Source organism: Choloepus didactylus, chromosome 9 (assembly GCF_015220235.1).
Source record: "Choloepus didactylus isolate mChoDid1 chromosome 9, mChoDid1.pri, whole genome shotgun sequence".
NCBI lineage: Eukaryota > Metazoa > Chordata > Mammalia > Pilosa > Megalonychidae > Choloepus > Choloepus didactylus.
The window spans coordinates 109,868,289-110,156,646 of record NC_051315.1 but is presented as its reverse complement, the minus strand read 5'-3'; the positions used below and the strand labels follow the sequence as shown (position 1 = coordinate 110,156,646).

The 288,358-nt window shown below is 41.1% G+C and overlaps 1 pseudogene; it reads right to left on the bottom strand.

Moving 5' to 3' along the window:
• Nucleotides 1-130,774: 130,774 nt before the first annotated feature.
• Nucleotides 130,775-264,688, bottom strand: LOC119543827 (annotated as a pseudogene).
• Between the last annotated feature and the right edge of the window lie 23,670 nt (nt 264,689-288,358).

Sequence of the window (288,358 nt, the reverse complement as noted above, 5' to 3'; positions counted from 1 at the left end):
AGTTGCACCTCCTCTTTGCATAAATAAAGTATAAGAACCTGGCAGGCCGAGCAACCCAGCACCTTTTGAAGTGGCCACCTCGGTCTAGAGCTCCCTTTGGCCTTGTGTTCTTCCATTTAGAGAAGGACCATAGCAGCAAATCCTGCTGCCAGAATATTGTTTCCTCCACTTCAGGATTAACCTTTCAGGCAAGGTACTTGTTGGGGCACCCTAAAGGAAAGAGCAGTTTGTAAGACTGTCTTTCTGCATGCTCATTAATAAATGTTCGGGCATCTGGCAGATTAGGTCTGCAGCCTCCTTCTATTGCAATATGCCACCTGACGTGGTTGTGGAAGAAGAACCTTATGACTACCTCTTACTCTGATTGTCTAAAGCATGGACCACTTGTGAAGGGTCAGATTGTTTTAAGATGAGACCCTGATACCCTCAAAGATACAGGGCTCTTTTATACTTCAGGAACTTCTCAGGTGCAATTTTCTCTTCCCGGAATGCTCTTCTCCTATCTTCTTGACAGCCATCTTCTAATCTAGTTTCTCAGAGTGCCCTTTCTTGACCACTCTTTCTAAGTAGGTTTCTCTGTGCATCAGTCACTCACGTGTTTGCTCTCCAATCCATATTCCTCTCTTGTGCTTCTCTGAATCACAGGGAAGTGGCCCTGGCCAGGTTTGGCCAATGGGAGGCACTGGTAGAGTACTGGAGGAGGGGAATGGGAAAAGCCAGGGTATTTTTCTCTCTTGTACTACCTCAAGTGGTATCTCCAGTAGACAGCCCGTTACTTGTAGCCCTGACTCCCACTGAGCAGCACCCTCTCTATAATTCTAACTCCCAGAGAGTCCCAGCTATGGGATCTGGTAGCACCACCTCTTCCTTTTGTCCCTCCAATTGGACAGTGGTGGAGGTGGGTGAGTGGGAAGGTGAAAGGGGAGTGGCAGCAGGCTTCCTATGTTGCTATTCTCTGGTCTCACTCCCTCTATTCTTTCCATCATGTGTACAACCAACAACTTTTATTAAATCCCTTCTATTTATGAGACCTGGTGTGGCTTCTGTTTCCTGTATAGGACTTGGAATGACAATTATAGTTGATTAGATCATCCTGCTTTGTTTTCCATCATAGCCCCTTACACAAGTTATAATTATTTATTTGTTTGTTTACCAGCGTTTTTTCTATTTCCCACATCAGACTGTGATCTTTGTGAGAAGAGATTCTGGCTATTTTTGGTTACCACTGTATCCTCAATGTCTTCAGAGTCCTAGGGGCTCAACAATAATTTACAAAAAAGAATAAATAAATCTAATGTTTGAGTTTTTTTAACCTTGCATCCATAAATCACTCAGGGGCCCATAGATGACCTTTAGGAGAGAAATAAACCTTTTGAAATTGAATGCAAATGTTTGTATGAGTGTGTATGTGTTTATTTCCCCTCATTGGCAAGAGTTCATAACTTTCATTAGAGTCTCAGCATGTTAGGACCTAAAAGTTAAGAGACAAAATGCATCTAGTGGGAGAGATGGACACACACACATTGGTCATCAGAGTTTTATTATGTTTGTATTAACAAAAGTATGTGGGAGTACAGAGGAGAGAATGAGTCTCTCTTTCCAGTTGTTCAAGCCAAAATCCTACAAGTCATCCTTTGTCATCTCATGTTTTCTCATTCTTCACATCCAATCCATCAGCAATTATATCAGTTGGCTCCACCTTCAAAACACATCCAGAATTCGACCTCCACCATCACTGCCCTGGTCTAAGCTGCCATTATCTCTTTTCTGGATGGCTGAACAAGACTTTTATGTTGCTGCTTCAGCTCCTTCCCTTCAATTGTCTATTCTCAACACAGCAACTCAAAGTCTGATCATGTTGTTCATCAGCTTAATACTCTCCAGTGGCTCCCATTTCACCCAGAGTTAAAGCCAACGGGCTCACAAAGCCCTGTGTGATCCAGCTTCCTGAGATCTCCTTTGCCTTGTTTCCTACCATTCTCCCCATGGTCCAACCAACCTGCCTAGTTGTTGTTCCCTGGCCGAGCCAAGTACTCTTCTACCCCAGGGCCTTTGCTCTGGCTGGTTCCCCTGCTGGATGCTCTTCCCAAGCATCTTTTCTTTGTTTCCTCATCTCTTGCAGGTCTCTGCTCATATACAAGGAATACCCCTGCTCCTGCTACTCTCTAGTTCCCTCATCCTGCTTTATTTTGATCTACAGCATGGATCCCTATTGGGCATGATATATGTTATTTATTGAATATCTCTCCCACTAGAATGTGACACCCCTGAGGGCAGGGACTTTGTTTAGTTCAGGCCTGGAACAGTGCCTGCCATGTGGTAGGTCCTTCGATACATATTTGTTAAATGAGTGATGGTAGTGACATTTAATGGACTTTGAAAGATGAGTAGGATTTGGAAGGGCAAAGAAAATGGGTGGTGGTGATGGAGAGCGGGGAATGATAAGCACCTTTCATCCTTTAAGGCTGGGTTCCGATAGAGGCTTTTCCTCCTGGGCATGTTTTAGCTTCAGAATTTTTTATTCAACCACCTCCCTCTTCCCACCTCCCTGGATAAGTCTGTAGCTAGATAGAGATTCTGCCTCACATAGAGAATGGGCTCCACCATTATTTCTTTTTGCTTGGTCCAGGGGTGTAATCAGCAGAGTTCAACTTCTTAGTTAAAGGAATGTAGCCTAGGGAGTTTAGTTAACTCTTACTGTTCCAGGATGCGTTCTTGGCACACCTGCAACAGGTGATTGAGTTGGGAGGCAGGAATTGATGGTGGGGGCAGGGGGAGGTAAAGCAAGGTTAAAAAGGGAGATAGAAAGAGATGAGAGAGATTGAGAGGAGAGAGAGAGAGACAGAGAGAAAGAGGGAGAGAGAGAGAATGAAAAATAACAAAACTTTACTGAGGAGGTACAGGTCATTCAATAATCTTTTTTAGTCTTTCCCATCTGTCATCCTGAAATGCTGGTGAGATTGTCCTTAAAGAACACAGTCAACTTCTGTTTTTGGTGACAGTGGGGTAAATACTACAGATCTGGAACTGTTGGCTCAAAACTTCAAAGCCTTGCGTAAAGCTGCTGGATGTTTTGGAAGCCACCTGGCAGGAAACTTAACTTTTGAAGTTTTGGATATTTTTTTTCCTTCCCATTCCTTAATCCGCCCCCCTCCCCTCATCCTTCCCAACACCAAATTAGCTATTTGGATGCCATGGATGCAGTTTCGGCATGGTTACCGCCAAGGCCATGAGACTCAGTGTATAAGAAGTGAATGCCAGTTGTATTTTGGATGGAAGTTCCAAGGCCAGAGAGACAGAGGGAGGGGGATCTGGATTTTCTGATTCTGGATTTTTTCTCTGTTCTACACACACACACACACACATACACACACACATTTTGTACTATAAATTTTCTGCTTCTAGAAAGAATGATGTGATAGCTTTCTGTCCCTCTCTTAGTTGGATTCAGGCATCCTCTCTTGGCCCTTTCCCCAGGTATGTACAAATTCTATAAACATGACAGTGACAGTAGAGAACAGTCATTAAGGAATCAAATCAATAAAAATAATACATAGACCAGAGGGGTCTTCAAAAGTTAACAAACAAAAACTTATGAAACCCAAATCCCCACTCTGGAGAGGGAGTAGTAAGTTTGATAAACTGTGAGAGCTCAATTCAAACAAATATGTGATTATACTTATCAGGAATTCATAAACATGGCTCTGATTCATGAGTTTGCTAATTATTGACCCTGTTTTCAATGTTAAAACTATATTCAAGACCTTTCTCTGGATTTGTATATATGACAGTAGAAAACATATAGCTTGTCTATTTCTTTATTGGCTCTGTGTTTGCATAGTAATTGCATAATCTACATGCACATACCTTGATGCAATCCAGTCAGTCTCAATTTCTGCCTTTTAAACACTTAAATAAGTTCTGTTCTTTATGGTGCTAACCATTGTACCATGGAACATCACACCAGAAAAAATCTTTCTGATCTGAAAAAACTAAAGTCAGAGCAAACAATAGGCTTAATATGTACATCCTAATTATTTTAATATGGGCTCACCTTGCATATCATTGTGAACATCATATTTGATCTAGGGTGCCTCACAAACAGTGGTCCATATATCTTGGTCCCTTTAAAACCCTAAAGCAGTCTATATTTAAATGGTGGATTTATAAACATGAATCATTCACTCATCAAGCATTTCTTGAGCATCTACTATGTGCCAGGAATGGCTGAGACTCTGAGGATACAGAGCAAAAAAGAACATGGTCTTTCCCTCAAGGAAGTCGCAGCACAATGAATATTACGACAAAAATAACTCAAAGTGATGAGCCCCGTGATAGAGGTAGCAGGTACAGGATATGGTGGGACTGGCAGGTTGTTAAAACCCTTGGCAAGAGAATGTTAAGAGATGACAGTCTTCAGAGACTCTCAGACAAGGAAGCACACTTGGCCTCCGAGACACTCTCAGGAAGGTAACTTGGAGGAGGTGATGGGAATTTAGATTACTAGGAGTTAGCCAGGTAGAGCAGATGGGATGGAAGGTGAGAGAGGGGCAGCAAGTGCAAAGGTGCAGTTGCCCAAGGAGGCCTTGTTCCTCCGAGGCTCTATGCCTGAGGTCTCCAGGTTGAGGACATGGGGAGTAATAAGCCTGGAGAGACAGTGGGGGAGGAACAAGATCTTGAAGGCTAAAGAGGAGATACCCGTCTTTTCATCCTGAAGCCCAAACATATTGCAAGCCAGAGGTTACCATTATCAGATTTACATTTCATAAAGATCTCTTTTTCTTTAACTTTGGGTCATCATCATCTCCTTGAGAATGAGATCCACATTTTGCCAGTTGACAGTCACAGCTCTGAAGAAACCACTTATTAAATTAGATTCTGTAGAAGATTAAGCACCCATTAAAAGCAGAACCAAAATCAAATAAAGTGTTTAATACAATGCATCTTAATTTCGAAGCATACAACCAGTATTGCCACCACCAGATGCCTGCTGGTTTATTAGAGTTGGTGAACTTTTAGGGACTGGCAGGTTGTTAAAACCCTTGGCAAGAGATGACAGTCTTCAAAGACTCTCAGACAAGCCCTGGAATGGAAGGCCACTTTTGATTCTGCCCCTTGGAGGGAATGTTCGCTGGAAGCAGAAGAGGAGGAGGAGGAGACCTGTTGCAGCCTGACCTCAATGAGACACCATGTGTTCTGTCTGGGGGTGGAGATCCAGACCTGAAGCTTGGCTTATTGCTAAGAAGAGGGCTTTGAAGTCAAACTGCCTGGGTGAAATCCCAGCTCTTCTACTTACCGGACAAGTGTCCTTCTCAGTGCCTCTGTCTCCTCACCTGTAAAAGGAGGATATTTTCTGCAACCCTATGACTCGGGATTGCTGTGACAATTCAGTATAAGTTAATGCATGTCCAACACTTAGACTCATGTTGTACCTAGTAAGTTTTCCATAAATACTAGCTATCATCATACTGTGTTGTTCCCATCATAAATTAAATGACGTGCCTGATACATAATTAAGACTCATTCAGTATTTGAAGAAAGTAGATACAAAGTGAGAGGGATGATGGAGAGAATGTGGTCCAGGAGGCAGGGGAATGGCCCAGATGACCTATGGATGACCCGCTCACCTCTGAATTGGTGGCTGTCTAGGCAGAGCCGGGGTCTTGTGCATATTTGAGTCTCTGGGTGTTACTCTGCTGAGCTCCCTGCCCTGCCCATGGGAGCCTCATAAAATGAGACTGCCTCCTGGAAAATTGCATCCTTGCTGCTGCTGGAAAACTGCTCTGTGCCACCTTGTTTTCTGTTGGCCCCAGAATTTCTTCTTCAGTCCAAATGCATTTGCATTGTCCTCCAAGTTTGACTGAGGGTTAGAGGGGATTTCGTGTAATCCCTGGGCTGGTTTCTCTGATTTGAAATACACGTGCACACACACACACACACACACACGCACACACACACTTCACTCTCACCAGGTTCCTAGGAGGTAAAAAGTCCAAGTTAGCATGTGCCAGGTTCAGGAATTCTCACCACCATCTTGGGCTGGTAGGAGCCCTGAGTTTTCTCAGCCAGCACAATGCCCCGATTGTGCCCTCTTCTCTCGGTCCACTGACAGGTCGACAGGCCAGCTGAAAGCTCATCTTGAACCGCCGCCACAAACCTAAAACGCAAACACCATGGCTGCACTCCTGGAACCAGGACTGTTTTCCTAGAATATCTGGTTACAGCATTTTTAAAATGAGCAAACTCATTATCAGTAGTGTTTCTGAGAATCAAGCATTCTTTTGGAAAATGCCAGCTCTCTAGGGCTGGCAAGAGCTGCAAAGCAGACACGTTCTCCCGCCTGCCACCCCCTCCCTCAGGCAGCACCTAGCCAAACCCAATAACCTGGCTCAGAAAAATGAATACCAAGACTCAGTTTCTAATAAAGGGCTGGGTCCTAGAGGATCTCCTTCCCCAGAGGTCTTAATGTTTAGGAGAGACTTTTCTTACTTGTGCTGGGTCAGCCTTAAATTACCGGAAAGGACATGGGAGTCGAACCTGGATTTTATTTATCTGCTTTGGCATTGATTCATTGTCTAACCTTCAACGAGGTATTGAAATTTTCCAAACCTCAGTTTCTTTATCTGTGAAAGAGTGATAATAATTATTGTGAGGATCAGATGAAATAGCTTATGCGAAAATGCCTTGAAAATTTAAAAGCCCTGGACAATTAAAAGGAATTATTTTATTCCTCTTAATATGATCTTTCTTTGTTTGATGTATATATACATGTGTGTGTGTGTATGAAGACATGGCTTTCTCCTCCTTCTTCAAATAGATTGTAAACTCCTAAGGTTTTAGAGGACAAAAATTAATTTGAAATAAGTTTAAAACACTTTCCTTCATAAAATGCTGGGTACACATAAAATAAATGTCTGAAGGAAAGGTTAAATTATGCTCGTCATCTCCTGTTTAAGAAGGCAGGGGACTATGTAATAAGTTTTTAACTCCATCTATTTAATCATGTAATATATAATGATACGTGTGTGTGTGTTTCTTTATCTCCAAAGTACCTCCCTCTTTCCAGAAGATTCAGCTCTCAAGGAATTTTCATAGTTGAGGCAGCTCAGTGCTTGCATAGATGTGGGATCTACATTCAGAGGTACCTGGGTTTGAAAGTCCTGCTCCTTGCTAGCTGTGAACTTACCTAAATCTCTCTGAGTTTCAGCTATGACATCCGTAGACTGGGTCAATGCCTACATCAAAGGGTTGTGGTATGGATGAAATGATATAATATATGCAAAGAATATAGCCTTGTGCCTGACCCTTATTATCCACCCAGTACAAGTTCCCCATTCTACTGACATGATAAATGGGGAGGAGAAGAGAAGTTGAATGGCACACATGTGATAGGGTCGGCACACACAGCAGGTGTCCTGGGGGAGAGGAAATGCCCCTTGAATGCCTTCCTAAATAGATGATTTAATCTTTCCTTCAGACATTTATTTTATCTGTACCTAGCTTTGTATCAAGGAGAGTGTTTTAAACTTATTTCATATTAATTTTTGTCCTCTAAAACCTCAGGAGTTTACAATCTAGTTGAAGAGGGAGAAGGAAGAGCCACGTATTCATATAAATATGACAACCCTAGGTAGGGATCAGTGCAAGGATACAAAGAGGTTCAAATCTGAGTTTTTGAAACTGAGTATATACTCTCATTCCAAGAGCATATCAATGGTCACTCAAGATTGACCTCTCAGGAGGCCCATTCAAGAGATATCAGCAGGCCTGTCCAAGGGAACATTGAGGTTCTGACATAGCATCTCCAGACAAGTTAGGACCTGAGATAAGAATGAGCTTTAACCACTATCCACATGCTGATGACTGCCAAATTTATAAATTCACCCTAGACACCTCACAATCTTATATATTCAGCTGCTTACTCCAAAATTTTCCTTGTATGTCTAGTATACGTATTTCAACTTAAAAAGTACAAAACTGAGTTTCTGTTCTCCCTCTTTCTCTCCACCCCACAATATAACTTTTTCCTAATATCCTTTGCTGTCAAGATTGGTTCTGTGCATTACTCAATTATAAAAAGTAAGAATTAATTGAGCAATACACTAGGTGCCCAGTATTGTGGTAAGCACTGGAAAAATAATAGAAGAAGGCATAGCCCCTGCCATCAAATGCCTCACTAACTAGTAGGCTAGACAGTACATCATCCTGATAGTATTTAATCACTGTTTTAATATATGCTGTAGAGCAGAAAGGGGAGACCCATGTCTCCGCAGAATACTATGGAGATGGCATTTTGAGTTGCTTCTTGAAGAATGAGGAAGACCTTGCTATTTGAGAGGTATTTGTGGTATAATTCTTCCTGATTAGTTTTTCTCCATTTATTTGAAATGATTATACTTCTGCACCCAATAGGTCAGCTTTGGCTATGTGACCTGTGTTTGCCAATGGAATGTGAGCAGAAATGATGGAGGCCATATCTGAGCAAAAGCCTGAAAAGGCATCACCAGGTTCTGTTGCTCTTTTCCTTCTTTCTCAAGAATGGCAGGACCCAGAGAGGCGCTTCTCCTTCAACTTGGATCTCAGAATGAAAAAGACCCCTGGAAAAAAGCTGTAGCCAGTATGAAAGTCAGTGGGAAATAGCCCTTTGTTGTTGCAAGCAGCTGAGATTTGGGGTTAGTTTATGGCTGAAGCATAAGTGAACCAAGCTAAGTAATACAAATATTAGTACCGGAAGTGGCATGTAACAGAAAATCTACAATGTGTGACACTGGCTTTCAGGTTAAGTGTTAGGCAACAAGGAAACTGTTATTAGTGACTCATGTTATTTGGTGGAGAAATATTTAGTAAAACCGTTGCCTATGTGACTTGGAAGACAGTAATGAACCTGTATTAGACAGCTATATACACAAAAATACTGCATGATAAACTACCCCAAAACTTAGGGGTATGCAAAACCTAGCATTTATTTTTCATTCATGTGTCTGCCAGTTGGCAGGGTTTCAGCTGAGCTAATTTGGCTTTGGCTGGGCTTTGTGCTAGGCTGTATGTTGAGTTTCAGTCTACTCCATATGTTTCTCAAACTCTTTGGACCAATGGCTAATTGAGGCATTTTATTTTGGGAATGAAAGGCAGGATCAGAAAATGTCCTCTTACCTGGAGCTGGGGGGAGAGGCAGTGAATATCTGCTGAAACCATAATAGAGTCTACCATGCTTCCTAATAAACTTTTGGCATTGGGAGATTAAGTGGGAAAGAGCATTGAAATTGTGGCCCCAATTTCTCTACATCTCACTTTCCCAATTGAAACATAGTGAAAAAATAACTTCAGTGTTTTGGCAAGGAATGGAAATTCTAGTTATTTCAAATAAAGGTAATGATTGGGGTTATGGTACAAATACTTTTCAGGAAACAGACCCTGAGGAAACTCAATAGCCAGGCTTTAGGACAGAGGAAATAGGCAGCCCAGGGGACTTTCTCTGCCCTGTGGATCTTCATTCTATTGTTCAGCCATTAATACTTGAGCTGAACTCTGTGTCTGTTTCTATTCAATAACTTCATAACTTTAGTTATGTATGTGTTTGTGTGTAGACACACAAACATGCATTACAATCTTTCTATAAAACATATGAATGAGGAGAACATTTTGCCAGAATCTTTCTTCCATGAATACCCAAGAAAATAACAGCTATCATGCATGGCACTTTGGATTTAGGGAGTTTGAGTCAATTTACCTAAATCTAATCAGCACTGCCCCAGATCCAAGCAACCAGGCCCCCTTCCCTGGGCCCTATACTTTTGGGGCCCCTTTCTGGTTCTTGTGGCCATTCCCGTGCGGTAAGAAGTTTATGGAGTCATGGGATGTGCAATCATGGAGCCATGCCCTCCTGGGTTCCTGGGACCCTGGAATCCCTTGTCCAAATGGTCCCAAGCTGGGAATCCTGGGCCCACAAAGTCCTCTTGCCTACAGCCCTCCTCTGGAGGGTGGGCCACTCTGTCCATGTGTACACTTCAGGACCTAAGGAGAAGCCAAGGAGAATTGTTTGCAGGGATAAGGATGGATGCAAGTTGGGTATCCTGGCCCTATGATGCCCTCATTCATGCATGTGGTGCTGGATGGAGCCTGGGGTGGGAAAAGAAAGGGGTTGTGTCAGAAGCTTCCATTGATTCTCTTAAAGTCCTGTAATTTTAGAGAAAGACTTGTCTCTGAAGAGCAAGGAGTCCCCAGCTGACATCCCCTGAGGTATAATTTGAGGGGTATTGCAAAGTCCTGCCTACAACACAGGGTTTGTTTGGGGTATGTTTGCCCTGGGAGTCAGTCACAGAGCCTCCTTACTAGCTGGTACAATAATGAGGCAGCAAGGAAAATCCAGCTACAATTTCTGCTTTCAAAAGCCCATCCATCTGCATTATGATTCTGTAAAAAAAATATGCCATGCCGCGGCCCCCTGTAAAGTGAAATAGCAAAACTTGGTTCTCACACAAGGCAATAATTTCTCCATTTGGAATGCCAGCAATGTTCTCTCCTTGGAAAGTTTATAGTGCTTATATCCTGCCTGTTCAACTTTAATAAAGCAATGTTAAATATTTTAAAATAAACTTTCTTTAATGGGCCAGGAATATATATCCGCTAGGTCTTTTGCTTCTTTAAACATCCTAAGAGCTATAAAATCCTCTGGGTTGGAATGTGTGCCATGTCAGGGGTGTGCCTGACTCACTTGACTTTTGGGGTTCTGTCTGATTTGGGGGGCTTCAGCTGGGACAGGGAGAAGACTCCAGGCATGGCTACTCAATTGTGTTGGGAGTCTATCTACATTCTTCCTACTGTTTGACTGAGTAAACTCAATGCTTTCTAGCTTTTTTCTTTGCCCAAAGAGACTTAAAACTCCCCACAGTGTTATCCACCATTCACAGAGGAATCTGGAAGTACAAAGCAGTGTTCTCCCTCACATCCCCACTATCCCTTGTTCCTTTCCTCCAGGAGTCTTCTCATTGACTAGCGGAGAGGAAAGGGCATTGAACTTGGAATCAGAAGGCTGGGTTGAAAATCCAGAGCCCATCCTTTACTAACTTGGTAATGATGGACAAGTCAATTAAAAAGTCCTTTTAGAAAGAGGTCAGGCATAAATTAATACATGTATTCATTTGTTTGTTCCTTCAAAAAATATCCAGGCCTACCATGGGTCAGATAGCAGCAGACAAACAGATGAAAAACCCAGGTAAATAGGGTAGGCAATTCTTCACACTAAGCAAAGACATTCCTAACACCTGCCTTGTCTCCCTGCCAAGCAATTGTGAGGTCCGATGTGCGCATGCGCTAGGTGTGCTCCACAGACATAAGCAATCAATTGTCGGGAAACAGGAGCGTGCTGTAAAAAAGACCGTCTTTCAACCTCATCTTGGGGTTTTACGCCTGTAACTGGTGTGTACTGAGTGTCTGAACTGAAGGTATCTTAACTTTTCAATATTTGTAACTGTCATTTATGTTTTGTGATCTTACCCACAACTTCCTTTAAAATATAGGGAGTACGCGCACGTTGAAGTGATTTTTAATAGAGTTTGTGCTGACGATTTGAAAATGGGATCCCCCTGGGGGATTGCAAAACCGGGTTTGGGGCTTTGGTCTTTGAATAAATGTAGGGACTTTCATGTTCAGAGAAGAGGAAACTGACAGGAGATCTCCAGGCTAACAGTGGAGATCATTGTATGCTATAGTGGGACAATAAGGTCAAGAGTTAAAATCAGAATAATCTGAATACAAATAATAACACAGAGGAAGGAAATTTTCCATCCTTACAAACTCCTTGGGCCATTGATCGGAGTTACAGATACTGTTGTTCTCTCAGTAGAAATGTATTAAGACCATATGTAAAGATAAATATTATGGTATGAGCAAGATATCAAAACAAAAAGCAAAGAAAAAGCCAGTGGGGTACTGCATGGACTGCTGTGTTTCCACCCACACTAAAGAATACTCAGAACTCTAGGAGTTTTAGATCCTGTTCACCCTTTCATTTGTTCATTTATTCAACAAATATTTATTGAGTGCCTGCTGTGGGCTGGGGATTCAGAAGGAAGCAAACCGGGCTTAGTCCCTGCTTCCATGTGTGTTAGTGAAGGACACAGACAGTCGAATGATAGCACATCATCATCTACCATTGTGATAGTGGTGATTGCTATGAAGGAGAGGTATATGGTACAAAGAGGTAAAATGGAGCCAGTGACCTCACAAGAAAGGCAAAGGAGGTTTCCCTGACAAAGAGATGCTTGACGTAAGAAGTAAGGTCGAGTCAGAGTTCACTCTCTCTGGAAAGGTCTTTGCTCTCCTCTTAACCTGGTTAGCATGTCTAAATGCCCTGTGATAGGAAGGAGAATGGAAAGCTCCAGGGATCAAAAGAAGTTCAGTGTGCTTGACGTGGAGGGAACAAGGTGGGGTGTGGTGCAAAGGAGACCAGAGAGCTTTGTCTCCTTAATAAAACAAGTGAAATATGACCTACAAGTGACTTAATGTGACTGGCAAATGCAGGGCATTTTAAGTCATATTGAGGAGAAATGGGTAGTCATTGAAAGGATGAGGGTGGCAAGGAATATTGTTAGACTTTAGGATTTGTGTTTTACAACAATAGATGATGCTGGGGATGGATGCAAGAATGGATGCAGCTAGAGTAGCTGGAAGACTATTGCAATTGTCCAGGAAATAGGGACTGGTAGCTTGGCCTGGATAGTCCTGATAAGGATGCAGAGAGGTGAACAGATTCAGAGATACTGGGCACCATCAGGGAAGATTTGGTGAGGGACTGGATATGAAGGATTAGGAATAGGGAATCATATGGATGGCTTCCGTGGGCCTAGCTTGCATGGCCACTGCAGGACGGTATTGTTTCCAGAGAACAGTTGGAGAAGTTTGCGAAGGAAGATCGTGAGTTCAGTTTTGTCATGTTGAATTTAACCTGCACTGGTAGGGAGTTGTATATATAGATCTAGAGCTCAGTCTGGTGGAGAAATATTTTTGAGTCAGGTGCATGGGATAATGTCCTGGGTAGGGTGGGCCTGCCTGGGGAGGGAGTCTGAGGTACAAGGAGCGAACAGACATCTATTATAAGGTGAATAAGACATGATTCTGGCCTTCTAAACTTAGAATTTAATAGGGTAAATTTATTAAATATTTCTGAAATACTTGAGTGTTTCCTATGTGTTAGGTGCTTTGCTAGTCATCAGAATGCTAAGATGAACCCAGGCCCTGTCCTCGAAGAAATTATAGTTGAATGAGGTAGAAAGTTGAAATGGAAAGTTAGGAGCTTGATAAAACAGGACAGAACACGTGAAATTATTGGGAGTGTTAGGGATTGAATCCTGTCCCATGCAAAGACACATTCCAAGTCCTAACTCCCAGTCCTGTAGATGTGAACCCATTTGTAAATGGGATGTTTGAAGATCTTATTAGTTAAGAAGAGGCCAAACTGAATCAGGCTGGGTTTTAATCCAATATGACTGGAGCCTTTATAAGCAGTGAAAATTTGGACACAGGGAGGAGCAGACAGGAGACAGATGTCCAGGTGACAGAGTTGGAGATTGAGTTATGGATTGCCAGCAAGCTACCACCAGAATGCTACAGACTTCAGAGAAAGCATAATCCTGCTGACACCTTGATTTTGGGCTTCTAGCCTCCTGTTTTAGTTTCCCGGCTGCTAAAACAAATACCACAAAATGAATTGCCTTAAACAATAGGAATTTATTGGTTCATGGTTTCAGAACCTAGAAGGCTTGCTTCCTCCCAAGGCTGGTGTCTTCTGGCTGTCTGGCAATTTTGGGAGTGCCTTGACTTTTCTATCACATGGCAACAGCTGTGTCTTCTCCTTTCTCTTCTGGGTTCCCTTGATTTCCATCTTCTTGCTTCTCCCATGGCTTCTCTTCCTGTGTTCAATTTCCTTTGCTCATAAGGACTTCAGCAACATTAGATTAAGGCCCACTTTCATTCAGTTTGCACACATGTTAATTAATAACATCTACAGAGGTCCTATTTGCAACTGGATGCACACCCAAAGGACCAGAAGTTGGGACTTGAATTTGCCTATTGTGGGGGACACGATTCCAATCCCCCAAACCTCCAAAACTGTGAGATAATAAATTCCTGTTGCTATAATCAACCAGTCTGTGGTGTCTGTAATAGCAGCCCTGGCAAACTAAGACAGAACAAAGAGGACATGAGGTTCAAAGTTTTAGTAACCTTCATACATTCATGTAACAAGTAGTTGTGATGAGAACACACTAGATTCAACTAGCATCTGCATTTCTATGATTTATTTAAGACAAATCCATATGAGCAGCAAAAAGGAAATTGATATCCCCTCATACTTTTGTGTGGTGATCTCTACAAAATTCTATTTTTTTCTGATTTACATCTATTTTATTGACAAAATTAGCAAGGTTGCAGGAAACTCTCAATTGGCTTGTAAAACCTTAATTTATTGGTTTAAAAGAAATGTACTGGCCAGTCACTGTCTTCAAGGCACATGATGGACACAGAGTCACCCTATCAGAGGGCATTTATGAGCACAATCTCTGTTCTAGGCTCTGTGCTGGGAACCAGAGAAGAGGATGAAGGACACAAAGACAAAGTCTAGCTGCAAAGAATGCACATAGAAGTAGGATGTGATTGCCTTCTCTTCTAGGAAAAACAGGTGGCCTGGAGGAAGAACCTCTATTATTCGATCTTCTCCTCTTTTGCCTGGTATGCAAAAGGTTCTTAGAGAACTTTCTCTAAGAGAGGACCCCGAGGCTAATTATGCCCATGACCAACCCTAGACAAAGGAAGAAAATAGTGTACTAGTCCTGGTCCTTTTAGTCCTTCTTCTCTTTTGTGGTATTTCATCCAAACTTGCTCTCAAGACTGTTTAATTTTCACTAAAGTGTCAATGCCCAATTAAACAAAGTGTTACTCTTCGCAGGTATATTAGTTTCCTATTGCTGCTGTAACAAATTACCAAATTTATCTAGTTCTGGAAGTTGGAAATCCGAAATGAGCCTTACTGGGCTAAAATTAAGGTGTTAACAGGTCTGTCTTCCTTCTGGAAATTCTAGGAGAGAATCCATTTCTTTGACTTTTCCAGCTTCTAGAGACTACCTTCACATCTAGAGACTACCTTCACATCTCTTAAGGATCTTTGTGATTACATTGAGTACTCCCAGGTGATACAGGATAATTTCCCCATTTCAATGGCCTTAACTTAATCACACCTGCAAAATCCCTTTTGCCATTTAAGTACTATATTCACTACTCCCAAGGAATAGTAATGTGGACATCTTTGAGAGTTGTGGGTGGGAAGTTGTTTTTCCTCACACTAGGATATCTGCATTTCAACCTGTGAGTAATTGAAGAGTAAGGGACATATAGAAGAAATGTTCTGATTTAAGCAACTGGATATAATATCTTAACTACGCTAAGACTCAGGCAAAGAAAATAGATAGAAGGAGTAGAAGTAGAGCTAAGTAAAACAGTTGCAGAGCCCAGAACTTAATGCTTGATGGAATGTTCATGGTGTATAAGACTTGTCCACTCTAAAAGCAAATAAAATTCTTGATGCTCTAAGGCATTTGCAAATTGATTTGAAAGTACACGGGTTCTGGCTGTATGCCTTGCTGCGTGTATTGCGGGGTTGCCTGTGACAATCTGGGATGTTATTTCTCCAAAATGCATCACTTCTGCCCTTGAAAGGAGCCTGGTTTCCTGCTCTTTGAGAGATTCCAAGTATGCACTGTTTATTAGCATCACCATCCATCCACCCCCTCACACACACCTCTTTCCAGAAGGATCTAAATTGGTTAAACCATATTTTTATGTTTCATTAGCAGAATTTTTTCCAGTTAAGTTTTTCCAGTTTGCTTTTATGGTAATATTTTTTTTTCATTCCCCCTCACCTCCTTCCTCAGGCATAAAACATAATGACTATCCCTCTGGTATAGGGTACTTACTTGGAAAACTCAAGGAGCCTTTAGTAACACAATTCAAAGCAGTATAAAGAGAAGAGATTCTACACACCTCTTATGCACCATCATGCTAAGTGGACAGTTGCTATCGTCAGTGCTTTGCAGATGTCGACCCAGCTGTCTCTGGTGAGGACACGTTCACTCCCATTCTACCACCCACAGAGACCTCAGGTTCTCTCCATTCACTGCAGGAGAATTCTCTTCTTTCTAAGGGTTCAGGCCTATGTGAAGGTGAGGTAGCAGTAGAGGGTTCCAAAATAGGCTGAACTCCCCCAGAAGTCTTTCTGAACCAAGGAAACTGGAATAAAGGTAGCACAGTGAGGGGTTCAGAGCTTTAGGGTTAGGATCTTCCCAAGTTCCCTGTGGAACCAGAAGTCTATTTTTTTTTCCCAAAAAAAGTCACTTTCCTCTTCTCTTTCCTTCCCTTTGGAGCTACCATATATTAGCATAAGTGGATTTATTCTTTTGGAGGAAGGAAAACTGGGAAGTCTGAATAGGAGCTGAAATCCTCTGAGACTCTGCTTTTTAACCTATGGAAACTAAGGTTAGACCTTGGAAGAAGTTGAGATTTCTTTCTTTTTTTTTTTTGCCACTCTTTTGCAAGTGATGGGAAAGGGACCCTTCCCAGGCTGTTGACCTGTAAGAGGCAGATAATAGCCCTATCTGTTGAAACTAATGAGAGATTATGTGAAGACTGAGCTAATGGATTCAAAAGTTGCCTGGCATCCAATAAGTTTTTAATAAATGCTCACCAAGAGGCAGGATGATGATGATGATGACGACAACGATGACTCCTCAATTTTTCTAAACTTTCCTTCTGGTTGGATTCTCAAGCTTTAAAAGGTAAGGACACAGAAAAAGCCCTAGGCCTGTTTTTTTTTTTTTTTTTTCCCTTCAATTTTACTATAGTAATACATAAAATTCTAGCAACTTACCCTGCCTTTAACTAGCCTCAAAAAAAATTTTTTTTTTCCTAGCTTAGCTTCTATTCTTTGTCACTCCTATCTTGGTTTGGTCTTTGTTAGTAATTATCTCTAAGTGATAGACTGCAATAGGGATGTTACTTTTATGATACTCTAGGGGAGTTTCAAAGAGTTAGCGAATTCTATAGCTTCTAGTTCTTTAGATTCTACCACATTCCCCCAAAATCACTTCATTCAAAACAGGAACTTCTAAAAAAGAAGTTGAACAGTTCTGTCCTAAATTATCAGGTCACACATCCCCCATCTCTTCACAGGCTAGATGGTTCAGAGTGGGTTGTGAGGATGTTCTCTTGACCCCAAATAACCAAGTTGATTAGAGACAGACAGGCACCTCACATTTTCCTGAAAGCCTCTTCACAGCCCTTCTGCTCTTTCATGTGTTGCTCCCAAAGAGCCCTTTCCCATCTACCTCACAGGGTCTAAAGGCTCATTTACAAGATCACAGAGGGAAAGAAGAAAAAGGACATCAAGAAGATGTTTCATTGCTCAAGGCAGCCCCTGACAACAGAGCCCCCAACTTACCCTCTTCGCAGCCCATAAACTGCTCTGTAAAAATTAAAAAGCGTGAATTTGAAGGACTGAAGAAGAGCCAGGAGGTGCAGGCCCATCTCAAACCAATCAGGGATATGTGGTCTTGCCAATTTCTAGCCAATAAAATATTTTCCCTGCCTTCTCAGATCCTTGACTCTCTCTTTCCCACACAAAGCTAAGTAGGGACACAAATGAAGGGAAAAGGTCAACAAAAAAAAAAGTAAAAATCAAAACAAAACACCCAGCATGCTCGGGGCTGTTAAAGAAACAGTTGGGTCACTGTGATCTCCTCCTGGGACTTTTATTTCTCTGGGATCCCTTGGCCATCCTGCCTGTCTCAGTACTCCCTGATTTGCCATTTTAGGGAAGCTTGGATTGATCACTAGCAAAGATTGTTGCTATAGTAGGTCCAGCTGCAGATAGACGTTTAATGGTCCTGTGGAAACTGAGGCAACTGAGTGAATCCTGTAGGGTAGGGGGATGTGACATGGGAGGGGGTTTGGGAGACATGGCTGAGCTATACTGGCTTTGCAACTTTGACACTTTAATCTCTCTGAGCCTCAGATTCTTCCTCCTTGAAATGAAGAGGGTGGAGATGGAATGGGTATTGGGATTTCTTTTTCTGATATTCTCTAATTCTTAAGCAGGTCTATCCTGGAGAAGAAGAGGCAGGAGGGATTGGCAGGGCAAACATCATGGGTCAATAAGGGACTGAAACTACTTCGGCTCTTAGCCTTTGGCTCAGACTTCTGAGTGGCAAGTGTTACTTGCGCATTGTCCATTTATCTAACCCTGGCCAAGATTACATTGTCTTATCTGTACATGGTAGCTGGAAATTCTGATTCTCGAGAGGTGAGTGGGGAGAAAGAGAGAGAAGGAGAAAGAGGGAGGGAGGGGTTGAGAAGGAACAAACCTAGGAAGAGGAATAATATTGTGAAGATATCAAATGCTAATTTAGACAGAATTATGATAACATTCTTTTGTTTCTTATGTGAGGATAAAAAGTTTCTTTGTAATTTAAGGATGCAGCCAGATATTGCATTTTTACAAACTGCCTAAGGAGGCAATGCTTTTGAATTACAATCGATCATTTTGCAACATGTAAGTATGGAGCTGGCGGTGGAGGGAGTTCACATGAGTTACTATTTGGGTAATGAGTTGCTGCAGACCTTCCTACCAACAACCTTGATTTGGCCAAAGCAGATAAGGCATCCACTAGGTTAGAACCACAGTGGATCCCAGAGAATGCTTCCGGTAATCCATCAGGTGGGCTAAAGCTGGAAGTGAGAACTGAGTGTTCAGGGTTCATCCAGCCCAAGACTAAATGTAGAATAGGGATGGGTCCAAATGGGCCTTCCATAGGAAGGGAAAGGCAAGACAGCCGTCCAGGGATTTGGGCATACGTACTCCAGGCTGCTGGGACAATGGGAGGGATACCTGAACTAGAAGATGGGCTAGTTTTCTCTATTGGACTAGATAATCTCTGAGGTCCAGAAAATAAAAGAAGTTGATCTGTGTTCACACATTGGGTTAGTTGTTGAGTTGGGCTTCCTACCCAAGTTCATTTACCCATTTGGCAATGGATATTGCATGTACCATAGTCTGTCAGTTGTGTGCTTCAGTGTGCTGACATCCTGCCCAGTTCTTTTCCCATTGGATCATGACAACCTGATTCTATTGAAAACACAAAATTGGCAAAACTATACGTTTCTTTTCTTGCCAAACCTTTCCTCCTTTTTTTAAGGTAATGGAATAGGGGTGGGTGGGAGCATAGATAGATATTTACAGTTTGGAAAGACAGTAGTCATCATGGGTTCTGGATGTAGTTTCTGTAACTATTCTATAATATTCCTAAAGCAGCCTGAGCTGCTTCACTCAGGCACCTTTGCCAGCAAAGGATCTGAGGGGCTTGGCAGGGAGTGGGGATATCTCAGAGACAGGAAAATACACTCAGAGGGAATGTACAAGTCTGACCTTTGGAGAAGTGTCTTAGAGTAAACCTTTGCACTGATGTCTTATAAGTCAAAAGTATTCTATAATAATGTTTATTTCCTCCTTGGTGCAATCTTGAGTTTAGTAGTTTTATATTTTCATTTTTGTACTCACCCTCTTCATTGTATATGACTACTACACCCAAAAATGGACTTTTGAGGCTCCAGTATATACATCTGGAGGGTGTATATATGTTTGGGTGGCCCTGTTGAGGGGAGGGGATCCTAGCTTTGCTATTTAGGGTAGATGGGGCTGGATGAGGTCAGCTGGGTTTTTGAGAGTTCAGGTCAAGTCCCTCCAACTGGCAGGGAGCAGTCACATCCTGCAGGCTTCCCAGCCAAGCACATGCTCTTCTGAAAGTCACTGAGCTGAAGATAAACATGGAGCCCGTAATAGCTTTTTCACTTGATCTCCTTTATTACATGTTCCACACTTTAAATTCCTTTGCTCCACTCCTGTATTCTTCTGGGCCTTTCAGAACAAACATTGAAGTAGGAAAAAAAAAAAGCAAACTGCCCTTTTCCCTCCACCCATCCCATCCTTTTTGAGTGACTCATTTCAATGGGGATAATTAATCTTAATCAGGATGGTATGACAGCAGAAAGAAGACATCCACAGTGAAACACTTTCTTGCCAAAGACTAGTGTGGCCACTGGCTCCTTCTTCTGGGCTGCACTGGGGGCAATGTAGAACTATTTGGTTGTTTTAAAAATAGCGTTTTGCACAATTAGAGCTGCCAGTATCTGCAGGATGGGCAGCAGGTCAGGGGTTGTGTAACGCCTGTGCTAACCACTGAGTATGAGACTGCACTTTTTATAGTGTTGGCTGCAAGGTGATACAGGCCATCAGGCCCAAAAGATCAACTCCACCTTCTCCGGGGGAGATTGAAAACAAATAATTCTCATGTTTGCATTGATGTTTTTCCTCACACAATTCAGAGCTTCCGTGTGTGTACCCTTAAGCCATTATCCTTATTTTCTGACAGGTGCAATTACTCATCTTCTCTCCTCTGCCCATCTCCTGTTTTGTTTTTCTCAGCGTGGGTCACAGTTTCCAATAAGCCACAGCTACACCTGGTAAACTGGAAAGGCCTTGGTCAACAGGGTGTACTTCTTGCAGACAGGCTTGGCACATCCTGGAAGGACCAGGAGGAGCCACTTCATCACCTTGCGGCAAGAATATTGTCACACATTTTAATTTGCGGTTACCTGATTGAGACATCATTAGCAGGAGGACTAGAATTACTCGCTTGAGGCCCAAGAACTCCAGGGACTTGGTCCAGTGTACACAGTTCAGCTCCCAAATACAGGGCCAAGAGAAAACTGGAGCATCTGATCTGTCCAACTATGCAGGAGTATCAGTTCTGTTCCTTTCACAGGTGCCATTGTTAAACACTGTGCTAATGCTAGGTGATGAGGGCCTTTCCACTGCTGGGATCATGCCCTTTGGCCTGGAGATGAGCAAGGCCCACACGTGGACACCAAGGTTCCAGCCACAATGAACCACAAGGCGAGAAAGGCTGGATTGGAGGTTGAAGGTGGGAGTGGGGTGGAGTGAGGTACGAAGGACTTCCTGGCCATTCAGGATGAATTCTGCCCTTAGGAGCCAGAGCCTCCCACCCTCCCAGCAGACCTCACTTGGGACCAACCCAGTCCTCCTGATGTCCTAATAAGGTCTCTATCCCAGGGGTTGCTTCAGAATTTCATAAATTTACTTTTTTTCTCTGCATATGTTGTGAAAGTTGTGAGGCCATCAGAGTGTCTTTACCTCCTTCCCCCAAAGCAAGGGTAAGCAAGGTCTGTCCTTCCAGTTATTCTCCCTACAGTCTACTCCCCAGGGCCTTGCTGCCTTCTCTTCCAGACAGAGTCTGATCTGATTATTTCCTATATCCTTCCTCATTGTGCAAACTCGTTTACTGGGATAAAAAAGAAAATATCCCTTGGTCGAATCACGCTTGTTGTGCATCCAACAGCCCTCGGTTGTATTGGCAAGTCGTTCGATTGAGAACAGAAGTCATAATATGAGAACAAACTCTCCCACCCATCCTTCCATATTGTGTCATCATTTCAAGTCTTATGGTCCCTATTAAAACAATGTTTTCCATGGCCTGTTTTCATTCCTTCAACCCACAAACATTTATTGAACACCAGCACTATTCTGGGACACTGTAGTACAGTGATGAAAAATGTAGAATCCAACCTCAATCATTGTAGTCTATTAAGGGGGAGCAAAATAAGTATAAAAGTGATAGGTAACTGTCTTTGCTTGGATTCCCTAGAAAATAGAGCCTAAAACCAAAGCTATTGTGTGCCTTCCTTACTGGGGAGTGCAGACCCAGGAAAAAAGGAATGAGAAGAAAAGGATATGAGGGAGGAATGGAGAAATAACAATTACAAGGGGTGTTTACCCAGCTGGGCACGACTAGGTAATAAGCATAACTAACTTCTCAGTCTCATGGGATTGTCTTTTTGAAGGACTTGTGTCCATGGTGAGTGGGTTCAGGAGAAAGGAGACTATTTAGTTGCTGGTCCTGCCTCTTTCTGTTGTGTATTGTTAAATCTCCTCCACCCCCTTCCATCCCCCAAGGCATTAACTCCTCTGCAATTAGAGCTGTATGTTATGTGTGTGTGTGTGCACACTTGCATGAGCCCCATGTGTATCCCACTGGGTCTAATGCCACTGTAGCAACAGATTTGCCAAGATGGGAGGCAAGAGGTTCAGAACATGGGTATGTGGGAAGGGACCACCTGGTGGTGCTAACAGCCAGAACCCATACAGGGCTGCTTGCCTCAGCAGCTGGTGGGGCGGACAAGGGGCCAAGGGAGACTTGGGGGGATCTGAGCTGATGCATAAGGGGAATTTGATCCAGTAACATAAGTAAGGTCTAGATGCTTTGGGGATTCAGAGAATGGAGGTCTTTCTTAGAATTGAAGTTGGTTACAGGGAGTTCAGGAAGGGTTACTACAAAAAGTAGACCTTGAGTGGGACTTTGCAGATGGATGAGCTTGGGAGGTATAGCAACGTGAATAGGGCTAGGTGAAGAGAGCATCCCAAGAAGAAGAGGCACTGTGATTTCAGGGGCCTAGAAAGATAGTACTGGTGATGAGTGGAGAATAGTGTGTGGCTCAGATTGACCAGAGAATTGGAAGTGGGAAGGGATGTTGAGGGATGACGCTGAAAATGTAGACAGGCTCAGTTGGCAGAGTATCTTGAATGCCAGGGAGAGGAGTTTTTATTGGAATCTTCAGACAGTGGCGGAAAGAGAGAACACTGATTCTTGTCTTAGTTTGCCAGGACTGCTATAACAAAATACTGCAGACTACTTGGCTTAAACAATAGGAATTTATTGTTTTGGATGCTGGAAGTCCAAACTCAGGGGTATCAGCAGGCTGTGCATTTTTTTGAAATTTGTAGCATTCTGGTGGTGGTTTGCCAGCAGTCAGTCTTTGCCTCCATCACGTGTCTCCTCCTCAGGCTTCTACTTCCGGCCAAATTTCCTTTGCTTATAGGACTCCAGTCATAGTGGATTAAGACCCATCCTAATTCAGTTTGGCCTCATCTTAATAAGATCTTCAAAGATCCTATTTACAAATGAGTTCACACCCTCAGGACTAGGGATTAGGACTTGAACATGTCTTTGTGGAGGATATGACTCAATCCACCACAGTGCGGAGTGATAAAAGATTTAATACAGGTATTCTAACCCCTCTTTGTCAAGGTTTCTGTTCTATATTGTCAGCCACTTGTGTACATAGTGGCATTGTGAACAAGAATATGATAGACAAGGCTTTTGGAATGCGTTTAAAAACCGTATATTGTCCTCCATGCTTTTTAGATGAATAAATTGGGATTTGAAAAGCATAGATGTGAAGATTCTTTCTTTTACTACATAATGTATTTACAGTGCCCTGTAATAATGTAATGTAGCTCTGGCTCAGGCATGAGTTGGGTTAGGTGCTCAGATGATGTGCTCAGGGCTCTGCACATTCCACTCTTCAGCCTCTATCCTCTGTTCTGGCTTCATTCTCAGACAGGAGTCATCAGTAGCTCCAGGCTCACCTCCTTCCAGCCCAGCAAGTTCCAAAGTGGACAGAGAGCAGGGAATAGAATGTTCCAACAACAACAAAAATGAGGGGTTCTGACTAACAGATGTGGAAATGAATGCTGGGCAGAAAAAAAAAATGACAGTTGTCCACCCCCAGGATCAGAAATGTATTGGCTGTATTGGAACTAGAGCATGGTTCTAAACTAAGCCAACTAAGCTGTCTCTTGCTCAGGCCTGAATTTAAGGCTTGAGGGGAGAGGGCAGTACATGAAGTTGGTGATGGAGCATACATGGGCTGGAAAGGAGTTTTGTTACCTTTCTATTTATTTAAAGGCCCCTGGACTAAGCTGAAATTGAGGCCTGAGCTCACTGAAGGAAGGTTTGCTTGATCTTTTTCAAAAAAGAGATGGTATCCCCACCCTCCAGGCAGCCCTGTACCTCCAACCTGGATCAGCCTTTTGTCTCCTAGAGAATTGGAGTGGGAAGTTTCCCATAAAGGGCACCCAGCACTTGAACATGGCCTTCACTGCCCAGGGTTCTGAAAGGGAGAACAGGCCCTTGAATCAAAGAAGTAGACTTAACAAAAAATATCCTTGAGAATAAATGATGGTGTCTCAGCATTTTGAGTGTTCCTTTCTTTCTCTCCCCTACTTGAATTAACATGAAGTCAAAACCAGATCTTAGAGCTGAATTGGCTGCCACGTAATTTAGACATGTTTGCCTAACATTCCAAAAATAATTCAACAAGAATGGGTTTTTCTTGGAATTTATCACTGCCTGGCAAATTAGAGCCCAAACACAACAATTCTGTGCTAAAAAGGCATGAGATCCAGCAAATGGAAATGACAGTGGCAGAGAGAAAGGAAACTGGGCAGCCAGTCGACTTTCATTATACACGATGGCATGAAGCAGAAATGGAAAACATGAAGCAGGAGCAGGCATCCCCAGAGCCTGTGCTTCACCTCCCCATGTTCTCCAGGACACAGCCATGGCTGTCAGGCCGAGGTGAAGAGAGAAGGGCATCTTAGGTCTCTCAGAAATGGTTTTAAGAAATTCTCTCATACTGTATTTTTCCTCATCTTTGGCTAATGCATTTTTTCCTTTTTGGTTTTCAGAAAAAATAATAAACTAACATAAACACATAACAGCAATAAATATTAACTTAAGACAGAGCAGTGAATCTGAATCAGAAGACCTAGAATGATTTCAGTCTCTGTCATTATTGCTGAATTACTTGGACAAGGCAAATAACCCCTCCGAATTTAAATTCTTTCACCTTTAAAATTGAGAGAATAATATTTGCTAGAATCACAGTGAGCATTGTTATTAGTATAGTACCTCCTGGTTACAGAGAATGTTCAAATCCACTCAACGTATACAGGAGACATCAGAGCTAACTCAGGCCCTTTCATAAGTGTTGGCTTCTGCAGGTACGTGATTGACATTAGGCTAGAAGCTAAAGTTATTGTCAGGGCAGAATTATGTATTTGTGTCACCTGCTCCTGACTCTTCCCCTCTCTGGACCTTGGTGACTGTGGACATTGTGGGCAAAACTAAGTCTCTACACATTTAAATTTTGGTGCCCCTAAGCCTCCCCTTCCACTGTTCCCCATCTTCCTGGTTGTGCTGGTTTGAATGTATTATGTCCCCCAGAAAAAGCCATATTCTTTGATGCAATCTTGTGGGGCAGACATATTAGTGGGGATTAAGTTGGAACATTTGGATTAGGTTGTTTGCATGGAAATGTGCCCCACCCAACTGTAGATGATAACTCTGATGAGATAATTTCCATGGAGGAGTGGCCCCACCCATTCAGGGTGAGCCTTGATCAGTGGAGCCATATAAATTAGCTGACAAACAGAAGGAACGCAGTGCAGCTGGGAGTGACATTTGGAAGAGGAGCTACAGCACAGGAGCTGCAGATGAGAGACAGTTTGAAGATGGCTGTTGGAAGCAGAGTCTTGATCTGGAGGAGCTAAGAGAGGACAAATACCCCAAGTGCAACTAAGAGTGACATTTTTGAGGAACTGCAGCCTAGAGAGGAACATCCTGAGAGAAAGCCATTTTGAAACCAGAACTTTGGAGCAGACGCCAGCCACGTTCCTTCCCAGCTAACAAAGCTTTTCTGGACATCCTTGGCCATCCTCCAGTGAAGGTACCTGATTGCTGTGTTACCTTGGGCACTTTATGGCCTTAAGACTGTAACTGTGTAACCAAATAAACCCCCTTTTATAAAAGCCAATCCATCTCTGGTGTTTTGCATTCTGTCAGCATTAGCAAACTAGAACACTGGTCATGTCATGCATGCTTAGGAACCTAGGAGAATGGCTCCGGTTGTGGGTTGAATTGTGTCCCTCCAAAAGATACGTTGAAGTCCTAAGCTTTAGTATTTCAGAACGTGATCTTATTTGAAATATGGTTGTTGCAGATACAATTCATTAAGGCAAGGTCATACTAGAGTTTGGTTGGCCCTTAATCCCATCTGTCTGGTGTCCTTGTAAGAGGAGAAGACACAGAGACAGAGACACTCAGGGCAGAAGGCCATGCAAAGACCGAGGCAGAGCCTGGAGTGACACAGCTACCAGCCAGGCAAAACAGCAAAGCCCCGTTTTGGCCGTGACCACCAGAAGCTAGATAGAGGCAACAATGGATTCCTCCTCTAGAGGCTTTGGAGGGAGCATGGCCCTGCTGTCACCTGATTTCAGACTTCTAACCCCAGAACTGTGAGATAATTCATTCTTATTGTTTTAAGCAACCAAGTTTGTGGTCCTTTTTTATGGCAGCCTGAGGAAGCACACACAGCTCCTAACTCTGTATCTTCAGCCTAGACTTCTCTTCTGGCCTCTACTGCCTAATCATGACTTGGACATCTGGCAGCGACCCACCCGCACACACTCCTATCTGAATTCTACCTCCTCTTCCCTGCCAGAGAGAATGATTCCAACATCACTCTGGGTTCTCAATTCAGCAACCCAGGAGTCACGCTTTAATGACTTCTCTCTCTCCCTCCTCGACATCAAATCAATCATGTTCATTCTGGCTCCTAAAATCTCCATCAGGTGGCTGCATTCAGGCTGCTGTTCTCTGCTTCCTGGGCTATGGACCAGCTGTCAAATTGGTCTCCCTATCTCCAGTTTTGTGCCTAATTCCTTCTCCATGCTGTAACCAGAATGATATTCCTAAAAACAAATCCAGTCGTGTCTCTCTTCTATTTCACACCCTTCACCAGATTCCCCTTGACCCTTCAATTCTTTAACATTACTTACAAACCTTACCTCTCAGCCCATTCCACTTCTGCCTTCTTCATTCTAAGACTGTCCTTCAGGACTTTAAATGCTCTGTGGTCTCTGTGCCTCAGAGGTTTGAGTCTTCATGCAAGCTGTTCCTTCTTAGAACAATCCCTTCCCTACCTTCACCAGGCTGCCTGTCCTTTGCATCTCAGTTATGTCTTACTTTCTATAGGAAGCCTGTTGGAATTTCCACTCTAACTCCAGATGAAGAGTGATTTCCTAGTTCCAAAAGTAGGACTAGTAGCAGGTTCTTTTCCAATATCAGAGTGTCTTTTATACAGAGGAGATAGACTCACCAGTTCTGAACAAAATAGAAACAAGCTTTAACGTCATTTCTCACCTTTGTTGGATCCAGTGAGGGGAAATGGGAAGTCCCTAGTCCGTGGGAAAATGAGTTACGGCTCCAGACAGAATGCAGCTCACCCACAGGGAACAGCGTAGGGCACCTCAGCCACTGTAGGTCCCCAGAGGGTCCTGGACCCCCTTGCCTTGTTGGGGAAAAGTTCAGCAGTTTTGTTAGCAGGTTCCATCAGTTATAAGAGCAGTTGCATGGACATGAGTGCATGTTCTCCTCAGAAACATCAGCGGCCCCTCTCAGATGCTGACCTCTGCCAGAGTGGCCAGGATCTCTTGAGCTCAGTCACTGTTTGTGAATAACTGCAGACATTCTCAAATATTGTATTACAGAAGGCCAGTCACACTCTAAGAAATTCAGTTAGTATTTTGTCCTAAGTTCAAACCACTTGCTTTTCAGCAGAGATATATCATCTTGCTTCTAATTGAAGACTACAAGTTTCACCTGATTTAGATAATGGTCTGGTGATCAGAAAGATGACATTTGCCTGGGACAAAATTTCTAAGAAAGGAAGATTTTTTTTTTTTTTACAGGGACTTCTATGAAAGTGGCATCTCCCTATTCTGGGGTACCATTATTCTCCATACGTCATCTATCGTAGTATACTCATAGTATCGTATTTTCCATGTTTCTATATCGTGATGGCCTGTTAATATCTCCTACTCTCATCAGGCTCTAAACTCTATGAGGATAGAGGCCCCATGTGACTTTTTCAATGTCTAGCTCCTGAGGCAAAATACGTGCTCAATAAATGCTGGTTGGAGAAATAGATGCTATTTTGCTACTACTCAGGAAATGGGTGTGAATGAGGAATAAGGCCTCTGTAAGCATACTGGCTTCTTTCTTAATTTAATTTATCTAACACCTTTATTTTGAAACTAAGTACTCAGGGCAGACATCATCTCCTTGGGTTAAGAGTATCAAATAGAAAGAAGCTTTTCATTTTCTTGACAGCAAAAAAGAGGAGGGGGAAACAGAAAGAGGTGAGGTTAGAAGTCCACAAAGCACTAAGAGAGTTTTGTGAGCTAGAAGCAAGTCAGCAGCCACTCGATCACTTTCTCCCCTATAACTTCGAGTTTTACCAGCAATCAGGGTGATGGAATATGTTCCAAATCTAAACACTTTGTGTCCCTGAGGCCCCTGGTGGTCTTGATGAATAACTTACATTATGGGGTGTCCTCAAAGTACTCCCCTGTTTGAATACAAATCTGCTTTCTCTCTCCGCACCCCTTCCACCCATCTCACCCCCAATCCCAAACCTTTCACCCACTTTGCTCCACAGAGCATTAGGAAGACATTAAATAGATCAGCCCAGCAGGAGTAGAACTGCAGGAGAGACACCCCATCCGTAACAACCTGACCACTCCCTTTGCCAAAAGCAGGGTGAGATGAAGACTTGAGGATCCTCTGGAAGAATTTAGCATCTGGGCAGCATGTGTTAGGAAAGACTATGTTCTTCCATTTGCCAGCCTGAGGCAAGACAGATGACTGCACCGTGAATGAGCAGGACACGGGGTCAGAGAAGCCCATGGGACCCCTGAATACCCCTAAGATGGACCATGGCATTTCGGGGGGCAGGGTAGAAAAAGGAGCTACAAGTGACCTTTGGCACATCTTGAAATCCTAGATGTGCATCAGGAGCCAGACCGCCAAATTTTGAATGCCAGTTGCAGCAGAGCCTAGCTACATGACCCTGGGCAGGTTTCCCAACCCTTGGAAGCCTCATTTTCCTCATCTGTAAAATGTAGGCAATAATTACACCTAAGTCAAGGGTAACTGTAAACATTAGATAAGGTGATGTAAGAAAAAGACTTAGCACAAGGCCCAACAACTACGAAGTCCTCAATAAAAATAGAAATTATTATTATTATTATTATTAATTGGGTAAATCATTCCAAGTAGTGTGGCTAAATGAAAATAGATAGGAAGACAGAAATATTAAAAGAAAATATAAACTAAAATAAATTTCCTGATTGTTCTGATTATAGCAGGATACCTGAGGTTATACCCAGGGTATACAATTCAATTATCTATGCTAATAAGGGGCTTTCTTGAATCCCCCTACCCCCTTTCTCTCTCTCTCTCTCTTTTTCTCTCCCCCCTCCCTCTCTCCTCCTCTCTCTCCCTCTCCCCCTTCCCCTTTCTCCTTTCCTCTCTCCCTCCTCCTATCATCATCTGTCATCTATCACCTATCTATATTTATCTATCATCAATATATTTATTAATAAGCTAAGGTCTAAGAGTTGCAAAGCCAGAATCAAAATTTAGAACCCAGAATTCCTGGGCTCTTATTCATTGCTATTCATGCTGATAGTCCCAGCTCCCAATGAACCTTTGAGGCATTGGTGGGGATTGAATCATGCCCCTCACAAAAGGCATGTTCAGGTCACAACCCCTAGTCCTATGGGTGTGAACCCATGTATAATTAGGACCTTTGAAGATGTTATTAATTAGGCTGTGCCCAAACTGAATAAGTGTGGGCCTTAATCCAAAATAGCTAAAATCCTTATGAGCAAAGGAAATTGGGTATAGAAGAGAAGCCATAGGGAACAGGCAGAATCTGGAAGTCAAGGCGACCTGAAAAAGAAAGGAGCAGATGCCACCATGTATGTTGCTTTGTGATAGAAAAGCCAAACACCAAGGCTAGCCGGCCAGCCAGAAGACACCCACCCTGGGAGGAAGCAAGCCTTCTAGCCTCTGAAACCATGAGCCAATAAATTCCCGTGTTAGGCCAACCCATTATATGGTATGTGTTATAGCAACTGGGAAATTAAACCAGGCACACAGTGTGGGCTTTCTACATGTTATTTCTGCTTTCATCCTGAAATGTGGGTATGATTATTTCCATTCTGCACATGAGGAACCACAATAGGTGAACTGAATTGACTTGAAAATCATGGTGGTGTGTGTCTTCAGAGAGTTGAGGAGGTTGGGTATACAGGACCCTTAAAAACATCCATGTAATCTTGCATGCAATGTAAGGAAGGGAGGTTGGATGCTCCACAAGGGCAGGGAAATTTGAAGGTTGGGCCAATAATATATGCCAAACATCTGGAACAGTGGCTGGCACATAACGGCTTGTTTATAAACACAGCAGGAGTTACTTCTACCCTCTGAACCCATTGAACTCCCTATTTCTCGTGCCCATTAAAACATCCAAAGATGTATCATCATTACAGATGAAAATACCATTTCCAGCCCACTATCTGTGAGCCCCTTAAAGCTGCCCCTGGTGAATGTTGCAGAAGAACCAAAGCCAAGGTACAATAACTTACACTTGTGGGAGGATATTAGAATTTACCCTGTCTTCTCTCTTTTTGTTCTCCACTTTTCTCCTTCCTAAGGATGGTGTTTGGCAAGACTTTGTAGACAAGAAGAAGTGTTATTAGCATAATAATGCATCAAAATTATGCAATGAGAGGCAGGATTGATCAATTTAAGAAATAGTTTGACTAGATTGGCACTGTGGCGATTGGGGGCACTAGAAACATGGAGCTTGAGGGGAAGTGGAAATCAAGAGGAGCTAAGTAAGTGAGCTGGGAAATAAGGACACTTCAAGTGAGATCTGGTGACTGATGTCATTGATATAATTTCTAACTTTTGTTTTAAATGCCTCTCTCTTGCAGAGGGGACAGTATGCACTGATGCATTTTTTTCCCAAGGATGGAGGAAAATCACCTACTGATGAGATATTTCTTCTGTTACAGGCTTTGGATTTTGGACAACCATCACAGACTGACTAGCATGCTGGTAAGGCTGCAACTGGAATTTTTCCTTTTTTCTGAGTCATTTATAAGTGTTTTCACCTACAAATCACAGGAATCCTGTGTAGCTTAAACACATAAAGATTTGTTTTTCTCACATAGCAATAAATCCAGAAGCAGGCACACCAGGGTCAGTGCAATAACACTAAGATGGCATCAGGAACCCTGGCTCTTTCTTATGGTGACACCATTCTTAGCATGTAGCTTTTGTCTTCTAGTTGCAGGGTGGCTGCTGTACCTCCAGGTTCCATATCTGTGTTCCCAGTTTGAAGAAGGCCAAAGGCCAAAAGCATTTCCTTGAGGCTTTAGCTTTCTAGCCTCTTCTACAGAAGGCGGCAAGTGAAAAGTTGGTTGGAAATGACTTTTTAAGTGAGTCAAGCTGTTCTGGCTACTATGGTTTCTAAACCTTCTATACCAATATTACAGCCTTTGGAAACCATAACATGCATCTAGATTGTAGGAAATACTGGGTTCTAGGAAATGCATATATTTATGTCTGTATATGAGTATTTTTATATTTGCTCTGGTACTAGGAGTTTTGCTTGTGGGTTCATTGGAATGTGCTGCGATAATTCCATTTTTAGTAATTCCTTTTACACTTTAAAAAACAGGATGCATAAGAACTTGGCTTTAATTAATCCAACTCCATAGATACTAAAGGAACCAGTGAGAGGCGCTATGGTTGCTGGAGGAATACTCTGTTAAGGAAACTGAAACCCTTCCGTGTGAGACTGAGCAATATTTTTAAAAAATGGAGAAGATATTATTTAGACTTTAATTTTTATGGTCTTTAAGAATCTTGGCCTTTAATTTTTCTGGATTATAATAAAAGGGGGATTTGAATTTTGGAATTTAATTGCTCCCTGGGAATTTAATCCCAGGTGGCAGTATGAATTCAAGTTTGAGTCATTTTTATTATGCTGGCATTGTATTTTGGATTGAATTGTTGTTGTTTGGACTTGCTGTATCACTTCTGATAAGTTGTATTGCACAACATGGCTAGTGATAATTTGAGATGGAATATAGATAGGAAATAGATTTCAAGACTAGGATATTGAATTAATGTTCCATTCTTACCTATTTTAGAGCATTCCAGGGTAAAGATTATACAGCCCATCATGATCCAGGGGGAACATTTAATAGGTGAGTGGTTATATTTGAAGAGATACCTCACAAAGGTAGGAGCAGGAATGCCCAGAAAGAACCCAATGGCCCAGTCTAACTCTTGGTAGATCACAAGTTTAATTAAAACCTAGTATTTAAGAGAACAAACTCTTAAGAGTGTTAAAGGTGCTGTAAGTGTCACTTATTCTCTGTTCTTTGTGTTTTCAAAATGGAGAGAACATTTCTACTCCACCATCCAGAAAGGAAAATAGGGAGAAGCATCGCCTCCCCCCTGCCTTTCTCCACCTCTATCTGATACAATTGTGAGATTGGGTTTTAGGAGTTAGAAGCATGTGGCTCAATTGCTTCTGGGTTTTGAGAGTATCTGGATATGAGAGAGAATATCTGGATAAGGGGCTCTTCTCTGCAGACCTTCACTTTCCCCAAGGAAGAGCTTCTAAGGTCGAGATCTGAAAATTGAGAAGTACTAAGACGCTCAGTTGTGGCCCTGGATCCAAGCTACAGTTTCCAAAGCAGCTTTATCAGCCAGACATTGGAGTTCCCCAGTGTCTGACTCCCTTACCGAGGTTCCCAGTTTTTTCCAGAGTTGAAGTAGTGGTGGTGCTGGGAGAGAGGACTTTAATTATCCCCTCTAAATTCCCAACAAACATTAGCAAGAGAAGTGTTTGCTGATTCAGCAGACAATTCCCCTTGAAGGTTCTGACAAGCCATCCTTCCAGGGTGAAGCCAGGACTATGAGAGAAGGAGCCATGAGAAAGACTGAGGGGATCCTCAGAGGAAGGAAGAAGGAGGGAGGCCCAGGAAAGAAGGAATTTCAGGATGTTCATGCATGGGGACTGACAGGGAACTCAATGAGAAGAGCAGAGAAATGTTTTGTACCACAGTCTAGAGTCAGCTGTTATCTGTGGATGTCTAATAATAGCATTTGCTTTCTGGTAATATACTAGACCTTCACTGCTTCCCAAATGTCCTGGGAATTACTAAGGAGATGAATATATATTAGACATTTAAGAAACATCTATTGAATACATTAGATGGAGGTGATCATTTCTATTTCGTAGAGTTAATTAAAAATGCAGCACACTAAGAGGCATCTTAAAGAGAAAAGAAAGCAAAATTCAAAATCCTATCCCTCAACTCTAAAGATTATAGGTGAGACTCACCATACATACCTACAGGAATTGGCCAGGGCAGAAGGAGATGTTACGAATAGGTGATGATTGGAAAGTAAGCCAAAGAAAGGGAAAATGTATATCAAGAACATATTTTATTATATATTTATATTTATGTTTATAGGCAGTACATTATGCTATTAGGAAGACCCAGAATGACACTGTCATATTAATGTCTTTATCCCACATTGTTTCATCATCATTTTAAACTAAACCTGGGGACAGTACCCCAGAATGACCTTAGATGAGACTGCAAATAAAGGAAAATTCAAAGTATTTTCTTTGTGTTAAATGGAAAATTGTTAGGGTCACAGATGCCAGGTTGAAAGACAAAAAGAGAAAAAATCTAATCAGGAAATGTGAAAGTTAAGATTTTGGCAAATTAACTCACCCTGATGACTCATCCCAGATGTATTAAATTTTCACTTTTAACAGCCTCTTCATTGAAAATACTAAATACCATCTGTTGCCACAGATGAGTTAATGTTAGTCTTAAAGACTTAAAGTTCACATTTCCTAATTCTTTTGTTTGGAAATAAATAACCTTTATGTTGCAGTGGCATGGTCTTGGGAATGTAATTTCTTTGCCCAAATGGGAGGGATAAATTAAAAAAAAAAAAACAACAACAAAACCTTTCCAAAACCGAACTCTCAGGTTGTGAAATGTTTTCAGTCAAAGAAAGTTGGTTCTGTACACAAGCTCCCTCCACTGGATCTGTCCCTGGGATTCTTTTTAGGATTATGTTACTTGCCTTTTAGCCAGATCTCAATTCTTCATTAAAGTTCAGCCCACATGCAGGGCTGCAAATGGGAAATACCTGTCCAGCCCAGTCATGATCCTCAAAAAGTGGCTCCAAAGGGCCAAACAATAGCCTTTCCATTTATTCATACCACTCTTTCCAAAAAAAAAAAAAAAAAGACTTTTTAAAGTAGAAAAATGCTCTCTGGTTTGTGCAGGAATATTTGGGCTTCTACATTTTCAGTGCTTCAAGTAGGAATGGTGAAAATAATACTGACCAACAATCTTCTTTATGCAAATTTAAGATGGATATAAAGGAGAGAAAATGCTATCTATGCTTTTGGGATCCCAGGGACCACAGAATGTACACAAAGTTAGACCATGAATTTAGTGGGGAGAGATGGGACTGCGTGTCTAAGATTAGGTGCTAGCTCCAGTCTATTCACTAACCAGCCAGTGACCATGGACAAATGACTTCACCCTCAGGCCTCCAGATTCTGCTTCTTCAAGTGATGGAGTAGGACTAAGATGGTCTAAGGCAATATTTAGGTAGCGTTGATGCAGAATGCTTGAATGAAAAGGGAATTTATGTACAGACACCTCCTGTCTCTTGGTGAGCTGTGCTGGCAGTCCCAAGACCAATTACTCTGTGATCCTTTAACGTTTTGTTTTGTCTTATGCTCCTTCCACTCAAAATCTTAGCATTTTAGCCCTCCTAAAATTGGGTCCCTGGCTTACCAGTTTCTACTGCCACTTCTCCCTCGTGCGTGGGCTTTCATTTTTCTGCAAATACCTGCTATATTCCTTCTCCTCCTTTATTCATGCTGTTCTCTCTGTTTTCTGCCTTCTACCTCTGCCTCCCAAAATCCTACTTCATCCCCTAACCACAAATGTATTTTTCAGTATGTCCTTTCTGACATCCCCCTGATTATCCCTGGCTAACAATTTACTATGACTTCTTTTTTTAAATGCATTTTTATTGTGGACTTTAACATATATACATAACAGTGATAACTTTCAAAGTATGATTTAACAAGTAGTTGGAGAACAAATTTCAAAAAATATCATGGGTCACAGTTCCACAACTTCAGCTATTTCCATTATTGTAAAATGTAACATATGTACAGAAAGGTGTTAACTTTTGATGTACAGCTCAACAAGAAGTCATACAGATAATTTAAAAAATTGTTATGAGTTACAGTTCCACAGTTTCAGTTCTTTCCTAGTTATGCAATATAGGGTATATACAGAAAGGTGAAGACTTTCAAAACACAATTCAATGAGTAGCTATAGAGCAAATTTCAAAGGATGTTATAGGTTACAGTTCCACCATGTCATTTACCTCCTTCCAGCTATTCCAACACCCCAACTTCTAAATATATATATATATTTGTATAAAGTTTCAGTGTTCATAGACCTTTGTTAAATTTTACCTTGTTACTACCTAACTTAATCTTCCTCTCAATCTCTTTCTCTTCCTTCAGGGGTATCTAGGCAGTGAGCACCCTAACTTGCTCATAATATGACTTTTCATCCTCTAACCCAGGATATCTTTTTTTTTTTTTTTTGAATTCAGTTTTATTGAAATACATTCACACACCATACAATCATCCATGATATACAATCCACTGTCCACAGTATGATAACATAGTTATGCGTTCATCACCACAATCTATCTCTGAACATTTTCCTTACATCAGAAAGAACCAGAACAAGAATAAAAAATAAAAGTGAAAAAAGAACACCCAAATCATCCCCCCATCCCACCCCATTTGTCCTTTAGTTTTTATCCCCATTCCTTCACTCATCCATACACTAGATAAAGGGGGTGTGATCCACAAGGCCTTCACAATCACACTGTCACCCCTTGTAATCTACATTATTATATAACTGTCTTCAGGAGTCCAGACTGCTGGGTTGGAGTTTGGTAGTTTCAGGTATTTACTTCTAGCTATTCCAATACATTAAAGCCTAAGAGGTGTTATCTATATAGTGCATAAGAATGTCCACCAGAGTGACCTCTCGACTCCATTTGGAATCTCTCAGCCACTGAAACCATTTCGTCTCATTTTGCATCCCCCTTTTGGTCAAGAAGATACTCTCAGTCCCACGATGCCGGGTCCACATTCATCCCCGGGAGTCATACTCTGCGTTGCCAGGGAGATTTACACCCCTAACCCAGGATATCTTAACCTCAGCACTGTTAACATTTGTACCAGCTACTTCTCTGTTGTGGCCTCTACCCACTAGATGCTAGTAGCGCTCCCTCATCCAATTAAAAATGCCTCCAATCATTGTCAAATGTCCCCAGGGTGGGAGAGAGGACAGAAATCACCCCTGGTTGAGAACCACTGCTCTAGCCCTCCATTCCAGTCATGGTATTAATGGGTTTGAAAACTAGCAGACCTGTGTTTGAAACCTGGCTCCATTGTTCCTTATTCTGTGACCTTGAAAGAGTTACCTAACCTCTCTGAGCCACAGTTTCCTTATGAACAACATGAGGATAATCATTTATGGCTGGCAGGATTGTTATGAGGATTATATGAGTTTTAGGGGAGATTCAGACAAGTTTGAGATCGTCTGGCTTCCAGAAGTTGGTTTGCAGTGGGCCTATGGATCCTTTTGAGAGAGAGTTGCTTCTTAAGGAAGGACTTGGACACTTAACAACAGCAGTAACAAATAGAAAATATTTACTGGTGACCAGTATTATCCATCAATGTCCTGAGCACATTATATATATTAACTATCCCTGTAGACGAACCCATAAAAAAAGCTTAGTGGCATGAGAGTGAGGAGTGGTGATTAATCTTTTATTAATATCTGGCACAGCCCCAGTCACCCACCGTGGCCCCTGACTTGTCAGGAGGGAGAGGACTGTTACTAAATGCTAATAGAGCAGTTCCACCAGATGTTGTGTTGCTTTGTCACATAAGCATCAGTGCTGTGCGACCCCTTTCCAATCCCCACATAGAGGGGAGGAAGTTATTCTCCTATACCTCACTGAATTCTTCAGTATTTTTTTGGCAGAAGAGGGCTCAAGGTGGAACAGGAATAGAGGAGGAGATGCACCCGGGAATGGCTCTGCCAGCGATTGAGACCCCTGGCAACCTCTTGTGCTCCATGGAGCAGCAGGACTCACAGATGTGTGCAGATGGAGAACAGTGGTGGCAGAGGAATGGTGATGTCCAGCACTTCAGGAGTAGCACTGCCTTTGAACAGTGATAAAGTCTCCAGGAACCCTGGACTGAACACTATTCAGCAGCAGTTCCTGCATCAGCTGAAGATTTGAGTTACTGCAATGATTAAACCCACTGACATGCATATATCTAGAGCCCACTTGTTGGGCTCTAGAAAGTTCACAAAATCCTAAACATTGCTAGTTTTCTTCTCTTTGCCCTTGAAACAAGTGGAGCTGTTTTGGGGCAATTCAAATCCTCCACCATCTTCACTTGTCCATAGGATCAGTTCTGCTTGGGAGAATTTTGTTCATCCCCTCCACTAGACTGATGTCATGCTTGCAATCAGTTTGCCCACCATCCACATGGCAAAAACTGCAATTATAAACGTTTTTATTGTTTTTCACCCTAAGCAGGGAAGCACGTGATCTATCCTAGGGGCCATGTCACCCTGAGTTTCTAATGTTCAAATGCAAAGCTGACATCAGTGATGACACTGTAACCCATATGTGATGGTTGATTTCCTCTTTCAATTTGGCTGGGTTATGATGTCCAGCTGTTTGGTCAAGCAAGCACTGGTCTGATTGTTACTGTGAGGGTATTTCGTAGGTAGATTTAAATCATCATTTTAGTTGATTGCATTTACAGCTGACTATATCTACAATCAAGGAGATTGCCTTTAGCAAGGAGAGGAGTCTCTCCATCCAATCAATTAGAGGCCTTAAAGGGAGAACTGAGAATTTCAACAGTCAGAAAGAAGAATTTCTATATCTACTTCAGCCGACCTGCTTCTCGGGAATTCAACATCAGCTCCATCAGAGTTTCCAACTTTTAGTTTCTCCTAGGGAATTCAACTCCTAGGGAATTGAACTCTTCATTGAGTTTCCAGATTGCAGCCTGCCCTATGGGATTTGGACTTGCCAATCCCCACTGTCACCTGAGCCAATTCCTATGATAAATGTCTTCATATTCTAGATCTCTAATATACACACCTACATCTCCTGTCAGTCCTGTTTCTCTGGAGAACCTTGTCTAATCCACCATTGCATACCCCTGTGCTTGAGCAGTCCCATGACCTCTGGTTTTTGCGATATTGATAATTGGCCTTGGAAAAAGTTAATGCAGACGCAGCCATAGTCTTCTGGGCATTGACATACCTTTTACGCAGGTAGACTGGCTCGATTTTACACAAATACAGTGGTGTTCTGTATAGTTGTGATTAGCACCATTCACAGGATATTTCAGGCTCTCTGCCCTCAGGGTGCATGGAGGGTGCATTGGCCATTGACTTGTGTCAGTCAGTCACAAGTGTCACTTCCATACTAAAGCATTTAATTGCTGATGTGAAGTCATTCAGAACTCTCTCTTTCCCTCTGCTATAGTGACTAGGGAGGCTCCAGAGAGTGGCTGCTTCATTGGCCCAAATCCTGTAGTGAGAATGATATAGGACAGAACCAACAGCCAAACCATTAGGGATATGCAGAGTGCACAAGAAAGAAATTTTTGTTGCCTTAACCCATTGATATTTGAGGGGAGGAGGCAGCTGGTGCTGCAGCACAGCCTCACTCACCCTGACTGCCATGCAGCTGTAGGTCTCATATTGCCTGAGCACCTTCTCTGAGCTATGTTCTATGCTAAACTTTATATAGAGAGGCAGAAAGACCGGAAATTTTCTACCACAGAGCTTACAACCTAGCTACCTCTCTTATTCCAGTGGAAGCCCCAGAACAGTTTGAAATGCTGTAAGGCATAATCCCAAATCTTTTATTTTTACCCTCCCATCTACTTCTCATTTCCACTGATCACACTGTAGTTGCCTAGATATTAGAGGGCCTGGAAGATCTGCTATTCTCAGCATACATCTCCCCTAATGTATCTAAATGCACGAGGGTGTGTTTAAAGATGAGAGAGACCCTGCAGTATGTCCAGACCACTTGATCGTAAACCTCGCATTATTCCTTGATTTGCATAATGATACCTTACTAGAGCACAATGATTTTTATTTATTTCAAGGCACTGTCACATAAATTGTCTCATTCAATGGGTTAGTAGTTTTAACCTGACTGGTTTGGCTTTCATTATGAAGGGAAAGTTCACACAGCCAGTTGGTGGTGAAGATGTAGGATCCTTCCAGATCTTTTTACACTTGATGTGGTTCCAAGCCCATCATATAATGCAGGGTGTTGGGCAAAGATACCAGGACATAACAGCCCAGGGCCCTAGTGAGAACCAGTAGGTCTTAGTGTTTGGAGGTCATTGGTGATGCACATTCATTCTAAAACTGCCCTTACATCTTTCTCACAACCAGATTGGTAGTCCAATCTGATCTAATATAAAATTCATGTCTAAATGACAATATCCCTGCTTTTGTCACTAAAGAGCTCCCTTAAGATAGTCATAATACTGGAGTTTTCAGTTTACCCTGGTTCGGTATTTTCCAAATTCTGGCCTAATGCTGCAGAGTCATCTCTTCTTCCTGCTTGCATTCTTCCTTGCTTCTTCATTCTGTTTCCCAGTGACTATTCACCTCTTTTTATTCCTACCCCTCTCCTCCTCTTTAATCCTGTTATCCATATTATAGAATATAAATAGCTTTCTGAGCCACAGCATGATTTGTGTTTGAAAACGTGAGTTGATTCAGTATCCCGCCTAATACAGGGTCTCTTTCACAGACTTTATGACAAAAAATTATTTGGTCTTTGATTCAAATGTCTAGCACTCCCTGATTTAAAAAAAAAAGCCCATTCTGGTGGTTGATAGCTTTAGTAATTATATAATTTTCCATTTTTTAATATTTAGCAAGATAGAAAAAAATAAACTGCTCTGTGTGACCCTCATCTACTCAGTAATTCTGGTTTATTTCCAGGGGCTGATGGGCAGAGCAAAAAACTCATATGTCTCCCCTTCCCAAGTAATGATTCTCTGATATTTTTAGTAACCACAGAGCTCTGTGTCTGAGATGCCTTCTTTTTTTTTTTTTTTCAAAGAGGCTGTTGCCTCTGGGTTTTAGGACCTGTCTGGTATAGGAATACTCTGGTGGATTTAAGTTTCTGAGAGGGAAAACGTAGTGAGTGAATCTTTTATGGAATCTCAGGTAGGGACCTTGGTATTTGGGGACTACTTTTGGTAAGGGCATGGCATACTGTGGCCATTTGGGATATCAGCTGGAGCTTGTGTAAGAGAAACCTCCAAGATGGCTTCTTGACTCTAATTGGGATCTCTCAGCCACTGTAACCTCAGCTTGTTACCTTTCTTTTTTTTTTTCTCTTTTTGGTCAAGTAGGCATTTTCAATCCCTTGCTGCCAGGGCCCAGCTCATTCCCGGGCTTCATGTCCTACATCGCTAGGGAGATTCATTCCCCTGAGAGTCATAGCCCTCCTGGGGGAGAGATTAATGAATTTATTCACCGAGTTGGGCTTAGAGAGAGAAAGGCCACATCTGAGCAACCAGAGAGGTTCCCTTGAGGTGCCTCTTAGGCATAATAATAGGAGGGCTCAGCCTCCCATTTACAACCCTAAGTTTCACAAGAGCAAGCCTCTAGTCAAGGGCTTGATTTATTAAGTAGTGGGTTCCTAATTTCACTTAATATATATTCTATCCCAAGCTAAACGGTCAATTTCATACATTATCTTCACTTTGTTGTCCAATCCTAAGCACTCTCAACTTTAAACAATTATCATAACATAATGCATCCCGAGCTCTTATCAGCTGCTAATTATTCATCCCTAGTATTAGTGTAGTGTTGGTAAGGTATTTCTATTAAAAGTAGTCTTTAATATGTAATGGGTAGTTTTTCCATATACCACTGTGTTGTTAACCCTGTGCACCAGTGTCATACCTTACAAGTATATCATGCTAACACTCAGGTTTGTGGCGCTACTCTGTGGGTTACATGCCTTTAAACAACCATTTACAAACGTATTTGCCTTCAAATGAGTCACTGATACTTATAATCCCCTTAACAAACCATAGTTACACCTGACCATTCCCATACCATTAAGTTTACCCTCATTATCAAATCTGTACATATTACATTATCATTCCCCCTTCACTAGCTTCTATCTCTAGATCCCTTGTATTCTACATTATAAGACACTTATTTTACATTTTTCGTGGCATTCACATTAGTGGTTACATACAATATCTCTTCTTTTGTGTTTGGCTTATTTCACTCAGCATTGTGTCTTCAAGGTTTATCTGTGTTGCCATATGTTTCATGACCTCATTCCTTCTTACTGCTGCATGGTATTCCATGGTATGTATATACCACATTTTGTTTATCCACTCATCTGTTGAAGGACATTTGGATTGTTTCCATCTCTTGGCAATTGTGAACAATGCCGCTATGAACATTGGTGTGCAAATATCTGTTCATGTCACTGCTTTCAGATCTTCTGGATATATACTGAGAAGATGAGATGCCTCTTAAGGGCTTTAGTGTGCATTTGAGTTTCATTAAACTCAAAGTAGGCCCCCAGTTGAGGGTGGTTTGCAAGAGAGGGCAGGTTTCGAAGGCCTAAGAGAGGGACAGTTGGCAGCTTTCCTCTGAAGTCCTGTGCTTCACTTAGAGTGTGTTTTTGGATGGCCTACATCTTCCATACCCTTCTGCTCAATTGAACAGTTCACTGGCCTGCAAGTACCCCTAGCATCTCTTACCTCACTTCTTTGCTTGTGTTTTTCCCTTTGCCTATAACTCTGAAACCTTCTCCTGCACTGTCTGTCTGAGCTTCTGCCTTATTTTACAATAATTTACGTTCTTGCCTCCTCTTCCCACCCAACCCCATCATCATACTCGACTCTTAAAACATGAAGGCAAGAACTATAAGAACTACATATGACTTAGTTTTGTAAATCCTCATCCAGCATTTAGTGCAGAGCCTTGGGCTCAAAATGGGTTTGTGGTTCCAGAAAAAAGAAGATTAAGTTTTTTATGACCTAATTCATTCAAAGGTGAGGTCACTCAAAGTAAGAATTTCACACAAAAGAAGTAAGTCTAGCCTGTTACTCCTTGTAACTGAAAACCATGTCTCAAGAATCAGTGTGGGTAGGTGGCCCTTCCAAAACAGATAGTTTTAGGCAAAGAGGAGAAGGTGTTTGACCCAGAAGAGAAGAGGGCACTGCTGAGGGGTAGCAGTGGAAGGGAGCTACTGCATGAACTTCCCTGAATCTCTTATTTCACTGACTTGCCAATAAATTGGTTTAAAATGAAAAAACAAAAACAAAAACAAAAACCAAAAACATGCCAGGCCTAAATCCGATCCTTCTCCGAGACAGATAGGCTCACCAGGCTGCAAGCCAGAAGGCCCATAAAGTGCCTTGTGGTATGGCCCCAGAGGGTAGGGCCAGGAACAAAACCCTGGTTAGAGAAACAAAAGACCTGTGTGTAAACAGTTAACCTCCCCTCCTGGGTTGACAATGCTTGACATAGTTTAAGGGTGACGTTTACCTTCTCTCACTGGCTCTGGAGACAGCAAGAAAGCAAAGCAGCACGCAAAGGACAGGGCTGAGAAGAAGCGTGTTACTGGGCCACATGATGTTCTCAGGGTGGGTTTGGGGTCGGGGGAACTGCAAGGACAATGGGGGCAGCTCCCAGCCCTGCTGTGCCCTGGAAGCACCCCTGCCAATCACCAAGAAAACTCCCCTGAGTCACATGCAAAGGTGAGGTGGGGAAGCACCTATCGACATCCCTGTGTGATGTAATTCTGTCATTGGAGGAGTTTTCTTTACACAACTGTCCAGTTAAATATGTCCTTTGTAAAGAAGGAAGTACAGAGATACAGGATCTGGAAATTTTCACCTGATGGTGGGAGGATAGGGTGATATGTGTGTGTCCATCCACCACCTCCAACACATGGCTTCCTGGTCCAACTTCATCACCTCTTATTTTCCTTTGCAGAAAGTTCTAAACCCAAAATAGCACATTAGGATATGTTGCCTCATTGTATAAGTGTCTGTAATTATGTAATGCACGTAATAGCTTAATCTTTTAGTATTCTAGGATAAGCCTTTTTCTACCTAAATAGTTGCCAATGTCTAGAAGGCTTCGCCACGTTTCTGTTTTTTTTTGTGCCCTATCATGGTCAGAAAAGTTTTGGGTACATGGGCACAACCCAGTGAATATTTGTGAATAGGTTTATCAAACAACATTATTACTGCACATCTATAGCTTTTAATGCTACACTATGTCATGAAAATGTCTTTCTAAGGGCTTATAGCCAAATTGGGAGAAAAACAGGTACTAGTCCACTATTCATGTAATTTTCTGTATGCATAAATGGACATGCAAGGTTCTGCCATTACACAGAGGTCCACACATGGCTCAGTGGACTGTTTGATCTTTCTCTTAAGCACTCAAACCATTTATGTTACCCCTAAGTGGGTGTTATATGATTAATGTAAGCATAATATTAATAAGAACTAACATTTATTGAGCACTTACTATATGTCTGTAACCCCTTACATATTTTAGCCCATTTAATCCTCACAACAACCTTATCACTACCCTGTGTTAGAGATAAGAATGGCTGAGGGAAATTAAAGGGCTGCCTTTTTATATGCGATGGGCCTGTCTTGGAACCCAGAAGACCTGGCTGCTTCATCACTGAGCTGTATGAGAAAAATACATTTGCCCCCGGTTATACTATATCTTCTAATCTGTTTAAAAACAGACAGGAAAATTTGTTTTTATTTCATTGCAATGTGGGAGGTTTTCTTATATATTTTTTCAAAACTATAGTGTTAGCCAAACTGCTAGGCCCACATGGGGCATTTAGTGGTTAATGCTGGCCATTAGCCTGGCACATACAGCTATTGACCAACAGTTTAAATCTATGTGGGTGGCATATGTTTAAAGTAAGCATAATATTAATAAAAACTAACCTTTACTGAGCATTTACTACGTTTGTAATCCCTTACATATTTTAGCTCATTTAGTCCTCACAGCAACCCTATCATTACCCTGTGTTAGAGATAAGAATGGCTGAGGGAACCCATAGAAAGAAATCTGTGACAAATCTAACTAAGCTGAATAAGGCAATAGAAAAAAAAATGTCTTTCACCAAAGTTCACCCTGACGGTGAGCATCCTTAGAAATAGACACACTGATTAAACACGAAATGAGGCTAATGTACTGCTCTTGGGAAAAGATTACATGGGTTCACAATGAAAGAGTAGATCAACCATAATTAATGAAGTAATAATCACTTTTGGCTTATATAAGACCTTGTTCTTTGATTACACATGTTAGCATTTGAAGATAGTTGGCAGGACCCCACAGCCTGTGGTAAATATCATTAAAACCATTTCTTAGGGTTGCAGTTATACATGATCAATTTATCTGTTATCTTCAAAGAATTTCTGAGGTTTTCTTCTTCCTGTCTTTGTGTTTTCAATTGGTTTTAATCAGAGGCGAGATGCTGATTCAGCTTCTAGTCTGCTGAATTTATTCAGCTGGTGCAAAGATTCAGTGACAGGCTTGCATTTACATTTTTATCACTGTCTCTTAAACCTGAATAATTTATCATGTTCTTTCCAGGCCCCCTGCCATTTTACAGAACCACAGTGAAATTCTTGCTTTTATAATCAAACTTATTTTGTATGTATCTGCCATTTCTCATGGACTTCTGGCACCTTCTCTTTTCTGTCAGGGTGAACTTTGGAGAAAGACATTTTTTTTTCTATTGGCTTATTCAGCTTAGTTAAATTTGTCACAGATTTCTTTCTATGGGTTCCCTTTTAAAGTGTGTAGATTGCAAAAAGTTAACTGGTTACCAAATTAAAGATTTCTGGTTAGGAACCAGACGTATTCCTTCTAAATGCATTTCTACTAAATGTGGAGATGAAAAATGACAGTAGATCTCTATATGTGGGCTGCCTTCCTGGACGATGTCACTGTTCAAAGGTCCTGATATAATAAATTATGTTAAAGGAAAGAAATATTCCCTATGATGCCAATAACTGAGATGTTATTGCTTATATATGCACATACATCCTCATTGTACTGGTGTATTGAACTTAAATGAAGTTGTTTTATCCCTTCATCAGTGAGCAGCTAAGAAAAACAGGAATGAACAAACACACGTCCATGCCCCCATAGCTCAAGTCAAGACATTGTAGAGTATGCAAATAGAAACACATGAGTGTTTCCTCAAACTGAAAAAATTGCTCAATTTATCATTTTGTGAAATGATTCACCTTAGGGTTCATTAAAAAGCAAGCTCCTTTGTATATTTTAAATGGGTGTTGAACAAGAAAAGAATATATTTAGGAAAAAGATGGGTATTGAATTACCAAAATCTAAAGAATTACTCATTGCCTTTTTAGGGATCTGCTTTTGGGCTAGGACTCATCAGAATTTACGTCTCCAGGTGTGGTATTAAAATATTCAACTAAATATTACTGGTGTGTATCCTTCCCTATCCCAAGGCCACACCTTCCCCAGAGAATCCCAGAGAATCTGAAGCCTGCAGCACATTGGGCTGCAGAGATTCTAACTACCCACCTCCATTGTATTTCCAGATGGGAAATTATAGTCCTTTCTGGGAGAGATGAATAAATGAGCAGCAATGGCAATCTGTCACACTTCCCCTGGGAGAGATCACTTCTGGGCCAGCAGAGTGTGGTGGTCTCTCCTAGCCCAACACACGGTATCACTCCTTTTAACAAAAAATTCTAATGCACATTTCTGCTGGCAGATCCAAACTGCCTTTAGTAGCTGTTGATTTTTAGTGGTGAATTGAGAGACCTCTGTCACTTCCTAGGACAAATCTCATCTCCTGACATCTTTGGACTCTGCTCAGTTACCACCTCTTCCATGAAGCCTTCCCTGAGAATGTTCCCCATAGCCTTTCCAAGACTGGGTTAGATTCCCTTCTTCTATGTTCCCGTAGCCCCCCTCTGCATACTATCTCATTATCACCCTACTTAGCAAATTGCATTATAAATATTTTTTAATGTATATTTTTCTCTCACTAATCTGAGCCCTTTATGGCTGGGTTGAGCTTTTGCCTATGTTTGTAATTCTTGGCGGGTAGCATAGTATCTACACAGAGAAGATGTGTTTGCATATATGTTGCTGAATGGATGAATGGATGAAAGGACAGTTTCATATTAAGGTTTCATTACCATCTCTAGAAGATACTCCTTAAGCCCCTAGACTGGATTGGAAGGAATGTGAACATTTAAATCAGACAGATCTGCTCTCTGTTCTGGTTCCTTTCCCTTCTAACTATGACACCTTGGGCAAGTCTTCCAACCTCTTTGGCATTCCTTTCCTAATTTATAAAATAGAAATGATGAAGTTTACCTACTTTATGGGATTATCATGAGATTAAATGATAGGTGTCTGGCATTCCAGTAAATGATATTGCTAAGCATTATTCCAACACGTTTATTCTAAGTTCTCTGAAACTGAATCTTTAGAACCAACCAATGGTCTGTTGACTCTTTCCTCTTCAGTTCATGCATCTTCGTTTTCTTGCTAAGAGAAGGGTGTGGTTATTACATTGACTTTGACTCAGTTCTGGTTCAGGATAATTTCTACCCAACTAAAGGAGCTTCCCAGGGGTCTCTCACTCTGCTAACCACCTCATTGCTGGCATTGCCTAATTTTAGAGGCATAGGGATTATTTTTTGTTTGCTCTAATGGATCCCCTGGATTAGTGGTCCTCAAATTGGTGGTAGTGGTGGTGATTTTGCCCTCCAGGGGACATTTGGCGATGTCTAGAAACATTTTTGATTATTATAAGTGGGGTGGAGGGAATGCTACTGGCATCCCATCTAGCTATGGGATGCTGTGCTACATCCCATAATGCACAGGACAAGTCCCCACAACAAGTAATTATCTGATTTACAATGCCAGTAGTGCTGAGGTTGAAACCCTGCCCTAGATAAAGGAGTACGGATCTTCTATCTTCAACAGATAAAGGAGACAAAAAATCACAACTATCCCTCAAAAGGTTCTTCTGTGTTTCAGTGCTAATAAATTTCTCCACCCACCTTTCCAGACTAGACCACTATGTATGTATTCTTACTCTATACTAACATTATCATCCTAAAAGAAATATTAACATAATATAGTACAAGTTTCAGGTTGGGGGCTGGGAAGAGGTAGAAATTTATTACCATTGGATGGTCATATTGGATTAAAAAAAGCAAGTGAAATGCATCAACACACTCATCACACCTGCCAGTTTTATTTCTACATGGAAACATCCAGCAGCACAGAACGTGGATAAAAGCGCCATCTCTCAACTCATACTGCTTCACTGTCATTCTCCGTTCTGCCCCATGCAAGCTGTGTGATGTTGCAGAAGTCACCTAACCTTTCTGTGTTTTGGTTTCTGCACTGTAAAATGGGAATAATAACACCACCTGCCTCACACAGTAGTTGTAAAGATAAATAATCAAGGAAGCAGCTATTTTAAACAAGCTCTGGCTCTGCAACTTGGTAGTTATGTGACCCTGGGCAAGGCATTTAACCCTTTTAAACCTCAAATGCTTTACCTAGAATATGGAAAAATAGAACTTATTTCATAGGGTTAGTGTAAGTGTTAAATGAGGTAACATACAGAAAGTGCTTTTGCACCTAGTAAGCCCCCAATAAATTGGAATAGTTTTTATTTCTTGAAAAGCTGATCTGGGGTCAGAAAGAAGGATAAATCATGGTGATTGCCTACTGGCGACAGGTATGGGTTGATCAAGGGAGACTCACTGATTGTCTGTGGATGCCATTGTCTGGACACGCTGTCATTTCTGGGTCCAACACAGTGAGGAAGTGCAGGCTGTAAAAACAGGGATGTAGTCAGGTGAGAGTAATAACCTCAGCACAGTACTTTCTTAAAAAGCTGAAGAAAAAATGTAGGTTGTTATTATGGCTTGAATTGTGTCTCCCCCAACCTCCCAAAGGTATGTGGAAGTCCTAATCCCAGGACCTCAGAATACTACTTTGTGCTGGTTTGGATGTATTGTGTCCCCCGAAACACCATTATCTTTGATGCAGTCTTGTGTGGGCAGGAAACGTATTGGTGTTGACTGGGTTGGAGACTTTTGATTGGATGTTTCCGTGGAGATGTGATCACTCAACTGTGGGCGAGATCTTTCATTGGATAATTTCCATGGAGGTGTGGCCCTGCCCATTCATCATGGCCTTGATTAGTTTGCTGGAGCACTATATAAGCTCAGACAGAAGGAAGGAATTTGCTACATCCAAGAGGGACACTTTGAAGAAAGCACAGGAGCTGCAGATGAGAGACGTTTTGAAGACGGTAGTTGAAAGCAGACTCTTGCTCCAGAGAAGCTAAGAGAGGATAGATACCCCAAAAGCAACTAAGAGTGACATTTTTGAGGAACTGCAGCCTAGAGAGGAACGTCCTGGGAGAAAGCCATTTTGAAACCAGAACTTTGGAGCAGACGCCAGCCATGTGCCTTCCCAGTTAACAGAGGTTTTCCAGACACCATTGGCCATCCTCCAGTGAAGGTACCCGATTGCTGAGGTGTTACCTTGGATGCTTTGTGGCCTTAAGACTGTAACTGTGTAACCAAATAAACCCCCTTTTATAAAAGCCAGTCCATCTTTGGTGTTTTGCATTCGAGCAGCATTAGCAAACTAGAACATACCTTATTTGGAAACAGGGTTGTTACAGATGGAACTAGGCAAGTTAAAAGGAGATCATACTGGATTAAGCCCAGTATGACTTGTGTCCTTATAAGAAGGAGAGAAGACATGGGGGAGAGTGCCATGTGGTGACTGGGGCAGAGGTTGATGCCCAAGGATTGTCAGCAAACCACCGGAAGCTACAAAGAGGCAAGGGAGGCCTCTTTGTACAAAGCACCAAAGAGGCAAGGCAATCTCCCCTTCAGATTCTGGACTTCTGGCCTTTAAAACTGTGAGATAATAAATTTCTGTTGTTTTAAGCCATCTGGGTTGTGGCACTGTGTTATGACAGCCCGAGCAAACTAAGGCAGTCATAAAGAAGAGAGAAGAGAATTCCTTCGCTCATCCCTATCACCAGCAACACACTCGTATTCCTTTGTTCCAATAATATTCCGCCAGTCCAGGGTGTGAGATCTGCTTAGTAACAGAGTCAACATGGTGGTGTTTTGGTGAGAAAAATGACCTTATTCAATCAGCAGCGATCACCTGTAAGTAAAACTTCTGGAGTGGAGCAAAGTGATATGTCCCTTAGACTCCTGGACGCTATCTGAGCTGTAGTGTAGTGCAGTAATGTGAACTGTGCCTGGTTGGTTGGGGTAAAGAACAGCGGCATGCAATCAATCTGTCCTTGGGTTTAGGCTTGCCCAAGGGCAATTAGAGGCAAATTAAAAAATAATTCTGTAGATAAACAATATCAGGTGTACAGCCCACTTGCCTGATAACTGTTGACTAATAAGATCTTCTCTGTATCAAGGCAGAAGAATGGATAGGATTAGCTCTGGAATTTAATTTTTATTAAGAGATCATTATTAGTGCTAATAATAATTCATAGTGAGACATGGCTGACTTTATGTTTGGGAGATGTGATAACTGTGGGGTGGGAAAAATTCTTCAGAAAGCCTCTAAAGTACTTGTAGGGCCTTATACTAAGAAGGAGATGCTATAAATAGGTCCCAAGTCAGAGCCAGATTCCACCCTCCATACTTCACGTAAAAATCTAGTTGGCTTCATAGGATATTGCATAAACACTAGTGAGGGCAAGATTTTGGCATTTGGAACCCCTAGGTTCCATTTCTCTGTTGGCTTCTAACTGTTTCATTGTCTTCTCCATCTCCACTTCTTTTCCAAACCACTTAACTTGGATTCCAGGAGAAAGAGGCAAGCAATTTGCAGATGAGACCTAGGAGGCTTGATTCCTCAAAAGTGCAAATGAGAAAATACAAAGATTTTTGCTACCAGGAATGTGGTAGACCAGATATTCAGAAGGTTCCATCTATTAAAATTGTATTTTGTATAAATTATACTTTTAAGGCATTGCTAGGTTTACAAAGGAATAAGAAATATCTCAAAAGACCTCTCAAACAAAACAAAAAATTAGACTATAAAAATGGCTAAGTAGATTTGTAAAGTATCAAATAGAACTTTAAAACTGAAAAATAAAATTGTTAAAATTAAATGCTTAATGTATGGGAAAGCAGCATATTAGATGCAAATTAAGATATCATTATTGAACTGGAAGACATATATCAGTAAATTACCCAGAATGCTGTGAAGAGCGACGGAAAGTAGAAAAGTGTGTTAAGAGATATGAAGATAAAATGAGAATGTCTAGTGTACACCCACTAGAATTCAGAGAAGGAGGAGAGAATGAAAAAGAGGCAATATTTGAAGAGAGAATGACTAAGAATTTTCCAGGATGGTTGAATGAATGACACTGATACGCAAAGGAAACAAAATGTATACCAAGAACGGTAAAATTTTAAAAATACAAATTGAGATACATTGTTGTGAAAATCCAGAACTCCAAAGATAAAAAGGAGCCAAAGAGAAGACATATCAACTATGTTCTGACAGATATCTCAGCAACAATGGAAATCAATACTCAGTATAATAATATCTCCAAAAAAATAAGAGGAAAGAAATTATCAACTTAAATAGTCCCCACAACAACTGTATCTCTCAAGGGCCAATACAGACATTTTTATGCAAACAGAAACAGAGCTTGCTACAGCCGACATATACTAAAGAAACTTATAAAGGTTATACTTCAGGAAGCAGGAAAATATTTTTCAGAAGGAGTATCTCACACAAGAAGGACTAGTGAACAAAGAAATTGGCAAACACGTGGAGGCTGCTCATGATAATTAACTAGGTGAGATTCAGATTTAAATGGCCTTGGATGGATTCCAAATATCAATATTTTTGATAGCTCCCCAGATAGGTCTAATATGAATTTGGGATGAAAAACATTGATATAAATAAACATTGCCTGAAAATATATATATATATATATATAGTGGTGACAATTACTAATGTGTAAGGTTTTAAAAAGGCATATCTAGGAAAATAGACATCAAATGTATATGTCAAGAGGGGGATGTTGGAGTTGAAAAATGTTTAAAGACCCTTGCTTTTTCAGAAAGAGACTTAAAATATTAACACTAAGCACTATTAACCTAAGTAGGCATGGTAAAATGTTAAAGGTATCTACTTAAAAAGAAAATATTTATTTCCAAATATAAAGGAGAAATGGAATAACAAGAAAACAACGTCAATAAGATCCACATTCAATCTAAAACATGGGTGGTGGAGAAAACAAAAAATGAACAAATGTCAAGTGAAAAGAAAGATAGGTAGATACAAATCCAAATGTATCAATCCTCTCAATAAATGTGATTAGACTACGCTAATCATTTAAAAGATAAAGACTGTCATTGTTGAAGTTAAAAAATATCCAACAATATTCTTTACAAGGGACACAAGGACATGGAATGTCTGAAGATGAAAGAATGGAAAAAGACAGTAGAAAATTTGCTAACCGAAAGAAAACTGTGGTAGTCATTTAAAGAAAAAGGCATTATTTGTAATAGAGTTCATATGTAATAAAGAAAGGTTAATTCCATAAAAAGATTTAACAATTCCAAATTAGTAAATACCTAATCAACTATGCTTAAAATAAATAAAAATTGATATATTTCCAAGGGAGAAAAGTACAACTCTACTGTCATCATGAGAGATTTGAACATACAAACTTGATTTAACAGACATCTAGAAGCCTTTATCCAAAAAATAATAATATACTTTCATCTCAAACACATGAGGAACATTTATAAAACCTGACCGTACTCTGGACCATATAGAAAGTCTCAAGAAACATCTAACACATAGATATCTACAGAGCATGTTCTCTGATCAGAGGAAATTGATATGAATCATTAACAAAATGATAAATCATCCTCATATTTGTTAATTTTTAAAAAATTCTAAATGTATGGCTCAAAAAGAAGTAATGACAACATTTTGAAGTCCTTACATATAACTGGGAATTAAAAAGCTACATATAAAACTTTTAGAATCCAGTGAAAATAGTACTTAGAGGGAAAGTTATATCCTTATATGATTATGTTAGAAAAGAAGATAGACTGAAAAGTAATGAGCTAAGAATCCAAGTTAAGACATTATAAAAAAGAAAAGCAGAATGAATTTCAGGAAGTAGAAGAAAGAAAATAATAAAGATAAGAGTAGAAATTAATGAAATAGAAAATAAATTAAATAAAAAACGAAGTTGACAAAGTAAAACTTTTTTTAATCTTTTCAGAAAGCTAACTTCCTGCCAAGCTTGATCAAGAAAGGAAGAGATGGCATAAATAAAAAAACAAAGAAATGAGAAACAGAACATAACTATAGACATAGCAGAGTTATAAAAAGATAAGTGAATGCCAGAAAAAGTTTGTCAATAAATTCAGAAACTGAGATGAAATGACCAAATTCCTAAAAAATTGTGCCTTTTCAAAATTGATTCAAGAAGAAATAGAAAGCCTTAAAAGTTCTATAAAAATTAATTACAATTCAAACTGTAGTGAATAATAATCCTGTGAAGGAAACTGCAAGCCAAGATTATTTTACCGGCAAGTTTCGGGAGTCATAATTTAAAATAATTATCAACCAATATAGTGTGGGCCCTAAACAATCAGAGCAGATTCCAATCAAAAACAATGGTGCAGGCATGCTGGTGTGTGCCTGCTGAGTATCAGTCCTAGTTTACATAACTTTCAAGCAAATTGTTGTTCCAATGATATTAAAATTCTTTTAGAGACTAGAAAAAAAAGAAAAATTCTCCCCATTTCTTTCTGTGAGGTCAATAAAATCTTGATACCAAATCCAGATGAGGACTGTTTGGAAAAGGAAAATAACAGACCAATCTCATTCACAGACATAGACATAAAGTTGATATAAACAAACTATTAACAAAATAAATGTGATAATTTATAAAACTATGAGACATCATAATAAAATTGTTTCTTCCAGAAGATAATAATGATTTCACACTAGAAATATATAAATGTAATTTACCACATGATTATATAACCATCTCATTAGATGCAAGAAAAGCATTTGATGAAATTCAACACTTAGTTCATAGATTTAAATATATCTCTACATGTCCATCTCTCATATATACTTATGTGTACATGTGTATATATAATTATTTATATAAACATAATTTTATGTGTATTTTGTGTATAATTATATATAATTTATATATATACTTATACATAATTGCATGAAGTTAGCTATAAATAGTGTATGCATACATATAAGTACACAATATACAAATTATATACATATCTGTATGTCGGTATAGATATATAATCAATATAGGGCAAGTTCAGTTACTGTGCTTCTATTGCTTCTATTTTGGAAGTGTATTGGCTATTCATAGCCCTTGTTCTTCCATTTAAATTTAGAATAAACTTGTCAGATTTCTAAAAAATTCCTTGGGAGTGTTTCTTTTAAATGAGAATTATGCTGGAAGTATAAATCACTTTGGAAAAATATTACATTTTTATGATATTTAGGCTCTTCATACACTTAGATCCTCTTTTTTCAGTTAAAAAGCTTAAAAATAAAGAAAATATATTTATTTTCCCTGTCCTTGAGATAGGGAAAGATTTCTTAAATTAGAAACAGAAAGGCTGACCACAAAAGAAAGGATTGATGTTTGACATATTAAAAATAAAAGTTCTCTTTATCAAAAGATACTATAAAGAAAGTGAAAAAAATCCACCTATCATGCAAAGATATTTTATTATAACTCAAAGAATTAACAAAGGTTTAGATGGAATAGATGAAGAAGTTGTGCAGATTAGCAACAAATCAGCAGGAAAAAAATAAACAGTAGAAAAAAGGGCAAATGATTTGAAGAGACATTTCACAGATGAGAAAATACACATGGCAAAAAGATGCTTTGCTTCATTACTGTTCAGGAAAATACAAATTCAGATCAAAATGAAATACCCTTTTATAGCCTTTAAACTGGAAATTTTAAGAAGTCTGGCAACACTGTCAATGAGGAAGTAGGTTAAAGGGAACTCATAAGTTGCTGATAGGACTCTACATTAGTATGACTACTTTGGAAAACAGTTTGTCATTCTTTGTAGAGTTAAATATTTACATGCCCTAAGACCCAGTGATTTTACTTTTACTTTTAGGTGTGTATTCTGGATGTGTTCTAGGAGGCATGTAGGAATGTTTACAGCAGCATTATTCAAAATGGGAAAAGATGGAAAGAACTTAAATGCACATTGATAAAAAGATGCATGTTTATTTGTGCCATCTTTGCACACAGGAACTGATTCAGTGGAAGTGATTGATCTACAGCTACAGGCAGCAGCAAAGTTCAATCTCAAAAACATAATGTTGTGTGGAAAAAGCCAATTACAAAAAACTTTGTGGTATGTGATGCCGTTTTTATAAAGCTCAGCAGTTAGCAAATGTATAAAATCTTTTTTTGTTGTTATATCTGGGTGATAAAACTATCAAAAGAGCAAGGAAGTTATAACCACTGAATTGAAGGTGGCAATGAAATGGGATAGGCAAAGAACACAGGTAGAATAGAATTGGCAATGTCTGGTTCTTAAACTGGAATGTGGGTACATAAATTAATTTTGTGTGCATAGTTCAATACTTAAAATATTCTTTTGAATATATCAGACATACATAGATGCTATGTATGTGAACAAAGAGTATAAACTATGTTCCTGACAGCTGAAATTGCAAGGGTCCTATGTCTAACTCTTCTTTGATTAAAATAGATAGATTAGATTTTAAAATAAAGTATCCACTCAGAGTACTTTTCCAAATATTTACAGTGAGAGTGGGCTCCTGTAATCTGAAACAAATTATTGAACTGAGACTGCCTTCAAATTTCAAAGTGGATAGTGGGGCCACACCTTAAGGTGACCTCCATACCTTTGTATAATCTCCTTGATAATGGCAGGGCCTGTATACAGCAAAAGGGATGGGATGCCACTCCCTTGATTAGGTTATGGAATGTGGTATAGGTGCTGGGATGTGACTCCTATGATTATGTTTCATTGTATAAGACTCTGTCTTAGCAAATTTTCTTGCTGGTCTTGAAGAAACGAACAGTCATATGAACTGCCTATGGGGAAGTCCACGTGGCAGGGAATTTGGGGCAGCTTCTAGACAGGAGGGCTAAAAGCCAGAGAGAAGCAGGGGCCAGTGAGAAGCTGGGACCTCACTCATCTATAGACACAAGGAAATGAATTCTGCCAACAACTTGAATGAGCTGGGAAGCAGATGTTTCCCTAGTCTGTTCTCCAGATTGGAAAGCATCCCTGCAAATACCTGGCTTGTGGCCTGGCGAAAACCTGAGTGGAGGACCCAGCTTAGCTGTGCCCAAACTCCTAACCCATAGAAACTGTGAGGTAATAGATGTGTGCTGTTTTAAGCTGTTAGATTTGTGCTAATTTGTAATGCAGCAATAGAAAACTAACACAAGGATGCATTCATTTATCTTTGTATTCCTACAACACGACACAGCACTTAACTCATAGGGAGTGCAGTGTAAATGCTTGTTATGAGTGGATGGACGATTGGAAGAAGGAAAACAAACTGTCATCTCTCCAAATCCATCCCACCTGGATTCTGACTGAGTGCTCCTGGCAACAGAGAAGGAGGGTCTGGGGGGTGGGGGTGGGGGAGGTTAAGGCTCTAAGAGAGAACCACGTAATGCAGAGAGTTGGGGAGGGTTGGGGAGGGCTGGGACCTGGGCTGTGTTCTCAGGCCCCCAGTACCAGGAGAAACATGTTTTAAACATCAGGAATGGATTTACCATGAAGCTAATGAAGTTAAACTTCAGAGCCCCTTATGCCAGCTTCTTGCCAGGTCCTGGGAGAGGTCCTAGCAGTTCTATATCTGTAATTTTGTATTCATTTTATTTAATGGGGCCCCATTAAACTCCAGACTCTTGAGGCACCACAAAATCTGGATCCATTGCTGATGAACTATAGGGAGCAGGAACCCTCAGGGCTCACCTTTGTACCTGCACGGTATCTAGTACGGTGTTTGCAAATCCAAGTGTTAAGTAAGTACTTAAATTGTATTTCTGATGTATCTCAGGTCTAAAGGCATCATTCAGTCATTCATTCATTCATGCTTAAAACTAGAGTTATTGGTGGTGGACAATTGTTTATGTATTGTTACAATATATGTGTTTTACTGTTTGACCTGTATACTGTTGTCTGTATGGTTAAGCCCTCTGTACCAAATGAGTCACGTGAAATACTCAGGGCTTCCTGTTTCACTCTTGGTTATTTTGAGCATGACAATTTGGTAGGAGGCAGGGACCTAGAACTTTCATCTACTCAGGTATTTTCCAGGTTCAGTATCTTATTGTGCTCACTCTAGCCAATATTTCTCCATGAACATTGCTTGGTGGAGGGTCAATATCTTTTTTAAGGCTCATTTGCTTTACTGGATGGCCTGGAATATGTACAAGTAAATGCCACAGCAGAAACCTAAGTCATGAAAACTAGGAGAGGTATTAGTAATATTGTCTCCAATCTGTCTTATCAGTGGTGGGTTTCCTCCCCTCCTTTCTTTGCTTTACTATTTATTGAGCAGACCCTGTGGTCCTGTTGTCTGGAGATTCAGATAAAGCAACAACTCTTTGGCAATAATTTAATGAGAGCATTTGAATAATGTGGATTCCAAAAATCCATCCAGCTGTCATTCCCTCTACCTTCTTCAATCTTTAAGGAATGGGAAAAAGACAGCCCTTTGTGGGATCTCTATGTTCTAACTCCTTTGCTCACTGCGTCCTTCCTTCTTTTTTATGTCTAGACATGTCATTAAACTTAATGTCTGGGAAGTGAATCCATGTAAATGTCTCCTTTTCCTCAGTTTCTCTTACCATCTCCCCTCACCTCCCTTTGAGCTTCCTGATTGCTGCACAGGCCATGTAAGGCTTTGCAGGCTTAACTTTTACCTGACAAACTCATGGTCAAATCTGAGTTCCATCTTTGTTGAGACCACTCAGGACCTCAGCCCTTGCCCACCCCAGACTTAACATAAACCCTGTAGGTACCTACACATTAGTTCCCCATGCCTTAGAGCCTACACTTATCTCATATGGACTCTTCTGCTATTACACACACCTCTGTAAGCAAATTAACTAATGCTATTGACATATGGGAGAATGCTCTCAGTATAACATGGAATTGTGGGAGAAAAGAAAAGCCTGCTGCACAGGCATGAGGAACTTTGCAGTCGTTTTAAGAAAGTTTAAAATGCTTCATTGCACCAAGGGCTTCCTCCATAGGAGGCTCACCCCAGAGGCATGTAGCAAGTTGCAGTTGCTGTTTGGTGCACCCTAAAAGCAGCTCCAATGGCTCAGAGCTCCCTTGCCATCAACATTGCCTGACCACCCTGCAGTTCTGCTGGAAATACAGGACTCCCCAAACGGCCACTCAATTGTCATTGTGCATTCTTAATACCCAGCCCCACTGAGGTTCCAATTATTCATTTTGTTCATATTCTGGTCACTAGGTAGGTTATGGGTGGGGTGTTCCTATCCTCATCCTATTTTTCCATAAGCCCTGCTATTTGTAGTGCACAAGGGTTTCAAACGCCTATAGCACCCCATAGCAGAAATGGACTCGTTTGGCCTAGATCTGACCCTCTAGCAGTGTGGGTTCATGCTCATAGGACCTGGGAGGTTTCACTTTGATGTCCCATCAGCCTTTCATTTGTATCAGGAATCATGGCAGAGGTTCACATTCCACGTCCACAGCATCACACAGGTCAGGCTGTTCCCATCCTCTGAGCTCAACAAGTGGAGAACTTCATTCTCCCAGTTCCAGCAGCTGCTCACCTGCTGCAGGCTTTCTCTCAGCCTCCTGGCCAACGGGTTCACTGGGGTCTCTGGGATTCCCACTGTGCCTGAGCATCTGGGGATTACTGCTGCCTTTGCTGTGCAGGAGGAGGCTGAAAAGAAAGCCCAGTGCAGCTACGTAGCTTGACACTGCCAGTGTCCCCCCAAATCTGTTAATGCACCCTGGTGGTAAAATTCAGGCCACAACCACTCCACTCTGAGTAGATAAACAAACCATAAATAACTCCATGGGCACGTCGTAAACATGGGGCCAACCTGTCTCTTCCAGACCATCTGTTTCTAAAAGCTAAAGAAATGATAGGAGCTGGGGGCCTCCTTCCCGGGAGCTTTAGATAACATGAAGGAATCACAAGTTTCTCCATGGCTAGAGCGGAGCAGCTGGTCTTCATCCTTGCTAAAAGCAGGACAAGAGGAAGGGAACTAGTGTAATTGAAGAAGAGAGAAGTGAAATAACCTAGACGGGATTCTAAGAGGGATGAAGAATCTTCCTTTCTGAAAACACATTAAAAATAAATATTCTTGCCAATGCATGTATATGAGCACAAGTGTTTGTACATGTGCAAACATGCACAAACTCACACACTCATATACCCCACTGAATGACTAGAAGAGGCTTTTATCCTTATATATAAAAAGGAAATTGTAAGTAATAAGGGTTACAGTTAGTAGCAGGCTAAAATTGGCCTGCAGATAGGTTACATCTGGTCCACATAGGTGTGTGTGTATAAAGAATAAGATGCCTTCAGAAAGTATATGTACTCTACAGTTTGCTACAGTCCCCACCACTCCCTAATGTCACACCTGACAGTCTTCACAGGGTCTTTTACCTCTCTGGCCTTGAAAGCAGGTTTCTCAATGTCAGTACTAATTCTTTGTTGTGAGGCCTGCCCTGTGCATTGTAGGATGTCTAACAGCATCCCTAGACTTTACCTACTCACTACCAGTAGCACTTCCCCCATCCCCAGTTGTCACAACTGAAAATGTCTCCAGATATTGGAAAATGAGGGACAGAATTCCCCTGGTTGAGAACCACTGCTTTAGAGGTATATGAATTTATCACTCACAGGCTAGAGGTTTTCCAAAGATAACAGAGATATTCTGACTTACTCAAGCCTCGTAACTAGTTACTGCCAGTTTTGCAGTTCTATGATTTTGTACCCCTAGCATAGTGCCCTTCTCCTACTGAGTGGATAGTAAATCCCAAATTACCTATTTTCACATTTTATAAAGAATTCCTTGAGTCTTATAAGCTGCATTTATCAGAGATAGGTTACTTTGCCACTTTCAATATGTATTTTCTGATAAAATGACCAACTGGATAATTCAGGGGCAATTGACAAATCTCTGGGCACAGTTTCCTCACCTATTAAATCAGAGAAGAGTAGTACCCAATATATAAACCAGTCTGTACTAGTAAGGTCAGAGTGGGGGTGGAGGTTGACAGATTGGTTGATGCCTATGACATACATATTAAATATTTTTAACATCACCCAACCTACCTCATTGGGTTGTTCTGAGGATTAAAGAAGATGGGCCAAACAGTGATTGACACATTGTAAACTCTCAATAAATGTTAGCTATTGTTTTTATTGCCCGAAACCACAATCAGGTGAAAGAAAGGAGCCTCCACCTACCACACTGACTTGTGTAACTCAGGTTCCAGGCTCCCCTGCCTTGCCTGCTTAGGCACAGTGGAGCATTCTTGTTATTTCTCTGTTATGGCAATTTGGGCTCATTCTTGCCTCAGGGCCTTTGAGCTTTCTGCACCTTCCACCTAGAGTCCTCTTACACTGTCCTTTTTATCTTCCTCATTATGCAGAGTTCTGCTTAAATGTCACATCTCCAGAGAGGCCATTCCTGACCTTTATAAGAAAGTCCCTGTCCAATTCCACAAGCCTTTGTGCCATATGGACTTTACTTTTTTGATTTATTTGATTTTGAAGTTTATTAGCTGTCTTCCCTCCTCTCCACAAAGAAAGAACTTTGCGTGGTTTGCACTGTATCCCCAGCATTCAACCATGTCATGGTAGAAGCAGAGAGCTCGGCATGTTGTGTAGACGCACAATAAATACTTGGGGGAGGAATAAATGAAGCAGAAGCCCTGGCTCTGACTCCAAGTTCAGTGCACCTTCCACCTAAATAAGTACCATCTTAGACCGTCTAAGAGAAGACAAACATGATTCATTCATTTATCAAGTGATTCCTTCCTCCCTCCCTCCCTTCCTTCCTTCCTTCCTTCCCCCTCCTGCCCTCCTTCCTGCTTCCCTTTTTTCCTTCAGCAAACATGAACTGGGTGCCTTAGCAGGAATTTAGCTAATTTAGGCTAAAGGCTCATTGAATGAATTTCAGTTTCTAATGTTGTTCTTCATTGTTAGGTGCAAGTAAGTAGGAAAAATAGAGACCCCCAGCTACAGAGGATGCAAATGTGGTTTTTAGCATTAGTATTGCTCCAAAGTCTCTTGAGCCCACTGGTGTTGAAAAGCTTACACTGAGCCTCTGTGCTAAGTGCCATCCTAGGCTCCAGAGATTCCAAGATGGGTAAGGTCTGGTCCCTAGAACAAGGAGGTTTCGCATCTTTTCTGTTCTGTTCCTACTGCCTTAGTCCATCTCTCATTGCCTCTGGCCTGGACCTTTGCAGAGCTTTCTGTTGGGAAGCGCTCAGACTGGCCTGTTGGTCAGGACGTTTCCATTGCTGGTTGTCCTCAGGGATACAGCCTGCATGTTCTTTTCTATTTAGCTAGAAATTCTAATTTCTTAGAATTACCCACTTTCTCTAAACCGTCTGTAAACTGGCACACAGTCTGCTCAACTCTCCTCTGTTTTTGTTTTTCCTGTAAATAAATAAATAAATACACACACACACACACACACACACACACACACACACACACTCTTCATTGTAAAGATTTTAAATCTAAATATTAAATGGAAATAGGAGATAATGCAAGTAATGAACATAGGTAATTTTAAGGATGTCTGCAGCTCCTGACTCACTTTCTTGGGTGGTGCATTTAAGGTCCTTTGTCTTTGACATCAAGCTGGTGGTTCTCTCTACTGGGTTCTAAACAGGAGTTTTAATTTTAGGCAGGTGGTTGTTTTTATAGGATTCTCAGCCCCTCTCAAACTTGCCTCCTGATCAGCTCACCAAGTATGTGCTTCTGGAGTTGTGTTTCTGACTTTGCTTAAAGAGGGAGGGGCACATAATACCACTGAATTATATATCTGAATGTGGTTAAAAGGATAAATTTTAGGTGGTATATGTGTTACTAGAATAAAAATTTAAAAACAACAACCATAAGACTGGACAACACAAACAGTGAACCCTAATGTAAACTATGGACTATAGTTAATAGTACGATTATAATATTCACCTATCAGTTTTAACAAAGGTACCACACTAATGAAGAATGTTAATAATGGGGGTGGGCTTATAGGAATTCTATTTCTGCACGATTTTTCTGTAAACCTACAGCTTCTCTAAAAAAAAATGAGGAAGGGACCACCCTTCTTTCATCTGCAGAAATTCTTCTCCTAAAGTTTGGGCCACTGTTCAATGACTTTTACAGATATTTCCATCACCTAACAGTTCTAACCCCTGAAAGTTTTGCTTTCCCCTCTTAGACTACTCAAATTATTCAAAACATCTGTATTTGCTCTTGAAGGTTGACTCTACCTAAGGCCATCTTTACCTGACATTTACTCTTGGATCTAGTCGCAATAAAGTGTTCAGTGAAGACTGTTGAGATGACTTAAGAAATTTAAAGTTGTGACCTATGCTGTCCCCCACCCCCGTGAGTGGGAAATGGTAAAGAAAACATGAGAAGTGGAGGTACAGGTGAAATTGCAAGAGTGATGCAATAGCGATGTTGCAGGGATGTTGTGGGGATGCTGTGGGTTTGCTGTAGGGACCTGTGGGGATGCCATGAGGTTGCTGTGGGGTTGCTGTGGGGTTGCTGTAGGGATGCTGTGGGGACGCCCTGTTCAGCCTCCCAGGCATTGATCACAGCTGAATGCATTAACATCTTTTGTCTTTGAGATAAGTCTGGTTGGCTCACTTGCCTAAGGTCACTGGCCCTCTTTGGGAGCAGCCTGTATCCCATGACTGACCAATGTAGGTAGACAAGGCCTGGACCTCTTTCCTCAATCAGGACACCCTAGAAGGGCCATGCCAACTCCAGAGCTCCCAGTGGGATTGGCTGAGGCCTCTTTTACAACTGCATCATAGATCAAGCTCTCCTTCCACCCATTCTAACTTCCCTCATTCTCTTATAAATATTATTTCTAAGAGCACCCCTGAATAAACATCCTCTAATCCCACTAACTATAGACTATGAAGCCAGGTAGGGTACTAGATCCTGTTCCTCTCCATCAGCGTCCAATGCTTGAATATACTTCCCTCTTCTCCTTTCAACTGAAAGCATGCACATCAACCCCAGCCACACCCACACGAGCCTGGATTCTATGCACAGCCAGGACAAGCTGGACTATGCCAGGAGAAAACACAAGTACTTTCCTTTATAGGATGGGACAGTACAGAACTGACAAATTAAGAGTCATCACTATCTGCCCGGGTGGGATTTGCTATCTAGAACTCAGGTCCTCACCTAGCTATGCTCTTTTATTTTATTTTTTTTAGCTCTGCTCTGAAATCCCAGTTTCCTAGCTCATGTCAATTTACAGTCCAAGCCCATGAAGAATTTGGCATAGGTCTTGTGTGACTTGGACCTTACAATAGCGACTGGGCGGGAGGGTGTCTATGTAACCCTGTCTCCTTGGGGTCCACTATGTCGTCAGTCTACCCCTCAGCACTGAGGCAAATGGATGAGGCCAAACTTACTCGCTGCCTAATAAGGCGTGGTCAGAGAAGAGGGTGTTGTACAGGGCTCTCAGAAGCCTCCTCCCCAGGAGAAAGTGCATCGTAATCCTTTATGTGCATAATGCTCTCTAGTTAAATTATACCCACCCTTTTGGAACCCAGTTAGATGTCATATTTTTATTTTGCCTCTTTTCCTTCTCACACTTCTTTCTTCACAGTGCTCTCATATGCTTTATCTAATTAAAGCCAAGTACAAAGCACCTTGTTACTGTAATGTTGCTATGATAAGTTGCACATTTCTTGAGATTCAGCACACTGTCCCTTAACTACTGTCGTTGACTTCATGCCTAATTCTGTGCTTTTTACTGGTGGATGTCCCATAATGCTACTGTTCAGTTCGATTTCACAATTTTGTTAGAAAAGGCAATTCTTTGAACTGAGTGTGATAAATTAGCTTTGTAAGTGTCTTTTACATCATTTTTATTAAAGTTTACTGCACCCAAATTTATAAATAAGAAAGCAAACATCCATAATTTTTCAAACAAAATGCAATTCTTTTCATTAAAATTCTGAATAATTTACCAACTTTTTCCCCTTTATCACAAGAATCTATTTTGAAGGAAAGATCCTCATTCATTTCCATAAAATCAGGATATTAATTATAGTCTAGAGTCTGAAATGATTCTGATTTGCACTTTTCCTAGGTGGTGAGATGATTTTCAAAAATCTGAAGGCTTCAGTGTTCTTAGTGATGAAGAAACTGTCAGTGACCCCATGGGGGCTTGTGACATCATAATGGTCACAATTTGATCATAGAAAGTGCCCTGTGTGAAGCATGGGGCATGGGCTATATCTGGTTCAAACCAAGAAAGAAAACATTGAGTAGATCAAAAATGTTTTTTATTCATTTGTATATATGTTTACTTATTGCTCATTTCATTCCAAAAATGATTTATGGCAAGAGATCTAATTAGGACTCAGTTCATGAAATAAAGACCTGTGAAATTATTTAACTCACAAATTCAATGTGATGCAAAAGTAATAACTCCATGGTGGCTGCTCTGGGCAGACCATGTCTGGAGGGAAGGGTTCATCTCTGAGCATAGTACCTTAGGAGGCCAGTGGAAGGCAGAAGAGGATGGGTGGGACAGGGTGGTGCTTAGATCCTGTCTTGTATGAGGAATGCTTGATGTATCTTGAGAAGTGAAGAATGGGGTTGTATCTGAAAATTGCCTTCAGCTATCGGAAGAGCTTTGACATGGAGCAGACTGCACTGCTTTCTAAGGCTAAACCAGGATTAGTGCAAAAATCCAATAGCAAGACAGATTCTGATGCAACAAAGGAACAGTTTCTAAACGAAGATTTCTAACAGGGCACACTGTTATCTTGAGAGGCAGCCTGCTCCCCTTCACTAGCACTGCTCAAACAGAAGCTCAGCTGCCCCCTCCAAGGATGTTGATACAGAGACTTTCTCCTCTCTGGTCCTCTCTGGCCAGAGAGGAGTGAGGCTTGAGAGCTGAGCTAGCCCAAGTGGCACCTGCTACTGGGAAAGCAGCCCCAGGAAGTCCTGTGCCAAGGAAAGGGAAGCAGGCTATAAACCGACGAGTGACACAGAAGGACCTGGAGCCAGGTGTGTCATGAGTGGGTCACCTAACGGAAGAGGCTGAATGGGCAGGAAACAGGATGAACACAGGAGTGGTAGGTGTAGATAAGTGGGATCTGGTTTCATGAATTCAAGTCCATCTCCATTGGCATTCTACTGGCGGATAATGTGACTTGTTTCACCGAATCAGGTGTGTATTTTTAAAATTGGAGATTCACACCTGTCAGATTCCTGCTTTAGTAGGAAGTTAGGTTTCTAGCTCTAATATTTGATAAACCGATGAGTCCATATACTCTTTAGCTTGACTGTATTATTCATAACAACCTCATTGTCATTAACAGAGATACTATGAATAAACCTATGGCTTTATCCATACCCTTCAGCTTCTTGCATCTTCTCAAAAAAAATGAGGGAATCAGGATACCTGAGTCCTTCACTTATTTGCAACTCTCAACAAGGGCAAATTGGCCAACTGGTCTTCAGGTATCTTATCTGCAAAAGGAGAGTCTTGGAAGAGAGAAGCTCTTAACGCCAACTCTAAAGTACCAGGGAGGGACTGTAATTTGTTAATACTCCTTTATCAGTTGTATATATTTTTCCTTACCCTGGAATCATATTCCATGACCTTTGTTAGCTAATATTTTTTTTTTCTTGGCCTCCAAGTGCTTTGCCATAGATTCCAATTGCTGTTACAAATTGGTGAACCATTTAAAACTCAACTGAACCACTTCTGTGGCCGTGCTGGCTCTCCATGTCTTGGGACTCTGGAAGATGGAGGTCAAAGCACAAAGGAGATGGTAGGAAAAGGGGGAGAACTTCAAACATGTCTGCATATGTAAATACGTCTTCAAGACCCATTTTCTCTGTAGACTGAGAACAATGCCTAACTCAAAAATAACAGATTGTTTTATACTGAGTTCTTCCAAGAGCAGAATCTGAGGCAAGGCAGTTGTGAATGGTTTATTCAGAAATATGATCCTAGGGGGCAAGAGTGAGGGACAGGAAAAGTGAACTGGGAAAGAGGGAGAGTCTGTGTCAAAATACCAAGACACATTATTGAATTAGTCACTGTTAGGTTTTTCGATCAGGAAGAGAAGAGATGAAAACTCAGTCAAAAGGAGCTTTATTGTCCGGCCACGTGCAGACGGGCTGAAGCCTAAGATGGTGACAGCCCTGAGCCAGGGGAACAGTAGGGCTTAGAAAGGATGGTTGGCGGTAAGTTCTTTTTCAGGGATGGGGAGGCTGGCAGGTCTAGGTTGGGCCATTTCTCAGTGGCTACTTTGGGGAGGGGGGTTAGCTGTCAAGTTTCCATTGGCCTGTTTGAGAGCAGAGACTTGGGAGCAGGGAAAGTTTAAAATTTTAAATGTTATTGCAAATTTGCTGAATTTCTGGGGTGGGGGTGTTGGCTTATCATGGAGGCGCAGAATTTCTAAGGGCAGGGAGTATGGTGAGGGTCCCAGAGCCTAAACCTAACAGTCACCACTGTGGGCAACTTGTTGCTTCACCATTGGGACTTTCTGAGCAACCTTTATGAAATATACCTATTAGGGGTTGAATTGTGTCCCTGAAAACAACATATTCAAGTCCTAAACCCTAGTCCTGTGAGTATGACTTTATATGGCAATAGGGTCTTTGAAGATGTCTGATTAAGACGAAGCCTTACTGGGTTAAGGTATGCCCTAATCCAATAAGACTGGTGTCCACACAAGGAGAGAATTGTACACAGACAGACAGACAGAGAGGAGAACACCACGTGGCTCCTGAGGCAGACATTGGAGCCCAAGGATTACCAGCAAACCAATAGAAGCTAGAACAGGTAAGGAAGGATTTTCCCCCACAAGTTTCAGGTGGAGCATGGACCTGCTGACACATTGGTTTCAGATTTCTGGCCCCCAGAACTGTGAGACAATAAATTTCTGTTGTTTTAAGTCATGCTATATCCATAGCATTTTGTTACTGCATCCCTAGGACACTAAGGCACCATCTTAGAACTGTTCACCTCGGGGGACAAAGGGCATTTATCTATTAACTCCCATTTCCCACTGGCAACGGTTACACTACAGTGTTATGTCTCCAGCTCTCAGGGCTTGTGTGTGAGAAGTGCTGTGGGCTTGCCAGAGGCGTTCCACATTGTGATGCAGAGAAGCTTCAGGGCTCAGCAGTGCTGTCTGAGGTGGGGTCTGATGCTGTCAGATGATTCCTGCCTGAGGCTTGTGGACATCTTCATGGAATTGGTCACCACAGCCATGGTGAATAAGAGGTGAAACAAATAGGCTTTGTAATAATGCACAATTATTGTCAAATATATATGTGTAGCAATGCTTTTCTAGATTTCATCCTTCAGGGCATGCAAATGTGGTGACCCCAAATTCACTGCCTCCTGCTGCCTGCTGCCCCCCAACTGTAGCTCCTAGCTGATCATTTCACATGAACTCTTGAACAAGTCAGATCAGCTCCCACAGAGGATCCACTGTGACCTCCAACTGTTTCTCCTGGGGATTGCTGATCCCTGTGGGTTCTGACGCCTCTGCTGGGCATCACCTCTGAGTTGCTAAGAATTGCCAGCTCTGCTCCTAGACACCAAGCTGCATTTAAAATCCTTCCTCCCCTGAAACTTCAGGGCTTGATTATCTGGCCAGACTTCTGATTCTCAACTCATCCATTTCGATGAGTTCTTTCTCAGGAGATTTTTCAGTTCCTTACGGCAGTAGACTCTTGTGCTCTTGATGGGTGTGTGGGTGTGGGTGTGTGTGTTGGGGGTGGGGGGAGGTATCTCTAGGCATGGCCAGGCATTTTCAGAACCTGTTGGTGAGCACAGCTTCATTTAATGTTGGGACTAAACCCATGTAAATATTAATTTGAATACCTACTGTAAACACTTATGAGATCCATTTGGGAGGAGGGGTTTAAAATATCTAGAACTAGGGGTGGAGATAGAGATGATAGAGATAGAGGGAGAGGGAGAGGGACAGGGAGAGAGAGAGATAGAGATAAAGGGAAAGGAAGAGAGAGAAGGAGAGGGAGAGGAGACTTAGCTACAAGGTAAAAGGAGTAAACATTCTAACTCCAATACCTCTTCCCTGTACTGATAACTATGGCTACTTCGTGTCCCTGGATGCATGAAAAGTGATGAATTATCCTGGAAAAAAAATGGTATCCTTGTTCTGGACTAAATCATGAAAGATATCTTCTCCATGCCTCTAACTCTAAGCCTCAGGACATGAGTCTCTAACATTTTCCAGAGAGGGTATTTAAGTGACTTTCATTATTTATCTAATGCTATTAACCATGCTCACTATCTACAAGTCCTTGCAAAGGTTGAGTTATTAAAACCCAATGGAGATAGAGAACAGCTGCTATATGGCTATGCACTCTGATGACTTTAAAATATACTTTGAATGATTAACTAGCTGGTTACTATTCCTTGTGTCTTGATTTCTCATATTTTTGAGAGCCCGAGATCAGTTGCTATGAAGTCATTCTTTCCCAGGTGTGCCTCATCCCAGTTCTAGTAGAACATAAGAAGAAAAGCTATCTACCAGTCTTTTAATCATGCTAATGCTTCTCTTCTGAGGCCCCTCCAGTCCCTCATTCAGGCTGGCCCGAGGTAAGTGGGGTCTAAATAGGATCTCTTTTCAAAGAAATCCACACCGTTTGGAGGTTGAAGAAGATCATCTTCTCATACTCCTTGTTGTGGATTTAAGTTAGATAGAGGCAAAGCAGAGGCGGAGACCTCTGAAGAGTTATCTTTGGGCTCAGGAGAAAACTGTAATGAAAAGAGCAATGGGGTGCAGAGCATTGGGCGGTGGGATAAGTTTCCTAAGAAACTCTATCCCTGTTTCTTTATAAAAGCAATGACTCCAGTTCAGCCATTTTGTCTATCAATCGTGGTTGCCGAGCTTTAGGCACTAACAAAGAGAAAGGAACATTCTGAGGTCATTTTATATGGTTTGATGTCTCCTGACAGAACTTTCTTAATATACTCTACATAAATTATGTAAGAGAGGAGGCTGAAATGGGATGACTAGCAATGGAGAGCTCTGTAATATTCATCATCATGATAATGGCTAACATTTATTGAGCACTTACTATATGACAGGTTCTGTGCTTATTTAATCACCATTAACCCTACTGTTGTAGCCTGGATGCTTTTCTATGCAAGTGATAAAGCCTTAATCAAACTAGTTTAAACATAAACTCAGTTTATTGGCTCTGAATCCAGCTATGCCTTGACTTTGAGATACGTGTGCTCGATATGATGTCAGTGCACTTGGTCTCACTCTCTTCGCCCCTAGGCTGGCTTTCCCTGCCTTGGCTCTGTTTTCTGACAGGCCCTTTCCAGCTGGCCTGTTGGCCACCAGGAGCTCCAGGCTTATGTCCTATCCCTAGTGGAAAAGAGGGATTATTTCTTCCTGTGGTTCTGACAGATTTCCAGAATGGAATCTCATTAGCTATGATTGGGTCATAAATCCATCCCTTGGTCAATCACTGTAGCCATAGGCATGTGACATTCATTTGACCAGGCCTAAGTCCCATGTCAATCCCTGTGGCTGGGGGTGGAGAGGGAGTGAGGGAAGGGAGGAAGGAGGCAGGGGGTAAAGTGAGCCCTATTCAAACCATATGGACCCTGAGTAGGAGGGCTGGTTCCCAAAGCAAATTTGAAATACAGCTACAGAAGAAGGGTGAAAGGAAATGTTAGGCAATTTATCCGAGGCTGACAACCAAGTTTCCAAGAATCCCTTTCCTATTTAGTACCAGGTTAGAATTAGCCAAAAGAGGAGCCTGTGGGAGATTTGAAAGACGAGAGTTAAACAGAAGCCACTCCTTTCAAAAGGTTGTCAATACCAGATATAATGGATGGACACAGAGGGGTCCAGCTCTATTTGTTCAGCTTGACTTCTCCACTTTTGGTCCTGCTGATCACCAACACCAGCCCAGGCCCACCACCAGGCACTTAGTCTGTGGACCCACAAATGCAGCATTTCCACAGTTGCCCCCACAAGCTTCCTCCCAGCAGGCTCACTTTTTCAGCTCTATGTGCTTCTCAGATTCATCTGCAAGCCCCGGCTTGTCCTCCCACACCAATGATTCATGCAGACAGCTTAGTGACCAATTCCCTAATCCTCCAACACCCCTTTCACGCCTGAGCTCATTCATTTCTGCAAAGTTTAATTCCTAGTAAAACCCCTTATTCCCATAACGCTTTTAGTGGCTCTGATTTCCTGATTGAACCCTGACTGATACACTGGACAAGTACAAATGACATGTCCAGAACAGCCATTATCCTCAATTTATATATGAGGAAAAAAACAAAAACCAGGAAAACAAAATAACAAAGATTAAGTATCAAGGTGGTTAACATTTTACCCCCAGAATCACAGAGCTATTAAGTGGGAGAGCCAGGCCTGACTGACCCCCAAAGCCCGAGTTCTTAGATACCAACTAAAGTGACCAGACATATATTTTTTCTTGTTTTCTTTAGAATTTTGCAGAACCCACTGTGGCCTCTTAAGGGATATAGGCAAGTAGTAAGGCCGATTCCTTTTCTGAAAAGAAAAAAAAAAAGAATTAATTTTAAAATGAAGGCAAGAGAATATAAATTCAGATAATAAGCTACTATTGAAATTGAACAAATGAAGACTCTTTTACCGCTGATTGTGATTTATGAAAAGAAAGCAAGACATCGCATTAGTTCTCATCTACCAGCATGAGCCCTGTCTTCTGTCCCTAGAGGTTGTGAATCCTTCCCTGGTTGTTCTTTCCATCCTTTGGCCTACAGCCTGATATTTGCATATTTAGATGTTAGTGGGATTGTCACTAGTGACCTCAAACCACCTAGGAGTCCATTGCACCTCTTACAAGTTCCATTCATATTTGCTTCTCATACAACCCCAAATCAGTACTGATTCATTCAACATGCACCCCCTGCTGATTTGGGCCTAAAAAATGGGAAAACCCAGTGACCTCTTTGCCTTAGAAATGCAAAGGTGGCCAGGTATCATTTCAGGAATTTTACCAAAGCACTCAAAGTCCTTAGGAGAATGAATAGAATTGTTATTACAATTAATATTGAAACTACTTAGTATTGGGAGATTTGAATGGGAGGGGAGGGAAGTAAAGTGTGCATAGTACTAGTCACACAGACGGTTTCCAGGAAATATTCATAAAGTGAATAAATGAATGAAGGAACAAATGAATGAATTAGTGGAGTTAGGAGATGCTGAAAAACCCTCTAAGGATGTTGATGACTGATACTCTAAGTTCCACTACTAGGAGGTGAGCTGTATGTGGGCAGGGACTCTGTCCACTGCTGTGCCAAGCATGGAGCCCCTGGTCCATAGAGGTGGTCAGTAATTTTACTGAATGGAATAGACTGATCGAGGCCTGACTCTTATGAACTAAGCAAAATTAAGAGTAAGTAGAAAGTGGAAGTGACAGTGGATTTGGTAGGAGTCAGAGTAATCTTGGAACAGTAGTTCAGCCTCATCAGAATTATGTAGCAAAAATATTGCCATATTGGTGGAGTAGACCCTCACATCCCGATTCCCAGGCCTTGGCCAACTCAGTGTGACCACAGGGAATTCACTTCTCCTTCTCCTCTCTGGGTTCCAGTTTCCCTCATCAATAAAATGAGGTTGAACTAGGTGGTATCTGAGAACCCTTTTAGTTGGGTGATTAGAAAGACCGGGGAAAACACAGAACAGGTCAGTATCTGTGTGGATGGCGGTGGTGGTTCTGGGAAGTGAGAAGGAGGGGGGTGGCACCTTTGTAGGGCTCCCATCTGTTGACTCCATCCTGCCCCCTCTCCCCCTGCTCCCTGTCCTTAAGGGCATGGGTGTCCCTTCCCAGTCTCTTTGAACCGACTTTGCCAGGCGCCTGTGTTTCCTGGCAGCACAGCTGGCCCGGCGCCCTTCAGAGCAGCTCAGACGGGGTACCTCTGAGCAGAGCAGATGAGGACACAGGGGCATGGGCTTCAGCATGGTGCAGTGCTGCACCCAGCCAGAGTCAGAGGGCAATTCGTGTCCGAGCCAGAGCAAAGAGATGGCAGAGGCAAATCAGCTGGACACCCTGGGTCCCACTGGACTCCAACCAGCACTGGAAATTTTCACAAATGCTTAATTCGCTTGCCATGATATAGGAAAAGCTGAGCCTTGAGCCATCTTTCCTTCAGCAGTTCCAGTTTGTTTTTCCAGTTGCCTCCTGTCTTAACCATCATTACAATCTGCCCCTGGCATATGGCCTAAATTGATGGCCTTGTTAAATATCCAGAGACTCACACTCACACACATACACATACAAAAAACACATTTGGGTGCTTCCCAGCCTTGCCCCCCCCCCCCAGTTAAATTTCTGGCCATTAAAATTTAAAGGGAACCAAGAAAACTCCAAATCAAAGTTCCTTGCTTAAATCCTCATTCTATTTCTTCATCATTGTTATTTTGTATAGTTAAATCATTACAGTGATGATAAACTCATTTTGAAATTTCCTTTTTCAAGAATTTCCAAGGAATTCATTCATGGAATAAAATCCTCTGGCAGAGATTGGAAAGATGTGTAGAGCTGTCACTTTCTGCATTATTGTTGCTGTTATTTATATTTATCAATTAATGACAAACATAAGGATTGTGAACAAACAAGAGGAGTGGTAGGAAGAATGCCAGCCCTTGATTCAGAAGACCTGGTTCAAATTCTTCCTCGCAGTGGCCTTATTGGTGTAACTGGAATAACAAATCTACCCAAAAGGCTATACGATATAGAAGGCAGCTGGTGCACACAGCCATTCCATAACATTTGAATAACTATGATTAACCCACACACATCCAGAATTAATTAATCAAATGTTGTGGAAACATAAGTAACCACATTTTCCTCCTTGGTCTCTTGATAAACTATTGTTCAGGATGATGTCTGTCTGTGAGGCATTGCAAGATCATGGGGTGTTCCTTGAATGACCAAATAAAGATGAAACCGTATGGTTTCTATGTTATAGGGATTACTGATTTTCAATAAATGAGTACACAATAAAATAATTTAAGAGTCAGGCAATGCTCAGATTTCAGATAACAAGTGCAGCCAATTAGCCAGAATAATCCAGTCTTACTGACGCAATCATTTCCACGTAAGGAGCCACACCTGCCAAACTCTGAAAAACAGATCCTTTGTGATTTTTCCTGGAGTTCTACCATTGAGGAGCTGCCAGGGAAAAGGAAATGCCCTTTTTGGTGCTTTCTTTAAATTCCTTAGACCCATATTCATCAAGGTACTGAACATTTTCAGAAGGGGCAGGCTTTCTCCTCTCACTTCCAGCTCTAGTTATTTTGCTACCCTAAAGGCTATTTAATCAGACATAGCAAAGTTCAGTTTTCTCTGAGAGACCAAATGGGATTTTCTTTGGGTTTAATGCCCTATAATGTTTATAGTCTTAGTTTCCCAGTCTCCTGTTTAAAATCATAATTAAAAGGATGTCTTAAGAGAATTTTGTCCTGGCAGAGATCTCCGACTAGACAGCCAGAAAAGCACTTAGTGGTGGCTGCTTCACTCTCTCGTCCGCATAGCTCCCCTGTGGGGCTAGGCCCTCGCCTTGACGGAGATCAGGTTAGCTGGAAGAATATGTGCGTGTCCTTTGCATTGTTGGAGGGGAAGCTTATACCTGGAAAATGGGAGGTTGGCATAGCCTTCTGTATCAGGAAGAAGTGGTAAGCCCTTCTCTCAACTTTCCCTCCGCCTCTTCCCCATGGCCCCATTGGAAGATATCTGATTCTCACCCCTTGGCAGAGATGTGTCTGATCAGGAAGTGATAGAAAAAGTGACAGATAAAGTGCTGGGAGACATAGAGACGTCTTCCTTAAGGAAATCTCAAGTCAGGAAATGCTTTTCTCACTGCAGTTCTTCCTTCCTGTTTCAGTTTGGCAGGGACATAGCTTCTTTTAACGAACATATACTTAGTCCAAGTTACCAGAAAATAGCATAGTTTATCAAAAAGTTTTGAATTCTTGGTTGATTCCTCTGTTTATAAAACATCATAATACATTTGACTAAGTTTTAAAGAAATGCAAACAATTAGGTACAGTTAGACATCTCAGGGTTTTTGAACATTTGCTAAACCTGGTTCAGATGAACATAGTTTTGCTAGGTTTGTGTAGATATGTATCACCTCCCAACTTTTTAATCTAGATCAACTACCTCAAATATAATAGGGCCTAGAGCCTCTAAGGTTGGGAACCAATTAAACCTATTCTTGTAGTTCATTATGTAAGAACTTTCAAATTAAATAAAAAATAAATATCTTGAGAATCCATATTGTTATCTGACAATCTTAGCCCTCTACCTGGAGAATACAGTCTATATTTAATGTAATAAATATATTTATTTATAATATCCAACTTTCTATTATTTGTTTTCTTTTTGGCTCATCTGTTTTATGTTACTTTTTAAAATTCTGTCTTGCCTTCTATCAGATCAGTAAGATATTTTTATTCCAATTTTTTTCTTCCGTGAACATGTTCTTTTACTATTTTTTGATGATTTTCCTAGCAATTATAACATCTAGTCTTAATTGATTACAGGCAAAACAGACTATTACTTTTATCACTGGCTTGATACTGTTAGCACTTTTTAACTGTATATGCTTCCCTCTCGTAAAGAATTATTTTTCTCATTCATGTTAATACATATATTGTAAACTCCAGAAAATATTACAATCATTGTTTTGAAGACTCAACATTTATTTATATTTGCTCACTTATTTATCTTTTCCAGTATTCTTTATTTTTCCTTGTATTTCCATGTTTTCAACTGGATGCTGTTTCTTTTGCCTGAAGAACTCTTTTTGGTGTTCCTGTAGTACACACCTAGTAATGGCAAATTCAAATGCCTACTCTTTGTGTTTCTGAAAAATATTTTTTCTTCAGTCTAAAGTATATTTTCACTGGTTATAGAATTCTTTTTGTTATTTACATTCCTGTTATTCCATTGCCTCCTGGCTTTCATCATTTCTATTGAGAAATCAATTATAACTCTTAGTGTTGCTCCTTTGTGGGTACATGTCTTTTTTCTTTGGATTCTGTAAAGATTTTCTCTCTGCCTCTGGTTTTCAGCAGTTTGGCCATCATGTGCCATCATGTGTCTCATTTGGGTTTCTCTGAGCTTTTAAAATCCCAGGGTCCTTCATTGGTTTTAGAAAATTGTGAGCCATATTTCTTCCAAATATTGCTTCTGGGCAATTTTTCCTTTTTTTTCCTTCTGGGACCCTGATTATACATATGTTATATTTTGACATGTTCCATGTGCCTGTTTCAGTTTCTCCATTCTTCTCTTTCATTTCTCCCTGTGCTTCTGTTTGGACACAAAACATACTCGGATCAAAAACTTCCTGTCTGTTGTTAGGCCCACTTATTGAGCTCTTAATTTCTGACATTGTAGTTTGCATTTCTACAATGTCCATTTGATTTTTTTTTTAATACATTCAAATTCTCTATTGAATTTACCCATACTTTCATTTCTTCTGTCAATCTTCTGTCAATCTTGTCCTCTTTTTTCCTTGAAAATATTAATCATACTTATTTTAAAGTTCGTAACTACTAACTCCAATATCTGAATTATCTGTGGTTCTGCTTCTATGGTAGATTGGACATTGTATATTAAAAAATCACAGAGGCTCCAGCTAAAATTTACTTCTACCCAAGAGTTTTCCCCTTTTCCTCTGTCAGGTAGAAAGGGTAAGTCACTGATCATGCCAATACAATCAGGAACTGAGTTTGTTATAGAGTGGGATGCAGTTGGAAAACTCATTTCACCTCTGATTCTCCCCCTCTTTGTCAGGTATGGCTCTCAGGATTTTGATTGAAACCTTGGTGGGTATAAATTTCCTTAGTCTTGAAAAACTGTGGGCATTTAGTTCTGACCTTAACAGGTTTCAGCATAGCTCTTTAGCCTCCCTCCCCAGCACATCTGCAAAATTTGGCAAATGCCTTGAGGCAGCCTTCCTCTCACTGATGGATCTTTGTTTCCTAAGCATGCTGCCTTTCCAAAGCTTTCTGTGTAGCTGTCAAGGTTTTCCTGTAAACCCAGACTCAGCAAATGTCCCAAGGGGCCATGCCTTTGAGACCTTCTAAGTTTCCTAACAGGTCACTTCAGGCCCATGTGACTGCCAAAAGATTTGTTTCCTTTCCCATTTGTAGATAGCCTCTGTTTTCAGTAGGTCAATAGTCATCACACATTTAGATTTGGCAAGTGCCCCCAGTGGACAAAATGTGACTAATATTCATCAAATCACCTTGAAATGGTTTCCTTGCTCTGTAATTTTAAATAATACTGTCCTCATTGCTTGTTCAGATTTCTGATCCTTTAAAACCAAGACTTTTTAGTAATTTAAGTTACTTTTTCTGGTTGTTGCAGTGGGTATATTGACTTACTGAGATCTGTAGCCTACGGAGAAGGGGAAACCATAATTTTCTGAACCATGTTCTGACTGGTTGACTCTAGTCTTTTAGCTTTTAAATTTGTAGTTAAACATTAATATAAGTATGTGTGAATAAACTACAAACTGAATCTGCTTATTGTTTTTAATTTCCACCCACTCTCTCAAGATTTTAGACCCATTATTTTGGTAGACAGTCTATCAGTGTTTAATGCAGCTTTCTTTCTAACAAACTAAACATCAACTCAGGAGCTAACATGAATTTTGAGATAAATTTGGGTTTTTAATACTTCACAATTGATGGTTTCACTTCTAACAAAAGATCTTTTCTAGAATAATACAAATATTTACAACTTCTTTGGATTTTTTTATACTTGACCTATAACAGATATTTATGGTGGAATCATCATAATATAGACCCTTTATAGTACTTTTTATATTGAACCTGCATTATAACATTACTGTAAAAATAAGTCTCGAGTATAGTAGCTGAGAGATGATAGAATACCTTTGAGGGTTACAAGTCAGATTTTGTTCTGTTCTTACTATTTTTAAGTTACAATTTTATTAAATTAAATCACGTATATATGAACAAGATATATATGTGCTGATGCAATAAAGAATAGAAGGTAAATTATGCATCTGTACTCTGACAATATGATTTCATTGCCACAAATAAGAGATGGTATCAACAGACAGATCTAATCTTCAATTAATACAGAAAGAAAAGTTCAAAATTAACATAATTGGTCAAGATTTTTCAAAATTCAATTGGTTTTGGAATGTGGGAAAATGGCAGAATGAAAAGGATATCAGGAAAACAGTGAATGAGCAATTTGAGAATCTTAATAAAGAGACAGAAATTTTAAAAAGGAACCAAACAGAACTACTGGAGTTGAAGACCGTAATAACTGAAATGAAAAATTCCCTGAAGGGTTTCAAGAGCAAATAGGAGTTTGCATAAGAAAGAATCTGTGAACTTGAAGACAAGACAATTGAAATGAGTCAGGCTGAGCAGCAGAAAGAAAAAAGAATTGTAAAAAGCAAAAATAGCCTAAGACACTTCTGGGACACTATCAAGTATACCAATATCTGCATTATGGGAGTCCAAGAAGGAGAAGAAAGAGAGAAAGGGACAGAAGGACTATTCAAAGAAATAATAACAGGGAATTTCCTAAACTTAGCACAGGATGTGAATATGCACATCCAAGAAGCCCAGAGAATACCCAACAGGAAAAAACATGAAAAATAAAACATACCGTCATATATTGATCATTGTATAACAATCAAATATGATTGTTATATATTTAGGTTGTTAAATTTTAACCCCATGGTAACCACAAGGAAAACAGATGAAAAATATATTGAGATAGAAAAGAGAAGGCCCTCAGTATGGAACAACATACAAAAAAATCAAATAAATTTAGAGTAGGCATTAACAGAAGAATTGAGGGACAAAAAAGATACAAGACATACAAAGGCTAAATCACAAGATTGCAAAAGATAGTCCTGCATTATCAGATATTGAACCAAAAAATTATATTCCATAATACTTCTTGCTCTTAAATCATTTGCTATTATTGTGTAGTTGTTAAAATTAAGAGAATAATTGTCAGTTAATTGCTGTTTTGCCTACCTGCAACCCCAAAGATATATCTGGCTAATGTTGCATCAAAATAAGGCTGGGTTTTTTTTTTGTCATCTTCATCAGTTTGTTGTTTTCTATACATATTTGTTTTTGCTTGGTTTGGTTTCATTTGGTTTGTTGCTGGTGTTCAGGTTTCCAAACTCTTCCTCTGCCAGATCTCAGCCAAGCCCATTCCACTGCCTTACACTCTCAGCGTGGAATCCATCTTCAGGGGCCTGTCAGGGCTGCCAGTGCAGGCCCAATTCCTGTCTTCTGTACCTCGCAGGATCTGTCTTTTCTCCAGGAAAGTTAAGTGTTAACATTGTCCTGAACGCATTTGCCTTTCAGGAAGACTAATGGAGTTCAGTGTACAGCAGATAAGCTCATCTGGGAGGTACAGGCACCAGCTAAGCTGTGTCAGTATGGCCTAAGGGCAGGGGAGAACCAAATTGATCACTCAGATAATCTCAACCCTCTCTCTCCTTCCCCCATCCATTTTCCATTCTAATATAATCTGATGTCTGTATAAATGAGCAGATACATGAAGAAGCAAGCTTATGAAGCTGCTGCTGGAAGTGCCAGCCCATACATGCTAAAATTTACGTAGAAATGAAGCAAAATGGATAAAATTGGATTATGAGGACAAAGCCACATTGGGGGAGGGGTACAGATGCAAGCAGACAATGTGAGACCCCCAAGGGTTCTGCTTAAGTACTGATGATTGCTAAATTCTTTTCCAAAGAGATGACTCTGCTTGATGATATAATTCGTTTTCCTAACAGAGGTTTATACAAGGAGAGATGGAGAGGCAGAGAGCATCCACCCAGGGCCACCCTCCATCTGTCCCCATGCATCAGTGAATGTCACCTTTAAATTAGAAAATAAATATTTAAAGGAGGGATCCAAAGTATTAAGGCTGCCAGGAGCAGTTGTATAGAATCATGTCTCCAGTTGTCTTTTCTGCCTGGAGGCCTTCTTTTGTCTTCTGGAGTGGATGGGAGCAGCTCTCTAACAGATCCCTGTGCTTGGATTTTGTTTACTTTCCACATGACAATGGCCTCTGCAAAATTATCCTGGGTGTGAATCCCCCCTTCCCTGGAATGCCTCCAGTGCTAAGGGTTGGAGTTTCTTCTCAAAATTTCCCCTGGGGTTTTCCCCTTTTTCTCAAGAGACTCTCTGTTTAAAGGACCCAGAGAGAGCAGACTTCAAGGAGGCCTGCCCCTCCCTGATTTGGTAATGATGAGTACAGCCATGTGCTATCTGTGTGATTTCAAATAAGTCAACTGAACCTCTTGAGACACCATTTTTTCTTTTGCAAATGCATTACTATCTCAGGTTATCAAATTTTATCCTGTTCTTATAGGATTGCCATGTAACAGAGAAAATCTCAAGATATTAAGTGGATGTTAGCTATTGTTACTACTGCAGCCACTATTATACTGATGATGGAGGAAGAGTGATCATTTGCCAGTATTACAGAATTACCAAAAAGACATAGGACAATGACTTTGTAGCCCAGGGTGTATATTTTTTCATCATAAAATGGTTTAAATCATTGTGATGTTGGGAAATGAATAAAAAAACAGATGAGATAACTTTATAATATTATAGAAGAGAAACTTCATACAAGATGAACTTACAGCTAAAAAAAAAGGGAGGGGGCTATCTGTCATGTATCCTTGCTTGTCTTCTTTAGAACTCCTTTAAATACTTTATAAAATGTCATGCAGCAAGATATTTGGCTGGTCTCGGGGCATACAGCACAGATGCCACGGGCAGATAGAGTTAAAGGAGGTCACTCTTCCCAACTTCTCCTTCTCCACCTCCTGCAATAGGCGAAATTTTCTTCTAGGGTTCAGGCACAGCTGGTAGATGGATATTCATGATCTGCCTTCCTCTTGTATTCATATTTGTGCATATTTGAAGGGATGGTGAGTATGTTTATTGTCATACAGACTAGAGTGTCCCCAGCTGATCACAAATCACATCACAAGGCAGGAGAATGAGACCCCAGAGAAGAACTCACTCTAATAGAAGGGGCAGTCTGGACTTTCAAGCTGTACTCTACACCAAGGTCTAAATTATTAGAAGGAAGTAGTGAAACAGGTCCAGTGTTCCTTCTGAATTGTAAGTTGCCCAGACCCAAATGGGTATGTGTGTCCTGGGAACACACAGGCCAGTTGCACTAAACGATGAAATTATTTCAGTAAATGCTGCCATACTTTGTACCTCAGATAATGGAATGAAACACAGAGGGACATTGTCCTTCTCACTGCACAAGGGCTATGAGAAGGATCTCTGTCTTTGCCATCAGAGGTTCACCATCATTTGGCACAGCAGAACTGTTGAAAAGCCTTGCAGTTCTCCTGATTAACTGTCACTGGGCCACTAGTTTTAGAGACTTGTCTTGAAAGGAGCACTGGACTCTGTCCTTGCTGTGCCAGTTTGGATGTATTATGTCCCCCAAAATGCCATGTTCTTTAATGCAATCTTGTGGGAGCAGATGTGTTAGTGTTGATTGGGTTGGAACCTGTTGATTGAGTGTTTCCATGGAGATGTGACCCAATCAGCTGTGGGTGAGAACTTTGATTGGGTTATTTTCATGGAGGTGTTGCCCCTCCCATTCAGGGTGTGTCTTAATTAAATCACTGGGATCCTATAAAAGAGTTCAAAGACAGAAGGAGCTCAGAGCAGCTGAGAGTGACATTTTGGAGAGCAGCTGAGAGAGGCATTTTGGAGACAGCCATTGAGAGCAGACTTTTGCTGACGCTTTGGAGATACTAGCCCAGAGTTTGCTCCAGAGAAGCTAAAAGAGGACAAATACCCCAAAAGCAACATTTTGAAGAATGCACGGGAGCTGAGAGAAGAGCTGGAACACACCCGGGATCAGCAGACACCAGCCACATGCCTTCCCAGCTAACAGAGGTTTTCCGGACGCCATTGGCCTTCCTTTGGTAAAGGTATACTCCTGCTGATGCCTTAATTTGGACATTTTCATGGCATTCAGACTGTAACTTTGTAGCCAAATAAACCCCCTGTTCTGGTTTGCTAATGCGACCTTATGCAAAATACCAGAAATGGATTGGTTTTTATAAAGTGGGTTTATTTGGTTAGAAAGTTACAGTCTTAAGGCCATAAAATGTCGAAAGTAAGGCATCAACAAAAGGTTCCTTCATTGGAGAAAGGCCATTGGCATCCGGAAAACCTCTGTTGGCTGGGAAGGCATGTGGCTGGTGTCTGCTTGCTCCCAGGTTGTGTTTCAAAATGGCATTCTCCAAAATGTCAGTGTCATCTTCCAATGGCTGTCTTCAAAATGTGTCTCTCAGCTGCAGCTAGCTCACTCCTTCTGTCTGAGCTTATATAGTTCTCTAGTAAACTAATCAAGGCCCAAGCTGAATGGGCAGGGCCATACCTCCATGGAAATTATCTAATCAGAGTTATCACCTACAGTTGGGTGGGTCGCATCTCCATGGAAACACTCAATCAAATAATTACAATCTAATCAACACTAACACGTCTGCCTATACAGGATTGCATCAAAGAATATGGCTTTTTCTGGGGGGCATAATATATTCAAATTGGCATACCCCCTTTATAAAAGCCAGTCAATTTCTGGTATTTTGCATAATGGCAGCATTAGCAAACTGGAACACTTGCTTTTTGGAGATTGGGCAGTATTGACTCATAGTCATAGGATATTCTCTGGAATAATAGGTTAAAGGAACACTGTAAAGAGCCTAGAAGCCCAATTAGTAAAGAAAATAGGTTTCAGAGCATTTTAACATAGGCATATATAGATCTGTTATTTAATTAGTACTTTCCATTTGATGAAGTTTATAACAAAGAGTGACCAACTGTGCCAGCTTGCTCAAGATCAAGGGTTTCCTAGAATGTGAGACTTTCAGTTTTAAAACTAGGAATGTAACAACTACAGCCTTGCCTTTATACACACACAGACACACACACACATATCTACTCACATATTGTAGAGACAACAATAAAAATTACCAAACTACATATGAAACGATGCAATATTGATGTTAGTCTGGGAAGGTTCATCCTACTCTATCATATCTTGGACCTTATATGTGTTGAGAAAGTACCCACCCATATTTTCAGGTAGGTTACCGCAGAGAGCTAACCTGCACAAAAATGTGACTTTTTGTGAGCCAACTATTTGAGAAAGATGTATTCCAAACAGCATAGAATAGGACCCATTGTGCAAAGTCTCCAGCACCTGGACTCAGCCTCCCTGCCTCTAGCCCACACCTTTTCTTCCTCTAGCCAGGATATGGAAGAATGGATTCTGTCCAAAAAAAAGGGAAAACAGAGACCCCAAGAGAAACAGGTTTCCATTCTGGGAAATGAGTGCTTTGTAAAAAACTTTTCTACATTTCCCCATTCAGAGGCTCTCCAGGAGGGGAGCTGATTCTCACCCATGTGGAAACCATCACTCTGAAGGTTTAAAGCAGGACCCCAAAAACACTCCCATTTCCAAATTGTACAGTTTGTCTTGTAGGAGGGATTTTGTTTTCTTTTCACGCTGGACCTAAATTTGGCATCCTATGGACGTTTTATTACATAGCATTACCTCAGAGCTCAGCCAAATCTTCCAATTCAGGAGTGGAAGCTGGGAGAAGTTGAATGAATGGGTTATTTTTTTTTCCTCTCTTTCCTTCCCTTAACTCCATATGTTTCTCAATTTCTGCCTTGTAAATTTAATTAAATATTTTTTAAAGATAGAAGATGGAAAACCTGAGAACTTGATAAATATGAAACAGGCTTCTTGGATATGGCGATTGTGGGCCCATGTTGTGTATTTAGGAAGAAAGATAAATTGCAAAGCCTTCATAGGTAAAATGAACTAGGACTTCTCTGAAAGAAGAAAGATTTTGGTACCTAAATTTGGGGATAGAGAAGCCATAGAAATGTGAGTAGACGTGGGAGATAACACTCCTCTTATAAACTCACAAGTGTGTGTGGGGGGAAATGGTGATATTTCTATAACCTATATGTTGGATAATTTCAGGGGAAATGGGAGTAAGTAAACATGCATTGAATATTGACTTGTTATTTCACAGACATATGTGTTGGGTCCACAGGCAGTCCCAGAGAACCAGGAAGAAGACATGAGACCTTTTTTGAAGTCAGCATCTCGAAGTGTTAGCCAAGAAAAGAAGTGTGGTGTTCTAACCTGATGCTAAAAAAATGAACTAACCAAAGTATTCCTTCAACATAGTTTTAGTGGGTTAAATTGTGTCCTCAAAAATATTTCCAACTCCTAACCATTGGTACCTGTGAGTGCAACCTTATTTGGAAACAGAGTCCAAATATAATTAACAGAGTCCAGATATAATTAAATTAAAGACCTGGAGATGAGCTCATCATGGATTTAGGGTAGGCCTTATATGAGAAAGGAGAGGGAGATTTGTGACACAGGAGAGAAGATGACAGAGCGAAGACAAAGGCAGAGATTGGAGTAATGCTTCCAGAAGCCAGGGAAAACTGATTCCATGGCTGGGAGAGAGAAAGTAAAAGGTAATCCTGGAACATCTTTTTGTTGCAGTAAGAAGGTGCCTGAAGAATGATGGGGACATATCAAAAGGACACAGGAGCCAGCTTGAGGTAGTTTCCACTGCCAATTCTAGGACATTTTGGTCATAAAAGTAAATAATTATAGTAGAAGACTACAATCTATTAAATCAATCAAGAGTCCAGGTGTCCACAGTGATTTAAATCAGTGGGCAGAAGGGAAAGTTCTTCCTTACAGTAGAAAGTCCATGAATATAAGTAGAAGGGATGGTGAAATTAGAAAATCAGTGTTTATCAACTGTGGTACTGTGCTGGTTTGGAACTGTTATGTACCCCAGAGAATGTCATGTTCTCTTAATCCATTCTTGTGGGGGCAGACCTGTTGTTGGGTGGGACCTTTTGAATAGGTTGTTTCTGTGGAGATGTGACCCAGCCCATTCAGGGCTTAAACTTTTACTGAAGTCCTTTAAGAGAGCACAGAAAAACATTTTGGAGAGACATTTTGGAGACAGCCATTGAAACCAGAACCAGAAGAGAAGTTAAGAAATGAAATCCAGAGTTTGCCCAGGAGAAGCTAAGAGAGGAAAAGTCACCAGGGAATTGAGAGAGAAAGCCATTTGTCCGGCGCTGCCCCGCTCGGTCCCCGGTTCCCGGCCGGCGAGGGGAAACAGGGAAGGAGAGAGAGAGATGCAGACTGCGCGAACTAACCTGGTCATGAATCACGACTCGAACCACACGGCAGTTGTGAAAGCAAGCCCTTTACTACAGCTAGATGAACATTCTGTGTTACTGGTTCCCACACGGGGCACGGCGCCTCGTGGGAGAGCAGCCTCGATGTGGCCGTCAGGCACGGCTCCTTGTGGGCTGTCTCACCCTACCCCGTCCGGGTAAGACCTTTTATACACAATTAACAACCAATAAGCTTCTAGGCTAGTATCGCGTATACAGGATTTCGATTGGTAGGAGCGGGTGGCGGATACATGCGTCACTATGCGGAAACAGGATGCAGGCGCCATCTTGGCTCACTCGATGGGCGGGGGTAACTCTAGAGCAGGCTGCAGCGCATACGCTAGGCCCGATTCGGGAGGCGGCTTTCCACAGCCATTGAAACCAGAGCCCAGGAAAGAAGGACCAGCAGATGTCCCCATGTACCTTCCCATGTGACAGAGGAACCCCAGATGCCATCAGCCTTTCTTCAGAGAAGGTATCATACTATTGATGCCTTAATTTGGACATTTTCATGGCCTTAGAACTGTAACTTTGTAACCTAATAAACCCCTATTATAAAAGCCAACCCATTTCTAGTATATCGCATTCTGGCAGCTTTAGCAAACCAGAACAGGTGGGCATAATGTCTCCCCAAGGATTCCCACTCCCTAATCTCCAGAACCTGTGAATATGTTCCCTTACATGGCAAAAGGACTTTGCACATGTGATTAAGGTTATGAACTTTAAAATAGGGAGATTATCCAGACCAGATAAATCTAGACATTTGCTCCCTTAAAAGCAGAAGAGTTTATTGGAAAGATGTGGCAGAAGAGTCATCAGGAAAGATGTGGCAGCATGACAAGTATACGATGCTCCTGATTCTGAGAGGTAGGGCGCCATATTCAAGAACCAGAGAGAGGCCTCGAGGAGCTAAGGGCAGGCCCCAGTGGACAGCCAGCAAGGGAACGGGGACCTCAACTAATAGCCACATGCAACTGAATTCTGCCAACAACCTGAATGAGCCTGGAAGTGGATTCTGCCCTAGAAGCTCCAGGATGGAACTCAGGCCTGCTGACACCTCGATTTTGACCTTGTGAGACTCGAAGTAGGAAAACCAGTCAAGCCTATTAAACTTCTGACCCACAGGACTGTGAGAGAATAAATTTGTGTTAAGCCACTAAGTTTGTGGTAATTTGTTACAGCAGTAATAGAAAACGAATGCAGTAACCATGACAATAATAATTGATTCAGGCAATAATCATCACTGCATGGTAATCCTAGTGGAGGAAAGTTGGAGGAATAACAGGATATTTACATAATCTCAAAGCACTCAGTAATGGAACAAATTGACATCAAATGCCTCCTTATGTGATGCACCGAGAACACATTATCACTTCTGTGGCATTCCTGTCAAATGGGCAAAACCTGAATCTAGTCAAAGGGAAACATTAGACAAACCCAAATTGCAGGACATTGTGCAAAATAACTGGCTTATGCTTTTCAAAAATGTCAAGGTCTCGAAATATATGAAGGACTGAGGAGTTGTTCCAGGTGAAAGTAGACTAAAGAGACTTGATAAGTAAAATGCAACATATGATCCAGGATTTTATAAAGTAATTATTGAGACAATTGGCAGGTAAGGTCTGCAGATTAGATAGCAGTATTGTATGTAATTTCCTAATTTTATCATGGTATTGTTGCCATGAAAGGGAATGTCCCTTGTGAAGGAAATACACCCTGATGTATTTAGGGGTAAAATGACAACATGTCTTCAAGTTACTCTACATGGTTCAGAAAAGAAAAAATATATATTTGTGTGTGTGTGTACATGTATGTACATAGCCATATACCCATATTCATATATATATCTATAGTATATATACATACATACATAGAGGGGGAAAGAAAGAGAGAAAGATAAAGTAAATGTGGTAAAATGTTAATATTTATGGAATCTGAGTAAAGTGTTAACGGATATTTTTGTACCATTCATTGCAACTTTTCTTAAATCTGAAATTGTCAAAATAAAAGAAAAAAATAGAATTAAAAAGAGATAGCACCAGGCTCATATACAAGGTAGTCTGCAAAAACCCCCTTCCCATCATAAAGGTCAAGGGGTGGGATTGCTAACCCTTTTTCCACATTTCCAATAAATACTAGTTGATTGCTAGAATGGCTGCTTGGCCACTGGGTCCCAGACAACATGAGTGTTCACTTTAATCCCTTCAGAGGTGGTTGGGATATTTAGTTTAGCAGGTTTCACTAGCAGAAAAAGGTTGGAGGTGAGGAGACTGGGCAGTGCAAGGCTCTGGAGAGGGCAACAGTGATGCAGCTGGGATTGGTTGGCACTCTGCTCTTTCGCTATGGGTAAAGCAGAGTGGAGTGGGGAGCATGTCTCAAGACTGTGAGCCCTTTTAGACTGGTTTGAAGGCCTCACTGTGTTTGGTGATTGACCTTTGAGAAAGCCAGGTGTCTGAATTTTGCAGCACTGCTTATATAAACCTAGACAGAGACACGTCTCCCTGTCTAATAGGGCTCTGTTAAAAGCCTACCATATAAGGTGATGTATTGGGTGTGGAGGAGGCTCCCTCCCCTGCCAGGGACACTGGTGATTTCACCCCATGTCCAGGCTCATCTCTGAAGTTGTGGACAAGTTGAAAAGGCCCTCTATAACCTATCGGCCAAGCCTATTGGTTTGGAAGGACACTGCTCCACTCAGAGCGAGCAAAACACATCTATCTCCTGCAGGCCTTTGAACAGTACAGTGCACATGGAAAGATCTACATGTTTCTTGTATGGATAAATGAACAAATGAATGGGTGGATAAGTAAAGTCAGGGATACTTTTTAAGAACTCTGTACTCAGTGAGTCTTAAATTGTTCATCAATGGAACTTAAAAAGGAAGAAGGACCTGTTTCAAAATGATTACAGTGATTCAAAATGCTTTTCTGTTTGGGGTGATAAAAAAGTTTTGGTAATGGATGGTGGTGAGGGTAGCACAGCATTGGGAACATAATTAACAGACTGCATTACATATTTGAAAGTGGTTAAAAGGGGAAATTGTAGGTTGTATATATGTTCATAGAATAAATTAAAAAACAAAACAAAACATAGGACTGTACAACAAACTAGTGAATCCTAATGTGAAATATGTACTATAGTTAATAGTACAATTATAATAATATTCTTTCACCAATTGTTACAAAGGTACTACACTAATGCAATGTGTTAATAATAGGGAGCAGGGTACATGAGAATTCTATTTTCTGCATGATTTTTCTGTACACTGACAACTTCTCTTATAAAAAAATTATATATTAAAAAAAGATTGCAATCTAAATTTACTTCAGTAGGGTCTTTTGGAGTCTGAAGACATTCATTTATGTCTTTGTATGCCTGTTCTTCAATTCTAACTTCTGCATTTATGAATGACAGAGAACATGCTCGACAAAATACAACCTTGGTAAATACTTCCTGAATTTGAACATTATGTTGCTTTGTGATTGCCTCCACTTGGGGTTCCAAATGACCCCAAGTGGATTTGCTGGGGGGTCCTGGAGTAGCTGGAGTACCCAGGAGACAAAGCACACACATACCATATACTAGAACACATACTCCAACAACATAAACAGACACCTAACTGGAAACAGCTGTGCAAGCTATTTAGTAAAAAGTTGAGTAGTTGGAATCATCAGGATTGGGTGGGAATGAGTTCAAACCCCCACCCCACCCCACCCCCATGGGGCCTTCCTAAAGCTGTTGCAGGAGGGCAAGGACTAGGTCTGGGAAGTGGGGAAATGGAACGGGTCATCTTGCCCTCAGCATCTTGGTCCCTGCTGACTCCCCATTTCTGCCCTCCCTTGCAAAAATTACATGCTTTTATTTACGTAACATTCAGGCAGAAAGCAGCCTGGAGCACTCTAGGGGTATTAACCAAGAATAAATACAAATCAGATTTGACTAAAGGAAAAAGAAGCCTCAGACATCTGCATGGGAATAAGAGGGATATTATATGCTACTTTACCTGGTCTATTTCCTGCTTAGAAAAATCAATGGGTAAATGATAAAAATTTATAGTACATGGAGAGCAGAGTCAAGACATACAGCATTCAAAGAATTCCTGGCTGGAGATGGTATTTATGCTCCCCCCAAATCCCTATCTTCCCAAGGCATCTGGTCACTGCTAAATAGCATTTCCTCAGTCTCTTCCATGTACTGAAGTGTGTGTATGTAGGGAGTGGGGGTGGGGGTAGCGGCAAAGAGGTGTCTTTATCTTGAAGGTGAGAAATTTCATACTGTTTTTAAAATAGCCGCTTCTGAGGAACAATATATGGCAGAATCATAGAATTTTAGAACTGGAAAGATCTCACAGACCATATACTATAAATACTTCATTATTCAAAGGAAAAATCTGAAGCATGAGAGAAGATTTACCCAGTGTCTCAGAGAAACTAAGCAGAATTAGCACTTCGAATAAGAGCTAAAAATCCCAATTCTGACCCTAAAAAAGATTAGATGGGACACATCATCTTACTGTCTATAGAACTTGATCTCTGTTTTATTTTCTATCACACTTTGGTTGTCATCCAAGAATATCCAGCTTGATCATCCACCTTAGTCATGTGACGCATCCAAGCCAACCCCATTCCCAGCTTAGGAGCCACAGAAAACAATGCCCATTCTGTCCAACAACCCAGTGTTGTTAAGACGTTTAGGATTTGACAGGAGGGATTCCAGATAAGTTTTGAAAAATGTGGCATTGTTGGAATAGGCATGTAATTCCCAAAATGTGTGAGTTGTGATTGTGTATTATGGTGGAGTTTGAATATTGGCTCTGCCACTTTATAGCAGTGTGAACTTGGACAAGACACTGCCTACCTCTTAGGATTAAATGTGGTAAAGTATGTAAAGCACTAGTAAGTTTCTAATGCATTAAAATAACCACCGTGCATTTAAAGTGTATTAATGCTATCTTATTACTTCTTTTCCTATAATAAATCTAAGCCAATATTTTGGTAGTTCTTAAAAGCCAGTATGCATGGGGGCATATTAAATATAATTGATGGGAGATTAGAGGTCTTCACAAGTTACTTGAGAGATCCCTAAATGTAATGATCGCTGTAAGATTCAGGCTATGTGGTTGTTAGGGAAGAAAATGTGGAGAATTTGATCGTCTCAGTAACTAGTCACTCAGATATTCCAACATGTACTATTTTCATGATTTTAAGTGGTTAGCGATGAACATGCAAAGGTCCCAGCCTGACAGCAAATCAAGGGGGTCCTGGCAGCTAAAGCCAATGCAAGAGGTTTTGTGAAAATACACTGGCAGTCCGAAGACATTGTGTGGTAACTGGCAAAAATGGTCACAGTCCACCCCCTCTCTATGAATCATGGCCATGTTAGTTTGAGTGCCCTCCCACTCTGACTCTGGATTCAGACTTATACTTGGTTTTGGCCAATAGGGTGATAGCAAATGTGACACAAGTAGATGCTTGCACAGTGGGGCTTGCCCTCTCTTGCTGCCCTTGGGCCCTCTACCATCAACACCATGTGAAGAAGCCTGGGCTAGCCTCCTGGAGGGAGCTCAACAACTAGAAGATAGTGTGAGGTCACTCTAGGTCATCCAACCCACAGCTGACCCTTCAGCAGGTTGCAGACGCATGAACAAGCCCTGGAGAGATCAGCTGAGTTGGCTAAGACCAGAACAGCTCAGCTGACCCAAAGGATTATGAGCTAAACAAACGGTCATTGTTTTAAGCTATACATTTTTAGGTGGTTTGTTACACGGCAAAAACTAACTGATACAGTGCCCAGTATGTGATCATGCCCCAAATGAATGAGAGATGATATACATTAAAGTAGATGCTTTAACCCTCCATCAGCAGAATCCATTTTCAGCAGAGAGGATGGTTTTGCATGGAGTATCCCCACCCTCTCCCTCAGCTCCCCCCTTTTCAGGAGAGGAGTGTTGTCTGTGGCCCCAGAATGGAGAAGAATGCTGGTTGTGTGTGGTGGAGGACCAGTGCCTGACCTGGCCTCATTAACACCATGCTCTCACCAGCTGAGCCAACCATCTCTGTCCTCCTGGAAACTTTTACCACCCACTGTCTCCCAGACCAGAGCACTCTACCCATCAGCCTTCCCTTTGAAACAAAGATGCATGGGAACATGTAGTGGAAATGCTAAGCAAGGGTCCTCAGCAGACACTAGCTCCTCAGCGCTCTGTGTTGGGGTTCCAAGCAGATATGTTATGCTCAAGTCACAGAGCCTAGGATGGCCTTGCTTCTGCCACAACAATCTCCTGCGTGGTGATTCTGGGAAAAGAAATCCTACTTACTCCTTCAGAAACTCATGCTCACCTCTCCAGTCCTCTCTGGGAAGAGGGTTTTCACTGAGGCTATTGTTTTAACCTATTTTCTTCATCTCAATCCAAGGCCTTATTAGGTACCAATTTCACTAGCATTTAATATTTCAAGGAAAAAAACCTGTTAATTTGAACACATCAGTCAAGCCCTCTGAGCCCCTTCTTTTTACAGGCATATAAGGGCAAGAGGAAAACTAATTGTGTTTTCATTAAGTCCACTTTATATGGTTTCAATTCATTTCTGTGCATTCCGTTTTTCTCCCTTGTTTCTCGTAAGATGAGAACTTTTAAAAGAAATTGCTACACATCAGAGAAGTGAATTTGGAAACTGCTCCAGATCCACACGCTCTGGCTTGACATACTTATGCCTCATTACAATTGTTCCCAAGTCTTTGACCCTGAACACCCTGGCTTCATTTGATGGCCCAGCAAACTACCCTTTCAGCATTACTGGCCTCAGCTTTTTCACCTGGTTTTGAGTTCTCTTCCTCCCTCTGATTTTAGCAGCCCCCTCCCCTCACTGATTCAGGTGAGAACCTTCTGCTCTTACCATTGACCTCACCCCAGCTCTGCTGGCCCCCACCCACCATCCCCCAATTAGTGACAATTTGGGATAACCCCTCCTGTCTAGTCTTCAAATTAGTCTATCTTCTCTTTCCCCAAAAGCGATGTCCCCAAACTAAAATTTCCCCAAAATTATTTATTATTGCTTGAATTTCCATTATTAGAGGATCTTTTGTTTAATTCAGGGGCCCGCAAGCTTTTTCTATAAAGAATCAAGTAGTAAATATTTTAGTCTTTGCAGCCTACAAAGGGTCTCTGTTGCATATTCTTCTTTGTCATCTTTTTTTCCCCAAGCACTTAAAAACCTAAGGACCATTCTTAGCTCCAGGGCTGTACATAAACAGGTGGTGGACTGGGCTTGGCTGGTAGACCATAGTTTGCCAACTTTCCTTTAAATTAAAGAAGAGACTATTCTTAAAACACAAATACCCTGGAAATGGTAAGCAAGTAACTAGCAACTCAGTGTGAATTAATTCATTCCCCTCCTTTCTAGTTCCAACTCAATGGAACCTAGAGTCAAAACCCATGAGCCAATTAATCCCCTTTATTAAAGCCAACCCGTTGCATGGTATTTGTTTTAGCAGCCAGGAAACTTAAAACTGTTGGAGAGCTTGAACTGACCCCAGTGCTTCAGAGGTGACCTGGCCAGTGTAGACTAGGGAGGCTACAACGTTTCATCCAAAAGTGTACTTTTCTAGACGTCTCTGCAAGGAAGAAACTATGTCCCCACTGTGACCACACTTCTTGTATTATTGGGAATGAGGAATCTAAGGACCAGAAAGGAACTCAGAAGTCACCCAGAGAAGTCCTTTCATTAGACAAATAAGGACTCAGAGGCCCAGGGAGGGGAAGGGATTTATACAAGGTCACACTGGGGAAAGATATTAGAGAGAAAACTGCCAAGGCAAAAACAGGAAGGGAGCGGGCAGGTGTGAAAAGCAAGATGGGAAATTGTTGTATGTGGTTGTGGTTGTCCAAAAATGGGGAAGTGAAATTAGAGCCCCTTAAAGAGCAAACTTGCTCAGGGCTGGGCTTGTAGAACCACCCAGAAACAATTATTCCAGTAAAAACAAATGGAAATTACAAATGAAAGACACTGATATCATGCTAATTATTGGTAGACTTTTCGGATTTACTTATACTAACTTTCTGGAACCTGTTGCCTACTCTAAAGTAAAAACTCACTGGTTTTTATTATCACTCCATGGACTTTCTCAAGTCACCCAGCAGAGACGTTCTGACTTCAGGTTCATTAACAATAATGTATAGATATTGGTTCATTAATGGTGACTAATGTACAATTTAAGATGTTAATAATAGAGGAAACTGTGGGGCTTGTGAGAACTCTCCTTTGCACCTTTTCTGTAAATCTAAAATTATTTTAAAATTAAAAGTTTATTTTTAAAAAAAGCAAAGTGCAGAACAATGTGTTTTGCATGTTCCCTCTGGTATTATTTTAAAAAGGGAAACTGGAAGGTAGAAGGTTAGAAAGAAGAAAAAAAGACAATAGCAATAACCTCTGGAAGAATGTACACAGAAGTTGAAAGGAACTAAGTGGACAAGGATTAGGGGAGACTTTTTAGTTTACACTGTTTTGTACACCTTGAATATTTTGTACATTTTGAATATGTTCCATGGGAATATATTATCTATTTAAAAAAATAAATTAAAAATTAAAACAATAGAGACCCTGTAAGACCCATCCTCCCTGGTGGCACACAAAGGGGGCATGACCTTGGACGCATCCTACAAACTCAGGGTTTTGAACCTAACTCTGTGATACCCCAGTCCATGCTGATGCTCGGAGAGGAGAAGAGCAACAAGGCGGATGTATCCATATGGCGGGTGCTTCATGCAAAAGATAATAAACCTATGGAGTAAGTTACCCCAATAGGTGATAGAGCTGCAGAGGCTTAATGAGATCAAGGGATATAGGCCTCAGCATCTGGAGAAGAGAGTTGAGAGACCCAGGGGGAGGGAGCAAGGAGAGATTTAAAACAACCAGCAGAAGGTCAGTGCAGCTGGGCCACACTGTCCTTGCCTGTTTCCAAGCTTTCTCATGTCCCCAGGATTTGATGTTTTAAAAGTGTTAATTGGAAATAAAGACTTGGATGAAGAAAAAAAAAATGCCTCAAACCTTTAACTAGCCCTTAATCCAGGGTTCTGGGAGGCATTAAGAAATTTCCATGCATTTCTTTTGTTTATTGCTTTAGAGATACATAAATATTTTCATTCTTTTTGCATTATAAGTACTTTGGTTGAACTAGTTTTTTTAGACAGTTTCTAAACCCCATCCTGGAAGCCTTATTTGGAGACCTCTGTGGATAAGGTCATATTTCTTTCACCATGCACAGCATATATCTAGGCTCTGTTTAATTATGTACTCAACTAATCTATTCACTTTCTGTATAGTTCTCTAGAGAAAGTGAAGTATAAGTCCTGAGCCCTAGACAGAATCAGTAAACTCCTTCGGAGGAACATGTCTTTTACATCTGAAGCCCTGAAGCCAACCCAGTGTTGGACCAACAATTCTTTTACAGTTCTAGAGCAACCCTTTACTGGTCTATCCCCCAACTGCTCCTGTGTTAGTGTTGTCTGTCTTAGCTAAGGGGACCGTATCATTCACTGTCTCAAACCATACACTTTTGAGAGCGCAAGGGGTAGGGACTGACGCTGCAGGGTATCAGGCACAAATTGGGAATGTGCAGGGGCAAACCAGGCTGTGAGGTCAGGCCCACCCACAACATTTGTGATGCCCAGGGAAGAGTACGAATGGAGTCCCGTATATCAATTCCCGATATTTTCAAGCAATACAGGACGCTAACAATGTTTAAATAAATATATTCTGTCCTCCTGCCTCAGAAAGCATGCCTTCATAATGACAATACCCATGCACTTTCCCTCAGCCTCCTTTTCCAAATACTTGAGAAATCCGCAGGATAAATACCCATATTCTCTTCTACGTATATGGGGAGCAAGGGATTCTTTGCTGGTTGCTGTTCTGTTGACCCTCTCCCATTCCCACCATCCATATGCCTCCAGAAGAACCCAAGGGCAGTGGCCTCAGGCTTTCTACTTACCCAGCTCATTCCAAGAGGGGCTGTCTGTCCATGAGCTGGCCTAACCACCCAGCCCCACCGGCGTAGGCCGTTTTCGATTTCTCTAAAGAAATCCGAGGCTGGAAGGACGGGTTTGGATTTAGAACTTTCAAACCCCCTCTGAGTCCTTTGCCACAATATGCTGACTTGGGGAGGTCTAGGCCCCAGCCCCAGCCCCTGTTTCCTCTCTCTTTCCTCCCCAGGCTCCTTCCCACACCCTAGGGGGCCTTGCAGTGTGGAAACACACACCATGTTCCTGCCCTGTTCCTGCTGCCCTGGGTGGGAGGCATGGTCCTCCCTTGGGAAGGGAATTCTGGGGCCCCTTGGACCTGGAACATTGTCTAGAAAATGGGGCACATGCTCTGGATGGGCAGGATCTCATGATGGGGAGGCACACGGTCAGAGGGGGTACCCCAGGCAGCCTGGGACTGTCCTGTGCACACCCTAAACTCAGCCATGCTTTCTGCCTTCCAGGAGTTATGAATCAGAGGGAAAAGGACCTCAAAAAGGGGGCTTCTATTAAGAAAAGGGGGCAAGGCAGGAGAAAAAAGAAAGCAGGGTAGATCCAGAGCATACAGCATCATCAAGTAGATGGGGCCCCATGGAGTGTCATTCATCCATTCATTCATTCACTTAAGTGTGTGCTGAAAACCCGCTTAGTACCCAGCACTGTGCTGGGCAGTGGAAATGCAGTTTGAACAAGATACAAAAAGTCCTTATTTTCAGTGGATCTACTTTCTAGTGGGAACACTGGGTGGTGGTGTCAGGATGTCCCCATAAATAAGAGATAAATGAGCAGCACCTTTTGGGAAAGTTTACTGGCCCAGGGATTCCTCAGCCTCACTCTCCTTGTGCTCCTCACCTCAGAGCCTGACCCACGAGGAGGGGGCCCCCTGTTGCCTTGGTGATCACCTCTCCCCTGACACCTCTGGCAATTGGGGAAGGGTGGGTGCCACAAACCCTTCCAGCATCTGTGCTCAGCTGGGCCCCAGATGTGGCCTGGTTGGATCAGTGAGGTCACAGCGAGGTGAACTCAAACAGGCACTTTAATTCCTGGCTCTTTTTGTGTGAAAAGGTCAGGTCAATGCAGCAATGTGAGAGTCGGAGGTGTCAGGTTCCTGAAGGTGCTCTGGATGAGGGCCTCCAAACCTGGGCTGCTCGCAGCAGCCTCCCAATCCCCTCCCTCTCAGAAAGTCACTGGACTAGAAATTTCCTGGACTCTCTGGCTACGTTATCCACCTGGGATTAGCCTAGAATTTCACCTGCCCAAGAAGGGTGTCTCAGCACCTTCTTGCTTTTTTTTTTTCAGAAGGAAACAGAGGAAGAACTGGGCTTTCCTCCCTCTTCTCTCCCTTATACCCCTTCTTACCTCCTCCCCAAACACAGCATGGTTCTAACTTCTCAGACTCAGCTCACTGTTCAGCAAATGGCATCATCGGCTGAGTCAGGATTTCAGATAGTATGTAATTCTCAGGGCCATCAAAGAAAGTCAGTCTGATTAGCATCAATCATCAAAAAATAAAAAGAAAAAAAGAAAGAAAAAGTACTTTTTTTTTTCTCTTCTCAAGGAGGAATTTCTTTATTACCCCCATCCTACTTCTTTTTATTGTCTGTTTTTTCAAGTTATAAAAGCACCAGTTTGCTCCATACCAGAACATGCCTCTGGGTTTTTAGGGTATGGAAATTAAGGTGAAGATAACCTAAAAATCCTCAACTGCTGCTTCCAAATGAGGAAGTGAAAGAATAAAATGTTCTACTTACATCTCAACCATGAGACTAGGTTATAAAAGGTTCTGGATAGCGCTTCTAACTTCCTCTCCAGTTATCTCTTTGGAAATTTTAAATGAACAAATCCCCAAATTAAAATGATTTGAAAAAAAAAAAACTCCAAAATATTAAGGAAGAGGCAAATCTCATATTTTTACAACCAACTTTAACTGGAGGGTTGAGGAATAACCTGTGATTCTGAATGGTGTGGCTGGTTACTTATGTTCATTTTTATTCGCTGTGTGTCTGTCTTCCTCAGTTCTTCGGGTCTATCAGGTTGCAGCCACCTTTAGGTACTAATGAGATCAGAGTAAAAGGGCAAACAGAACAAATTTGGCTACTGAAATGGGGGGTGAGATTGGAGGGAGTTATATCAATTTATTAGGCTGAAAAGACCTTTCCTCTTTTTCCAAGGAAACACACACCCACCTGTTCCCATCCCTGCTTCCCCTGTTTCTGCTTGCTTCATGACACCCATAAAGCCTTCTTCCCATATGTCCTTGCAGAGTCTTGGGCCCTAGCATTTTGTCTTAAATCTTTAGTGGCCCCCGTCCGAGATTCCTACTCTCAAATCTCATCCCCACCCAATCCCTGGATCTAACGTTAGCCTATTTCCCAATGTGCATCCAGCCTGTTATCCCTGACTTTTCACTCACTCATTGGGGTTGGTTCCTGCAGGAAGCCTGCAGAGCAGAAGTGGATGATCACCCCAAACAGGCTTTCATGCTTCTCCAGATCTCCAAGGAGGCTGTGGCATGACACAAGTGTCCAGTGACTGGGCCACTGTCACCAAGATGTGGCCAAATCCTGACTTCACTGGGGGATCCTGGCCCGTTCCTCTTTCTAAGCCTTAAACAATTTCTGAAATTTCTTCTCAAGAAGAGCTCACCCAGAAGAATCAAAGGGAAAAGGAGAGTGAGACTCTCATTATTTAAATGTGCTAAACCTCAAAATACATGGTATCTACCCAACAGACGAGACTTAAGTGTGTGCTACAGGCACCAGCTAATTAGAGAATAAAAAGAAATCAGATCCCACCAGTGATGGAGAAAACTGACTTGTCAGTGACTGGTGGTGTACTCTTACAACTCCCAGGGTTGAAAGACATGTTTAGAATCAGATTCTTCTCAAGCTGGATGAGCTCTCCAGAATCACACAATGTTAGAGCTTGAAAGGATCTTAAAGATTTTCATCTGAATTTATTTGATAGAACAGGAAACTGAGAGCCAGAGATGTTAAGTGACTTCTCTAAAATCACTCAGCAAATTGGTAGCAGAGTCGACTCTAGAACCCAGATCTCTTCACTCCCTCCTGACCGCTCTTTCCACTACTCCAACTTTCTTTGAGTTCATCCTCCCCTGACTTTTAGGTAGAATTGCTCTTAAGTTCTCTCTCCTTTTCCTAATAATCTAAGAGAAGGCCTTAAAATGCCTGGTACGTAGAAGGCATGCCACCCTACAATCAGGAAAGTCTTCTTGCTGCCACCTTTCCTAAAATTTCTCAGTTAAAAGAGAAGAAAGTGGTTTCCATTCTTATGTTAAAATTTTTTTTAAAAATTGGAAAAGTTCTTCTCTAATGAACTTTGTAGATTTTTGCTTTCAAAGCATCTAGAAAAAATCTATTTTAACTTTAATAAAACTAGTAAACTTTGTCTTTTTAAATTTGGCATTGTGTTCATTTTGAATGTCACATCGATTTTTCCATGCTTAGGATCTCTTAGTGTATTATTCCCACCCCACACACCATGAAAACAGCTCAGGGTTAGGGGTCATTGCAGAGGAGAAATGAGCACATATGTGTCCTAACTGCTTGGAAGACCTCGGTCAAATCAGTTAACTTCTCTGGGCAAGTGAAACAAACAACAATTGACCTTGATGTCTAAATTCCATTTCAGCTGTAAAAGTCTATGATGCTACAATTTTATAGCAATACATATTCCTATACATGAACCACCTAAGATTTAAAAGTTGCAGACAATTGATATTGCCATCATGGCTGGAAGCCTGGGAAATCACCGTCATCTGTAGGGCAGGGATGAAGTTTTGACATATGCCTTTGAATAGCTGCTCTTGGGGACATGGTACATGACCTCCTGCTTTGAAGTGGGGCACAGAGTACACTCGCCATGAGACAAAGGACTCCCTATGACCTGAATACTTAATGCCAACTGTAAATCCATAAGAAACTACCATGTTCCAGTGAAAGAGGTTGATGGAAAACAGTTGCTGAACTCACAGTTGCACAGTTCCTGGGGATGTCCGGCTCCTGCTCAGCTCACTGCCCTGTGAGTAATTGAGAAATTGAAAGGGTCCTCCCTGGCCTTCTTTCTGGACTCAGTCTATCCACCACCACCACCACCACTACCCCCTTGAGAATCCTGATCAGAGCTTGCCTGGCTAATTACCTCTTCAAGAATGTGGCAATTCTCGCCCAACTGGTAACCTTTAAGAACCTTCAGGCTTTAGTGCCTTGTGACTCAAAACCTTGCGGTCTTAGGGTTAGGAGGTTGATCTCCAGGGAATTAGCCAGAGTCCTATATGCATCCCCCATATCCCTCAGCCTTCAGCTCTGCCTGGGGTGGGGACGAGGCAGTCCACGATAGATGCAAGCAACGGGGAAAGGACCAGCACCTAGTGCTAACATTTTGTATGCAGTTGGGGAAGAGGAATGTGCAGTTTCTGCAGAGATGATCCAAGAAGACTTCTTAGAGGAGTGGGATCCTGGGAGTGTTTTAAAAGAGGGGGGATGAAGGCAGCTTGGCAGACTTGAGATTAAAAAGGAGGCTCTCCGAAGGCAAAACCAAGTGGAGTTGCTGTACAAACGCTAGAGGCCTTGTACTCTGTGCTTGCACTCAGTGGGTGATCCTATTGCTGTGGAAATTGCCCATTGCCCCCCAGAGGAAGTTGTGGGTTGTGCTGTCCATGATTTAGGCTGCTGTGACTGCTGCCTTTATGGGGCAGGAGCCAGCCAAAGGCCTCAGCCTGGCAAGGAATCAGTGCAGAGGTGAAGAGGAAAAGTGGAGATGGGCTCGGAGGACGGTGGCAGGTAAGGCCGGCCAGTAAGGCAGGCAGGTTGCCCGGAAGCCTCCATGGTCCTGTGCGCCCTTCCTCATCCTGCCCTACTCTCACAAGGCCCTCTGGAACTTTCCCGCCAGATGTTTTGAATCTCCTTTCCCTCCCTAATCGAAGACAGCTTTTCTTTCTGCTTGAAAGGGGATGGGAGGAACATGCCTCGCAGCCCTTTCCCTCCTCTCCTGCCCTCCCCTTCCTCTAGGGTGGAAGAGCTCTCATTTCCAAGCAAACCTGGAGTTAGATGGCTCGCCCAGCTCCTTCCCAGCAGAAAGCAGTTCTCAGAAGGAAACCAACCCCTCTTTCCTGGTAGGAGGACGGAGGTCTTTACCGCATCTCCCCCCACCCCTCTTCCCTACGGGTACTCACCTCAATGAAACAGCTGCAGACCTCCTTCCCACAGAGAAGCGTGCTTTCCCGCAGTCAGTGCTGGAACACGGCCTCTTTGCCCCAGGTCAGACTGTCTTTCCCTGGAGAGAACTGTGGTCAGCTAGAGAAAATGTTCACTTTTCTCTCCAAGTTGCATAGGGACCACTGAATTAGGGATAACCGTAGTGGGAGCTAGTTATTCCCAAGAGCAACAAATTAGCATCAGAAATCCTCTCAAGATTAACAAGGAATCTCCACTGTCATTTGCCAGCCCTTTTGTAAATCAAGTTGGATATTCTGTGATTCTGGGGGACCGTGAGGCAAAGTGAAGGGACCTACCCAGAGCACCATCTACTAGCCCCTTTTCATTTCATCAGTAATCTGCATTTTTCGGACCACCCAAGCCTGAAGGATAAAAATAGGATCTCCAGAGCAAGCACAAAACTTCTCCAGGAAACTACACTTCTGCTCTGTGGGAATTGAAGTTTTCTCTCTCGATTTTCTTCTAATGAGTACTAGGTTTCTGCCTTCTTTGGTGTCTCCTCAGTAGCCTCAGAGGGTGCAAACCCAGTCCTCTGGACTATCATGGGACCTTGGTGCTTTTATCCGTTCCTGTCCTGGCTCGTTGGTGGTAATGACTCTGGTCGCTGCTGAAACTGTCAGCATTGTCTGTCGCAGGCATTCTGCTCCTGCCCGACTGAGGTTGAGGTTGTTGAGCTCTGTGGTGGGGCACCCTCACCAGTTACTGCTGAAGATGCTGGCACCCATTCTGCAGATGCCCTGCATCTTAGTATCCCAGCCCTTTTGCTTTCACTTTGGTTTTTGCTGGCTCTGTAAAATCGCAGAGACTGGCATAAAGGTAGATAGAATTTTCCCTTTCCTCTAGAACTACTGGTCCCACATCCTAGAATGAAACATGTGTGCCCTGACACTCACTTCACTAAGGAGACGCTCTTTCAGGAGTAACTCCTTGCTTCTTTGGATAAATAAATAAATATCTGGCAGGCTCACCCCATCAGTACTCCATATATGCCCTGTCTTTTATTTATTTCTAGGACCATTTAGTTCTGATTCAAACTGAGACAGACTATAGAATTACCTTGACTGTAATGGTTAAGAGCTTGGGACTGAATGCTGACTCCCCCACTGTGGTGGTTTGAAGTTGCATGTACCCCAGAAAAGATCATGTTCTTTTAACCCATTCTTGTGGGTGTAGACCTATTATAGGTGGGACCTTTTGATTAGGTTATTTCACTTGAGATGTGACTCACCTCATTCAAAGTGGGTCTTAATCCTCTTAGTGGAGTCCTTTATAAGAGGATAAAACACATAGAGATTAAGAGAAGCTCACAGAAAAAAAGCCCCGGAGAAGCTAAGAGAGGACCCACAGAAAACAGAGAGGAAGTCACTGTAGCCAGCAGTTGAAAGCAATGAAACCTGGGAGAGAAGGACCAGCAGACACCACCGCGTGCCTCCCCATGTGACAGAGGAGACTGAGCTCACCAGGAGCCAATCTTCAGAGTCCAGGAATCGTCATCCTGTTGATGCCTTGATTTGGACATTTTTCACGGCCTCAGAACTCTAAACTTGTAGGCTAATAAATCCCCATTGTAAAAGCCAACCCAGTTTTGATATATTGCATTCCAGCACCTTTAGCAAACCAAAACAACCACTTACTAGCTCTGAGCCTTAGTTTCCTCATCTATGAAATATGAATAATATTAATTCCTAAGTCCCAGGGTTGGTTGAAGGCTAACTAAGGCAATGCATATAAATTACTTAGCCTAGTGCTTCAAATGTGGTCAATAAATGCTGACTATTATAATAATTACTTTTTTCTTAAAGAAGACAGAGCTGAGGTGAAGAGGGGTGAAGTGACTTGCCCAAGATTACACAGCCAATGGATGGCAAAGCCAGGACAGCATATCTCCAGGCACCTGACTCAGTATTAATTTCTTTTGAGTAACTTCACCTTTCCAGAACTCAAAAAGTGAGCTTCTATTGATCTGTATTTGCCCGGTAGTTTCTTATCTATTTAATGCCACTGACAAGTCCCCATCTGAGGGGCCTCAGTGGACAAAGAGAGCCAAGGAAAGGCAAGGAAGAGGGACCAGACTGCAAATTCCAGTGAAGCAGAGGAAATTATGCATCAGTCATTTTATCTTGGCCATCATCTTTAGCTCCTTGTTTTATGGAGGGTGTTAGAAGACAAAGCACCCCCAGAGGAAGAGCATGAGGTTTGGAGACTGGTCAAGCTATGTTCAAATCCCGGTACATTGGCCAGCTGTTAGTTGGGGTCTCTTGGTAATACATGACTAGCATATGGGAGAGAGCAGGAAGGGGTCTTTGTGATGGTCCCCTTATTTAAAGAGGCCAAACATGAGACTATAAAGGGAAAGGCAACATTCAGATCTGTGCAGAGCTGGAAGTAGAACCCAGGTCTCCTGCCTAATTTAATGTGGTCCTCATTGAGAATGTTTCCCCCAAGTTTCCAGAGTCAGGCCTTGGGAAGGGACATGCATCTCCATGTGTCAGTCTCATGCAAGGCGGTCTGGTGGAGCACCGCATGCTTATCAGGGCTGCAGACCAGACACAGGCCCCCAGAGAGCAACCCAGAAGCCCTCACTCTGCCATTCTTCTTGCTGTTAAACCTCCACTGCTAAGGCCTTGGCAGACAGGATGCTGTCCACGGGGCAGTTTAAAGGAGACGAGCTAGTGCTTTATGTTAGCTTTCTGTTGTTGCATAACAAATTACCCCAACGTTTAGTGGCTGAAAACAATAAGCTTTTGTTATCTTAGTTTCTTTGGGTCCAGAATTTGAGAGTGGCTTAGCGGGTGGTTCTGCTTGGAATCCTCCATGAGGGTGCAGGCAAGATGTCAGCTGGGTATGCAGTCATCTGAAGGTTTCCCTGGAGCTGAGGAATCTGCTTCCAAGATGGCTCCCTCACATGACTGCTGGCAGGAGGCTTCAGGTCCTCACTTCACAGAGGTGAAAGGTTAGACATGGCAGCTGGCTTCCCCGAAAAGAGAGAGAGACCAAGGAGGACGTTGTGATGCCTTTTATGACCTAGTCTAGAAGACCCACCGTCATTTCTGGCATATTCTAAACTTTGGGAGCAAGCTGCTGTGTCCATTCCTACTTAAAGAGAAGGGAATTAAGCTCCACCTCTTGAAGGGAGAAATATCAAAGAATTTGTAGACAAATTTCAAAATCATCACATTCCATCAGCCTGAACTATTATCCAGTAGTGAACCCAAGAGAGACAACAAAAGAACTCATTTCCATTTTCCAAATAATTTGAATTAATAAGCATTTATATCAGCTGTGAGCCTATATGACAGCACCGGCCACAAGTCAGAGGCCCAGGTTCTATCTCTTGCCCTGCCTCTGATGTGCTAGGGGCCTCGAGCCTGTCATGGCCTCTTTCTGGGCCTCGCTTTCCTCCTTTGTAAAATGATGTGCCTGGACTGGAAGGTTTTTAATGTCTCTTCTGACCCTGATAGTGTCTCTTCCAACATTATCGATTAGACTTCAGAGTTCATGCATGACAGTCTCTCTTATGTGTGCTCTCTTTCTGTATATGAGCGTGTGTGTATGTGTATGCGTGCCTGTGTGTTTGACATGTCTTTGTATGTGTCTATATATATTTCAAAAGTCTATTTAAATAAATCTTTAATGGCCCTTTAGTCTTTAGAGAGAAGGTGAGGCTGTTTATGTTATGAGAACATATTTTACTTGCCCACAGCAGCCAAAGCACAGCATGCTATTTCTATAAATGGGGCATGATGGTGTTTTGTTATGAAACGCCTTTTGATGTAGGACAGCCACAGTCCAATGATTTCCAAATATATTTCAGCCTGCTGTAAAGAATACAATGACAGATCTTCTCATGGCCACAGGGTCTCTGCACATACTTCCAGGAACTTGAGGCCATTTACTAAACACAAACAGAGAAACATTGATTTAATGATTATAGATGTGTCCACTCAGCTCATGTCTGAAGACCAGCATGAATCAGTGAGCCTGGGTAGAAAAAAAAATGTGGCATAGCTGAGCATCTTTTCAAGACAAGACGTCTACCCTCCAAGTTCCGTGGACCAGCCCTGACTATCCTTTTATCCACCATCCCACGCCTAAATGTGACACCCTTTAATCAGAGGGTTCCTTTATTTCCCCTCAAAGATTATCCACCTTTAGGACAAAATACTTGGGGAAAAAAATCTTCTTTTAATTTAAAAGTAGGAAGAATAATTTAAGGATTGAAGAAACTGAGTGTATTGTTCCAAATTCTTCCCCAGTGTCTGGTTCTCAGCAGTCCCATTTTGCATATAATTCCTAGAGAACATTTCACCCAGGTCTGGAAAGGGGTCTTGCCCCAGGTATCCATGGCAGTGGTGTCTGTAGTAATGGGAGTTAGATTCAGCCCAGGGCCTATCTGCAAGGAAAGGATAAGGAAATGTGAAGGAGGCATGCTATGGATACTGTACAATAATTAGAAGCATATTAGTTATCTATTGCTGCATAACAAATTAGCCCAAACTTAATGACTTTGAACAAAAAACATTCATTATCTAACAGTTTCTGCAATTCAGAACCCAGTGTGGCTTGCTGGGTTCTAGGTTCTTTCACTCAGGGTCTCTCACAAACCTGCGATCAGGGGTTGGCCAGCACTGCAGTCATCTCAAGTCTTGACTAATGTTTTGGTTTGCTAAAGCTGCCAGAATGTAATATATCAGACATGGGTTGAATTTTAACAATGGGGATTTATTAAGTTACAATTTATAATTCTAAGGCCATGAAAATGTCCAAATTAAGGCATCAACAAGAGGATATCTTCTCTGAAGAAAGGCTGCTGGCATCCTGGATTCCTCTGTCAGATAGCAAAGCACATGGCCAGAATCCGCTGGTCCTTCACACCTGGGTTTTGTTGCTTTCAGCTTCTGATTCCAGTGGCTTTTCCTCTGAGCATCTGTGGGTTCTCTCTTAGCATCTCCAGGGCATTTTTGTCTCTCAGCTCTCTCCAAATGTCTCTGCCTTTTATCCTCTCATAAAGGACTCCATTAAAGGATTAAGGCCCACCTTGAATGGGCTGGGTCACTTCTCAGTTGAAACGACCTAATCAAAACATCCCACCCACAATAGGCCTGCCCCCACAGGGATGGATTAAAAGACCATGGCCTTTTCTGGGGTACATAACAGCTCCAAAGCAGCACAACTTATGAGGCTATTGGCAGGATTCTTGCTGTAATAGACTGAGGGCCTCAGTTCCTTGCTGATTACTGGCTGGAGGCCTCTCTCAAGTTGTTGCCATGTGGGGTCTATAGAAGGCATCTCACAGCATGTCAACTGGCTGCCCTCATAGTGAGCAAGTGAGAGAGCGGGACAGGAAGCCAGAGGTTTTGTAACCTAATCTTGGATGTGACATCCATCCCTTATGCCACTGTATTCATTAGGAGCAGGTCACTAGGTTTAGTCCACCCTCAAGGCTAGGTGAATGCACAGGTGCATGAACACCAAGAGGCTGTGCTCATTGGGAGCCATCTTAGAAGCTGCTTACCTCACGAAGCAACAAACTAAAGGCCCACCCAGCATCAAATACAGTGCTGAAGAGAAAAAAGGTAAGAGATGGAATAAAATCTCTAGCTGCGTAGAATTCATGTAAATTAAAATATGTAGGAAACAATGCTATCTGTTTTACAAGGGCACATGTAAATTCAAGGCTACGTAACAATCACATTGTAATGTTTGCCTGTTGGGCATGGGGGCTGGGAATAAATGAGAATAAATAATTACTTAAATTCAGAGTAGGGCCTTGCAGACACAGAGAAAATGGTGGGCTCTGAATTCAGGACTAACAACCCTCTGCGCCTGAGATTGAAGAAAAGGAAAAGTAAAATAACAAAACAAATACTCCGGGTCTCCCCACAGAAAGTTCTCATCAAGATCCATGTCTGGGAGCTCCTCTACCTCCACATCTGACTGGATGAAAGTCACCTCAAGGGCTCTATGGCTTCTACCAAGGAGAAATGGGATCTGTGTTAGTGTGGCATACCTTGGAGTCTGAAAGACAGTTTTAAAAATTCATTGTGCATAATATGCTCCAGAGGGTGACCAACCATGGTGGCTTATCTGAGTGTGGGGCTTTCAGTGCAAACTGGAATGAGGTGATCACCCTATCACCCTAATCTAAGATGGACTGGTTAAAAATGCAGATTGCAGCACCTTCATAGGAGATTCTGAGTCCATGGGCCTGAGAGAGAACAGAATCTGCATTTTAAGCAGCTCCAGAAGCCTTTCTAACCTTGATAGTTCATGGAAAGCCATGTGAGAAACACGACCATGGAAAAACAGTTTTGAAAGGTACTGCCAGAAGCTCCAAAGGTAGCACCATTCTCCAGTTTGTAATCATAAACCGCATGCAGCTACCTGGGGGTAATGCACTATTACCTATGGATAATCCTGGGTCTCTATTTCACAGTTCACTGATTCCAGAACTTGTTTTTCCAAGGAAAGCAGAACACAAGATCCAGGAGCCAAAGGTTGGTAAGGGGTCAGGACAGGAGTTTGGGGAGGAAGATTATCCTGACTGGCTATTACAAGAACCCACACCCCTTGGCTGGATTACACCTACAGAAAAGTCTCACGGAAGTCACCCACCCCACAGTGGCACCTGAAGAATGTGCTAATAAGGTTAAAATGAGAACCTCTAGGTCTTCAGGAAGCAGCCTACCTAAAAATATAATCCCTATAAAATATTTTCCAAATTTGGAAAATATAAAGGGTCACACATGTATATTGACCAAAAAAAAAAATGATGCTGAAGTAAAGGTGAATGCCTCACGGGATCTGACTAAAGGATTGGGTGGGTAGTGCTCAAGTAGTGGGGAGGGGACCTCACCTGGCTGTGGGGGTACTTAGGCAGATCCATCCCTACGATGTGGAAGGGTGTGTAGGACCACAAAACTTTGCCAGATAGTCCTAGTGACCAATCAATAACCTTGCTCTATTTTTATATCTACTGAGTAACCTTTTGATCTCTCTCTATTCTTTCTTCTCCAACTACAGACTAACTTCCAAGTGAGAGACAACGAGCTAGGCATTGCATAGTTATTTGTGTTCTACTCTTAATTTTTCTGTTCGATTTTTTAAAATTCAGTTTTATTGAGATATATTCACATTTCATACAATCATCTGTGGTATAGAATCCACTATTCTTTCTGTTGGATTTTAAGTTTTATGACTTAACTACCAGAAAACAATTGCAAACAAAGTATTTTGGGAAGGCATCTCTAATGATAAGGCCTGCCATTGGCTTAGACTGTCCTCGAAGAGGGCCCTGAGAAAGGAATTCAAATACAAGTAGTTCATTTGGGAGGTGATCCCAGGACATCCATGTAGGAGAGTGGAAAGTAAGTCAGGGAAGGGAAGGAAGCTAATAAAAGGCACATATTGAGCCAGTTACCATTGAAGGCAATTGGAGCTGGAGGCTGCTGGGGAACTCTGGGATATGGTATAGATTCTATACTGTCTGTACTATAGAGATAACTTCAGAGTTCTATGAACTCCCACACTGTCACTGGCTGAGGTCTACTTCTTGTAGAATTAGATCTCAGATACTTCTAGTCTGCCCTATTTGAGGGCTGAGCGCACACTCGGGATAAGGCAGAGAGTCATAAAGAGGCTTCAGAGTACAGAGAGGAGTGACTGAGGGCATATGGGTGGGCACTAACAGCATCTGTTACAATATAAATTCTGCCAGGGACTAGATTAAATGTTTATCATCTCATCTAATATCTGATTAGCATTCCCCATTTTTCAGGTGAGGAATCAGATGTAGAAGGAGTAGTGACTCACTCCTGGCCACACCATCAGCTAATGGTGTAGCTGGGATTTGAACCTAGATAGTTAGTCTTTAGAATCCAAGCTTTTGGCCACTGGACTGTCTGGACTTCCAGAAGAGTTTCTGTCTAGTGGGGGAATAGAAATAGATTTTAATATTTGGATATAAAAACCAGCTGCTTCATGAAGTGCGGACAGGGTTTCAGTTCAGGCTTCAGTACTGGTATGGAAGTGTGGACGTGTGGGTAGAGTTCAAGAATCATCAAGGGTCCTGTTTGGCTGGAATATAAGTCACAGGTAATTGGGGTTAAGCAATATTGGGGAGGATTTTGAATGTCAAGTTAAGAAGTTTACACACACACTGGAGTAGGCACTGAGGATGTATTGAGGCTTTTTGAGCAAGGGAAGTGCCATGGTGGGAGATGGGCTTCAATAACATTGAACAAACATCAGTGAGCTGGCTGGACACACAAAAGGAGAGGAAGAGATGGAAAACCAGGTAAGAGCTATGGCAATAATTCAGGAGTTTCTTTCAGAGACCTAGAGTCAGTGAGGGTGAGCATGGTAGAACAGATGGGAAGAGCTGCTCTGGCTAAGGACTTTCAGACCAGGTCATGGACATTGCGTGTTCAAGAACTCTAACCCCAGCTATCAGGATCATTAGTGGAGCATGATGGACAGAGTGACCAGCCTGGCTAACACGGACTTGGGCATGGCTGGGCTTCCAACTCTACTTTATCATCCAGTCATAAACTTTGCTACTCTAGGGACAGTTTAATCCTTTCATCCAGGGTTGAGCAGATTCCAAGTGAATTGGTGCAGTCAAACTCACAACGGAGTAAAACGTCAGCCTACTGGTTTGATGCTTCAATTCACAATGACATTCATAATTGCTGACTAGTCTGAAACACTTAATGTTGATTGATTAGTTGGTGTATTGTGCTTCTAGAAAGGGATCCTTTCCCCTCCTTTCGCTAGCCATTCTTTCTTCCTGTACCCGAAATACATTCTATGTTCACCTTCTTTCTGGTCATCTAATACACACCTTTAACTATGCCTCTTTGCTGATGACTTTCATAACTACCCGTTAGACATCACCAGCAAGATATTTCACTAGCATCTCAAACCCAGCATGACCAAAACCAAGCCTGTCACATTCCTCCACAGACAAGTATTTTTTTTTTAATTATCCCATCCTTTCTCAACCTGCCAAAACTCAACAGCTAGAATTGTCTTTGACTCCTCTTTGCCAGCTGTCCACTGCATCCTACGTATGCCAAAATTTTGTTGATTCAGTGTCCTTTAAAAATGGTGGGTTCCTCTTTCTTCACACCAGTAAAGTATAGTTGAGGTTTTTGTTGCCTGTTGCTTAGCCTCCTGCCTGGAATACATCTCCACTCCTGATACTGTCCTTCTCTAAATAACTAGAGCCTCATCCTCTTCTGCAACTCCTAGCACTTTGCTGCACTACATATTGTATCTATTTGTAGCTCTGTAGCTTATAATTATAGCTAAAAGCAGTTGATGTGTGCTGGGCATTTTCCTAAGAACTTTCCATATATTACCTACTTTAATCTTCACAAAAACTCTTTGAGATATGTAGAATTATTAGCCACATTTTACAGATGAGGAAACCGAGGCACAGAGAGGTTACGTGACTTCCCAAGATAACCAACTTAGTGACAAGGCCTGAATTTGAATCTTCCTTTGAATGAAATGCCAAATTCTTGGCTTATTTTCTAGATTGTAAACTCTTTGAGGTGGGATTGTTCTGTGTAACCATGTGATTCTTGAACAGTTACTTATTAATAGTAACTAATGCTTGTTATTTATTTAGAATGAATGAAAATTCTGCTTGATGGCAGAATTCAGGGGAACATGAATTTGGAAGCCATCTGGTCCTGCCCATTCCAATAAAAGGGAGACTGCACCTAATCCAGTCTTGATAACAAACCTTAATCAGACTAGATCATTTAAATAATCCCTGGCCAAGGTAGAAATGACCCAAATGAAATCAGGCTACAGCCTACATAAAATCAGACAGAGAGCTCAGAAGCATGTACTTACTACTGCCTCTCCTTTTAGTCCTGTTTTTGGTGGATTTTCTTTGTTGTGTACCTGGAAACCCAGACTCGTCTTAATCTAACAAAAGGAGAGTCAGAATTGGAGAGTTTTTAAAACACAAGGTGCACAGTAAGAGAGTGTTTGCAAATGTAGGTGGGGCAGAGGCTGCTTGGGAGGCCCAGTAAAATGACTTTTGGACAGAACGAGCTCACAAAGCCCTTCACCAGGCTGAGCAGTGCTATTTCATCCTTCCACTGCAGGCATTTTCTCTCTGAAAAATCAATGACCCAAGAAAGCAGTTGGGGGTGGGGCAGGTGGGTAGAGGCCCTGAGCTAATCCTTCACATTGCGACAGAAACAGAGCAGCTTTGGCTTCAGCCTGGGGAGATCAAGGGAAGCATGCCTGCTCTGTTTGGAGAGGCCCACACCTTTCTGAGCACTCAAGTTTTCTGTCAATAAGCACATTATAGTGGGAGATAAAAGGATTTGGAGTTAAGGATGGGAGGAGTGTATCTGGGAAAGAATAAACACATTAGCTGGGCCCTGCCACCAAGCCCCTTCACTGAAGTCCTCAGGGTCTCAGATTTTAGCAAAAGCTGGGTGGGAGGGTGGAAGACCCTCTCTACCCTTATGGGTAAAGCAAGCTGCAGAGGACTAGTCTAATAATAATGGACAACATTTGAAGACTGACACCATTATTATTATTATTATTATTTTTTTTTTTTTTTTGAGCAACGGAAAAATTTATCCAAAATCCAACTAAAACCACGCTGAAGTAGTTGTTTCGAGACAGTATTCTTAGTTTGGTGGACTGACCACTCTCATCAGAATCACCATAGGCACCTGTAAAATATGCAGATTCCCAGGCACTGCCTCATACTTTTTGAATCAAAATTTTTTATAATGGGTTCTTAATATTACATGGTTTACAAGCTGAACTTTGAAACTACAACCTTTTCTCTGGCTTAAAAAAAAAATACAGTTCTAATTAAAGGTTACGTGACACCATTATTTTTATGTGTCAGGTACTGTGCTAAGGGATTATCAAATGAGAGTTTGTCTACCATTTTGACAGCAAGATGAGAAAAAATTAACCTTTTATAAAAAGAGAATATGAACATTCATTCTGTAGGGGTGAGTGGCAATATTCTGCAAACATGGGAGGTGTTGTGGGTCAAATGGTGTCTCTCCAAAATATACAGCCACCTAGAACCTCAGATTGTGGCCTTATTTGGAACAAGGACCTTTGCAAATGTAATTAAGGTAAGGATCTTGAAAATCCTGAATTAGGGTAGGCCCTAAATCTAATGATGGATATCCTTAGGAGACAAAAAAAAAAAAAAAAAAAGGCACAGAGAGAGACTCTGGGAAGAAAGCTAGATGAAGCTAGAGGCAGATTTTGTAGCAACATGCCTACAAGCCAAGGCATGCCAAATATTGCCAGCAGCCTTCAGAAGCTGGAAGAGGTCAGGGAGAAAATTCTCCCATAGAGACTTTGAGGGAACACAACCCTGCTGACACCTTGATTTCAGACTTTTGGCCTCTGGAACCGTGACAGAATGAATTTCTGTCTTTTAAGGCAGCAAATCTGTGGTAATTTCTTATGGCAGCCCTGGAAAACTAATACAGTACAGAAGGTGAAAGCAAATTCCTTGGCAAACCCATGTGTTTTCTATAATGACATGTCTTCTCTACACATTTGTAAACCCAAGGAGAGTACGTCGCAAGACAGTATAGCCTTGAGGAAGGCCACATCAGTCACACTCTGGTGTATTTATTAATGGCTTTATGTTATGAAACATGGCCTCCTCATAGAGAGCAAGCCAAGAACTTGGACATCATTCATGCTCAGTTTTGAAGAAAATGGTTCTAAAATTGGGATATTTTGTTAAATTCCCCTTCAGTGCAACCTAGCCATTCTGAAATGTCCTAGGATATGTTTTTAGCAATGCCACTGTTTGGTCGATTATAGACACATAAAATAGATTTATGTACAGCTTCTAGTTATGTTAGCAGGTAGAGGAAGCTTCCTATTTCTCAGACATTCCCTAATCCAACACGTTCGTTGGTGCTTGCATGTACGCTCCATTTTTTTGTCCTCTATCCAGTCTACTCTTCTTCCACATACTTTATGATCTGGCAGCTATCTATATCTCTAGCTTTAATATTTCTTGCCCTCTCTGCCATATAACCCTCCTTTAGCGCCCCAGGGTCAGAGTTTTTCCCTTCTCATGAGTTCTGTGTTTTCATTGAAGATGAAACACATCTTCCTCACAACCGACTACTTTCTGTTCCCAGAAAACCTCCTGTCTTCTCATACGTCTATATTTTTGACCATGCAACTCTTTCTACCTGGACTTTATCTCACCTTGGCTAATACCTACTTTTACTTCAAGTTTTTCCTTAGCGTCAACTTGTCCAAGATGCCTTCCTCGCTCCCACCATTCAACTTGGCAGCACTGCCTTTCCAAAGTTACCACAGAACACCATTAACAACTCTTTACCCTAAACAATGATGATTGGATTGTATGTCAGTCTCTCCCACTAAAGTGTGACCTTCCTCAGGGCCATGGTCTCAGACTGAAAGTGGCTTTGGTGGTTTCTCCCCTCTCCTTTGGACTGTCCTCTGTGTCTCAGTACCGGCTTTCTGGCTCAAGCCATCAGTTTTTTTCAAACTCTTCTTGTCTTTCTGAGGGACTGATAGTGACTTTTTAATATCCTTGAGCTCTTCCCAAAGAGACTGCCCTCTCTTCTCTGGATTGTCTACTTGTTTTGCAGGCCACAGTTATAATGACTCCTTTTGACATCATCAGAGCAACTGTGGTGGTTGTAGGCTCTGGGATGGATTCCTGCTGAGCTCAACCTCATTTTCATACAATAAGCCCTAAATCCATGAACAAATTCCTTTACCTTTTCATGCTTCTCCCTAACCTTGAACTCTTGGATTTCTCTGTTTCCTTCCCTTCTTTTAAGTTCTGTGAGGTATACTAGTGATGTTTTACTGTATCACCTTGGGAAACTTTGTCCCAACAAGAGCAAGCTGTTGCCACGTTGTTGCCGAAAACAATGAGGACAGGATTAGAATTCACAGCCTAAGAGATATCCAGATGTATGCTTAGCCAGTGGACAGTCCTCAGATCCTACTGAAATTTTGTGTCCCCAAGTTCATGTGAGGGCAGGTCAAGTACGAAAGAGATGTGGCTGTGCAAAATAATGTATACATGACCCTGCCGTGCTTATACAAGTATTTCTACAGTAGTCAAATGCCACACTCCGACCTTCAGAAAAATCTGAAGAGGTTAAACATCTGCCAGCAGGTGAGCAGAGTCCTTGCAGCATCTGCAGCAATTCCTAATCCTGATGTTCCAACAAAACCACTGGGCAGATGATCACTAGACTTTGGGGATTAAACAATAAACATGACGCTAATGCCTTCAGCATTTACAGAATTACTTTTGTCCTGGATTCTCATCCAAGTTCTTCCTTTGATCCCTGAACCCCGGCTCTCTGCAGAGAATCTTGAAAGGTCGCCTACATTCCTTGTGAGAATTCAGGCAGACTGAGAAGTTAGAGGTCACAGTGCCCCACACTTCTCTCACTTCTTTCACCGACCACAAGTTTTAGGGGGTTCCCCAAACCACCCTCATGTTTGAAAATTCTCTAGAAGGACTCACAGAACTCACTGGAAGTGATTATATGCACGGTTAGGGGTTATTACAGGGAAATGATATAGATGAAAATCAGCCAAAGGAAGAAGCCTATAGGGCAGACTCCAGGGAAGCCCCAGAAGTGGCGCTTGCATTTTCCTCTGTCCATGGAATCAGGACGCATTACTTTCCTGGAAGGAATGTGTGACAATATGCACGGAGTGCTGTCAACCAGGGAAGTTCACCCAAGCCTTTGGTGTTCAGAGTTATTGGGGCTCAATCGCATGCTCCCTGTGTGGCTGACCTTTAGTCTTTAGCACTTTCTGGAGGTTGAGATGATACCTTCAGTCTCCAGAGGCAAAGCTGATCCCACATGGCCCAAAGCCCCATCATGAATTACATTGTTAGACTTTCCAGTAGCCAGAGCGTCCAGGCAAACAGACACTGTTATCAGGAACGACATTTCAAAGGCCTAGAGATCACCTCCCAGGAACCATGGGCAAAGACCAGTTCTCTATTTGGGCAAGATTATTTCTTTACTATACATCCCCTATTGCCAGGAAAGGCTCAATGATATGGATATCTCATTCTGGGTGTTGGGGAGATTCAAGGAGTTTGTCAGTAGGAGAGCTACTCCAGGGTTTGGACCTTCTCATCAGGACACGGCTTCTATCTCTGAGTTAAATCTGTCTCAGCCTGTCTCCTAAGGATGTAACTGCACTACATTTTGCAATCATTGGTGATACAGGACAAGTCTTTTCTGCCCTCATTTCAGGACATAGGCCTTTTTCTTCAGGTCCCTATTTTCCAGTCTCCCCTCCCTCTTTTTTCTTCTTTCTCTATCCTCTTTCCCTCTTCTATATTTCTGTTCTCTTTACTTTATACCTTCTTGTCTCCATCCTCTCTCTTCTCTCTGGAGTGCTTCAAGTTCCCTAAAAGTCATAAGGGTCATGATTTTCATCATCGGGAAATTTCCCAATTGAGTATTCATCTGTTGTAATGAGAATTTATGGTGCAGGAGATTCTGAATCACATTTGTAAAAACAAAATGGAAATCACATTTCTATAAATGTTGCTGCACTGGAAATCAAGGACATTAGTTCAGATAAAGGTGGGAAGACTGTTAACTATGCTAGGTGTATTGTGGATTTCATGTTCTCAAAGAGAACTCCGTGAACCTGAGGGTTGTCTCACAAGCCCTCCATGAGGAATGTATGGATGAGATCTCATCTATAGCCATGGCTTTGAACAAGACTTCTTGCTGAAATTTCTCAAATACATCTCCAGTTCACACAGTGGCTTACTGGATGACATCCCTTGGGCAGTCCACATGTAGCTCCAGTATAACATGCCCCAAACTGAGCTAACTTCTCTTTCTTCCCTCAACTCTCCCTCTACTTCCCTCCTATCATTCTCAGCCTTAGGTTTCTCAGCTCAGCGAATAAGACTATCATGAACTCCATTGCTGAAGTAAGTCTGAAAACCTTTGATGCACCCCCTTTCCTCACCTTCCTATATTCCTTAATCACTAAAATCACTCTCAAATCTTCTTCCTAACTTTCTCTTGAGATAATCCTCTGTTCTCCATCCTAGTTCTTGTTCTCTTAACTGGACTATGGCTATAGCCTCATAACACACTTCCATCCACTACTTCCAAATTCCTGTGGTCTCACAACTAGCCCTCTCACCACCATGCCTGAACCCAAGTCTACATAAGCAAAAGACAGGAGAAGTAGAGAAGAATTACCAGATTGATGACTTGTAGGCCAAATGGAGAATGCAATGGATTCCTCTCCCCCAAGTCAAGTGAGGGGAGCCATCAAGAGAATCATTCTTAGAGACTGTTTCCTCCAGGAAATGAAGACCACAAACCCTGTCCCTTATTAGAGGTTTGCTTGATGAATTTCCCTGCATGTATTTCCCTGAGGAGGGAAAGAGGAAACTGGATAGAAAAAAGGAGTGTCTGCACTCCCTCCTTTTATCTTGGCATGGAGACATGCGATTTCTTTGGGTTAAATGGATTCCACAGAAAGGAGCTGGGTTGATACTGTTTGGCTGTCTCTCCATTCCCTACTCAAAAGGAGTAGCCAATGCACTCCAGCATCTAGGAATAATGGGCTGAGACACCATGGGGCTGAGAACAAAGTGCTTATGGAAAGAAATAAGGTGGAACCTGATCTTTCCATATCTGGCAACTGATATGAACCCCCTTCCCCAAAGGAGTCAAGAGATAGCATTGTATGCTTGCCAAGAGAAGGCATCAAAGATCAACTGCACTAGCCAGGAAGGCAGAAACAGCTATGAGAGGATTACAAGAGAGGCTACTTACCCCTTCTGTCTTCCCTCTCCAGCACCTTGGAGGGGCCAGAATCTTGAAGAGGGAGGGAAAGGGTTTGGTCTGGGGCAGACCATGTAACCCGCCCCCACTCCAAAGTTGAAGGTGAGAAAAAAAGTGAAAGACTCCTCCCTTCTGTTCTCTATAACCACAAATAGGGAAGAGGAAAACCTTGAAAGGGATATGAGATTATGGCTTTAAATCGAATGACATCTAATAACTGAAAACGGCCAAAAACTGATCACCAGGAAATTGTATCTAAGATGTTATTTCAGGCCAGAAAGGAAGCTTTGAACAGCATGTTTTAAGGTAGTGACTGGGGGAAGAAACAAAAACCAAACCAAACCAAAAATGACTTCCTGTCTGTAGCCACTGTGTAGACAGTGTTCAATATACTAGTTGTCATAGTGGCATGCAAGTCCCATCATGTCACCCTCCTAATGAAGAGTTCCCAATGGATCCTTAAAAATGTACACTCTTTGCATGATTCACGAGGTCATTTGTGATTAAGCACCTTTACCTTGTAATTTCAGCTTTGACAATTGCAATTATCCTGATGCATCAGGCCATCCCACCCCTTCTGTCTTTTGCAAATACTGTTTCCTCTCCGAGGAGAGCCCCCTCCCACCCCATCTATGAGCAAACTCCATCACGTCTTGTTGTAAGCACTATCTTTCCAGTAAAGCCTTTCCTGATGCTTTCAGCCAGAATTACTTATTTCTTCTACTATATAGTCTCCTTGTCCATTTAACCCAATAAGATATCAGTTCTCATAGCCGTAATCATGTGTCTGTCTTCTCACTAGACTTTAAGTTCCTTGAAAGCACCAACTGCACTCTCCCTTACACGCCATGCCTGGGGGGTGGAGGAGGGGCAGTGAGGGACAAATCCAGAGACTTGGCCCAGAACAGAACCAGACACACCGTGCAACTTTGCTTCAAAGGGACTGCCTTAAGTCTCTGTTTTGTTATGGTCTTTGCACTGAAGAGACAATATCTGATTTTATCTACCAGGGTTCTTTCTATTTCATACATCTTCCTCTCAAAGTCCAGCGGATCCTAACCCCCCAACTTCAGCTCATTCTAAAAGAGCTGCATCCACCCTAATGCAGGGTTTGCCCTCCCAGTCCCACCGCAGGGCACTGACTGTGCACCTCGTTGCTTCATCAAAGCAAGTCTCAGTCACCTGTAGGAAGCCACTTTCTCCAGAGCTTTGACCAGGACCAGTATTTGTTATTGTTAGGATAAAGTATGTAAAACTCATTTGTTATACGGTATCTTCAGCTGCCTCTGCCTACGAATGAATCCAATTTTTTTAAATTACAGACTTCTAGAGGTAGGCCATATCCTCCTCTGCATTTCAAATAGCAGAGGCATGTTTAATTCTTGTACATGGTTTTTTGAAGTTTTACTAGTGCCAGGGTGACAGACGTCAAGAGGAAGCAGTCATGGCCTCTGCTCTTAAGGACTTCACAGAGTCTGGTCCTTCTCTGGCTTGGAAGGTTGTTCTCTCTGACCTTTAGGGAAGCTCCAGAGAGGGCTTGTGGAGCAGCGAGGACAGAAAAGCAGCTCACCAGGCAGGCAGGGGCATCCACCTTGCCGTCGCAGAGAGGCGAAAGTTCCGTCCAAATTATCCTCACAACGTTTTTAGGTTCTATCCCTGGAGATCCTTTTTATCTGTCGTACTTGGTTTTCACTGCATGGTAACTACCACAAGAATGGCAATGGTAGAAAGAAATGGTCTTGAAATCAGAAACTATTGGATTAAAATTCAGTTTAACCCAAACTGAGCTGTTTAGATTTAGTCACTTATTTTGTTTTGATTAAATTGACCAGCCATCTAGCAGGTTTGAGGCTTTCTGCAGTCCTGATCTAAATATACAGAGTGATTGGGATCAAGACAGAATGTTTGGAATCATTTGCTTGGCTTTTCCCATTCCCCAATCAGCTGCTGCCTCACCACAGATTTACCCAACACACACACATGCACACACACAACACACTCTTGCACACATGCACGTGCACACACGTACTCATGCACATGCTTGCACACGCACGCATACACAGGCACACACACGTACACGTGCATACAGACGACACATGCACATTCCTGATGAGCTTTCTCTCACTTCTCTTTGACTAAACCCTCTTACTTTCCTTGAAATCATTCCTCCACCACTTCCATCCTTCAAAAATCTTGCTAAGTTGCAGCAATAATTTTTGTTTCATTCCATAAATAAGGCATTTCAAGTCTCCAAGTCTTTCATCTCAAAATTAATATAAGTTTCTGGAACTTTAAATAAAACAATTCTCTTGTCTTCACATTTCTTTAGTCTTGGAAATAGGCAGTGATATATCTAGTCTCTATAAATAGAGATTATATTTATTAAATATAAAGGAGAAATATATTTTCTACTCTTTTAGTCCTTCAGTCCCTCCAGTCTTGTTGCTGGCACAAAAGCTTTACTGTCCTCCCCTCTTGCTAACTTCTACCTCCCTAACCTCCCCCCTTCTTTTGCTCTGGCTTCTGACCCCTTCTATCCCCCCCGTCATTCCCCCACCCCCTCATTCATTCCTTAAACCCAGTTTTATCTTGATCCTCTTAAGGAATTGCACTGAGATACTCAGTGCAGAGACCCAGCCTCCAGGCTAAACTCTGGTGTGTCTTTTAGATACTAAGGACATAAATCTTCTCTTTAGTTCTCTCCCAGGGATTATTTAAATTGGTCAGATCGAGAATCCATCTATTTCTTTAAAGCCCAGCCCTTGCATAGTTGTTAACACAATGCAAGATTTTAAGGCATTAAGCATGTACCTGCAAGTACTTTGCAGTTCTTCATTTCCTTCCCTCTGGGAGTGCTTTCCAGTAGAGAGAGAGAGGAGAGAACAGAGTCTAAATACGCTGATTTATCTGGAAAAACACTCCTTTCCATCTTTGCCATTCTAATAAAGCTGAGCTTGGGGAGGGCTTTGGAGCCCTTCATGAGCAGGCCCACTAAAACAATCAGGGAGTGTGTAAAATGCAGCTCAGGCCCGGCAGTCCGGACTTCAAACTGACGTCACCTCATAAATCCACAGTCTGTTCCCTGCTCCAATCTGAGAGGAACAATCGGGAGGTGCTTTTCCTGGTGATTGATTATTTGCTCAGACAGAGGTCAGGTGGAGGGTCTTTAAAAGAGTCCTTCAGTGTTTTGCCCCACCCCCTCTCATTTGGGTAAAACCGTGGAACTCCCAGTGCTGCCAAGCTGTGGAAAGGAGCACAGTGCACTCAGATGCAAATCCTCAAGTCAGAGCAGGGTGGGGGGCGGGACCGGCATCGCGGGACCCACCCGGCCCATTTAACTGAGGGCCAGGGAAGGGGAGACACTGTCCCCTTTGGTTCTTCTTGCTTTTCTGTCCTAAGGTCATAGATGCCCATGTCTGTCCCCAGGGCAGTCTGGAGTGAGGTTGGAAATGGAATTGAGTTGAAAAAGGCACGGGGTGAAGGGGACCCAGCAGACAAAGGGACAGTTTGGAAGTGTCTTCAATCCAAGGGGCCATAGATGCTGCTGGATGCCCAACTGTCAGCCTCAGAGAGCTGGTTTCTTTCCAGGAAGTTCTAGGCTTTGCACATCAACCATTTCTGTTCTGGGAATCACTTAAACATGCTCAGAGAACAGAAGTAATTTAACAGAAAGCCAAAAGAGGAGAAAAGGTTACGGTGGAACAGTTGTCAAATGTATGAGGCTTTCCAAATGAAGATAGCAAAGCCCATGTACTCTGAAGGCAGGAGGGTGGGCAATGGAGTTTTCTGGAGAAAGGGGATTGGGATTGATTAAACTGGAGTTTGTCAGAAAGTTATTGAATCTTTGTTCACAAGTTTTAGGAGGGTTGTGAACAGTGGTTTGCTGATAAATGTTTAACAACTGCCTCTCAAGGGAACAAAAACTCTGGTTGGTGACGTTTACTGATTTCTCTGGTGTAGATACCCCTTCCAATGCTGATTTCAAGCCACCAACTTGACGTCACTGGATTGGAGTTGGGAAGTGATGTGCAGAGGTAGCTCTTCTGAGCTGGTGTGAGCCGGCTCCAGCACACCGCTGGCTTTAATAAATACACTAGCAAGGTTACTAAGGAATGTTCTCCATTCAGCACTCTAAAAGGCTTCATGGTTCAGCTAAAAAGGCTGGAGAAGTTCTAGTTTTAATTCTTCCCTGCTGGTCACTCCCAGGTGTACACTTAAAATTGTACACTCTCCTCTCCATATATTATATATTATACATCAATGGAAAGTTAAGATAAAGAAATATTTCCATCCTTTGCACCCACAAACATGTAAGGTTCAGAGTCATCATAGTCATCCTCATTTCTCTGAGTCTCACCTTTCATAAGGCACAGGATTGAGTGGCATTGTCAGTGAGTGGAAAGGGGTATTTCAGATTGCAAAGAGAATGTCTCTCTGTCCTTCCCTGAAAAGGGCCTGATTGACATAGCCTGATGAGAATCATGGAAGGTTCTGGAATGCAACTCCTTTCATGGTCCTTGGCTCCTTGGCATGTCCCAAATAATCACAAACTGTCAGTGGGGGGTTCAGATAAATCTACCTGCAAGTGCTGGCAGAGCAAGCTGGGGCAGCCAGGGGACACCACCCTCCAGGGAGGGAGCCCAGAGCGGGCCTGGCATGTGGGGGATGGGGCTGGAGAGGGTGGAGGGGAGGGGGCAGGGGTCCCTGAAAGCCAATCCTGGTGTCCTGGTGGTTTGGCAGTTGGCCTGGGAGGCCTGGGGCCTTCTGGGGAAAAGCCAGGAGGAGAGGACAGGGTGAGGGGGTGGGGGTAGGGGAGACCCGCTTTCCCAGGGCAGTGCAGGCTGTCCATGCCTGCCTGGGCCAGAACAGTTGGCTCTTTCCTAGAGCAACTTTCTACCGAGGGTAGGAAAGCCAACTACCGTACAATGGGCAAGGCACATTCACTCTCTCCTTTCAACCTCGGAACAATCCATGAGGTAGAATTTTCATAATCATTTCTCAGATGGTGAAACTGAGCCCCTGAGAGTAAAAGAACTAGTCCTAAGTGCTAATGGTAAGATTTGATCTCATCTCCCTCTGACCCTGAGGCCCGGTTCTCTCCTCCTCCTAGGGTCCCTTTGGCATCATCTCCGAGTCAAACCCTTTGAGTTGATCAGCCAATCTAGTCCAACACCTATTTGTCTGATTTTCTTTTGTTTCTTTCTCATAAACAACTCCCTTGGTTGTTGGAGGGACTGGCCAGGCTGCCTGTGGTGGCCTCTTGTGATACAGGGGAAGAAGCTATTAGCCTGCTGCTTCCCGGAGATTCTCTGTGGGGTGGGTTTTATGTTCTCCTGGCATTTGCACATGAGAAGCTTAGCTGTCTCCACACAGCCAGGGCACCAGTGCAATCCTCCCACCAGAAGACTGTTAATAATACAAAGAGTTTCTTCCATCTCTAGCTTTGGACACAAACAGCCTCTGCTAAACCAGCTGTGTGTCCTCAGTAGCATGTTGGTGCTGCTCAGCCGCTCAGTCATGAATCTGGACACATCTGTCTATCTGTCCATCAGCCCTTGTGGCCACATTCTGCCCTTCCAACCCTCCCAGCGCAAACATGAGCCTCGACACGGACTCCTCGCAGAGGCACTCACCCCTTGGCGCTCATTCAGAATAAACAGGCAAGTTTCTAGAAGCTGAAGCCCAGCCCCAACGGGAAACAAAGCCAGTACAGCCACCGGCTGCCTCTGCTCCCACACCCATCACCCCTCTGGGTCCCTCCGCACCAGCATTTCATACCTTTCTATAAGAAGCCAAACACTAAAACTCCTGATTGCTTCCTTGTAAGAGCTTCCGTTGGATTTCCCCAGGTTCAGTGAAATATTCTTTTTCCCTGGTTGATGTGGTAGTGGATTTGCTCAAAATTTCCTGGTCAGGAGGGATAGCAAGCACTTCTCCCCTAGTTTGAGCTAGTCTGTTTTATTTTCTTCTGCAAATAGGGATACCTCTATGTGGACTTCCAAAGATGATAATAATAATAGCAGCTAACATTTATTGAGCACTTGCTATGTGTTGCACAATATATTATGTGCTCTGTAAGGATTAAGTTATTTTTTTCTCACAACAACCTCCTGAAGTAGGGCTATTATATCTCCCTTCTTATAGGAGGAAAATGAGGTTCAGATGAGTTAAGTAACTTACTCCAGTTTTCAAAACTAGTAAATGATAAGTTCAGCACCAGAATCTGCATCTTAATAACTGTTCTGAATTGCTATAAACTCCAAAATATGTATATGTATATGTTTGCATGATTAATATTAAGTTGAACCATGTGAAATTGTCATGTTGTAGGCTGGAAACTGTACCGGCAGTTTCATAAGGTTCAAGCCTAAAATACCAAACACAGAACTTCCTGAATATAGTTACCAGACTTTGTGCTTTGGTGCCATGTATAGACCAGGTCCTTGGAAAATGCTTTCTGAGCCTGAGGATGAGGGATTGAATGAACGTGTGAATGGAGAGTTATATGAATTATCGGAAGCAAAGCCAGGCTTCAACATCAGAGGGAAAAAGCCTGCTGGAAACGCTAGGGTTGCGTGCGTGTGTGTGTGTGTGTGTGTGTGTGTGTGTGTGCGCGCGCGCGCACATGCCAGAACTGAGCCATTTGGGGGGGGGGGGGGAGTGCAAGCCCCTTAAAAAAGCTCCACCCTCTCATTACCTTCCCAGTGCACCTATTTGTCCACTCATGTTTCCATCCCATTTTTCTCACTGCTGCCACTAATATTTTTTCATCACAGTGTCAGCATATTACCTTCAAAAGATATTTTTGAACAGACACTCTTTTAAAGAAAGTGTCCCACTTACAGGCTTAATGAACTCCCTTGGCTCATTTCTAATACCAGTAATCCACGCTGTGGCCGTGTTGGTTTTCAATTAAATGGGGATTAAGAGAGAATCATCCCATGGTCCCAGTCCCTGGACTCAATCTATCTTCTCATCTCACTTTTTCTTTCCCTCTCTTTTCATCTCCTGATAGAACCAAAGCAATATAAACCTGATTCTCCTATATACCTCAGCAGTCCACATGGGACCTTGTAGTGAGGGGCCCTGAGGAGGTGCTGGAGAAGCGTGGGAGTGAGAACCGTGTGCCTTGCAGGTGAGGACTAGATTCTCAGAGAGGAAAGGCCAGAGGTAGCCCGACCTTGCCAGAGGGAATGGTGGGGCATCCTAGGAACAAAAGATACCTAGCCCTAAAATAGGAAAACAAAACAAACAGGAAGTCAAAGCCAACAGCTCCACTTCTCCTCTTTAGGAAACCTTCAAACAATTCAGGAGAGAAAATAAATAAAGTCAGCACAAGGAGTGGAAGGAGTGATTCACACCCAAAGAAGCAGTACAAAGAAGAGAAACTGGTGACAGGAAAACATACCTACCCGCCCCTACATTGTGCAGCTTACACAAGTTTTAAATTTTTTACTGCACATCCCTATCAGTAAAAACATGTTTTTAATGCATCCCCCAATATATGTATGTTTGTTAATTATAAATTATACATACTTACTTGCTACAATACTGATACATTATGTTCTTTTCTTTGAATAATCCAGGGATAACCTCAGCCTCTAAGAGCTAATTTGTCAATCCACCCCCAAATGCAAATCCTTAAGAAATTAGCCTGGACACCTGTCATAAAACCACAATACTCTTTCCCTGGGGTTTTAATGAAGCAAGAATCCTTTAATCCAGAGCCTACTAGTGTCTAATCCATTAGCAGAATTGCCTTTTCCATCTTCCCTCCTCCCCAGATTCAGTGAGCAATGTTGGTAGAGTTCATACCACAGACAGATGCTTTCCCTAGCCCTCAGATAGCCTTGTGTGCCTCTCGAATGCCAGCCAGACCTCACGTGATGATCACATTGGCACTCCTGAACTCACTTCTCATTCACCCTATTTCTACCCTCTCTAGCACACAATAACCCCTGGGCCAGAGGACTAGAAGGAGTAAAATCTACCTAAAGAGATGTGTCACATGAGTGGAAAATCCTAATTCTAGGGCTGGAATTATCCTTGCAAAGGTCATGTTGCTTATCCTCTGTCCCTGGAAAACAGCAGCAATCATTCTTAAGTACAAGTTCTTAGGCAAAAAGTAGCATATTAAAAATGTTTTGGTGAAATGCAGGTTGTTAATAGTGGGGTGGTATATGGGAATCTTGTATTATATGCATGATTGTTCTGTAAACTCACAACTTCTCTAATAAAGAAAAAAAATGCATGTAGGCACCTCTGTCCCCTGAATTTATCTTAATCTATGGGAATTAATCCATCCAATGTATATGTGTTAATTAATGCATGCATTCATTCATCCATTAATTTTATAGCAGCGTAAGACATAAAGAAATTAACTTGTGTGTGATTTAAAAAATGTTTTGGCGAGAGGCTTCAAAAATGGAAATTATAACAGAGTTAATATATACATCAAGAAGTGCAACAAAAACATGTACAGTTATTGAAAATCTTGGGAGAAGAAACAATGTTACTATTTTCTTTTCAAGTGTAGCTGAAGAATCTAGGATTAAATGAGTCTAATGCTAACCTCAACAAGAGGCCATCTTGATTTCTGAGTCAAAATGCATCCCATCCCCATCCCTATCTCCATACTGGTTCTCCTCTCCTACTGTCCTGCATGCTTGTCTTTAATTCTCTCCACTCAATTTCTAATCCTTCCTCCTTTTCTATTGTTTTGCTCTATTTGTTGTCCTCCTGAAGACACGGATTCCAGACCCCTTGAGACCTGTGTCTGCTCTATGGGTCTGTGTCCCAGAACACCACAAAGGTTAAAGTCTCTCCATGACCTCAGCTGGCTTAAGGGTTTTCATTTGCACACAGAATATTCCTAGTAAAGACAGTGTATCTTCCTAAGAATATAAATAGGCCATTAAAGCTGAGACCTTTAAAATATGGACCATTCTGGTGATGCAGCTGAACTCACCTAGCACCTCTTTATGTATTGAGGGAGGATTTGCTAATTCTTTTTCTGTACATGTCTTCATTTCTCCAAGAGACTAGAACACTTTTGAAGGCAGAGTCAATATCTAAGTCATCTTTAGCAACTATATGCAAGACAGAAAACTAAACTCAGTGGATGATGTGCCTCAATGAAGAGCTACTGAATGAATAATGAAAAAAAAAAAAATGAATGATGTATTCTGCTAGAAATGAATTAAGTCCAGGTCAGAGGATAAGATGGCAGTATAGGAGAGTTTCAGGGTGTTCTAATCAATCATAGGATTTGCATCATATATGTCAATATACCATAGCTGTGTAACTTTTAGTCCAACTACTTCAACTTTCTGAATCTCAGTTTCCTTAGCTATTAAAAAGGGATAATAATAAGTCTCCTTCCCATCTCACATGGTGATTATAAGAATTAATAACACCATTAAGACTTATACAAATATGAAGAGTACATATGTAATAAAGAAATGAGGCATGCATATAAACTTCAGAGAAAAGAAATAAAGATATTATTAAGCATATTAAAAATCCAACCTTACTTAAATAAATAAGAGTTAAATAAAAATAATATATTTTAGGGATGACTGAATTTGACTCCAATCTTGGAATTCCCAACCAAAACAGCTATTCAGCTTTAGCTTCCTCCTTCTTCAACATCAATTGTGCAATCCCTAACCTTTAGCATGATTGATGACATCATATGATTCCTATAGGTTCCTATCACAGCTAGTTAGTAATATGAACAATGCAAATTTATGTGCAAAATCTGGTAAGCATTCTAAGTATAATTTTCAGTCATGATTTCCTGTGTGCATTATATGTTGAAATTCTATTAGTCTGTTTGAAATAGACATAACGTATGTATCACTGAATGGTAAAATGTTGCATTCATTATATTGATTATGAAAGCTGCTAATTTCATGAGCACAAAGCAATTACTAAGAATTTCCAGTTAGCTAAATAAATAGGAAAAGATATTTCTAGTTAACAATAATATGAAAAGAATATGTTAGCTAGATAAATTTAGAAACAGTATTATATGCTTTCTGGGGCAACATGTTTTTATAAAAGTTTCTATAATAAGAGGCAGAGTAGTAGATATCTTACAAGACAGGCATATAATGATCATAATTTTAATGTTTGTAGAATTTTTGGTGTACTTGCATTTATAAAATAAAATTAACACGAAACAAAATAACCTCTAAACACTACTTAATTTTTTGTTATTTATTCCACTTAGGTCATGAATCACTCAAGAAATAAACTGTTTATTAATTTTTATATCTTATAAGGTTGCATTAAAAGCAGAATTTTTACTTATTTCAAAATTTTATGAGGAGTAAAGAGCAATATTGATACATTCTATACTGACATAATAAAGATATTAAGTGTGAGGAAAGTAAGGATATGTTTGAGAACAAAGTACTACCAAATTATCTTACTTCTCTACCAACCTCAGATGAAAGGTAGAGTCTATTTAATGTCATGAATGTTCAGAATAATTAGTGCAAGAAACAGTATAATAGCACTATAATTCACTCTTTAAAAATTAACTTAAAAATTTCAATAAAATTTATAATTGCAATTAAAATTTTAAATAAAATTTAAGATTATTTTTTGGTATCCTAGAAGGTTCATTTGTGGTGGTGGTGGTAGTGGTGATGATTATGATATTTGGCTTCAGCTCCATTTTAGAGAAATATGATTTTATAATTCCTCCCATTTGTTATTTGGCCAAAACATGTATTTGTGTATGTCTAATTTATTATTTTGAAAGACTAAAATGGATTCCTTCTTACTGGCAGGGTGTAGTGGATAAATAATTTCATATGTTGCTGGTAGAATGTAAAATAATCTTTTTAGAATATATAATGTATTTCTGGAAATTTATATATAATGGTCTAATAATGGAATTCTGGGTAGCTGAGCTAATGACCATCACATATATTTGAAAGCTTAGTATACCCTAAAAAACAAAAAGAATAAACTGAACAAAACCCATGCATCAGCATAAATAAAAGACAGTTGTTCAAACTTCAAATTAATCTATATTTAAAGATATTAGCACCAGGTTCTAGTGAGCTACATCAAAATTCCTGCTACAAGTCTTCACATAAATCAAATATATTTCAAGAAAAAGAGTAGGAATGAGAAGAAAGAGCTAGTGTCTACCCTAAAATTGATATAAAAGCAGTGCCAGAAGTAGAGAGTCTACACTAAGTACAAAAATAGTGGGGGAAAACAGTGTACTGGCAGATCAGAACACTGAATACAGAGAAGAAAGAGACATAAAACTGATCATAGGATGAAAGGAGGCAGTTGTGGGAAGGTTGTGATTCAGGGGGTGAAGCAGGTCAAAAAGAAATTAAAATGTAACATGCTGTGAGGCAAACAAAAAAATAAAATAAAATAAATTTTTAAATTGACCAAATTTTCTTCTCAACTGCATTATTTTATAAAGAACTCTCATATCTTTCACTTTGATAAAACAGTAGTAAGTTTAAAAAAAAAAAAAAAAAAAAGGATACACAACCCTCTCTCCACCACTGCCCAAACAAACAAACAAATAAGAGTCATCCAGTACAGAAACCTTATTTTTTATACTGACAGAAGAGAATGTTCCAGGGCATTCATATGAGATATATGAAATCTCATAAATGACCTCAAATCACCAGTCCCATCCACAACAATGCAGAGGCACAAATGATCTTTGTCTTTACAAATTCTCATCAAGAGAAAGCACAAAATGAGAATTCAGACAATTCAATGGATGAAAATTCCTTGAGAAAAAAAACAAAAATAAAGCAGAAGAAAAAGGATAAACCATTCCAACCTGAATTATGTATCCTCAAACAAGCATTTATTGACACTAAAAAAGTATCTTGAATCAAAAATGTAAAAAAATAAATAAATAAAACCAAGAAAACTAAGAACAGAAATGAGCAGAAATCAAAAAGAAAGAAAGGTCACTGAATTAGAAGAAAAAGAGAAAATCATATATAGAATGAATACTAAATTAGAAAGTGCCCAAGAAAGAATAGATTTGAATGATAATATAATAAGGGATATTAAAATAAAGCAGGAACATAATCTAGGGAGTAAAATTAGATAAAGAGAAAATTAAAAAGGGTTAGGGGAAAAAACTGGATGAAATGGAAGACAGGCAAAGAAGATCCAAATTATGTGTAATCAGAATCCCTGAAGAAGATAAACAAAACAATAAGCAAAAGTAATATTTATTTCTAGACTCAAAAGGATTCCTGAAAATAAAAAGAAGACCTAAATCTACAAGGTAGAAGAAAATATTGAGCCATGACAATAAACTCTGAGAATATACTAGTAAAAATATTTTATTATGATAAAGCAAAAAAAGATTAAAATGTAACATGCTGTGAGGCAAAAGAAAAAAAAAAAAATTAAGGCCAGGACTTCAAGGCAAAGGCATCAGATAACTTACAAAGCAAGAAAATTATATTGGCATCAGATTTTTCAAAAACAGTATCCCAAGCAAGGCAACAACAAAGCAAAAACTCAAAGAAAGAAGTGTGAGCCAAGGATTTTTTTAATGCTGTCAAGCTGTCCTTAAATTATCAGAGCTATTGGAAAAGCGATTTTTTAACTTGGAAGACCTCAGAAAAATCCTATGCCCATGAGACCTTTTTGAGGAATCTGCTTGAAGATGAATTTAATCCAATAAAAAGATTAATGGAGAAACTTTCCAAATGGTGAGTTTTAAATATATTTTATTGTAGGTCTAAGACCAAAAACAGAAAAATGAAAGGACAAGAGAGGAATAAGATATTACATGATGTATGTCACATGTTGTAAGTTGTGACAAAATAGAAGTAGTGTAAAGTTTAAACCAAACTTATCAGACTTACCATAAAGGTGAATGCAGTTAATTCATTACTAAGAGAAATTTCTTTTCATTTTTGTTGACAAAGCAAGGCCTAACTATATAGGGATTTTTACAGACAACCCTAAGGCAAAATGATTGGAAGAAGGAAAAAATAAAGGGATGGGCCAAGTATGGCAGACAAATCGAAACAATTAGAAAGCAGATGATATAGAACTCAAAGTAGAATTTAACCAAAAAGCCATTAAATATGACAAATAAAATAGCTTTTTAATTATAAAAGCCACAATTCAAACTAAAGACATAGCAATTAAGAACACGTATGCATCAAATAACACAACTACACTTTTATGAAACAAAAATTGTAAGAGATGCCAGGACCCATAAATAGAAACACACTAATAATAGACCTCAATGCATTTTTCTCACTACAAAGCATATGAAATGGGCTAGATAAGTGAGGATATAAACAGCCTAAACAACATAATCAGTAACATGATATTATGGGTCTATATTAAACTCATTGTTCTGATAATAGAGAATATATCTTCTCAAGTGTACATGGAGCATTCATGAAATAAATCAAATATTAGGCAACAAAGAAAATGTCACTATGTTTCATGAGTAGAAATATTACAAAAAAATACTCTCCAATCACAATGCAATAAAACTAAAACAAAGTATAAAAAGACTCTTCTGTCCTTCCTTCTAGAAATTAAAAGACAATCTATTAAACAACTCTTTGGCAAAGGGATACGCAAAACCAAAATGACAGAGTTTCTAAAAGATGGTGAGAATAAAATCCTACATATCACAATTTGGGGTATATTTAAGCAGTGGCTAAAAGAAAATCCTTAGTAGCCTTAAATCATTTCATCAATAAAAGTGAAAGAATGAAAATAAGTGAATTACATTTCCAGCTGAAAGGCTGGACAAAACAGCAAAGTAAGTCAAAAGAAAGCACAAGGAAGAACTAATAATGAAACAGACACTAAAGAGGAGGAGAATTTAATTAAATCCAAAATCTTCTTTGGTTTTTGAAAAGAATAATATCAAAATAGACAAACCGCAGTTAACTTATTTAAGAAAAAAAAAGAGAAAGCATAAATATATAAAATAAAAAATGAAATAACTACTGAAACAAAATAAATTTTAAAATTGTAAGATACTAATTTGCAGATTTCTATGCAAATGAAATGAAAAAGTTTGATGAAAAACATAATCCAAATATGCAGTTTACAAAAATTGACCTCTGTGGTGGATTGAAAACTTGAACATATCAGTTTCCACAGAAGAAATGGAGAAAGTCATCAAGGAAAACTCCCACAATAAAGCCCAAACCTTGATGGTTTCTTGGGGGAATTCTACCATACCTTCAAAGAACCAGATACTTACAGTGCTTATAAATTGTTCCAGTGTATTAAAGATAAAGGAAGATGACCTAATCCTTTATATGGGACAAGTATAGGGTTGATACCTTAACCTGATAGAGATAATACAAATGAAGAAATGTACAGGTTAACGTCACTTATAACAATTGATTTTGCAAAAGTTCTAAATAAAATTCTAGCAAACAAAATCCAATACCACTCTATATTTTTGGCATGATTTTTCTTTAAACTTACAACTTCTCTAATAGAATATATATTTTTTAAAAAGAAAATAATACACTATGACCAGAAATGCAAGATTGTTTAAATATTAAGAAATCTATAAAAACCATACATCATGTTAATAATTAATAATTCTAACAAAAATCATATGATTATATAGATGGATGGTGAAAAGCCTTCAATAAAATTTAACACCCTTTCTTGATTAACAAAATAAGAAAGTAAGAATGAATACATAATTTCTTAACATGATAAAATGTAGATGTAAATTAGCCCTAAAGACAGCATCTTAACTAATGAGAAACACTAGAGGCATTTGCATTAATGAGAGGAGGAAGACAAGGGAAGCCCAGTGTCTCCAATACTATTCATGATTGCACTGGAGATATTAGGCAATGCAATTACTCAAGAAAAATAAAGTAGAGGTAAAAATAAATAAGCAAACAAACGAATAAAAAGGAATAGAAGTCAAAGTAACCAGCTGTAGATGATATAATCACATACCTGAAAAAAACTAGAGAATCAGTAACAGCTGATTTAAATAACAAAAGAATTCACAATATGAAATTGAAATACAGAAATCAATAGCCTTCATATATAAATACAAAAATAAAAAACAGAACATAATGGTAGAAGGAACCTATTTACAATAGCAGCAAAAGAAAATAAATTTAAGAAGAAATGTGCAAAACCTTTTTGAGAAAAGCTTTAAAACATGCTTTAAGAACACAAAAGAAGACTTGAACAAATTGTAAGACACACCATGCTCTTGGACAGGATGATTCAATGTTTGAAAAAAGTCAGGGTCTTCATTATACATTGAATGAAATCTCAATAAGAATACCATCAAATTCTTATGGAGCTAGACCTCATATAGAAAAATAAACATGCAAGAATAGACAGAAAACACTGAAAAAGAAAATTTATGAAGATATGCTACCAATTTAACTGGATACTAAAACATACAATAAAGCCTCACTAATTAAAACAGTGGCACTGACTCCTTAATAGACAAACCATGGAATGGAATGGAAAGTCTAGGAATAGACCCTGAGTATATGGAACATTAGTATATGAGAAAAGTGGTATATCAAATCTCTGGGACAAAGATGGACTTTTAATATATGGTGCTGGCACAACTGGTTGGCAATTTGACAAGTAAAGTTAGATCCAAACATTGCATCATGCACATGATTAACTTCAAATAGGCAAAGGATTTATTGTAAATGAACAAATCAGAAACCAAAACAACAACAACATAACTGAAACCATGAAATACCAGAGGAAAAATAGATGAATCATTAACTGAATTGTAGGGAAAGGTTTTTAAACTATCTTTCAATATCAAATGCAATAAAAGAAAATATCGATGATTTTTTTCTTCTCATTGAAAAAAGTCTTTAATCAACTATAGACATAATTAATTTGACCAAAATGAAAATATAAAGATATTTCATAAATGTGTAACGAGTGACAGAACCTTACTTTTTGTAGAGGACCTTAATCCGAATAAAGTCTCCACTGAGTTTTCTGGCAATTTCCTTGGGGACACATAGATGGTCTTTGAGTTTGTCCATGATTTCCTTTGTTGTGTTGCCTGGAATCACCCTCACAGTTCGCAAGGGCCTCATGGGTATATCATCGAAAGACCACCTGCCTCCCAGGCACATGTCGCTCTCCTCCTGCACCAAATAGTGGAACTCCAAGGTTGCCTTCTCACAGAAAAATTCTTCCTGTGCATTTGCAAACACTAGTCCACCTTTCTTTTGGTTGCTCCATTTCTTTTTGGAATTGTTTTTTTCCTGTTTCCATAAATGTCTTACTAATCAGAAGGTAGAAGTAACACTTCCCACATGGCTTGTTTGTTTTGTGTGCCTCAGTCAGTTCTTTCCTTTCGTTCAGTTAAATTTAAAAGGCTTACAAAACCAAAAATCTCCTCTTCATCAACAGGCACATCATCATCACTGTCTTCTGAAACATCCATTTGCTTAATCACACTCCCAATGAGGCTCTGCTGTATTAAGAGATTTGTTAGTGCTACAGTATTCACAGATGCCTTTAGGAAAAGCTGATGCAGTAATTTCTTAATTCCATCATAATCGTCTGCTGAAATGGAGTAAGCTTCAAATTCAATATTCACTTCCTCATCAACAACCTTGTCATCTTTATCGTCTTCTTCGTCACTGTCTTCATTGTCTTTGTCCTCATCCTTGACTTTCTCTTTCTCTTCTTCCTCATTGCATTGGGCCAGGGCTCCTGGCAGCCATGAGACCCCACTCCCCACCACGCACCTCTTAAGATTGATAAATTTGACTCCATAACATTTTTAAAAAGCAAAAATCCTGACCACACTATAAACAAAGCCAAAAGACAACTAGTAAAGTAAGAGAAAATACAATACATACCACAGACAAAGAGCTAATACTCCAGATATATTAAGAACACTTAAAAAGGCCAAAAATGGGCAAGAGATACAGTAGACAATTCATAATAAATAAAGATATAAAATGGCTGTAAAACCTATGAAAAGTGGTTTAACTTTAATTTCTCAATTAAAATAAGAGAAAATCAAATTAAAACTATACTGAGATATTGGCAAGACTTTGAAGAAACAGGCAATCTCATACATTGCTGGTGGGAATGTCACTTCGTACAACCCTAATTGAGAGGAATTTGGCAATAGCGAACAAAACTACATTATGTGTTTATATTTTGACTGGCAGTATGACGTCTAGTAATTTTATTGAGGAGTCATAAGATTATACATTGCAGCATTGCTCATAATTGCAAACTATTGGAAACAGCCTATATGCCTTTGCATGGAAGACCTGTTGAATAGCTCTGTTATAACCATGCAGTGGAGTACTTACATAGCTATAAAAGAGGAATGGGTCACATGCTCACCTCATCACCCTCAAATCTTATCATGGACTCATAATATAAGTGCTGACTGTTTGCTTGCTGGGCTGAATGGAAGATTCTGTTGGCAGCAGAAGGTTATGAGGAAGGACTGAAGACACTGAAAGGAATACTAGATAACTTGGGGAAAATCTGAGGAGAAGCGGGAGGGAGTTTCTAGGAGGCATTTTGGTCTGTGGGACTGGGAGCGAAAAGAGGGAGAGGAAAAAAAAGATTGGATGAAGCAAAGAATTTGACCCCATGTCCAAAAGTGCTTTGGTCTGGGTAAGCCTGGGTCTCCCCCTGGCAGTAAGGTCCATGGTAGGGATTGCATTCCCTCAAGAGATGGATTTGTCCCTGTTTGATTGGGGTGTTAATTTACTCTTTAGTTTACTGCATCTCAGGTGAATTTTTGCTGGGCTCCATCTTTAGAAGCTTCAGAACTTTGATCACTGTTACCTTTCCTGCCTAAATTTACATGTCATGCACTTGACCTGAGCCATCAACTAAAGAGTCCAAGTCATTGTATCTGATTGTCTCCCCTTGGTGACCAAGACACCAAGGCCAGTCCCTCTGAGCATTTAACTGGAGGAAAAAGGGAATCTCCTACTACCCATGAGCACTGTTATCGGTCTTTAGAGATGTAACTCCCGATCCTTCAGAGGTCATCTTGCCTATTCCTTGCTCCCAGAGAGCTCTGCTTCTTACATTCCCAGATAGATTATGGCAAGGTGAAAGTTCAAGGTCAAGTAATAGAAGAAGGCTTAATTACAGTCTCTTCTATTGTAATGTGCTAGTTTCCCTCTTCAAAAACCCAACATTATCAAAAATCATGTCATCAAAACCATTGTTACCATGGGAAAGTGCAAGTTATGGGCTAGAGAGTTTTACATTAGAAAAGGTAGTGTTCTTCCTGAAGAAATGCAAAAATTAAGGTATTTTGTTATTGTTGACATGAACTAAATATAACAACTTGATTATCAAGTGACCAAAACAAATCTAAATATCACAGAGACAATTCTAAAGAGGGTGGAAAATGTCCCAAGTTAGCAAGTGTCTAGGTACATTTTAGACCAGTTCCCAGCTATCAATGGTAAACAAAAACACAAGGTGCCAAATGAGCAGCCAGCCGTAAAGACAAAGCAGCTGTGGATTTCTATAATGTCTTTAAAAAGTGTTTTCCCCAATAAATGCCTCTATATGCCATGGTAGTTGTTGCAGAAGCAATTTAAACTGTAACGGGCATAATGTCAGGCACACGTAATGAGACTGTGAAACCTTGGGCAGGAATAGAAATGACTATAATACAAAGGAGTGACAATTTGTAGGCAGCCTAGTATAAAAGATAAAAATTAGCATCCTCAGGTCATGTTTACAGGAAAAGTTCATAGGCACTCTTTGTAGAATGGATGCTGTGGAGCTTTAAAGAAAATTTGTTTACTGGAGCAAGGTATGGTTCAAGTTGAGGAGGGAAATTGAGAGTAATCAGCCAAGCCAGTAAAATCCAGGGAGAGAGTGATTTCAATTACAAGAAGAAAAGAACTGAACAGAAAGAAGGAATTAGAGAACTGCAAAGCAGAAGTACATATGGAAAGCCCAAAATGGTGAATCCAGAGTCCAAGGATTAGAATGGAATCAGTGGGGGAAGAGGGCAAGACAAAAGCAATCATTTATATTGTTTACCTTCCCCTCTGTAACACTTGGAAAAGTCACCTTTCAATAATATTTGGATCTCTCAACAAATAATCACTTTATCCTTAGAGTCTTGTGCATTCCTAATCCCCTCCTGTTGTATACAAATCCACTGAGATCAGAGAGGAAAAGGGATAAGTCTCAGGCCATAGAGTGAGTTAACAGCTGATCTCAGGTCCACTTTCCTGAGCTCTTTCTCCTCACCAGTGCTCTTCCTACTTCTACAAGGGACTGAGGACAAAATGTAAGAGCTAAAACAAAAATGGGTACAAAATTGAATAATACAACAGTTGAACAGTCTGAAAGCCAAGGTCTAGAAGAGACATCTACAAACCAGAATACTGAATACTTAATGAGAGTTTCTTTAGAGTCTAAGGCTGGGACTGTTGCAAGCATCTTGGTATTTGTAGCATCTGAAACAGGCCTGGGCATATGGCCCCAAATTGCTTCTAGAGGGAACAGCTCTGATTTTAAATTGATAAACAATGTAGCCTGTAGTTAAACTGCCCAACAACATAAATTGAGTGCCAGCTTAGTGCTTCAAATTTGAGGTGACAGAAAGCTTCAAAACAATATTGTGTGAGATAAACACCAATGGTTGTAGTCTGTGGCCTGAAATTCTTTTACTGTGGGAAAGCCAGCTTCAAGGATGATTTGATGGTCAAATGAGGTCAACATCAATACAACACATCATATACTGGACAGCAGTGGGCAAGGAGAAAGAAAATGTTTTTGGAGAGCTAGACATTGGGGACCAGTCATGCTCCTTAACAGCATAATCCAAAAAGAAGGACCATAAGTGGAACCCAGTTCTTAGACTCTGGAGGAGTGGTGAGCCATAGTTCAGATTCTCTTCAGGGTTTCTGAAATCCTTAAATCACCTCAAAGAAGGGAGATCCCAAAACCTCCTAAGGATTATCATCCCAGTGTATTTAATATACCAGAACACTAATTGTCTGGTTAATGACATCTTGTCAGAATTGAAAGCAAATCATAGGGGTTGGATTTTTTTTTAAATTACTGGGGAAAAACTAAAAATCAATTCCAATTACTTTCTTGACAGAACAGTCTTTGCAGGAAAGAGGATAAAGCAATCTTGATGAAGAGCGAACAAAATCATCTTGGTGAAGAAATGTCAGATCAGAATGTAATGCCCTTGTTCATGTTTTTCTTAGAAAGCATTTATATTCTGCCTGATTCTGGGAACAAAGCCAAAGACTGCTTTAGAGGAATAGAGATTTCCAGTAAGTTGGGTGGGTGAGGGTGGCTGGGTGGGTGGGAATGTGGGAAAGATTCAGGAGGGACATGGGGGACAGTTCTGAAACCTGTGTGAGACTGGGAAGGGTGAGGTGCTCTGTTTGCCTCTTGTTCCTTGACTGACAAGGCCTCTGAGAAATGTTTAAGGACCAGTGAGGGAGAAGATTGAACCAGAGGATGAAGCATCCATACCTCCCATTGCTTTGCCTCAAATAATTAACAAACCACAAAAGCAGGGTGGGAATGGCAGGAGGAAGCAAAGCAGATGTAGAGATAGGCACTATTTTCCCACCCTCTCTGGTGGTTAGACAGAACAGTTATGTTTGATGCTGAGAACTGGGTTTCACAATAGCATGCGTTTTGTCTTCAGAAGCCTGACTCAGAACCAGCTCCAAGAGGTCGAGAGCCATGGTCTTCTTCCCTTCCCTTTCTCTGAATGACTCTCTTTAATCTTATTTTCCAGCATGGTAAATGGAAAAGAGCACAAGTCTAGGAGTCACAAAGGAAATGAGGAAACAGACTGCCATTTTCTGAACACAGTCATGCACAAGACATTCTGTTAGGTGTTTTGTTGACCTGCCTTATCCATATGCTCTTCACAATGCAGAGAACTTGATCTTCAGTCCTGGTTCCTATATTAAAGGGCTGAATGACCGTGGACAGGTCACAACACTTCTGTGCTCCTTACAAAGGGGTGTAAAGTGTGTGTAAAATGGAGACAATCGTAACTCCCTGGCTACTCCAGAGAGTTGTTGAAGGAATCAAAGAGAGAATATACAGAGAAGCACTTTGTGAATTCTGAAATGCTGAGCACATGTAAGGGATTATTATCACTGAGTCAATAAGCTGCTCTTGTTTCTTCTGTGGTATATCACACAGTAGGTGCAAGAGCCCAAGACACCAATCAATCTCAGATTCTTCTACTTGAGAGATGGGTCTTGTCTCAGATTACCACAAATATGTACTCTGACTCCAAAGCAAAGTAGCTGGGCAATTGGCCTCAAAGATCTTACTATCTTTGGCGTTGGCCAGCAAATCAAACCTTACTTCCTGCCGCCATCTTTATTTGCAATGTGACATCCAAAGCATGAGACCAAATCTCAAACTCCATAAATAATGAAACAAGGAGGTTCAAAAGACCTACCTACTAACACTGAGCTCAAGAGAAGGAGGGAATACCAGACATGAAGAGGAAAGGTACAAGTGCAGAGTGAGGGCAGACACCGAGTATTAGGAGAAAGGTTCTTTTCCCGATCATAGTTGTGGGGTCCTAAAGGAAGGTGTCTTCTGGGAGGCATTATTTTTCATGAAAAATCAGGAATACTAAAGCATTCCTGGTCAAAATCAGCACTTCCAGAGGTAGAAATTAGAGAAGGAGACTGTGGGAAACTGACAAGAAGAAATTTTAAAAGGAAGGGAGAACACCCTGTCGTTTTATCACCTGCCACTCACCAGCGGCTGTTTTACGCACTCCTGCATATATCTGTGGTCTCATTTCCTCGAGCCCATGTCCTGCCTCCCTTGCTGCCCATTTGTTATGTCATCGGAAGGCAGACAGCTCTGGGTGGTAATATTCTAGTAGCACAAACCCTTTAGGAATCCAGACGGTACCCACCCATTGACTGCTGGAAGAAAAAATCTAGGTCAGGATGAGAACTGACAGAGAGAAGGGGGGAGAGACGGAACTTGGGTGGTAGTGATGCTGGAAGTGCAACTATCCCTATTAGGAAAAAGTTTCCAAGCAGCAAATCAGAATCCTTCACTTAGTATGGTGACCCTTCCTTGCCTCCCTCCCCAGCTTTCTTCTCTTCTGAACATCTGCCAATGCTGGGCTCAGCCACTAGACTTTGGCATGTGGTTAAAAGCCGAGATAAGCTTGGATTCAAATCCTGGTTCCTCCACTTATTAGTCACATGGCCCTGCTTTGTTAGTTAATCCCCCAGACTCAGTTCCTCTTCCTTTAAACACAGTTAATAGTTCCTATAGGATTTTCAGTGAAAGTGAAAAGAAAATGCATGCAAGGTATTGAACCCAATGCTTGGTTCAATAATTAGACTGTTCATTATTACTTTATTATTGATCATCCAGTTGTGACTTCCTGGCCATCACCATTTTTTCCAGGGCAAGTATCTATTAAACACCTAATATGTGCGGGGCTGTAGATCATACTAGCCACTAGGTGTACAAAGTTAAAATAGATACAATCCCTCATCTCAAAGAGCAAACAATCTAATGTAAACAAATAATGATGAAACATTCAGATGACAAGGAGATGTGCTGCTTGAGGCCCTATTTAATGGTGGGTCACATGTCCAGAAGGTGCTGGTGGATAGAAGTCTGGGGTAGCTCCAGCTGCTGTGAAGCTGCTGTGAATTCCTATGAGGGGAGCTGGTTCCCCGCTTGTCAGCAATTCTGCAGACGTGACCACCGCCTGGGGTCATGTTGGGCTCTCAATGGTTTTCAAGCTCTGTTCTAGGCTGATTAGAATAGGGCTTTGAGGAGGGCTCTTAGAGGCCCTTTGATGGAGGGGAGTGGGCAGAGGCAGAGCAACTGTGATTGGATCTGTTTTATATATTGGGAATCTTGGTTAGATTCGTAGAAAAGGTCATGCTGCTAGAAACTTTTCAGAAACCATCAGGCTAACCGATTAGATGTTAGCATTCTTTCCAGCCTGTCTTAGTGCTGAGGTGCCCGGAGGTGAACCAGCTCAGCTTTGTATTTGTCCATCTTCAGAACCTGAAGGCTCTGTGACCTTAACATCGGTCTCTCTCCATCCAGTGTCTTTCATTCCACCCTGCTTTCAGTGAAGTGTTTCCTGTAGCTTCCTTATCATCTGACTCCTTCCCCACATCCCCCCTCAATATAGCTCATTCCCCACCAATTCAGAAATCAAAGAAGAAGCCATTGATCCAAAGAGAGGTTTAACTGGCTGACAGTTACTAGAGAAGCAAGTTCTCTGTTTGCAGAGGGACCAAGTGAAAACAAAATTCCATAACAAGAGGTCAGACAACTGTTGACTTTATTTAACTTGAACCCTGTTTCATCAGTCAGTGTCTTGACCTATAGGTCAGAGGTCAGGCTGTCAGAAAGATGCAAAAACAAGCCCTCCAGGGAAATGAGAGGCTGAGTGCACCACTAAGGACGGTTTTCCCCCACTGTGAAGTTTGTGAGGAGCTGGGAGAGCTCCCCAGGCTGAAAACCTGGCCTGATGTGAATTTTCTCCTTCTGTGAGGGCGACCCTTAGATTGAATTGATATTTCATTCCAACTCACTCTGGATGTGAACGGTAATTCAAAATCATTGTTGCCTTCATTATTACTTTATGATGAGGGGCAAAGTGACTTGTTTAAAAAATGAAAGAAGAGAAAAGAAAAAAATGAGAAAGAAAAAGAAGAAAGGAAGAAAGGGAAGAAGGAAGGGAGGGAGGGAGGGAAGGAGGGAGGAAAGAACGAGAAAGAGTAAGAGCTGTTGAAAGAGAAGGAACAGGAATCTTTGGAAAATAAGAGAACTGCATTCTGACGTGCTTCTTCAGAATAACAGCCTGTGGTACAATCATATCTCTAAAGTTTTAAAATTCTAAATATTTTTAATGGGGTCATAAACCTGAAACAGAACATAAAGTTGTCAAGACCTATCTACAACCCTGGTGTTAGGAGCCGCTGACCAGGCAATTCAGTCACGATGTGCAAGGCATCCACTTCTTCCAGTTTCTTGTGTTTCCATCCTAAATAGACCTGTTGTGTTGTATATTCTGGTCCCATCTTAAGGAAAGCTCCCATTTCTCTGTGAAAGCAGTCAGGGATAGCAATGTGGCTAATTACACTGCAAACTTTCCTGATTTCAGTTATCTGTTTCTTGTTAAACAAACTTCAAAACCCAATTTTAAACACTTATTCACCTATCTCTTTGAGTAAAATGGACTGAAATTGTGATTTTATGGTGCATCAAGTTTATAAGCAAGGGTCCTGATATAAATTTTAATGTCTCATTCTTCTGTAAGGGGATTTTTCTAATATACAACATGGAAACAATTTATTTTGCCCATAATTCCAGGAACTCTGCCTGGCTGGAAAGATGTTTTGCCTGGGGCAGCTCATCTGCTCAAAAGGAGGGGAAAGTTATGTGGCAATGTAAAAATAAGCTGGCACAGAGCACTACCTTATGAACATAGATGTAAATGGAGGAAAGACCTGTGGGAACATTTCCCTTTTAATCTAGTGTTATTCACTGCCTTGACCCTCCTGAAACCTTCAGAGAGAAGCCTCCTAGCATGTAGCTCTCCCGGGCACTGATAGAGCAGTGCTTCATTTACTCCAGTTCTTCAGCCTTTATTATAAAGGTTTGTGTTCTCAGCTTTCTAAGTGTCAGGTAAGAGGCTCAAGATTTAATTTCTTTTAGCCAAGAGCATGGGTTGATGCCAACTATGGTGTCTTACATGGTAATGTCCTGTGTTGAAGTTTCAGGCTGATAATACATCCCTCTTTCTTTTGAGTTCTGAACCACTTGACAAAAGAATTAACTACAGGTCATCAGATTAATTGCTTGTAAAATTAAAATGGAGAATAGTTTGGATTTGAAGCCAAAATAAGCTTCCTTTTACTTTCCCTAAGTTGAGACCTTGGGACCCAAGGCCTAGAGTCTGGTTTGCAAAGCTGATGTTTATCCAGCCAGCCACAAGGAAAATTGCATCCTCTCCAAACCCAGAGGACAGAGAGAATCCAGGAGGGAGAGGGTGCACAGGGAGAGTGAAGCCTGTGTGCCCCCAACATTTTACTCATTGACTGAAATCTAGCAGACACTATCCTCCTCCATCTCCTCAATCAAACAAGTCTCCCCCACTTTATGGGCAGAAGCCAACTGGGGATGGAAAGGAGGTCGGAGGTGGTCTCAACAGCTGCTCTGTCAGGGCAGAAGTTACTCTTCTTTCAGCCACCAGAATGTGTAGAGAGGTTGTCTCTACACCCTTATCATTGCTTACAGCAGGATAGGAGAGCAGGGACAAGAGAGATGGTGGGCTCTGGACACTGGCTGCTTGAGTTTAGATCCTCCTGACACTCATGGAGTGATTCTGGAAACATTCTCTAAGCCTCAGTTTCCTCAAACATAAAATGAGGATAATAATAGTGCTTATCTCATAGTGGTGTTGTGAGAGCTTAAAAAAGCAATGAATTCAAGTCCTCAGCACAATGCCTGGGAAGCCAAGAACACTAAATATATATTCATTATTGTTAGGGTCCATTGGAGGGAGGGCTGTGGTTTGAAGGGAACATTTTTTTCCTAATTCTGCATTCATGCTTGGGTTTCTTGCCTGACCCCCTTGTTTCTGTGCTTCAGTGATGGCACGAGGATAAAAGAAGCCAAATCTGTTGAAAAGTGATGACGTAGGCAAAGAGGGGCAATTCCTATCACAGACTTAATCTTCCAAAAATTGAGGCCCATTCTGTGTACAGGGGATTAGGCAACTCACATAACCACGTGTATGTAGTGAATGACCCTCACCTGCAGTTGGGCCACATCTGGCCAAATGACTGTGGAGGACGTTAGTCTCAGGGGAAGACTTGGTGCATATCTCTTTTCTAAGACCATCCCCATCCTGAAAATGGAAGCTTTGGCAAAACCATGGGGCCAGTTTGAAATGCTCTGGTGAATTGGGCTGAAGGGGGAAGGCTGGAGTCCATTGAATTAATCTGAAGAAGAAATAATGAGAGCTTTTAATGAGCTGTGAGTAAGAGACTAACACCTAGGATAGTTCAGAACCAACATTTTAATAGATTTTTCAAATTTCATATGTTAGATTATTTTAGTCATCGATTAACTCTTGGGTTTAGTCATTGGCTTCATTGGATTTATGTTTTTCCCAGTTCTTTGATTTCTGTATTTGCTGTGTTACATCTTTTGTCCTGTTTTTCTTTGATTATCTTCCCAGATAATCAAGTTGGATGCCTGGACCAGTTGTTTTTAATCTATCTTGCTAATGATTAAGATTATGAATTCACCCTCTGAGTAAAACTTTGGCTTCATACCATATGTTTAGTAATATGGTGATTTTATGTTTATCATTGTCTAATGAATGTGAATTACGATTCGATTTCCTCTTATACCCAATATTTATATTTATATGTGAGGGTTTCTTTTTTATTACTGGTTGTTAGTTGTTTTTTATACATTTTATTTTAATGTCATTATTAATTAATGGATCAATTATACTTTAGTGAGAAAATGTTGCCCAGATGATATTAGCTTTTATAAATTTATTAAGATTTTCTTTCTGGTGTGGTATATTACCAGTATTTGAGAGCATACTGTAGACAAATGAAAAGGATGTATGGTAACTATTTTTTTAGATACAAATTTATACATGTATTTATAGCATATATAAAATAGTATATATAAAATGACATTTATATAATATATTGTATACACACATATAAACATATAATTAAGTATTCAGATAATGTTAATTGCACTGTTTACATTTGCACTGACATTATTGGTCTCTTTTATCTGTCAAAAATTGAGATGAGGGTGCTAGAATCTCTCCCAATAACTATTATTTTGTTTTCCATTTTTTTCTCATATTGTATTTCTAACTGGATTTCCTTTTTATAGTTTGTTGTGAAATTTTTCAGCATATAAAGATTCCTTTGTTGTGGACTACATCATTGATCAACATAAAATTATTCAAACCTTAATGCCTTTTGCCTTTAATCCTACATTTTGATTGACAGTTATATTGGCACTGCTACTTTTGTTCTCTTTATAATGACCTGATGAATACGTGATGTGTGTGTGTATTTCTCATGTCATTTTAAAGGCATTCCTCTTAGAAGCAGCATATCATATCATATTATAACTCACTCTAGGTCTTGGACTTTTAATTGGGGAATTCGCAATGGCTACATATGGTCTCTGTCCTCTCATCTTGTTGCATGGAGGTGGGACAGTGCAGTGACTAAGAGTAAGTCTGTGGGGCCAGATAGGCTGGTTCACATCTTGGGTCTGCCATTTCATCTGTGTGACCTCAGGAAAGTGATTTATTCTCTGTGAGTCCCTGTTGACTCATCTGTAATATTGAAACAATAGTATTGCTGAGGTTGCTTTAAAGGATCAATAAAACAATTATGTACCTAGTAGTGCCTAGGGACACATTGTAGGCATACAATAAATGTTGGCCAGCATTTTATAGATAATGATACATATAAACATAGTATAATTATATAAATGTATCCCGTTATTTTAGGCTTTGTGTTTATCATTCCTTTTATTAATCCCTTACTTTCTATCTTTTCATAAATGGACGAAGTTTTGTTGGCTAATGCTTCACTAATGATTTGAAAAGTAAACACTTGTTTTTAATCTACCAGTGGTTACCTTTATATTTTCTGAGGACAATTTTTGAATTATTTTCCTGTGATTATAAAAGCCAAATATTACTTCTCCCTCTGTTATCCTTATTAATATAATCTGGAGTTTCCAGTGACAATTCTTTCATAATAAATTAGTATTTATATACAATATATTTTATTCAAAAATTAACATTTGCTTTGTTTTGTAACCATATTTACAATTACTTAGAGATTATATTTAACAGATTTAATACCAACCACCATTCCTAGTAAGCCATTATTTCCTAATTGTTAAGTTTTTCTTTCTCTTTCATTTCTCAATTTTCTGGAATGTGTCACCAAGGAAATTTTCAAAGATAAGAATGTAAATGATAGCTATCTTTGATCCCTGACATGTCTGGAAATGTTTCTATACCAAAGACAACAGACTGGGCAGGACAGCCTTATGCTGCGGCCTTTTATCCAGAACTTGCCCTAGTGCCGGCTGGTTTTTAGAACCAAAGGTCATCCGGCAGTGGATTTAGAGTCTGGTCCTGTGTTCTGTTTTGTGTGTTAGTGTGGATCAGGGGACTTCCTTGCCTCCCCCACCCTATGACACAAACATGGGGTGGGGGGGCAGGGTCCCCCAGGAAGGACTAAAGTGGTTTTTTTCCCTATCATCCTTGCAGAAGATAGCCTTGCCATAGAAATTCAATTAAACCTTTACTTTTTACAACCTATTGCATTTCACCTGAGTTTATGTACTGATGTTCATAGTTGCTCCAGATATTATTAAAAAGATTTAGCTTTAGGGAAAGGTAGGAGTCCTAAAGGTCTAAGTAAGAGAAAACTATGTTAATACTGTTTTCTTCAGGGTGGTGGATTATGGGATTATTAAATTTTTCTGAAAGGCCTCTATCTAATCTGACTTATTGCTACAAGTATATGATATTGTACTTGGCTTACTAAATGTGTTAGTGAAGAAAAAGAAAAGAAGAGTGAAGAAAAGAAAAGATAAAGAAAGAAAAGAAAGTTTCATTTTTGCATGGCACCCTGTCCACAGAGACCCCATGGCCATTTGTCGGACATTGAGCTGGTCAGTTCTCTAATAGCCATGGGGCCTTCTACCTGCTAAGCTCACCTCTGGCCTCTCCTCTTCCACTTACTGATTTTGCTCCAACAAGGCTTAGCTATTAGCATTGCTATGGCTAAATTTTATTCTGCTTTCCATTGGCCCCGCCAAACCAAGGGTACTCCCAAACCCACAGAAAATAATTGTTGCCTGCCCCCTCCACTTCCAAAGTGGGGAATTAAATAACACCTACAGCTAACAGAGGAGCATTTCCTTCCATCTGAAAGGCCCTGAATGGAAGGGATGGCCAGGCCTCCAATCCCTCTCTCCAGCTCCCCATCCGGATGGAGTGGGCTCCCTTGGTGGTCTGGGGCTGAGAGCTGAGCTCTTTCTTCAACTCAGGGTCTTAAGGAGCTTCCTGGCTTCCCAGTCCCCCACTCCCCTCCACCACGCACAGATGCAGCTGCGTCAGGACTGGCCTGGGCCTAATGCGGAAGGGGTTGTGTTTGTCTTTATGGCCAGCCCTGCCTCTGGCCCCTTCCTGGACTGTCCTGGGCACTTCTCTGCCTGGCCCTGTCTCCTCTTCTCTGCCCAGCCACCTAGAGATTGCTCCCCTTCCATTCCCATGGAAATTTCCAGAGAAAAGTGTGATGTAGGAAACAAGGCCCTAGAGGCAGACAGGCTCCGGAGCACTCCGGACAAGTCACTTTTCTGAGCCTGGATTTCCCCCAAAGGAAGAAGGGGTGGGGGAGCCTTGGGGACCAGCTAGGTGAGGCCCCAAGGCCTCTTGCCCATTTGTAAAATGAGCATGAGAATTACTGCTCACTGGGGAGAACGGAGAGTTAATGAATCCACCTAGGGCACGTTGTGGACGCTTCATATCAGCTCTTCACGGTGTTTCATTTCCACCAGGGCTTGCTCTCTGATAATTCCTTCATATCCCCTCACTCATGCCTCAACCTAAACCAGAGGTATGGCTTAACAGGCGAGTCGGGTTAACAGTTGTGCTTTTCTTGCAGCGCTAGCCTTCTGAGACATGACTCTGGCCTTTGTTATCTACCCTATTAGTGGCTGTAATAGAGAGAGAGACGCAAATGCTTGTGGATTTCTGGAGACTGCCAGTCACAGGATATCTGATACATGAGAGTCTCTGACCCTGCTGAAGTAGAGATCTCTCATCACCTCCTCACAATCTGATCTTTGTCTTCTCTTCCAAAAATGAATGGTGTCTTACCTGGCCTTTTCACCAAGTCCATTAACAGAAAGACAAATCTTAACATCTAACTGCCCCTCCTCCCTGCTCAGCACAGGCATTTTCCAGTCACACAGCACTTAAGCAAGTTAGAAAGGAACTAGGAAGAGAGAAAAAGAAACTTACCAACAGAGGAGAAATCCCCCAGGCAAGCTCGAATCTAGCAAAATACGAGATGGGATAGTCTGAAGTTACCAGACTGGGGTGTCAAGTCCACTCTTTCTCCTTGGAAGAGTCTCTGTTGCCTCAACAACCAATAAATGGGACATTGGGGAGGATGGCAGTAAAGGGGAGAAAGGGGAGGTCTGGGTCAGGAACACACTTGCCACAGCTGGCTCCCGAGTCTGGACTTAATGTAAGGCATATGTCATTTATTGAGCATATACTGTTTGCCAGGCACTCAGCACTTTGGAGGTGTTATCTCATTTGATCACCATAGCAAGCCCATGAGAAGGTTGCTACAGTAGAGAGGAGGAATTGGGGCTTGGCAAGGTTATGAAACTAGCCCATGGTGACAAAGGCAGGTAGTGCCAAGGCTGGGACCCAGACAAAGTCCTCTGCTCTAACCACTCCACCACGAAGGTTTTTCTGACGCCAGCTCACAGTACAACTTTGGACAACTCACACCCTGGCTCTGGGCTTCACTTTCCTTTTTCACAGAATGAAGTGGGTAAATGAAATATGCTCTAAGTTACCTTGCACCTTCATCTTTTGATAGTTCTCTTTCAGCTCTTCTGTTCTCCAAGGCAAAGGGGGAAAGTTAAATAGAGCCCAACTTTCAATTCCCAGGAAAGTCAGTGAGGTTCCACATTAACTTAGTTGAAATGAAATATATAAATATTTGTTGGCATCTCCAGACTGCCCCCAAATCAGAATTTTTCCTGTAAGTTGCTACCCCAACCCCCCATCCATTCTCCACTGTCTCCACCCTTTGGTATAGACCAAAGATGTAGAATGTTTCAGAGAGAAAAAGCCTCTTCCTGTCTTCTGTAACTACCAGGTGGCTACAGTCATAGCTGCGATCTCAGAAATGCTTTCCCAGGACACTCGTTTCCATATTTGTTCTCTCTAACATCCCACTTTTCCTGATGCCCATAGACAGGCTTGAGCAGGCCACTACAGATTCATAGTTATAAAAACGATATTCATTTCCCCCCTTACATCCAAAGTGAAAGAGGAAGGGACTGACTTCATTTAAGCATGGAAAATAAAATTGAACCCAACATATGCCAGTTCCAAAGCCCTAAACCAGTGCCTCTACTGTGGTTGCATAGTATTCAAGGGAAGGGGGTGGGGTGTTATTTTAAGTTTCTGTAAAGCATTGAGGAAAGGCTCAGAAATACATCCAGATCCCCAGGTTTCTGCAAAAGACATCCAGTTCATTTATTCAGTAGAACAGCAGGCCAATATTAGAAACTCCACTTTAATAAGCAGCTACTTTAAAAAGGAAAAAAAAAAAAGGCCACCTTATTATGGAGAGGCTTTCTCATGTCATCGGTGGGGAACTCCCAGGAAGAGTATGGAAAGGATCTGCAGCCAATATACACAGCCTGAAATGTTACTTTAAATTCAATTTTAAAAGAGGGATTTAGCAGCAGTTATTAAAGTCTGTCCTTTCTGGATCTGCAAACACAGAAAAAGGCTGCTAAAGAATTTAGACATTTATATGGGCTTCAGATAGCTGCTAACCTTTCAACTGCCTTTGGATGCTTTAAAGATGTACATGTCTGCTTTTTCCGTCCAAAATATACAGCATCTGATTTAATGAGCAGAGGATGAACATATTCTGATAGCAGAAAGTTAGTTATATTGGGAAGAGATAGAGAATTGAGTTGAAAAACAAAATTCTTAGGGCTTCTTGTTTTTTTTATTCTTGGACTCAATTAGGACTATAAGTAGAAAGCCTAACACTACATGGTTTAAATTATAAGGATAATTTATCAAGTTACCTCCTTATTGAACAAAAAGTTCAAAGTTAGGGTGGCTTCAGAATTGGTTAATGCAGTGGCTCAAAGATACTATCAGGGATCCAGGAAGCTTCCCGCTTTCTGATTTGCCTTTCTCCATCTGTTGACTTTGTCTTCAGGCTCACTGTCCTTGTGGTCACAAGCTGGACGCTGCAGTTATGGACACTACTGCCAATGCTATGACTTCCAGAAGAAGAAGATGCTTTCTCTTCTGGTGCGTCTCTCTGCAAAAGCAAGAAAACCTTTTCCAGGAGTCTCCAATACACTTCCTGACTTGTAGGTCAGAGTTTTCTCACATTTCTATCATGTGGCTGGAGTCAGGAAAGCACCACAACAGACCAGTCAGGACCCTCCTGCTGGAGTATGTGACCCTGCAGTGGAGGGTGGATACTGTCTAGGAAATTGGGGGTTAGAAGGAAAAGGGTGGATGCTGTCAAGACAACCAACAGTGTCTGCCAAACTCCACAGTGGAACACTGTCCTGATTCTCTGCATTGTTTCATTCATTCAGGCAGCTCCAGAGGGAAGAGTTCAACAAATACGGAAGGGTTTGTTTTCTTATATCTACCACAACTCTATTTCCTAAATTGCATATCAAGTTAATTATTTATAGGAAACAATGGATGGAAAATAAGAATCTGAAACTTTGGGGTCTAAATTTTCTGGGATGTGTAGGAACTCTACATTTTGCAATTAGAAGAGTATAGCAGTTCAGAACATGAACTCTGAAGCCAAAGAGCTGAGGTTGAAATCCTGGCTCCACCAATTATTAGCTGACTTTGGGCAAGTTATTTAACCTCATAATGGGAAAAATAACAGCACTTGCCTAACAGCGTTGTTATGAGGAGAAAATGAGTTAATAACTGTACAGTGTTCATAAAACAGTGCCTGACGCACAGGAATTATTATAAGAATTATTAGCTGTGACTATTATCTGATAAATACCTTATCTCTTCACATGCAGATGAATCATTTGGAATCTATGTTCTTAGGTCCAGTGCATGCTCAAGAGTATTTGCTGAACAAAGGAATGAATAGAAACTTTCCCCATCTTAATCTTTTCCTCACTGTATTTATTTTAACCAAAAGATAAATGAAAATCTTTTTCTGGTTAATCTTTTTTATAACCACAATCTAACCAAAATGTAAGCAAATAGATGGACTCTGAATTTCTACTAGAAGAAACACTCTATGAGGGCTGGGGCCATATGCATCTCCTATATATCTGTATCCTTGGCTACTAGACATGGATTTGGCACATGAAGAGCTCAATGAATGCTTTGTTTTTGAATGAATGAATGAATGTATGAACATACTAGCTCCTATCATCTTCCTCTTAGGTCAGTTGTGATAGGTGTGGTCCATAGCACAGGCCCAAGAGAAGATTAGAAAGGTGGAAAAAGGACTATGATATTTTTTTTCTCAAGTTCTTCCTTTAGCCCAAACTTTACCAGCTCCCATCTCCGACCTCCATCCTTTCTCAATCCATCCCTTTCCCACCCCACCTCCCACACACTGAACATAAAAGGATCTAAAAGTTTCTAAGGATGATCAAATACAAAGTAAAGTGGCGCAGGTGAAAAAGACGTAAGGGTGTCTTCTGCTCCTAGTCACAATACAGTGGTTTGTACCAGACTTGCCCTGCCACTGAAATCAATTATAAAATTGGATAAAATATATGAGGAAATTGCTTTTAGGCACTGACAGAAGGCAGTGCAGGACTGTGATCCTGGAGAGAGGAAAACCTATTAAATAAATGAAAGCTGAGACAATTCATTGACAACGGATCTGCAATACAAAAAGTATTAAAGGAGGTTCTTCTGGCTTCAGAGAAATGACATGAGATGGAAACTGAATCCAAGCTTCGGAAGGAATGAAGGTTATCAGAGGTAATAAATAAGTGGGTCAATATGAGACTGTCGTTTTTTCTTCTTTTAACTTCTTTGAAATATAGCAGACTGTTTAAATAAAAATAATAACATTAAATTGTAGGGTTTTTGCATAAGCAGATGTGAAATATATTTTGAAAGCAGCAGAAAAGATCGGAGTCAGATAAATGGAATTTTACAGTTGTAAGATTTTTACATTTTTATGTGAAGTGGTGCAATATCAACTGTAGCTCTAGGTAGTCTAAGTTAGAGTTCCATTTTTTAATCCTTAGAGGAATTGCTTAAAAAATACAAGGAAGTATAGTCAAAAAACCAGTAGAGGACAAAAAAGGAATACTAAAAATATTCAGTTAACTCAAAAGAAGGAAGGAAAGGAGGCATGGAGGAACAAAAAAAGGATGGAAGAAATAGTTATCAGCAAGATGGTAGAATTAAACTCAAGTTTATCAATAAGTGTATTAAATTGTAAATGGGCAAAACATTCCAATTAAAATGCAAGATTGTTAAACTGGATAAAAAAGCAAGAGACGCACTTAAAATAAAAAGACATAGAGAGGTTGAAAGTGAAATGATGGGGAAAAATTTATCAAGCAAAGATAAGCATAGAGAGATTCTGTGGCTGTATTAATATTAGAGAAAGTCCACTTCAGCACAAGAAGGATTGCCAAAGATAAAGAAGGGCATTTCAATATGATAAAAAGGCCAATTCTTCAGAAAGAAATAGCAATCCTGAATCCATATGCTTTTATTTTAACTCTGCTTTAAAATAAAAGAAACAAAACGGACAGAATTAAAGGGAGAAACACAAATCAACAAATGCACAGAGTTCAAGATTTTAACACTCCTCCTTTACTAATTGATAAAATAACTAGACATAAAGTGTTTCAAATAGAGAAGATCTGAACCACCCTTCAGCCAACATGAACTTATGTGAAATTTATAAAACATTCCATCCAACAACAGTAGAATATATATCTTCAAGTGCATATAGAACATTCTCCAAGATAGACTAAATACCAGGCAATATAATAAATCTCAATTAATTTTGGAGGGATCAAATCTTGGGCATAATGGAATTAAATTAGGAATCAATATGATATCTACAAGATCCCCAAATATTATGGAAAACACATTTCTAAATAATCCATGAAAAAAAAAAGAAATAACAAGGTAATTAAAATATTTTGAATTGAAGGATTATTAAAAATGTAATACACATAAATTTATGAGATATACTTAGCAATAGTGCTTAGAAAGAAATTTATGGTCTTAAATGCTCACATTTAGAAAAGAAGCTGAAGGAAGCTGGATAAAGCCAACCCCAATGAAGTAGAAGAAATGAAATAATAAAAGTAAGAGCAGAAATCAGTGAAATAAAAAATAGCCAAACAATAAGGAAATTTAATGCAGTCAAAAGTTGGTTCTCTTAAAAGATCAAATTAATATAGCAAAACATCTGGAAAAGGGGGTCAGGGTAGAGGACATAGAGAGAAATAACAAATTACTAATATCAGGAATGAAGGAGGTGCTATCACTAAAAATTCTATAGACATGAAAAGGATAATAAGGGTATATTATGAACATTAGTCCAACATTTTCAACAACTTAGAAAAAATGGATAAGTTTGTTGAAAAACACAAATTACCAAAACTAACAAAAAAATGAGGTAAAAATCTGAATGGCCTTGTATGTATTAAAGAAATTGAACTCATATCAAAAACCTTCCATTACATTGCGAACATAATTAACAGCACTGAATTAAATATTTGAATGTAGTTAAAAGAAGGGAATTTTAGGTTGTCTATATGGTACTAGAATAAAAATTTAAAAAAAAAAAACAAAAAAACAAAAAAAAACCACCTTCCCCAAAAGAAATCTTGAGGCCCAGATTGTTTGCTGGTGAATTCTATCAAACATTCCACAAAACTCTATCAACCACAACACAAAAGGTATGGAAATAGCTAATAGTACATGAAAATATATTTGACATTATTAATCATCAAGGAAATGCAAATCGAAATCTCATAATAAAATACCACTTCATAAACATTAGAGTGCTTAAAATAAGAAAGACAGGCAACACCAAATGTTGGCAAGTTTGTGGAATAACTGGAACTTTGGGACATTGCTTGTGTACAACCTTTTTGGAAACCTTTTTGGTAACTATGAGCTGCCAATTCCAATCCTAGGTATTCATCCAAGAGAAATGAAGACACGTGACCATTAAAAAACTTTGTACAGGAATGTCTATAGGAGCATTAAAAAATAGTCTAAAACTAAAAACCAACCAAGTGTCGTCCCACAGGAAATTAGATAAACAAAATACAACATATGCATTCAATGGAACACTACTCAGCAATAAAAAGGAACTAACTACTGATAAATGTCTGTGATGACCTCACAGACATTAGGCTGAGGGAAAGAAGCAAGATACACGACATAATTCTGTTTACATGAAGTGCAGGAACAGACAAAAGTAAATCTGTGGTGATTTGCCTTTGTGGGATGAAGTATTGTCTGGAAAGGGACACAAGCAGAGATGTGTTTGTAAGCTGGCACGCTGGGAAACAAAAAATACTTGATATGTAGTGTTTGCTGACTTCCTGCCTTAGAGGTTTTTAAGCTACCACCATGACATCATTGAATGCGGATTTGGGAAGAGATGCATCGAATTGTCTGTATTGGAGCTGGTTCCAGCACACCAGTGGCCCCAGGGGATTTTTCTAAATTGGTGGAAATGTTGTATATCTTGGTTGGGGCAGTTGCTACATTGCTGTATACATTTGCAAAACTCATTACCCTTTATAATTAAGATCTGCATATTTCACTATATGTAAATTTTGTCTCAGTAAACAAGAAAAGACTTGAAGGATTATCCCCAGTATATGGGCGTTTAAAAGACTGGAACATCCTCAAACCAGTGGACCATACTTCTTCTTATAAAATGGCAGGCATCAGAGAAGTCAGCGAGGTAGGTGCTTGAAACTGAAATGGTTGGGAATGTCCCCCACTTGGTGTGTGTCTTGTTTGCAAGTCCCTGTTGCTTTCTGTATTGGTGGCTTGATTATGTAAATAAAGTGACTGATCTTAAAAACTAAATCCGCCCATCTCCCATGCCAGAGAGAGTCTAAGTTAAAGCCTGTCTGCATGCATCCAGATGGGCTAAGAATTGGAACTGTTATCCTAAAACCAGTTCCCTCTTCCCATGTAATTTTTATTGCAGCTTCTTTCTGTTCTCTGCATATTTATCTCTCTATGCATTCTGTCTTAATCTCTCACTTCTGGGAGCCACAAATTATGTTTAGCTGAATTCATTCAATCATTCTTTAAACTTTTCCTAAACATCAGCTTTGTTTTTTGATTAGTGTGATGTATGGCCATGTGTAGCTCGTTAATACAAGCCCTTTGAAGATGGTGTTAATGACTCTAAGCAACCAAGAGCTCAGTAGCAAATAATAAAATATTCATCCTTTGCCAGACAGCTCTGGAACAGAACCTAAATCCAGCTTCCATATTGCAAGGGTCTGACAAATCCTCCCTTTAGACTTTGCCAGTCCTGGAATAGATAACAGCCCTTCCTTATTAGGGGATTTGTTACCGAGTATTATTGGTGCCTAATTTTATTTTGGGTCAGAGGCTTCAAAGCCCCATACTTTTTCTGGTGTGTGTGTTTGTGTGTGTGTGTGTGTGTGTGTGTGTGTGTGTGTGTGTGTGTGTGTTTCAGTCTGTAAATCCGCCATTATCTCTCCATATAGATCTGTCATTGATATGGGTCTATAAATATACACAGCTTTGTTTAGGGAGGCATACAGTATGTACAGCCGATGGCTATCTGTGTGCACACCAGGCTTATATTTGGAGAAACCTTTTCAAAGCCAGATCTGATACAGTGCAGAGGCAGCTGGTGGGCGGATTGGGGGAAGAGTCACTGGTTTTCCGTATAGAAAACCTGGGCGCCACACAGAGAAGCTGGAGGGAGGGAAAGGCACACACCTTTTAGTCCCTCTTTTGTTTAGCTTGTCTACCAGTAGGGACATGCTCAAAATCAAAAGCCTCGGTGGAGGGACCTCACAGCCCAGCTCTGCCAGACAATTGTCTCCTGGCGCCTTCAAACTTAGTTGCGTGAGAGAGCCACTTGCTCCTAAGAAAAGCCTAAGGACTAAGGGGGGAAAGAATAATTAAAATAAATTAGAGGGAGAATGGGGGAGTGGGAGATCATGCCTGGTCCTGCTGCTGGGCCTGAGGCTCCAAGGCTTGAAAGGGACAGGGCTGGGCAGGATTATTCTGAGGCTTTTCTCCAAAGCCTCTCTCCCACCACCAGTGGAACACAGGGATCCTCCCAGAGCCACGCTGCTGTCCACGTGGCCTGACGTTCTGGGATCTGATAGCCTTGCAGATAAGTAACAACAGTTACCAGCTTGCCCACATTTTCAACAGTTCCACATCTTTCCTCCAGTCTTGCTTGTTTGTCTTTTATTAAGTAGATCAATGTTTCGCATCCAGGGGCGATTTTGCCTCCCAGGGCACATTTGGCAGTGTCTAGAGATGCTTTTGTTTGTTACCACCAGAAACAGGGGGCTACTGGTACCTAGTGTACAGTTGACAGAGAAAATACAGAACTCTCAGGTACATTTAAATTTCACATAAACAAAGAATTTTTTTTTAGTCTAAGTATGTCCCAAACATTGCACAGGTCCCACTTATACTAAACAATTGTTCGTTGTTTATCTGAAATTCGGTTTTAACTGGAGGTCCTGTATTTTTAATCTGCTAAATCTCGCAACCTTAATGAAGTGGGCTGAGACCAGGGCTGCTGCTGAACATCCTAGGGCACAGAAGGGCCCTCGCTGACCCCCAACAAAGCATCTCCAGCCCAAGACGTCAATAGTGCTGAAATAGGAACCCTGGACTAGAAAGCAAAAATAGAAGTGCATTCAGGTGCTAAAGAGCAGATGATCTTTAATTCTGAATACATATACTGAATAAGACACATGACTCTCCTTCACAGAGTTTTTCATATGCATTTGCATAGGTGAACTTGTTCAACCTTAATTTGAGACCTTTCAGGAAGAATGCCGGGTCCTGCACCCTCTCATCTCCCAACAGAACAGGCTGGGGGTGTTTGTAGTGAGCTGAATAATGGCCCCAGAGATATCAGGGCTTATTCTCTGTGATCCCACAGATATACCTTATTTAGCAAAAAGAGCCTCTGCAGATGTGATTATGTTAAGGATCCTGAGATGGGGAAATCATCCTGGATTATCCGAATGAGTCGTAAATTGCAATCCTAAATGTCCTTATGAGAGAGAGGCGGAGGGAGATTTGACCCACACAGAGGAGACGGTGATGTGACAGAAACAGAGAGAGACTTGGAGGTGCTGGCCTTGAAGATGGGAGTGTAGGGGCCATAAGCCAAGGAAGGCCAACAGCCACCAGGAACTGGGAGAGGCAAGGAACAGGGTCTTCCCTGGAGACTCGGGGAGCAGAGTGGCCCTGTTGACAGTTTGATTTCAGCCCAGAAAAACTGATTTTGGATTTTTGGGCTCCAAAACTGAGAGAGAATAAGTTCCTGTTGTTTCAAGCCACCGAGATTTTGGTAATTTGTTACAGTGTCCATAGGAAACTATGACAGGATTCTACTGAGGAACAAGGCAGAGCCCACTCTTGCAAGATGGTATGTACAAGATGTGGGACAAGCATGACCTCCTGGTCCCAAAGAAGAAACCACAAGCAACCTGGATTTTGTTAGCATTCACCTCTGTGTCTTAACATAGAATATTTCCAGCTCCATAATACTTTGTAGCTATAAAACAGGTAAACTCCCTTCCCCAACCCCACACAACCCCAGATCTCCTTGTGATTTTAATAGTAAAGTGTTTGCATGTCTAGGCAATGTGAAGCCCATGTCCAGAACTTTGGGAGAGAGTTGCCTAAATGGAGGATTAGTTAGGTTTGCCTCCCAGCAACCATAACTTGACTCAGCAATGACTGGTGGGCTGGATCTTGGACAACGAAAATCCTAATGCCATGCTGTCCTATCTGGGACTTTGGACCTCTATTGAGAGTCATGGGATTGGAGACAATGAATTCTTGGTTCAAAAGGAAAAATATACTATTTTTTTGTGTGTGTATGTGTGGGTGTTTCTGCAAGGCCAGTTTTTCTGGGTCCGTTAAAAATATCCTGTGCAGAGATTGAGTCCAGGGACAGCTGCACATTTCTTTGAAAGCCTCTGGACATTTGGCTGTGCTCTCAGAACCAACGGCCAACAGCAGGAAAAGCACACATTTCCAAATGCAAAATAGGAAAACATGTGAAAGTGCCAAGAGTGATAAGAAATTCTTATCTGTTGAATAACTGAAAAACATCCTGTGATTATTACAGGGGAACAAACAAACGGAGTCTCTGTGTCAGTTCTGGGTTTGCACCTCTGGCCCGAATCCCAACTCTTCCCCTGCCTGTTTAAGTGAAACCTGGGACATGGGTGTTGGTCAGAACGGCCCATGGTGGTGTGATGGGCTTTACCAAACTGGTACTGGGAAATCAGCAGTCATCTCTTTGTGACAGTGATTTCTGGAGAGAGATGCCACTTACCAGCATTACCAGTTATGCCATAGAGAGAATGGGAGAGGGGGCAGATGGGAGAGGGTGTGTAGACTCAAGCAGCCAAGACCCAGACAGCTGGATCCTGCTGGGCTGGAATATTCCTCACAACATGAAGATGGCCAGAGTCCAACGAGTGGTCAGCCTTACCTCCAAGAGACAGGATGCTCAGAGGAAAGGCCTATTTCCGATGGCCTCTTGACATTGCTCATTGCAGTTGACCCAAAAAGCCAGGCTCTTGGGGCCAAACTTGAGAGAAACTGCTTTCATTCCTGGATTGAAACCTGTACCCTGTCAGCTACTAGCTTTGCAACACGAGACAAATTACTCTTAAGCTCCATAAGCCTCAGTTTCCTTAAATGATATTGGTGGGGGGTGGGGTAGGGTGAAGGGAATACCTACTTTACAGGATTGTGAAGACTATATGAGAAATGTATGCATCAAGTGCTTAGCACAGGGCCTGGTATATGGAGAGTGTTCAAAAAATACTAGCCTCGTTTGAGAAATGGGGCAGGGACCATGGGGGAAGTGGGTGGGAATCACTGTATTTTCCCCTGTACTAGAGTTCAATATATAGAAACATTCCATTTATATAAATACTATACTGTTCTTAATAATAGCTATTACCAGTTTTTCCAAATTGGTCTGACAATATGGGGGGCACATTATTGTGCCAAGCATTTGTCATTATGCTTCATTTATAGGATTCCATCTGTCACAAAGAATGCAAAATACTCTCCCCAAATACATAGGATCATGCTTTGTGTGTGTGTGTGTGTGTGTGTGTGTGTGTGTGTGTGTGTGTGTCTGAAAGTGTGTTTAAAATATCTGGACTCCACCATTTTATGTTAAAGTCTGCTAAGGCTTTAATCCGCAACATTTTATCTGATATTCCTTCAGCCCAGATGCAAAAAATAGTGAGATATACACAATGTGAACATGAAAACAGTTATTTTACTTCAGTTTTTTTTTTCAGATTCCTGGTCCTCCTTAGTCAAGAGAGGGCAGTGCCTACTGACTCACGTGCTGGCCCTTTTACGTGGACATCGCAAACCTAGATACGTGTCTGCAGCAGGGCCCCTGGCTGAGGGTTTCTTTTTTTTTTTTTCTAGAGGAGTTGAAGGCTTATACAGAAAAACCATGCAGAAAGCACAGGATTCACATATACCTCTCCCCTCATGCATACAGTTTTCCCTATTATTAACACTTTGCATTATTGTGGTACTTTTGTTACAATTGATGACTGATAAAGCAATGTTATTATCATTGTACTATTAGCTATAGTCCGTAGCTTAAATTAGGGTTCACTGTTTTTATTGTACAGTTCTTTGTTTTTTTCTTTTTTTTTTTTTAAGTTTTATTACAGCTGAGGATTTTTGAAGGTCATATCTCATCCCTTACCTGCCTGACCACAATAAATTATTTCTCCTAGCTTGTGCTCCTTCCAATACATTCTCCACCACCTTTGCTCTATGTACAAAGCAAAAGTTATAAAGCAAAAACCTGATCTTGCTGCTCCCTTCTTTTAGTGGTTCCTGTTGCTCTAGGGGCAGGATTTCTCAATCTCAGCACTATTAAAATTTAGGACCAGGGGGGTCATTGTGGTGGGGGGCTGTCCTGTGCATTGAAGGATGTTTAGCAGCATCCCTGGCCCGTACCCATTAGGTGCAAGTTGCACCCCTCAAGTTGTGACAGCCAAAAATGTCTCCAGACATTGCCATGTGTCTCCTGGGTTGCAAAATCACCCCCAGAGAAGAACCACTGTTCTAGTGAAAGTTTTATCTTCTTAACTGGCTTACAAGATCCTGCATACGTGGATCCCCACCCTTCTCTGTGGCTTTTCTCTCAACACCACACCTCTCCTCTGTAAGTGGAAATTATTTCAAGCCCTTGAACATGGCCCCTCACACCTGCTCTCTCTGCCTGGTTATCGCTCCCTTCCAACCCAACTGTAATCTCTAAGAGCTCCCTGCCCCTGCCAATTCTGATTAGAGGTCTCTATTTTTCACCCCTGTCATAGAATGTACTCACTTCATTGTAACACCCATATATTGTTTTGTAACATGTTCCCTTTCCAATACCCTCCCACCAGCCTATAAGCAGAGACCCTGTCTCTTATGCTTCCTTCTGTGTCCCAGTGCCTAATACAATGCTTGCTAAACATAGATGCTCAATAAACATCTATTTCATATACTAGTCAGAAGAACGGCTCTCTGAAAGAAAAGTATTTTTCCCTGTGGAGCCTTTTAATTTGTAGAGGCAATACAGAGGCCTTACTGACCTGCCTTATCCATATATTGGTGGGTCTTAATTATAGGATGGACACGCTAGATTTTGAGGTCAATTTTGTCAATCCCCCTAACTTATTGCAAGTTTATGCTTGAGCATTCTGGGAAGGCCATTGTCATTGACTCTTAAAGTGTGGACATGGAGATGTGGAGATGTTTTTAAAGAGAGGAGAAGGGTGGGGGTGCTGGAGCAAGCAAGTCTCAGATCTGGACTCTGAGTTCCTAAAAAGAGCAAAGCCAACCCAGCATGGAGTAGGGTGAAAATCCAGTTCAGTGCAAAATTAGTTAACGAGAGACCTAGAATATGAAAACCTGCTGACAAAAATCAGGACTATTTAGTCTGGAGGAGTGGTCTGAGAAGCAATAGGATAGTGGTGCTTTAAACTACCTGTAGCCTGGGGCCGTTGCAAACAATTCAGATAGATGGTCTGTTTGAGGTGAGCCAACAGGTTCAAACTTGTGTCTACTGAGGGGATTGCTTGTTAAAGGAATTTAAGTAGGAGTTTTCTAGGGTGTAATTTCGATGTAGTTTTTGGAGCAAGTCTGAGAGTAAAAAATAAAACAAACTCTGCTTAGGGACTATCCTTAAATTTCCCACTATGAGGCTATTTTCCATGGATTTACATTTGGGACTTAAATAAGCCATTGCAGACCATTTGGTTTTCCCCCAGCTCCAGATAAGACAATATTCAAACTAATACAGTTATTTGCTGCTTGAAAAAATAAACGCACGCACACCCATACACAACCACCTTTGCACATAGCTTTTGATACCAGCTTATACTCTTCCCCATCATATACAGTGCTGGATGCCCCTGTCTTCCCAGATCCTTTTCACAATGGTTTCTTTTACTGTTACTTATATATCTAGTTGCCTTCCTCTTTGTTTAGATGGATTCCAGAATGCTGGAAGAGAATTTAGGGGTCATAGTTCAATCTCTTCGTGGTGTAGAAAATGAAGCCAAGGCACAGAAAGAATAAAGGACTCTTCCAAGACTCAGAGATATTTACTTTTAGTGGGTTCCAATCCCACTTCTTCCCTCAATTCCCAACAACACTCTCTAGATAAGAATAATAAAGAACAAGTGCCCCTAGAAAGTAGGATCAGAAAACACTTGGTGGTGTGTTTAGGACTTCTCAGGTTCAAGGAGCCTTTAATGAAGGCACAAATGAAGCCCATAAGAAAATTACTTGAGTTAACTATTTTCTCAGCTCTCCTAAGGATGGTACATATTGAATGCCACTCTAGATGCATAGAAGAGAAGTTAATTAACTATGTACACTGGATGTCTTGGGACATTGGGGATGAATTCTCTAGTGCAGGTGTTGGCAAACTTTATCTGTACATATGTTAGGCTTTGTGGACCATATGATCTCTGTCCCAACTATGCAACTCTGCCTTTGTAGCATGAAAACAATAGATATTACATAAATGAATGATCATGGCCATGTGCCAAGAAAACTTTATATACTGAAATAGGCTGTGGGCTGGATTTGGCCTGCAGGCTGTCTACCTGCTCCTGCACTAGTGGAAGCCTGATTGAAGAGGGCTGGGCTCAGGCAACAGAAATATGCCCATGCTAACTGAAGAAGAAGGAGAGTTATTCAAGGGATCATAGAATGACTCAGAAAAGAAGGGCCCTTGGGAAGCTCCAGGGACCCATTTACAGTTTCCCAAGGGCACCCTCACTAAGGTGAGTCAGACAAGTCTCAAATTCAGATTAGCATGGTGATAACAGATCTTCCATTGTAGAGTAAACTATGGATTGGAGGGGAGCATGAGTAGACACTGGATGAAGAGACCGGGTAGTAAGCGATTAGAGAAATCCTGGTGGTGATCATGGAAATGAAGAGAAGTGAATGGGTTTGAAACTAGATTGTACTGGCTAATGGATTGAATGTGGGGAGGGGGGTAAGAGGGAGTAGAATAAATAGTAACTCCTAGCATTCTGGAATCCAATAAATATTTGTTGAATCAGTCAGTGAATCTCTGCCCCTGAGCCTGACAACAGACATGTCTTCAGATATCTTCCTTTTTAAGGCATACATTTCATGCTTTGCCAACTTACCATCAAGACTGCTCAAATAGCTCCTCTTCTGAGCTTATAACTTCCCTCTACTCCCTCCTCTGTATCCTGTAAACGGAGTTTATGCAATTAAATTGATATCTATGAAATGGATGACTAGCTGTAGAAGGCAGAGAGAGATTATAAACACTTTGGGGCAGGGGCTGGGTCTAATTCATCCATGTTTTACTAATACAGTACTTGGATACATAAGAGAACCTAGAAAAGTTTCTTAAATTGAGTGGAAATCTGGTTCTTTCCTTTCAGCGCTTCCCAATCTAGTTGGGTAAATAAGACAAAAAGAATAAAAAGGAAAGTCAAATTAAGGAACTAAGCATGATCAAGGCACTGCAGGGTGTAATGGAGGGTGTAAGTGAAGCAGGAGTGGTCCCTGGGTTCAAAGTTTCCTGAGAACACTTAGATAGTACCACCTTGAAAGCACTTAATCTAACAGTATTTTGAATTGCTTTATAAACAATTGGATTGGTCCTGAAGATTTCTCAGGGTTTGTTTAGGTGAAGAGGAGTGTGGGAACACACTGTTGGCTGGGCAAACTGCTTCAGCAGAAACAAAGAGAAAGAACAAGCACATGCAAGGACAGGCCTTGAAAATGCTGGCCTCCCAGGGGCCGAAAGCGGCAGTGTGGTGTAATGGAAAGTAATGGAAAGAACATCAAGCAACAGGCAGGTCTTGTCCTTAATCTTGACTCTTTCTCTTTACCAGCTGGATGCCCTAAGGCAAGTTGCTTAACTTTCCCCAGCCCCAGTTTTCTCATTTTAAAATGGGAATAATAATAATAACATGACCAACTTTATAGAGTGTGTTGTGTTTGAATTGACTGAGAAAATATACTTGCAAGTGTGTGTTTTTGAAACTAAAGCAGTAGTATGTATTTTTTCTGGGGTATCCCCAGTGAACAACTGAGGGTGGGGTCACAAATCTACTTTTTTTAAAAGGCCTCGAGTTTATTCTGATATGCTGCCAGGTCTGAAAACTATCCCTCCAAGTATCTAGGAAATCAAAAACAACAACAACGGTAATGTATGAGTTTGTTGGCAAGAAGTTGGAGACAAGGTGGTAGGGGCCCAGTTCTAGAGGGTTCAGAGATAAAGGGGACGGGATGAAGATCGCCCATCAACCCTCATATGTCACTCTCCTTAGATGCTTAATAGCACCTCCAGGGTAAAGTCTTATCATTTCATGCTTATTAATAGGGATCCTGGCTTGCTGTCTCCCCATCCCCACTTGTCCCTCTGTTGCAAATCCATTTTCCCAGGAAACAGACTGAGGTGGTGTGTGGGGAGTTTATTGTACAATATGCTCAGGATCAACATGTCGAGGGAGTGAATGATGCAGGACTGGGTAGGAGGAGTAGTTGTGCTGTGGAGCAGTCACAACAAAGGCCTCACCCCATTCCATGTGGGGCTCTGGAACTGGGAATGCCCAACAAGGGCGTCAGGCACTGGGGAGGGGCGTGGCCTCAGGTGCACACTGAGAGTCCGCTGAGAGCTGTCAGGTGCCAAATTCTCAGCTGCTGGGGAATTAGTGCTTCATGAAAAGGGGTGGTGATGTCAGTATAGGCTTCACTCTACCCTCATTTCCACCTAAAGCACTGCTTCCATTATGCCTTTCTATTGTTCAAAAACCTTCTGTGCTTCTCCCATTGTCCACTAAGTAGGTTGGCATTCAAAATGCAAGACAATCTACACCCGAACTACTCCTCTAGACTGATTTGCTGCCACTTTTTTATATGTTCCTTTTGTTCAGGCCAAACTGAATGGCTGGCCTTGTCCTACAACTCACCTGCACTTTCCACTGCATCTTGGATCAATTAAACCCTCACCCCTTCTCCCATTAATTTCTCACCATCCTTCAAGATACATGTAATGGACCATTTAAAAAAATGTTGACAGTCTGCAACTTCCCTCTTTCTTCCGCTAAAAATATATGTTCCTTCCCCATCTCCCACTTTTCTCTCTCTCTCTCATACACACACACACAAATTTTCTTCTGTTCTGTAAGTGAAGATTAATCAGAGTATCTAATTTACATCTGGACCACAGGTCTAGTATGTGACCAGGTTCTAACCAATTGTAATAAACAGCAAAAGATGTTTGATAAACACTTCCAAATCACCCACTAAGTCATAATCTTGTGAAAATGATCAAAACTGTGGATTTAAGTTTGATTTCCAGTAAGTTGATGCCCCCTATTTTAAGTAGATATCTAGCCCAAGAATACAAATTCAGCTGTTTTTATGGTTTCAACTATTCCAAAAAAAGGAAAATAACCAGATTGTGATGAGAGCACCTGACTTAGGCATGGGATCTGAAACCAGGTTTGTGTATTCTCCCATTTTTAAGAAGTGTGACTTTGACCAAGTTACTTTCCTCCTCTGAGCCTGGATTTCTCCATTTCTAAGAGAAAGTGTTGGTAATTACAAACATGCCCCTTTCAATCCTAACAGTCTATGATTATAAGAAAAGGAAAGAGGAATGGAAGCTTACTCATCTCCATCTCTTCCCATTCTCCTGCCCTCTTGTCCTACCAGGTATGGCTTTATTGAGCTTCTTATCATTTCTCAAAAGAGCCCTGAGGCCTTGAGCACTTTCTTTCCCCTGTTCACTTCCCACTGGACAGATTGATCTCTGGAAATCCAATAAGTTTACAGCTAACTTTCTCTAAGAAACTTCCCTTGGCTACTTGGATTAGGTTGGGAGCCCATGCTAGCATTCTGTGTGCCTCCTATCAAAGCACACATCCCACTTTATGTATTTGCTCATAATTAACTCTGTCCTTCACTCCATTACTCTAAGCTCTGAGAGAGCAGGAGTATATAGTAGGAACTCAAAAGCTGACACTTGAATGAATTTGTTAATTGTTGAACCCATATGGCATAACCCAATGAAGAACAATGCAAGATGATGATCAGTTGCTTGTGGTTCTGATTTTTTAAATCAGATATTTATTCATCTTTTCCCACTGTTTCCCACAGATGTTCACTTTCAACCCATTAACTGTCAGTTAGAAAGGTCATTAATTCCACCAGGGGAAAATGTTGCTGACTGCAGTTTTAACCTCCTTTGACTTTCCAAGAACTGCTTTAAGTACATTCTGTTTTCGAAGATCAGCCTCTCTCCTGCTTCCAAAAGCCTGTCCCAGCCCGTCCTGCTCCTCCCTGACCCTGATTGCAAGGGGGGTGATGTTGAGTCCTACACTTAGTGAATCAGTGCTAGCAGAAAAGCGGAGATTGGGGAAGTTGAAGGAAGCAGGATTTGATATTCTTGGCCTCTGGATGATCCCTGATTATTATTTTTTAATGTCCTGAGGACAGATTAGGATGAAGCAGATTAGGAAAGAGTCATGAGGTATAAGCCATAGCCCAGCTTCTCTTGGCTGCAGGCATTCCCCCGAGGAAGGAATCTGGACACATCCTCCAGTGTAGTCAGATAGGACCTGGACTGCCGAGTGTGGGAAGAACCCAACCAAATGCAGTCCCTGAATCAGCTTTCCCTTCCTTCCCCCTGCCCCACCCTTATTAATGGAAGCTAAGTGGGGTGACACATGTAAGAAAGATCCAATCACTGAAAGTAACATGACCTTGACATCTCCTCGCTCAGTACATACATTAGTTCTCCCCACTTATGGATTTAGGATTCTGTTCCAGAGTCATGGAGGATCCTGCTTTCCTCCAAATTGGATTACTAAATGAAAGCCTAAATCCAAGCTTTGCACTTTTGTTAGTATAGGTTGAGGTTGCTACTGGGTCAATTTCTTGCACTGGGACATTAGCAAAGACCATCTTGGCCTCACAGGCCTTTGGGTGGTTCCTCAGTTAAAGCTCATCCATTCAGTCATTTATAAGACTTATGACAAGGGTGACCTGGACAGTCCCGTTCATGCCTGTTGTCTGGCATAATTATTGATAGTGTCCACTTTCATGCTAAAAAGTGCTCCACTTTCATAATACATTCTGTGGTCAGGCTAGTTAGTGCTCAGAATTCAGTGGGATCAATTTGTGACTTATTTACTAGAGGGTCCCCCTGATGAAATGGCATCTATTACAAGACACATTTCCAAGGGCATTCAGTCGTCCCTCATCGTTCTGTTCTCCTTTTCTTCACCCTTTTTTTGCCATGAAGCTGAAGGCACTATTACATACTTTACTCTCATTTGTACTGGGAGGAACACTTCTGAGATTGGAAAAATGTAACCACCACACCCTGGATCTATTGGCAGAGTCCAACTCACTTTCATTTTCCCCATGTCTTTCTAAAGAAAAATCCCAGAACATTCTAGAGTGCTCTGGGCTTCGCAATTGAATATGTGGGCCAAGAAGGAAATGCATGACAAATGGCAGGTTCTTGGGGAATCCAACATGGCATTTTACTCAGCATGATTCAGGCATGAATAGTTCATTAGCAAGCGCTGGAGGGAGAAATCCCCAAGTTAGGAAAATAGAGCAGTACATATACCAGTCCAAAATGGTCAGCAAGACAGAAAATGTCCTATGCATTTATTTCCTAGATGAGTCAATTTGCTCAAGAGGAACTTTGGTAGCAGACCATGTTCTTACTGTTTGAATGAAGCCAAGGAACAGTTAGGTTGAACACGAGGGCTAAATGATATATTTTGATGAGGAAGATGGTGGTTACAATCATTGTTTGGTCATACTAGAATACACGGTTAGATATATGAAATTATGAAATATTTTTAGCTCTCAATATTAATTGCCCACACAGTGTTTTGTAACCATTTTTTTAACTGGGGCTCTGACGGAGAATCTGTTCCATTCACTCCTAGCTTCTGGTGACTGCCAGCAACCCGTGGCATTCCTTGGTTTGCGCTGCACCACTCCAATCTCTCACTCTATCTTCACATGGCCTTCCCTTTGGGGTCCATGTCACATCTCCCTCTGCTTTCTCTTATGAGGACCTTCTCATTCAATTTAGGACCCACCCTAAACCCAGCATGATATCATCCTGATAGTCTTAACTTAATTAAATCCTCAAAGTCCCTATTTCCAAATAAAGTCACAGACAGGTACTGGGCGTATCTTTTTGGGGGACTGATCCACTACACCTGAACCGTATTATTTGATTTTGTTTCGTTTTGTTTGCCTTTGATCTCTAGAACCAAGCACATTGTCTGGCACTTAATAACTTCTCAATAAATAATTACCAAATGAATTCAATCTCCATTTAGTGAACACACTTAGAATACAACAAAAAAAAAAATTAAAAATATAGAAGTCACCCTTTTTTCTACTTTTTGTTGTTGTTGTTGTCATTGTTGCTGGTTAATGTAGTTCTAACAAATTCTGGAGCCAGACTGAATGTATCTAAATTAATTATGGGCTGTATGATTTGGGGCAAATGTCTTAAACTCTTGATCCTCAGTTTCCTCATGTGTGAAATGGGCTTGATGACAATCTTTGCCTCGTAGGGCTGTTGTGAGGCTTAAGTAAGCTAATGCATGTGAAGTATTTGCATTATAGCTTGGTATGCAGTAAGTACTAGCTTCTAGCCATTGCAGTCCTGGGGTTGGGTTACCTCTGCTCAGCTGGAACCCTCAGCGGCTCCTGAGGAATCTGTTTGGCCCGTCGCAGATTTCATTATTCCTGACTTTCAGAGTTTGAGGCAGTAAAGTATTAAGATAGTTTTCATCCTCTTTCTGAACCCAGTTTCCTTTTCTATAAAATGAAAGGGCTCAACATTAATATGAACAACTCCACTACCTCTTTAGGAGGAAATAATTAAATTTATAAACAAGGAAGTAGGTCCATATTTAAAAGGCAAATTACTTCTGGAGGAGGGAGATTGGTGTGTTGGGCAGCGGTGGGGGGTGGGGGTGGGGGTGCTCAGTGGGCTGGGAAGATCCTGGAGTTTCAGATTTCATCAAGTGGACTGGGAGAAATCTCTACCCACATGTCTAGAGTTGCTTGGATGAGGGAAAGCAGACAGTTTGGATGCTGAGAGACTGTGGGGTTTATGAGACTAGCTTGGTTCTAAACAAACCACATGGGTGAGAGTGGGATAGATACTGAGTAAGTTTGCTGGAGGAGAACAGCTCTGCGAGAATTACTGCCTCCCAGATGTGAAAGTGGAGGAGACTATCAAGAGTCACCCTTCAAGGAAAGCTGCCTGGCTGCGAAAATGCCCTGCTGTGAGCAGAAGATGTGCTGCCACATGCTGCAACCAGGGCTGAAAACAGGCTAGAACCCCACGATGGAACACCCAAGGTTGTTAAAACACATGGGCAGAGTGGCTGAGTTCAGTTAGGCACTCTGGAAAGAGAGCTACAGAGAATCCATCACATTCCTTCCAAAAGCCCACATTTGAGTGAAGAAGAAAAACTGGGCATTCTGGTGAATACAATAGTGAGCAGAGAATGCTACAACAACGAAACTAATATTTATCAAGTATGAGTGTCAGTTACAGGAAGCATGTTAGGTGTGTCACTTTATCCTCATTTTATCCTCATTTTTCATCATTTTATCCTCACCTCCACCCTATGGGGTAGATATTGTTAATATCAGCTATCATCCCCCTTTTACAAAGAAGGAATCAGAGAGGTTAAATACCTTGCCCAGGACCACATATCAGCAAGAAGTAAAGTTAGGGTTCCAACCAAGGTGTTTGACTCTAAAGTTAAGTCTTACCTCTTACCTATGATTTTTTCTGTCATAAAAACTTACCCACATCTGTGCTGATTCTTAAATAAGCAGTAGAATTTAGCCAGGTAAAGAGGAGAAAGACATTCTAGATACAAGGAAATGCAAAAACAAAATTGCAAAACCATGAGGCAGCATGGCACATTTAGGGAACTACAAGTATTTAGTGCAATTAGGCTGGCACATTTTCCTTGATTATATACTACAGAAGTAAATGCCAGGTATAATCTGCTATATCATGAGAATTCTTTTCTCCCACATCATTGATGAGCATGTGTCCTCAGAACATTTGGGTAAGGTACATTAGAATACTCTCAGCTGCAAGGGACAGCATAGCCTACTGAAAGTGATGTCAACTATAAGGACATAATAAACAATTATCTAACTTAACGAAATATCCCAGAGGTAAAAGTTTCCAAGATTTTTGGTTGGTGACTCGCATATGTAATTAAGGATCTTTCCATCTCTCTGCTATGCCATCCTGTATTGGCAATGACTTCCCCTCGTGGTTACAAAGTGGGTGCCAGATCATTTTCCTACCTGATAACATTCAAAGCAGGAAGGGAAAGCATGAATTGAAAAGTATTTCTCCTTACATATCCATTTTTATTCAAGAAGGGGAAGTATTTCCCAGAGCCCTTAGCAGATTTCCTCTTATAACTCATTGGCAAAACTTGGCTCACCCTAGAATCAATCGTTGGCAAATAGATTGATTTATATTAGCCAGGGTTCTCCAGAGAAACAGAACCAACATTATATATATATGTAGATGTTACATATTATGTAAATATTATATCTATATATGTAAATATTATAAGAATTTTTATAAGAATTGGCTCATGCCGCTGTGGGGCTGGGCAAAAATTCCTTAGGGCAGGCTGCTAGCTGGGAAATTTGATTAAGGTTTTAGGAAAATCACATAGGAGACACTGGCTGGCTGAAATAGAGATGGAAATTCTCCCTTCTGACTGTTGTAATTATCACTTCTCTTTTTAAACCCTTCAGCTGACTGGATAAGGTTTCTCTCACTGTTGAAGGCAATCTCAGCTGATTGTAGATGTAATCGGCCATAGTTGCAATCAACTTACTGGTGATTTAAATCTATGGAACATCCTCACAGTAACAATCAGGCCAGTGCTTGCTTTACCAAACAACTGGGCACCATCACCTGACCAAGTTGACACATGAGCTTAACCATCACACCATGACTGGCTTAGACCAATAAGGGTCAATCCCTGGAGCTGGGCGCATTTGGATACCTGAATAAAATTAGGATTCTGTTAGGAAAGAAGAAGGAGGAAGGTTGTTGGGTAGACAACCAAGAGTATCCGCAACACAAACTGTCCACCTTTTGCCTCTACAGTACACTATGCTTACCTGTATTATGGGGAAGTGACTGAAAATTTTATAGTCTAGGACAGTGAGGGCTGCTTTTTCCACTAGTCTGTGACCTCTTGAAGGCAGAATCAGAGCTGTGTTCTTTACTTCTTTATCCCCAGCATCTAGCACACCCCAGCATACAGGAAATAGTAAACAGTATTGAGCAAATAAGTTCATTTGTTTGGTACTCAGTCTGAGGGTCTTCTCGGGGGTCAGCGGTTCATGGCAACCTGGAGAGACACTGGATTATTTTCTTGACTTTGACATAGAATCAAACCAGTTTAAGAGGCTGATGCAATAAAGGGATGGCACATCTTTCTTCCATTTTCCTTGGACAAGTTGTTAAGCCTCTCTGAACGTAGTTTCCACATTTTGAAATGAGGACATGATAAGGAGCAGATTCCAATGTCCACAGTAGGCTGTAGAGTTAAAAAAATATCTCCTGTGGGTGACAGCAGTTGTGCCTCACAACAGCACTGCGAGTAGGGACCATCCCCATTTTGCAGATGGTGAAAACGAGGAACCTGAGGCTCAGAACCAAGAGGATCACACAGCTAAAACATGGTAGAGGTAGATTTGAGGTTGTTTCCATGTACCTCCCGGCCTGATTTACCTGCTATGGCCTTTTGTCTATTTTCCAATGAACTGCTCTGCACCAAATCAGGTTGGCATGCCTTGGAGCACTCGGCCCTGGCCACCTCCAGGTCAGAGTACCACGGGGGAATTCAGGGTGTCCCACCCATCCTGGAGAGAGAGCTTTGGCATGACTGACTCCTCCCCACAATCCCCCTTCCTCTGATTCCCTGAGGTGGGGCAGATCTTCCTGGCTCTCCACACACTTCCTCAAATGAACGAAAGGCACTGGAGCCAGCTGCTACCAAGATTCAAAATATTAATAATAAGAAAAACCCCAAGGAATGTCTGCAAATAGCAGGCCCTGTTCACAATGTATATTTTCTAAGCAAATGTGGAGGGGAAAAAAAGGAGAAAGGCAATAGAGCAGACACCAAGAATAACATCCGATTTGGTGCTGAGAGCCCATTCCATGTCTTGAAAAACAGGAGGCTGTGTCCAGGTTAATTTCTGGAAAAGAAAATGGATCTGTGTATTTGCCTGTAGGTGCAATAGGAAGCTTCTGTCCACCAGTGAAGTGGTGAAATGCCGCTGTCAGAGCAATTGGGCTCAGTGTGCAGCTGTGCTCTCCCCTGAGTGGGGACCTAATTACTCTGCAGTAATTCATTTCAAATCAGGTGACTTCACGCGGAAACTATGGAAAGTGAACAGCAACTCATGGAAATGAGGTACACACGCTGCTAAAACAAAGGAGAATCAGGGCCCCTTTCCAAAGGTCTGCAGTTTGCATCTCCAGAATTGAACATGTTGCCAGGAAATGGTTAGCCGGAAAGAAGACAGAAAGGAAAACACCTACCCTACTGTGCAAAATACAGAGGTCTGATGCACGTGGCCTCACAGGGAATGTCAGAAGACCATCCATTGGACTCTCCCTGATAAAATGAATTCATCTCATTTAAAGACTCAACATGCAAAATTAGTTTCATGTAGGCAAAGTTCATCTTTCCCTCTAAACCAGAGTGAACTTATCCCCTCTTTGTCAGATGACTGTTTTCAATCTTCATGCCTACCAATAGCAAAGGCTAAGGGTACAATAATGTTGATAATCTGTGTGGGGTATTCCTAATCCCCACTAGTTAGAATTTCTTTCTTTATGTGATCTGTTCTTAATTTATTCAATGATATCTTATGCAACTACATGGAAAAAAAATAAAAGGAGAGCACTATCATATGTCTGCTTGTAATTCAGGATGATGCAGTTGAAAGATCATGAGAGCTCACTCCCAGGCTATGTTCCACTAATATGTTGTGTGACTTAGGGCAAGTCAGTTAACAACTGTGAAACTCAGTTTCCCCATTGCAAGGATAAAAATCCTGGTCCCCTCTACCTTATATGGCTATTTGGGGAACCAACTATAAATAATACAAAAATGATTTGAAAAGTAATAAATGTGTTTGCAAAAGCAAACTAGGGTTATGATTTAAAGAAAGCAAAGTCTGGCACATTATTGATTTTTATCGTTAAAGTAAAAGGTCTACTTTGTAGAAATCAAGGGAATATTAAAGGAAACACCTGTAATTCTTTCTTTACCAGAGAAAAAATGTTTCCAGGGCATTTCTGTGAACTCACATTCCATTTTGCAGGCTCTTTGAAAATTACAGAAAGAAGTTAAATTTCAATTGTGACTGTCTATCTGTATGGATAAATGTCTATTTCATTAACTGATTCCAGTTTCAAGGGCCCCATCTGAGCCATGAGCCATCATTCTCTACTTGGCAGACAGTGGGATGAATTCTGACACTGGATGGAAACTCAAGGGGCTGGCAACTTACACAGATTCTTTATTTTCAAAGACTACAGTGAGAATTTGATTGGCAAACAATTGTGTGCTTGTGTGTGTGTGTGTGTATGTGGATTTCCATTTTGGGCTAAAAGTAAATAATGTTGATATGAAAACAATAAGTAGCTCTTGCTTTCCTGACATCGTTCCAGAAAAGCATGACTGACTTCAAAGAAGGGAACACCAAAAAAAATTGAAAGACACAAAAGGAGAATATATATATATATAGTCTGGGTTTAGTTACTAGGTTCAATGACTAGATTTTGTTGGTTGCTGTGATGGTTAGGTTCATGTGTCACCTTGGCCAGGTGATGGTACCCAGGTGTCTGGTCAAGCAAGCACTGGCCTAACCATTACTGCAAGGACATTTGTGGCTGCTTAATAAACCAGAAGACTGGTTTATTAAATCATCAGTCAACTGGCTACAGCTGTGACTGATTACATCAACGAAAAGCATGTCTTCCACAGTGAGAGAATGCAATTAGCTGGATTTAATCCAATCAGTTGAAGACTTTTAAGGGAGACAGATAGAGGATCTTCACTTCTTCTTCATCTAACCAGTGAAGCATTTCCTGAGGAGTTTGTCGAAGTTGTCAGTTCATTTCTTGAGGAGTTCATCGAACACGTTCATAGAAGTTGCCAGTTCACTGCATGAAGAGTTCACCAAACATCTTCATTGGAGTTGCCAGTTTGCTGCCTGCCCTACAGAATTTGGACTTGTGCACACCCACAGTGGCGTGAGACACTTCTATAAATCTTATATTTATAGATATCGCTTGTTGATTCTGTTTCCCTAGAGAACCCTAACTAATACAGTTGCCTTTCCAGCATCATTCATCCCTTTCCTCTTTTCTAATAGACCCCCACTCTGGGACAGGGATAACGCCCTTCTCTGTATGGCCATGTGTTTCGCATCACAAGTATGGTAATCCCATTCCCTTGTCAATGACTGTTTCTGAATGGGCATGTGCTGATTTCTCATCATAAACCATGGAGGCAAGGAGGCAGTGGGTTGAAATATTTAAAGTACTGAGAGAAAACAATTGCCAACTAAGAATTTTATATCTGGTGAGGCTTCTTTCTAAAATGAGGGAGAGATAAAGACATTCCCAGATAAACAAAAGCTGAGGGAGTTCATTGCCACTCCTCCTGTCCTACAAACAATGGAAGTTCTTTAGACTGAAAGGAAAGGACACTAGACTGTGGTTCAAAGCAGCATAAAGAAATAAAGACCTGCAGTAGAGGAAACCATTTGAGTAATTATAAATGCCAGTAGTATTGTATTATATTTTTGGTATGCAGTGCCACTTCTCATACATGCTAAAATGCAAATGCATAAAAAGTAATGATAAAGCTATGGTTTTGAACATGTAATGTACAAAGATATAATTTTTAAGAAATAGAAAAAAGGTGGGGGATGGAGGGGTATAGAAACAGTGTGTGTATATGCTATTGGAGTTAAGTTGGTATCAAATCAAAATTGTTTGTTATATATTTAGGATGTTAAATTTTAACCCCATGATTACCACAAAGAACATATATGAAAAATATATCCAGAAAAAAATAGAAGGGATACAATATAGTACAATAAAAAATAAAATAAATATGAAAGTAGGCATTAACAGAAGACTTGAGGGTCAAAAATGTATGAGACTTGCAAAGACTAAGTGGCAAATTGGCAGAAGAAAGTCCTGCATTATCATTAGTTACTTTTAATGTAAATGGATTAAATTGTCTAGTTAAAAGGCAGAGATTGGCAGAATAGATTTAAAAAAAGAAAAAAAAAGCTTAGCCCAACAAAATACTGTTTGCAAGAGACTAACTTTAAATACAAAGACATACAGGTTGAAAAGTGCAAGGATGGAAAAAATATATGCCATGAAAGCAGAACCAAAAGAAAGCTGGGGTAGCTATACTAATGTCAGATAAAATGGACTTTAAGTCAAAACCTGTTACAAGGGACAAAGGAGACCTTTATATACTGATAAAGGGGTCTATTGAACAAGAAGACATAGCAACTATATATAGATATATATACAAACACACACATACATACACATACATACATGCACATACATATAGTACAGCCCCCCAAATAAATGAAATATGCACTGACAGATTTGAAGGGAGAAATAGATGGTTCCACATTAATAGTAGGAGATTTCAATTCACCCCTTTCTATAATGGATAGAACATCTAGACAGAAGATCAATAAGGACATAGAAGACTTGAATGATACTCTAAACCAACTATACCTAACACATATAAAGTATACCTTGCCCAACAGCTGAAGAGTACACTTTCTTCCCTAGTACATATGGACCTTTCTCCAGGATAGACCATATATCAGGTCACAAAAATTGTGTCATTAAATTAAAAGATATTGAAATCATATAACATATCTTCTCTGACCACAATGGAATGAAACCAGAAATCAATAACCAAAAGAAAGTGGAAAATTCACAAATATGTGGAAACAAAATAATGCAACCTTAAACAACTTAGGAGCCAAGTAGAAATCACAAGGGAAATGAAAATGAAAACATAGCATATACCCAAACTTATGGAATGCCACAAAGACAGTGCTGAAAGGGAAATTACAGCTCTAAATGATTACATCAAAAAAGGAAAAAAGAGCTCAACTCAGAGACTAACCACAAAACTGGAGAATCTAGAAAAAGAAGAGCAAACTAAACCCAAAGCAAAGAAAGGAAGGAAATAAAGAAAGACTTGAGTGGTGGTAGATGACATAGAAAATTAAAAAAAAAAAAAAAAATAGAATCAACAAAACCAAAAGTTGATTCTTTGGAAAGATCGATAAAATTGACAAACTTTTAACTAGACTGACAGAGAAAAAAGAGAGAGAACACAAATAATGAAAACCAGAAATGAAAAGGGGGATATAACTTCCAACCCCATAGAAATAAAAAAAAAAAAGACAATAAGAGGATACTATGAACAACAGTACACCAACAAATTAGATAACCTAGATGAAATGGACATATACCTAAAACACAAGAACTACCTAGACTGACCCAAGAAGAAATACAATATCTCAACAAACCAATAATTAGTAAAGAGATTGAATCAATAGTCAAAAATTTCCCAAAAAAAGAAGCCCAGGACCAGATGGCTTCACAGGTGAATTTCACCAAACATTCCAAAAAGAATTAACAGCAATCTTGCTCAAACTTTTCCAAAACATTGAAGAGGACAGAATACTCCCTAACTCATTCTATGAGGCCAACATCACCCTCATACCAAAGCTAGATACAGACACAAGAAAAGAACATTACGGACCATAAAATAACTCTTATGAACATAAATGCAAAAATCCTCAACAGCACTGTAAAAGAATTACACACCATGATCAAGTAGAATTTATCTCAGGTACACAAGGGTGTTACAACACAAGAAAATAAATTAATGTAATACACCACATTAATAGAACAAAAGAAAAGAAACCCACAAGAACTAAGTGTTCTTGATAAAAACATTTCAAAAACTAGGAATGGAAGGAAACTTCCTCAACATGATAAAGGGCATATATATGAAACCCACAGCTAACATCTTATTCAATGGTGAAAGACTGAAAGCTTTTCCTCTAAGGTCAGGAACAAGACAAGGATGACAGAGTAATTAGGCAAGAGAAAGAAATAAAAGACATCCAACTTTGAAAGGAAGATGTAAAACTTTCTCTATTTGCAGATGATATGATTCCATATATAGAAAATCCTGAAAAATCCACAACAGAACTACTAGAGATAGTAAATGAATTCAGCAAAGTGATGGGATACAAGATCAACACCCAAAAAATCAGTAGTGTTTCTATACACAAGTAATGAGCAATCTGAAGAAGAAATCAAGAAAGAAATTCCATTTACCATGGCAACTAAAAGAATCAAATATCTAGGAATAAATCTAACCAAGAATATAAAGGAGTTGTACATAAAAAACTATAAAACATTGCTAAAAGAAATCAAAGAACTGAATAAATGGAAGGATATTCTGTGTTCATGGATTGGAAGACTAAATATTGTTAAGATGTCAATTGTATCCAAAGCAATCTACAGATTCTTTGCATTCCCAATCAAATTTCCAACAGCCTTCTTTGAAGAAATGGAAAAGCCAATCACCAATGTTTTTGAAAGGGTAAGAGGCCCTGAATAGCCAAAAACATCTCTAAAAAGAAGAGTTTTGATAATGCCTGGTGATGTTCATAGCAGAACATTGCGAGTGTAATTAACAGTACTGAAATATATGAGTGTGTTGAAGGGGGAAATTTTAGGTTGTATATATGTTACCACAATAAAAACTTCAAAATATGTATATATATCCATGCAAATGTACAACTTAAACAGTGAACCCTAGAGTAAAGCACTGACTATAGTTCATAGTACAATTATATAAATATCCTTTCATCAGTTGCAGCAAATGTACCACACTGATGCAAGATATTAATAATAAGGTAGCATTGGGGTTCTCTGTATTTTATGCATGATTTTTCTGTAAACCTACAACTTTGCTAATAAAAAATAAAGAGGAAAATAAAGAAGACATGGATGCATAGTTACTATATAAGTCAATTTGCACTTCATCAGTGGCACAAATGTGGAACTCATATAGTATCAGAATGGGGACAAATCACTTCTGGTTGATGTTATCAGGAAAGTATCCATGAAAGATATGTAAGTTGAGCTGTGCCTTGAAAAACACATAGGCTTTCAATAAGCAGTGGGAATCCATGGAACGAGCAGTATAGATGGAAAGAACGGCATCAACAAAGCCCAGAGTGGCAGTCGGAACCTGCAAGGCATGTTCACTGATGGGGCTGATCAAATGTTGATATGATCCAGAACTGAGAGTGGATGACTAAAATATTTGGATGAAAGAAACCAGACTCCGTAACATCTTGACAGGCTTGAACTATAAACTGAATCTAACAGGATGAAAATGAACTGGGATAAATTTTGCATTTGATTATTAAAGGAGAAAGCATTCACAATCACAACTGGTTATATGAAAAAGACCTTGTATTTTTGTTGAATGTAAGCTCCATATGAACCAACAGTATCATTGCCAAAAAAGTTGATGCATGCCCTGGTCCTGTTTCTCTCCAAAATTATAGGATGTCTTATCTTTATTATTCAAAAGTGATCATAACACACTGTATCAGTTTTCCAGTGCTGCCATAACAAATTACCACAAACTTAGAGGCTTAAACAACCCAAATTTATTATCTGAGAATTCCGTGGGTCAGAAGTCCAAGACAAGTCTCGCTGGACTAAAATCAAGGTGTCAGCATTCTGCATTCTTTTCCAGAAGCTCTATGGGAGGATACATTTCCTACATTTCTGGGTTATGGGTGGAATTTAGTTCTTTGCATTTGAAAGACCAAGGCCCCTGCTTTTTTGCAGATTGTAAACTGTTTTGGTTTGCTAAAGCTGCCAGAATGCAATATACAAGAAATGGGTTCGCTTTTACAATAAGGACTTAACTTATAAATTACAGTTTTTAGGCCATGAAAATGTCCAATTCAAGATATCAACAGGATGATACCTGGACTCTGAAGACAGGCTGCTGGCATCCAGGACACCTCTGTCATATGGGAAGGCACATGGCCAGCATCTGCTGGTCCTTTGCTTTGGGTTTCATTGCTTTCAGCTTCTGGTTCCTTCTCTGAATTTCATCTCTTAGCATCTCTGGGACTTCTCTGAGCTCTCTGGGCTTTTTCTATGTGTCCTTTTTCCTCTTATCAAGGACTCTAGTAAGGGTATTAAGGCCCACCTTGAATGGGGCAGATCACATCCCAATTGAGATAACCTAATCAAAAGGTCCCACCTACAATAGGTCTGCACCCATAGGAATGGATTAAAAGAACATGGCCTTTTCTGGGTTACATAACAGCTTCAAACCACCACATAAGTTGAGGGGTATTTTTAGCTTCTAGAGGCCTCTATGTTCTTTGGTCCATGGCCCCTTCCTTCATCTCCAAAGCCAGCAATGGTAGGCCAAGTCCGTATCATGGCACACCTCTTACCTTCTTCCACCATATCATTTCTCTCTTTAGCTGCAGACAGGAAAGAGTCTCTGCTCTTAAGGGCTCATATGACTAGAATGAGAAGAATCCATGATCATCACCTCTTCTCAAGTTCACTAACCTTAAGCAGATCTGCAAAGTCTCTTTTGCCATGTAAGGCAACATATTCACAGATTCAAGGGATTAGATCATGGGCTCTTTGGGGGACCATTATTCTGCCCACCAAATATTGCTTTCTCATCTGAACTCTTTTGTTCAATGCTGGGTGCCACTTTCTCAGCTAGACATTGATACACTGGGACATATCCTTGGGAGGGGGAACACAGTAGCTAGAAAATTCAAAACCATATCATGTAAACCATACCATGTAAAGAGGGTTTGAGAAAATTGGGAGCATTTTCCCTGCAAATTTGAGAGTAAGAAGAAGCATAATAGTCATTTTAAATCATTGTAAAGCCTACTATGTAAAATAGACTTATTCTGTGATACAAAGATGTCAAACAGAATCAAAGGGAAAAAGAAAAATTTTAGCTTGATATAGGCTCAAACATAACAAAAGAAAACACCATGGCCTTTCACAAATCGTTTCAGCTTCCTGCCAACCTGAATTTAATTTGTTGTTTATAGACATGTGCCTGTCCTTATTTCCCTTTCCTGACCTGGTGATTTCCTCAATAACCCAAATATATGGAACACTCTGGTCTTCGTCATTTTGCTGTCATAATTCATTTACCTTTAAGAAGTAAAAGTTGCAAAGTATATTTTCATCTGAAACATAGGTCAATGATTAAAAACAGATGGTTTAAAGGATATGCTTGAAACAAGTGAAAATGCCCTGGATTATGAAAGAGAAGCAGAGAAACCAAAAACCTTCCTAAGTTTTGATGTACACAGTGTTGTCCCAGACTTTCCCTGTGATGAACTTGACGGCAAGGATGATAGCACTTCCCTACTGAAAACAGTAAGTTTGGAGTAAGCATCAGTCATCAGTCTAAACAAACACAGAAATATTTGCTTCTTGGGTTTATTATTGTGGCAAATCGAATAAGCTGAAACCTTGATATTTCCTCTCTAAAAAAACTGCATGGAACTATAATTTTTGCAGTGACATTTAAAAAAAATCTTGCAATTTTGAATTAAACTCTCCAAAGTTTTTGACATCTGAAAAAGGGGAAGACATAGGAGTTAAATAGTATCAATAATGACAGCTCTTGATTTAGTATTTACTGTATGCCAGGCTCCATGCTGAACACTTTACAAATATCACATCTTTTAAAGCTTACAACAATCCTATAAGCTACATACTATTATTATCCTTATTTTACAGATAAGGAAGTCACCACTTAAGCAAAACTTTTGCTTGCTTGTCTAGGTTTTCTTTTGGGGGGCTTTTTACAGATCAGTTCCAGAATCACCTTGATTATTTGGTTTGGAAAGCTCAAACAATAAGAAAAATATGGTGAAATTTTGGACCTTGGCATGTCAGAATCTATTTGGAATGAAGGAAGAGGCATCTAAGTTGGAAAAAGTGTCCTGATCAAAGAAAACCGTTAAGTAGTCTAGAAAGGCATGCTGAACAACTGCTTGGGAGAAAAGGGTTTCCCCGCTTCTTTATACAGTTCAATGAATGCATGGATTTTAGTGATTTGACAGTTTGAGTTTTTTATGTTGGCTCTATTATAATGAAGGTTTGTATGAACAAATGAACTGAAATCTGCAGTGTGGGAAGAGTAGTGGGGAAGCTATAGTAGTTGGAGAGAGACAATATTCAAGTCTTTAAGCACACTGTCATTTAATCTTCAAAACCAAGCGCTAAGATAGATGCCGTGTCATCCCTACAATGCAGTCAGGAACTGTGCCAGATGCAGTCAAACACTATATTCCATTTATGGCTCACAAACTTCCTGCAAGATGGCTAGTATCATTTTTATAAATTCAAAAAATGGGATCTGAGAGGTTAAATAATGTTCAAGTTCATGCAGGCAGAATTCCTGACTTTGCACATTTCACTGCATCCTTCTGCCTGGAACCTAGTAAGAGGTACAAAGAGTGATGACAGGGAAACAAAAGTGGACATCACATTACTCTCAAGACTCCAGAACCTGAGAGACCTTCAACCTGGGACAACTGATCATCTGTAGCTTCCAAGAGCAGAGGCCTAGGCTCACGCAGGCTCAAGCTGCAGCTCTGCCACTATCTAGCTGAGTATATTCCATTCCCTGGGCCTCATATTCATGGTGAGTAAAGTTGGACATTGAATAAGACAACCTCTTAGAACTTTAGATTTGAAGGAGTGGTTGGTGTGAGACAGGAAGGCTTTTCCAAATGGCTTATATCAATTTTTGTTGCCACCAGCAAAAGAAAGCATAGCGGAAGTGAATATTAGTCCTTTTTTCTTAAATTTCACTTCTGAGAATTTCAAAGTGCCTTGAACAAAGATGTTCATTACAATGTTAATTTTAAGAGCAAAAAATTGAAACCAAATAGTTGGTTAATAAATCTCCTTTTGTCCAACATCTTTGATATAACCACTTGATAGACTATTATGTACCACTTAGAACTCTGCTTATGGAAATACTTAAGTTGTGATTCTAAGGGAAAAAATTGTAATCATTATATATAAGGAATGATGATATCTAAATAATAACAAATTCCTGTTTTAAAAAACAAAAATATCACATAGGATGCCCCCCATGCAAAGACAGTCACAATTAGTATTTTGATGTACTCCCTAATTTTTTTTTCCTTTATACTTTTCTATATGTCACCTGAGATTTGTCATTCCCAACAGCATGAGGCCACAGCTCCCCTTTATTGATTCAGGGTTTAATCTAGACTGTTGCAAAATCTCAGGCCTGCTTATAATCCTGTCCATCAGTTACCGTGAATACAAAGAGCTCACCACGTTCTTTTTGCTCCTGTCCCTTCACTGAGGTCTCATATCCATGGAGCTGAGTGGTCATGTCCCATCATGGCCACTGCTGCTGTTGGTCACCATTGGAAAACAGATGAGCAAACCAAGTGTATTTTCACTGACATTCCCCACACCACCATCTTTAAAACATCTGATTGGGGTTGAATTCCCTGAAGAAGTACACGGTGGAAAGGAAAAACAGAAACACACTCCTCTTTCAGCTTCTGTGGCTGATTCTCTCTTACTGGAGCCCAGGTCCATGTCTTGGTAGCCTAGGCAGAAGAAGCAGCAGTCAAATATCCCCCCACGCCACCCCATGACCTATGAAGGTGTTCAACCGCTGCTGACACCTCAGGAATGGTTTGCTCTCCGGTGACTCTGGGCTGTCTCTCGTATGCTCTTTTAGCTGTATCTTGGATCCTTGCTACTCAAAGTGTGGAACATAGATTAACAACTTCAGCATGACTTGGGAGCTTGTAGAAAGGCAAAGGCTCAGGCCTCACTCCAAATCTAAGAATCAGAATCTACAGGAATCTAACAGGATCTCCAGGTAATTCCTATGTGTGAGAAGCTCTGCCTTATGCCATGTTTCTCCACATCCTTTCCCTGCATTTTCTGAAGGCAGAGTACATTTCCAAATGGGATTCTAGACAAGCTCTTTCTCCACTCCACTCCACCCTCTAAACTACATATCATCTTGATTCAATTAATTGCTCTATTTTTATTTTGATTGCCAATTCATCTTCTTTGTAAGCAGCAGGGACAGACAGCTCTGGATGCACATCACAGCTGTGTACTAGGTGTGTGGCCTTGGACAAGTTACTTACTTCATCTCTCCAAGTGTCATCTTTAGAAGTGCGAAAGACTGAGATAACTTAAAAAATAAGGCATTGGAATTTTATCATTCTTCTGCATCGCAAATAAAGCTCCAATAAGGGATTGTCATTATTTCATAAATGAAAGCACCACTTGAATGAAGCCTCAATTATTGGTACAACTACAACTACTAATATGGGAATCATGAATGGACACAGGCCCCTTGACATGGAAACCATGTACCTCTATCTATCAATTGCATTGATTGGTGAGTTCATACAGGATCAACTATGTCCTCAACACTTCGTGAGCCCCTGAAGAGACACTGTAAAAATGTGTTTAAAAAACTGGAGCTGTCACCTCAAAGTCTGGTTTCTATTCTCTCTTTCTTTCTTACTCTCTACTTTAACTCTGTCTCTTCATGGGGAACATGTAGTACATGTTAGCTCCTTCAGGAGAGATTGTTTTTATAGAACTAGAGATTATGTACCCCCAAAACTTGATTCGGGAACCCATTTGGCTCTCCCAGTGACTACATACCTGACGGAGTGGGGCTGAGGAGGCACCTTGGTGGTGTGCGTTGTGCAAGAGCACAGGCTAAAGTGCCTCTTGCTTTTATGGCCTATTCTGCATCCTTTCCCTTTAAGGATATTTAATTGACTGGTCATCTAAGAGTGTGTACATTTGTATTTAATTACCTAAACCTTCCAACTCTCTCTAGAGGCTGAAAATGGTGGTCACTAGCCCTGATTTGGTGAAAGCCAAATATGTTACAAGGAAAAGATTCTTTCTGAATACAAGTTTAAGAGACGCAAATGAGAAACCCCTGATGCGCATGGCTGCCTATGTCATGTGTGTGCACACCAGATAAACACATGCACATGCATGCACACATACACAAACACTTATCCACCCTTACAGTTGGGAGTAGGGGAGTATTTACCGCCACTACCATGGTTCTGCTCTTTCTGCCTTCATAGCCTACCTCTCCCTTCCACTAACCATCCTTCCTTAAGGACTTACCATGATTCCAATTAGAAAATAATTTCAGAGATAATGAACTTTCTGGCACATTTCATTGGAGTTCAGGTCTCATTTCCACTAATCTTTCTTCTGAGATCATTTCTTTGGGGTCCCTCCTGTAAAGAAAAATGCCCTGATGAGTCAGCCATGAAGCTTAGATTACTCTAGAAAAGAGGAAGAAGATGGTTAACATATGTTGGGCAGTTTCTATATGCTGTATTCTGTGCTAATTGTTTTAAGTGTCACACTTCCTTTAATCACAACAACATTAAGCAGTAAAGACCATTATTCTTATGTTATGAATAAAATGGGGCTTGGAGTTTCTTATACAGCAGAATAGATTCATATCGAGGGTTTGTCTCATCTTAGTTGACACTGACCCAGGAACATGGCCAAATATGGCAGCCCTGACTCTAAAGAGGCATGTGGTCTTTAAGAACCATACCTGCTAGGGAATGTACTTTGAAAAAATTCTTTCTTGGGTCTTTGAGAAGATCTTAGCTATGAAAGCTGTATAACTGCCCCTCCTCTACTCATTTTGTGCTTCCAGCATGGCTTTTGGAGGGGTATAATCCTTTTCCATATGCATAGGACACAAAGAAAGGAACCAAGGATGGAATACTCATCTTGGAAATTTGTTCTTTCTGTCGTTGGCCAAAGGATGTACCTATCTTGTGTCATTTGATGAAATATCTGGGGTTAAAACATGAGTCTCTAGTCCTGGTGCTGAGCTTTGTCCCATTGCCTCATACTCTAGCTTCATAGTGATGCATAAAGATGGTGGCAGCTAAGAAAAGAACTGGGGCCACAATACAAGTTTATTTCATTGATGGAAAGGTAACAATGAAATCATAATCCTTTATTCACTGAATTAGTGAACAATGGGTGGAAAGTCTAAAAAGGAGAAAGCAGCAAATGCATTGAAAGAGAAGTATCAGAAGAAAGGAAGGATAAGCAGAACTGTGCTATGTGAGATGAGTGTTAAGAGTGAGAAGACCTGGATATGAGTTCTGTTTTCCACAACACAGCTGAGTGGTCATGAGCAATGCACTTCCCCTCTCTGAGCCTCAATTTTCACATGGAAAATGGCAGAGAGCGGGTAGATGATCTATAAGATCATTTCCTGATCTAAAATTCTGTGTTCTGAGGCTGGTCAGCAAGGGGCGTGTTAAGTCCTGAGCTCTCCCCAGAAGTGCCTTCAGGTGTTTTGCTCATTAAAAGGGATTAGCTGTCCATTTGCAGGGATGTCTCTCCAATGAGGTAGGGGCAGAAAGGTCCAACACAGTTTTAGTTTTGATTCCCTTTATAAAGTATGTATCCAATTCCCTGGCAAGTTAAGCCAAGCACATCTTCTCGTATGTTTTAGGAATCAAGTCATTTGGCTGAGAGAGAGAGCAAGCAAATGTCTCTTATTAATGTGTGACAAATCCATATGGAGAAAAACACTGTTTCTTCTCTCCCATATGGCACAGCTGAGTGGGGCTGGCTTTTCTGGCCTTGAAATGTTTCCATGGACCAGGTGGGTGGTTTATTTCACAGGCTGGTGGCAATCCAGTGTGTCTCTCCCACAGAGATGGGAAGAGGTGAGAATTCTTCCATTATAGACCAGAGCTGTCAGCAAGGTCTGTGACATGAGCCATTCACTGCTCTGCCGGGATGAAGGGCTGGCAAACTGCTGTGCAGAAGAGGATGGGGAAATCTCAAACCAACGGGTACTAGACCTGAGGTTTTATTGAACCCCAAGATCTTTGGAGTTTGGTCCAGTAAAGAAGGATCAGCTTCTTACCCTGGAAAACTTCCTTATACTTGTAACTATAATGAGATTCCTGGGGGTTTTGGGGATGAGAGGAAAGCAACTCTCTAACCTACCTCCAAGCTCCAGGTCCAAAGGATTAAGACTCAGTGGCTCAGAGTTTTAACTAGACATGGTAGATTAGCTGTTTCCCCTCTGGTTTTCAGAGTTAAAATATAAAAGCATCGAGAAAATTGCATTGACTAAATATGAAAAACTATGAAAATGATAGCAATACAAATCAAAATTAATCAGCATCTCTAAAATCATTCTACCTCTTTACAAGAGTAAGAAATTTTCTGGAAAGAAATATGTCATTTCATCTTCCCTCCCTTACTTCTGTGTGAACGAGAGAGTACAGAGACTTTCATTATCCCTGCAATTTGGGATAACAAAATCAAACTCTTTTGTTTTTCGTGAATAATCTTTTCAAATGTTCTTAATATTTCCTGTGATATGAATGAATAACTGCTTTAATAAATATGTATTAATATACTTATATGTCATATAACCGGAGTTAGGCAAATTACATATTTTCCTCTAATGTTTAAATTGTCATCAAATGCAAAAGTTAGATTAGGTACAAATGCAAAAGGTTTTCTAAAAATGAAAAGCAATTAAGTGACAGAATATCAGACTTGGAAGAAAATGCCAAAGACCTTACTATAATCTAGAAAATCAGAACTGGGTAGTAATTTTGCTGGAAAGAAATATGTCATTTCATCTTCCCTCCCTTACTTCTGTGTGAACGAGAGAGTACAGAGACTTTCATTATCCCTGCAATTTGGGATAACAAAATCAAACTCTTTTGTTTTTCGTGAATAATCTTTTCAAATGTTCTTAATATTTCCTGTGATATGAATGAATAACTGCTTTAATAAATATGTATTAATATACTTATATGTCATATAACCGGAGTTAGGCAAATTACATATTTTCCTCTAATGTTTAAATTGTCATCAAATGCAAAAGTTAGATTAGGTACAAATGCAAAAGGTTTTCTAAAAATGAAAAGCAATTAAGTGACAGAATATCAGACTTGGAAGAAAATGCCAAAGACCTTACTATAATCTAGAAAATCAGAACTGGGTAGTAATTTTGCTGGAAAGAAATATGTCATTTCATCTTCCCTCCCTTACTTCTGTGTGAACGAGAGAGTACAGAGACTTTCATTATCCCTGCAATTTGGGATAACAAAATCAAACTCTTTTGTTTTTCGTGAATAATCTTTTCAAATGTTCTTAATATTTCCTGTGATATGAATGAATAACTGCTTTAATAAATATGTATTAATATACTTATATGTCATATAACCGGAGTTAGGCAAATTACATATTTTCCTCTAATGTTTAAATTGTCATCAAATGCAAAAGTTAGATTAGGTACAAATGCAAAAGGTTTTCTAAAAATGAAAAGCAATTAAGTGACAGAATATCAGACTTGGAAGAAAATGCCAAAGACCTTACTATAATCTAGAAAATCAGAACTAGGGTAGTAATTTTGCTGGAAAGAAATATGTCATTTCATCTTCCCTCCCTTACTTCTGTGTGAACGAGAGAGTACAGAGACTTTCATTATCCCTGCAATTTGGGATAACAAAATCAAACTCTTTTGTTTTTCGTGAATAATCTTTTCAAATGTTCTTAATATTTCCTGTGATATGAATGAATAACTGCTTTAATAAATATGTATTAATATACTTATATGTCATATAACCGGAGTTAGGCAAATTACATATTTTCCTCTAATGTTTAAATTGTCATCAAATGCAAAAGTTAGATTAGGTACAAATGCAAAAGGTTTTCTAAAAATGAAAAGCAATTAAGTGACAGAATATCAGACTTGGAAGAAAATGCCAAAGACCTTACTATAATCTAGAAAATCAGAACTGGGTAGTAATTTGCTGGAAAGAAATATGTCATTTCATCTTCCCTCCCTTACTTCTGTGTGAACGAGAGAGTACAGAGACTTTCATTATCCCTGCAATTTGGGATAACAAAATCAAACTCTTTTGTTTTTCGTGAATAATCTTTTCAAATGTTCTTAATATTTCCTGTGATATGAATGAATAACTGCTTTAATAAATATGTATTAATATACTTATATGTCATATAACCGGAGTTAGGCAAATTACATATTTTCCTCTAATGTTTAAATTGTCATCAAATGCAAAAGTTAGATTAGGTACAAATGCAAAAGGTTTTCTAAAAATGAAAAGCAATTAAGTGACAGAATATCAGACTTGGAAGAAAATGCCAAAGACCTTACTATAATCTAGAAAATCAGAACTGGGTAGTAATTTTGCTGGAAAGAAATATGTCATTTCATCTTCCCTCCCTTACTTCTGTGTGAACGAGAGAGTACAGAGACTTTCATTATCCCTGCAATTTGGGATAACAAAATCAAACTCTTTTGTTTTTCGTGAATAATCTTTTCAAATGTTCTTAATATTTCCTGTGATATGAATGAATAACTGCTTTAATAAATATGTATTAATATACTTATATGTCATATAACCGGAGTTAGGCAAATTACATATTTTCCTCTAATGTTTAAATTGTCATCAAATGCAAAAGTTAGATTAGGTACAAATGCAAAAGGTTTTCTAAAAATGAAAAGCAATTAAGTGACAGAATATCAGACTTGGAAGAAAATGCCAAAGACCTTACTATAATCTAGAAAATCAGAACTGGGTAAGTTATGAAAAGTCATGTAGATACACACACACACACACACACACACACACACACACACACAAACACTTTTGATTTCCTAGAAATAGTGATGGTAGGTGTAGCTTTGCACTGTATTGGGAAGATTCCATTTTGAACTTCAGAAAGGACTTCTTAACTATGGTCAAGGGAAGCTGTATTCTTTCTTGGATATATTTGCAATCCCTTTAAATTCTAAAAATGTAAGATTCCTATCAAAGATCATCTAATCCAATTTAAGAACTCCCCCATAAAGCTTCCACATCAAGAATTAATCCACCCTTGCTTGACTGTTCCAAAGGGTAGGAATCTTATCATGTTCCCAGTCAGACCTTTCTAGTAGCATACAATTGCAATCATTAAAAAATTCTTCCATATATTAAAGCAAAATATTTAACCTTCACTTCTTATCCTTCTAGAGCCACATCGAATACCTGATTTGTTCACATGACAAATATTTGAAATTTTGAGGTGATTTATTATACCCTTAATAGTTCTCTTTATTTCAGATTAAATTATTTGAAAACATTTCAGGAGAAAAAATGTTGAATGAATGGATAAGTTCAAAAGAGAATGGACTTTTATGGAGTAATGAAAATGTTCAAAAACTGATTGGTGATAAATGCACAACTATATGATGGTACTGTGAACAATTGATTGTTCACTTTGGATTGTATGGTATGTGAATCTAAATAACATTGAACAAAAATAAGTGAATGGGCAAACTGGAAGTTATCGCCAAGTTGGCAAAGAGATTTCATTCAACATTTTCGCGTCATCTAGTAAGTGTCCACATTGTTCTAAGTTCTGAAGTTCCCTTTGAAAGTCCAGCACCCTGAACCACTCTCCTCACTCCAAAGTGTTTCTCTTAGCTCTGAGTAGAATGGATCTACTCATTCAGGGTAAAATGTATTCTCACCAAAGGAAAGATGGCAGAAAACGTGAGCTAACTTTTAATGGCTTTGTCAAACCTGCAATTCCACAAATAGCTCTAATTCTACCAAGAAGTGTAAGTCTCTTAGTTTGAAAACCACAAGAGGGCACTAGACTACTACATGGACCTAGCTCTACTTAGCACAAAAGGCACAAAGCAAGGGTCAGTATTGACATTACATTGACACTGATAACAATAGATGGCCATATCAGTAGTATGTTCTAAAACTGCATCTGAGGTACAGTATGTGATCATGGATGCTGTAAAAAGGTATTCGTTATGAAACACATCTTCACATGGTAAGCTTAGGTTATGCTAAATACAGTAGAATCCACATGTAATTTGAAAAACTGAAAGGGAGTAAAATCCAACCTCAAGGTGGTTTTTTAGGCTATGAGCTCTGAAAACAACACAGACATTATGGTGATTTTCAGAGGCAGACAGCAGGAGTTAAATGGGAACCTTCCACACATCTGCTTTTGGAAAGCCTGACAAGGCTTGTGTTTGGCCATAAAATTCTCCTTGACCTTGAGATTTACATTGGGCATTACCAAGGTGTCTATCTCCTTCTGAAGTGCTCTCTGCTTCACAAGGTTTCATTACAACTAGTCTCCTGCTAAAGAAAACACACTTAGAAACCTCTCACAAATATAGACTGGGTCTACAGAATTTCACCACAACCCTTGGAAAAAAATTCATCCAACTATGTTATAGATAATTCTGAGTAACACCAACTAATATTATTTGGGTCACTAAAGAATGCCAAAACAGTAGATCAAATCAATCCAGTCAAGCCTGAATCAACAAAGGTAAAATTAATCAAATAGGTTGCTTGAAATCATGGAAATCAAGCCCTAGATTGAAGGCCAGAGTTCTTCACTTTTCAGCAGTTATGTTTCATATTGCGTAGAAAATGACTCTTTTGGTGTTAACTCTATATTTGATGTGCTTATCCCAATAAACTAACCAACTGACTAACTCAGATTGAGTCCCACAGAAATGAGTTCCTTGATTGGCCAAACCATAAGTTCTTACTGCTGCAGGAGAGATAGGAGGGGCTTGTTTTCTGAGGTGGTCTTTAGCTCTTCAGAGGCAATGAATAAATCCAACAATAATTAATCCCTTAATTAAATAAAGAAGTTTCTAGTTGTAGAAGTAGTTTTCTTCAGAGCCAGGTGAAATCCAACAGGGATGCTCCTCTCCTCCTAGTCTTACTATTTTACCTATATTCTGAGTTTTGGATCGATAGCCTCCATATTTGTACATATTGTACATGATTTTGATCCTATTACTTCCATTGAACTTCTAAAATTGGTCCAGACATTGCTCTGTGGCCCTGTTCCTCCTTCATAGTCCTATGAGAGCTCTCATCTTCTACTTTCTGCTTCCAGCCCAATCTTTCTCCCCAGCAATCTTGCTATTTCTGAAATTGATCCACTCATGACATTGCCTCTGTTTTTAGGTCCTTTTTAGTCTCAAGTGTATTGAGTCTGTTACAGATACCTTGGCTTTGATGACTTGGCTTTGATCAATTTGCTTGCTTGGCTTCAACTTTGAAGTGACATTTTTTTCCCCATGATTTTGTAGTTTGCTACATTCTGGTTGCTCATTTCTACGTGTTCTGTGCTTCTTGACTCTTTCACTAGATTGACACCACATATGAAGTTCAATGTTGACTTCTGCAGTTCTGGTTTTCTGAACCCCACATGTAACACCTAACCCAGCCCAAACTGCTTGTGGCCCTCCTCTTCTGAAAGTCTTGGACTTCCCTCCCAGAACACACCTCATCTCCTGAGATACTCCCCAGGAGCACAGGGGAGCTGAGTTCAGGAAAAGGTGGCCCAAGACTTTCTCTCTGCATTTTTTTTTCCCTGTGGCACTACTTTGAAGCTGCCTTTCTGGGCTGTCTTCCCTCTGTTACCAAAACACATGCTTTTTAAAATTAGGAAATGAAAAAGATAGTTCTACTCCTTGCCAGCAGCTCATCTAGTGTGCTCCAGGAAGAAGATGATTAATGGAGCTAAGGCTTTATGCCTTAGCCAGGGACAGCAGCTTGTGGGGAATAACCAAAACATGCCAACCCAGCCATAGCCTCAGATCAGCTTAACTGACATGGCGTTTATCCTACCAGAGACCCTGAGCTGTGGCCCTGGCAGAAAGTGTGTCCCTAACATTGGCTTGGTAGGCACACGTGGCCTAAAGGGTCATGGAAATTTTCCAGATTTTTGGTTTATACAGAGAATCAGTCTAGACAATCCTGGCCTGTGGGAACTTGTCAACAGCTGTGATATCTAGACTGGTTGTCCAGATCACCTATTTTACATGGATAATGGCAAAAGTTTCACTTCATTTAATGCCGTGTGAACTTATTCCAAAGTCCTTTTTGGGTCTGAGGCCCTACATGTCACATTTTTTTTCCTTTTCCAAAATGGAAAGGAAAGGGAAAAAAAATAAGGAAGGAAAATGGAGGGATTCTGAGTCCTGCTTTGTCAGAGTCTCAGAACTGAGAGTAGGAAGAGTTCTATATGATCTTGGCTGAGCTGTGGTTTTCCATTTCTCTCAATGTCAAAATTAATATAATTGCCTGAAGTACTCAAAAAAGTCCATTCATCACTTGACATACACAGTTTTTTTCATCTGAGGTTGGGGACGCCAAATGCTACAGCCTAAGCCCTCAGACCACTCTGGTTTAACGCCACGTGGTACCCTGGGGCTCAGGGGCAGGGCCAATCCTGATAAACACTGTTTGTCCATATCTGCCTGACAAACCCAACCAGACCCAATCCAAATGCTGTTCCAGGGAATCTTACCCAGATCTCCTCTTTACCCTCTGTGGTCCTCTAGCACTTGGTGTGGGTTCCTTTGCTCAACTTGACAAGTTGTCTTCTTATCACTGAAGTTCATTTTTTTCCCTTCATTTTTTTCATTTCCTTCATCAGTGACTTCTGCAAAGGTACAGAAGTGCAGAGATCTTTGGGAAAATGGAGATTGTAATAATTAGGCCCAGAGAGCTAAAATCACTCAGCATGTACACGGTAAGATTGGCATCAAAGACCTATACTTCATCCGGGTCTTTCACTCCACCATTTTGCCTCCCAATATGCCCAGCATCCTTAGAGACAAAGGTCTGGAAGAAACACAAAGAGACTTCTATTTTCATCTTTCAGTTCTAATAAGATGGGCATCAGTGGGCAGAGAGACACATTTGGGAATAATGGCTCTGCTCTCCCAAATGGACCCCTCCCCCAGGGCCTTTTCCCCACTCGTGTTGACCTCGGCAAACAAGCTCGCTCTGTAATGACCACTTCGTCAGCAGGGGCTGTGTATTTAGTAGCAGGAAATATAAGCTTTTGTGGTCAGTGTGACGTCACCCCACCCACTAAACAGGCCTTTATAATTTGACCACAAAAAGTCTTGAAAGGGATAGACACATACACACAGAGAAAGAGGCGATAGGACTGTCAACAGTTGTCCGGGCAGTGAAAGGAGCATTGTATCTTCCAAATGTTCCCCCAAAGTCTGATGTTTGGTCTGCTGTAGACAAAACATCTGGGTGATGTATGGTATTTTCTCTTTGTAGCTGAATGCGCCATCATCCTTTTTTCTCTTCCTCTCTCCCTTCCTTCTTTCCCTCTCTCATTTTCTATCTTTCTTACTCCTTTTGTCCTTTCTGCTTCCATTTCCTTCTTTCTTTTCTCACCCTCCCTTAATCTAAAGTATCCAGATACGTATGTTAAAATCTGTTGGTTACTTTTAAATATTTGGATGCATGGCACACACCCACACCCACACCCCAATTTTATTATTCGTCTCCTGGATATTTCAGTGAGAGAGAGAAAGGAGGGGGAGGAGCATTAAAAGTTGTTTCTCATGAATATATTTATTTTCAAGCTAATTTTGCAGAGGAGTATAATTCAATGACCTAGTTCCTTTCAGTTTCATATTGGACTAGTTCAGGGTAATATTTGACTTGAAAGTTTCACTTCACTTTTTGTTTTCAGTTTTGTTTCTAGAAAGGAAAGGACACATGTTAGTCATTTATACCAACCTTCCCATTAAGTCCAAAGAGAGAAAGAAAGAAAATAAAGATTGATATGAATAAAAAAAAAGCAAATAACAAAAAAGCAAATAACCTGAGAAAGGATAGTATAAAGACGCTGTCTATATGATACATCTGTATGAACTTTTAACTAGATTTTCAGATCTTTGAAGCTGGGAAGACTGTGTCAGAGAGAGGGAGAGAAAGAGAGAGAGAGAGAGAGAGAGGATGTCTGCAAGGTGATGGCTGATGTGTCTGACCTCTGAATTAAGGTTGATGGAAAAGTATGCTTTTCTTCAATTTCTGCTGCTGTAGAAAACTCCCTCCCAGGGCTCTGAGCTTTCCTCCAAGGTGCAGGTAGCAGGAAACACCTGCTTCACTTCTCTCCAGATTTTTCCCCTTGAGGGGGTCTGGGTCCTCTCCTCTCCCTTTCTGTGGTGCACAAATGGACAAACACATTTTGCACATGCCCCAGTCTTTCCCAAGAGAGGAAGTCTGGAACCATCCATTAGCAACTGATACCTTTGACGGCTTCCTTAACTCCCCCACCCCAACTGCTCTTTTTCTTCCTCCCAACTGACCTTTACTATTGCTTCCATAAACCAGGGTTGTTTTCTTTTTTGTTTGTTTGTTTTTTGTTTTCTGTTTTGTTTTTTACTGTTTCTTCCAGAATAAATAAGGCATAATAAACCTAGCCAAAAAGAAAAGCTAACAGGCAAATGCACATTCTCTTCATCGTGATTCTTAATTTTGGGTGTTGCCATTTACTTCCCACAACAAAGGAAGGAGCAAATGGGATTCCACTTTAGAAAGGCATGCAGAACAGATGCAAGTATGCATCAGATCCATAAAGCAGGCTTCAAATATGTTTACAGCAGTGGGGTACTGAGCTACTAGCAGCTTCCTAAAGTAGCTGCCACCCATCCCAGGAAATAGCAACCAAGAAATCATATCCATAACCTTACAAAGAATGTTAAAAATTTTTAAGTAAAAAATTATGAAACCCAAGAAATTGTCATCAGGTTTGCAAACACCACTAAAGATCACTACATCTAGTTCCTTTTCTCTAAAAAGAAGAACGTCTATAGAAATGTTTGTAACCTGATGCCTCCTCTCCTTTGCTTCCCTCTTATGTTCTGTAGTCAAAAAGAACCTTGGGTAGAAAAGGGCAAAAGACAGAGAAGACAAAAGAAAATCAACCAAAGTCTATTTTTTTCCATAGGAAGTTCTCTGATGTCAGGTGTTCAGTTTAGGAGCTTATTTTGCCTTGGGGAAAAGGTATTGTGGTATTCTGAAAATATCAGTGGTCTGGTAGTCAATAATAAACTTTAATGAGTCACTGGAAAAATCAGGGTGTGAGCATGGGCTCTTGATGAGTCACCTCCTCTCTCTAAGCCTCAGTTTACCAACCTGGAAAATGGAGGGTTGAATCAGAAGATCTCTGAGATTACCTGGGGCCTCTGAAAGGCTATCCATGTGTTTTGCAACATATATGACAGAACAGAGATGAAAATCTTAGTTAAATTGCTCCTAGAAACCAAGAAGACAATGGGGAACATCCAAATAAGAAAACAGGCAAAGGAATAAAAACAAGGAATTCACAAAAGAAATGCTACATTAAGTCAGGAAACTTAGGAACACATGTCCAGCCTTGCCAGTGATCAAAGAAATGCGAATTAAAACATGGGCTCTTAAGTTTATCTCTTAGACTGGCCAAAATGGAAAAGATGAATTTTCTTAATTTTTTATCCTGGTATTGTTTATAATAGCAATGCATTCAAAACAACATATATGCCTCATATGGTATAACCATTTATCAGTATACCACTATTCATTAAAAATGATGATACAGAGCTATGTGCCTTGACAATGGAAATACGGTTACCATGTATTTAAAAAAAGAACAGATTACAAAACATATATAGTACTACTCTATTTCAAGAAAATGCGTGTGTGAAAGTGTGCATGTGCACAGAAAAAAATCATCTGAATGGATTCCTCCCACGATATTACCAGTGGTTATCCCAAGTGTTGAAATCTCTGATTAGCACTCCTCTTTATAGTCTTCTATGTTGCTTGAATGTTTTATAGTAAACGTGCTACTTTTATAATCAGATATAAAAATAGTAAATTTCATCTCCATTTGGGAATAATAAATAATAAAATAAAACGCTATAGGCATTCTGCAGATAGAAGAACATTGCACAGAAACCAGAAGCAAGCCTTATTTAGATGGCAGGTAGTAAGGGGAACTGTTTGCCTGGTCTGCTCAGTTAGAGTCCCAGAATCTTTGCCACAATTATCAGTTGGCTCCTCGTAGTTTAGACATTTCACTTTTCTAAGTTGTTGAAAATCTCTGAGTCTCGGTTTCTTTGTGTATCAAATAAGGATAATAATTTTCAACTTCCAAGGAAGTTGTAAGAATTCAATGAACGAGTACCTATACATTGCTTAGAAAGTGCCCAATAAATATTAGTTATAGTTATTGTACAAAATGAATAAATTTATACACTAACAAACAGTAATCATTAAATTAAATATTGATAGGAATGACTCTGGACTTAAATGCCTAATTGTCATTTGTAGCTCTTGTGTGTTAACTATTAAGATTAATAGGACAGTGGTGAAGGACTGGCTTCAATGGATGGTCTCAAGAATTCTCTGACGTGCAGTCTCCATGCCCTCCCCAGCCATCTGGTGAGACGACATCATGCCTTGGCCCAGACACGGGGCAAAGATGATCTTGTTCTCCAATCTGGCCTAGCACTTCCCAGCAGGATAAACTGAAAGAGAGTAAACCTGGATGCAGGTGACATTAGGAAGGTTTCACAGTGGTCCTGCTGAGAGACGATGAGGATCTGATCCAAGACAGAAAGGGAGGATGGCAAGGGTGCTGGTGGGTCACAATATCAGGACTAGTATGGGAGGTGAGAGGTTCCTTATTAGCTCTGCCATTAACTGGCTGGTAGAGCTTTGGCAGGGATCCTTCAATATCCCTCAGTCTCTGAAACCTTGGCTGTAAAATGGAGGTGAGTGTGGAGTAGGAACCAAATTCACCAACAAAGCTCATTTTGTTATAGAATTGGGGTCTTCAGATGTGATGAATAGATGATCTAGGCCAGCTTAGAGAGATCCAGTGTCCTAGTTTGCTAATGCTGCCAGGATGCAAAACACCAGAAATGGATCAGCTTTTATAAAGTGGGTTTATTTGGTTACAAGATTACAGTCTTAAGGCCATAAAGTGTCCAAGGTAAGTCATCAACAATCAGGTACCTTCACTGGAGGGTGGCCAGTGGTGCCCAGAAAACCTCTGTTAGCTGGGAAGGCACATGGCTGGTGTCTGCTCCACAGTTCTGAGGTTTCAAAATAGCTTTCTCCCAGGATGTTCCTCTCTAGGCTGTCACTCTCAGTTGCTCTTGGGGTGTTTGTCCTCTCTTAGCTTCTCCGGAGAAAGAGTCTGCTTTCAACAGCCATCTTCAAACTGTCTCTCATCTGCAGCTACTCTCTCAGCTTCTGTGCATTCTTCAAAGTGTCCCTCTTGGCTGTAGCAAGTTCACTCCTTCTGTCTGAGCTTATATAGTGCTCCAGTAAACTCATCAAGGCCCATGCTGAATGGGGGGAGCCACACCTCCATGGAAATTATCCAATCAGAGTCATCACCCACAGTTGGGTGGGTCACATTTCCATGGAAACACTCAAAGAATTACAATCTAATTAACACTGATACATCTGCCCACACAAGATTACATCAAAGATAATGGCGTTTTGGGGGACATAATACATCCAAACTGGCACAGCCAGTATCTAAGCATGGAGGTGAAGTGTAGGGGATGGGAGGGGTGCCAGAGGGATTGAATTGAGTCTCTTTTCTTGGGGAAGGAGGAGGGGCCAAAGCAGAAGAGAAGCTTTCCTTTCCCGAGAGATGCAAAAGCAAGGAGTTGTAGTCCTCGGTGAACTCACTTTCGGTGACCTGAGAAAGGGTCAGCGAGTACTACTGGGAGGGTAAGATGAGTTTAAGAACAAGCTGAGAAAACATGATACCACAGGAGAGTGCCGGGAAAGAGCAGTCACCAGCAGAAAACTCTGGCACTTAAGTCCCACAAGTGAAACGGGCCAGCTGGGAATCAGGAAGAGGCTTCCCTGCTGAGCTCAAAGCAATAACATGGCAGAGACAAAGAGGTCCTGGCGTGTGCAGCTGAGAAGGAGGCAGCACACTCACAATGGCAGGACCATCATATTTTTCCATTGCATCTGTGGTGGTTTGGAACTGTATGCACCCCAGAAACTCATGTTCTCAAAGCTAATCCATTCCTGTGGGTGTAAACCTATTGTAAGTAGGGTCTTTTGATGAGGTTACTTCAGTTAAGCCATAGCCCAGGTTGGGTCTTAATCCTCTTACTGGTGTCCTTTATAAATGGGATGAAAACAAAGGGACAGGGTGGGGGGGTGGGGGGAGAGATAGCCACAACCACAGGAAGCAAAGAAACCTGGAAGACAAGGAAGAGACCAGCAGATACCACCATGTGCCTTGCCATGTGGCAGAGGACTCAAGAATCGCCTGCAGCTGGTCTTTAAGAAGAAAGGATCGCTTGACGATTGCTTGATTTGGAAATTCTCACAGCATCAGACTGTAAGCTAATAAATCCCCGTTGTCTGAAGCTAAACCATTTCATGGTATCTGCTTTAAGCAGCCTAGGAAACTAAAACAGCACACTACCCAGAGTCCCTGACTCGATCTGCCCCCCGCCTCCTCTGCCTGATGATCTTGGCTGGAAATCAGAAGAGAAGTTCTGCCCCTGGTAGACAGCTGCCTCACTCTCTGCACCTTGGGATATTTATCTGTAAAATGGGGCTAATCCATGCCCCACCTATCTCACAGAGTTTTGGAAAAGAGCACATAAAGCCTTATAATATACTTAGTGTTTGAAGTTTGAGCATCGTCATGCCACACCCTGTATTGGTTTCCTAGGGCTGCTGTAACAAGATGCCACCAAGTCTGTGGTTTCAAACAACAGAAATATATCCTCTAACATTCTGGAGGCCAGGAGTAGAAAATTTAGGTGTCAGCAGGTCCGTGCTGCTTCTGAAAGCTCTAGGGAAGAATCCTCTCTTGCCTCTTCCATCTTCTGGTGGCTCTTGGCCATCCTTGGTGTCCCATGGCTCACAGCTGCAGCAGTCCAGCCAAGACTCAGAGTTGCATCACTCCAATCGTGCCTGTGTTGTCACATGGCCTCCCCTCCGGTGCCACAGCTTTCCAGTCTCCCTCACCTTTCCCTTATAAACACACTCTCACTGGATTTAGGACCCAGCCTAATCCAGTATGATTTCATTTTGAGATCATTTGCCTAATAAGGAAATTAATCTGCAAAGACCCTTATTCCAAATAAGGTCACATCTGAAGATCTAAGGGGACACAAATTGTGGAGGGGCACTATTCAACCCACTATCAACACCAATTAACCTTAACCTTCCAGTTCCTTCTCTGGACAAGTTATGTTGGAATTTAAAACCAAAAAGAATCAGGGTATATGGTTGTGTTAGGCATCCTTACCAATATTCCTTGGATATCTTAACTGCTACTATTTAATAAAACATTATCAAAATATAAAAATTATAAAGGTTTATAAAATGACAGGTCTAATAGCTCAGAGCAAGAAATTGGCCCACACCTAAAATTAGCTGCATCCCAGTGTACCTTAGCAGCTATTGTCTGGAAAACTCTGGAAAACCCAGCAAATGCATAGAACCATTTGCTGAGAAATAGCTGTCAAGGAGTCTGCCCCTAGTCTTACTATTCTGTGCCCCTTTGAGCTTTGATTTCCAAGAAGAGGAGGCTGGTCTGAAAGACTTCTCCCATCCTGCTGGATTCTGAGAGTTCCATCATATTTAGTATCTACTGAGCATCTCCTGGGTTCTTCAAGCAGGGGACACCATGGGAAATGTACACATTATGGTCCCCACATCAAGAATGTTAGGGTAGTTGAAGGAGCAAGATGTAAATATGTTGACACATAAACAGAAAATTAGCATTAATCTTTCTCATCTCTTGTCCCCATCAGGTGTTGGATGTGTTTACATATTATTGCAACATGGTTCTAGAAGTAACACTGAGGTGGGAAGGAATTGGAAGTGGGAGGTGGATTTGCATGCATTTCATAAAGGGAGACACTGAAGACCCTCGAGATGAGGTGCACTGAGTTAGAATAAAGAACCCAGGTCTCTTGGCTCCTGGTATAGGCAGATGGTATGGTACAGTCAAAAGCCCATGGGCTGCTGAGACAGACAGGCTTATATTAGAATGTCCTGTCTTGGTGACTTTGGGTGGAATGGCACCTAATACTTCCATTTCACAGTTGAGGCAGTGGGCTCAGGGGATGGGTTGCAGTGAAGATTTTGGGGAAAAAAGGTGACGTGTGTGAAGTTTCTTGCCCCATGCATGCCCCATGCAGTATATGGAGGGAAGGGAGCTAACAGGTGTCCAGCTCCTTCTGCAGCCTCAGGACCCAGGGTAAAAGCCTGCTGGGGAAGGGAAGCACTGGCATGCCCTGGCTTGCTCTGCTCTGCTCTCCTTTCGCTCAGATGTGTGTCTTGGGCCTCCTGCCTGGAGCCCGAAAGAACGTTACTGGCACTTTCAGCAAGCCCAGGGCTGCCTGGAAAACATCAACTTGAGGTGGCAGTGACGCAACTGACCTGGCTGCTGGGGAGGATGAGGGAAGGGTGAGTGCAAAATCTGGCTCTTAGAAATGGAACTGCAGGAATCTAGAGAACACCTTCCTCTTGCAAGATCTTAAAGAACCTTGACCCCACTGTTCTGCACTCATTCTCCATTTGTACAGAGGAATGAGGGAGATGAAGGTAGGGACAGTATTTTATTCTTATCATCATCATCCCTGCAAGGTGAGGCATTCACAGAGTGCATTTGAATCTGGCTGTGTCTTCCTTGCTGTTCAATCAGTCAGCAAGTATTTATTGAGTTCTGCTGAATGAACACACTATGCCAAATCTTACAAGAGTTCATGATGCATTTGAGAAAACAGAAGACAACGTAGCTTTAGTGTCAGACATATCGGAATTGAATCTTGGCTCTGTTACTTACTAGTGATGGGATTTGGGACAAGCTACTTAACCTCTATAAGCTTTAGTTTCTTAATCTCTGAAACAGAGATAATAATTCCTACCTCACGATATTATGTGAGTACTAAAATAAAAATATGTATGTCTAGAACATAACAGGAGCTGAATATATGGTACTTGCGGTTGGAATTATTGCTGTCATTGTAATACAATTAGAGACTAGGTATGGTCTGAACTGTTCAGGTAGAGAGCAAGGATATACTTGTAAGGAGTGTAGTAAGCAGAAAACTCTTCTGGATAATATGTGATTTGAACTGGGCCTTGAGGTCTTAAAAACCAAGGGTCTAATGCACCCTAAAGAGGCCTCTGGAAGAAGATGTCCTATCATCAGCTAGAACTACGACCAAGAATGGGTTGGTATTCATCATTAGGCAGAGGGATGGGTTACTGTCTAATACAAATCAGAACCCCAGTCACATTCATTAATCTTGCCATTATAGCCCTGTGGATATACTTGGCAAACAAAAGTTTGCATTCTTTAAGTGGAGATAATTTTGTCTTAATTTTTTTTTTTTGAGCAGTTTGGTGTCAAACATTTGGCAATCAGTATCACTGGTGAAATTAGGTGTTAAAGTGGAATCAAAACTTGCACAGGATTTATAAACTTTATAGAGTGCTGTTCTAAAGCAAAATAACAACAAACAGACAAACAAAGCAACACAGATATAAAGTAAAATTAGCAAAAGAAAATCCTCTGGAAAGGTTCTCAGTAAATCCAACACAGTTATTTGTACCTCTAGCTTTGGAATTAACTGTGCACAGAATGTGACCTAACTGTTTAAATCAGTGAGTTTGTGAAAATAGTTCCCAAAGGAATAGGGATGAGTGGGCATGTCTTCACCAAAGAGATGACACCTTCCAATTTTAAGCAGCCCATAATCTACTTCCTCCCATCACTCCTTTTCTATCCCCCTTGCATCTCTGATTTGGAAAATATGTCCCTAATTTTTACATGCTACTGCCAGTCATGGTAACATCTCTCACTTTTAGGCATCATTTGAACCCTCCTGCCCTTTAAAGGCATCATTTGAACCCTCCTGCTAAGATTCCAAAACCTTCCCACTATTATTCCTTACTATGAGCACAAATAGCCAAGTTTTTTGTTTTTTGTTGTTGTTATTGTTTCTAATGCCTTCTAACCTCCCTTTAACCATTCTTGTGATCTTCAGTTCATTTCACTTCTCTATGACTCAGTTTCCTTATTTGTCGGCTGTTTTTCAAGATGCTTTCAAGTCATTTTATTCTATGATTCTGAGTTAAATCTCTCAAAACCTGTTTTCTTGGGTTGTCATTACAGTTTGTCACAAGAAAAATAAAACCTCCCTACATCATGCACATGAAGTTGTTCATTTTCAGCATAGATGCTGAGGTCTTTAATGGCGTAGTGTTTGTGTGAATAACTGAAATATGAGCCACAGTGCCCTTTTCTGTAAAGAAATCACACTTTTTTCCCCTGTGAAGTTCCTTCACTCTTCTCTCTTTTCATAAGAATTAAGTGTAAAGAGAAAGGCATCTTCAAAATCATGACCAGAAATCCTCTAGACCTCCTTCTCAAGACAAGATTGGTATTTAAAAGAAATATCACCAGGCTGGAATACAGGAATCCAGTCATCAGTTTGCCCAATGTTCTTCCTCTGAGTAGCACTGCATTTGTATTCTGCTAGATAGATGTGCCTAATGGCCTCCAGAGAAAAACATCCCTCCCCATTCACAAAGCACTCGGTCAGTGATTCCAGTGTCCAAGGAACTTTTCAGTCATGAAATTCACTGTGTCTACCCTGAACCTCTCTAGCCACATTATTAACCAATGTCCCCTTGCTGGTTCTCCAGTAGACAAGGAGAACAGGTGGCTATTATCTCCCATAGGGCAGAGTATTCAGAAGCATCAGGTCTTTAGGAAGCTAGCCAGTTACTTCCTTCCATCCATCATCACTCTTCTTAATAGCCTCTCCCAGCCCCATCCTGTATCCACACCACATAAATTCCCATTGAAATCCTAGATAAATACATAATGGAAATAAAATACAGAACCTGTTAGATTTCCTTAAGGCCTGCTGCTGCCTAGTTTTTTTTTTTTTTTTTTGCCTGTGACAGAGGGGCCTGGTGATCATTGTTGCTTCTAAACTAGTGAGTCTGATATTCTCTGAGACAGCAGGTGACATGTACTTGAGGCCAGCAGGGTGCCAGATAGAACGCAGCAGCAGGTATGTGTGGGAGTCATACTTTGAGTTTACCTGAGAAGCAGAAACTATCTTATGGCATAATGGCAGCCCACAAAGCCATCCAGGGTGGGTTCATCTAGATTATCCAAGGAAACAATTTCTTCTTAGGTCACATGATCCTAAAAACCTCCAGGGCCCTGAAATCTCAGCACACAAGAGACACACTATTATTTTACAACTCAAGTTAAATATATCTTCAAATAGGCAAAGCACATTATTTACATTTTGCCTAAGTCAGTGGTTTATGTTTTGATGGGGTAGAACATTAAGGGAGGAGCAGCAAATTTTGACAAGGAAGAGTAGGAAGAAACCACTTTTTATTTTCTTGATCTTCCCAGAAGCAATACTTTCTGAAAGAGAAGGCTCTTTTTGGAAGCTGCTGGAAAAATGAAAGAGGTCATATATTTCAAGGAAAAGGTAGGATAGATATGTCTCGGGGATGGTGTGCTGACTGGAAAATGTTTAGGGAGAGGAGAGGAATGGTCATTTAGATGGAGAACTGAGCAGAGGAGCCTGAGATGAGCAGGGAAAGAGGAAGGAAATAAGACCGGGACAAAGAGTGAGGTGCACGGGGTTGTGAGGGTGAAAGGTGACTAGTTCCAGTTGAGGATTTCAAAGCACAGGCTGAGCATGAAGAACCAGATCCTTTGAAGGCCAGTTTCCCACCAGTTCATATCCCTTAACTCTTGAAGTCCAAATGAGAATGCAGGGCTCTTGAAGTGTTGCTGGAAGCCTGTTTCTTAGTCTACTGTTAGATCTAGTTTTCGTAACTTCTACAGGAGCCCTGCCAAGAAGCTTTCACGGATCCACTCAGACACCACCATTTCAGGAGCTCCCTAGCTTCCAACCTGCTCCTTCATATTAAAATGGCCATAGCCATTTGAAAGTCTTTCTTTATTTCTTCTAAATCTGAGCCGTTCTAGATTTAGACTTCATTTGCATGGCTGTCCTTCATTTCAGAAATGATGGCCTGGAGGGAAAGTATGCTCTGGTTCCCTTAGAACTCAGGAAGCCAAGGCCATGGCTCCTCTGCCTTCTGCTCCTCATTTGATGAGGTCAACACGCCAACAACAAAACGAAGGGTCTGGATGTATTTGTCATTGACCCAATCTTATTGTAACAAAATGTTTCTTATTGCCCAACCTGCTATAGGCCCATACACTAACCCTAACTTCACCATTTTCTAAAATGTATTATCTGAAAGACTTTAATAAAGAATTCAATAATCTTTTCAGGGCCCTATATTCACTGTAAGGGATGGAAACTCTACCATACAAACCTAAGAATAAAAGGTAATTTATCATATACCTTAGGGCATCAAAACCCCCAAATAGGGATATGGTTGGGCAATGGGAACTACTGAAAGCAAGGACTTAAATGCAGAAGCTTCTCTGACTGTCATTAGTCTCTGTTCTCCACACATCTACTTCCTTCTTTTCTCCCTCTATGGATGACCTTTTCTTTCCCTCTAGCCCAAAAGCAAAATTAAAAAAAAAAAAAAAAAAAAAAGTGGCTGTCAATTACGCTGGAACTTTATGTGTGCTTGATAGAAACTCACTTCTCTCTCCCAGTTCCAGTTCCAAGGGGCCTGGGAAAGGTCTGTGCTCACGTGTCATGGGGCCACCTCAAAGCCAGTCACCTCTGCCTGGGGGTTCAAGTCTGATCCCTTCAATATGTTGTTTCCATGGTAATCCTTTGATTAACAATTAAACCTGAGAGGGTAGACAGTAAGACAAATGAGAGGGCTCATTCTCCAGAGATGTGTGAATGGGTAAAAAACAGGTGTCTGCTATGTCCCTCCATCCTGTAATGCATCAGCTTTCCTCACTGTTAAGGCTTGTCATAGGCCCAGCACAGAACCTTCCATTTATCGAAATTAGAAAAGACTTCTATGGTGACCCCCTTGCTACTAAGGCTCATGTCATTCTCTCTCTTCAGGGACACTCTGTGGCCTGAAAGAAGGAAACCCAGTTTTGGGTCTGATGTGGTTGAACCTTTTGGGCCTCTTATTCCCCACATGTAAAATAACTGCTTTCAACTCTGTAAGATCCCTTCCAGCTCTAAAACCCTACCTTCTCATACTATCTTGTATTGTTCAATAACACTTTTAGTAGAGTCAGCACTCCCTGGGGGCAGGATCCATATATTGAACTTCTCTGTCTCTCCCAGGATATCTGGTAGAGAGTAGAGTTCATAATAGGCTCAGTAATTACATGTTTATCGATGATGGTTGACACAGATACCCTGATAATGTGGTATCTATTTCAGGATGTTGAGGAATCCCAAAGAAAATCTTTTAGGCACTTCCCAGAACTGAAAGAAGATGAGAAAGATATGCTTAGGCTCTCAGCAAATTTTTTAAACACATTTATTTGTGAATTGGAGATAACCCAAAGACTATACTATTTTCCAAAGAACATGGTTTCTTGAAAGTAATAGAAAAACTTTTATTCACACTCTAGTGAGAGAAAGAGAGAGAGAGAAATTCAAAAAGAAAAATAGGAGAAAAAATCACTTGCAAAACCTTGAAATCTTATCACACCTTGGTGCTGTCTTGAGGCACTTCCTCTCTGTGATTCACACCTCCATCACAGACTGAAATACCTTATGACCTCACTCTGCAGGCAGGCTGAGGGACGGGAGGATCTCAGCTGCTTTACAGGTGGTATGAGGGCCAGGTAGAGACCCTGGAGCCTCTAGCAGAACAGCTGCTAGAGGTGGAAGCTTCTAGGGATGGAAAACGATCAATCTCAGCATATCTAAACTACTCCTTGTACCAAGCTGAGCCTAAGCAGCTGACTAGGACTCCAGATCCCGAAACCATCCAAAGAAAGGCCTCCACCATTCCACTATGGCAGGCACATTTCAGTACTTAGTAGTGTTACTTTTTTACTGCAAATCATTTTTATTGCGTAATCTAATTCCTTCTTGCTGTATCCATACTTGATTACATCACGGTTACACCTTTTAGCCAGCAATAAGTTGAAATAGGTAAGAGGGTGGATCCTGGTCAGGGACTCACTCTTATACATTTAGCACAGTATCCTATATTTATGTTAATGCCCCCACCTCCATCCCCACCTCCACATATAATATATTCCTCAAGCCACCTGAGAGTTGATTCTTTCCATTATCCACATAAGCCAATTGGAAGCAGAAGAGAGGGAACTGTAGACTTCCTAGGAGAGTCTGTGGGTCAGAAGGTCCAGTTCTGCTGATCAAAAATAGAGAAACTTTCTTCAACAAATGAGTCCCCTGGGGTGCAATCTGCATGCATCATAGTAGAGAAAAACAAGGCTAAGCCCAGGTCAGGACTCATATACCCACTGGGAATTCTAGAAGACCAGCCATCCATCCTCCCCACCAACCCAGCCTGACCTGAGACTCGGAAAGACACATGAGCATTGATATGTGGAAGAAACTCCCCCACAGATGACTAGACCAGGTGAACACCATCACGGGCCTATCAGTTTGCTAAAGCTGCTGGAATGCAACATACCAGAAACAGGTTGGCTTTTACAATTGGGGATTTACTAACTTACAAATTACAGTTCTTAGGCCACAAAAATGTCCAACTCAAGGTATCAACCAGACGATACCTGGACTCTGAAGACAGGCTGCTGGCATCCGGGACACCTCTGTCACATGGGAAGGCACATGGTCAGCATCTGCTGCTCCTTATTTCCCAGGTTTTGTAGCTTTCAGCTTCCAGTTCCAGTGGCTTCCACTCTGAGCTTCTATGGGCCCTCTACTAGCTTCTCTGAGGCTTTTCTCTATGAGCTTCTCTTAATTTCATCTCTTAGCTTCTGTATGCATTTTTTCCCCTTATAAAGGGGTCCAGACAGAGGATTAAGGCCCTCTTGAATGAGTGGCTCACATCTCAGTTGAAATAACCTAATCAAAAAGCCCCACCTACAAATAGGTCTGCACCCACTGGAATGGATTAAAAGAATATGGCCCTTTCTGGGGTACCTAACAACTTCAAACCAGCACAGTGGAGAAGGATTAGATTATGAGCCATTTAATAATGTGACAAATAATCATATGGATTTTTTTTAAGTCTCCACAGTTTTATACAACTAGGAAGACAGATTGATTGCACTTTACTCTTCCCACTGTAGATAGAGTGTTCTGAATGACCCCTTAGACCCTAGGATTGCTCAAGTGACTTGATTTGGTCAGTAGGAGTTAGAAAACATGACACAGAGTTTGAAAAGACACTTGTGATTGCCGTTTGCTTTCTTGCCACTCTTGTTGCTTTGCCCTAAGCATGAGGATATCCGTGGACTAACCTTCTGAAGGAATGTGAGAGACCCAGGGAGAAAGGCCACGTTTTAGCAGCCAAACCCCCTTCTTATCTGCAGCTGATAGCAAATCCATGAGTGACCCAGGCAAGCTTAGCTGAGGCTGGCTCAGATTAACAGAACTTTCTAGCCAACCCAGGGACTCACTAAAATAGTAAATGTTTATTGTTTCAAGCCACTGCATTTGGTGGGGTTTGTCATCCAACATGAGCTAACAGATACAATTTCTGATTGGATTATGTCTGATGAGACAATATTCAAGATAAATATCAGGAGAGTACGCACAAAAGCTAGTAAGCATCAGTGTCTCTGTGAGAGAAGGAAATGTGACACTTCTTTTGATTCCTTCTTGCACAGCCCCCACCATCCTATAGAGCAAATTTGTTGAAATCAGTCCCTGCATGCTTTAGTTCTTGTGTTTGAAGTTGCTCATGGGCAGAGGTGTGGTGAGTGTACAAGTGTGTACAGTTGCACTCATGCTGTGGGCTCCACTTAAAAGGATCTGAAATTGGATTTGCGAATTTAGCCTGGCCTGTCAGATCTCTTTGATCTTATTTTTGGACTAATGAGCCTCATGCCCCATTCAGATAAAGTGGCAGGCATTTGGCACTTTTCCTAACCATTCACAGGGACCAAGGTCAGGACAGGCAGGCTTTTATAAAAGATGCCAAATGGGTTGGAGAGTAGGGCGATTAGGGAGAGGCAGAGAAGAACAGTGGAGAGATTACAGAGAAAAGTTTATATTTCTGCTATGTAAAGAATCAGATATTTTTCTAGCATTTTACATGAGATGCATTTGTTGATTTGCCAAGAAAGCTCTTTGCAGATTAAAGCACTAGCTGGATGGTCATGCAGGGTGTGTCCCAACCAGTTTTCTGAAGCAGGGCATGACGTCCTGGAGATACTGATGAGAAACACCTCATCTTCTTCTCAGCCTCATATCCCTCCTACTGCTTTCAGAGCCCAGAACTGAAATGGTAGATAGAAAAAAAAAAGGGGGGGGGGGTTGGTTAGAATGCTTTGTAGCTGACTACCATCAAGTGGTGGAGTCTATTTCTCTGCTCCCTTAATCATGGTTGACCAGGTGATTTGTTTTGACCAGTGGGACATTAGAAAAATATGATACAAACAGGGCCTTGAAAAGCACTGATTTAATATTAGAGCTTGCCCTCTTGATGTTCTTGGAATCTGAACCACCATATAAATAAGCCTGAGCTGTCCTGCTGGGTGGTGGGGGGCAAGTGGCACAATCTCCCTCATCTCCCCACTACCAGCCCGCCAAACTCCAGAAACATAGCTACTTAGCTGACCAGTAACTGACTGAAAACCCAGAATAAGCCCAGCTAAGACCAGAAAAAGAACACCTACCTGACTTATCCTAAATTACTGACCCACAGTTGAGTTAAATAAGTATCCATTGTTGCCTGTCACAGAGTTTGGGGGTGAAAAACTAACTGATATGTCAGCTTATAGCAAGCAGAATTTTCCCTGGGCAAGATAGTCTCATAAAAATTAAAGAAAGAGAAGAAAAATTTCATTTTTAATTGCAGACCAATGCTTACTAAACTCTCATGCTGGTTTTCTTTAGCCTCCTCCAGATGACTTTTAGGGAAAGATAGAAGAATACTTATAAATATCTTCAAGAAGCTTTCATTCTTGGGAATTATTCCCATCACAGATTATATACTTGAAGTGTGTATAATCAGGTTATAAGTTAAATCATACTTATAACTCACAATCCAATTACTGATCAATAGGTTGCACTGACAATGAGCCTGGCTGCAGAGATCAACCAACCCAAATGGCTACTGTGTTTCAGGCACTATGTATGAATTATATGTAGGCATTATTATCCCTATTTTATATATAGGGAAATTGAGGAGTAGGGAAGTTAAGTTAAAGCATTGTAATTTTTGATTCAAGATAAGAGGACTTTCACTCCCATTGCATTGCTTATCCAGAAAGAAAGTAATAAATAAAAAAGAATTCAGTATACCAAGCTGAGCTGTAATGCACTGACTAGAACAAAAGTTATTCTTGAATTTTATTCAAGGTTGTCTGCACAATAAACAACTGAAACATGGGAACTTTCCATTTTCTCATTGAAGAGCAAAAATAAATGAAATAACAAACAATAGAGGAAATTAACAAAGCAAAATATTGATTCTTTTTGAACAGATCTATAAAATTGATAAATGCCTAGCAAAAACTGATCAAGGAAAAAAGGAGAGAAAACACAAATTATTAATATCAAAAAGAAAAGACATTCAGATGTTACAGATATTAACAGGATGATGAGAATATTATGAACAAATTTATGCCAAAAATTCTATAACTTAAAAGAAATGGACAAATTAATTGAAAATTATAGTTTACTAAAATTGATGAAAGAAGAAATAGAAAGTTTGAGTAGCTTTTTGAATTTGTAATAAAAAAATTGAATACACAATAAAAAGCCTTCTCACAAAGAAAACTCCAGGCCTAGATGGCTTCACTAGCAAAAAATCTGAAAATAAAATTAATTAATCAATTTTATTTACAATAGCATCAAAAATAAAATTCTTACAAGCTATAAGAAATGTACACTGGAAACCACAAAATATCATTTAAAGAAATTAGAGAAGATCTAAATAAATTAAAAAAACAAGTTGTGTTACTGGATTAATATTAATATTGTTGTGATGGCAAATCCCCAAATTGATATAAAGAGTCAATGAAATCCCTATCAAAATATCAGCTTTCTATTTATAAAAATTGACAAGGTGATACTAAAATTCATATGGAAGTATGAGACCCATAATAGCTAAAACAATCTTGAAAAAAAAAAGCAGATGAAGAACTCACACTTCCCAATTTAAAAAATTACTACAAAGCTCCAGTAATCAAGACTGTGTGGTACTGGCATAACGAGAGACATATATATATATAACTGAGTGTCTGCAAGTCTGGAAATAAACCTATGCATTTATGGTAAATTGATTTTTGACCAATGTGCCAAGAATCATCTTTTCAATAAATAATGCTGGAACAACTTGATATCTACATGCAAAAGAATGAAGTTGGACGCTTACCTCACATCATACAAAAATTAGCTTGGATCAAATACTTAAATGTAAGAGCTAAAACTCTTGGAAGAAAACATAGGTGAAAATCGTCATGATCTTGACTTAGGTAACAGTTTCTTAGATATGACACCTAGAGCGCAAGCAACCATAGAAAAAAATTGGACTTCATCAAAATTAAAAACTTTCATGCTTCAAAGAGGTCTATAAAGAAAACGAAAAGACAATCCAGAGAATGGGAGAAATTTTTTGCAAATAAAATACCTCATAAAGGTTTAATAACCAGAATACATAAAGAACTGTTACAACTCAACAATAAAAAGAAAAAAAAAATGAACAAAGTATTTTAATGGACATTTCTCCAGAAAAGATACACTAATGGCCAAAAAGCACTTGAAAAAATGTTCAACATCATTAGTTATTAGTAAAATGCATTTCAAAACCACATGATATGACTCCACACCCTCTAAGAGGGATATGATTTAAAAAAAAAAGATGGAGAATTACAAGTGTTGGGGAGGATGTGGAGAGATTGGATTCTGTGGTAGTTTGAAACTCTTAAGTACACCAGAAACTCATGTTCTTAAAGCTAATCCACTCCTGTTGGTGTGAATCTATTATAAGTAGGACCTTTTGATGAGGTTACCTCAGGTAAGGTGTGACCCTGAGTAGGTCTCATTCCTCTTACTGGAGTCCTGTTTAAAAGAATGAAATTTGGACACACAGAGAGAAAGCCACAGAAGCAAGAAGCTGAAAGCAGAGAGACGTGGAAGAGAAGGGAGAGACCAGCAGACATCACATGTGCCTTGCCATGTGGCAGAGGAGCCAAGGATCGCTGGCAGCCAATGTTCAGGAAGAAGGTGTTGCCTAGATGAATGCTTGATTTGGACATTCTCCCAGCCTCAAACTTTAAGCTAATAAACTCCTATTGCTAAAAGCCAACCCATTTCATGGTATCTGCTTTAAGCAGACTAGGAAACTAAAACAGAGCCCTCAAACACTGTTGGTGGGGATATAAAACGGTGCAGCTGCTTTGGAAAACAGTTTGGTGGGTCCTCAAAAAGTTAAACATAGAATTACCATATAACCCAGCAATTCCACTCCTAGTTATATTCCCAAGAGAAATGAAAACATTTGTTCACACAAAAAATTGTGCTTGAATATTCATGGCAACCCTATTCACAATAGTCAAAAGGTGGAAATATCCCACATGCCTGTGGATGGATGACTGGATAAGCATGATGTGGTACAACCATACAATGGAATGTAACTTAGCTATAAAATGTAATGAAGCACTATTACATGCTACAACATGCATGAATCTTGAAAACATTCTAAGTAAAAGAAGGCAGACACAAAATGCCACACGTTGAATGATCCCATTTGTATGAAATGTGCAGAATAAGCAAATCCATAGAAACAGAAAATAGATTAATGGTTGTCATGGGCTGGGAATAAGAGGGAATGGGGAGTGACTGATAATGGGTATGGGGTTTCTTTGTGGGATGATGAAAATGTTCTGAAATTAGATAGTGGTAATCATTGTAAAACCTTGTGAATATACTAAAACCTACTTAATTGTACATTTTTAAAGGATGAATTTGATAGCATGGAAATTATATCTCAATTAAAAAAGTAAACATACAACATCCCTATGAACCAGAAATTCCAATATTACATATTCATCCAAAAGAAAATAAAACATACATCTGCAAAAAAGGCTTGTACAGGAATGTTCATGTTACCTTTGTTCATATCATTCTAAATACTAAGGTCAGCCCCAAAACTCATGAACAGGAATGAATAAACAAATTGTGTAATATTCATTCAATAGTAGATTATGCAATTGGAAAGAATTGACTACAGCAACATGAATGATTCCCAAAACCATGAAGTTGAATAAAAGAACACAGGCTCAGAGAAGTACATACTACATAAATCCATTTTTATGATTTTTGGGGATAGGCAAAATTAACATACATGGTGATAGAAATCAGAAATGTTTTTCTGTGAGGTGTGGCATATCATTGGAAGGGACATTAAGGAAATTTTTGAGGTCATTGACTAGACTAGAGCTTTCCATAATATGGACGTAAATATACATGGGTCCCAAATTAGCTATGACACAAATAGCTTTAATGTTGTTGCTGCTGCTGTTGTGTGTGTGTGTGTGTGTGTGTGTGTGTGAGAGAGAGAGAGAGAGAGAGAAAGAGATTCAGCGTTCAGGACTAGAACCCATAACCAGAAAGAAGCCAGTGCTTACCATAGTGTCTGGCTCATGTTAGATAATCAATGAATACTCATGGCTGGAAGGAAGAAAGAAAGGAAGGAAGGAAAGGGGGAAGGGATGGAGGGAGTGGGGAGGGAGGGAGGGAAGGGAAGAAGGAAAATCAAGGGTCTTGTGGAGGAAAACTCATGAGCAAGGATTTCAAAGGAAACGTAGAGAAAGAAGAAAACTTAAGAAGGGAATGAGGAGCAACTTACATAGAAGAATCACTGGAGACTTGTGATTATTAAATTAAAAGGCATAGAAACCCAAAGGCTATAGTTGAAACTGTTCCAGAATAAAAGAAGAAGAAATGTTAGCTACTTGACCATTTTATTTGAACTCTACCAACCTACTCAAGCCTCAGGAAACCCTGGGCCTCACTCCTTGAAATAATGTATTTTCTTTTCTTTAATACAGATACATAGAACACCTTAAATTCCTTGCCCTTCATTTTCAAGGACTTCCTGCTGGTGACAATGTTGGAGGTGGGGTGGGAGAGGGAGAACACTTCCAAAATGATGAGATTTTTCAACCAATCCCAGAAAATCACAGCTGTTTCATGAGAAGAGGGACAATGAGTTCTTCAATCTACATTTCCTTCTGGACTTTCTCCCCATACCCCACCACTGTTCAACTTTGAATCCAATATGTTTATTATGTACTACATGAAACAGTATGTAATAACTACTTATGGCCTGAAAAGAGGCCAGTGGCCTGGTTGCCTGATGTTTGAGGCATATACCCCCTGGGCTGGTTTTTAGCCTGGACACTCTGGTCTTGGGGAAAGGAGCAGCATTCCAGGGGTCAGCCTCACTCTGAGACTATTGATGATTCCCCATGAACTTGTCCAACATGGACTGTTCTGATAGCAGCTCTGGCTTCTGGAATCTTAACCTCCTGTAGATGACCAGTTAGGTCATTTTGAACCATGCCCCCCGAACTTCTCAGCTCTAGTCACCAACTCTAGGCTAAAACTCTTCCTATATATCTAGCAAAAAGCTCTGCAAAATGAAAATCAATGAGGAACATAGAATGAAGATGGGTGTGTCACTGTTCTTGGGCTTAGAATTCCACCCTCCCATCAGCTCCACCCATCCCCAGTCCTCAAACCAGCACATTTCTCCATTTCTACCCAAGTAAGCTGTAAAGAGGACCCTTCCCCCCAGAGGCCTCCTGGTTTTTGCTGAGGGCCCACTCCTCTCCCAACAGAATATCCCCCTGCTCCAGAAAGAAGCCGTTATAAATTAACTGGCAATAAACCAACCGCAGGGGGATTGCGGGGCATTTATCTTTTACAAACGCTTTGTTGTTTTTGTCCATCTGGTTGCATTTAGTCCAGAGATATAATTTTCAGTGCTGCTCTTTTCTGGTAGACCATACAATTAAGATATTTGAAAAACAAACAGCTCTTAACCACTGCAGAGTGAAGAGCTGGTTTAGTAATCTATGACCCATTTTCCTGCAGCAAAAATGCTTCTATCTCCAAGATGGTCATAAAGCAAGAACTGAAAGCAGGAATTACTATTTAATATAATAATCATCCAACCCCTTCTGGCACTCCTTAGAAAAAAGAAAAATGGGATGTGGAAGGGGGCAGGGAGAAGAGGCTATTGAAGAAATTATACTGGTGGCGCCTCTCCTCATGCATGAATCCTTAATAATTTGGGAGGGGGGTTGTTTACAAAATATATATTTTGGAATTCACAGAAAAGGAAAGGCTCAAAGACGATAGGCTTACACTGGCAGACATGGTGATATCAGGGAAAGGAGAGTGACTAGGTCACATTTAAGAGAACACATGGGTGTTAATTTCTGAAAGCTGCCACGATATCCATGCCTGCACGTCTACATGTATATGTCTGTGTTAAGTGTGCAAAATTATTGCTGCAGTCACCTGTTCTGCGCTTGTGGTTAAACCTGGGTCGTGAGACTAGTATTACTTTCAGTAATGCAGTCTTCCAAATAAATGTCACCCTTCAATCTCACATGGGAAGCTCTAGACATATTTTTTTTTCCCATGGTGCAATGGCTCAATCCATTTTTGGAATCTTTCTAAAGCTTTCACTGGAGTATGAAATGAGCATGTGCACACACACAGGCACACACACACACACACACACACACACACACACACACTTTGTTTTTGCTCAAAGTGCCACTCACAATGCAGTCACTCATGTTATTCACTAACTCTGGTTCCAAATGACTATTTTTCCTAAAAATCAAACCTCACCCAAAAAGGACAAAGATATGCCACCACTGACAAAATTCAAAGGAATTTACTTCAGATTTTGAGGGATTTTTAATAAAAGAGTCCCTAGAGATGTTTTAAGCCTTGTTTATGTTTTGGGGGACAGGGCTCCAAGAGTTGCAAAACAATTTAGAGATGGAAGACATTACAATGATCTTCTGGTGCCACCTTTACCTAAATCAGGGAGAAGAAGGTGTTACTTCCTCAAGGGTACACCCCATGTTCTCACAAACCGGTCCTGAATCACCCTGAGAAAGCCCCTTCCTTCTAATCCCACCCTGAGTCAGTGGGATAACCAGTCCACGACTCCTTTTTACTGGGAGACACGGGGAGGCTCCCCTCGATGATAATATATCCTCCAAACTCGGAATGCATTTGTTCAGATTGCAGATTGGGTCTCAATTTCCAAGGGCCAAAGAACTTGTACACAGGGTATGTATGTGTTTGCCTACCTAGTCTTGGCTTGGATATTCAGAGGGACAGATTGTGTTACTTTGGGCTTGCTGTTTTCCCATTGTGTCAGTTGCATGGCTTGGGTTGTATTTGAGAATCTAGATGTAGGGCAGACAAATGAGATAATCCATTTAGAGAGCGGGGAACTTGTGAAAAAAAAGAACTTGGGAGTGTAAGTACATATCTGTGTTCTCTAACCTCTGGTCCATGTTTCTCTTTCTCTCCATTCATTCATTTTCCATATGCAATATATGCATTCGGCAAAAAAGTATACTAGATACCAGGCTCTGTGTGAGGAATACCAAGGTGATTAAGAACCCTTCTTGCTCTCAAGGGGCTCGGGTTCTAGTGTCTCTTTCACTTTCATCTCCAGCCCCAAACTGTACCACACACACCATGAGGAATCAGATATGAACATTGACCTAGAAAAGAGGTTTAGAGAACTTAGTAATTCAGCTTCCATTTTTCAAAGAATATTAGCTTGAAGAGGAAATTAGACTAGAATGATAACAGGGGCAATCAAATCAGGTTAGAAAAAAAAATACTATGAATTTGTTAAGCATCAAAACTCCTTGTGGAAGCAAAATCAACTTTCCCTCAAAGAGCTCTAGGACTCGGAGCACCTCCACCCCCCCACCCCTGCCTTCAGTCTCCGTTGGCTTCGGTGTCCGGAGACGCAATGAACAAGTGGCATAAGAATGCCCGACAGTTTTCCATTCAACATTTTCCTAGGTTTTGCTCATCTTTTGTCCCTGCTCCTCTTCCCCCCAGGGTTCAGAGACAATTCCAGGGTCCCCTCCCCACTGTTCCAGCCACCTGTGCAGCTGAGCAACTCACACCTTTCAACCAGCTGCTGAGTGAAGTCACAAGGTATTTTGGTCCCAATGACAGAGGTGCGAATGGCAGCTTCCATCTAACTCAGATGAGATCATGCATGTGAATGCTCTTTGCAAAATGTAAAACCCTGAGCAGACAAATGCAGCTCTGAAGCTCAGTGCCCCTCATGCACAGCAGGTATGTTTTGGGGAAAACATCAGTTCTCCTTTACTTCCCCCATTGACAACATTCCTATTTCCCAGATCTGTCTCTGTTGGAGTGAATTGAGTGCAAAAGCTCAGGATACAATGGCTCGGCTATTTATGGATCATCCCCTGGTGCCAATTGCAAAGGGTTTTCCCCCTGCTCCCATAGGGACATTACCTTTCACTAAAGATGAGAGCAGCAAGCCTTGACATGGGTCCTCTCTGGTGGTGAGTTGATATACTTCTTTGGATAACTGCTGGCCACCTTCAAGCTGTGTCTACAAAGACGAAGAGAGGGGAATATCTAAGGCATAAACTGAATAATTCGGAAAGCACTGAAAAATGAGAAAACCCTGTTATTTGATTTCCCTAATTCCCCAGAGGTCTGCTTGTCCTGGCCCAAGTAGCTACAGACCCAAGATATCAATTACCAGTCTCCTTGCCTCTAGTCTTCTCCTGAGCCATGTTACTAAGAAAATAATATATTTAAAGGCAAATCTGATCATTCACTACCCTGCATAAAACCTTAAACTTTTCTCAGGTTCCCATTGCTAAAGCCCAAACTCCAACCACTTACTCAATGCACAGACCCTCCATCCTCTCTCTGCTCCTCAATTCTCATCAGGGCTGTCACCTTGTTCCCATTTGCTAATGCTACCATTATGCAAAATGCAAGAAATGGATTGGCTTTTATAAAGGGGGTTTATTTAGTTACAAATTTACAGTCTGAAGGCCATGAAAATATCCAAATTAAGGCACCAACAGAAGTACACCTTCACTGAAGGAAGGCCAATGATATCCAGAAAACCTCTGTTTGCTGGGAAGGCATGTGGCTGGCATCTGCTGATCGCGGGTTGTGTTCCAGCTCCTCTCTCAGCTTCTGTGCATTCTTCAAAATGTTGCTCTTGGGGTGTTTTGTCCTCTCTTAGCTTCTCTGGAGTAAACTCTGGGCTAGCATCTCCAAAGTGTCAGCTTCCAACAGCCACCTCTAAAATGTCTCTCTCAGCTGCTCTGAGCTCCTTCTGTTTGTGAGCTCTTTTATAGGACCCCAGTGGTTAAATTAAGACCCACCCTGAATGGGCAGTGTCCATATCTCCATGGAAATAATTTAATCAAATGTTTCACCCACAGTTGATTGTGTCACATCTCCATGGAAACACTCAATCAAAAGATTCCAACCTAATCAACACTAATACGTCTGCCCCCACAAGACTGCATTAAAGAATATGGCTTTTTCTGGAGGATATAATATATACAAACCAGCATACACCTCTTGCCCTCTCTCATGTGCTCTGTGCTCCCTTCATTTGGTCTCCTCCCACACACTCTCTCTCAGGATGTTTTTAACCAGCCATTTCCAGTGCCTGTCATACACCTCCTCCTTGTTTCTTCCCATAAAACTCCTATTCATTCTTCAAAACCCAATTGAAACTTCATCTATTCTGTAGCTCCTTCCCTCACTAGATCTGATCTTTCTACCCTTGTGTTTTTTCTGCTCCTTACAATGACTCTATACTTGAATTTTTCATATTTAATTAAAGCTTAGCAGCTTAGCAATTAAGTTATAAGCTCTGGAGTCAGACTGCCTGGATTTGAGTCCTACCTCAGCTGTGTTATTTGGGGAGAGTTACCTAATTCTCTCTTCCTTACTTTGGTTATCTGTATAATTGGGGTTAGAATCATGCCTACTACAGGGATTATTGTGAGATTAAATGTGTAGATGCCCAGAACACTGCTGGCATATAATAAATAAGTGTTTAATAAATGTCAGCCACATTTGCAATCACTTCTCTGCCAGTGGGCCTCATAACCAAACCAGACTGAACTTTCCCCAAGAACAGGGCCCAGGATATTGATGCCCCATTTCCCACTTATACCCAGTGCATATTCCTGCCCAGAGTCGTGAAATGTTATTTTGTTTTCAATTTAACTCGCAAGTTTTAGCCAACAGCTTTCATTGTGGCTTCTTGATTCTGGAACTTAAAACTGTGTCTTGTAAGTGCTTGAGACCAATGTAACCACCTTTTACCCAACATTTGAAATTTCAAAGAGATGATCCAAATACACTGATTTTTTTCCCCACCTTTTTGGCCCCTAGTTCCTTTCCCATTTCCTCTTCTCTATTCTTTTTCCTCCATATGGCCTCTTCTATCTTCAGTCCCTACTTGAGAATTCTGTATTTAATTCTTAAAGACCGCATGCTCATTTAGAAATGGTCAAACTGGGAGTGGGAGAAAGGAGAAGTTGGTGGAAGAGGACAGAAAACCAGGGTTCACATGTGGTGAATGAAAAGGGCCATTGGCAGCAGAGAAGGGAGGTGGCCACCCAAACTCTACCTCCAACCACTTAAGAATCCCAATGTCCTTGGGAGCCCCTGGGGCACATTTTTAAATTTTTAATTTAGAAATTCTTTCAAACTTAGAATAGAACAGTTGCAGAAGTAACACAATCCCCATACAGAGAACTACAACATACCCAGATACCCAAATCTACAAATTTTAACATTTTGCCACTTTGCTATATCCTCCTTCCTTCCTTCCTTCCTTCCTTCCTTCCTTCCTCCTTCCTTCCTTCTCTTCCTTCCTTCCTTCCTTTCTTCTCTCTCTCTCTTCTTTCTATCAGCTATCTTTTATCTATCTATCTATCTATGTATCTAGATAGCTAGCTATATCTAATTTTCTGAACATTTGAGAGCAGGTTGCACACATCATACTCCTTGAACACATAATACTTCTGTATACATCTCCTGCACATAAGGATATTCACTTATGTAAACACCTTAAGTGCAGTTATCAAGTTCAAGAAATTTAACATTAATATAAAGCTTACATTCTATATTACAAATTTTTGTTATGTCCCCAAAATGTCCTTTTTAGCTTTTCCCCCCTCCAATCTTAGATCCCATCCAGGATCATGTATTGCATTTAACTGTCATTATATCTTTAGTTTATTTTTCTTTCTTTTATTTTTTAATTATGAGAGTATATGTGCAACATAGATCTTCCCATCTCAACTCCTCCCAAGTATGCCATTCAGTGGGATTAATCACATTCACAATGTTGATGTACCCTCACCAACACTAGAACTCTCCTTTCACACCAAACAGAAAGCCAACACTCATTTTACATTAACCTCTCACTGCCTTTGCCCCCTACCCTTGGTAACATGTATTCTACCTTCTGTCTCCAGGAGTTTGCATATTCTCTGATATTTTCTTTGTTGTTTCCATGGAGCTTAAATTTAATATCCTAAATCTGTAACAATCTTGTTTGCTTTGATACCATCTTAACTTCAATAGTTACATAAACTATGTTCCGACAACCCTTTGGCCTCCTACCTTTCTGTAGTTCTTGTCACAAATTCATATTTAGTTATTATGAGTTCCAAACCACTGATTTATCATTACATTTTATGCATTTGTCTTTTAGATCCTGTACGAAGTAAAAAGAGAAGTTGCAATTCAAAAATATAACAGTATTGTATATCTGTCCATGCCATTCTCTTTACCAGAGGGCTTTATTTCTTCATGTGGTTTCAGTTAATTTTCTAGTGTCATTTCCTTTCAACCTACAGAACTCCCTTTAGCATTTCTTGTAAAACTGTTCTAGTGGTGATGAAGTTCCTCAGCTTTTGTATATCTGGGAATATTTTAATCTCTCCTTCATTTTTGAAAGACTGTTTTGCTGAATATAGAATTGTTGGTTGGCTTCTTTTTTTCCATTTACTTTACTACTTAAATACTTCCTACTGCCTTCTTGCCTTGAAGGTTTCTGATGAGAAATCAGCACTTAATCTTATTGAGACTCCCTTGTATGTGGCATGTTGCTTCTCTGGTAGCTTTTCAGCTCTCTTTCTCTTTGACATTTGACAGTTTGATTATAACATGGCACAATATGGTTCTATTTGGGTTTATCCTGTTTGGAGCATGTTGGATGTGAATATCCATTTCTTTTGTTAAATTTTTGAACTTTCCAACCATTATTTCTTTGAATATTCTCTCTGGCCCTTTATCTCTTTCTCCTTCTCCTTCTGGTGCTCTCACAATGATATATTGGTATGTTTGATGGTGTCCCACAGATACCTCAGGCTCTGTTCACTTCTACTCATTCTTTTCTCTTTCTGCTTCTCAGACTGGATGATTTCATTTGTCTTAAATTCAAGTTCACTGATTGTTACTGCTGCCTGCTCCAATCTGTTGTTGGACCCATCTAGGGAAATTTTAATTTTTTTTACTGTGGTCTTCAGCTCTGTTTGGTTCCTTTTCCTAATTTCCATCTATCTGTTGATATTCTCTTTGTGTTCATCCATTGTTTTCCTGATCCTTTTGTTCTTTGTCCATATTACCTTTTAGCTCTTTGAACTTATTTAGGACCATTTTTTTAAAAGTGTTCACCTGGAATATCCCAGGTCTGTTCCTCTTCATTGATTGTTGTTAATGCTTTAATTTTCTCATTTTCCTAGTCCATCAATCTCTGTTTCTTTCTATGTTTTGTAACCTTTTGTTGAAATCTGGATGTTTTCATATTTTAATGTGTTATCACTGGAATTTAGACCCCTGGCATCTGTTTGGTAAGCTTGTATCAGCTAGTGTTATCACAGAGCTTTCCTTGAATCCTTGAATGCTAGGAGGTAACAAAAAAAAAAAAAAAACACTAACAAAAAAGAAATCACCTTTTCCAGTTTTTGCAGATTGACCTGTGTGAGTGTATTCCTTCAGAGCTTATCCATACAGTTATTTTAGAGAATAGCTCCAGGCCAAAGCACAGGAGCCTCCCTGATCCTTTCTGCACGTGTCTTGTCTTGGTCATGCACATGTGGCCCCAGGAATGCCCCCATTTACGTGGATATGAATGTCCCCTCTCTTCCCTAGGAAATGGTTTCTTCTTCTTCTTCGTGGTCCCAGGTACTCACTAAGTGTCCTATAGCCCACCAGTCCCTTGCCTCAGGTGGCCACTTGTCGGCTGTCTCACAGTGGACTGTAGGAGAGCTCTGTGAGCCGTCTTCCATATGCAGGGCAAGTTCTGGGACAGTGAGTCCCTCAGACCACCACCAGACAGATTGGGACAGACATACATACTCCCAGTAGGCACACGAAGGTTACTCTGCTCCTTCTGAAGCTATGGCCAGGGATCCGCACTGGGCGCAAGGGCTGGCTCTTTGCTGAGCTGGTGAGAGGGTAAGGGAGGGGCCATCCAGGGAGCCACTTTTAAGTAGACTTTTTCTTGATTCAGATCAGCAGCGCATCAAGTCAACGCCGTCCCCCTATTACTGGCAGTCCTAGAACCATTTTCTGGTTCTTTGAAAAAGACGTTTTTTGCCAGTTCTTGCCAGTTGTCCCAAGCTTCTGTGGGAGACAGAACCCGGAAGCTTCTCCCTTTGCCATCTTGATTTGGCCGGCTCCCTGGGGTACTTTTTTGAAATGCACACATCCCTGTCCTGTGAGTCAGAACCAACTCTGTGGGTACAGCACAGGAAGCTGTCTATTAAAACAAATCCCCAGGGGAGTCTTTGCATTTCCAGGTTTGAAAACCACTGGCCTGGTATGGTGAACTTGGATACTGATCTTGGTGTAAATTTGAACTCTCTGGGGTGATGAGGTATCCTCCATTCTGTCTAACATACAGGTATTGAGCCCAAATGCAGGAAAAACTGATGTTAAGCATCTTTACCCAGAAAGGCATCAGACATCACATTTGGTTAAACCTGCCCCCCCATCTCTCCCTTTGGCCCTGGAATCCCCAACAGGTGTGACTGTAAATCAAAAATCCACAGACAGAGTCTCTTCATTTTGCCCACTTTGCAGACTCATGTATTGTCTCAGGCGATTTCTTCTTATGACTTAATTTATTTTTAATTAACATAGGTAAAAGGTGAAGATACTTTCCTTCTAAATAATTCGTAATCTAGAGATAAAACTAAAGTTTTCCATAATCTCTCTCCATTCATGACTCTTCTCAGATATAACCACTGTTATTGTTTGGTGTGAATTCTTCTAGAACATTTCTGTGCATTTACATTTTTAGAAGTATATGCCAAGAACATGTGTATGTGTGTGTGGTAGTGGGGGTGGTGTGTGTGTGGTGGGGAGGGGGTGGTTTTGTATTTTTAAATAAATTATACCACCCCGGCCAGGGTCACTCAATGTATTTCAGAAGGCCAATGCTATCAACAGTCTCACACCTGTGCTTTTTAATCAAGTTGGTCCAAATTGACATTAACTCCATGAACCTTTTGAGGCATCCTCTGTGCAAGAAAGCAGGCAACCTATTCAAGGTTTATTGCTCATCTGTCAAGTGCTTGGTGCTGTGCATTTTAGACGGGAATACCAGCTTTATCCCTTGCCTCCAGGGAGCCTGGGACTGGGTTAAGCAGGGAGAGCTAATATCAGCATAAAACAGGTTAATAAGGCAAAACTGTGGGTGATTAGGTGCTGACTGAGTGTTAGCACTTGCAGACAAGTATAGTAGGATCTGGAGGCAAGAAGGGTTTGTAAGGACAGACAGATCTGGAAAACTTCAAGGAGTAAAAAAGAATTAAGTTGGGCCTAAATTGCTGTAAGGGTTTTTGATGGGGAAAAAAAGGGGGGGTGGTATAGAAATGGAGGAGCTATTTAAGGATTGACTTGGAGTAGGAGGGTGTTGGAGAGGAGGGAGGCATTGGTTGCAATATAGAGTTTGAACAGGAGAGGCAGATACGAGGGAAATTAGGTTAGAGTGGTGGGGTGAAATTAGATGGTGGGGGTTTGGTCTTGGATGCTAAATGATTTTTTGGGCCATTTGTTCATCATTTCAACAAGAATTGAACATTAAGTCAGTATCTGCCACCAGGAACTCCTAACTCTAGTCTCATGGTACTGTCCAAAGAGCAGAGGTGAAATGAGGGGGAATAAAAGGGGACTAAACTGCCCTTAATTATATCATAAATTTGATTAAGGATCAGCCATGTGAAGTGTTAATTGTAGAAGTGAAGGTGCCTCAGGGGATGAGAGAATGAGAAATGAGTTGACTTAAGTGGGGCCACTAGAAGATGTTCTAAAATGATATTAGCTTTCAACCCAACCCAGACCTGCTCTGGATTCTGCTCAGGGTGGATTTTCTGGTGCTAAATGCTTTTATGAGCCTGTCCATTATATTAGTCTCTCTGTCTCTCTCCCACCCCTCCAATGCTCTCTCTCTGACCTTCCTCTCTCTCCTTCCCCTCTCCCATTCTCCCCCTTCCCTCCCTGTTCTCTCTTCTCTCTTCTCTCTTCTCTCCCTCCTTCTCTTCTCCTCCTCCCACCTCCAGGCTCCTCTGTTTTCCCCTCTCAGATGGGGTGGACATGGTTGAAGGACATTAACCATGCAAAGAAAATGGGCAGTGGGGGCATCCATCAATCATGAGTTGTTCAGACTTCAGTGGTTTCCAAGCTTTGTTGAGTTCTTTTTCTATCCTACCCTAAGAGCTCCTACTGTGGAGATGGGATGAGGGAGCAGCAGAGAATGCATTCCCTGGGATAGTTTGAATGAAAGGGAGAAGGACTTGCTGAAATAATTCAAACACTGAACTCTGTGCATGCCTGGCAGGGAAAGGGAGCTACATGTGAACATTCAATTGATGCTCCTACCTGCCTGCTCAGCACTCCCCTTCTCCCAGTCCCTCCCTCACCCCTCAGCCAACAGCCACTTTCTTCTTTTCCTGGGGCCATCATTCACATGTTTAGAGCACTGTTTAAAAACAACATAGAATACGTTGTGTAGGTTCTGCGGCAGAGCGCAAGATGAATGAGGTTCAGCTCCATCCTCCTACACTGGAGCAGCTGGCTTATTCATCTGCAGAGATGTTTGATGACCACTGCTGTTCAAATATTCCAATATCTGCATCTAGTATATCACTGATCAATTCTCTCTCTCTCTCTCTGTCATTGCTCAGTCAATCTCTAATACTTAAAGGCAGATGGGTGGATGGAACGGCTTTCCTGGTTTCATATGATATAAAACATACATATAGATCTCTACCAACAGGACATGAAATGATTGAATGTCTAGGTTGAAATGATAGATGAGGGGGTGTGTTTCCTTCATAAATTTAGCTGTATTGTATTTTGATTCCGTTTCTATTTTCAGAGGGTGCTAAGTAGAATATAGCCCACAAATCAATTCTCTCCCCCCCCCCCCCAAACACCCTATAATTGGGGCTGGAGATACTTTTCAGCCAAGAATGTATGTATAAGAGTGATTACCTCACAGATGTCATTGTTTGGAGTCTTGCAGTGCACTGCAAACAAGCTTTGAGTTTACTTTCGGATACATTCCCAAGATCTTCATGTTAAGCAAATCCTAGTCAGAAGAACCCACTTGTGTTTCTGTGTGGAATTAACTTTTTCATCTCTGATAGAAGGTGGGGATATGGCAGAAATGGGACTTCAGCTTGTGAAATACTCTGCTGAGTGAATATGGCCTGTCCTGTCTTGGCTGTTGCGGCCCTGGTCCTGGTTCCTGGATGCCTGCCTGTCCGAGAGGAACCTAAGTCTCCCTGAATGGAATACAGGAAATTTTTTTCACAAGGAACCAGTGGAGCAAATAAAGCAAAAGAGATAAGCCATTCTGTAGAAATGTCTCTTTCCTTCAATGGAAACTCCCTGGCTCCCCACTACTGCTAGGGAAGTCGGAGACACACCCAGCAGCCACCCTCCAGCCCCTGCCTATGCTCTCTCCCTCCAACCCTCCTCCCTCCCCTATCTCCTTTCCTATTGTGTGCAGATGTTTCAGTAGGTTTCCGTTCCCCAGCATGGGGGAGATGTTAGGTCTAATGAAAAGGCCTAACTATACCTGAAAGTGGGAAATGGGAAACCTGGAGCCAGCAGGTCCAGATGCTTAGCAGGGCAGGAACTCTCAGTGGCAGGGCCCCTTCCTCTGGGGTTGTATAAATACCCTTCTCTCAGGCAGCACAGATTTGTCTCTCCTCTCCAACATGAAGTGGGGTATGTGAAGCTGCCATCCACTGTCCCCAACCTGAGCAGTTGGCCTCTCCAGGAGACCGGCCATGAGAGGGTCATTTCCCCTGCTTTTTTGGACCCTTTGTGCTGTGTAAGTAATAAGGCGGTCATGTGCTGAACGTTTCTGTTGTGCCTGAGCCTGTGTTCCCTCAATGTACCATACAACAACTTGCTCCCCAACAACCAGCCCTGCCCCAAGACTTGGATCTGAGCACAATTAAAATGTTCATGGTGTATTTGTCAAACTCAGGCTTATTTTATCTTCAGTAACACTAGCTCAGGGCCAGGTTGAGGGACTCACTTGCCAAGCACAGCCTAATATACCTTCCTATCAGTCTTTCCTTCAGCATGGGATGGAGAGAGAAGACTTTCCTATCTCTACTCAGTAGTTTGGATCCTTGTAAGAAACTGCTTGGACAAAACAATACATATTTTCCCAAAAATAAACAGCAACTTTTTGGATATTGGGCAACAACAACAAAAAAATGAATATTTGGAGAAAGCCATTATTTAAAAATGCATCCAAATTATGTCACTGAACAGAATTTTTGTAAGTTGTAAGATTCTGTGTTGTGACACTTCACTGACTGGGTACTTTACCTGGAATACTCAATAGATTCTCACTGGCATCTCCTTCCAACCTCCTCCCTCCCCTACCTCCTTTTCTATTAAGGCTAAAAAACAAATCGGAAAGGGTATTGTAGAACTAAGATCAAATTCTATTTTCTATTCCAGAATCCAAATACTGCTTACAGCTTCCAAAAATAGTAGTTCTCTAATTTAAAAATTTTTCATATCCAGATTCCACCAAGCCCCCTTATTTCATAATTTGCTCATGAAGTTCTCAAAATCCACTATAATGCAATAGAGTAAGGCTATAGATACAGTGATTTAAGTAATTAGAGAAAGCCATGCAACTTTTGGCCAGAGGGTTGGAAGGATTGGGAATTGTTCATGGTGTTGAGTTGGGGACATTTGAAATCCTTTCACCTGATTCCTCTCTCTCGACAGGCATGGGTGTTGGGGATTGAATCATATCCCCCCAAAAGACATATTGAAGCCTTAATCCATGTTCCTGTTGATGTGAAACCATTTGTAAATAGGACCTTTGAAGATGCTGTTATTCGTTAAAGTGTGGACTCGTTTGTCAGAGGATCTTTTAAAGATCGCATTTAGATGAGGCCAAACTGAATCAGGGTGGGTCTTAATTCATTTGACTAGAGTCCTTATATTCACAGGGAATTTGGATGCAGTTAGTCAGAAGAAGCCATAATTCAGCAGAAATCAGAGGGGCAGACACAAAGAGGGAGAGAGATCACCATGTGATGGAGGATTATCATAATTCTACTGACTCCAGGAGAAAGCAAACCCTGCCAATACCTTGATATAGGATTTCTAGCCTTCCAAACTGTGAGACGATAAACTCTGTTGCTTAAGCCAACCCTTTGTGTGATATTTGTCATACGTGCACTGGCAAACTAAGATGATCGGGGAACTCTACCAGCATAGGTGTCAACTAGTTTCCTGTCAAAGAAGTAGAAATAAAGGCATGGAATTGTAACTCCGTTCATTCAAAAGTAAGGGCAAGGCCCAGCTGAGATCAAGTGATATGATTGTGTGTTCATATGACCTGGCCGTGTGCAGGCACATACATTTGGACTCTGGTCACAGCAGGCTTTCCTTGACCAGGCCAGGGCAGTACCTTTACTCCAGCTGGGAGGATGAGCAGAGAGGCTGGATGTGGGGAGGGTTATAGAGTTATGGAAGAGGTACCTGGTCTTCTAATCTCAACATGCCCACATGGTACTTAGGGAAAATCAAGAAGCTCCACTGGTAGAATTGAACTGATGTCACAATACCTCCCAGATAATCAACTGGCATGTAACTTTGGACTACTAACCCAGCTGAGATGGATCCAAGTTGTCAGGAACACCAGGAGGCCATCATCTTAGAGGATTTAGAGTGCCCTTCATCAAAGACTCAAGTAGTTGAAGATGTGTAAGACATATTACAGAGAATTTAGAAGCCTTACATGTTTTGTAAATTCAACCTGCTTCTCCTCCCTGTACCTCCATGGTTCCTGTCTTCTCTCCAAATCCTGGGTAATACCATGCACCATCCTTTAGGGTGCACTGTATCATAACTTCTAACCTGCCTGGTTCCACATAGTGTGGTGGGCAATAAAATAGATTCAGCTCCATCCTCTCTGAAAAGTAATGTACTGCCTTTTCAACCAAGGCACAAAGCAGCTTGACAGAGTTGGGGTAGGAATAAAAAAGAGACCATAATGAAGCCTATATGGTCAGTTGACAAGGGGTAGATGAAGGATCAGGGTGGAGAGGGGAAGGAAAAAATAAAATAAGGTTTTCACATTATAGCTTATCCATGGATCTTGGATCCAGCCCAGTGAGAAGACACGGGCAGGCTGATGTGGGGCTCTGCAGTTTGGCTTCCATATGTGCCCTGGTGGCCTTGGGGAGGCTGCCAGCAGTGACAGCAGCAGTAGTCACCACTATGGACAAACAGTGCTAAGGTAGCTGGTAAATATGGAGGTGGCGGGACTCACTTCTGTCTTGGTCTAGACTTTGTAGCCATGTAGCCTCCTGAGACAATGATGGAGAGGAAGGAACAACCTTCCTGGGAGCTGGTGGATGGATGCCAACAGCATTCCCATCACAGCTGGAAGGCTGGCCTTGGTAGTGAATGATTCTGGCTCCTTACCTAATCTAATGAATTAGGCCATAAACATTCAGAAAGGGCCATCTGAGAACCATCTTCATCTGATGCCAAGAGGTTAAGGTCCATCAGCTCTAAGGGACCATTAAGAAGGAAAGCATCCCAAACAAACAGATAGAGGGTTAATGAGGAAATATAGAATACAGGGGAAACACTTACACATGTATTACACTCAAACGTGGGTGAAGTCAGATAATTCTTAGTATTAAAAAAAAAAAAAAAAAACAGACATCATGAAGACAACAATCAGGTTAAGAAAAAAATCAGAGGAAAAGAGGCAGTGTCATCTGGTGAACTAGAACTTCAAATGTCCTGTTTAATGTCCCACTGGACATAAAGATAGAAACCTGAACCCAAGGCTAGAAGAAAATGGCAACTGTCCCAGAAACAATACAGTATTTCTCCCATCACTCCCAACTCCTACTGCTGGCAGCCATTGGTGGTGAGCTGCCTATCTGAACCCCTGAATGAAAAGCTTTAGGTGGTTTGAAAGTCATTCTCACTTTGCCAGTTGGACAATTAGCTCATGCCTTTCCTCTTCAGATTTTGAACACCCAGCCAAAACTGCTCCCAGTGAGTGTGCCCACACCTTTGGTGGTATAAGAACAACTTGTCATGGCCTCCAACCCTGAGGGACCACACATGTGATTAGGATAAGATGAAAACCCAACTGTGAGAGGAAAGGGACAGAAAAGCATGGAGATACAAAGAGAGAAGACATGGTCAAATCTCAGCAGCCAATCAATGCCCTATAGTGAACAAAGGTCTGAACCAGAACCAAAAGTAAGTAGGAAGAGTCTACCATGCCTGATAACAAGCAGCAGTCCTCAAAGCAGCAGGAAGTTTTGCAGCTAACCCATTCTACTTCTACCATTGGGTCTACAGAAAAGAAGCCCTATAATTTGTTGTCCCATTTTGTGCTATAGCCCAACTTTCATTGCTGTCCATAAAAGTGTGAGAGTTGAATAAAAATAATAACTAACACCATTGAGCTTTTACTATGTGTCAGGTAATTGTTTTCCATGGCTTATCTTGTTTAATTCTTACAATATTCCTGTGACATAAGTGTTATTATTATCCCCATTTTACAGATAAGGAAACTGAGGCACAGAAGGGTAAAAGAACTCACCGAAGTTTGCAAACTTGACAAGAGCTAGAGCCAGAATTCAAACCCAGGTTGTCTTACTGTAGAACCCACGTTCTCAACCTTTGCATGATAATCCTCCCTCCTCAGGTTGAAATCAATCATATGAGTCTTCCAAATTAACCTTTCATCCTGTCATTGAATATCACCCTTCATATCCCAGCCAGGTGTCTGTCTTGGTCTTCTGTAATGTAAAGTCCTCTCCATTGTGTCTCTCATAGCAGATTCTCAGGAGAGACAGACACCAGCACTTAGGTCTGAATTCTTCAATGTTGAAGAGACCCCCATATAAGTTCAGAAGATAAAGCATACCAATAGATTTACAAGTTAGGTAATCATTGGTGTGTAGAACAGATATGGACCTGGTCTCCAGTTCTACACTTGCCCCTCCATTCCAGAGTGACACTCAAACCTGTAGATCAGAAATCAGTTCAGGTTACTTCTCTGCTTAAAACTCTCCAATGGTTTCCCATCTCTTCCAGAATAAAACCCATACACTTTACCATAGTCTATGAAGTCCTGCCTCGATGCCCTTCTGATCTTGTCTTCTACTGCTCTCCCCTTTGCTCACAAAGATTATGTGAGCAGGTAGAGTTACCAGATGCAATACATGGAAGATTTTGCATGCTAATAATTTGAGATAATAGAAGAAATATCTGAAAGAGAATTTTAGTATTTTGAATATATTACCAAAAGGAAGGAATAGATAGAATAATGTAAAAAATAAGACAGGATGAAAAATTAGGTGAATTTTAAAAAGAGCTAAAAAATTTTAGAAGTAGAAAACAGCCATTTGAATAAAGAAGATCCAGTGGATGGGTAGAAGAGTACACTGGATTTAGCTAAAGCGATAATCAGTGAATTGTAAGATACATTTCAGGAAATCATCTAGAATGCAGCTTACAGAAATAGATAGTATTTTAAACATTAAGAGACATGGAGGATAAAAGGAAAAGATCCAACATATGATGAATGTGATTATCAGTAGGAAAAAATAGACAAAATGGGGAAGAACAAAAGTTGGAAGAAACAATGGCCAAGAATTTTCCATAATTAAAAATATATGACTCTTTAGTAAGAAGGCACATGCCGACATGCCTAAAGCCAATCAAGAAAAAAAGAGAAAGAAAATACATACATGCTTAGACATATTTAGATGAAAACCACAAAATATCTAAGACAAATAAATTTTAAAAGTTAAAAAATGAACTTCTAAGTATGAGAAAGAATAAACAGATCAATGCTGCTGATTTTTATACCTCCCCCCAATTCCACTCTCCTCCCTTCTCCACTCCGCTCTGTTTCCTGGGGTGCTGATCTCTGCATCACTCTGGCTCCCTTGTTTCTGGCTTCTGGTTGTGTTTGACTGACAGGGGGAGGGGCACCAGCCCAAGGTCCCAGTGGGGGCGTGTTGTCCCCACTGCCTTCCCACTTCTGCGTTGTTCTGCAGTGGCTACATCTCTCTGACCACAGCTTAGGTTCTTAGGTGACCACTTCTCCATGGCTCCAGCTTTTATTGAAATCCAGGAATCCTCTTTCCTTCCCTTTCCCTTTTAGTTTAGGGGTGCTAACAGCTTCCCAGTACTGCTAATCTCCGAGTGCTTCAACATCCTTGGGGTTCCCTTAATCCTGCCCATACCTCTGAAAATAGTCCTTCCTTTAAAGTCTCTTCAAAAATCCAGCTGTGTGTGCCATCTGTTTCCTGCTCACAGACTTTTCATCAACAACAACAGACGACAAATAAAGTAAGAGTTTAAAGGTGTTGAGGAAAAAGAAATTCCTTACTCAGCTAATGACATTAAAGTGAGTGCAAACTAAAGGCATTTTCAGATATGCAAAGATTAAGAGTTTCTTACTCCAAATCCCACAGTGGAAGATTCTTGAAAGGATGTGCTTTAAAGAAGGAGAGAAGGGACTGCAAGAAACAGTGGTGAAAAAAGAAATTGGTAAACAGATTGGTAATGCTGAGTGTTGGCCTTAAAACTAAATTATTTGTATTGAATCAAGCAGTTTGAACCAGGAAAAACAATTTCTTAATTAAGAAGTAAAAATGTAATTTTGGATTTCAAAACTATACTACGTAAGACAATAGCTGGGAGAGGGGATTGGAATTAAAGCACTCTGAGTTCCTTGTATAGTTAAGATACTGATATTTATTTAATTTTATTATTTTTAAAATTTTGCTGTTATTTATTTTTTGATTAGGCAATAAATTTTCCTGGTTCAAAAGTCGTCTTTTCATAGTCAATAAATATGACCAATTTCTTATATGGCTTTTCAGACATATAAGTCTATGTGTATGCAAGGTGTAGGCATTCTATTTTCCCCACTCTAAAACAAATAATACATGGTTCTCCATTCAGTTCTTTGCCATTTAATAAAATATATGCGGATAATTCAGTAGCAATAGATAAAGAGCTTCCTTATTTGTTTGTTTTTTTCTTCTTATGGCTGAATAGTACCCAAATGTGTGGCTAACCCATAATTTATTTAAGCAGTCCCCTCTTAGTAGACATGGAGGTTTTCCCCAGTCTTCAATAATTGCAAACAATAAGGAAATAAATAACAACTCAAGTCACTCATTATATATTTAATTCTATGTCCAAGATAAATTTCTACAAAAATTTCTCTGTCAAAGAATATGTGCTCTTATAATTTTGATAAATATTGCCAAATCTCCCTACCTAGCTAATTCATACTTCCACAAACAATTTATCAGAATTCCTGTTACAGTCAATCATTGCCAACAGATTGTGTCATTCCACTTTTGATCTTTGGCAATTGATTGATACTAGACTCTGCTGAGTATGTCCATTTCAAACTTAGAGGCAATTAATTAATAAATAAAAATCAAATATAAAAATTCCAAAACAGTAGTTGGGGGAAGGAGAAATTAAAAAACAAAAAAAAAACAAACAAACAAACAAAATCCTAGGCAGAAAGGGAAGAGAGAAAAAAGAATAGAAAAATAAAAGCCTGGTCAACAGAAAAGCAAAGTGAGAAGAAATAGCTGAGGTGTCCACTGAGGAACAACCTAACTCTATGGAGTCTTAGCACAGGGTCCTATAAAGGCAACATTCTACTTAAAATAGAGCCAGGAATGAGACAGTGGGAATGGGTAAGTCACATTTCAAGACCATTAGTGATACTGTGGGTAGAAAAAAAATGAACTTTTCTTTGTTCTGTGGTACTTTTCCACTTCTTCATGGTCTTGGAAGTTCTCTTTGGCCAGGCCTTGCAGCCTGCACCCGACTGGCACGCACCACAAACCCAGAGCTGGAGAGAGCATGGGGGTCCCTGAATGCAGGAAGGCCCAAGAAGGAGTGAAAGAACCCTAGAGGAAGCCAGCAGCCACCTCAGTGTTGCTCGTGGGCTCTAAGGAAGTCTCAGCATGGATGTGAGAATGTGGGGAGAGACCCAGAATGGGTTGGCCTTCAAGAGTATCTCAAAGTTGCCAAAGCACCCTACACAAGTGAGATATTATCATTGTTGTTATTATCATCACCATTATTTGATCATCTTATCATTAAAATTTCAACTTGAAGGACTCTCTCAATAGGTGACCACATGCAATTTTGTCCCAACTAGGACCCATTTGGTTGTGAAATGTCCCCTAATTATAATTATGCCAGGACAATAGGCATAAAGCAGGACTGCTACATGAAGACTGGAACTTACTGGGATTCAGACCCTGACTCCAGGGCTCATCTCATTCACCCATCTGCCTCCAATATCCCAGCAATTCAGACAGATTGTTTATTTATTTTCTGGAATGCCTTGTATTGCCAACTTCCAGTTCAAACAACCTCGTCAACCCTGTATTTGTGTCTAATTTCACAGTCTTTAATATGTCAATGTGAATGTGACTCTCCAAGAGGGATGAGTTCACCAAAGATAATTGATCTTGGAATTTCTTCTCCTCAGGGCATTCTGCAGAAATAGAGATCCTTAAAATGTATTTTGGGTGATACCAATTCCCAGAGGGCCCACTATCTCTGTTTGAGTCTACTCTCAGCCAAATCCCTTTTCAAAAGAAACATCTAGAAAGATGCAGTTTACTGGAGTTGGTCTTCAATTTACATAATATCCTGGAGAAGGCTAGATTGAATATGCAACAATCAAATATATTTAGAGTGATGCAGGGCCACTGTGGCAGTTTGAAACTGTTATGTGCCCCAGGAAAGACTATGTTCTTTAATGCAATCTTGTGAGGGCAAACTTATTATAGGTGGGACATTTTGATTAGGTTGTTTCCATGGAGATGTGACCCCGCCCATTCAGAGAGAGTCTTAATTAGATCACTGGAGTCCTTAAGAGAACTGAGAGCCCACACAGACCCAACTGCTTGGAGACACTTGGAGATGCAGACAGAAAGACATTTGGAGATGCTAAGCTAAGAGATGAAGCCTGGAGTTCGTCCTGGAGAAGCTAAGACAGGACTCCCAGATGCTTAGAGAGAACTGCCTTGGGAGAACAAGTGAGGATGCGCAGGAGCTGAGAGAGGCAGAAGCCCAGAGACATTTTGGAGGAAGCCATTTTGAAACACAACCTGGGAGCAAAGGACCAGGAGATGCCAGCCCTATGCCTTCCCAGCTGACAGAGGTGTTCCGGACACCATCAGCCTTTCTTCAGTGAAGGTATCCTTGTGTTTATGCCATAGTTTGTACACTTTTATGGCCTTAGAGCTGTAAACTTGTAACCTAATAAATCCCCTTTATAGAAGCTAATCTGAACTGAGCAGGAGGGCAGGGCAAGATGGCGGATTGGTGAGCTGTATGTTTTAGTTACTCCTCCAGGAAAGTAGGTAGAAAGCCAGGAACTGCGTGGACTGGACACCACAGAGCAATCTGACTTTGAGCATACTTCATACAACACTCATGAACATGTCGAACTACTGAGATCAGCAAAATCTGTAAGTTTTTGCGGCCAGGGGACCCGCGCCCTTCCCTGCCAGGCTCAGTCCTGTGGGAGGAGGGGCCGTCAGCGCTGGGAAGGAGAAGGGAGAACTCCAGTGGCAGCTCTTATCGGAAACTCATTCTACTGATCCAAGCTCCAACCATAGATAGACTGAGACCAGACGCCAGAGAATCTGAGAGCAGCCAGCCCAGCAGAGAGGAGACAGGCATAGAAAAAACAGCAAAGAAAAACTACAAAATAAAAGCAGAGGATTTTTGGAGTTCTGGTGAACATAGAAAGGGGAAGGGCAGAGCTCAGGCCCTGAGGCTCATATGCAAATCCCGAAGAAAAACTGATCTCTCTGCCCTGTGGACCTTTCCTTAATGGCCCTAATTGCTTTGCCTCTTAGCATTTCACAAATCCATTAGATATGTGAGGAGGGCCCTTTTTTTTTTTTTAATCCTTTTTTCTTTTCCTAAAACAATTACTCTAAGAAGCCCAGTACAGAAAGCTTCAGAGACTTGCAATTTGGGCAGGTGAAGACAAGAGCAGAACTAAGAGAGCTCTGAGACAAAAGGCAATAATCCAGTGGCTGAGAAAATTCACTAAACACCACAACTTCCCAAGAAAAGGGAGGTGTCCGCTCACAGCCATCATCCTGGTGGACAGGAAACACTCCTGCCCGTCGCCAGCCCCATAGCCCAGAGCTGCCCCAGACAACCCAGTGTGACGGAAGCGCTTCAAATAACACGCACACACCACAAAACTGGGTGTGGACATCAGCCTTCCCTGCACCCTCAGCTGGTTGTCCCAGAGTTGGGAAGGTGGAGCAGTGTGAATTAACAAAGCCCCATTCAGCCATCATTTCAGCAGACTAGGAGCCTCCCTACACAGCCCAGCAGCCCAGAACTGCCCTGGGGGGATGGCACTCACCTGTGACATAGCACAGTCATCCCTCAACAGAGGACCAGGGGGTGCACGGCCTGGAAGAGGAACCCACTCGCAAGTCTCAGGAGCCATACACCAAAACCAAGGACTTGTGGGTCAGTGGCAGAGACAAACTGTGGCAGGACTGAACTGAAGGATTAGACTATTGCAGCAGCTTTAAAACTCCAGGAACACCAGGAAGATTTGATTTTTAGAGCCACCCCCCCTCCCTGACTGCCCAGATACATGCGCCATATACAGGGTGGGCAACACCAACTACGCATGCAAGCTTGGTACTCCAATTGGACCCCACAAGACTCACTCCCCCACTCACCACAAAGGCAAAGCAGGGGAGAACTGACTTCTGGAGAACAGGTGGCTCATGGATGCCACCTGCTGGTTAGTTAGAGAAAGTGTACTCCATGAAGCTGTAGATCTGACAAATTAGAGATAAGGACTTCAATTGGTCTACATATCCTAAAAGAACCCTGTCAAGTTCAGCAAATGCCAAGAGGCCAAAAACAACAAAATTATAAAGCATATGAAAAAACCAGACGATATGGATAACCAAAGCCCAAGCACCCAAATTAAAAGTTCAGAAGAGACAAAGTACATAGAGCAACTAATCAAGGAACTAAAGATGAACAATGAGACCATAGTACGGGATATAAAGGATATCAAGAAAACCCTAGAAGAGCATAAAGAAGACATTGCAAGACAAAATAAAAAAATAGATGATCTTATGGAAATGAAAGAAACTGTTGACCAAATTAAAAAGATTCTGCATACTCATAGTACAAGACTAGAGGAAGTTGAACAACGAATCAGTGACCTGGAAGATGACACAATGGAAAATGAAAGCACAAAAGAAAGAATGGGGAAAAAATTGAAAAAATAGAAATGGACCTCAGGGATATGATAGATAATGTAAAACGTCTGAATATAAGACTCATTGGTGTTCCAGATGGGGAAGAAAAGGGTAAAGGACTAGGAGGAGTATTCAAAGAAATTGTTGGGGAAAACTTCCCAAATCTTATAAACACCATAAATACACAAATCATAAATGCCCAGCGAACTCCAAATAGAATAAATCCAAATAAACCCACTCCGAGACATATTCTGATCACACTGTCAAACACGGAAGAGAAGGAGCAAGTTCTGAAAACAGCAAGAGAAAAGCAATTCACCACATACAAAGGAAACAGCATAAGACTAAGTAGTGACTACTCAACAGCCACCATGGAGGCGAGAAGGCAGTGGCACGAAATATTTAAAATTCTGAGTGAGAAAAATTTCCAGCCAAGAATACTTTATCCAGCAAAGCTCTCCTTCAAATTTGAGGGAGAGCTTAAATTTTTCACAGGCAAACAAATGCTGAGAGAATTTGCTAACAAGAGACCTGCCCTACTGGAGATACTAAAGGGAGCCCTACAGACAGAGAAACAAAGAAAGGACAGAGAGACTTGGAGAAAGGTTCAGTACTAAAGAGATTTGGTATGGGTACATTAAAGGATATTAATAGAGAGAGGGGAAAAATATATATGACAAACATAAACCATAGGATAAGATGGCTGATTCAAGAAATGCCTTCACGGTTATAACATTGAATGTAAATGGATTAAACTCCCCAATTAAAAGATATAGATTCGCAGAATGGATTAAAAAAAAATGAACCATCAATATGTTGCATACAAGAGACTCATCTTAGACACAGGGACACAAAGAAATTGAAAGTGAAAGGATGGAAAAAAATATTTCATGCAAGCTACAGCCAAAAGAAAGCAGGAGAAGCAATATTAATCTCAGGTAAAAAAAAACTTTAAATGCAGGGATGTTATGAGAGACAAAGAAGGCCACTACATACTAATAAAAGGGGCAATTCAACAAGAAGAAATAACAATCCTAAATGTTTATGCACCCAATCAAGGTGCCACAAAATACATGAGAGAAACACTGGCAAAACTAAAGGAAGCAATTGATGTTTCCACAATAATTGTGGGAGACTTCAACACATCACTCTCTCCTATAGATAGATCAACCAGACAGAAGACCAATAAGGAAATTGAAAACCTAAACAATCTGATAAATGAATTAGATTTAGCAGACATATACAGAACATTACATCCCAAATCACCAGGATATACATTCTTCTCTAATGCTCACAGAACTTTCTCCAGAATAGATCATATGCTGGGACATAAAACAAGGCTCAATAAATTTAAAAAGATTGAAATTATGCAAAGCACATTCTCTGACCACAGTGGAATACAATTAGAAGTCAATAACCATCAGAGACTTAGAAAATTCACAAATACCTGGAGGTTAAACAACATACTCCTAAACAATCAGTGGGTTAAAGAAGAAATAGCAAGAGAAATTGCTAAATATATAGAGACGAATGAAAATGAGAACACAACATACTAAAACCTATGGGATGCAGCAAAAGCAGTACTGAGGGGGAAATTTATAGCACTAAACGCATATATTAAAAAGGAAGAAAGAGCCAAAATCAAAGACCTAATGGATCAACTGAAGAAGCTAGAAAATGAACAGCAAACCAATCCTAAACCAAGTAGAAGAAAAGAAATAACAAGGATTAAAGCAGAAATAAATGACATAGAGAATAAAAAAACAATAGAGAGGATAAATATCACCAAAAGTAGGTTCTTTGAGAAGTTCAACAAGATTGACAAGCTCCTAGCTAGACTGACAAAATCGAAAAGAGAGAAGACCCATATAAACAAAATAATGCATGAAAAAGGTGACATAACTGCAGATCCTGAAGAAATTAAAAAAATTATAAGAGGGTACTATGAACAACTGTATGGCAACAAACTGGATAATGTAGAGGAAATGGACAATTTCCTGGAAACATATGAACAACCTAGACTGACCAGAGAAGAAATAGAAGACCTCAACCAACCCATCACAAGCAAAGAGATCCAATCAGTCATCAAAAATCTTCCCACAAATAAATGCCCAGGGCCAGATGGCTTCACAGGGGAATTCTACCAAACTTTCCAGAAAGAACTGACACCAATCTTACTCAAACTCTTTCAAAACATTGAAGAAAATGGAACACTACCTAACTCATTTTATGAAGCTAACATCAATCTAATACCAAAACCAGGCAAAGATGCTACAAAAAAGGAAAACTACTGGCCAATCTCCCTAATGAATATAAATGGAAAAATCCTCAACAAAATACTTGCAAATCGAATCCAAAGACACATTAAAAAAATCATACACCATGACCAAGTGGGGTTCATTCCAGGCATGCAAGGATGGTTCAACATAAGAAAATCAATCAATGTATTACAACACATTAACAATTCGAAAGGGAAAAATCAATTGATAATCTCAATAGATGCTGAAAAAGCATTTGACAAAATCCAACATCCGTTTTTGATAAAAACACTTCAAAAGGTAGGAATTGATCTTTTAATTTGGGTGCTGGTCCTTTGCTCTTGGGTTGTGTCTCAAAATGGCTTTCTCCAAAATGTCTCTGGGCTCATCTCTCTCAGCTCCTGTGCATAATTGCTTCTTTCTCCCAGGGCGTTTCTCTCTAAGCTCCTGGGGTCCTCTCTTAGTTTCTCTGAGGCAAGGTCTGGGCTTCATCTTTTAACATCTCCAAACATCCTTGCATCTCCAAGCATTTCCAAGCATCAGCAAGCATCTGTGTGGGATTGAGTTCTCCTAAGTGCATCAGTGAGCTAATTAAGACCCACCCATAATGGGCGGAGCCATACTTCCATGGAAATAATTTAATCAGAGTTCTCACCCACAGTTGAGTGGGTCACATCTCCATGGAAATATTCAATCAAACATTTCTACCCAAAAAGGTTGGGTTAAAAGATCATGGCTCTTCTGAGATCCACAACAGTTCCGAACTGGCACAGTCACCGAACTGGGCTGGGGGCTTCCAGTCTGATTCAGTCCAACAGAAGAAAGCAGCCAGCACAAGTCCCAGATTTGTATCATCAAATCCTGAGTAGGTTGTGCTGTTGGAATGGAGAGGGGCAGCCATTGGGGATGGCCTGTTCTCATTCAGGCCAGAGAAGCCCCTGGGAAATAGAGAAGAGGGAAGGAAAGAAGGAAGAAAAATAAGAAGGGAAGAAGGGAAGATGGGAGGTCGGGAGGGAGGAAGGAGAAAAAGAGAACGGAGGAGATCATGCTGAGCTCCAATCCCTGACCATTCTGGCTTTAGGCTCATGGCAGTTTTTGATTTCTAATTTATTCTGCTCCCCCCTCTATTTCTTGTTTATTCCCCCACACTTCGAGTAGATTGACTTTATGTTTGGCTGCTTCAGGAGAACTTTGTGACAGGACTTCCATGCTTTTCTTTCTGGAAGCTAGGTCCACTGAAGAGACTAGAGTTTGAGGACTGAGGGAGGAAAGTCATGGAGAAAAATAGAGAGAGAGAAAGAAAGGGATTTAATCGGAAATGAGATTCTCTAGGGCAGAAGGGTGGGGCTGGAGTGAGGTCTGGGGTCCCAAGAGCAGAGTGGCTCCCTGGTGGGAACACCCAAAGGGTGCCCAGGATGTTGATGCCCTCACCTGACACCCACAGCCTCATCAGAGATTCTTTCCATGGTCTCAAGCACAGCTTGAATGTTACAGAGAGGAGAGGCTGAAAGGAGCATGTGGATGCAACCATGGGTGCCTCTGCCCTGAGTGGGTTTTCCCCGAGGCCCACAGGTGCCTCTTCAGTTGGTCCAGGATGAGATCCTCAAAGCTAGCCAGGCTCCTAGAGTGGGGATTTGAGGATCAAAAATAAGATTGGATTTCCTGACAATCCAGGGTAGGACTTAAAGTTGATTTTATTTATGGAAAATAGAAAGGCAATATTTCTGTCACACTTGAGCCCATGGATTGAGGTTGAAACCCACAATAGAGAGTCATAAGGCCAGATTTGCAGCCAGTGAAAGTCTTTCACTTGGGACTCTGTTTGGTCTCCAGGTGCCTGGCTTCCTCAGCTGTGGTGGACAAGGCCATCCTGTCTCAGGGACAGAGGGTGTCAGACACCACAGAGTCTTCAGGACCCTCCCTTCGTTGCCCCTGGCAACCTGCCTACACTGGCTGGGCCTCCCATGGCCACCACCCCGACCCCTGCAGGCCCATAGGCACTTCCTGAGCATCTCCCCGGTCAAGCCCAGGGCTGTCTTTCACCAAACCCATGTTTTGTTATGTGGGATCAGTGAAAGAAACTTCATCTTGCCTCATTTGGAAATTCCTGATGAGGGTGAGGAGAGGCCTTAGGAGGAGAACTAGGAAGATGTTGGGGAGGGGAAGAAGATAGAAAGGAGCCTTATGCCTCTGGGTGGTACATGTTAGACACATTTCATGTATTTCTTTGCCAAGTACCCAGGTCTGAAATGAAACTTAACACACAAATGCATCCCCCAACCATTTTTTTGTAGCTAAAGGAAGAGAGAGATGGAGAGAGTCTCTGCTATTCTCCAGGAAGGAGAAGAGGATATTTTAGCACTCACTCACTGGAAACATCTAACTTTAATGGTCTGTCAACTCATCTACTCCCCTGGAATCATATAATTATGCCATTCATTATATAGAGAAATTAATTATGGGGCTTATTTTTATGGAGGGAAGGGTCACAGTAATGCAAAATCCTGTAAAGCAAACAAATGTGTCAGGGAACCCAGAGAGACCAGCCTTTGTGGGGGATCTTATGACTATTTGACCCACTCTATGTCTCCTACCCTGGTGGGAAACCTCCTTTTGCTGACTCTCCCAGTAAATCTCACCCTGGCTCCTGCAGAGAGTTATAGAGACTAAAGCAAGCTCATCCGAAACTCCCCCCATGGAGGTTGGTGATGGAGTTGATGGGTGATTTCACAGACAGGGTAGCTCCTCAGCTGGTGTTCAAGAACTAGCCTCCAGCATAAAATAATTTGTCACCAGGGAAGATATTCTATAGGCAAGAAGCTAATCAAATCATCCACTAAAATTGTCAATATTTCCTTCATTCTCAAAATCTCAGTTTCCCCTTCACTCAAGATTTTTCTACTCTAATTATTCCCCTTAATCCTTTGAAGGCCTGCAGTGATCTGGGTCTGAATGAGAGCAAATGAGGGCTGTGGCTGAGTGGAAGGAATGCTGGTGTTAAGAACCAAAAGGTGTGGATTTGGGAGCCTGCTCTGCCCCTAAGCTAATGTCTACCTCGGTGAAGTGAGAGGCCGGGACTCAGGTGACCCCTGTGTTTCTCTTCACCTCTGATGTTCTGTGACTCCGCAGTCAGGCAACGAGTACAGCTCTGGCTGTGCTGACTTCTTGGTTTAAGGGACCCCATAATCTCTGCAGAGTCCTTCCAGACTTGGAGATCCAGGGGAACCCAATGAGAGGGATCCGCAGAGAGGCAGAGGATCACGTCATTTAGACAGATTGAAAACAGCACTGTTTACTAAAGACATGGTCAGTAAAATTGTGGAAGAGATTGTTTTTAGACCTGTGGTTTCTGCGAGAAGGGTTAATTTTCCTGGTGAGGTGAAGGAACAATCCTTAATTCCTAGTGCAAACCCTTAATGAAACATAATCTGGGTCCAGTTTAGCAGATGAAATGAGAGGATATTACATGAACAAAAATATCTATGTTTTACTACTATTTATGTCTGTCATAAAAATTCAGTGGATTGTTGTAACTTATACACACTTGAGAGAACAAATACCACAAGAGCCAAAATCCATGATTTCTTTCAACCACCAAGCGCCAGCTGTAAACCAAAATGCCCTGGTTCAGCATTATTACTCTTCATAGTGGGCAGTCGTTCCCAGGGCTGTGTTTGGGTTGGGACCAAAAGTCTGAGTGTGGTATGCATGCAGCTGGTGGGTTCATTTGGCTCCCATCCGGATTCGACTCCATGGACTCTTCCCCAAAACACACGCATTGTATTTGGACTTAGTAAGTCTAATTTTCAGTTTTCTGTATTAGTGCAAAAGATTCTGATTCACACTATGAACCCCATGAAGTCAGGGGCCGTGTGCTAGATATTCTTTTACTTCCAAGATCTAGCCTTGCAGCTGCTACATGAAAAATACTCAGTAGCTCATTAAATGAACACACCTCTTTCCCTACACACCTTGTCCTTTCTGTAGCCAGGGGCTGGCTCTGATATGTCTTCAAAGCAAAGGACAAAATGACAGCATCACACATGTATACACAATGAGGCTACTGAAGGATAATGCCCTGTCACCTCCTTCCCCAGGAATGAGAGCTTTATCATTTGGTGAGGGGAAAAAAAGCCTTTGTAAAACTCATCTCACTTTCCCCATGGTGTTCTTTGTCTTCCTTCTTCTTGGTAAGACTTGGACTCTGGAAGTCTCTTCTACGGGAGGCACCCTTAGCCCTGAAAGGTTAAGTGAGGCCCAGGAGAAAGGGGGAAAGGCGTGGCCAGTTAAGACCTATAGCAGAACCTGCCCTAAGAGTGAAGGATCACAGAGAAGTGAGAAACCTTCAAGATCTCTATGCTGTCCGGCCCAGTTCAGATAGTTTGTAACAGAGTACTAGTTTTAGAGAGTGGTATTTACCTGGTGTGATGGTTAATTTTATGTGTCAACGTGGTGTACAGTTGTTTAGCCAAGCAGGGGTCCAGATGTTGCTACAGAGGTATTTTGTAGATGTGATTCACATCTACAATCAGTGGACTATAAGTAAAGGAGATTATCCTTGATAATCGGTGGGACTCATTCAATCCATTGGAGGTCTTAAGAGCAAAGAACTTAGGATTCCAGAATAAAAGAAGAAATTTTGCCTCAAGACTACACAGTTAACTCCTGACTTTTGTCTCCCCTATGGATTTGAACTTGAAACTTCCAACATCAACTCTTACTGGAATATCCAACCTGCTGACTTTTCCTATGGATTTTAGCTCCAAGATGACAATCATCAGTTTTACCAGCATTTCCAGCCTGCTGGCTGTGCTACAAATTTTGGACTTACTAGCCCCCAGAGTCTTGTGAGCTAAATCCTTAGAACAAATCCCCTTTTATATTTACATATATATGTATCTTCATCTACATATATCCTGTTGGTTCTGTTTCTCTGGAGAACTCTGACTAATGCAGATTTTGGTGCCAGAAGTGGTTCTAGAGGAACAGAATCTTTAGGATAAGTTTTCTGAATTGGTTTTGGGGTTTTTGGAACTGGTTCTTTAATCTAATTAGATTCAAAGGCACTAATAACTGTTTCTGTAGTGGTAAAGAGGGCATAGATGGTTCATGGCATGATGTGGCAATAAAACTAAACAAAATATCACCACTGGATGCTCTTAATCAAATACTCGTAAAAGACAAGTTTCTAAGTAGTTGTGTATTTGACACCTTATAACATTTTTGTCAAACTAATGAATATAGTGTTTCTAAGTAGTTGTGTATTTGACACCTTATAACATTTTTGTCAAACTAATGAATATAGTAAGTTTAGCTGGTTGTTCCTAAATGTGCTGGGCAAAGTGAAAAAAAGAAAAGAATGAGCTCAGGGCTTCAAATTCCCAGCTCAAACACTGTATAATTCACCTGAAAGTCTTTATGTGTGCTTTGAAAGAAATCCTTATCTCCTGTACCACCAAAGGTGACATTTTTGAAAACCAAACCCAAAGTCCCATTTATTTAACAAACTCCCATTACCCTGGCTTTGTGCTAGACAGTAAGGATAAAATGTTAAAAAAAAAAAAAAAAAAAAAAGCTTGTGGTTGAGGCACTCCAATCCCTACTAACTTATTGTGTGGTCTTGGAGAATTTGCTTAACTTCTCTGAAATCCATGTCTTCATCTGTAACATGGGGATAATTGCAGCCCTAGGCTGATTTGATGCACAAATGGAGCTCTGAGTGTGAAGATATAAATCGTTAGAGAAATCATATGTTCTAATTACTTCACTAAGCATCTTGGGCAATATTGAAACCAGGGCAGATTTGTGGGCTAAGACACATAAGTGTGTCCAAGCAGAACCAAAAGTTTTGCCAAATTGCACTGCTCCAGGAAGTCAGCCTCCCCACCCCAACCCCACCCTCCTTCCTGTCTTGTTAAAGCCACTCCTCTTGGTCCCATCCCTGGAAAGAGACATGAGGGATTCGAAGCTGGCACAGCAGCCAAGTAAACAATCAGACCCACAGAGACAAACAAATTCCTCCTTTGTATAAATACACAGTCACTGAAAACAGTCACTGATGGGGAGAATTATGGGAAACAAGTGAAATGGCAGTGACCTTCTCCAAGTACTCATGCAGGAAGCCCCAAACTTCTGTTCAATCCACACAGCTCAGGAGGCTGCTGAACTCTTGAGTGAGAATCCTTAGGCTAAAGTGACCCCATCAAAATTGTTGCATCTAAACTGCAGGTGGGACTGTGGCTATGTCTTGCAGAGACTGTGGAGTAAATCCTGCTCCCCAGTGTCTCTAAGGAGGGAGAGACCCCTGCATTCCTGCCTCCTTTCCTCCTCTACCTGCACTAGGAAGCTGGTGAAGTTCTATGTCTTCTAACCAGAGGTCTGAAGCTGGCAACGTTCTGCAGTCAAAGACATCACAGTCTGGTTGGGGAGGCAGAACCCATGCTACACTGTCTTATTTTATGCCTTAATTATTTTTATGTATTCGTGACAAGTAGGTGGTATGACTGTCAATCAATCATTGCCTGACTTAGAAATCTAGAATGATGACTATATAAAAAAGAAAATAAATTTTCTTGAGATGCTATGAAGAATAAAGGGTGTTGTTTACCTTGATTTTTCTTGTTCTGGGTAGAAAAACTTGATTTAAATAGAGTCACAGATTGAAAAGTTGTCAAGGTTGTCCTACTCAGAATATTATTAAATTTGATAAAAGTATTCATTAAGTATGCACTGTGACATGGAATGAAAACCGTCAACAACAATTTCAGCACAAAGTATATAATATAACTTCCAGACACTAGACATCTGGTGAAAACCCTTGATCAAGGTGGCCAAGGGAAGTCACTGCTACAGCCTAGTAGGATTTCTCTACTTCTAGACCCTGCTTCTGTGGAATCTTCCCTGACAGACTCATGGTCCTCCTGTCCCCTCCTACGTGCTCTAGGACATGGATTTCTTCTCCGGTAGCATTTTACTCCAATTGCTCCAAGCTCACTAGAGTGCCAAGATTTTCCAATTGGCTTCTGTATAAGATTTTCTTCACCTGATACACTCTTTTAATTTGGGAATGGCTTTTGTCTGATGCTTGAGCCTCAACACACCCCCCATCCTGCAGTGATAAGCAGGTAGGTTATCTACTGCTCCCTTCATAGCTTCCATCTATATAAACAAATTTATCTCTATCTAATCTATCTCTATCTCTGTAAACATGTCGAAAGAAAACAGCTAGAGAGATTCTTACCAAATTCAGGGTACACATTAGGTATAGTCTGCTAAAACAAAAGCTATGGCAGTAAACAGGAAATTTGCTTTGGGAGGCCCTGGGGGAACTGGGAGATAGTGGGCAGCCATCCTCAGAGCAGTTTCCAAGAGCTGTGGGTTAACAGAGGAATGAAGAAGATATAAACAGAGAAAATGGTGTTCAAAAATGTGAGTCTCCAAATTAAAGTCATACTCTTCTCAGCACTGGGAGTTGCGTGTGCATGTGTCTCCAGTCTTCGGTGTGTGCTATGTTCAAGGCACTGTGTATATAAAACATGCTACGTAGATTATATACAACAAATACCTAAGGTAGTTATTATTATTATTGTCATGCCTATTTTAAAAATGGGAAAGAAGTTCAGAGAAAGTAATAGCTGTGTTACCTTGGAGCAAGTTATTTAAGTAGAAAGCTAAACTTTGAATCCCAGGCAATCTGACTTCTTTAGAGTCACTTTTTTTAATTTGAACTAAAAAAATTAGTAGATTGCTTCATTTTTCAACATCTCTGCCGCTGCATTAAGTGCTGCTCAGGTGGCAACGCTAACCAGTCCATGCATAACACGTTCTAGTCTGTGTTAGCATCACAGACATTTACTCTGTCTTATCTGCACTGTCTACTAAGCCAGGAAAATTGGACAGACCTTGTGGTGAATATTTGAGATAAGGAGACTATCCTATCTGCTGTGATCTGACCTGCAGGGAGAGACATTCCAAATACAGGGCAGAAGCAATTTTAGCAGGCTATGAAGAGGAGCTTTCCTCCCTGGAGGGTTGAATGACATCAGAATGGATAAGTAAGGGGAATCAGAATCATATCATTTACTTTCCAGGGGAACTTTAAAAATAGCAGCAGCCTCTTTCTGTTGATATAGTGGTATCAGTATATCTGGGTCATGTCTGTATGTGATGCCAAACCAACTATTGCAATCCATCAATTCAGGAAGTAAATGCAGTTTACATCAACGCTGAACAGAGTCAAAGTGATTTGACAATTGTCAGCTTGACTAGGAAATCGTGACAGCAGGTAACTCGAGGCCTAATCTAAATGGTAGGACTCTAGCTGTTCAGGTTAGTTGTCTAGAGTGACCAAACCAAATGTGACATTGTTATTCCGCTTTGTCCTAGACAGTGGAAAGAACTCAGTATCAGTGTATTCATATATTAATTTACTAGGTACCTACTATTTTCCAAACACAATGCTGGCAAAGGAGTTACAGAATGAATGAGACATGTTCCTTGTCCTGTCCACAGTGGTCTGGGTTCTAGTCCAAGCTACCATTTTAAGAGCGGCATATTCTGTACAAGTGACTTGACTTCTTTCGGAGTTTGATACCTCATCTACAAGATGAGGATATTAAACTAAGTGCCCTTGCTACATAAGTGCACCAGCTTATACTGCCATATACTACTGATGTCACCCATTCAACAATTATTGGCCAGCATCTCCTGTGTCCCAGACCTGTGATTTGCACAGATAACAATGACAAGAATGAAATAATCCCTTTCTTTAAGGAGCTTAGAGCTTACATCGTGAGCTGCAGTGTGGCACTCCCAGGGTGAGAGTGAGTCTCTAAGGGAGGGTCAGGGCACAGGCTTCCTGGAGGAAATCTAGGTGCATCCATCCTAGAGAGTTAGTAGGAGTTCGTCAGCAGGTTGAGGGAATGGAGAAGGGAATTCTAGGCAAAGGGAATAACAAAGATCGGGAGGCAAAAGAAAGGATGTTCATTTCAGAGGATTATAAGCAGGCAGTGTGACTGAGCCGGGAGGGGAGAGCGCTGGAGAGAGAGAGAAAGAGAGGGAGTGAGGAAGGAGGAGAAGAAGAGGGGAGAGAATATGAGGATAATCAAATGGTTGAGGGGCAAAACAGAAGGAAAAAGCAGGGACCAGATTATGAAGAACTTTTTTCCCCATGCTTAGGGGTTTGTACTGGAAACTGGAAAAACTAGAAGTCACAAAGGGGTTTTAAGCAGCAGAATGATGAAGTTGGAGGTGAGCTTTAGAGTAAAATATGGTGAACACACATTACAGGGGAGTCAGAAAGAGCCATCCACAGGTTGTTGGCTGATTTGAGGGTTAATAGAAGGAATTCTTTCCTCCCTCACTCCCTCCTTCCATCCTTCTGCCCTTCCCTTCCTCTCTTTCTTTTCCTCCCTCCCTCCCTCCTCTTCCTTCTTTCCTCTCCTTCTTCCTGCCTTCCTTCCTTCCTTGCTTGCTTGCTTCCTTCCTTCCCTCCTTCCTTCCTTCCTCGCCTCTCTTCCTTTGGGCGTTGGGGATAGAGGCCATGGAAGCTTGCAGGCAGGAAAGAACGCTCTCTGGGTGCTCCATGGCTCTGGACCCAGCAGAGGAGGTTTTGTGACTGTATAAGGAGCTGGACACATCCATTCCTACTGAAATTCCTTGCTGTCAAGACCATACTCCCGCCCATAAGAAGGCAGGGCTTCTGGAAGTGACTCATCATGGGTGGCACAGATGATACCAGATTCTAAGAATCTAAACTATGTGGCGTGACTGAGCACCCTTGATTATTGAGCTGTTCTCTTCTCTTCTTGTGTGGCTTTGGCCCAGAAGAGGATGCCAGGTTTGATCATAGCCAACCTCAAACTCTGTAAAAATCGTCATACAGGGGCCCCCTGTGCTCCTTGAAGCCCTGTGACTCTAAGCGTCAAGGCCTGAGCTGAATGCAAGTCCAGGTATTCTCAGTAGACGGCAAATAGGACCAAGTGCAAGTTCAACACCAGAGGCTTCCCTTGAATACATAAGACTATTCCCTTATACAGTCTCCCCGTATGAATAAGGTACTTCAAAACAGCTCCTGGCACATAACAAGTATCATGAAGGTGCTACAATGAGGACAATAACCTTCGCCTTTCCAAATAAGTTTTGTAGGGATTCCTGGCACTGAAGCTAGGAGTTCAATGGCATCTTTTCAGTTCCAATGAAGATGAGAACTAGTTATGTCTGTGGTTAAATACTAATTAATTGTAATCCAACAGACAGGGTTTGGTGATGTCTGTTACATTTTAGTAATAATGAATCTGAGCAAAGAATCAAAACATGAAAGAAGAATTTTCTTTTAAACTCTTAGCTCTCAGACTGAAACTAAATCTGTTTAGAATAGCAGACAGGGAATGAAACTTTTAAAAATAAGCTTGAAGGGGAAGGAAAAAAGTAAGAGACCCATGGTTGGGTGGTTAAGAGAAGAAAAAGTGGAACAAAAATAACTGTGCCTCCTGTAACCTCACACAGGCAAACAACTTTATCCATACCAGGGGATAAAGCTGACCCCCTCATCCACTTTTAGAGGATCAGGCTCTCTTTTAGGCTTACCCGCACCCAATCGGGTATCTCTCTGGCTAAGGACCTCGATTCTGTCTACAGGGAGAAGGACAAGTGTGCATTACCTTTCTGTCCACTTAGCTGTTGTCCTACAAGATGGAATTCCTTGGCTGAGTCCCTTGAGATCTGGTTGTAGCCTGGATTATCAGGCAACATTAATTTTCAGTTCTGGTTTCCTGGCTGCTATAAGGGTATGTCTTGCCCGATTGCTAGCCCTACTAATGAACTCTCTTTTGCTGAGTATCTTCTTTCCTCTTCAGGAGCCTTGGATCCCCCTCTGAACTATTGTTCTCTGGGCCCAGTTATACGGTCTTTTCTGGAGAAACCAAAGACAGTTGCAAGTTAGCCCAAAGTCATCAATTCTCCTTATAACGACTGACCATCGACATTGAAAAGGCTGTTTCAGGGGTCCTTGACATCACCACCCAAAAGCAATTTGCGTGATTCAAACAGACAGATGGCCATTGGGGGGAAGATGGAGAAGAGAGCAAATCAGAGGCCCTAAATCTAATCCTCCATCCGTGTTTACACACCTCACGCTCATACCACACACACACACAGGTCCATGCACACATACATCTCATATTCTGATTATGTAACCTTAGACAAGTCCACTTCACTTTTATTAGCCTTGGCTCATCTATCTGTAAGGTGAGGAAAAAACAGTTTCTGACCTACACACAGGTTTTGCAGGGATAAAATGACAAATTACTAATCAATGCTTCTAGAGTACTTTATATATTATGACTGCAGTTCATGTCCAATAAGTATTAATTTAGCAGCCCTTCCAAAAGGCTAAGATGTAAGGATTGGTGATTTAGTGAAGGGTTGGGTGAAGACAGGAAGATTTGTGGCTTGATACACCAGGTTTTCTCTCCAGTCCCCAGGAAAAAAACAAAAGAAAACAAAAAAAACCTTGGCATTCTTTACTCCAACTAGTTAGTTTATGGTTGATGTGCAATAAATGATAATTGCAGATAAATAGCAAGATTCGAACACCTGTCCCAAGTAATAGTGCTGGTTTAAAGACATGATAGGCAAATATTTCTTTTCTTTTTGTTTTGATTTCTCTCTGAACTGCACATACACACACATACACATTCATACTATTTCTCATTTCAAATGATACTGTGGAGAATTCAGACGTATGCGTACTACAACCAGAAAGTCCTAGGATCAATAAATAACCTATTTCAAAATCTCAAATAGAAACATGTAAAATTACACATCTTATTATTTGTTTATCAAATAAATGAATTCCTGATCATAATAATCACTATCCACCAAAACAGGTAACTGAAAGAGGCTGAGCATTCTTTATTAAGGTGCTTCTTTAAACAGGGTTTCTTTGTTGTTGTTTTTCTCACAGTTCTGTAATGAGTTTGGCTGTGTCCTACCTGGAGACTGGGGGGTAGATGACATGGACTGTCAAGGTTTCCAGAACTTGAGTTTAATTGTCTTATGCTGATGTGAATACCAAAACTGAAAGCAGAGGTATAGCTGCTATTATTATCACTAGAACTAGTAATAGTATACTTACTCCACCATTTATTGTGAGGAATAAATGAGAATCACATATGTAAAGTGCTTAGTATAATATCTGCTACATAGGCAATCAATAAATAGTAACCATTAGGAACCATGATGGCGATGATAAAACAATACTGATATATCCCTTGTGTAGGGAATTATTGTGCAGAGTTGATGAGAGCAAGTTTTGAAGGCAAAAATGTGTTTAAGATGAGTACCTGAGCACCCCTCCCATGGCCAATCCTGCTTTCGTGGACCTTGACTAAAAGCTTTGAGAAACATCGAGATCCCAAATTTTCTCTACAGCAGAGTTAGTCATCTAACTGATAAACTGATAAACTGATTTTATTTACTTACAACACTGATAGCAGCGATGTCCTCAGAGGTTCATGGTAACCCACGAGTTGATTCATTAGATTTTGCCCTATCTTAGGAACGCAATTTTGGTAATTCAACAGAACAAAGCAAACCTCAAAAGAAACCCAGAGGGGTAGCTGAGGAGGAAGAGAGTGACAGAACTTGAAATACTCATCTGTTAAAACAAACAAACAAACAAAAAACACAAGTTGTCAGTGTTCTTAAAAATCATGGGGGACTGGTAATAGGAGTGGGGAGGCATGAGAAAGGAATGGGAATTAAAGCTTTAGACAGAATGTTAGTAGAGTTAGGTGGGAGACACTAGAAAGTAAAAAACCTGCTAGTGGAGGGCTTGCTGAGAAACAGCTTGGAGGGATGTAGTGTCTTATAAAGGAGGTGGGCTGAGTTGAATCTGCTGTTATGGTTGACCTCTCCCCCACTTTTGTTTTAAATATATATTTTAACTTGTGTTTGCTTTCAACTATTAAAAATTTGAAGAATCCACATCAAATTCTGAATTTCTGGCATGTTTTGAGAAGTCAAGATGAGGCAGAATGGAATCTGTCCTCCCCTAGGGCAAACGTCACTGTTTCCTCCTTTTAGGCATGTGCTCCCCACTGTGCCATGGTCCCCATCCTGTTCCTTTTTCTTTTTTTTAATTGAGATGGTTCACATACCATACAATTATCCAAAGATCCGAAGTGTACAATCAATTTCTCAAGGTACCATCATACAGCTGTGCATCCATCACCACAATTAATTTTTTTTCAATTTTTTAGAATATTTTCATTACTCCAGAAAAGAAATAAAGACAAAAAAAGGAAACTCAAATCCTTCCATACCCCTAACAATCCCCCCTCCATTGATTCATAGTTTTGGTATAGTACTTTTGTTACTGTTGGTGAAAGAATGTTAAAATACTAGTAATTGTAGTATATAGTTTGCAATAGGTATATATTTTTTTCCTATATGCCCCTTTATTATTAACTTCTAGTTATAGTGTCATACATTTGCTGTAGTTCATGAGAGAGATTTCTGATATTTGTACAGTTAATCACAGACATTGTCCACCGTGAGATTCACTTTTTTACACATTCTCATCTTTTAACCTCCAACTTTTCTTCTGATGACATATGTGACTCTGAACTTCCCCTTTCCACCACATTCACACACCTTTCAGCACTGTTAGTTATATTCACAAAGTGCTAGCATCACCTCTATCCACTTCCAAATGTTTAAGTTCACCCTAGTTGAACATTCTGCTCATAATAAGCAACTGCTCCCCATTCTTTAGCCTCGTTCTATATCCTGGTAACTTATATTTAATGTCTATGACTTTACATATTATAGCTAGTTCATATCAGTGAGACCCTGCAATATTTGTCCTTATATATCTGTCTTATTTCACTCAAAATAGTGCCCTCAATTTTTCTTCATCAACCCATTTTTTATAAGACGGCTTTGTTCACACACCATACATTCGATCCTAAGTAAACAATCAGTGGTTCCCTGTACAGTCACGTATTTACGTATTCACCACCATCACCACTATCTATATAAGGACATCTCCATTTCTTCCACAAAGAAGGAGGAAGAGTCAAAGAAGTTAGAGAGACAAAAGAAAAAAAAAAAAAGAAAGAGAACAAAAAAAACAAAACAAAACCGAACATGACAGCTAGGAAGCGACAAAAGGAAAGATAGCATTAAACCAAAGTAGAATAAAGAGTCAGACAACATCACCAATCCCAAGAGTCCCCATACCCCTCCCCTATGTCACCCCCCCATATGCATTTAGCTTTGGTATATTGCCTTTGTTACATTATAGGAAGCATAATACAATGTGTCTGTTAATGATAGTCTCTAGTTTACCTTGATTGTATTTTTCCCCCAATCCCACCGTATTTTTAACACCTTACAATGTTCACATTCATTTGTTCTCCTTTATGTAAAAATATATTTGTACCTTTTATCACAATCATTGAGCACCCTAGATTTCACTGAGTTATACAGTCCCAGTCTTTATCTTTCCTTTTTCCTTCTGGTGTCCCACATGCTCCTAACCTTCCTCTTTCAACCACAAGCACAGTCATCTTTGTTCAGTGTACTTACATTGCTGTGCTACTATCTCCCCAAATTGTGTTCTAAACCTCTCACTCCTGTCTTTTCCTTTCTGTCTGCAGTGCTCCCTTCAGTGTTTCCTGTAGAGCAGATATCTTGTTCTCAAACTCTGTCATTGTCTGTCAGAGAATATTTTAAGCTTTCCCTCATATTTGAAGGACAGTTTTGCTGGATATAGGGTTCTCGGTTGGTGGTTTTTCTCTTTCAGTGTCTTAAATATATCACCCCACTTCCTTCTTTCCTCCATGGTTTATATTGAAAAATCTGCAGATAGTTTTATCAAGCTTCCTTTGTATGTGATGGATCACTTTTCTCTTGCTGCTTTCAGGATTATCTCTTTATCTTTGATGTTTGATAATCTGATTATTAAGTGTCTTGATGTAGGCCTGTTCAGATCTATTCTGTTTGGGGTATGCTGCGCTTCTTGGATCTGTAATTTTATGTCTTTCGTAAGAGATGGGAAATTCTCATTGATTATTTCCTCTATTGCTTCTGCCCCTTTTCCCTTCTCTTCTCCTTCAGGGACACCCATGACATGTACATTTCTGCATTTCATGTTGTCATTCAATTGCAGGAGACATTGCTCATATTTTTCCATTCTTTTCTCTATCTGTTCATTTGTGTGTAGGCTTTCAGGTGCCTTGTTCTCCAGTTCCTGAGTGTTTTCTTCTGCCTCTTGAGATCTGCTGTTGTATGTCTCCATTGTGTCTTTCATCTCTTATGTTGTGCCTTTAATTTCCATAGATTCTGCCAGGTTTTTTTTGTTTTTTTTGTTTTGTTTGTTTTGGAGTTTTGATTTCTACCTTACGTATACCCAGTGTTTTCTTTATACACTTCATCTCTTTTACCAAAGCTTCCCTAAACTTTTTGAATTGATTTAGCATTAGTTGTTTCAATTCTTGTATCTCAGTTGAAGTGTAAGTTTGTTCCTTTCACTGGGCCATAACTTCATTTTTCTTAGTGTAGGTTGTAGTTTTCTGTTGTCTAGGCATCTGGTTTCCTTGGTTGCCCCAATCAGGTTTTCCCAGACCAGAATGGGCTCAGGTTTCAGAAGGAGACAACAGTATCAGGTGTCCCTGAGGGTGTGTCTTAGAAGATTGATACACCCTTTGAGACCTCAAGCCCCTGTGCTCTTCTGCCCAGCAGGTGGTGCCTATCAGCCTGTCACTCCCGACTGGTGTAAGGAGGTGTGACCTGTGGCTGTTTTCCCCCAGGCTCTGGGGTCTGGTTCTGAATGGAAGGCAGGTAATAGAGCTTGGTACCAATTCTTTCCTCTTAGGGAAGATACACCCCCTGGGAGATATCATTTGCATTTGAATAGTCTTTCTGAGTCTGCTATCTCCACCTTTGTCTGAGTCAGAGCACTGGGAACTGAAAATGGCTGAGGCTTTCTCCACTGAGCCAAAAAAGGGACAGAAAGCTCCCCTTCAGGGTCATTCCATGGCCACCCTCAGTTTCACCCATTGACTAGAGATAGCAACCAGTCCTCTGGGCTCCCCCTCCATCCCAGAGAGGTCCTCTGGCTCTCCAAGGTCAGTCATCACCAAAAGCCTCTTTCTGCTTGTTGGGGATGTTTGGGATTTGTAGCTTGTATTAAGCAGTCAACATGTGTTAATTAAAACCTCAGTTGGAGGGGTTTTAAGATGGTGGATTAGGAGAGACAGAGCAAAAAAAGTCTCCATGGAAAACACTGGATAAAAGACAGAAAGTGTTCCAGAATACCAGTTCAAGTGATGCACTGGCTGGAAAAGGTCTGCTAAATCCACATGGACCATGCATTTGGTGAAAACAAGAATCTGCATTCTGAAATGAGTGCGTGAGCTTGCTGGAGAACTAGCAGCCATGCCACAGTTGGGAGAAACTGGCAGATGGATTTGGAGATGGATTAGTTTAAAAACCCAAAAGCGGCTGCAGATCCAGCAGCAAGAACCACGCAGTCCAGTGTGGCAGGAAGGGCTTCCCACAACCTACACACACACCTCATTATCTGGTGTGGATGATAGCCTTTTGCATACCCTCAACTAATTGTCCCACCACTAGGAAGGCAGAGGTCTGCGAAAAAGGGGAAATTACCATGCCCCATAGAGCCATCTTTTCAGCAGGCTGGAAACTCCCCTGTGGGGTGCCATGGTCCAGAGCTATGCCACACAGCACAGTGCCATGGGAGTGCTTCCCACAAACTGCACACACACACCTCAGGATCTGGCATGTGTGATAGCCTTTTGCACACCCGCAGCTAACTGTCCCAGAGCTAGGAAGGTGGAGGTCTGTGAAAGGGGGGAAATTACCACGATCCATACAGCCATCTTTTTAGTGGGCTGGGAACACCTCTGAGTGATATGGACTGTGCTCACCTGTGACACAGTGCAGTCTTCCCTCAGCGGAGGCCCTATGAGGGCAAGGCTTGGAAGATGGACCCGCATGGAATTCCCAGGGACCATACACCAATACCAGGGACATGTGGGTCTGTGGCACAGACAGACTGTGAGGAGACTGAACTGAAAGTTTGGACTCATACACAGCTTTAAGTCTCCAGGAACACATGGGAGATTTGATTATTAAAGCCACCCTCCCTTCCTAACCACTCAGACACATGCCCCACATTCAGAGCAGGCAGCACCAAATACACACAGAAATTTGGTGCACCAATTGGACCCCCGCAAGATTCAGACCCCCACTCATCACAAAGACAAAGTTGGGGAGAACTGGCTTGAGGGGTTTAGGAGGCTCATGGATGCCACCTGCTAGTTAGTCAGAGAAAGTGCACTCCACCAAGCTGTAGCACTGACAAATTAGAGATAATTGTTCAAATAAGCCTGCATATCCTAAAAGAACCCTATCAAGATAAGCAAATGCCAAGAGGCCAAAAACAACAGAAAATTTTAAGGTATATGAAGAAACCAGAAGATATGGATAACCCAAACCCAAATACCCAAATCCAAAGATCAGAGGAGACACTGTACTTGGAGCAATTAACCAAAGAACTAATGACAAACAATGAGATAATGGCACAGGATATAAAGGACATTAAGAAGATCCTAGAAGAGCATAAAGAAGAATTCACAAGAGTAAATAAAAAAATAAATGATCTTATGGAAATAAAAGAAACTGTCAATCAAATTAAAAAGATTTTGGATACTCACAGTACTAAATTAGAGGAAGCTGAACAGCAAATCAGCAAGCTCAAAGAAGACAGAATAGAAAGTGAAAGAGCAAAAGAAAGAATGGGGAAAAAATTGAAAAAATCAAAATGGATCTCAGGGATATGATGGATTACATCAAACACACAAATAGAAGAATCATTGGTGTTCCAGAAGGGGAAGAGAAGGGTAAAGGTCTAGGAAGAGTATTCAAAGAAATCATTGGGGAGAACTTCCCAAACCTTTTAAACAACATAAATACACAAATCATAGATGCCCAATGAACTTCAAACAGAATAAATCCAAATAAACCCACACCGAGACATATTCTGATCAGATTGTCAAATGCTGAAGAGAAGAAGCAAGTTCTGAAAGCAGCAAGAGAGAAGCAATTCAGCACTTACGAGGCAAACAGCATAAAACTAAGCAGTGACTACTCAGTGGCCACCATGGATGTGAGAAGACAGTGGCATGACATATTTAAAATTCTGAAAGAGAAAAACTGCCAACCAAGAATTCTTTATCCAGCTAAGCTCTCCTTCAAATTTGAGGGAGAACTTAAATTTTTCACAGACAAATAAATGCTGAGAGAAATTGCTGACAAGAGACCTGCCCTACTAGATACTAAAGGAAGACCTATTGACAGAGAAACAAAGAAAGGAGAGAGAGGTATGGAGAAAGGTTCAGAACTAAAGAAATTTAGTAAGGTTACGCTGAAGGACAGTAAGAGAGAGGGAGTGAAATATATCTGACAAACATAAACCAAATGATAGGATGGCTGATTCAAGAAATGCCTTCACAGTAATAACATTAAATGTAAATAGACTAAACTCCCCAATTAAAAGATATAGATAAGCAGAATGGATTTAAAAATAAGAACCATCATAAGAGACTCATCTTAGACACAGGGACACAAAAAAATTGAAAGTGAAAGGATGGAAAAAAACATTTCATGCATACTACAGCCAAAAGAAAGCAGGAGTAGCAATATTAATCTCAGATAAAATAGACTTTAAATGCAAGGATATTATGAGAGACAAATAAGGCCACTATACTAATAAAAGGGACAATTCAACAAGAAGAAATAACAATCGTAAATGTTTATGCACCCAATCAAGGTGCCCCAAAATACATGAGACAAACATTGGCAAAACTAAAGGAAGAAATAGATGTTTCCACAATAATTGTGGGAGACTTAAATACATCACTCTCTCCGATAGATAGATCAACCAGACAGAAGACCAATAAGGAAATTGAAAACCTAAACAATCTGATAAATGAATTTGAATTAACAGACATATATAGAACATTACATTCTAAATCACCAGGATACACATTCTACTCTAGTGCACATGGAACTTTCTCCACAATAGATCATATGCTGGGCTATAAAACAAGCCTCAATAAATTTAAAAAGATTGAAATTATTCAAAGCACATTCTCTGATCACAATGGAGTACAATTAGAAATCAATAGCCCTCAGAGACTTAGAAAATTCACAGATACCTGGAGGTTAAACAACACACTCCTAAACAATCAACAGGTTAAAGAAAAAATAGCAAGAGAAATTGCTAAATATATAGAGACAAATGAAAATGAGAACACAATATATCAAAACCTATGGGATGCAACAAAAGTGGTACTGAAGGGGAAATTTATAGCTCTAAATGCATACATAATAAAGGAATAAAGAGCTAAAATCAAAGAACTAATGGAGCAACTGAAGAAGCTACAAAATGAACAACAAACTAATCCCAGACCAAGTAGAAGAAAAAAAATAACAAGGATTAAAGCAGAAATAAATGACGTAGAGAACAAGAAAACAATAGAGAGAATAAATAACACCAAAAGTTGGTTCTTTGAGAAGATCAAAAAGATTGACAAGCCCCTGGCTAGAATGACAAAATCAAAAAGAGAGAAGACCCATATAAACAAAATAATGAATGAGATCAGCGACATTACTGTGGATCCTGAAGAAATTAAAAAAAAAAAATTATAAGGGGATACTATGAACAACTGTATGCCAACAAACTAGATAATATAGAGGAAATGGATAATCTCCTGGAAACACATGAACAACTCAGACTGAGCAGAGAAGAAATAGAAGACCTCAACCAATCAATCACAAGCAAAGATATCCAATCAGTCATCAGAAAGTTTCCCACAAATAAATACTCAGGGCCAGATGGCTTCACAGGGGAATTCTAACAAACTTTCCAAAAAGAACTGACACCGATTTTACTTAAACTCTTTCAAAACATTGAAGAAAATGGAACACTACCTAACACGTTTTATGAAGCTAATATTACTCTAATACCAAAACCAGGTAAAGATCCTACAAGAAAGGAAAACTACAGACCAATCTCCCTAGTTAATATAGACACAAAAATTCTCAACAAAATACTTGCAAATCAAATCCAAAGACACATTAAAAAAATCATACACTATGACCAAGTGGGGTTCATCCCAGGCATGCAAGGATGGTTCAACATAAGAAAGTCAATCAATGTATTACAACACATTAACAAATCAAAAGGGAAAAATCAAGTGATCATCTCAATAGATGCTGAAAAGCATTCAACAAAATCCAACATCCTTTCTTGATAAAAACACTTCAAAAGGTAAGAATTGAAGGAAACTTCCTCAATATGATAAAGAACATATATGAAAAACCAACAGCCAGCATAGTACTCAATGGTGAGAGACTGAAAGCCTTCCCTCTAAGATCAGTAATGAGACAAGGATACCCGCTGTCACCATTGTTATTCAACATCATGCTAGAAGAGCTAGCCAGGGCAATCCAGCAAGACAAAGAAATAAAAAGCATCCAAATTGGAAATGAAGAAGTAAAGCCGTCATTATTTGCAGATGATATGATCTTATATCTGGAAAACCCTGAGAAATCAACAACACAGCTACTAGAGCTAATAAACAAGTTTAGCAAAGTAGTGGGATACAAAATTAATGTACATAAGTCAGTAATATTCCTAGACTCTAGAAATCACCTAATTGAAGAGACACTCAAGAAAAAGATTCCATTTTCAATAGCAACTAAAAGAATCAAGTACCTAGGAGAAACTTAACCAAAGATGTAAAAGACCTATACAAAGAAAACTACATAACTTTACTAAAAGAAATAAAAAGGGACCTAAAAAGATGAAAAAATATTCCTTGTTCATGGATAGGAAGGCTAAATGTCATTAAGATGACAATTCTACCCAAACTCATTTAGAGATTCAATGCAATCCCTATCAAAATTCCAACAACCTACTTCACAGACTTGGAAAAGCTAGTTATCAAATTTATTTAGAAAGGGAAGATGCCTCAAATGGCTAAAAACATTCTAAAAAAGAAAAATGAAGTGGGAGGACTTACATTCCCTGACTTTGAAGCCTATTGTAAAGCCACAGTAGTCAAAACAACATGGCACTGGCACAAAGTCAGACATATTGATCAGTGGAATTGAATTGAGAATTTGGAGATAGACCCCCAGATCTACGGTCAACTGATCTTTGACAAGGCTCCCAAAGCCACTGAACTGGGATGTAACAGTCTTTTCAACAAATGGGCTGGGAGAGTTGGCTATCCATATCCAAAAGAATGAAAGAGGATCCCTACCTCACACCCTACACAAATATTAACTCAAAATGGGTTAAAGACCTCAACATAAGAGACAGTACCATAAAACTCCTATAAGATAATGTAGGGAGACATCTTCAGGACCTTGTATTAGGAGGTTACTTCCTAGACCTTACACCCAAAGCACAAGCAACAAAAGAAAAAATAGATAAATTCCAACAACCTACTTCACAGACTTGGAAAAGCTTGTTATCAATAAATGAGAACTCCTCAAACTTAGAAGTTTCTGTACTTCAAAGGAATTTGTCAAAAAGGTGAAGAGGCAGCCAACTCAATGGGAAAAAATATTTGGAAACCATGTATCTGACAAAAGACTGATATCTTGCATATATAAAGAAATCCTACAACTCAATGACAATAGCACAGACAGCACAACTATAAAATGGGCAAAAGATATGAAGAGACAGTTCTCTGAAGAGGAAATACAAATGACCAAAAAACACATTTAAAAAATGTTCGGCCTCACTAGCTATAAGGGAGATGCGAATTAAGACCACAGTGAGGTACCATCTCACACCAATTAGAATGGCTGTCATTAAACAAACAGGTAACTACAAATGGTGGAGAGCATGTGGAGAAATTGGATCTCTTATTCATTGTTGGTGGGCCTGTATAATGGTTCAGCCACTCTGAAAGACAGTCTGGCAGTTCCTTAGAAAACTAGATACAGAATTACCCTTCGATCCAGCAATCGCACTTCTTGGTATATACCCGGAAGATTTGAAAGCAGTGACACGAACAGATACCTGCACGCCAATGTTCATAGAAGCAATATTCACAATTGCCAAGAGATGGAAACAACCCAAATGTCCTTCAGCAGATAAGTGGATAGACAAAATGTGGTATATACACATGATGGAATACTACGCAGCAGTAAGAAAGAACGATGTCGTGAAACATACGACAACTTGGATGAACCTTGAAGACATAAGGCTGAGAGAAATAAGCCAAGCACAGAAAAAGAAATATTGTATGTTATCACTAATGTGAACACTGAAAATGTAAAATAAATGGTTTATAAAGTAGAATGTAGAGGACCTAGTGATAGATAGAAAGTAGTGAAGGGGGAACGATAACCTAATAAGAACAGTTAAGTTATAGTGGATAAATTTAACGTTCTGGGAATGCTCAGGAATGACTAAGGTTTGTTAGTTTCTGGTGGGTATGGTAGGAACAAGTTCACAGAAATGTTATCTTAGGTTATCTGTTTTTCTTATTCCTTTGCTAGGTTATAGTCTGTATATTTTCTTGGGGTAGAATAGGAACATTATGGAAGTAATGTAGTTATTTTAGGTTGTTTTTTTCTTATTCCTTTTTTTTTTTTTTTTTTTTGGTTTTGTTTGAAATGTTTCTTTTATTATCTTTTTTTCTGAATTTTTTGATCAAGTTAATTTAAGAAAATGAAAAAATTATGCAGAGCACCCCTGAGGAGCAAGGGGAAAATGCAGAGGTGTTGGGCTTCCTCACCTGGATTATTGCTGATGTTCTCACAAACATTGAGGACAGGCAGTTTGATGTGCTGAACCCTCTATCATGGGACTTACCCTTAAGAAGCCTGTTACTGCAACATAAGCTAGGCTTGCTTATAAGTGTGCCTAAGAGTCTCCCTCTGAATCCCTCTTTGTTGATCAGATGTGGCCCTCTCTCTCTAGCTAAGCCAACTTGGCAGGTGAAATCACTGCCCTACATGGGATCTGACACCCACGGTTGTAAATCTCCCTGGCAACACAGAATATGACTTCCAGGGAGGAATCCAGGGAGAAATATGACCAAAAGGGGGATGTGAAATGGAAGAAATAAAGTTTCAGTGGCTGAGAGATTCCAAATGGAGTCAAGAGGTCACTCTGATGGGCACTCTTATGCACAATATAGAAAACTCTTTTTAGGTTATAATGAATTGGAATAGCTAGCAGTAAATACCTGAAACTATCAAACTACAACCCAGTAGCCTTGAAGCGAAGATGATTGTCTAACAATGTAGCTTACAAGGGGTGACAATGTGATTGTGAAAGCCTTGTGGATCACATGCCCCTTTATCCAGTGTATGGATGGATGAGTAGAAAAATGGGGGCAAAAAAACACTAAAGGAAAAATAGGGTGGGGGGGGGTACACTATTCGGGTGTTCTTTTTTTACTCTTATTTTTTAATTCTTATTTTCACTTTTTCTGGTACAAGGATAATGTTAAAAAAAATAGACGGGGGTGATGAATGAACAACTATATGATGGTAATGTGAACAACTGATTGTATACTTTGTATGATTGTATGGTGTGTGAATAGATATTAATAAAATCTAAAAAAAATAATGAGACAGTGTGCAACATTGGAAATAAAAACCCAATATTTAAAAAAAAACAAAACAAACAAACATACAAAAAGCCTCAGTTGGAGCTGGGCTGAGGTATATTCACTTGTTCAGAGAGTGCTGCTCTCTAGCACCGTGAGGCTTTGCAGTTTGGGCTGCCATGAGGGAGGGGCTCTCTGCTCGGGTCCACAGTTTTTACTTACAGATTTTATGCTGTGATCTCAGGCATTCCTCCCAATCCAGGTGGGTGTATGATGTGTGGGCAGTCATGTTTGTCCCCCAGCAGTTATTCCAAATTATTTACTAGTTGTTCCTGGTTGTTTATTAGTTGTTCCAGGGGGACTAACTAGCTTCCATGCCTCTCTATGCCGCCATCTTCTTCTGACCTCCTGATTCTTTTGCGTGTAGTAGGCGTCCATCCTTTCCTTGGTCCTACCTGTCCCCTGTAGTCACTGGAGTTTGCAGCCCTCAGTTAAAAGGCCCTGAGCGTGTGGGGGCCACCCATGGAGGACTGCTGTGGAAACATTGCAAAGAAAAAGAGGTGCTCAAGTCATCCATCCACTAGTCAAGAGGTGCTGAAAAGTCACCAGCCTTAGGGTCCTTGAGGACAGGTGACATGCACTTTTATCTGTGTGTTCTAGTGCCTTGTAACTCATCAGGACTCATGGACATTTGTCATAAAATGAATGAATATATGAGCCCAAAATAGTAGTAAGTATAATGGTAGACAGAATATAAGAAAATTAGGCAAGTAGCCCCATCCCTTTCCTCGAGGTATTTGTAATTACAAAGTCAGAGGAAATGCCCATGAAAGAGGATGGAATATAAAAATATGACGATAATTTCAGTGAAATTATTTCCTGTTAGCTTCCCTAGGATAGAAATTCCCTAGGTCCTCAGCTGACTTCTCCTGTCATGAACAGAAGTCCTACATGTTGACTCTCTGGAACCGGAAAAAAAAGAAAAGAAGGCAAGCGGACCTGTCCATATCATCAAGATATTTCTAATTGTGAAGTCGGATGAAATGTCCATGAAAGAAGATAGAATAGAAATGCAGGAATGCAACTGCCTGCTCCAGTTCTACCACTGACATCTCTGGGTTACCCTAAGCCTGCTATTTAGCTACTTTGTGCTTCAGTTTCCTCATATGCAAAGGGAGGAGTAGTCAGAATTCCATCAGAGGGATGCAGCGAGGATTCCAGGAGAGAATGTGAGTGAAACACTTAGCACAGTGCCTGGCATCTAGTGAGCCCTCCATAAACGGTAATGCTGGTGGTGCTAATAAAACTTGCAAGTTTCTTCTGTGTATTCATCATTAGGGCACAAAAGGAATCCGTCTGGAAAAGTGCAGGCAATACCCAACTTTGTTAATTTTCAGATTATGAAAGTAATACAGTTCAGTGCTACACAGCCAGGCGGCATCAGCATCACCTGGAAGGTTGACAGCAATGCAAATTCTCAGGCCCCACCTGGATCTGCTTAACCGAAGTCTCTAAGGGTGGGGCTCAGGAATCAGAGTTTTTAACAAGCTCTCTGGGTGATTCTGATGCACGCTAGAGATTGAGAAGGGTGGATAGTGTGTGTGTATCTCACACACACACACACATTTAACATAAAAAGTTCAATTCCAAATACTAGACAATAAAAAATAAAATGAATGATGATGTTTTTTTCCTTCTTCAAATTAGAATCTGGTTTCCATTTCCCTGGAAAAAAGGGAGTTGGGATGGCTCTCTAAACACAAAGAAAAATGAATGAACTTAATTCTTGATTTTTGAGCATCCATGGGCCCAGGTAAATAGATATACAAAATGTGGTACATCCATAAAATGGAATATTGTTTGGCAATACAATGGAATGAAGTACTGATTCATGCTTCAATATGGATAAGCCTTGAAAACACTATGCTAGGTGAAAGAAACCAGTCACAAAAGATCACACATGGTATATTTCCATTTATGGGAAATGTCCAGAATAATCAATATCATCTATAGAGACAGAAAGTAGATTAGTGGTAGCTTAGGACTGTAGGGGGACATTACAAAAAAGGGGGGAAGGGATTTAATGACATCTCAAGGCTAATTTCAACTAGATTCAGTTTCTGCCTTCTAAGTTGTCTTAAAACCTAACCCCTGTGAGAGACATGACTGTAGCATTCAAGCTCATTTTAAAAGCTCTAAATATAGATGCTACCTCAAAATTCTCCACTACAAGTATAGCACTTTAAAAATACCCAGATCATAAGTTACTAGGACTGAAGGAAAAGTCAAAGATGATCTAAACTAGTTGTTTTCAAATGTTTTTTTTTTCTTTTGTAAAGATGAAGAACTCTTGTTGAATGAAAATCTTGCCCAAATGGAAAGCAAATAAAGATGGAGCTGCTCTGGTTGGAGCCAAAACAGTGGTTTTACTGCCTTACTCCTCTGGTAGCCTCTGAGGAAGGGTCCAAGGAGCAAATCTGAAAGCAACAGATCTGACCAGCCCCATTCTGTGTCCAGATGAGAACACAGGGCTTGGTGCCCAGCTTGACCAAAAGGCATATGGGGAGAAACTCTTGGTTTTTCTGACTTCCAGTCAGGTGCTGATATCACATACAGTTGATTTTCATTAACCATAGTAGTTATGTTCTATAATGTCATTGCAAATGCTGAATTAGCTAATAGTGAACTACTGCTCCTCAGAGAAATACAGTTAGGTTCCTGTGAGCCTCTGGTCACAACATTTTCATCAACTGATGGATGTATCGCTTATTTTATGTGTGCTTCTGTTTAAAGGCACCTCGTAATAATATATGTTGCTGATTCATTGACAATGAACCCAAGCCTGAACAAAGCTTATCTAATACACATATTTTCTCTGTAAGGCACACCACAGACTTCTTGTGCTTAGGAATGCCAGATAGCACTTCAGTGTTATGGTCAGGGCCCATTTTAAACAGCTAAACCACCAACACAAAGCAGGAAAGTGTGAAAAGCGTGGTACTAAATGTACTGCAAAAAGGACATTCATTTACAGAATGAGTACTGAAACAAAAAGGCAGAGCGTTGCCTTATTTGATCTCAGCTGGGAACGTGAACACCAGGTGACTCAATTTGTTTGCCACTGTGTGAATGACCACCAAACACTGCAAGTATTGATTTGGGGCTCCAAATAAATTTTATTGAGTAGGCAAATTAGCAAATAGAGAATTGATGAACACCGAGGATCGCCTGGATGTGGCTGCTCCACTGGAGACAGGCTCACAGCCAAGCCGAGTGTGTGCCCAGGTGGCCTCACATGGTTGTGCCTATTTTGAAGACAGGAAAGCTGATTCCATCAATTCCATCAAATAACTACTGTGAATTCAGGAGAAAAATGTGAAGGAAGCAGCAAGAATTTTTCAGATCCATTTGTTGGCATTGAGAAGACAAGGCAACTGGTTGACCGCCTGACTATTTGCTTCTCTGCAATTTAAGACATATCCCCACCCCCAAAGCCCTTGAAGCTGCTTATGATGAGGTAGAAAAATCAGCTCAACTCACAGGGCTGTTGTGAGTATCATTGAAATTGTGAACATAAGAGACCATTTCATAAATTTATAGATTGTGTATTTTTCAGAGAGAAAACTTGCAGCAATGAGATGGGGAAGATTGGGTCAAGGTAGAGGCAAGAAGTAAATCCTGGCCTCTTGATTTCTAGCCCAGGTGTTTGTCCTTCCATGTCACCTGTATCAGCAAATTTTAATCTTGACAAGGGTCAACAAACCATAGTTTCTTTGTGAGTTATGACAGCCAACAGTAGGCTATTGCTGGGAAGAGGCAGTTTCTGCTACCCACCCTCCCAACCCTGATCAATCATCAGGAACTTTTCTCCTCTTTTCCAAAAGAAAAAAAAACTCTGGTTGGAGTCCTTTGGTTTAGTTACAGAGAGATCATAACAGCTTTCTCTAAACTGGGGTTCTGTATTACCTTATGTGATTTTCAACCTCCTTGCCACATGCTTCAATTGTAGGAGATGGGAGTCAGTGTATCATCAACAAGGGTTGGCAGAAATAATCCAGAAAAAGAAGAGTAAATAATAGAATGTTGATTTAATTATCAGCTCAAGAAGTTCTTCTCCATCAGTGTTTGAAAATGTGGTACTATAGGTGCTCTTATTATCTCCTGTCTTCAAGGTGGTTCTGGTGAAAATATATCTTTCTAGGACAGCACATTCCAATAGGACTCTCTGAGACTATGGAAGTGTTCTAAATTGGCACTGTAGTCACTAGCCACATATGGCTATTGAATACTTGAAATGTCGTCAGTGTGACTGAGAAACTGAATTTTTAAATTTTATTTAATTTTCATTCATTTAAATTTAAGAGCCATATACAGCCATGGACTACACCATATTGGATAGTACAGTTCTAGAATAAGGGACTCATATATCTAAGCTTAGAACTATCAAAATTTCAGACTTACTCATTACATATTGTTAAGGAGGAAAAAGTAATCTTATAAAAGCAGGTTATCAATGAGTGTGATGCCAGTATGATCCAATTTTTATGTTATTTTTTTAATATGTACATGAATAGAATTCATCTGAAAGGATATATACTAATTTTAGTAATATGTTTCTCTGGGAATGGGATTATAGTTTATTATATTTTCTTTATTTTTCTATTTCCTTTAGAATAAATCAATTTGCTATAAAATTTTTAAAGTAATCATTTCCACATTTGACCACAAACTCCACCATTATCCCCAAGATTAGTGTTTGCAAAATGGAAGTGTTTATTGCATTTAATCAAAACACCATCATATAATTGAGTTCTTTTCCACGGCCAGAAATATCTACAAGCTCACACAGAAGGAGGAAGCCAAAGAGACACAATGGGATCCTGATATGTCACATGCAGACACGAAGAAGGGTGGAGGCAGAGAACACACACCCCTTCAGGCCTGGGTGGAGGCTCCTGAGAGCTTTCCGGGCCCCAAGGTCCTGTGCACCCAAACACAGATCATGATTTCAAGAAGACCTCTTAACTTGAAGTGAGTCATGACCCTGGTGGAGTGGGTTCTGGTCCTGGGGACTAGGCCAGTGAGAAGGCCAAACTCAGCACCGCCCTCTAATAACAGACACAGACCCAAGTGGAGGCCAAAACAAATGCATTACATCATCTTGGGTTATTATCTTCCATCAAAGTCTCTCTCCCTTAGGAATAAAAATTGGGTGGGGGTGGAGAGAAGCCAAGGAGCGGAAACAGGCTGTAAATATATTCTGCTGCAGATAGATCATTCCTCTGGGATCATCAAGTTACTGAAGAATGAAGCCAAAAGGGACTCAGAAGTTCCATTGCACCCATTCTCCTGCCTGATGAACCCACCTCATCTTAGGTAGCTGTAAAGCTATTTTGTGTTTAAAAACCCACTGAGACAGAGAGAGGGGCAGGGGACAGGAAATTGCTTCCTATGTTTAATCTAAGTAACCCAGGTTGATCGTCTATGATACTTGCCTCTTGCTTTCCTAGACATTGATCATCCTGTGTACACACAGGTCCATCAGGGGCTTGAAGGCCATGACTTCACTGTCTGACCACCTAGCCTCCATCCTTTATTTGATTGAGAAAATGGTGACTGGGATTGAGAAATTCTATACCATACACCTGGGTGAAGTTTTCTTTTATCTGCCAAAGGCTTCTCAGAATCCTGACCTGCAAGCATTTCTTCTTCAGTTCAGCCTAGAATTGAGTTCATAAAGATAACACTACCCATAGCACAAATACCACTTTACTAGGAAGAGTCATGAGATTTGATAAAATAAACCTAATATGGATCTTTTATATGTAACTAGCATGACATGTTTTCAAGCTTAGAGAATAAAACATAATCATATCTCTTTTGTTTTACTAATAAATCAGAATCTTGCTCCCATTTTTTCCCCTTCCCCTTTTCTCCCTTCACTCTCTCCTCCCCCACCCCCCCTACACATTTCCCTGTATTGCAAGAAACCTTGGACCAAAAACCAATATGAAACTACCTGACTTCCAAGGACCATAGAAGAAGAAAGAACCTACCAGGGCCCTGTTGTTCCAGTCGTGACCACTTGGTGTTGCTGTGGAGTACTGGCCACACACCACCTGATGTTGCAGTGATGCCTTTGGTGATCCACATTCCTGCAGTGCCATTTGCTGCCCCACTTAAACTCCTCTTAAGAAATCACTTCCTACACTGTGGTCTCCCAGGGTGTGTCATCATTCCTGGGGAGGTAGGTCAGGCAAGACTTCTAGCCCCAACTACACACTGTATAGGAACCAGGCTTTACCCAAAACTCTTATCTCTTTGGTTGAGCCTGGATCACCAGCTCAGGTCCCATCTTCCCTCCTGATGTACTCCCCCTTGAAGGTTTTTGTTTGTTTGTTTGGTCTTTACTGCCACTCTGGGCCACCCTATTTCAGCAAGCAGAGGCCTCCGTTGCTTTCCAGATGGTTGTGGGCTCATTATCCACTTTTCCCACTCTTCTCTTCTGAGTTTTCCAAAGTCACAGAAGGTTCTGTTGACATTCTCACCCAGTCCCCACCCCCCAACACAGTGAATACTCACTTTGCATACATATTACTAAGATGCAACTCTAGAGATTATTTCTTTTCATTTTTTTCAGGTGGAGAAACTGAGATAAGAGGGGGAAAAGAAAAATTCAAATTGCCAATGGTATAGATTATATTGTAAGTGGCCATTGAATAACCATGTCTTAATGATGGAGTTAAAAACAGAACCCACCTTTCTTTATTCCTAGATTCCTTACAAATGGATAATCAAAGAAAGAAGATGAAAATGGCTTCTCCTATCCCTCAACATTTCCCTTCCTCATACTGGTCTCCAAATTATAGAATCCACAGAGATATTTCTTTAATAAGAGTTAAGGAAATTTCTCATAGATTTATAGTCCTGTCCTAACCAAGAAATCTTCATAAAAAAAAAAATTCCACAAAGTTTTCCATTTCACATCTCCCATTTGAGAACCAATGAATTCTCATACTGAACTGACTTGAAACTCAAGGTCTGGAATTTCACTAAAGCAGATAGGAGAAGAGGGACAATGGTGAAGTAGAATTAGGATGAACTAATCAGAGTCTCCAAGAACAAGATATGGAGTACACACTCTCCTTCTCAGGACCCTCCCTTCTATCTTTACAAGATCCCATTGCTCTGACCAAGGCATACCTGTTCTGCTGTATCTTTTAATACCCCTACTGATCATTTTAGGAGGCAAAGAGGGCTGGGCCTGCAGCTGGGATGGGCCTTGAGAGATGAGTGGAATGGACTTGGATGGAGAAAAGAAAGGCAGTGTGTCACATTTAATCACTGCAGCAGCCCTATGAAACAGACACTAATATTACCCTTATTTTACAGGTGTGGAAGCTACTAAGGAAAATCATGAGTGGGTGATGTGTTTCAGAGGTGGAATCCAAAGGATTTTGTGAGCAGGCAGGATTAAGGGAGAAAACGAAGACTGTTTTAAGAGCTTGGCTAGTTGGGAGGATATGGGTGCCAGTGATAGAAAAGGGGAAGCTTTGCAGGCCATGAGGGGAGGCCATGAATCTTTCTGCCCCTAATGAATGCCCCACTCCCTTCAAATTTTCAAACACCTTTTTTCTAAGTTCCCAGAATACTTTCTCAATTGGATTCCTACCCCTACTCCAAACCCCTAACAATTCTACAGTTTGGAAAACAGACCTGGTTGAGCTAACTCATGAGGAAAATGGTCCAGCAACCCTGAATCAAGACGGACAGTGAACAAGAATCCCGAGATGAGGGTTGTCCGGCGCTGCCCCGCTCGGTCCCCGGTTCCCGGCCGGCGAGGGGAAACAGGGAAGGAGAGAGAGAGATGCAGACTGCGCGAACTAACCTGGTCATGAATCACGACTCGAACCACACGGCAGTTGTGAAAGCAAGCCCTTTACTACAGCTAGATGAACATTCTGTGTTACTGGTTCCCACACGGGGCACGGCGCCTCGTGGGAGAGCAGCCTCGATGTGGCCGTCAGGCACGGCTCCTTGTGGGCTGTCTCACCCTACCCCGTCCGGGTAAGACCTTTTATACACAATTAACAACCAATAAGCTTCTAGGCTAGTATCGCGTATACAGGATTTCGATTGGTAGGAGCGGGTGGCGGATACATGCGTCACTATGCGGAAACAGGATGCAGGCGCCATCTTGGCTCACTCGATGGGCGGGGGTAACTCTAGAGCAGGCTGCAGCGCATACGCTAGGCCCGATTCGGGAGGCGGCTTTCCACAGAGGGTCTCTGCGCTCCCCTCTGAGGGCCTGTGATCACCAGCTGGAGGCCCTGCTCTTCCCCTCCTCATTTGTCCCAGGCCCCTGTGCCCGGGGAGCAGGGGGACAAAGCTGACTTCATTTCTCCATAAGGGCACCTTGTCCTTCCCAGCGCTTTGATTTTCTAGGGTGTGGGACAGGGGTACGTTGTGGAAGGATAAGGGCTGTAAAAGCATCTCTGTGAAGGATGAGATCTCCAAGGGAGTCTGGGAGGAGGTTTCTGCCAAAGGCCACTGGGAGGCGGGGCCAGCGGTTCTGACGTCAACAGGCCTCCAGGGTCCTGACACAGACTGAGTTAATGGCTTTTTTTTTCCTGAAGGAGCAAAGTTCCCTTGTCCCTCTTGTGTACCACAAGGCACTAGGAGGTTAACTGTAGATAAAAGTTCTGTCTAATGTTGAGAATCTTCTCCCTTTAGGCTTGCCGTAGAATGTGTGTGTGTGTGTGTGTGTGTGTGTGTGTGTGTGTGTCACACATATATTCATATATGTATACTCTCTCTGGGTAGAATTCAAATGTGACCAGTCTTTATCTTTACCTCCTTCTCTCTTTCCTCTCTACTTCTCTTCAAAAACCATCCTCTTGTTCTTGACCTTCTTCTTCTCCTTCCTCTTTTCATCCCAGCAAATTAAAGAAACTTTAAATAGCCTGACTTCCATGAGAAGAATGAGGGCAGATAACATTTCCATTCTCCTCTTTCCTACTAAACCCATCAAATTAAAGTCAGCCACCCCATAATCAAGTCAAATAGCTATCTGGGAAACACAGGACTTTTCCTAATGGCCGAAAGAGTGGGATTTGGGTTTATAGAATGAAATTCCCCAAACAACTACGTCCTCAATCACGACATCCTTCCAGGGCTTTACAGGTGCTCGGTGCACCCCTTCCACTCCCACCTCATCTCCAGGTTTCCAGGTCGGACCTCCCAAAATGTCTCTTCTACTAGGGCAGTTTTGGAGGACAGAGCTAAGTCTGCAGCTTTCTAGATGAGGTATTTTTAGAGAAGTCAGATCTCCCCTTTTCTTTCAATATCAGAAGGCAAGGTTCCCCTTGCTTCAAGATCTCCACATAATTGTCTTCACATGTAATTTCACTTTACCCATAACATCTATGCTCTCTTAGACGAAAAGTAGCCCTTTTTCATTAGCATATTGTTTTGGTTTGCTAAAGCTGACAAAATGCAATATACAAGAAATGGGTTGGCTTTTACAATGGGGATTTATTAACTTACAATTTACAGTTCTTAGGCCATGAAAATGTCCCAATTCAAGGCATCAGCAGGATGATACCTGGATTCTGATGACAGGCTGCTGGCATCCGGGACACCTCTGTCACATGGGAAGTCATATGGCCAGCGTCTCCTGGTCCTTCTCTCCCGGGTTTCGGGTTTCGGGTTTCGTTGCTTTCAGCTTCTGGCTTCAGTGGCTTCCTCTTTGTTTTCTGTGGGTCCTCTCTGCTTCTCTGGGGCTTTTCTCTGTGAGCTTCTCTTCATCTTATCTCTTACCTTCTGTCTTTGATCCTTTTATAAAGGGCTCCAGTAAAAGGATTAAGACCCCCCTTGAATTAGGTGGGTCACATCTCAATCGAAGCAACCTAACCAAAAGGTCCCACCCACAATAGGTCTGCACCTACAGGAATGGATTAAAGGGACGTGACCTTTTCTGGGGTACACAGAGCCTCCAAACTACCGCACATACGAAGAGCGCATCCCACGTCTGACAATTTTGATCCTAATTTAAATTGTCTTTATAGAATATGGCAAGAAATCAATCAATAAATCAATTAGTATTCTCTCTGATGAGAATGTAGGCTCTGGAATGTCAGGGACTTCATATATTGTGTTCACACACACACACACACACACACACACACACACATTGTATCCCTCGGGTCCAAAGGAGTGTAGGACTCATTTCTAATGGTTCACAGGCATTTGATTGTCCTCCTTATTAGAGTCTCTTGGCATATCAGCGTTGAAAGACTCCACCACAAACCCAAAGGGTAATGCATGGGGTAAAAAAAATCATCTTCCTCATTCTGCCTGGCTAAGCAGGCAGGATTTGCTTTGCTAACTCTTCTGCCCAAAATCCCCTGACCCTCTAACCACATTCTCGCGTGGGCAGAGTCATTTCTTCATCAGTCCCGCCTGCACGATGATCTGGTTGCTGGAGGACACAGTAGTGACGTACATGGGGTCAAGGGCATCCCGTTTCCTTCTTGTCAACGTGCAGACTCTCAGGCGAGCCAGCACACAGCTGTGCACCGAGCCTTGCCTGCAGCAGGGGCATTGCAGAGAGGGTTGGCCTGGAGCCAGGAGGCCTGAGAGGGGCTTTGGACTCTGGGCTGAGTGGCCATCTGACCTTCAGCAGCCTACATGTTACTCCCACTTTTGTTTTTTGTTTTTTAATTGAACCTGGTGCCATTTGAAGCATAACATAGCACAGTGGTTCTCTAACTTGTCTGTGTATTATAATCACCTAGGGAGCTTTTAAAAATCCCAGCTGCCAGTCCATACCCTGGACCTATTTAAATGCTGGGGATGAGGCACAGGTGTTTCCCATGTGCAACTAAAGGAGAGTGTAATAATTAAGTGTGGACTTGGAGGTCAAACTGCCTGACGTCGAATCTCAGCCCCACCACTTCCCAGTCCTGTGACCCCAGACGAGTTACTTAACCCCTATGAACTCTTTTGTAGAAAAAAGATGATGAAAATAATAGTATCCTTATAGGATTATCATGACATCTAAATAAGGTAATCTATGTCAGTCACTTAAAATAAAGCAGGAATGGATTACTCCTGCTTTTGAACAGATGAGGAAACCGAGGCTTTGGGAGTTTATCTAGCTGACTAAACTCATAGGGAAGTAGTGAGGATGGAATGAAATATACTTGTGAAAATAAATTATAAAAGCTTCAAAGTTCTGCAAATATGAGGACAGATTCTAATTATCAGCCAGGTTGCTCTGGCCTTTCTGATGAGATAAGTGCTTGTGTCTAACAATGTGGAGCCAGGAATGTTGGGATTTTCCTAGTGACAGACCACTCCCACCTTTTCTGGTTTATTCCAGAATCTAGAATTCTTCCTGAAAGACTGGCCTTTACACAAACCCAGACTTGCTTTTTCTGGAGTCCTATTTTCTTAATCGTTATTCCTGACTGGATTTCTGGGAATAGTCCCATCTTTATGCCTTAAATTTATGGGCACTGAACTTAGAAGGGCTTTTAGTCCTATTTCTGAGGGACCTATCTATGTAAGAATGAGGTTATATTTCCGCCCCAAGCAAGTTCAAGCCCCCAGCATGGAACTTTAGGGCAGTTCTGAGTTCAGTGTCATGGGATGGAGACTAATCCTCTTTGTCTACCCCTACCTGCCATCACCTATTATTTCTTGTCACTCTGAAACTAGGGTGATTTTTCTAAACTGTCAATGTAACCCTCCTGCTCAAAAGTCATCAATGGCTCCCTATGGCCTATCGGATAAAATACACATTCCCTCCCATGACTTGTGTGTCCTCCACGGCCTGGCCTCTCTCTGCTGTCCAGCCATGGGTCTCCACTTGGCCTCTCACCTTACTCGTGAAGGTCTAGTTGCAGTTTTCTGGATATGGCAAGCTCTCTCACTGCCCCAATCCATTTTATAGGCTATTTTGTTGTTGTTGTTAGAAAGAAAAAAGATAAAACATGTTTGGTGTTTTACCACCAGAACAGACCACAGTCCCATTTAACCTGGAAAGTTTGTGGATCACAAGGCTAATTTTCCTTTTTGGTCATTTTCAATTCCCTTCTCCATCCCCTGTCTCCACCCCAAGAAGATGTCAGACTCCAGGAGTGAGCTTCCGGGAACCCTCCCACTTTCTGCTGTGGCTGTTGTTGTTGCCAGTTGTTCAATCAGATTAGAGTCCAGATCACCTGGAACTGGGAGAATAGAACGAGTGCACACCCACGTGTGAACACCCACACAACTCTAATAAGTCATAATATATGGTGGCAGCGGCCCGAGTCACAAATGTCCATGCCTATGGAAGAGATGCAATCTCTTAGCTCCTTCCTCCCACTCTTCTTTCATTCCATTTTGCTTTTTTCCTTTTCCCTGCCATTGCCCCACTTCAGGTCCTCATCTCCACTGGACCATTCCAAGAGCCTCCTCCAGACCTTTCCGAAATGCTCTGAACCTACCTCTCTTCTTAGAGAAAAGTGCTCAGCTCCCCTAGGGTCAGCCTTTGGATTTTCTTCTTCTTCCTTTTCTCTGCCTTTCTACATTCTCAGGTTCTTCGGAAGCTCCTGTTTCTTTTGCACTGACTGCCCTCTGTGCCCCCTTCCAGAAACACTGTAGAGAGGCAGGCAGGATCCATGTCTGTCTCTACCCTTGCTGGTAGTCACTCCCAAGACCTCAACTAGCTACTGCAGTGACCCTGCTCTTCTCCAAGAATTGCCTGTGTTCCAGCTCCAGGCCTTTGCCTGTCCTCAAAGAGGAACCCAAGCATCCAAGTCTCCACATCACAGTCTGTACCAGGCTATTCCCAGATCCAGTTGTTTTTTTCTCTTAAATGGACAGGGACAAACATCCTTGACTTGCCTGAAGCACAGATTTTAAACACTGAACACATTTATGCATCTCTCCCTTTAGATCAATCTGAGTTAACAAGTTGTGAGCAAACAGGCTAACCTCACCCAGAACCTCAGGGCAGGGCAGGCAGGAGTTAAACTACTGTGAGTGATTCTTGAATTGCCCTGTGAATCCTCATTATCTTTCCCTGTGATGTGAAGCCTTTGGTGATGACCTGTTCTGGGAGAAGGTGGGGCTGCCCAGAAAGAGAGAGCCAGAGCCCCAGCTCGCATGCTGCCTGGGTGGCATCACCCACTAGCACAAACTCTGCCTCCTAGTCACTTGCACTCTGAGAAATGCAATTATCACTTCTGAGACGCACAGCCCAGGGGGTCTCACAGGTCTCAACGAGGTGCCAGGAATAAGAAAAGAGAAAGGAAATAAAGAAATGCAGAGACTACGGAAACTACAAAGGATTTGCTTGACATACTCAAACTGAAAACTTGACAAGTCTCTATGAATTGGTCAGGGTCAAAATGTACACCACCACCACCACCCCAAGTCAAACAAACAGAAAAGCAAAGAAAGCAGCAGCAACAACAACAAAATCAATTGTATGCACTTGTGTTTTTTAGGATGAAGTACAAGAGCAAAGCATAGACTAGGGAGTTGGGTAGTAGATGAGTTTTACTAACTAGATAGTCGATTTAAGGTAAGTCTTTTAACTTCTCTGAGTCTTTGTTTCGTCACCTATAGGTAATCCTAATAAACTCAGAGACCCATGTGATTCATCTCAGAGCAGTGTCCGATTAAAGAAGCAAAGTGCCCAAACTGAAAGTAATAAAAATGGAATTCCATGTGTTATTCTTGCCTCTCTGGCATTAAAGGCAAAGGAAATACATGGTCTCCAGCAAACCTTATTCAAATTCTCTCTCCTCTTCTACCTACTTTCCCTCGCTACTCTGGTTCCATTCTAGAGGGAGGGAAAAATCTTCCTCATTCATCCCTATTCATGCAACTCTCTTTTTTCATCCTCCCTTCCCACCCTCCAAATTCTCTAATATGTAGATCAACTTATCCCTTCCTCCAGCAAAAAGATTCTTTCTTCTTATAACAGCATAGGAGGTCAAAACTGGGCTGGTATTATTATTTTTTATACCATCATGTTAAATGCAAAACTTCTGTCTCTGCCCACCTCATCATTTGTTGTATGGGTCAAATAAGAGATTGCTTATTTTATATATATATATAATATTCCTTTGGAAAACTATAAATCACTTTAATCATGTATGGTATTTTTATGTAGATGTATGATTTAAAAATTGGCAAAATTTCCCTTTCCTGGCTACCAAGGCAAAAACATAAGGAGAGGAAGGGAAGAGTTTTTCCTTAAAATAATCACATAAATGATTTTACATCTGAAACTCTTAAGTGTATCCACCTATGTTTTAATTTGTCTTTATCTTTTCCTGCTTTAGCACTTATAAGGACTAGGTTTTTGTTTTTTTCTAATATTGTGTGTAGAGTCCTCTAAATGGAGTGCTCCAGTAATTAATTGAACAATTCATTCAATTGATAAACATCAATAAATTAGTGATTTTCTCCCACATCATACATTTTTTTTCTATGAGTCAGGCTCTGGATGATAAATAAATCGTAGACCTGTCCTCAAGGAACTTACAATCTAATGGGTGAGGCAAGAATGTAACCAGATGTTTTTAAGTTATTGATTCTTGATGGAGCAAGGTCCAAGAAAAGGGATGGGATTAAAAGCCCCATTTACAGATGAAGCAGATGCTATTGCTGATACCTAACCCAGAGAGCACCTAGCAGCTGTGGCAGAGAATGCTGTCTGGCCAGGCTTAACTATTTCCATCCCCCTCTCTTGCTCACATCCTATAATGAAGACAGAAAAAGAAAGGCCACACTTTCCCAGCTACAGTTGCAGATAAAGTTCCATGGAACCTGATTCTGTCCAGTGGGGAAATCTTTTGAAGAGTTTTAGGAAAACAGGAAACTCTTGCTTCCCTTATAAAAGAAATGAGAAGCATGAAAAAGAAGAAAACTCCCGGTTCTGTACCCCTTTCTTTTATTTCTGACTTTTTAGGATATGATGTTCAGTTATGCCACATCCATTTTGCAACCACGAAGTGGCAAGTTAGAGAACTTCTTAAATCAAATGAGCCCAGATCCTTGGTGGTACAGTTGAGCCACCAAATCAACCAGGAGACCATTTCTCTCAGAAGTAAACAATAAATGTTTAGGCCATCGTCAGTCTTTTTGTTGTTGTTGTTCCATGTAGTTGAATGTTTTTTAACTGATCAAAGGCTCCAGCCTATTAGAATTAGGAGGTATAGTGGTTTTTTGTTTGCTTAGATTTATCAAGACAAATATTTACCATCTCGAATTTTGCTCAAAGCACAGATGGGTAGACATCACTCTGAGCATCTCTCACAAAGTACTGCCCCAACCTCAAACCTGATAAAGTCTGCCCCTGTAATTATCTGAAAAGCTAATGGTAGAAGAGAGCCACTCCCTCTATTAGCTAATGCGGGTGCAGGCACCCAATAGTGAGGCATGCTTGCTCAGCCCCAAAGAGGCCCATGGCTCCCACTGTTCTCTGAGACTTCCCCTCCTAGACAACAGCCTGCAGGTCCAGGTGCTGGCAGCTGGGAAATACAGTGCCAGCTTGATAACAGTCTGAGCAGGACAAAATCACAGAATACATTCTGCTGTTCAGGAATCTAAGGTCCGGGGAGGTCACAGAACTTGCCAGGCTTAAGGAGAGCCAAAGTCATGGTCAATCCATAGCAACTCATGTCATCAGAGGATAGATAACAAAAGAATGGTCAGGAGAACATATTCAGCCTCGAAGGCAAATTAGAAATAAAAAATAAATACCAGTAACCCAAGAAGTATCATCGAATACAAATATGGACTTGCAGAGGAAGTCTTTGTTGGAGAAGACATTTATACGTATAAGCCCTGATATATTTGTTAGAAGTTCATTTGCAAAGCCATAGTCACAATACGTATGCAGCAATATTTAATCTTTGTTTGAATCATATTTTTGGTTAATAAAAATTGCGTTACATGAAAAATGTAATCTATAGCACTTTGCGTGTTCCCTACAGTTATATTCATCACACTTTAAACATCTATTGGCAATGTCTGACTTCCTCCCTGACTAGAGGTTTCTTGAGGGCTGTATTTATCTTATTTATGTCTCTATTCTCAGCACCAAGACCAGAAACTGGTGTATTGTGTGTATTTCATAATTATATGATAAACAGGTGAGTGAATGAATGAATGAATGGAAAATTTCTCCTAACTCCTCATCCAGAAAGCCATTGTGTTAGCTAAACTTACTATACTCTTAAGGAGGTAAAGGATTCAAGATGCCTCAACCATATAGCATTCGATTTGTCCTTGAAAACTGTGAATCCAGACTTATGCATAATATCCTGACTTACCATCGAATTCTAGTCTCAGAAGATATTTGGGGTACTAAAACTATCTATTCATCCTCTTTCCTCTATGCAGACTTCCCCTCACCTGAATCATCATTCAATTATATCCTTTAACTCAACACTTACTGAATACATACTATGTGCAAAGCAAGACAAACTTTTCTTCACAACCCAAATTAAGATTAAAGGTAGTTTTTATGATTTTTTTTTAACCCAAGTGCCTGTCATCTAAGTGTGTATTTTAATAAGTCCTTATTAGTCCTTTACCTGTTTGATTCTTGGCCTGTCTAGAAAGTCCAAACTGCATCTTCACTGCTGCTGCTGTGGCAATTTCAATCTGTTTCCTATCTAAATCAGTGAAAATGGACGTAGTTTAGTAAACATTTGTGTGTATGATTACTCCATTAAAGAGCTCAAATCTTTTTCATCTCCCTATTATTAACCTCTGCAAGATGGAGAGGTCAGGTGTCCTTCTATGCATTTCTATGATTACTCTGTACAGCCACAAAGTGGCCAGGGCTCCTGGTTCTTGGTTCCTGCTTCTGGGCTTGTTCTCCAAGGTCATGGTGGTTCTGGGCTCCCTGGGATCCCATGGACAAGTGGGCTAGGAAGGGCTTAGTCACTGCTCCAGCATTGGATGAGTTCATGTAGTGAGGGTCCACTGGCCAGGAGAATCCCAGGAATCTGGTGGCCAAGGCCACTCCACCAGTAAATTCCCTCCACAGATAACACCTGCCCCAGGCCACTCTCTGCTTCACATCAAATAGTCCTATTTATAGCCTATGCCAGTAACTCACTTTAATGGTTAAACGGCGCGTGCATCAGAGACTCCTCCAAGCAGAACCACACATCTTCCTAAATTCCTTGCTTTTATTCACCTTGACTACTCCCTCCACCTAGAGTCAGAAATCTCCAAAAATATGATGCTGAATCCATCTCAGTCTCAAATCAGTGATCCAGGGAACAGTTTTGATGCTGTCATTGCATAGTTGCTGCAGTCAGCTTTCAATCTTGTTCCCCATCCTCAGCAAGAGTGACAGAGCAAAGAAAATGAGAAGAGAAAGAGGCCAATCCAGATGGTGAGTCTATATGTCTAGACAGACTAATGAGTAAAAAGTGTTCTACTTGGAGGTCCATGAAACAGGAGAAATAACTTCAAAGAGTGATTCTTTTTTTCCTCCTGATCAGCCCATGCTGCCTTCCCTGAGGTTAAGTAGGAGGAAAATGCCGCTTTCTGGTACTTGCTCTGCTGCTCCCAGGCAGGCCCTGCCTTCCAGGCCCAGGCAGGATCCCCCACCCCCACCCCAGTTCAAGGCCAAGGGCTCCACTGGCCTGGGGTCTCCTCACCAAGGCTGGCATTCTGAAGACATGCAGCACATGATCTCCAGCAGGGTGAGATCTGAGGAGGGTCAGGGAGGCTCCACGTCTCAGTGCTTTCTTGTGGTCCTGCTGTTTCCTTAAATTCGTAGAATTCCTTAATTTCCAAGTTGTTAGGGACCTTGAAATCTAGCCAATGTTTTTGCAGAATTTGCACCAGTCATTTAGCCTCTGCTTGAAAACTTCCAGATACGGGGTGTGGTGGTTTGAAGCTGAATGTACCCTAGAAAAACATGTTCTTAAATCTAATCCATTCCTGTGGGTGTGAACGCATTGTAAGTAGGACACTTTGATGAGACTTCTTCAGTTAAGGTGTGACCCACCTCATTCAGGATGGATCTGAATCCTATTACTGGAGTCCTTTATAAACACAATGAATACAGAGAGAGAAAGCAAGCCATGGAAACAAGAAGCTGAAATCAATGAAACCCAGAAGAGAAGGGAGAGACCAGCAGATGCTGCCATGTGCTTTGCCATGTGACAGAGAAGCCAAAGATCACCACAGCCAGTCTTTGGGAAGAAAGCATTGCCTCAGTGATGCCTTGATTTGGACATTCTCTTGGCCTCAAACTGTAAGCTAATAAATTCCCATTGTTTAAGTCAACCCATGTCATGGTATTTGCTTTAAGCAGCCTAGAAAACTAAAACCTGGGGAATCACAATTTCTCATTCCATCTTTGGGCAACTCTGTTAGACTGTTCTTTATAATTGAGACCAAATAACTGTACTTTGTAATAATTCTACTGAGAATTTTAGAATCATGGCATAGAAGACCTGGAACAGAACTCGGAAGGACTCTAGCCTGGCATTTTCTAGGGGAGGCTACAGGAGCCCGGTCAATGCAATGAGCCCCTGATGCCCCGTGGAGTCAGTGGTGTGGGTGGGACTCAAGGCCCTGCCTCTGGCTGGGTCCAGGTCTCAGTCCACACACCTGGGGCCAAAAGCCACCATAAAGGTCATAATCCTTTGAGACTTAAAGTTCCAATGTAATACAAGGCTTTAAGTTGGTTTCTAACTATAGCTCTGGTTAAAGGTCAGATATTTTGCAAAGGACAACAGGAAGCCTCAACACAAAAAAACCCAAGATGGGACCAGGAGGCGGAGTAGATGAAGAGGAGATGGAAGTTTTGAAGAATAACCCTCAGTGTGCTCCTGCCCAAGGTCCTGCAGGGGGAAGAATAGCACCCCATATGGTCCTCTGCTGGTCTGGGAGCTCTGGAAGCAACTGGGAACTGTGGGAGGGGTGTGTGCAGGAGGAGGATGGGTAGACAGAGAAGCTAGCTGAGCCCAGAAGGAAAATCAACAGGAATGGTGCCCCTTGCACACAAGGTACTTCCCACATATTTATGTATTTTTCTCAATTGATCTTCACAGTCATGTGACCAAAATAACCACCGAGATTATCCCCATTTTATACATAAAGAAACTGAGGTCTCAGAAGTTAAGCATGACTTGACCAAGTTTTGAGAACTAGTAATTAGCAGAAGAAAGACTAAGTCCAAGGTGTCCCCAGTCCAGTGCTGTTTCAATATGACACACTACCTTGGGAATGATGAAGGAGCTATCTCTAAAGTATAAGGTTAGTAATAGCTAATATTTATTGAGTGCTTATTATATGCCATGCATGCTTCTGAGTGCTTTATGTTTCGATGCATTTAATCTTCACAACAACCCTGTGACTTTGGTATTGTTTTTATTTCCATTTTACAGATGAGGAAACTTAGGCAGAGAGAGGTTAAGTAGTTTGCCTGAGGATATACAGTTAGAAAGATACTAAGTCACATTTCACATTCTGGAAGTCTTAACCACTGAAATGTGCTGTCTCTCTGTGGTGTCTGCCACCAACAGCCCTGGGCATCAACAACAGGGGAATTAGCCCGTCCTAAAAATCTTACAGGCTAAGGTCAGCTTTTGGCCCATGAGACCACGTCTAACAATGTAGACAGTGTTTTGGTCTCAGTTGTATCATAGCTGAAAAATCATGAATTAGATCTAAAGAAATATTTTTCTCCTCTCCTCTCTTTCTTATCCCTCTTACTTCTCCGTACCGTCAGAGCAGACAAGTCCATCCAATCTGAGGGAGGAATCACCAAGGGAGTAGTGTGAATGGTTTGTTCAGCTTGTCCCCACATACCTTTGGAGCACACAGAGGGCTACGAGGTTAAGCTGGGAGTCCTAGGAAAAGTCCAGTGACCACATGGACCCATGTTTCCTGCTCCAATCTGTCATCCTTGGGCCAAAAACCTTCAGCTTCAGTGCAAACCAAATTTCACTGGAATGAAAAGCTGGGCCCTGCCTTCAGTGAGACACCAGTGTGAGAATCTAGGCTCACATGTTTGTGTTCAAGCTCATCATCTTCTCCCTTCTTGCCAGTTTTACATCCTATGCACCACACCTTTGTTCAGGCTAACACCGTCCTTTCAGATGCCAACCATCCAAAACTCAAACCTTGGTCAGTTTGTGAGATGGAGCAGGAGAGGTCAAAGGCACTTTGATCAGCTGTCTCCCCAGGATTCCTCACATTTATCCTTACCTTTGCCTGTCACCATCTTTGCAATTGCTTGCCTCTATTTGTGCCTTGGATTTCTGTTTTAGCCTGCTTCCTTGACAGCAGTCCCTCTTCGCACCTTCATCATAACCACCACTCTCAGAGCGATTATCCTAAAGTTCAGCTCCAGGCATGGGCCTCTGCTGCTATGAAATCCTCAGTGTCTCCTCGTTACCTACCATCTTAACTCCTTAATATGGATTTCCAGACCCTCCGTGATCTGAGCACAGCTTGCCTTTCCAGAAAGTGAATCAAACTGATGGTTGTTTTTCCCAGAGTAGGTCAAGAACCACTGGAGGTAGGGTGGGGGAGGGTGGATTTCCAGGCTCTCTGAAAATCAGTTAGAGCAGGAAGTGCCCCAGCCCCTCCCCATCTCATAAAACGACCTGACCTTGCACTCGTGGACTTGTTTTTCCATTCATGCAATGAATACTTTGGGTCATTCGGATTCTGGGGTATTTTCCAGCTCTGAAATTCTGAAGGAAGAGAAGGAACATGAATCTACACCAGGACTCTAAGTGGGACGGGAAGATCAATCAAGGGGGTGGGGGGTGTGGATGACTCCGAGGGAATCTCAGTTAAATAGGGATTAACTGTGGAGGGAACAGGTGCAAGAAAAGGAGACCTTGGGAAACTTCGAAGTTGGAGGCCCTGAATCAGTGCCACCCACTTTGGCCATTGGAATCACCTGGGGATTAAAAAGCACTAAAGCCTAGATCCTATCCCGGAGGTTCTGGAGTGCAACGTAGTAACAGAATTTTTAATAGCTTCCTGGGTGATTCCAATATTCTGCAGAGTTTGAGAACACAGCCTTATGTGAAGGGCAGCATGATCTTGGCATAAAGGAGATATTGCCCACATCCCAGAGTTCAGAGGGACTGACTAGAAGAGGCAATCTGTGCCATAAAACATTATAGGACCCTGCAACTCCCCCAGCAAATGGTGAATGTTTTCCTGGGACACCCACCTCCTAGAGCCAACTATGGGTTCACTCAGAGAAGACTCCATGAGAGAGAACTACTGTTACCATTACTGCTAAATCATGAGAACCAGGTTCCACCAGTCCTCCTGTGTCCAGGCCTGAGTGGAGCTATAGGTTCCGCTTGAGGTGTAAAGACTGCTGTTACCACCCTTGACATGGGCTCAGGTCTCTGCAGGTTGTGTACTCCCAGCTCTCCTTGAAAGTCTGTTTATTTTCAGCCTTACTCCCCTCCCATGTGGTTGAAAAGCCTGAGATATCTATCAGGCTGGCAACATCCCCTTACACTTTCCCCAGTGAGCTTTTGGGCAGTATTGGAAGAGCCAATGACTGGCTTTACTGGTCTCAGTAAAGCCCTAGTGAGAGCTGTTTATCAGGACTTCTCCTTCCAAGCACACTGAGTTTGTGCCTTTTTTCATTCAAGGGTAAGAACGGCTCCCTCTGTTCTGGGAATAGAAGTGAGTGCAATGCCAGTCAGCTGCTACCGATCAGAGGGTAGGAGTCAACCCAGAGAGGGGGTTCAGTCCAGAGATTCAGGTCAGCCCAGAGAATGGAGAAACGAGGGTCAACGCAGAGAGTGGGGTCAGCTCATGGAGTGGAGCCAAATGCATGCAAAAGTTTTATATTGAAGCCTTAAGACAGAGGCTGTCACACAATTGGGGTTAAATATCTGAAACAATGAAGTGGAAATAGCAGTGACCTGGGGCAAACTTCCTGTTCACTTCTCTTTGTGTCTTCTGGGCATCTCCTCTGTTCTTTTACAGCTTTACTTTGAAGTGTCTGAAGTGTACCTGCCATTTGTCCTTCCATATGCATCATCCATTATATTCCACCTGATTAACAATCCCTCAAATGTATGAATTGCATCAATGGTTTCTTATGCTCACTGGCTTTTGATTGGATTTGGCCAGTGGGGACCAACCGACTGGAGATTGGAAAGAGAGAGAAGAGTGCTAGTGGAGTATTTGATGTTGCAGACTGCTGTGTCCCTTCATTAAAGAAAACCACAGCTCCTGTAAGGCTCCTTTTCTTCTGTTTTCCAGCAATCACTCCCCTCCCTTGTTCCTTCATGGCTCCTGGATGAGATTAGCCTAAGGGGTACAACATACCACCCCTTGTTACATTACTTAAATCCTGTCCATGCCCCTTTATTAAAATCTCCTTTTGTTGTACTCTTCTACTTGGACCATGAATGATATGAGGTGTGGGTCTAGGAGAGTCTCCTTGTTTTTGTGTGTGTGAGAGAGAGATGGGTGGGAGAACACAGGCTTTCTTAGGTCTGAGTAGAGAGGTATTCTCTAAGACAACTCTCCAGCTGAGAAGAGGAAACTGGCTCCACACTGTCCTCTTAGGTCTCTTCCTCCAGAGGGCCTCCTCAGTGATTTGCATTTCAATCATCATGGTGTTCTGCAGTTAGTTAGCTATTCCCTCTTTTTAATGCTCTGCCTCAAGATTAACAAAACCTCCTTTTCTCATTTCTCCTCAGCAGAGTTAATCCAGAATGATGTTATCTGTCATTGCTAAACATTAACTCACAGAAAACAAAAATGTCCTTGAGGTATAGTACTGTCTCAGTCTGGGTCCTCCAAGGGGCAGACACCAAGATAGGGTTTTATTAGGGGAGATGCCTGTGTGAAAGAAAACCAGGAGGGAACTGGGGAAGGCTAGCGGAGCTTTAAGACCATGAAGCAAATCTGACTCTGAGTATAGGAAAGAGGGAGGGAGTGTTAGGGAGAAGTACCCTAAAGTGCTCTGCAGTCTGAGAAAGGCTTAGCAAAGCCACCTGGCATCCATGAGCCAAAGTGAGCTGACAAAGGAATCCCATAAACCCTAGAAACATCTGCCTTAGTATCCCCAGAGCCCTCAATCGCTAGTGGAGAGCAGCCCGGTGGGTATGGGGGGCGGGGTATATGGCCTTGGTGCAAACACAGTGATGGATTTTAGAGTGCAACGTCTGGAACCCTCAGTCAGTCAAGTTCCCTGTAGCAGGAGATCTGTGAGGCACGGTCCATGGCCACCAAAGCTGCAGTTTATTATCATGAAGAAGGTCAGTATCATCCTGTCACAGGTCTGCCAATTGATCAGGCCAAACTCATGCCATATAATCCCAAAATATGCAGTATGCACTAAAGTGAGTCTTCCTGACACCCTGATTTCCCCAGGGTTATGCTGGCAACAAAAGCTAGAGTTTTCTTATGCTAGCCCTAAATATTAGATAATACTACCTCCATTAAAAAGCTGAAGCTCTGAGAATTGAAGCATTTATTCATTTCATGTTTTCTTTCTGCATTAAAAAACATCAATTTGTCCATCACAACCTCAACACTATGCCAGGTACTACCACAATAAATAAATAATTTCTGCTTTCAAGGGTCTTGCAATCTAGAAGCAAGATGGAAAGATGGGTTTACACATGTACAGTAGAGTGTTAGAGGATTGTAATGTCTAGGTAGGCTATGAAGGACCAAGTTAAAAAAAAGGGAGTGGTCAAGTCTACAAAGAGAAGCTGAACTTTATAGCAAGTCTTTGTGGGTTGACCAGATGGACACTGTGGGATGAACTCCAAGACAGAAAGAGTCATGAAAACAAGTACTGAAGCGAGAAGCTGTCTGGTCTGTCTGGGGAGTTGTAGCAGTTTGGAATATTTGGAACACTGCAAATGAATGGGAAGTAGGAAATACAGAAGAGATTGAAGAGGTGTAAAGTTAGAAGACAAGGCAGAGGCTAGATTGGGAAAAACATGCAAGTCAGAAGACTGAAATGTATCCCTTGGTCCATGGGCTTAAAGTAGAGAAATGACATGATCAGATTTGCACTTGGGAAGTGTGAAGTATAGAGAAGGGATTAAGGGAGTATGACTGGAAGCAGGGAAACCAGTAGGTGGAAGCTTTAGCAAGCTAAAGACCAATAGGGCCTTGAGAGAACCAAGGTGGAAGCAGAGGTACTAGAGAAGGGATGCAATCGAGAAGTGGTGGGGAAGCAAAGTAGAACCGACTCTATAAGTGATGGAATATCGAAGGGGGCAAGAGTGAGGGAGAAATGAGTTTGCTTGGACAAATTGAGTTAGCAGAATCTAAGATGGTCTCAAACATTCCCACACCCCAACATTTCCATGTCCTGTAAAATCCCCTGTCCTTGAGTATGGGCAGTTCCTGTGAATATGATGATGTCACTCCTGTGATCGGGTTATACTGCATGGCAAAGGTGAAGGGATTTTTACAGATGTAAAAATTAGTTGGGTTCTTGAGTAGTTGACTTTGAGTTAATCCAAAGGCAGAGTATCCTGGGCAGGACTGACCAAATAAGATGAACTCTTTCAAAGAGAGTCCAGAAGTCAAAGGTACTTTGTCCTGCTGACCTTGAAGCAAGCAACCGTGAGTTCTATAGCTGCAAGCAAATGAATTCTGCCAACAACCACAGGAACTTGGAAAAAGATCATGAATATTTGATAAAACCTCAGCCCTGGCTAATATCTCAATTGAAGCCTTGTGAAACCCTGAGCAAAGGACTCCGTTAAGCTATGCTTGGGCTACCAGCCCATGAAAATTGAGATAATAAAAGGGACTACATCTCAATAAAACTGCTTTTTAAAAATTGGGTATTGTTTTTACCTAGTCAATTTGTGGTAATATTTTTACAAGTCAACAGAAAACTCATACATTCACGACTATTATGATTAAAATAATTTTCATTTTCCAGGTATATTTTAAGTACAAAAAACATTATCCAGAGGTCGCTTTAAAATTAATTTTAAATAAATGTTCAATTAGTTAAGGTTATAAATTCAAAAATCTAGTTCTCTTTTAATCTATTACTTTCAATCTGTAAGTCTTATAATGCTAATTATGGATCTGATTAATGTTTGGTTCCAATTACAAACTTATTTAAGAAAATATCCTGAGCTGCATTGATAAATTTTATTTCATTTAAAAGAATTCTGATTGATAAATTGTCTCAAATGCTTAAAGGATTCTTACAAGTCTAACAAATTAACATTTTAGAAAACTGTGATTCTTAAGTTTTTTAAAAATTATTCTAGTACAGTACAAATAAAGATTTCAACCTACATTCAAGTCTAAATTAATCATTCAACTACTTGTAAATTAGAGTTACAAGGTTGAGCTATAAACCTAATAGAACAAAGTCTCCTAAGCATAAGAACATAAAATGCAAAAAAAAGCACAGAATTAAATACAAAAACATTGATAGTACAAATTTGATTGTCTAAATTTCCTATCCTTAATTCTAAATCCTGTTGAGTAAAAACATGTTTATATGTCATCCCAAGCAATATGGAAGGCTTCTTTTCAGATGGCTGAGCTTGCACTGGGGCCAGAGGCATTGGCCAAAGACGGGAGGTGTGGAGCTGCTGACATCCAGAGAGATGTCTCATGACCCCTACTGCCAAGGTGAGCTCTTTGTACAGTCCCAATGTCTTGGACTCCATGACTTAGATGCTGTCTACATCCTGCTTTTGAGTCATGTCATTACCCAGTTCTTCCATCTTCACATACGTGGAAATCTGCACCCCTAGCCCAAGAGTCACCTCCATGGCAGGGAATGGCAATTCAGCCAGGGATATGAACCTCAAGTCCCTCTTTTCCTGCCCATCCTTGGCAAGAAGTTCCCTTTCCACCAGTACCAGCAACCAGTCCTGAGGCCCTACGTGGAAGAAAGGGGCTGAATAGTGGCCAAGGAGGAGTGCTGAACTGAAAGAGACTCAGGCTGGAAAAGTGCATATTTCCCTGATGTGCTGTGTTTCCCTTAGGAGGAGCTGGAAATGCAGGAGAAGCTGTATGTACTATTTACAGGCTTGCTAATAGTTCAGGTCTCATGGTTGAATTCCACGCCAGCCACTCAGCCACACTGAGAAATACCCCCACACACTCCCTCTCCTTTTTTCCATGTGATCCTGTCCAAGTTGGTACAGACACCCTGGGTGGCAAAATCCCTTTGCTCTGATACACACACCCCGGCCTCTCCCACTGACAAATAGTTTAGGTTTGCCAGGAGCCAAGTGAGCTTTGGGTAATCCCAAAGCTGTGACTCCTTCTCGGAAAATGATCTCTGGTCTGAAATTATGTGTGTTCTCAACCATGCTGTCTCTTTTTCATCTCTGTCTCTCTCCTCCCCACTCCCCTCTCCTGATGTCTCCTTTTTTCCTACCTTTCCTCAGTTTCATCCTCTGCTACATCTCTTTCTCTCATCTCCCTTTCTCACTTTTTTCTCCCCTATTTCTACTCTTCTGCACTGATGGATTTAATGATTAGAAATATACGTATTTATGGATTTCATTTTTTAAGAAGAGTGTTGGAGCTATGGGGTGAATATGTGTTAGTGCCAATGAAATTGGTTACATTTGTGAGCCTTTAGCACATGCCAGGTATAATGATAAGCACCTAACATGCGTTATTATTAGATCCTCAAAACCATCTTGATCAATCAATCAATTGATCAACTCATTGTTGTTTCCATATGAGTGAACTACAAGCTTAGAGAGAGTAAGTAATTTCTTGATAGTTAGCAAGGGCAGTTTGATCACATGCTCCATGAGGACCAACCCCAGGATCCATACTCTGAACCACTCTGCCAGGGCAGCCCAAGGCCAACTACCCACCACATTTGACCAGAGACTTCAATATTATTTCCCTGAGATCTTTTCCCCCTGAACCCAGAACCTAGCTAGGTGCCCACACCTCTCTATCTTCTGAACAGACTAATTACTCACCAATGGAAAGTCTAGAAAGTGATCTTATTTTGAGAAGGAGAGTATCTACTAAATACAATCTAAAGAGCCAGCGTTCCTCTTTACTTGCACTTGCCAACGTGTGTTAAGAACCTGCTGCAGTCCAGAGTAGAGAGAAGTCACCTTGCATGAAGGCAGGCAGGGTAGGAGGGGGATATTGGCAAATGGGATGAGATTGAGGGATTCTTGCTAGCTGGGGTGGGAGCGAGGGTGCGGGTCCATGATCCACACAGGTCAATGAGAGTCTCTGCCCCAGGGAACTATTTGCCACTCATCTGCGTGTCCTCGGTTGGGCCTGTGGTCCCCAGTGAATCACTCATCCTGGTTTTCACACCCCTGTGAGTCTCTCTCATGCTGACTCTCGGATTGGCTGTGTCATTTGCATTGTCCAAGAAGCATCATCAAAAGAGGCACAAGCAGGGGCAAAGTAAGCACTCGCACGTTGAGGCTTTCCCTTTCTAAACACAATCACCATGTAGAGAAGCCCAGACAATCCTGCTGGAGAAAGAGGCCACATGGAGAACTAAGGCGCCCCGGCCAACAGTCAGCGTCAATGCCCCAGACATGTAAGTGAAACCATTTTGGATCCTCCAGCCCTAGGTGGGCTGTCCCAGAGGACCCCATGTGGAGCAGGGACAAGCCATTCCACTGAGGCCTGTCCAAATTCCTGACCTACAGAATCATGAGCAATAAATAGTTGTTTTAAGTCACTAAGTTTTGGGTGATTTGTTATATGGTAATAGATAACAGATACATGATTGTCAAAATATATTTGCTGAATGATTCAAATACACTGATGATTAGATATTTTCCTGCCAGTTTCTCAAGTTCTCCAGGACATCTCTGTCCCAGCTTTTCTTCACCTCTCATGTGGAGCCTCTCCTAGGGAATGAGGACTCATGAAGTGAAAAGCACAATAGAGTGGGCTTCCCCAGTGACCCATCCTCTTAGCTTGTTGGGGCTGCTATGGTTAATACCACAGAATGGGTTGGCTTAAACAACAGGAATTTATTGGCTCAGTTTTGGAGGTTAGAAGTCTAATACCAAGGTATCGGCTGGCCATGTGTTTTCCAAAGTCTGTAAGATTCTGGTGGTGGCTCAATCTATTGCATTACATGGTGATCTGTCTTTTTTAGCCTCTTCCTCTGGTTTTCTAGTGCTATCTCCAATTTCCTTAGCTAACTATGGCTTCAGCCATTTTCGATTAAGGCCAACCCTCCTTCAGTTTGGTCACACCTTAGCTAATAATATAGTCAAATATCCTATTTACAAATGAGTTCTTACCCACAGGACTGAGGGATAGGATTGAACATGTCTTTTATGGGGGACATGATTCAATCCCCAATACCCTTGGAGCCCCTTGCCTCTTCCAAGAAATTCACAATAACAGAGTGGAAATTATAAACCAAAAAGCCCTAATCATTTTTGGAGGAAGAGTCCCCTTTCCACTTCCAGAGGCACTGGGTTGACCAAAAGTGTTGGAACTGCCTGTGGCTGCCCCAAGTGGTAGAAGGGTTTTCAATTCTTGAGAAGAACAGGGAAGAGGGGATCTTTTCCAGCTAAACAGTCCCCACCAGAGATCCTCACAAACCTCAGAGGTGTTGGTGAGGGGAAAGCAGCAGGCTGAGGGCAGGAAGGAACTGGTTTAGAGATCCCCTGGTAACACTGAGATCTACCCTGGGTTGGTTGGGAGCTAGACCCTTAGGAAGACGGTGGGTTCCTTTGGGTGGAGGTGGGGATTAGTTAAAACAGAACTAAGGGAGAGTGCTACTTAGTCCTTGGAGAGACAGCTAGGAGCAAGTTCTGTTCATTCAGTACAGTCAATGTCTCCTCATCCCCTGCCTGTGAGGAGCTCAGAACAGGAATCATTTCTTAATCACCTTTAATAGCCAGCACCCAGCACGGGCCTGGCACATAGTGGAAACGATCAGATAGAAGCACAGTCCCCTCGGGCAGGTCCTCTCACCTCCTGTTTCTGCTTCTCCAAGTGTGGAATGAGGGGACTAAACAAGGTGTTCTCCCAATCCTTTCTGAAGCTAAGTCTCTTAGTCCTCTGCAGAGAACTCCACAGCCCAGCCTGGTGCTTTGCTTTGCTATTTCCTCTGCTGGCAGAGGCCTGGTTTCTCTCCCAACAGACTAAAGGGTTGAGTTGTAAAGAAGATGGAGGGAAAACCACAGATTGGCCCCCTTCCGTCCTGTGGCTTCTCCAGGATTGAGGCCCAGAGAGGAAGAGGCAGGCCCTGCTTCAGGGTGGGGCCTGTAGCCTCAGCATGAAGGGCCTTGGCTGGGACCTGTCACCAACAAGATGAAATGTGGGCTTTCATCAGCGTGGGAGAGGAAAGGAGGCAGGTGGAGCCCGTACTGCGACAGGGAAGTAAATACCCCAAGCAGCTGAGATAACAAGAACCTATCCAGGAGAAGAGGCGTGTCAGAGGAAATGGGATCAGCCAGCCAGTAAATGAAAAGGCCGGGGAGGGTAGCAGAGTCCAGGTTCTCAGGCAAAGCCTTTCCAAAGGGTGGCAAAGGGCAAAGAACGAGAAGACAAATGGGGAGACCCAGAGCCCCCAAACAGAATGAAAATACTTGTAAGCACATGGCAATGATGTGTGGGGAAAGAAATCATTACAGCCAGGGGTCACAGATCAGTGTCAGCCAATGGCAGGGAGAGAACAGAAAGAAGTAACACAGGTGAGCAGGTCCAATGACTGAAGAGAAACAGGTAACAGAACCAGCGTAGATTTCTTCAGCATGGTTAACCTGCAAGATGAAGGCACGAAGTTTTAAACATATCAATTTAAAATCACAGTTGCATTGTGATACTCTGTCGAGTCCTTTATGGTTTACAGCCTGTTTCAT